Below are 240,000 nucleotides of genomic sequence, written 5' to 3' on the forward strand. Positions count from 1 at the left end.
GGGGGTGGGGTATACATGTCAAAAGACTCAAATCCACTGCAATTACCACTTGCACGCGATCTTTCCCGTTCGTAACGTTAGACCAATATCTAGTTCAGTTACTAAAGACAATTGGAGTCTGTCTTTCTGAAGTTTAATAAAATAAGCTGAGCATGATGCATAGCAACTACTCTAGAGGAAATATATAGCTTCTCTCTGGAAGATCAACAAGTATGCGACGTCCTCTGTGAAGGCTTTGACTTCACACAGAAACTGGAATAACTTAAAATCGTAGTACCCAACTACATCTTACTGTCATTTTTTAAAGTCGGCATATATATATATATATATATATATATATATATATATATATATATATATATATATATATATATATATTATATATCTATATACATACATACTAGGGATGGGTTAACACATGCATTATTGTATTAATCTGCACGTAAAACTTAAACAGCTATTAAGGAAATCGAACAGAATACTTTGAACTATAGCTGGTTCACTTAAGGTAGATTCTTGGATGAGCCTTATTCTTACGAGACGTTTGTCTGGTGGCCGCTGATTGGCTGGTACCGGGAGGTAGGCAGCTCCCAGCCAATCAGCGGCCGCCTAACTAACGTCTCGTAGGCATAGGGCTCACCCAAGAATCTACCTTAAGTGAACCAGTTATAGAAACTGAACACCTGGAATTACCTCTAGCTCGAGAAGGGAAAGAAGTTTGTAAGAAGAAAAACCGCCAATCTTCACATTCCAACGACTGTCACCACCGCTACAGAGACTTCCATATAACATCTTATTTGGAAAACAAAGCGATACACTAATTTATATCTTTGTGGAAACCACTATCTGATAATAAAGGAAAAAGAAAGTAAAAAAAATATCACCCGGTAACGAAAGTGCAAAGTAACAAGCACACCAAGCAAAGATCACAGTCGAAGCTTGAAACAAGATTTCAAACCAACGAATTCAGTGCAAATGCGAGTCAACTGAAGTCAATTGGGAAGATCCCATTTTATGCGTCTAACCCCATATGAAGGGAAAAGTAAAACGTTCATGACGATTACGATAACGATCATGAACTCAATGCAAATGCTTCTCCAATGCAATAAGTGCACAATACAAAGCGTTTCGCTCCAGCTGTCAGTACAAAAAAAAATAGTCGGCTATTGTCTCGAAATATTTCTCAGCTCCAAACCACTTGTCCGTCGTTAAGTGGAATGTTAGCCACTAAAAAATTCCACTTGGCAAGCGTCCTCCTAGACTGCTTCCTTCAACCGTAATAAATTATTCTCGATCTTTCATTTACAAGTTTCTTTCAAGTGAACGAGAACTAGTGTGTAGGGAGTTGACTGGCAACGTTGTAACCTTGATACGGGCCTAATCTTCTTCGCATCAGAGTGACCAATATACTCAGCCTCACAGCCCCTTTGTTGGGAAATGGAACTGGAGGAGGAATCCAATTTACGTGTAATTGGACCAATCAGCATTTCAAGAGATAGAGGTGTGTGACTCAGTCACGAAGGCAGTTGACTGCCATTTATGCCTCCCAACTCAGTTTTGTTAATAAGGAATCCATTATGTAAGAATACAGGTAAGGAAACGGTAAACATTAAGAAATATTTAAGGACTTTTAGCCATTTGCTAATGGGTGATTAAGAAGTTTTGTGTGTGCGTTTTTTTTTTCTTTTTTTACTAGCACACGTAATTTGGTTGCCTCTTAACTTCCGGTACAATTAGGTTTCAGTTTAAAAATCGATACAGAACGAGGGAAAACTGACATGAGGAAATAATTGAAGATAAATGTGCAAAGCACTCAAACAAAAGCAGCAAAACGGGTTAGGGCAAAAAAAACTATGACATGGCGCATATAAAAGTCGTGCTACAACTTTTGAACTGGAGCATCGCCATTCGATAATATTGTCGTAAGAGCATTCTACAGGATCTCAAAGGGAATGAGACCCTTCTGGACACTGGGTCTTGGACGTGTATCTTAAAAGTGTGTGGATGATTGTGCTCTGCAGCCTCTGCTGAGGTAAGAGAACACTCTTTATAGCCCCGTCCAGCGAGTTTGAAGTTATCATATTGCACTGTGAAGTGGCAACCTTCCTCGAGAAATTCGCTACACTTTTGACCGCTAGGTTGTCAGGGCACAGTAATGCGACATTCAGATTTGTTGGCCAAAGTTCTTGGGACACAGATACCATATATGCCGATGGGTTTCCTGCAGAAATAAAACTTATGGAAGAGCACCCTTAACTAATAGGTTACACCATAATGACCTCTTGCCAAAACAGAAACCACCACTGAGAGCAATCTTGTCAGAAAGGTCATACTGTCATGTACCCAGATCCAGACATAACAGCAATGTTCCAGTTATGAAAGCTTACAGAACGGAAAGGTGTGAAGCATGGGGAGTAAAAATAGAATTTTTTAGAAACCGGATAGTCTTACGAACAAAGTGTTTTCTTCCTTCACCTTGGATGATACATTTCTAGATGTTATGAAATTTAATCATGTATGTAGTCAACGGAAAAAAAAAAATATTTCCACATGTTCAGAAATTTCCCAAGTTGAGTTCGATCTGTTCATCACGATGAAGCAGTTTGCAGAATCAATAAACAGTGGCTCACTGTGGAACCCGATCTCAGTACTTTTCATCTGGAGAAGTGAGATTCCTTCACGGGAAGAAAGTTGTGACTAATTTATCTTTAATTATAGTTATTTATAGTTATGTGTTATGGGGCTACTTTCATCAACTGGATACAGAAGGTTGGTAGATGTTCGCTAATCTGTGTGCTTAGCAGTGAAGTCTCTAAAAGTGGCAAAAACAAAAGGGAGTGCTGTGTAGTCATGAAATCTGCCAACCACTTTACCTAAAAGCGGGCCCGTACCTAGAGTTTTTATTTTATGGGGGGGAGGGGGTCGTTTTTCCTAAAACTGTTTGTTTGTTTGTATGGTGATTTTACGTTGCATAGAACCAGTGGTTATTCAACAATGGGACCAACGGCTTTACGTGACTTCCGAACCACGTCGATAGTGAACTTCTATCACCAGAAATACACATCTCTCACTCCTCAATGGAATGGCCGAGAATCGAACCCGAGACCACCGAGGTGGGACGCTAATACCATGACAACCACGCCGCTGAGGCGCTTTTCCCAAAACTGGACCGTTTCTTCTATGAATGTTATTGCATATTTATGTATATACAAGATGAAATACTTGAAAACGTTATTTTAGTTACATTAAGAAGAAAAATTGTGTATGCGGTCTACGCCTTTCTACCCGATTAGATGTTATTCAAAGTACTGACTTTGGTTAACAGAATTTCACTTATAATGTTGAAAGTTTGCACTTAAATTAAGGAATATTTCTTAAGTTTTATTGATTGATTCATTTATTATGTTAACGATAACATGCATATTACTTTATTTGTTGTTATGTTATATACTTTGACTTAACAAAAAACAATAATTAATTATTACTTTGTAAGTACAGTTCAATGAAAAGGATAGTCAGAAAATATGGGCTTCCAGAAATTTGGGGGAGGGGTCGTTCGACGTCCCCACCTCCCTCTCGGTACAGGCCTGTAAAGGGGGCATATATATAAAGTAACCACTACTGGGGTTGTGCACATACCAGCACATACTAAATACGAATGCAATCCATTTCCTGAAACACTTAAATGTCATTCACATTTCCCTGGAGGATACAATGATGAAGTGTTAAAAACACCACCAGAAACACTGACTGGCTTCTGAAACAATCATGTACCATATACTAAGACACTGATGGCCGAGAATGTATGTCTTAAGATTTCCAACATTTGACGAGTTCCTTCCATTTCATTTCTTTCGAATTAAAGGAGATTTACAACGAAAAGAAATTAGAATTTATAAGTTCATCTGCCCAAGCCAGGTTTGGAATCCGGGTGTTTGATAAGTTTCGCACTGGTCACTCATATCAACAAGATCTTGGTAGTCGAGCTTTTCAGAGATCGTTGTATCTTAAAAAAGTCCCAGTTCCGAATCATGGCTAGGTCAGATGTATTAGTTCATTATGATTCCCCTGTAGCCTAGGTATAACGAATTCTATATTACGTGACATTTGTGGCTTAATATTACTTTTAAATTAAAGAGATAAAGCCATGAGCGTATAAAGGGAAATTTTTTACAAAAAGTTATGTATGTATATATATGTATACACACATAATGTGTATATATATAATTATACATATACAGTATAATATATATATATATATATATATATATATTATATATATATATATATATATATATATATGTGTGTGTGTGTGTATATATATATATACACAACATACAATATATATTATAAATGTAATCTATTCATATAATATAGTATTTTATATATCTATATTGTATATATTATATTATATTATTATTATATCTATATAATTAATTATAGAAAACGAACTAGTCAATTAGTATATTAATTATAAATTACCTGGACGTAAATTATTCCCAGGAAATGAAAATTCTCTATGAAACACTTTGATTTTATTAATATAAAAAGGTCACATGTATGATGTGTCAAAAATTAATTTCATATATGACATTCATATAAATATAATATATACACATGCATAATACATTTTAACCAAGGTAATAAAAGGTTTAATAAAAATTTAAAATCATCCTTCCCAACTCAGTTGCGATAGAATCTTGGAGGAATCCAAGGATAAAATTAATATATTTTGTATGCGAGATGCGGATATGCGGTACGTACTACTACTATCTCTTCCTTGGAAACTACAGCAATTCATCCCAGATATTGTAAGGCATAGACTGACTCTATTTGAAACTGAAGTGTTGTGTAATTTGAAGATTCGTGATTTGAGATGAACTCGAGGAACTAAGGTATAGTGATAACATCTAGATAAGTGTCCCATTCTTGAAGAATCAAGAGCCGACTATCAGTGACAGACAAGTACAGCAAGAATGGTACATATACTTAACGTCACGGGGTCATATAAGTAAAGGAAAAAAAAGAAAAAAAAAGAAAAAACAAGCAGATCATCATCATAAAATTCTGCTTCAGGAGACAATTTTGTAATTGTAAGATATGTTTGTTAGATCACAGCATAAGAACCTAATCACACGGTTTTCGCGATGATACCATGGTAACACTGTCTCTTCATATACCCACGGAACACGGATGAGCTTGTCAAGCTCTCAGTTTCATGCGAACGATTTTATCAGATCATTTTTTTTATGTTCAAGGCTGACGTATTTGATCTACCACACGGACCTCCTATTGCTTCTCGCTAACATTGCCCAGTGTGTGTATAATGAACTCGGCAACAAGTTTTCCAAAAAAAATTACTTTCGTCACACCGAATAAACCCAGTAGTACTTATACTGCATTGTTCGAACGACTTTTCAGAGTTCTGTCATTAACAAACCATGATCATTATAATTGAATAAAATAAAGCATTATATACAATATATATATATATATTATATATATATATATAATATATATATATATTATATATACATACTACATACATACAGTAATATATATATATATTATATATAGACTACATACATACATACATACATATATATCTATATATATAATATATATATATATATTTATATATATATATATTGCAAGTTCCTAAGAACTTGAAAAAGAATCTACAGCCTCCAACGACACAAATCTTATCTATCCAAAACTAGTAATGACAATGAAAGCTAACAATTTATGGAAGTAATAACAGTCTAACTAAAGGTGACCCAAGGAAAATCGAGCAAGTTCCCAATAATGTCAATTTGGGTGTAAACATTATGTTTTTAATTCTGAAACACACATCTTACCTGTTACAGTTCCATCGAGTGGAGTCGCATGCTCCTCCAAGCAATTTCGATCCCAGGTAGTAAAATCGTAAGGCATCTTGGAAGGCAAAACTTTGATTATGGAAGATGTTTCCTCTCTTGCTTCTCGACGGCTTAGTCGCACCAGCAGAAGATAGCCCTCAGATATCGGCGAGCTGAAATACTTTATTTTAGCAAATCGCTGACTGTATAACAGCAGATCAGCTACAGAAGGTCAGTCCTGTACTTTGAGCGGTACTAATCTTATCAGGCGACCAATCGGGACGGTCAGTATCTTAGTATTTCAGTCAGGGTGACAAGGACGATGTGCGACTTTTTCCACGACTGCCTGCTGATAGACGTCTTACCAACCGGGCTTCGGGAAAGGGAGTGAGAAGAGAAGTCGAGTCTTGAGAACCGGGAGCTTGCTCCGGACCGGAGAGGGCGGGTCAGTTAACAACAACCTTGGACTCTCTCAGACTCACTGTATGGATAGCGGAGGAATGTAGTACTACCCTTCAGGCCTCAGGCAGGCTGCCTTCATTCCCTCCTGCGCTCTTCGTTAAAGCAGACTGAGAAAGTTGTTAAGGAAGGCGAAGAAAAATCGACAGCAACTGCGTATGAATACAAAAGGTTTAATGGAAGAAAATGCAACATGTGACTACTTGGATCCTGGTAACAAGACTTGGAGTTGTTATCTACGGTAATTTAATTTTTGGGATAAAATGGGAAAAGGGCACAGAAAGCAGACAAATGTGCCGTGTGCAAATAATGCTTTGCGTAACGGCTAATTTTTTTTTTTTCAGCCAAGTCACTGAGTTTTTTTCGGGCATGTCACACAGGTTCATCGTCTAACTGCATGCAAAGAACGAACTTGATTATTTTTTGGCAATGTACTGATTGCCGATTATTTCAATGAACACTTAGATTTTTTTAAATCAATATTTATTAATGTCTATATTTCCATCGATGAGAATTCGAATAATGTTTTTAGAAAGTTAATATCCAGTAAAATTTCAATGGTATTAAACCAGTATGTACTATCATAAAATAGTTATTCTATGGTACTACCAATGAATGAATGACTATACTCTGTTTTTATTTTATTTGTCCATCCGTCTATGGTGTTTGCGTATGGCAACACTGCGTCCCGGGCTTTAAACAATATCCTATTTCGAATATTAACGGTGTAATTCGCATTCTGTAAATTATTAAAACACTTTTCAGTTGCAAATTTACATCCAGATATTCTTTTATTTACCTAAAACTTAGACATAGCGTAACTATTTAAAGCCCGGGACGCAGTGTTACCATGCGAAAACACCACAGGCCGATGGACAGATGGTAACGGCAACAATCTCGTCATGAAATATTTAAAACTATTTTCTGAAATCCTCATTACCCCTAGTAAAGTGTCATTCCTTTATAAAATTGAAATATTTTCGCAATGACCAGGTGAAAGCGTTTTAATGCTCTCTTCATTAGCTTATAATAGCAGGTTTTCCTATTGGCCCAATAATAATAATAATAATAATAATAATAATAATAATAATAATAATAATAATAATAATAATAATAATAATAATTTTGTCCTGGTAGACAAAATGGTAATGAAGAACAGTAGGAGTAGGAAAACCAACCTCTAAGCATGGCATGGATAGACTATAAGAAAGCCTTCGACATGATACCACACACATGGCTAATAAAATGCCTAAAAATATATGGGGCAGAGGAAAACACCATCATCTTCCTCAAAAATACAATGCGCAACTGGAATACAATACTTATAAGCTCTGGAATAAGACTAGCGAAGGTTTAATTCAAGGAGAGGGATCTTCCAGGGCGACTCACTGTCCCCACTACTCTTCGTAGTAGCCCTGATTCCCATGACAAAAGTTCTACAGAAGATGGATGCCGAGTACCAACTCAAGAAAAGAGGCAACAGAATCAACCATCTGATGTTCATGGACGACATCAAGCTGTATGGTAAGAGCATCAAGGAAATAGATACCCTAATCCAGACTGTAAGGATTGTATCTGGGGTCATCAGGATGGAGTTTGGAATAGAAAAATGCGCCTTAGTCAACATACAAAAAGGCAAAGTAACGAGAACTGAAGGGATAAAGCTACCAGATGGGAGCAACATCAAACACATAGATGAGACAGGATACAAATACCTGGGAATAATGGAAGGAAGGGATAAAAAACACCAAGAGATGAAGGACACGATCAGGAAAGAATATATGCAGAGACTCAAGGCGATACTCAAGTCAAAACTCAACGCCGGAAAATATGATAAAAGCCATAAAACACATGGGCAGTGCCAGTAATCAGATACAGCGCAGGAATAGTAGAATGGACGAAGGCAGAACTCCGCAGCATAGATAAGAAAACCAGGAAACATATGACAATACACAAAGCACTACACCCAATTACGGACAGACTAACATAACACGAAAGGAAGGAGGGAGAGGACTACTAAGTATAGAGGACTGCGTCAACATCGAAAACAGAGCACTGGTGCAATATCTGAAAACCAGTGAAGACGAGTGGCTAAAGAGTGCATGGGAAGGACTAATAAAAGTGGACGAAGACCAGAAATATACAGAGACAGGAGAATGACAGACAGAACAGAGGGACTGGCACAATGCACGGACAATACATGAGACAGATTAAAGAACTAGCCAGCGATGACACATGGCAATGGCTACAGAGGGGAGAGCTAAAGAAGGAAACTGAAGGAATGATAACAGCGGCACAAGATCAGGCCCTAAGAACCAGATATATTCAAAGAACGATAAACGGAAATAACATCTCTCCCATATGTAGGAAGTGCAATACGAAAAATGAAACCATAAACCACATAGCAAGCGAATGCCTGGCACTTGCACAGAACCAGTACAAAAAGAGGCATGATTCAGTGGCAAAAGTCCTCCACTGGAGCCTGTGCAAGAAACATCAGCTACCTTGCAGTAATAAGTGTACGAGCACCAACCAGAGGGAGTGATAGAAAACGATCAGGCAAAGATCCTCTGGGACTATGGTATCAGAACGGATAGGGTGATACGTGCAAATAGACCCTACGTGACGTTGATTGACAAAGTCAAGAAGAAAGTATCACTCATTGATGTCGCAATACCATGGGACACCAGAGTTTGAGAGAGAGAGGAAAAAATGGATAAGTATCAAGATCTGAAATAGAAATAAGAAGAATATGGGTATGCCAGTGGAAATCGTACCCATAATCATAGGAGCACAAGGCACGATCCCAAGATCCATGAAAAGGAATCTAGAAAAACTAGAGGAGGCGTAAGTAGCTCCAGGACTCATGCAGAAGAGTGTGATCCTAGAAACGGCGCACATAGTAAGAAAAGTGATGGACTCCTAAGGAGGCAGGATGCAACCCGGAACCCCACACTATAAATACCACCCAGTCGAATTGGAGGACTGTGATAGAGCACAAAAAAAAATATATATATAAATAAAAAATAATAATAATAATAATGAGCCTTTTCACGACAAACAAAATCATCTTTCTTAAAATCTTTAAAACGGTTCTGAGACGAAGTGCCGGTAACTGCCTGGTGTGGTTATATAGCCTTTAAATGTGGTCAGGTAGAAAATTGAAGTCACGAACGTGCGATTTCCTTAAGCCTACACTCACACACAGTAGTCAGGTAAAACGAGAAACCTTTCTCTCCTCGCATTTCCCTTCATCACTTGCGGCATATGAAGAGAAAATGATTTTGTATGGTCCACGCATGTAACTATATAAAAACGCGTGACCCATCTACATTGGAACCACTATCATGAACGTCGTAGCAATTTACAGTCTATGTAGAATTTCGATTCTTTCGATTGCAGGAGGGTGTGGACACATCCACGTTCAAATTCCAATCCAGTTCAATACGATAAGGCCAAGTTCCGTCAACCCACCTACTCTTGAACTAACAAAGGAATTAGGTATTACCATCATAATCGTATATTTGCATCCATTCTATATAAAAAAAAATAGGTACACGTATCTCATTTGCGAAAAAGGAAACCAAACATTGTTAAATAAAGCCATGATTTAAGTCATTTTAAATCCTTGAATATATTGGAATTATGAAATTTAGGCCAAAAGCCAAGCTTTTAGATTCAGCGTGAGAAGGGAAATTGAGATAAAGGTCTTAAAGGTGTAACAGGAGGAAGACCTCAAAGTGGCGCCGTGAAACAACTGTTAGGAGAAGGTGGAAAGTAAGATGGAAGAAAGATTATATGAACGGAGGTACAGTAAAAAGAATGGAAGGGGTTGCAGCTATGGGCCAAAGGACGCTGCGAAGAAACTGAAGTAATGTTTATAGTGCAAATCTTTGAATAAATACTAATAAATCTTTGAGAAGTTATTTTAACTTCATGCCTGTGGCTTTATTGATCCGTTTATTTTTGTTTTAAATAAGATCTCGGTGTTTTTTTTTTTTTTATCTTACCTGTTGTTTATCAGTGTTCCTTGGCTCACATCATCTTCTTGACGTACTGTGGTTAAAGAACTTCCCTCTTTCTTTGCCTCTCAACCTTCCTCTGTTGTTCATTCAGGTTTGAATTAACTCTGCGTTTGTCTAGGAACCTATATCATCGAAGTATAAATTTTGAGAACAAAGTCAGTTTCCGTCCACTCTCTTAGTTGACTTCCCCTTCCCCTTTTAAATATTCCTTTCGTCACTATTTTAGGACGTACCGTGCTCACATGTCAATTGCCACTAAAACTTATCATAAAATTTGCGAGGGCAAATGCAGACAGAAAGAGAGAGAGAGAGAGAGAGAGAGAGAGAGAGATTGCAATGCCTAACGGTGGTTTTGGACGACTTGGCTGTCTGTTGAAATATTTCGCTTCCGTTGTCAACCATAGATCCAACTGTAACTTGCATTGACAAGAAAATTGACTTTTCCGCCCGTGCGTAACGTCATAAGCAAATGACTGGTTTTGGAGGACAGCACTACGCTATGGTGAATCTTTATGCCGTGACCGGAGATAATGAGTTAAAAGCCACAATAATGTACATGATACTGTATTTTTCCAAAATATTAAATGGTTAAAAACAGGTAGCAGGACCGATTGCACAACGGTCTTCTTCAGCCAACCACGTTATCATCTCTTTTAAGCTTAATATGATGACAAAAATATTCACATTCACTCTTCCTAGACCATTTCCATAAAGTTTTCTCCAAGTAATTGATGACTGATTCTAAATGAAGAAAAAAACTTATGTCTTTCTTCAAAGAAAAGATTATGAACTGATAAGCAAGAATGATAAAGACCATGGAATGATAAAAAAGGAAAAAAAAAGTATTTCACGACTTTCGGTTACAGCGCACGATTAAAGGGATTCGGAAGGTGCAGCGCTCATCACGTGTTCGCTAAGTACTTCAAGCAATTTCACTCAAGGCTAACTTCCTGTCAGTCCCCCAAGCTATGAGTAGTGCCGGTGTTTCCTGGTTGGGTCAAAAGAAAAGGCGTCGGGGTAATAGCATCACCCCTAAAGGACTGTTCATACTGAAAGCTGTAGTACCCCTCTGACACCACCCCTCATGAAGAAGAAAACGGCCCAACATAAAGTATCAAAGCATGCAGTAATGAAATTAGTCTTGTACGATAGGTATTATTAACAGCCTACAAACAAGGCTCTCATATAAATGCCAAAGGCATAAAGATAATGACAAAATATAATTTACAAATATGAAATATATCAATATAAAGTGTAATTGTACTCTAGTACAAGGCAGTTACTAAAATACAATATAGGTACAGATATAAAGAAGTGCACATTTGTCTTTTTCTTGTCATGTGACTGTATAGTCTCCTTGCCTTCCCCCTTCAGAATTTTATCTATGGCAGAGTTCTACGCGGCGTTTTTCAATAAACCTCTTCATAGTGTCATCATAAAACGTGTTTTATTCTCAAATGCTCAAACGGAGTCTTTTTCAATTGACAAAGGGGATAGGTTGACAATTTTTCTGACACGTGTGCTTCTGCATAAGTTTTGATTCTTTTCTGTAGTTCATTTTTTCTTGTAGCAGTAGAGTGATAATTAACTTTGCAATGTTCATAAAACTTCATCCAGTCCCAGAATGAATTAGTTTTATCCAAGATTTTCATCACACATAAATAGGGTTGCCTTTGAGCTCTGAGGAACATTTATATTTGCAAGCTTAAGCACTACAATAGTCCTACAGACCCAAAACACCCAATTAAGGCACCTACATACCGAAGCAGAGGAATGAAAATACTAACTACTTTTCCCAATACAGTTCGAGTGAAAAATACTGTATATAAAAAATTATAAAAGAAAATGCACAGGAAAAGAGAAAAGATGACACACCGACTTATGACCATTTAATTCAGTTGCTCAAAAAACCTTTACGTGTACTGATTTGAACGTGATTTTTTTAAATGACATACCTCTTGAGCTTGATAATGATAGATAAGGTTGTCTTGCAATCATTTTAATATACGATAGACTGATGAGGAGTCACACCGTCCTCTGTTGACTCAGTCACCAATAAGGCAGCATTGTCTTCGTTGCATTGTTAGCAGTTTTGTACAAGAGGACGTTCATATTAATGTCTCAAGTAAACCTTTTATACCTACAGCGAACACAGGTGCTTTGAAAACGTTTATTTTCCAACGGCTAAGCATGGCATTTCTCTGTTTTTTCTTTAAAGGGTTGGCTGTAATCAAGTTCTCTCCTCTAATCTGTCGTCTTGAGCGCCTTCTGAATTCCTATCTGACCTCCGTCGTCGTCTGTATCTTCTCTTCTCTCGACAACCTTCTGAGCTCTGTCTACTACTTTTCTTATTAAACACTCACCAGTACAAACTATCTAAATCTTAAGATATATGCTAATTTTCTAGCTTCTAGACACTCCATCTACTATCGGCAGCTTCCTTACTTGTAACATGATCACCCCAATACACTAAAACCTCCTCTACAGATTTATGTTAAATGGAGAAATTTAAGTTTGTACAAAAGAAAAATTTGTCATAGAAATTCGTTTATCATTTATAGCCTTCCTTTACATTCCAGATATCACAAGATGCATGCATCCTGATGCAAAACAGCTAAGTGCCACGGTTCAAGCTTGAAACATCCATGATTGAGGATTTTGTAAAAAAATATTTTTAAATCACAAAAGCTTCATTTATTAACACTAAAATCATCAATCATGTACAACCTGAACCAATTTAAGTGAGGGGTGAAGCAGAAAAGACTCGCAACCTTTGCAGAGGTTCAGTGGATCCAGCAGAACAGTAATTTTCATGGGGTACTATGAGTAATCATGACACCAAGAGAGAAAAGTACATGTAGTTTTTACTGATTCACATAATAAAACAGAAGGGATCATTTAATCACTCAAGTGAAATGTAGGTGTTTGTAACTCCAAAGACTAACTCTCATCAGAATGAGAGATGAATGGACAAAGAAAGAGGTCAGGAGGAAGTGGAAGAGAAGTGAATTACACCCTCCAGCAGTGGTAAAGACCTAGCAAGCGTTGACTAACAATCCCAAATGCAGTAAAATTCCTCCCTTGTCCACAATATAAAAAAAATGTAAAATGTGGCAAAGGTTGAATGACACCTCTACTTGGATTCATATTGGCCAATATCTCAGTATTATTGCATATTGAAATTTATGGAAGTTGGGAGGATCCTAGTGTTATGTACAATGATTCCTGCTTGGCTAGCCTTTCTTATGGGACCTCAAGGTGTGCAATGAATATGACACCTCACCCAGCAGGAAACAATATTTTTGGAGAAATGTTCTTAAACTGATGTGTAGACAAGAACCACCTGGATTCCTTTGGATTCCTTCTTATAAATGCCTTGTCCTCCTCAGGATAGTGCTGTTAGCTTTCACATGACTGAGGTCATTGCAACTGGTACAGTGCAGTGATTCCAAGGGTTAGCTGTCAGGGTCTTAGTGATGAAAATCAAAAGCAAATGACAAGCCAAGCTTTGCCAGGCAGTACATGCAAGCGACTGTCTTGAGGTGTCAATCTACATTTAAGATGCAGCATCATGCAACTTGTGGTTTGTATGGGCCCTTGTAAAGCTGGAGAGTACAACAGAGAAGTCCCATTTCAGTGGTTGGATTATGCTATGAAGGAGCCTTGTCTCAGGTTGTGCTATGAGGGAGGCTTTTCTCAAAACGATTGTAGAACCTCGTGAGCTCCCTAGAAGTCAGAACCCTTTGACCGTAGACACTTACAACTCCTGAGGGTGTAGATTAATAAAGAATTCTTGAAAGAATCTGCCCAACTCTGCCTGGTAGAGGTTGATGATCATGGATTATTAGGAGCAAGCAATGGCTAAAGCAGTGACTTTCAAAAAGACAGGGCCTTCAAGGCCTCAAATGATAAACCTCCAGGCATAAGGGTGGTTGGTGCATGGGTCTGGGTGGAACTTATGCAGGTGGTTTCTTCCAAGTTGGCAAGGACATGGGGTGATCCACTAGCAACTGAAGAAGGTCCAGGCTACAATACTGCTTTGACCATAGAAGGGCAAACATCATCCTGAAGTGGTTGTAGGTTCTAAACTTTTCTAGGTGCTACCTAACCAGGCCAATAGGAAGTAAATTGTAAGTGTCTTGTCCATACTGCTATGTTTGGTTGATTCAAACAATACACCAGGAGCTTGTGGTTCAAGATCATTGACAAGGGGGTCACTATGGCCATGTCTCATCTTCCAAAGAACCTTGCAGACTTCTTGGAAGGAAGTCATTCAGCGCTGAAAGTGACATTAAGAGTAAAAGGGGTCTAAAGGTGAAACAGGAGGAAAACATTGCAGTTGCACTATGAAACACTTGTTAGGAGAGGGTAGAAAGTAAGATGGAGGAAAGCAAATTTGAATGACAGTAGGTACAGCTAAGGGCCAAAGGGCAACTGCAAAGAACCTCAAGTAATGCCTACAGTGCACATGTGAGGTCCACTGATGCCACTACCCCACTACAGGGCTTACAAACTTCTGGATCCAGCAACCATTCCAAAGGCAAAATCTGCTCCCCTGTTGAGGCTGTCTGTGCCAATGTTAAGCAGTCCTGGCACAATTCTCTTGACAATCTACGTAGACCTTGTTGGTCTTTGCTTACATGACCACCACCACCCTGGTTCCTGAAATGGGCCACTTGGTGTAACCATTCATAATCTCACCACCCTTAACCTCTACTAACTTGGAAAACTGAAGGATCATGAACAATACTTTTAGTTCCAGGAAGTTGAAGTGCTACTTCCATTCTTCCTCCAACAGGACATTGCTAGAGGACTAGCACTCCTTACCCTTTGATGAAACAGGCCAAAGTCTAGATGCTGACCAGGAAACTGAAAGGTCTGGAGATTATGACGTTTTGGTATCAGAGCACTTGTCCTTCAATGCTTAATACATCCAAATGTCATCATAATGAGTAGATTGGCTAACAGACTAGCCTTCAGCAAGCGTGAAAGTTTATATGTAATAGCAGACCGTATATGGTAAACCGTGACAAATCCACTTAGCCAAACTTACGATCAGTGAAAACATATAAATATTCCTCATCTGCATGCTAGAATGGATCTTTGAAATTTGGTAACAAGAAAGTAACCAGGTGATATTTGGGCGAGGTGGAGGTAAAACCCCACTCACCTACCAGCATCAAGCACTTTTTCCTTTGGCATTAGGGACCTAATGGGGTGGTTGACCATGGTTTGTATACATAATTAGAAAAAATAAAAATTACCTGGTACTTCAAAAATTTATGATTTCTTCCTGCAGGAATATAAACAATCACCTTTTTTTTTGAAGAGGCTCGCTCCTAAGGCAAGAGGCAGTCTCACAGTAGACTGGGACACTGAATCTAAACCCAGATATGTCAAGCTCCTAGTCAGTACATATAGTAAGAAGAGGAGCAATGACTCCTTTAACCTCCTACAAGATCTAGCATATGATGTTTGATTGTGTAGCTTACCTGCACTAGTGCCCAGTCCAGCATGTACTCTGACAGTCACTCAACCATTTAACCCGTATGACCTCCTAGTACCTTAAGAGATGCTCTTCTGCCCTCACTGCCTGTACTACTACCTGAAAGTTACTCCAAAATACAGTGCCAGGGAAAGTCCCATGATTGAATTGAATATGGAATTTAGGCCAAAGGCCAAGCACTGGGACTTAAGAGGACATTCAGCGCTGAAACGAAAACTGACAGTAAAAGGGTTGATAGGTGTAACAGGAGGAAAACCTTGTAGTTGCACTATAAAGCAATTGTTAGTAGAGGATGGAAAGTAAGATGGAACTAAGTGAGTATGAAAGGAGGTACAGTAAAAGGAACGAAAAGGGTTGCAGCTGGGGGCCGAAGGCACACTGCAAAGAACCTTAAGTAATGCCTACAGTGCACCGCATGAGGTGCACTGATGGCAATACCCCCATACGGGGGTAAAGTCCCATGCATATGACTTTGTGAGCTCTTGCCTGAACTGTATTGGTTGTCCAGTGCTGGAGAAGGCATAAGCCCATTTGAATGCAGTATGAAGCCAGAAAGGATGTTCCTGGACACCAATTTTTTTGCCTGTTGGTATTAACAAGAAAGTGTTGATAGTCAGGTCTATGCCTCCCAATCTGAAAACCTGCTCATAGTGGAGTGATACCCTTTTATTATGTAGAATGTGAGGAATTTGTCTTGACAAACATAGATGAGGGAGTACATGATCTCCTGAACAGAAGTTCTGACACCAATTACAGAAGATGGCCCACCCTCCCTGGTACATACACATTTGAAAATTATCCTAAGAGGTGCATGAATACCTGTGCAGTCCAGAGAGAAGAGAAGCTGTACTCCAATTATTGCCTCTATGGTTGTGTTGTTGCTCATCAAACTACGGAGTGACCTAGTACTTTATTTCAGAATGTCTGCAGGACTAAAAGTTCTGCTCACATGTCCAACATGTTTATGTGCACCCCACCACTCTGATAAGTCTGAGAACATGAGCATCTTCAGAAGCAGGGAGTTCAAGGAAACTCTTACAAGGATTTTCCTGTTGAAGGAGACTGCACAATGTATCAAACCTTACCCTTCCCAGAAATAGATTGTCCCACAACAAAAAGCTTATTCTCAGGCAAAACCTGCATACAAAAGAGAAAAGACACCATGTCTTACCTTCTAGACAGTTTGCCAAAAAGTAGGTGTCTTAATGTGAGAGGAAAGTCATCACCTTTCCTCAACAATCTCTGGAACTTAATCATCTTTCCTTTGGCAAGTGTCTTCCACCATAGGATGAGATATGATGCTGCCTGAAAGGTCATGACAACTGACTCTACAGACAAGCCTACTTGAAGAAGTTTCCACGGGTAGGTCGTCAGTCAGCAAACTGATAAATCCATTATTTTTGTATGAGGTCCTACTTTTACAGGGTTGGACATGAGGTGAATTCTTTCCATCTTTCCTATCTTGTCCTCTAAACCTCAATTCCAACAAAAACAAATCCTCATCTATATCTATTCCCATAATCTTCTGAGCCTTACCAAACACGTATCTCTAACAGACTGCTTTACTCTGCACTCATCAAGTGCTCAAAGAATCTCAATCTATTTTCCCACCTCTAGAAACCACCGCCGTCATACTTTTTCATGTGGCATCAATCTCAACATTGCGCAGTCACCTGCCTTCAAGTATACAAGTCTGGTGCATAGAGAATTATACATGTAATTCATGCTACATCAAAAGTTTAAATCTAATTAAAGTATCATTTGTATTTTTCCTAGGTGTACTACCCAAACCTTTCTATGCAGGAATATTCCTCAACTGTTAGCTAGAATCAGTTATTGAAAATTGATGAGTGGGGGAATTCTGCAATAACATACCATGATCAAGCCCTTTTTTCTTCAGCTTCAGGGACTAAGCAGGGTAGTTGAGTCGCTATTATGATACATGGCTCTGGCTTATATTACCTAACAAAAACTCAAATTACTTTAAAAATTTGTGATTAGTTCCTTTGGGAATACAAGCAATCTCCTTTTAAGTTCAAGACTTGCCCCTTTTATGGGAGAATAGTCTCGCAACTGATGACAAGTTGAATCTCCAGCCATATGAACTATTCTCCTGGTCAAATCATGAGCAAATGAGCACTGACTCCTGTGACCTCTTAAAAAATCTGACATAGGAATGGAAGATTGATAGGGTCCTGAGCCAGAGTGACATGTATCTGAATTTCCACTCTAGGAAAATTTTAAAAGAACAAGTGCTGCCCTAAACACAGGGTAGCATAGATTGGAGGGCAACTAGTATCTGGGTCAATCATACTGATATGTTCACATAACAGATTTAACACTTGTCCACTCCCCTTCATTTAACGGTAAAGAAAAGGCAGTCATCTTTTGATTTGAGTCTCTAAGACAGGATGTCCCAATTGTGAAGTCTACTTGGTGGCACATCCAGCAAATACTCAGCCTGACTGCTGGCTTGCAGAGGAAGAAATTAAATAAGAAGGGAAAAAAGTCAAGTCACTCAGCAATTCAATATCCAGCTTTGTGTATTTTGTCATTTGTTGAATACATGGAGTGACCCATAATACAATCTTGGAATGCTTGCAGTGCTAGAAGTGCTGCTCATATTTTCAAGATGTTAATGTGTAGATAAGATTTATCATTTATCCACACACCTGAGGCAAAAAGACAACAAGATGTATACTACACCTCTCCAATGATGCATCTGAGAACAGAAGCACCTCAGGCAGTAGGGGAGTCCCTGTCATCCAGCCACTAAGCAGCGTTCCCTCTTACTTCCCTGCTCCTCAGGACCCAAGTTGAGAGGGAGGGTCACTTGAGGCTGACCAATGCTGCTTCATTTACAAACAAACTTCTCCAGAGATGACAGGTGACCAATGACTACCTACTAAAGCCCAGCCAGTTGTTTCTATCCTGGGAACTATGCTGATACCTTTCTGAGTCAGGTCACACAAGAATCTAAAAGAAAACTATCATTGCTGCCATATCTATAAGCATGCCCAGGTACTTTACCCACTACTTGGGCATGAGCTCCAACTTTTCCTAGTTTGTAATAATCACAAGGTCATGAAAAATGCAAGGAGATGGCTGCTGTTCCAGAGCAAATGTGCCTCTGATGATGCCAGAACTAGCCAGTCATCCAGGTAATGCTGCAAGCATGTACTTGAGAATGAGCTCAATCCTGAAAGACTGATGGATGGGCACCTGCAAGTACACAACCCTCAGATCCACCAAAAGCATAAAGTCAAACTCTGGCATATCCAACATGGACAGCATTGTTTCTATCTTGAACAAAATTTGTGGGGCAAATTCATTCAAAGGAAAGAGATCAACGACTAGTCTTCAGCTGCCAGTCTCCTTCTCCACCATGAAAATACAACTATGACAGCCCAAACAGTGGTCTTCTACAACCACCTGCATTCCTCTCCCATACCCCCTTCATCTGCCAAAAGAACCAGAGCTTTTAGAGATCCTGAAAGGCACGTTGGGAACATCACCAGGAAACAAGATAGGGTAAGATACTGATCCTAGGAAGGTAGTTTGTAACCATCCCCAAGGACAGAGACTACCCAGGGCTCTGCCACTTTGCCCTATGGCATGACAGGCATACACCTTTCTTCTTCCCCTGATCTTCCTTCCTAGCAGGAATTGAATGGAGAGGCTGAAAGGGCAGGTAAACTCCCAGTCCTTCCTAGAGAAAGATGTCTGGGTTCCTTGTTTCAGTTTGGTGGTAGTATGGAGAATCCTCCCAACACTGGACACAGGCATGGCTACCCTAAATGGTTTAGTTACAGTTCCTTTCATTGGTTGGGACAATTTCAAGGAGGCCGCACAGTGGATGAAGGTGTCTGGCCATCAGATCTATTCTCAATCGCTGCCTTAAGGGGGCTGGCCGGCTAATGCCATTTTCTATGGACAGAGACTTTTGACATTCATACCACTTAATAAGGTGACTCAGGATGTCTCCAAACCACATATGATTTTTGCCTTTGACCTTCAGTTTTGTGACACCAGTGCTATTTATCTCCTCCCTTAATACTTAATCTTAAGACCTGGGATTACTACCATATATAAGTTCCTCGTTGGATGAGTGGTTTTTGCGCTCTGCTGCCAATTCGGTGGTCCGAAGTTTGAATCCCGGCTCGGCCAACGCAGAATCAGAGGAATTTATTTCTGGTGATAGAAATTCATTTCTCATGTAGTGTGGTTCGGATCCCACAATAAACTGTAGGTCCCGTTGCTAGGTGACCAATTGGTTCCTAGCCATGTAAAAATATCTAATCCTTCGGGCCAGCCCTAGGAGAGCTGTTAATCAGCTCAGTGGTCTGGTAAAACTAAGATATAGTTAACTTAACTACCATATATAGACCTGATGTAGACCTCCAATCAAATGAGTTTTTTTTTCTAAAAGTCATTTTTATGCTGATATGAATGTTTTCATTATGATAAAAAAATAAACCTTATAAATCAAGAAAAAATGTAAGAAAAAAAAAAAAAATGGAAAAAAAGGGCTCCATTTGATTGTCCTATATTGTCTTTGTAAGTTATATACCAGATTTTAATGCCATAGCTTTAAAACTAAAGAAGATAGAATTTGAAGGTCAATAAGTATAGTTTTGAGATCGTTCAAAGCTTTTCTTTGTATTCTTACAAAGACAATGTAAATAAATCCTTATTATTATGAATTTTAAATTCCTTTTTGGGTATTAATAAACCAAAACTACGTTATTTATCATCATTTAATCATACATGAAGATCCCTTTGCTCAAAGATCGTAGCCTGGGGCACTGCATCAAGCGAGACAGGGCGCTCCTTCTTACGCAACTCTCTCTCTCCTTCACTAACTACGCTAATATTGCTGATATTATGATCTTCTGAACTCTTATTAGAGTGAATTTTCTTCTTCTGTATGTTAGCAAGATGTTTTGCCTGTCTTTTCCTCTTTGGCATGATGAAAACCTTGTCTTATGACTCATGGAATCTCTACAGATGACATTGCTCACAATTTGTTTGATAATAATTATACAAATATTATAACAGAAGATATACTGCATTTTCTTGTACAGATCAATGTTTTTGGCTTATAGAGTTACTTTTACTAATTACCCTGTAACTACAAAAGTAAGAGGAATTTTAATGAAATATTTCTTATACACATTCTCCATTGCCATACGAAGCTCCATGAATTTTTTCATGATTTTGCGTTTTTTGCCCTATACTGGCCGGCTGGCCCCCTTAACTTTACTACTTGGAAAGTGTGACAATAACTACCATCAGTCAAAATTTGTTGAGAGAAAAGCAGACATGTAATCTATGCATTTCAGGCATGCAGGACTTCCTCTGGTATACTAACAGCAGAAAAGCAGCTTGCCTAATCTGCTAGACAGCAGGGAACCTTCTGATTTACACACTCAACTGTTAACTTAATTCAAGACACCTTTACCAAACAGTGACCACAGCACTTGGAATGACTGTCTTGCGTCCTGAGTACACCCTAGAGTATGCTCTATCAATAAGATAGGATAGGCTTAACAAAGATCATTAAGCTCACAATGAGTCAAACCATCTTTCTATTCCAACAATGTTTGAGGGGTTTTTGGAGATCCCTCAGGTTCCAGTTCCTCAAAGCAAGAGTTGCATCTTTCCTTGAAAGAGGCTGACATACCAGGTTGTCCTAGTGAGTACTTTCAGACCATGGACACAATCAATCAGACCTAGTAGTAACAATTATGCACTTTGGGAGTCTTGGAGTATGGGAACGGTTTTGGATCCCGTGCTATTTAGACAATCTTTAACTCTCAAGAGAGCAAAGCCAGAATCAAGATACCTCACGTGTCTTTACCAAGATAGGTACACAGCTTGCCACAATACTCAGAAGCATGGTAACCAAGCATGACGCTCTGTTGCACACAAAATCCAAGTACCATGGAAGACTACATCAAGAGTTCTGGAAGTAGTAGGCACCATCCAAGGGTTAACATGATCATGCACATTCTGTACAACAACACAATAGCCAGAGGTATCGTGTAGTAGTGACCTGCTGCGTATGAACCTTCTGGTTAAACGCGCACAATCCAGGATTCGTAGACGCGCTGATATAGAAGGTAGCAATGGCTGCATCAGAATACCTTGGAGAAATGAGAGCAGAGTAAGAGTCAGGGAGTCCTTGTATTATGGAAGTACATGGCACAACACTGATTCACAACACACTCAGAGAACTTGATATCAACTTGTGAACCCTACTTCAGCAGATGGCCCAACCACAGGTGAGCAAACATAATCACAAATGACTTCTGAGACTTCTTCAGAAGAACAGACAGACATGTTGAGGCAGGAAGCATCATCATCAGAATACAGCCTGTACTTGATAACATAATGGTATTCCCAGAAATAAAACAACTGTCACAGAAGGCTCACCACCATTGATTCTTTACATGGAAATGGCAGCAGGAGCAGCAGCAGAAGATGGGTTGCTAAGTACTCCAGCAAGCCATAAATGAAGAATTGTTTGGTGGTGAACCATAAATACACACCACTATTTCATCTGCGAAGAGCTCAGCATTGTCACAGAGTACTGGCTGGTTGCCTACCCTCTCAATCATAACCCCCTCAAAAGACAAAGGAGAACTCCCAGAAGCTAAGGAGAGAGGGCAGTCCAGGGGAAAAAAGGGCAGTGGTACTGAAGGTGCAGTAATACCTTTCAAAGAAACCAGCGAATATTTCTTGCCTTCCTCCACTGTTGCCAAACCTCTTCACTGTGAAGGGGACCAGCAAGCACACTCCCAGCACAAATGCAGGGTAACAAAACTGGTTACACTAACACCAAGGACATAAAGCAGACAAACATCCACTTACATCCTTTACACTTTTGTTCATGAACACTATACACAATGAAAAATCTGAAAAACTTTTACTTGACAACCAGTAAGAGCATGACAAGATGTCTTAACATGCCTGCAGTCAGAGAAAAAGTGCTTGATGACTTCAAGTGAGATTAAGGTTCCTTCTGTTACCAATTGAATATTCTGATTTACTAATTACCAAGTAAACCTTGTTCCACAATTTAAACTTCCCTCTCTTTTTCTTACTGGCCCTCACAATCCAGTAATTCCATCATTTAACCCTTAAACGCCGAATGGACGTATTAAACGTCGAGTCAAAATGTCCCCCATATGCTGAATGGACGTACCATACGTCGACTCAAAAAAGTTTTTTTTAAAATTCGCGGAAAAATACTTATAGGCCTACCAGCCGAAAACTTCAGAATCACGCGCCTTGGGGGATGCTGGGAGTTCACGGATCAAGGAGTTGTTTTGTTTACAATCGTTACGCAGGCGCGCAAGCGCGAATTTCTTTCTTACCGCACTAAAAAGTATCAGTGACACATCTCAAAAATTATTTCGTCACTTCGACATAATTTTTGCACCGTTTTAAATTATTCGTTACATGAAGTATTATATATGGAAATGTGTGCAATTTCATTTAGAATACAACAAAAAAATACTCATGATTGTAGCTCTTTATCAATTTTAAAATATTTCCATATAAATAACGATAAGTGCCAAAATTTCAACCTTCGGTCAATTTTGACTCTACCGAAATGGTCGAAAAACGCAATTGTAAGCTACAACGCTTATATTTTAGTAATATTCAACTATTTACCTTAATTTTGCAACAAATTGGAAGTCTCTAGCACAATATTTCGATTTATGGTGAATTTATGAAAAAACTTTTTCCTTATGTCCGCGCGGTAACTCTTCCGAAAAAAATCATACATGCGATTGTGGTAATGTTTGCACCATTTTAAAATTAGCCGTTACATAAAGTTTTATAAATGGAAATGTGCGCAATTTCATGCACACAACTAAAAACAACCCATGGTTGTAGCTTTTATCAGTTTTGAAATATTTTCTTATAAAAAATGATAAGTGACAAATTTTCAACCCTCAGTCAATTTTGACTCTACCGAAATGGTCGAAAAAACGCAATTGTAAGCTAAAAAAAACTCTTATATTTTTAGTAAATATTTCATTCCTTTACCTCATTTTGTAACTTTAATTGGAAGTCTCTAGCACAATATTTCGATTTATGGTGAATTTATGAAAAAAATAACATTTTCCTTACGTCCGCACGGTAACTCTTCCGAAAAAATCATACGTGCGATTGTGGTAATGTTTGCACCATTTTGAATTAGCCGTTACATAAAGTTTTATATATGAAAATGTGCGCAATTTCATGTAAATACAACAAAAAATAATTGAAGGTTGTAGCTTTTCTCATTTTTGAAATATTTGCATATAAATCATGATAAATAGAAAAAAAACCACATTCGGTCAACTTTAACTCTACCGAAATGGTCAAAAAATGCAATTGTAAGCTAAAACTCTTATATTTTAGTTATATTCAATCATTTACCTTTATTTTGCAACAAATTGGAAGTCTCTAGCACAATATTTCGATTTATGGTGAATTTATGAAAAAACTTTCCTTCCCTCCGCACGCGGATTCTCCGCCATAAATCTCCGAAATGCGTACTTTGCATTCTCGGAAAATTTGCTCAGTTTCATATTAGGCATTTCATAGAGTTTTATATATGAAAATGTGCACAATTTCATGTAAAATAAAAGGAAAAATATTTGAAGGTTGTAGCTTTTCTAATTTCCGAAATAATTGCATATAAAAAAAAATTATAAAAAAATTTCGACATTTGGTCAACTTTAACTCGTCCGAAATGGTCAAAAACTACAATTTTAAGCTAAAACTCTTACAGTATCGTAATATTCCATCATTTATCTTCATCTTGAAACAAATTTGAAGTCTCTATAACAATATTTAGATTTATGGTGAATTTAAAAAAAAAATATTCTTTTACGTCCGCACGTTACGAATTCATGCATCATTTTGTGATAATATTTTCTCTGTGTTGCTTTTATCGTTTTACAATGAGTTATATACCAAAATGATCACAATTAACTGTACATTACAACGAAAAAAAAAGTAACTTGTTACCTTTAACCGTTTTGCGCACGGCGCGATCTGAATACAATTATATATGAAATTTCGTTTTTGCGCTATCATATATCACATTATTTATATATGATAATGATAATTTTTTTCATTTCTGATGGTTGTATACTAAACTTCAGGCAATGACAAAAAAAGGAGCCAAAAATGAACTCTTAATCTTCAAAACTAAGCACGCTGTGATTTTTTGAAAAAATTATTTTTTCCGCTTCCGCGCTCACTCCAAACCGGCTCCGGCATTCGGGAGAGGTTTTGATTTTTACCACTTCGGCGTTTAAGGGTTAACAAAGTCCCAAGTCTTCTCCTCCAAAAATACAGTCCTCTTCATAATTATGTCTACAATTTTTATAAACAGAAGCATTCATTATATAGTGTGAATCTACCTTGTATCTCATCTGCAACATGCTCAGAATTTTTTTTATTTCCAAAGCATGCTCAAACACCATAGCATTATCCTCATCTTCCAACTCTTCACCATTCTTCTTATACAGTGTACCTGATATCTTTACAGTATTCTTTCTTCTTATACAGTGTACCTGATATCTTCAGAGTATTCTTTCTTCTAATACAGTGTACCTGATATCTTCACAGTAGTATTAACAGGTAAATGGCATCTTTCTGGACTGTACCTCCTCAATACTTCTTTTTAGGAAGCACTTCCCAAATATGATACTTTTATAATAAAATAAGGTTTTGTATATACTTACCCAAAAATTGTATAGCTATTAGTTTCCATGTGCAGCAGCCTAATTCAAATTTCACAGGTAGCGCTTCAATTGCTCAGTGTGTAAGTACTAGGTACAGGTGGCCCTCGGTTAGCGGCAGGGGTTCCATTCCTGGCCGCCGACGCCAAGTGATTTTCGACGCTAAGCGATTTTAAAGCCTACGGCCGCCGCACACCTTTCGAAATTCTAGCCCAGTCAAACGGCGCTGTAATCCCGCAATGATGCAATAAGTAAAATTATATTTATGCAGTATAGTACTATAGAATTTACTGTACAGTAGTATTGTACAGTACATTATAGTATTATAAATACTGTAAGGTGAAAAAAGCCTAGCTTTCATCTTTTGGTGTCTAGAGTCTGTAAAGATATAATAAGGTTTTATACAGTGTACAGGTAGCTGTAGTGTTCAGGTTACAATAATTTGTCTTATGATAATCTGATTTTGGGAGAGACCAAATTACAATAGCCTAATTTTATCCCATCTTCTATTTACATAAGTTCAAAAACAGCAAAAGAGAATGATGAAAGTATGGTTTTAATGCTATACTTATTGCGTAAACGTGTACAGCCATGAACAACCGAATGAGAAACAACTTTTTTTTCTGTTTCTAAGTACAACCGAATTGGATAACATCCGTTTGGATTGTATTTCAATCATCGTACTATAGTACACTATTACCGTAGTTGTTATAAATGACATTACGTAGAATAGAACTGAGATAACTAAATGTAATAACTTTATTCGCTATAGATCAAAGATCAATCGGGAAATATACTGTTAAATTTAAACCTAGTTATAACTGAAGCTGAGAAAACTGTTCAAACTGCTAATGACTATTATTGTGCATCGGCAACAAGGATAAAACTCCAGTAAACGTATGCCATCAAACAGAACTGAAGATAAAATTGAGATAAAATCCTTTTAATCAGAACTACTGTGCTTGAAAGAACACATTTTACTGTTGGTTTCATGCCGATATAAGATAAATAACGTAAAGTTCGTATTACAATGATATAAAGGAAAATTGCGAACGGAATCGCGTAAATTGAATCACAACGAGACATATTCAATTCTTATTTACACCTAAAAACATTTCGTATAAAGAAAAATAACCCTGTCTCATAAGTCAAGTATCTAGATATTCGTTTATGCTAACTAGAAGCAAGAAAATTCACTCAGAATTGCGTTAAATATGGCAAAACAAAATCGCATTCGCCATCAGCTGATTTCAAACCAAAACATTGGCTGCTCCGCGAAATACTGGCTTAGATTTGTTGTAATATTTTATAATACAATAATATGAGAATACATACAATATTATTGGATACAGTAATGTATAACTTTTTAAAGGATTTATGAAAAAGATGCATATTTACTTTTTCTTCTGTGCTTATCTTAATTTTCATCACTATGCCATCTACGTAGCAGCATCATCTCGAGCTCGACTGCGTTGCACAGTTATATTTTGCAAAATCTAATGTCTACGCAAGTTTTGTCTTTTAAAATAAATTTAAGCAACAATTGTAAATATAATTTGATAAAAAAACGTGATTCAATTATATAAATTAAAATTTTATTATTCGGGCGCGACTGAACAACCTATTGTCTTCATCATGTGAAGGGCTGTTACAAAGACTTCAAATGGACATGCTTACTGCCACTGTATCACATTTATGTACAAAAATAAAATAAATACCATGTAATACATTTTTCATACACATTTTAAACATAAATGCATGAAAACTGATAACAAAATGCTGAAGTTTCATTAACAAAATGAGTTATAATTAGCTCCCAAATTAAAATATCACATCATGCATTTTTCGGAACTGTGGCAGACAAGAACGAACATGAAAAACATCCTCCGACAACGTGGAGGGTAGTTACAAAAGCTGCCTTAATTTGTATCATATTTATGTACAAAAATAAAAATACCCTATATGTAATATATTTCCATACACATTTTAAACATAAAAGCATGAACATTTATCAAATCGAAACATCGATCGCTAAATTTGCACTCTTTTTAATTCAATATTTTCTGAAGAGCGGCAGGCGGCGGCTCACAAGAAAGAACATGAAAAAACATCCTCTTTGATAACGTGAAGGGCAGATTCAAAAGCTGCCTTTGTATCATGTTTCTGTGCAGAAATAAAAATACCCTATGCATAATACATTTTCATACACATTTTAAACATAAAAGCATGATCATTTATAAATCGACACATCCATAGCTAAATTTGCACTTGTGTAACTTGATATTTTCGGCATAGAACAGCGTCAGAGGCATATATTTTACCCTAATACCTATGAAATAACTCTCCATAAAATTTGTTAACCCTTAAACGCCGAAGCGGTAAAAAAAAAAATGTCTCCCGTGTGCCGGAGACGTTTCAGAGTGAGCGCGGAAGCGGAAAAAATATTTTTTTCAAAAAATCACAGCGCGCTTAGTTTTCAAGATTAAGAGTTCATTTTTGGCTCCTTTTTTTGTCATTGCCTGAAGTTTAGTATGCAACCATCAGAAATGAAAAAAATTATCATTATCATATATAAATAATGCGATATATGATAGCGCAAAAACAAAATTTCATATATAATTGTATTTAAATCGCGCTGTGCGCAAAACAGTTAAAGGTAACAAGTTACTTTTTTTTTCGTTGTAATGTACACTAAATTGCGATCATTTTAGTATATAACACATTGTAAAACGATAAAAGCAACACAGAGAAAATATTATCACAAAATAAAGCATGAATTCGTAACGCGCGTACGTAAACAAATATTTTTTTTCAAAAATTCACCATAAATCTAAATATTGTCCTAGAGACTTCCAATTTCTTTCAAAATGAAGACAAATGATTGAATATTACTATACTGTAAGAATATTAGCTTACAAATGCAGTTTTCGACCATATCTGACGAGTTAAAGTTGACCGGATGTCAAATGTTTTTTATATATATTTTTTTATATGCAATTATTTCAAAAATAAGAAAAGCTACAACTTTTAAATATTTTTTGCTTTATTCTACATGAAATTGCGCACATTTTCATATATAAAACTCTATGAAATGCCTAATATGAAACGGAGCAAATATTCCGAGAATGGGACTCACGCATTTCGGAGATTTGTGGCCGAGAATCCGCGCGCGGAGGGAAGGAAAGTTTTTTTTTAAAATTCACCATAAATTTAAATATTGTGCTAGAGACTTCCAATTTGTTTCACGATGAAGATAAATGACTGAATATTACTAGACTGTAAGAGTTTTATCTTACAATTGCGTTTTTCAACCATTTCGGTAGAGTCAAATTTGACCGAACGTGGTTTTTTTTCTATTTATCATGATTTATATGCAAATATTTCAAAAATGGGAAAGCTACAACCTTCACCTATTTTTAGTTGTATTATACATGAAATTGCACACATTTTCATATATAAAACATTATGTAACGGCTAATTTAAAATGGTGCAAACATTACCACAATCGCACGTATGATTTTTTCGGAAGAGTTACCGCGCGGACGTAAAGAAAATGTTATTTTTTTCATAAATTCACCATAAATCGAAATATTGTGCTAGAGACTTCCAATTTGTTGCAAAATGAAGGTAAATGCTTGAATATTGCTAGAATATAAGCGTTTTAGCTTACAATTGCGTTTTTGACCATTTCGGTAGAGTCAAAGTTGACCGAAGGTTGAAAATTTGTCACTTAACATTTTTTATATGAAAATTTTTCAAATTGATAAAAGCTACAACCATGGCTTGTTTTTAGTTGTATTGTGCATGAAATTGCGCACATTTTCATATATAAAACTTTATGTAACAGCTAATTTAAAATGGTGCAAACATTACCACAATCGCATGTATGATTTTTTTCGGAAGACGTTATCGCACGGACGTAAGGAAAAAGTTTTTTTCATAAATTCACCATAAATCGAAATATTGTGCTAGAGACTTCCAATTAGTTGCAAAATTAAGGTAAATGATTGAATATTACTAAAATATAAGAGTTTTAGCTTATAATTGCGTTTTTCGACCATTTCGGTAGAGTCAAAGTTGACCGAAGGTTTAAATTTTTGCACATCGTTATTTATATGAGAATATCTCATAACTGATAAAAGCTACAATCATGAGTATTTTATTGTTGTATTCTACATAAAAATGCGCACATTTTCATATATAATACTCTATGTAACGGCTAATTTAAAATGGTAAAAAAATTATGTCAAAGTGACGAAATAATTTCCGAGATGTGTCACAGATACTTTTTTTAAGTAGCGGCAAGAAAGAAATTCGCGCTTGCGCGCCTGCGTAACGATTGTAAACAAACCAACACCTTGATCCGTGAACTCCCAGCATCCCCAAGGCAACCGCTGATTCAAGAGTTTTTGGCTGGTAGGCCTAAAAATATTTTTTCCGCGCAATTTTTAAAAAAAAAAACTTTTTGTATGTCCAAGTAAAATACGTCCAGTCGGCAAAAGAGACAAAAATGTCGACGTAAAATACGTCCAGTCGGCGTTTTAAGGTTAATATCATTTGCATAACCTTTATGGTCTGAACGGCATTTCTACATATGTATGAACTTCTTAGACATAACGGCTCTAGCGGCGCTGTTAACCGAAAATTGTGCCGTAAAAATACCTTAAAATGCCTTTTTTTTTGTGAATAATATTTTAAATGACAGCCGTAAAACCGATTCGCCGCTGAGCAATTGCGCCGTTAACCGCGGGCTGCCTGTATAGTGCCGTTCCCCAACGGCAACACTAGGAACAACTTAGCAAAGCACTTCATTCTATTTTATGCATAATGTCCATCAAAGGGAAGGCAGGTGAGCTCTGATCATATAGTTACTGGGTAAGTATATACAAAACCTTATTTTATTATAAAAATATAACTTTTGTACATGAGACTTACCAAATAACTATATAGCTGATTCCACATTGAAAGGAGGTGGGATCACGGACATATTCTACTTCAAAGCATAACGTTATGTAATGAATTTGAAAAAGAAAAGTTGCTAGCATTGAAAAAACAATGCTTGTCGTTCCTATCAGTTAACCTTTAAACGCTGAGCCTCTATTTACAAAAGTGTCTGTCGTATGCCGGCGGCGTTCGGGAGTTAGCGCTGAAGCGGAAAAGTTTTTTTTTTTAAATCACAGCACGCTTAGTTTTTAAGATTAACAGTTCATTTTTGGCTCTTTTTTTTCATTGCCTGAAGTTTAGTATGCAACCATCAGAAATGAAAAAAAATATTATCACATATAAATATTGGAATATATGACAGCGCAAAAAAAAATTTCTTATATAATTGTATACAAATTGCTTTATGAGCAAAACAGTTAAAGCTAATGAGTTATTTTTTTATTGTATTGTACACTAAATTGCAATGATTTTGGTATATAACAAATTATAAAAAGATCAAAGCAACACAGAGAAAATATTATCACAAAATGATGCATGAATTCGTAACGAGTGGACGTAAAAAAAAGTTTTTTCTAAAATTCACCATAAATCGAAATATTGTGCTAGAGACTTCCCGTTTGTTGCTAAATGAAGGTAATTGATTGAATATTACTAGACTGTAAGTGTTTTAGCTTACAATTGCAGTTTTCGACCATTTTGGTAGAGTTAAAGTTGATCGAAGGTCGAATTTTTTCTATTTATCTTGATTTATATGAAAATATTTCAAAACTGATAAAAGCTACAACCATGAGTTATTTTTTTTGTATTCTACATGATATTGAGCACATTTTCATACATAGCACTTTATGTAAGGCCTAATATAAAATGATGTGAAAATTACGACAAGGTGACTAAAGAAATTATGAATTTTCAGGAGAGTTACTGCGCGCGGAGGGAAGGAAAAAGTTTTTTTTCAAAAATTACCATAAATTGAAATATTGTGCTAGATTTCCCATTTGTTGCAAAATGAAGGTGAATGAGTGAATATTACTAGAATGTAAGAGTTTTAGCTCACAATTGCATTTTTTGACCATTTCAGTAAAGTCAGTTGACCGCAGGTTTAAATTTTGGCACTTGTTGTGATTTATATGAAAATACTTCAAAACTGATAAAAGCTACAACCATGAGTTATTTTTGTTGTATTCTACATGAAATTGTGCACATTTTCCTGTATAACACTTTATGTAAGGCCTAATAAAAAACGGTGTGAAAATTATGACAAGGTGACTAAAGAAATTCTGAGATTTTCAGTAGAGTTACTGCGTGCAGAGGGAAGGAAAAAGTTTTTTTTTCAAAAATTCACCATAAATCAAAATACTGTGCTAGAGACTTCCCCGTTTGTTGCAAAATGAAGGTAAATGATTGAATGTTACTAGAATGAAAGGGTTTCAGCAGTCACTCGCAAAAGTTCTGCAAAACACGAATGCGTCAAGAAATCACTCTCCGACGATACGTCGCTGATGCTTTGTAGTGCGAGAAGAAAGAAATTTGCACATGCGCGGCTGGGTAACGCTTGTACACAAAACAACAGCGTGATCCGTGAACTCCCAGCATCCCTCAAGGTGCGTGATTTAAATCTTTCGCAAACTAGGCCTATAACTATTTTTCCGCGAAAATTTTAAAAAACTTTTTGTAGTCAATGTACCATATGTCCACTTGGCACCCAACAGACAATTTTAGTCGACGTACAATACGTCCAGTCGGCGTTTAAGGGTTAAGAGAGATATGCAGATGAATAGCTACTGCCTCTGCTTGGTGCTCGTCTTAACTTGTAGTGGCGTGGCAGTAGAGTCAAGGGTCACCTCCTACTTAGGGGAAACTGCAGCGAGGAGAATGCTACTATGGGTAGCAAAGTATGATAGGTGCCCACCCTTGCCCTGGGCGCAGCACCAAAAAAAACAACCAGAAAACATTGACACCTACACTGAAATAAAGTCAAGACCCATCCACTGAGAGTGGTGGATGCTCCAGGTACACTGTACCCCCTGGCTTTCAAACTCAGCACCTTGCTGAAAAGGTGAAGAGATAATAATACGAGAACATCCTATGCTTCCTTCCGCGATGCTATGCCAGTCACTAAAATGGTCACTAGGTACCGAAAAAATTTGACACTTTTTAATCCTACATAAAACATATGATAAGTGAAGATCGCTCATGCCTCTGGTAGTTGATGGCAGAATGGGAGTAAAGAGCGAATTCTGCCTCAAAACTAAGGAAGTAGAGGTTGTTCTTACATCCTTAGTTTTGCTTCAAAGTAGGCCAAAAAACACTCCACACCAATGAGAGTGTTTTAAACATGAAGTCCAAATAAACTAGAAGACAACATGTTTAGACAGAGGAAGAGACAGGTTCTGGGAAGAACTCCTCCCTTTACACTGGAAGCAGAGCTATTAGGCAAAGTCATAATTAACAACACTCTATTCGGGGTGAAACAACTACTGATTGAACACTTTACGAATTAGAAAAAGAATATGAAAGACAAAAAAAACCACTGTGTTTGTCTGAGAAATCATTCTGAATCATCGCAATGGCCTATGGATCAATTGCGACGAAACACTTACAGACTTCTGCTGTACCGTGGGGTAAACAGAAAGATAATAATGAGTCTAAAGACACATATCTGTCTGATGATTCTTGCAATGGCAAATGTGGAGTACAAAATAGGAATGTTATTGTCATGATACAATAAAGTTTTATGCATACTTACCTGGCAGATATATACTTAGCTATAGACTCCGTCGTCCCCGATAGAAATTCGAATTTCGCGGCACACTCTACAGGTAGGTCAGGTGATCTACTGCCCCGCCGCTGGTGGCGGGAATAGGAATCATTCCCGTTTTCTAAGACAGATTTTCTCTTCCACCTGTCTCCTGAGGGGAGGTCGGGTGGGCCATACACCGTATATATCTGCCAGGTAAGTATGCATAAAACTTTATTGTATCATGACAATAACATTTTTATGCATTCAACTTACCTGTCAGATATATACTTAGCTGATTGGCACCTTTGGCGGAGGGTAAGAGACAGCTAATTTACTGAAATAGACAGTAAACAACATATGTTGTAGGTTATAAAATTAAAAACCTTGATTCCTACCTGTGTTAGCGAAAGACTTCATGGCTACTCCTGCCTAGGAGCCCGTATCGCTTCAAGAGCCTCAGCGAGGTAGTGACCTCATGCTAAGAGTTTCTTGATGGTCTGTTACAGGGGTCCTTAACCCACTTACTCTTCAGAACCTTAGGATCTTTGTCATGGGGTCCTATCCACTTACATGACAAACACCTTGCCTATTGGCATGATCATAGAGCACGACACTAATCCCGATCACCTGATCCTAATTGGGGTTGGGTTAGTACTAAGATTGAAAGGAGTCACCCCGAACATCCTTTCAAGCAACCCACCAACAAATCAACAACAATATTAAAAGTAATTATTAAAAATATAAAAACAAAATTAAGGATCAGCGTCTGCTCCATTTCCCACCATAGTATCCGCTGATACATAAGGTCCCAAGAGAATAACATTTATCGTATGTTACTCCAACATCCTTTAAATAGTGGGATGCAAATACTGAATTGCACCTCCAATAAGTTGCTGCTAAAATGTTTCTCATGGACATATTCTTCGTAAAAGAAAGGGAAGTTGCTACAGCCCGGACTTCGTGATCTTTTACTCTCAGCAGCTTTAAAGAGTTTTCTTGGCAATTCCTGTGAGCTTCGGTAATTACATTTCTGACAAAGAACGCCAGTGCGTTCTTTGACATAGGTCTTTTGGGGTTTCTTACCGAACACCAAAGACTTTGTCGACATCCCTGAAGCTGTGTTTTCTTTTTAAAATAGAATTTTAAGGTCCTGACTGGGCAAAGGGACCGATCCAACTCTCTACCTACCAGAGAAGAGAGTCCCTTGACTTCGAAACTTCTAGGCCAAGGTTTAGAAGGGTTTTCATTCTTTGCTAAAAAGGAAAAGATCCTGGAAAGAAATAACAGCCGAGTCTTTTTTAAAAACCCACCCGAGAGTCCAAAGCATGCAATTCACTGATCCTCTTAGCAGTTGCGAGAGCCAACAGGAATATGCATTTGCTAGTAAGATCTCTGAATGAGATTTTATCTAGAGGTTCGAACCTGTCCGAAATCAAGAATTTAGGACTACGTCCAGGTTCCAACTCGGGGAATAGACGATCGTCAATTTCGTAGTCTCGAAAGACCTGATGAGATCATGAAGATCCTTATTATTCTCGAGATTCAGCCTCCTCTGTTTCTAAAAACAGCTGAGAGCATGCTCCTATTCCCTTGATAGTGGATACGGCCAATTTGGATTCTTCTCTTAAGAAGAGGAGAAAATCCACGATTTCAGTTACAGAGGTATTGGAAGAGGACAGCTACTTCGACCTACACCATCTACGGAATACTTCCCACTTCGATTGGTAGACCCGCAAGGTAGAGGCTCTGCGGGCTCTAGCAATTGCAGTTGCCACTTTCTTTGAAAAGCCTCTCGCTCTGACCAGTCTTTCGATAGTCGAAAGGCAGTCAGGGAGAGACTTTGGATGTTTTTGTGGAACCTCTCGAAGTGGGGTTGTCTGAGCAGATCTGTCCTGTTTGGTAGAGCATCTGGGGAAGTCACCGTCCATTCCAGTACCTCTGTGAAACCAGATTCGGGAAGGCCAAAATAAGGGAGCAATCAGAGTTAGTTTCGTTCCCTCTGATGCCACAAATTTCTTAGTACTTCCCCCAGCAATTTGAATGGGGGAAAGGCGTAGGCGTCTATGCCTGACCAATCCATGAGAAAGCATCGATCGCCGTGGCTCTGGGATCTTCTTCTAGCGAGCAGAAGTTGTCTATCTTTCTGGAGAGGAACGTGGCAAACAGGTCGATCTGGGGTCTTCCCCAGAGGGACCATATTGTCTGCAGACTTCTGAGTGGAGCATCCACTCTGTCGGGAGTACCTGGTTCTCTCTGCTCAACCTGTCTGCCCTTAGGTTTTTTACTCCTTGAACAAACCTTGTCCGCAGAATAATGCCCCGTTCCTCTGTCCAAGTTAATAGATCTCTCGCTATTTCGTTCAGTGAGAAAGAGTGAGTGCCCCCTTGATTCCGGATGTAAGCCAGAGCTGTGGTATTGTCGGAATTGACTTGAACTACCACTCCTCTGACTTCCGCTTCGAAGTATTCCAGGGCTAGATGAATAGCCAGGAGTTCCTTCGCATTGATGTGCAGAGTAGTCTGTTGTTTGGTCCAGGTACCTGACACTTCCTTTGGACCCAGTGTTGCTCCCCAACCTGTTTCCGAGGCATCGGAAAACAACACTTGGTGAAAGTTCCGAATCAAGAGGGACACCCCTTCGTTCTTTGCACTTCAGGTCGGATTTTATCCCCTGTTGAATGGGAAAAACGTCTGACAAGTCTCCTGTCTTTTAACTCCACATTTGTTTGAGATAAAATTGCAGAGGTCTGAGATTTAATCTCCCTAGGGAAATGAACTGCTCTAACGAGGAAAGGGTGCCCAGCAGACTGAGCCATTCCCTCGCCGAGGTCCGTTCTTTCCCTAAGAAGTTCGAGATCTTTTCTAAGCCTCGAGCAATTCTCTCTTGAGATGGAAACGCCCGAAAACCCCGAGAATCCATCTGTATCCCCAGATAGACTATGTTCTGTCTGGGGATCAATTGTGATTTCTCGAGGTTCACGAGTAGTCCCAGAGATTTTGTCAAATTCAAAGTCTTCTCCAAGTCCTTCAAGCACTGACGTTCCGATTTTGCTCTTATTAGCCAATCGTCCAGATAAAGGGATATATTTATTCCTTCTAGATGTAGCCATCTCGCAAACGTTTCCATCATTAGCTTCGTGAACACTTGAGGGGCCGTAGACAGGCCGAAGCATAGGGCTCTGAATTGGAATACTTTTCCCTGCATCATGAACCGGAGATATTTCTTCGATGATGGATGCAGGGGGACATGAAAGTAAGCATTTTGTAGATCTAAGGAGACCATCCAATCTCCTGGACGAAGAGCCGCAAGAACCGATTTTGATGTTTCCATAGAGAACTTTGTGTTCTCTACAAATCGGTTCAATGCGCTCACATCGAGGACCGGTCTCCACCCTCCCGAGGATTTTGGAACGAACCAGAAAAAGACGGTTGTAGAATCCTCGGGAATGCGGATCCTGAACCACTTCGATGGCCTCCTTTTGCAACATCTGTTCTACCAGTTGCAATAATGCTTCTTTCTTGGCAGGGTCCCTGTATTGGGCTGACAGTTCCCTCGGGTTCGTTGTCAAGGGAGGCCTGTCTCGAAAGGGGATCATATATCCCTTTATTACCACTGAAAGGGACCATCTTTCTGCCTGTCTCCGAGTCCATTCTTCGGAAAATTTCCGAAGTCTGGCTCCTACCGTACTTGAAGGACTGGTGTCTCATTTTGCTTTCTTGATAGGTCTGAATGAAGACCTACCTCTCTTTTGTACTCCTCTCTTCTTAAAGGAGGTCTGGTCGAGGAGCTCCCTCGAAAGGGCTGTTGAGGAGTACGATTCTCTCTCTTATCAGGCACCGAAGTTCTTGATTTCTTTGCAGATTGGGCCAAGAGATCTTGTGTGGCCTTTTCTGTCAAAGAATGAGAAATGTTCCTTACTAGTTGTTCAGGAAACAATTGGTCGGACAGAGGAGCATAAAGAAGAGATGACCTCTGAATGGGAGTAACTGCTTTCGTCAGAAAGGAGCTAAATAAGACTCTCTTCTTCAGAATTCCAGTTCCAACAGCGAGGCCACCTCTCCTGATCCATCTTGAACCGCTTTGTCCATGCAGGACAGTACACTATAGAGGACCTCTGGACTAAGAGATTCATTCTCTTGAGTCTTTTTGGCCAACACCCCAAGGGACCAGTCTAAGAAGTTAAAAACTTCTAAGACATGAAAGTAAGGGGGACATGAAAGTAAGCATTTTGTAGATCTAAGGAGACCATCCAATCTCCTGGGACGAAGAGCCGCAAGAACCGATTTTGATGTTTCCATAGAGAACTTTGTGTTCTCTACAAATCGGTTCAATGCGCTCACATCGAGGACCGGTCTCCACCCTCCCGAGGATTTTGGAACCAGAAAAAGACGGTTGTAGAATCCTCGGGAATGCGGATCCTGAACCACTTCGATGGCCTCCTTTTGCAACATCTGTTCTACCAGTTGCAATAATGCTTCTTTCTTGGCAGGTCCCTGTATTGGGCTGACAGTTCCCTCGGGTTCGTTGTCAAGGGAGGCCTGTCTCGAAAGGGGATCATATATCCCTTTATTACCACTGAAAGGGACCATCTTTCTGCCTGTCTCCGAGTCCATTCTTCGGAAAATTTCCGAAGTCTGGCTCCTACCGGTACTTGAAGGACTGGTGTCTCATTTTGCTTTCTTGATAGGTCTGAATGAAGACCTACCTCTCTTTTGTACTCCTCTCTTCTTAAAGGAGGGTCTGGTCGAGGAGCTCCCTCGAAAGGGCTGTTGAGGAGTACGATTCTCTCTCTTATCAGGCACCGAAGTTCTTGATTTCTTTGCAGATTGGGCCAAGAGATCTTGTGTGGCCTTTTCTGTCAAAGAATGAGAAATGTTCCTTACTAGTTGTTCAGGAAACAATTGGTCGGACAGAGGAGCATAAAGAAGAGATGACCTCTGAATGGGAGTAACTGCTTTCGTCAGAAAGGAGCTAAATAAGACTCTCTTCTTCAGAATTCCAGTTCCAAACAGCGAGGCCACCTCTCCTGATCCATCTTGAACCGCTTTGTCCATGCAGGACAGTACACTATAGAGGACCTCTGGACTAAGAGATTCATTCTCTTGAGTCTTTTTGGCCAACACCCCAAGGGACCAGTCTAAGAAGTTAAAAACTTCTAAGACCTTAAACAATCCCTTGAGGAGATGGTCCGAACTCAGAAGTCCCCCATGTGATCTTTGCTGATGACAAGGCTTGTCTCCTTGACGAATCCACCAGGTTCGAAAAACTCCTAGCTTCGGCAGTGGTAGGGAGAGCTAGACCCAGTGATTCGCCCGTCTCGTACCAAATTCCCTTCTTTCCTGATAGTCTGGAAGGAGGGCAGGCAAAGACTGTCTTCCCCGCCTTCTCCTTGGATTTAAACCAATTTCCTACGAATCGGAGAGCCTTATTCATGGAAATGGTTGGCTTCATTTTAATGAAAGATGATTGCTTCGGGACCTTAGTACTTGTAAATAAGGACTTTGGAGAAGGAGGAGCAGTCGGGCTTAAAGAGTCCCCAAACTCTTGAAGTAAGAGGGCTGCCAGTGTCTTGTAATCTGACAAGCCTGGAGCCGAGTGGTCTTCAGAGTTCGAAACTTCTTCCAAATCCAACTCCATTTCCGAAGAGGATTTCTTATTTTCCATAGGAGACGGGTCTCTTGCCGTATCTGCCCCACTCTCGCAAGAACGACGACCGCCTGTGCGATAACTTGCGTCCCTACGGAGATAGGTGATCCTGCAAGACGACCTTTTTCCTTCTCCTGGCAAGGTGACGGCCGCCTGTGCGACACCTTTCTCTCCTGTCAGAGGAAGGATGTCCTCTCCTATCGCTTTCGCCGGAACCACCTATATCCTGACAAGGGCTATGGCCGCCCATGTGACACCTAGTTTCCCTGTCAGGTAAAGGTTTATCCTTCCGAAAGCTAGACAAATCGTCCTGGCTTAATTGTCTTTTGGAAGAAGTCCGTCTCTTAGATGTCACTTGTGGCTCATTTCGCCAGGTTGGCGCTTGTGGCTTCCTTGCGCCAGGCTGGCGCTTCTGGCGCATTGCGCCGGGATGGCGCTTCTAGCGCATTGCGCCAGGCTGGCGCTTCTGGCGCATCTGGCGATTCTGGCTCTTCTGAATCGTAAAGAGCATCTAGCGCATTCTTCGTTCTCATCCTAGTAGATTCCGAAACTTTCGTTATTTCTTTCCTTCCCTTCGTTTTCTTTATCGGAAGGAAAGAGTCCTTTTTTCTGGGAGTCTCCTTTGTAAAAACTCCTACTAAAGCGGAAAGCTGCTCCTGTACATTTAGGAGAATCTTCGCCGCAGCATTCTCTTTCTCCTTTCCTGATTCAGGTGAGGGAGGTCTAGAAGAGGAAGGAGACTCCGATTTACGTTTCGGAACTAATTTTCTTTTTTTCCTTTCACATGGAGATCCATCGGAGAAAAGCTTAGGGCTTGAATTCAAAGTTGGAGCCTTCCAACTCCTCTTTAAGGGGCATGACAGTTCATCAGAGCTCCAGCCCCTTACATTAGGTGAAGAATCTGACGAAGAAAAACACTTTTTTTTTTCAGGATGCTTTTTCGATAGCGATCCTTGGCAGTTCGGGTCGTCACAGAATCTGCCGAGGGGACGCCTGATCGGTGGGGATTCCCTCCATAACCTCCGTAAGGCTTTTGACATTCCTTCTCCTCTGGGCCTGTGAGCTTGGAAGAGGTCTAGGCCTGGGAGCGAGATGAAGCCGATCAGACGCACCCTCCACTGCACTAGGGACACTTAAATCACTATCACTGTGCTTACCTTGTAACGTCAGCATTTTACGTTCCATCCTTTGTAGTGCAGCTTTAAGATCTGCAATTTCCGTTGCTGGATTTGCAGTCTTAGTACTAGAGGAAGAAGATACAGGTTTAGGGTTAGGTGTTAATTTAATAGGCTCGTTAGAGCGAGACCTACTTACGCTTCTAGAGGAAGCCTTCCTAGCCCTATCCATCTCCAATTTCCTTAAATAGGAATTTAAATTCTTCCATTCTTCCTCATTCAAACCAACACATTCATCACAGGTGTTAGATATGAGCATTCATTCATTCTACACTTACAAACTGTGTGAGGATCTACCGAAGCTTTCGGTAGCCTCACCATGCATCCCTCATTTACACACTGTCTTCTAACCGTAAAGCTAGAATCCGACATTGTGAGAAAAATCCAAAAAACCAAGTCCAAATAACGTTCCACGAAAGAGTATGCCAAACCAAAGATCCAATACGTCATCAAAATAACCAGCTTAGAAGATCAATAGCGATGAAAAAACACGAAAATCAAATCAGGAGTAACAACAACAATGTTGCTGTCACGGCTGATAGAGAAAATCTGTCTTAGAAAACGGGAATGATTCCTATTCCCGCCACCAGCGGCGGGGCGGTAGATCACCTGACCTACCTGTAGAGTGTGCCGCGAAATTCGAATTTCTATCGGGGACGAAGGAGTCTATAGCTAAGTATATATCTGACAGGTAAGTTGAATGCATAAAAACCATAAGCAAGAATCCAAAGCCAACCAGAGACTTAAGTCTGTGATGGCCGGATAGAGATCCGAATTAGCAGTTAAACCATGACAGCGGAGAAACGATACTAATTCAAAGAAACCCTCAATGAGAAGGCAGTCACTGCTCCTCACATGACTCCTTAGGCTGAGTTGCCTGGTAGCAATTCCACTTTGAAATGCATTCGTCTTGTAGAACTATCGAGTGCACAACAGATACCCTTGAGCACCTACATGTTAACTGCAACAAGAGGAAAAGAGACTCCCTTGTTCGGTGATAATTCCAGTTCTGTGGTGCTGTTGCCAAAACAACACCAAAATCAAAATCGGCAATTCTTGGAAGGCCCAGAAGGCTGTCCTGAGTTTCAGGAAATTAAGAGCACATACTATTCGTCTCGGTCACACACCAAAAGAATTAACTTCCAGGCATGCACCTATTACTCGAACGGTACAACTGATAACAGATGCATGTCGCATGTCGCGAGAATATACAAGTATGTATATTCGTAGGCTCCTGTTGATTGATCGTCAGCCTAATTCTTCTTCACTTCGAAGAGAAAAAGAATAAGGACCGGAAGCAGACCTTCATTCTCTTATGAAGCGAGCAAAGTTAAAGTATCCTGAAGGAAAGCTTCTATGGCGATAACAGGACACCAAAGACAACCAGTTCATACCGAACTGGTTGTCCCCAAAAGGGGAACACTGACTGGAAAGATCCTAAGATTGAACCAAGAACATAGGCTCTTGTACCTACACACTAAACAATTAAAGCGCTACCTGTGAAATTTGAATTATGCTGCCGTCCATGGAAACTAACAGTTAGATAATTACTGGGTAAGTCTCATATACAAAAATATGCAAATACTAAATGTACACACTTTACTTCTCTGAAATAATTAACAAAGAGTTTAACCAGATCACAAATTAACATTCATTACTCTTGCAACTAAATTTAGTGATCAGAGTAAAAAAATGTACACAAACAATGCACATGAAAACAAATGACACAAAATGATGATAAACTATTAAAATGCTGTGAAGGGCAATACAAAACAATAAATGCATTCTGGCAAATATTTCTGTAATAGTTTAAGTACATTACTCCATACTCGTATTCAGAAATACAATAAAAAACTTTATTGGTAAACAACAATGTCCTAAAGAAATAATTTGTTCTTCTTTACAACAACTCTTTAGAATCTGTTTGAGTGATAATATGCGTAAGTTTGTGCAAAAACTCTACCAATATCAGGAAATAGGAGACTATATAGTACTGAACTCCTAAACTTTAATCCTATAAGCTATTTTTGATGAATCACTTCATCACATAATTTCATTTTAAGTACAAATGTGCTCATCCAAATAAAAACAATAACCATTACCACTGTCACTGATCAGAAACCATATTCATTATGAAATAACAGCAAGCCTGTTAAATCAAGTACAGAAAGAATATAATTCACATAAAGCCTAAATTGACAGTAATTTAGTAACTCATTTCTTAAAGTTCAAAAAGCAAACCTGATTTGCAAAATAAAGCCACCAATAATTTGTTTCAATTCTTTAAGCAATGGACGCAATATAGTACATCAGTTGCAACATATTTCATACTATTAGTAAAAAGGGATGCTTATCTCATAGAAAAATACTATACAAAGATCACACACACACATACAAAATAACTTTTTACTCCAATCCTTTAATGATACCTTATGCTGGATTTATTAACAATCAGTGTCCTAAACTCATTGCGCCAAAAGGTAAAAACAATTTTCTTAGCAGAACAAATTGACTTTTAAGGATCCTTCACATAAATTTTTGAAAATGAAAATTCCAAAACTTTAACAATGCTGATTTTTCATTTCAATAAGTGCTGTTTTACATAAGCCATAAACTGATAGTCCTATTGGCAGTCAGTCCTGTCAAGATCTTGCCTCGGATAAATGTAGCAGAGCTTAATATAGGAAAGCAGCAACTTATCTGAAACTAAATATTCAAAATTCTTTCGTATTTGTGTTTTTGCGTAGTACTTTAACCAGTCTAACAAAGTAAAACCTAATTCTCTGAGATGGCCAACTGAATGAATTTTTAAGAGGATTCCATTTTAATATTTTATTAATACTATTACACTTTGTATGAAGTGTAACAATTAGATACTTTCAAAATGCTGACACTAATATTTCATTACTTATACTTATCTTAAGCTAACCATTAGATATACAGCAGTAAACAATTACGTTAAATTTAAACAATTAAGTTAAATTCTGTAAAGTAAGTCATACCCCATTCACCTCTACATGCAGTATCAAGAATGAACACTGAATCAGAAAACATCCACAACATTGTGTGTTCCTAGTACCCACACAGAAGGATCAACAGCCACAATAAGACCATCCCTACATACATACATACATTCACAGCACAACTCATCTTCATTTTTACCCCTCAAGAAGTACAAGGCCACTATGTTTCAACACCTCTTCCACACCAACTAACCAGCACTTTTCATTGGTCTCCCTATCCTCAATCCTCCCTCATGCAAAGAATTATGCAAATTTTCCGTTAACTTACTATCCTTCATTCTCTTCATACAAGACCATCTACAATCACACAGGTCTATCTTTTCACTTATGCTAACCTTTCAACCTCACATTTGTCAATGTGAAATCATCTTACTCAATATATATACTATACAAATTATCTCTCTTATCTTCCACATTTTCTTCCATTTTCATTCAACATTCACACTAAAGACTAGACTAAATAATCCCTCATGCATTCTAGTTTTTGCTTTCCAATTTTTCCCTAACATATCCCTTAGCCTGGTAAGTCGCGGCGATTCAAATGGGTCTTACCTATCAACTTTTCAGCAAGTATTTTGAGATGAGGTAGCTAGCCCCATCATAACATTGAATCCCCAAGATCAACTAATTATCAGGTACTTTAATCATTTTTACACCACCAGATAGATACCAAATGGGATTGAATGGAATGGGCCTGAAGAAGCACACTGCATAACTGGAGAATCAAACTATGCTGCCCCTGCTGGTGTGTATCATGATCACATAACCACAGTGGTTGCACTTAGTCACCATAACCTTAATTCATCCTTCAATGATTCTCCCTTCCTAATAGTAGGGGACATACTACCATCATTATCCAGGATCAAAGCAACTACAATGAGGGTAAATTTCTTCCTAATACCATCCAAAATCTAAAGCAAATAAGGAGCTGAGAGATAGAGAGAGAGAGAGAGACTTGGACATGTAAACTATGATGTCTAAAAGGAGAGAACTTTAGTGTTTTACTTTTTTGTTTGCTTTACCTAGTGCTTTGCCATCCCCTCCTGCTTCAAACTGTACTAGGCATTAAAAGTGACATTTAAGCTGAAAATCCCTTTTCCACACCAAGAACAAATGCATTCATGTCAACTTCTATGTAATATGTGACATGGAACTATTGCATTTTCTATTTTGTACCACCCTATATATTTTGTACTTTGAACGAAATAGAAAAATACAAAACTTATTGTTTGCTGATCAGCAGAATTCACAGAAAAAACTAACATACATACACAAAGACAAACAAATACTATGTAATGAACAAATGACTTATTGCTTAAAAGCAAGCCTTGCATATAAAACTTAAAAAATAAGCAGGACAAAATTAATGCTACCAATATAAAAAATCTTCAATTTCTATATTCATAGAAGGGTAGGTCCTCTCACTTATAATACAGTAATGCATTAAAGGCAAAATTAATAACTACCTCTGGCTAGGACAACTACCACAACCACCAGTTTATGGCTCATGAGAAGAGTGTTTGCATTTGAATGGGAACACACGGTTTTGATGATCATCATCATCGCATAAAAAGTAAATTGGTAAAATTATATTCTAGGATTCATACAAAAAAACATTCTTTGGCAATTATTGAACTTACAAGACAACTACAACTATGGGGATCCATAAATTCATAGTGGCATCAGCAGGCTGCTGTTAAGCACCTAGTAAAAACCTTTGGCATATATTAAAAAAAGAAAAGGAGATACCTGAATGATAGAGAGAGAAAGAGAGAGATAGAGGACTAGTATATCAATTACATGACAAAACTTACCAACTGCACTTCTTAATAATAACTGAATAATCATGATGGTGTCTAAAGTGATCTTATTCTGCCTTATACTGGAACCATATCTTTCTTATCTACCTTCATTATAAGCCTCAGCACCAAATAATACCTTGACTACAGGGTTAAAATTGTGCTTTGAAGAATCTTTTCTATAATACTGTTGAAGAATCTCATATTGGCATTTACAAGTAATACAGACTTAGGGTAGAAATTAAATAAAGGGTTCATATTTGTAACAATGATAAAAAATTTACAGGCTATCAATAAATTAAACAAAATAAAAAGAAGACTATCACATAAGGTATCCAAATCTTTAAAAAAGCATAACAAGAATTTCAACATCACAGTTTACATAAACAAAACAAAAGTGGAATGGCAGCTCCTATGGCAACAAAAATGGGAAGCATGGAACTTGTGTCATCAGAAGCGTATGGGTTAGGTGTCCTTGGGCCACTTGGGCGCCGCTTAGCAGTGGACTGTTGTTGTTTGTTGTTGTTATTATTGTTGTTGTTGTTGTTGTTGATTTGGTTTCCAGATGGTAATCTTGAATCTTCTAAGTCATTATCTAAATCTTCCTCTCTTGGTAAAGGTGGTAGCTTTGGAACATCTAAGGGGGAAAAGATTTACATTGTGTTTTGTAAAGCACACACCACTGGATTTGAACAACAATGGTTACTTACACTATGTAATAATTTTAGTCAATAATAAACTACTTATTCAAGTACAGCCATACATACTCAGTACATGTATAAAAGCTACTAAATCATAACAATTAAAACTTCTCTCTCCATTATATAGCTTTTACTTCCTCGCCAGCAGTAGTTTGAAAGATTGAAAAAAAAAAGTACACTTGGTTTTCTATGAATATCAGTCTTCTATCCATCTACTTCTCCCAACCCCAATCAGGGGACCGATAGGGACAAACACTTATAGGTGATCAGTCTACTTCTTTCTACTCTGAAGTGAGAAGGTAGGGAGGGCAATCTATATTAACCCTTAAACGCCGAAGTGGTAAAAAAAAAAATTGTCTCCCGTGTGCCGGAGGCATTTCAGAGTGAGCGCGGAAGCGGAAAAATTATTTTTTTTCAAAAAATCACAGCGCGCTTAGTTTTCAAGATTAAGATTTCATTTTTGGCTCCTTTTTTTGTCATTGGCTGAAGTTTAGTATGCAACCATCAGAAATGAAAAAAATTATCATTATCATATATAAATAATGCGATATATGATAGCGCAAAAACGAAATTTCATATATAATTGTATTCAAATCGCTCTGTGCGCAAAACGGTTAAAGGTAACAAGTTACTTTTTTTTCGTTGTAATGTACACTAAATTGCAATTATTTTGGTATATAACACATTGTAAAACGATAAAAGCAACACAGAGAAAATATTATCACAAAATAATGCATGAATTCGTAACGAGCGGATGTAAACAAATATTTTTTTCAAAAATTCACCATAAATCTAAATATTGTCCTAGAGACTTCCAATTTCTTTCAAAATGAAGACAAATGATTGAATATTACTATACTGTAAGAGTATTAGCTTACAATTGCAGTTTTCGACCATATCTGATGAGTTAAAGTTGACCAAATGTCGAATTTTTTTATATATATATTATTTATATGCAATTATTTCGAAAATAAGAAAAGCTACAACCTTCAAATATTTTTCGTTTTATTCTACAGGAAATTGCGCACATTTTCATATATAAAACTCTATGAAATGCCTAATATGAAACGGAGCAAATATTCCGAGAATGGGACTCACGCATTTCGGAGATTTGTGGCCGAGAATCCGCGCGCGGAGGGAAGGAAAGATTTTTTTTTAAATTCACCATAAATCTAAATATTTTGCTAGAGACTTTGAATTTGTTTCAAGATGAAGATAAATGACTGAATATTACTAGACTGTAAGAGTTTTAGCTTACAATTGCGTTTTTCGACCATTTCGGTAGAGTCAAAGTTGACTTAACATGGTTTTTTTTCTATTTATCGTGATTTATATGCAAATATTTCAAAAATGAGAAAAGCTACAACCTTCAATTATTTTTTGTTGTATTCTACATGAAATTGCGCACATTTTCATATATAAAACTTTATGTAACGGCTAATTTAAAATGGTGCAAACATTACCACAATCGCATGTATGATTTTTTTGGAAGAGTTACCACGCGGACATAAAGAAAATGTTATTTTTTTCATAAATTCACCATAAATCGAAATATTGTGCTAGAGACTTCCAATTTGTTGCAAAATGAAGGTAAATGCTTGAATATTACTAGAATATAAGCGTTTTAGCTTACAATTGCGTTTTTCGACCATTTCGGTAGAGTCAAAGTTGACCGAAGGTTGAAATTTTGGCAATTATCGTTATTTATATGAAAATATCTCAAAACTAATAAAAGCAACAACCATGGGTTGTTTTTAGGTGTATTGTGCATGAAATTGCGCACATTTCCATATATAAAACTTTATATAACGGCTAATTTTAAATGGTGCAAACATTACCACAATCGCATGTATGATTTTTTTCGGAAGAGTTACCGCGTGGACGTCAAGAAAAAGTTTTTTCATAAATTCACCATAAATCGAAATATTGTGCTAGAGACTTCCAATTAGTTGCAAAATTAAGGTAAATGATTGAATATTACTAAAATATAAGAGTTTTAGCTTACAATTGCGTTTTTCGACCATTTCGGTAGAGTCAAAGTTGACCGAAGGTTGAAATTTTGGCAATTATCGTTATTTATATGAAAATATCTCAAAACTGATAAAAGCTACAATCATGAGTATTTTATTGTTGTATTCTACATAAAAATGCGCACATTTTCATATATAATACTTCATGTAACGGCTAATTTACAATGGTACAAAAATTATGTCAAAGTGACGAAATAATTTCCGAGATGTGTCACAGATACTTTTTAGTGCAGCAAGAAAGAAATTCGTGCTTGCGCGCCTGCGTAACGATTGTAAACAAAACAACACCTTGATCCGTGAACTCCCAGCATCCCCCAAGGCACGTGATTAAAAAGTTTTAGGCTGGTAGGCCTATAAGTATTTTTCCGCAAATTTTAAAAAAAACTTTTGTAAGTCGACGTAAAATACGTCCAGTCGGCACACGGGAGACAAAAAATGTCGACGTAAAATACGTCCAGTTGGCATAAGAGGGTTAACAAACGAAATCTATGTGAATGAATGAATTCCACGTGCATACGATAATGCTGATGCGACGAAATGGTCGAAGGACGCCTTTATGTAGAGGGATGATGGGACAGATGCTAACCAATAGGAAAGCAGGATCTTACGGCGGTGACTAGCATCAGGAACCAATGGGAGAGCAGGAGGATGGTGGCAAGTCTACTCAGTTGGCGGTGCACGAGTTTTAAAATTGTTCTTGGCGGCCTGGGCGAATCTTGGACTTTACCCTTTCACAACCTGAATTATTTTTGTACACAGAAGCAAAAAAAATATTCGTCTTTGCTTTCGTAACCTGGATTTTTCGTAAGTAGGGACTTTCGTATGTAGAGGTTCCACTGTACAAGATTAACATGACACTGAATGACTTCAATATCTTATTCTATCCAAGGACAAGCTCTTTCTAAATTTAAAAGTTGTAGCCAATGCTCGCATGTCTTGTGGTTAACCTTCCATTAACCCGAGAAATGCGTCAATATCATTTTACAACAGTCCGGTGTTGCGGCTATCTTGACAAAAATGCTACTCTTCAGAATCTAACACAATTCAACCAACGACTTTGTAGTTAGTAGTAATCCATGCATGTGTCAACAAAATATTTTTTCCCTCTTTCTCTATGTTATTTGTTATAAAACATCAAAGTTACTTTTATTGCGTGACATGGCATTTTGACCAATGAATAATAAGTGGTGCAGTACTTCCACGGGTAATGGGTCTGTCAGTTGTCCTTCATGGGTGGGGAGGGAGCTGGGCATCACGAACTTTGTTAGACCCAGCAGAGGGAAGCGTATTTTTACGTAATATACTCCTTGTTACGTTATGATATTTTATCCTATTTTTGACAAGTAACCATTGCAACCTATTGTAAGGACAAGCTCTTTCTAAATTTAAAAGTTGTAGCCAATGCTTGCATGTCATGTGGCTTACCTTCCATTAACCTGAGAAATGCGTCAATATCATTTTACAACAGTCCGGTGTTGCGGCTATCTTGACAAAAATGCTACTCTCAAGAATCTAACACATAATTCTACCAACGACCTTTGTAATTAGTATTTCGTGCATGTGTCAACAAAGGGATTTTGACAAAGGAAAAATCTATTTCTGGGCAAGGGCCCGTGTCACCCAGTGCAATGTCCCTTTAGCACACATTTCTAAGGTAAATTAATGCTAACATACCAGAGAAAAAGCTAAAATGGAAATGCCAGAATATTCTGGCTCGCTCACCTTATATATAAAGGTGTCGGCATGGTTTCTGGGGCAAGTGAAACCACTACCACGGGTCTCTTGCCATTTAGATTCATCCTTCTTCGAAATTCCCCTACCAGAGAGGAGCCGATCCAAGGCCCACTCCCAGCTATAACTACTACTAGCGCCTCTGACGGTACCACTAGCGCCTCTAACGGCATCCTTGGAGTTAGCCCCCAAGCTTGGGCCCAAGGGTGGGGTTGTAATAGAAGGGTGGGATTTCACTGGGCGACACGGGCCCTTGCCCAGAAATAGATTTTTCCTTCGTCAAAATCCCTTTTCTGGGCTCAGCCCGTGTCGCTACGTGAAATAGTACCAGAGAATTGGCCACAAGCTTGGAATAAAGGAGTACAATGACATATTGTAAGGAAAAATGAAAAACAATTAAGGTTAATAGTATAACCTAAATCAACTTATGAACTAGAAATAATTATACTGAAGGCTTAAGAGTAAACATAGTAACTTAACATTAACCTTAAAATTGAATACAATATAACAGACTGTGTGAGTAATCCTAAAATAAAAACAAGGAAACATAACAACTATGTACATGTGGAATCCAAGGCATGACAAAGGCTACATGGTGGCAGAGCCATGGGAAGAATGTCAGTGAGGCAGGTAGAAAGGAGATCTAGATACAAGCTACTTATTACTACTTAAGCAGTGTCAGGAGAAACTGTGTTTCCCGCTGCCACTGCTGGAAATTTAAGTGCTTCTAAGGACTTGAGGTAGTGACGTTTGAACACTGTCGGAGATTTCCAGCCTGTATACTTTTTCAGATCATCAAAATTCATATGCTGAAAGTAATTAAGTGAGGTAGCTACTGCCTTAATGTCATGTACCCGGGGAAAAGATTCTGGGTTGGCTTGTTTAATGAAATATATTTGTTGTCTAATTCCTTTTAAGGAAATAGTGCCACCTTTTTCCCTCATAAATAAAGGACCTGAAGATCTTAAGGCCGTTCTAGCAAGGTATGCTCTTAGGGCAGTAACTGGACATAAGGATGGGTCCTGAGGAAGTGGGAGAATTTTCCACGGGGCCCACCTAACCAGTGGGTCCTCATTTTTAGCTAAAAATTGACGATCTGGAGAAAGTAAGACTTCTCCTAAAGGGAGAAACTCTATATGACCTGAGTCTCTAGATAGAGCCGACAGTTCAGATACCCTGGCTCCTGAAGCTAGACTTAAAAGGAACAATGTTTTCCTCAGGAGGGGTAAAAAGTCACATGAATCATTATCAGTATCTGAGGCCAGTTTGAGAACATCATTTAAGAACCATGACACAGACTTAGGCCTCTCTGACGGCCTGAGTCTAGCACAGGCTCTAGGGATAGATGAAAAATAAGAGTCTGTTAGATCTATTTTGAAACCAAACTGGAAGATTTTCTTTAGTGCCGATTTAGTAGTAGTGATAGTACTAGCTGCTAAACCTTTTTCAAATAGTGATCTAAAAAAGGAGATGGCCAGATTGGTTGTCATGGTTTGAGATTCAGACTTCCTCAGAAAAATAGCTAGTTTTTTAACTGCTGAGTCATACTGACGAAGGGTTGACTCTCGTTTATCCGATTCTAAGAATAGGATGTTTTGAGGATCAATGATGGCATCCCTTTTTGTCGCAAACTTCATGAAGTCCATAAAGTTAGGGTTTTCTGAATTCCTGAGGAAGCGTACACAGTCTTCGTTTGTACTAGTTGGGATAATCTGGGATTGGGAATCCGTTGAGGTCGGAGTCCCAACTCCAATAGTAGTGGGAACCAATTGCTCTTGGGTCAATTGGTGCTATTAGAGCAATGCAGCCCTTGAACGTTCTGAGTTTGTTCAGAACCTTCAAAAGAAGATTCACTGGAGGAAAGATGTAAATCTTCTTCCATTGATTCCAGTCTACAGCCATGGCGTCCGTGGCACAAGCCAGAGGGCCCAGGTTGGGAGCCACGTAGCAAGGGAGTTTGTGATTTGACTGCGTGGCGAAGAGATCCACCTGAAGCCCCGGGACTTGCTGACAGATCCAATTGAATGACTGCTTGTCCAGGGACCACTTTGATTCTAGTGGGACTGAGCGAGATAGCGCATCCACTATCACGTTCCTTACTCCCGCTAGGTGTGTGGCGGACAGGTGCCATTTGTTCTTGGGCCAGTGAAAATATGGCTATCATGACATGGTTCACATGGCTTGACTTGGATCCTCCCCTGTTGATGCAGTGTACTACTATTGCACTGTCTAACACCAGCTTGATGTGAGATTTCTTGGCTGGGTGAAGTTTTTTCAGGGTGAGGAACACTGCCACAGCTTCCAATACGTTGATATGGAGCTGGCGGAATGGAAGGGACCAGGTTCCTTGTACCTTCTTGTACTGAGAGTACCCTCCCCAGCCTCTTAGTGATGCATGTGTGTGGATAACTAATGCCGGCGGAGGGAACTGAAGAGGAATTGACTTTGACAAATTCGGTGTTTGCGTAAGATCGCCAGAATGGTGGATAGTTTGTCCCAGGATCTGTTATTTGCTCTTGAGCGCCAGATGCGGTTTATGTCTTTGAGCTTTGCTTTTAGCAGAACGTCCGTTACCGAAGCAAATTGTAGGGAGCCCAGGATCCTTTCCTGGCTCCTTCGAGACGTTTGCTTGCACTTGAGAAATTGTCTGGTTGCTTTGGCTATTTCTCTCCTCTTCAACGACGGAATTGATAGAGTGTGTGAGTTCAAGTCCCACTGAATGCCCAACCACTGAAAGCGAGACTCCGGTGTCAACTGGGACTTAGTCTTGTTTATCTGGAATCCTAAGTGTTCCAGAAACTGGATTACTTTGACCGTTGCTTTGTGGCATTCCTTGATGCTTGTGGCCCAAACGAGCCAATTGTCCAGATACGCAACTAGCATTATTCCCCGAGACCTGAGTTCTTGAACCACTGTCTCCGCCAATTTTGTGAAAATTCTGGGGGCCACATTGAGCCCGAAAGGCATTACCTTGAAGGAGAATGCCTGGTTCCCTAGCCTGAAACCTAGGAACGGGCGGAAGTGTCTTGCTACTGGAACATGAGAGTATGCGTCTGTAAGATCGACAGAGGTGGTGACGGCCCCACGGGGTAGTAAGGTCTGCACCTGCGAGATAGTCAGCATTCTGAACTTGTCGCAAAGAATGAATAAGTTTAAACGGGACAAGTCTAGAGTTATTCTTCTTTTGTTTGAGCCTTTCTTTGGCACGCTGAACAAGCGACCTTGAAACTTTAAGTGCTTGACTCTTGACACTACTCCTTTCTGAAGGAGTTCTTGGGCATACTCTATCAATTCCGCTGTTGGTTGTTGATGGAAGGTTTTGGATGGAGGGGGACCTTTGATCCAGCTCCATCCTAGTCCTTTGGACACAATGCTCTGTGCCCAGTTGCTGAACCTCCATCTGTGTCGAAATAGGAACAGTCTCCCTCCTACCTCAGGGTTCTCACTGGTTCGGGGAAGGGCGTGTAGCGCGCCCTCCTCGTAAGTGTTTACCTCGGTTGGATGCTCTTCCGCCGCCTCTCTGACAAAAGGCACCTCTAGCTCTGCTACCCCTGCCGAACCTGTTGAAAGGTTGAAAGGACTGACCTTCAAATACTGGGTTGAAGGCCGGGGAGACAGCGTAGGAGGTGGAAGCTTGGTTTTGAGGCTGCGCCACCAGCAGGAACTGTTGTTGAGGCTGTGACTTTGACGTAGATGGTTGCGGTACCTGAGATACCGGAACCACCTGCATCACTGTCTGTTGCTGGGGAGCCTGGAAAGGCTGGAATTTCCTAGGCTTCTTTGATTTCTTGGTTGAGGAGGCCGACTCAGATTTCCTATTACTGGATAATCCCCAGCGAACTTTCAGACTCTGGTTGAGTCTGGTAGCCTCACAGTGAACAGAGTTCACCACCCACTCTGGGAACAGATCAGCACCCCAGATCGGAGCAGCCAATAACTTATTGGGCTCATGCCGGATGGTGGCCTCCTGCGGGACATGCTTCCGACAATTATGCCTTGCTACAATAAAATCATATAAATCACATTGCATTGAATGCAATTGTGATTTGGCTATGATTTTAAACAGAGGTTCATCTCCGTACATCAGAGATGATACCTCTGTCATGACAAGTGTATTGAGGGACCTGGACAGCCTCATTCGTGCGTCGAATTCAGCCTGGATGAGGCTGTCCGGAAGTCTGGGTAGCCTCTTACTAAATTGCGTGATGGCGCAGTCTGGTTTTAGTTTCCCGACCGAAAAGGTGGCCAGGAGATCCAACCATAGGTCTTCCATTCCGGGGAGAAGGAGCGATGTAGGCTCCGTTTTCCGGAGCTGCGGCATTGGCTCGTCTCTCATCGCGACCTTCATCGTCAGCTCCGTTACCTTCGTAGTGAACGGGATGGGTGTTTCTCCGTCCACTACGAACATTGTGAAAGCGCTTTTAAACGCTTGGACCCTGGTGTTTATGCAGTCCCAATCTTCCAGACTCCTAAGCCAATCACGTTGGGCTTGATCCCAGGAGAGGATAACTGTCTCCTTTGGGATCTTGTCCTCTCTCCTCATGGCCGCCTCCGTAAGGCGAGCATAACCGATGAAGGGGGGGTTGCAAATCTGCAGGATGAAACTCGAAGTCCACAAGCCTTCCAGCTCCACAGTCCCACAACGTCAGCATCCCGTCCTTGAAGGGAGCGTAAGACGAAATCCTCCAGGGATTACTCACCGTGTAAGGAGGGAGAGTATTATAGTCCGGCATGGTTTGGGCTGCCATGCCGGGCTGTGCAAGACCTGTCGCTGGGTTCTCACGGAGACCTGCGATAAGGTTCTCCTGAGTGACCAGTCTCTCCGAAATAGCTCGGATTGACTGGCCTGACTCCTCCAAAGAAGATGAGATCTGTGTAAACATCTCCTGGAACTTGTTCTGAACCAAGTTCCTGACCAGACTACCCATTTGCTGCATAATATTTGCAGTAAATGAGTCTGTGTCGAACGGAGTGGGTTCCAGCTTCTCCTTGGGGGTCCTAGGATGGGCTCCTGTCGAGGTCGAAGGCTCAGGGTCGGGTAGGAGCTGAGCCTTGTCCTTAGAAGACTTGCTTCTGGAGCCCTTGGAATGAGAAGAAGTTCTAGGCTTCTCTCCTCCGGGATGGTGAGCCAGAGTCTTCTGAGAGCCACTCGAACTAGACTTCTTTGACAGAGTCTTGTGAAGCGTCTTGATTTCGCACTTCCCTTTAACCTTAGGGATCACTTGGGTGGACTTCGGTCTGACCGACTGCCCATCCCCGGTGAATCCCTGGAAAGAAGAAGCAGCAGCAGTGGGAGAAGAAGATCTAGATTGACTCAGGGAAGACCTTGAGCCCCTACCAAACCTGCCTCACTTACACTCCTATTGTTTCCAGGTTCCTCTGCAGCTAAGGCCACCTGCTCTTGAATGGTGGCGATGTAAGGGGCCGCCGCCTCCGGGTCGACGTAGGAGGTTGTTTTGCTGCCGGGGAAGATGAGAGCAGCCATCTTCTTGTCTAAGATGTAAGGCTGCCCCTTTGTCACGTTCCGACCAAACCCGCCGACCCAGGCCTTCAGAGTGGTTTGGGCGGCATCCCTGACCGCTTGAGCACCCTGAAAGAGAGGGTCAGAATTAATACTTAAGAGTACTTAAGATTAACTTAAATTACGTACAGTAAATGATATATCACCAAAAAAATAATATAGGCCAACAAATTATATGTGACAAGGTTTAGTATCCGGAGATGTACCTACTCTGGAGGAGACCTGATCCACCAGCTCATAGCAGATGGTGCAGCTCTCGTGGTGCCAGACTGCCAGATCACCAAAGCAGATGGCACAGGTAGCGTGGGTCCGGCAGACCTCGTGCCCACAGGGGTCCTGGAGAACGGCGTTGCAGCCCGACTCCTGGCAGTGGGTAGCCTGTAAGTGAAATGATACAAGAGTATCAACACTGACTTGCTGGACTAAGTCCATGAAGTGATATATCATAACACCGGAGTGCACCGGAGTTAATAGACAATTTTAAGGCTTGGTCTCTACCTGCTCTTCTGCCGTGTAACATGGTGAGTGTCCGATAGAGTTGGTAAAACTAGAATCAGTGTGTCCTCGGCGTTGCCGGAGGACGAAAATACCACCGAGACATATGTACCTAATCTATACGCCGAAGCGAGGAGTACTAGGACGGCAGGTGAGGAGCAGGAGGGGACCAGCAATTAGTGGCGGGGAGGATGACTCCGCCGTAAAACTTAACATTAGAATAAGTAGGTGGTGAACCCGGGTGGTGAGCGGGGTCTCCGCCGACTTAGGCTAACATAAAGGATGTAAATAATAAACGTGAACATGCAAAAGGTAAAAACAGATGGCGGAGCTTCTCTACAGTCACTAACCTTGGGGCCTGGCGGTGCCGGAGCCCCTATCTGCCGGAGCAGGAAGGGTGGTGACTCGAGGTGAGAGAGAGCTCGGCTCGAGAACCAAGGAGATCCAAGCGCAGCCGAGCCTGGTAGCCAACCAAGGCTCGATCAAGCAGGGAACCCCCCCAGTACTGTATGATGAAAGCGGTGCGAGCCGAGCCAGCGTCGCGTGTCTCCCTACTAACTCCCGTATCCCCCGCGTGGAGGGGGGGAAGAAGGGAGGGAGCTCGGATCGGTTGCCAGGGACAACGTGAACGAGCGTATCTCCCCCCTAGAGGGGGGAGGAAGCGTGAGGGACTGACGCTGGGTGGCTCATGGTGATCGCCTGGCCTCGTCACGATCGTGGAGTGATCCACCCGGTGAGACAGACCAAGCGATCTGAGGTGGCCTAGGCCATCTCAAACCGTCTCGAAAGGCATGAATACAAAAACATCCCAGCAAAAACACGGGGAAAGGAAGAAAATCGATGAAAGGAGAAAGAATAGTCCTGGAGAAGCTGGGTCGGGCCAACCAAGAAGGGAGGGCGACTAGCAACTCAAAGCAGCTGGCCTATGCCGATACGTAGGAACGTAGGGCGGTGGCCAGGGTGGCTCAGGACCAAAAGAAAGGATGTAAGTCCTAAGGGAGCCTATCATAGACCTAAATACAAAGGAACATGCATGCATGAACTCTGAGCTAATAGGAGCGATGTAGGCTATGAGTTCATGAGAACTCAAGGAAACCCCTGTGTAAGATAAATGCATAAATAATCGTAATGACATGTCAATAATGCAAAACCATAGTAATGAACATGTACTGCTAAAACATTCGAGCACAATCGGTACAGGAGACCGAAAGTAGCACGAAACAATGAAACACGTGGGAGCGAGCCGCGCAGGGTGGCTCGGTAACAAAGCCGTCCGGGACGCCGTCTTTCATAACCGAAATAAAAAGGTTAAACGGGCCCTTGCCCGCCTAAAATGACATGAAACACTTCTAGCAGTACTTAACTTGGATGCAGCAATAGCTTGACGTTCCATGATGCAAGATAATCCAAAAACGAGCACAAAACACAGAGCAAGAAAAAACATGTGTGGTTTGAGAGGTGCTAACGAAAAGGATGACGTTAGAGGCGCTAGTGGTACCGTCAGAGGCGCTAGTAGTAGTTGTAGCTGGGAGTGGGCCTTGGATCGACCCCTCTCTGGTAGAGGGATTTCGAAGAAGGATGAATCTAAATGGCAAGAGACCCGTGGTAGTGGTTTCACTCGGCCCAGAAACCATACCAACACCTTTATATATAAGGTGAGCGAGCCAGAATATTCTGGCATTTCCATTTTAGCTTTTTCTCTAATATGTTAGCATTAATTTACCTTAGAAATGTGTGCTAAAGGGACATTTCACGTAGCAACACGGGCTGAGCCCAGAAAAATATTTTTTCCCTCTTTCTCTTTGTTATTTTATTATAAACCATCAAAGTTACTTTTATTGCGTGACATGGCATTTTGACCAATGAATAAGAAGTGGTGCAGTAGTACCACGGGTAATTGGTCTGTCAGTTGTCCTTCATGAGTGGGGAGGGAGCTGGGTATCAAGAGCTTTGTTAGGCCCAGTAGAGGGTAGCGTATATTGTTACGTTATGATGTTTTATCCTATTTTTGACAAGTAACCATTACAACTTATTGGTCTGTATATCTGAGAGTGTAATGATAATGAAAATTACTTTATATTTTCAAATCCTAGAGTATAAAATTTTTTTCTGTACTCAAAAAATGAATGCTCTTTCTAGTTGCTATAGCAGCATCTACTGTTTACAAATAGTTTATTTGCTTCGTAAGTATTTTTTTATTAATCTATTCATATGGTAACTATTATTACTGTTGCTATTATTGCAAAGTATGTTAAAATATATATGATATTTAGAAAGAATATTCTATCTTTATTACAAGTTCAATATTCTATCTTTATTACTTACAAGTTCAATAATAAAAATTACCTATCATATTTGAAGGAACAAAGTGAGTAAAAATGATGCAATCTCCTAGTCTTTTGCAAATATATCATATAATAGTTGTAACAAATAAAATACTTTGATATTTAAATTATTTAAGTTGTAACAAATAAAATACTTTGATATTTAAATCTGTGTGTGTGTACATATGCTATCATATATGTTTTTTTTTTTTTGCATGTTTTTAATATATTATTATAAAACAAGTTTTGGCTGGAAAGAACTACATTTAACTATTTTCCTTTGCGTAAAAGTTAAATTTGATCTATGGGGAACTTTTTTATTATATAAAAATATAATATGAGTAAAATAAAGTTCAAAACATTAAAACTTTTACCAGACAAATAGTTTTATTATGAAAAAATTATGCAAGTTAAGTAATGTTATGAGGCAATTTGTGAGAAAACAGAAAATGGCACTATGAAGAGGCTTATAGCAGTTCCCCACACAGCCGCTCAAGAGGCTTGTAGCAGTTCTCGGGTTAAAGATAGAAATTAGCATCAAAGTCCCTAACCAAAGACATAATGAAAAGGACACTACATGCCTACTCTTCAGAAGCACTGACTTCTGAATCACTCGAAGCAGAACCTTTACATCAGGTTTAATCTTTTTAGTACAATTCCAACAATTTTTAAAGTCAGTACGTACTGAACCCCAAAGGGTCAACTTCCTCAAGCCCTAGTGACTCTAGGCTGGGTGAAGATAATGTTGTAAGTAAGGGCCTAGCCCAAAACTGTACTTAGCCCAAAATAAGGCAAAAATAACTGCCTCGTCTTTAGCAAAGCCTATCTAATCTGACTAAGATTGGGGCTTTCATACTCTTTAACTCTGTCTAAGGCTACTGTTTAAGTTTCCATAGAAACTTCTTTACAGGAGCAAGTTCTAAACAGCTAAAAGGGCAACAAAGTAATGAACTAAGAACCACATACAGATTCCATGGTAAAGTACATAGCAGAGGCTTGGGAAACTCCACCTTAACACCTTGAAAAACACATAAATGTCTTTGTCCTCAGACAAGCCTATAGCCAAAGGCTGCTACAAGAAATTTCCTCATGCCTAAGAAATAATGAAAAACTAACCATGCTGTTTATCGAGGTACTGGTATTGGAAAAAACCCTTAATGTGGGACCATGACTTACACTCTGACCACTGGTGTTGGCGGAATCGATTAGTAAGTTCTTTCCCATCACTGATTATGGCATTACTGCAAGATCCTGCTTGAGGTCAACAGAACCACGGACTATACCATGCAGTCATCTGTAGCTTGTGGGATTGCAATGAAACCTTTCATCTCTCGGTTGGTTGCGTCCATCACTGAAAGAAACTGGAAACCCAGCCTTACAAAGTTGCCCTAATATGTATACTATACTGATAGCTTCCTGGAACCTAGCAAGAATAGGAAAGGCATTACAGTCTGGACCTACCCAGGAAACACCTTGGTGTCCCTGCCCAAGCTAGAAAACCTTGAACTGATGAACAAATAAATGCCAAAAAGATGACTCCACCTTAGTTTCAAAACAGGTCCATAACATGGGATGCCCACAGCCCACTGTCAATAGTCAACCTCTGGATGTTTGAGTCCCGTTCTCTTTGTTATCTTTCAATAGATAGTTAATATAGGGCTTCACTGAAACACTTGCGTAAATCCTTAAGCCATATAATACGTGAAAATGATAATTATAAAAGTTTATACACTGGAGGAGCTTTGAACAGTGGCGGGCTATGGCGTAGACTAATTGCATGATACCAGATACAGACAAATGGAATAGCGCACCACAAAATGATATAAATGCTACATAATATTTTTTTTCCCTATGCCCTCCGATAAACATGAATAATTGCATTTACGTATTCCTAACACAACATGTATGCTAAATTGTGCATAGAAATACAGGTACATATTAATAATAATAATAATCATACATATAAGTAAATAACTGTGATAATCCATCACCTCCCCCTCCCCTTTGCGTTCAAAGAGCTTTATGAACTGGTATGGAGTCTAGGTGAACGTCGATACTCTAGGTGAGTGTCACTTTGCGGTTGTTGACTTTGTAAGCAGGGGCTACATCCTTCTTCTTTGGAGACTGTTGCATCTCATCCCGCAATTGTGAATTAGGGAGATGTACAGGGCGTAAGAAACGGCGGTTACGCCATAATATTCTTCCTGAGGGTAACTTCACATAGTAGTCTCGCGACTTGCCGATGCCCATTATAACGCCTGTCTTATCCCATCGCTTAGAGATAGGGTCTTGAATCCGGACATTATCATCAAGCTTAAGTGGTGCCAAAGGGTGTGCATGGCTGTCATACCGTATTTTAGCTGCTTGAGAACATGATGCTACACGACGGTCGTATTCTTCTGCTTTCGCTTGCCATTCCTGCTTGAATGATGATGCATGGGCTGGGACACATGATCGGGAGGGCTTGGCCATATAATATCTGTGCTGGAGAACGGCCAGCATAGTTAGGAGTATTCCGTATCTCCAACAATCCTCTGTCAAAGTCTTCGGTGTCGATATTCCCAGAAGGTGCTACCTTTAGGATAAAATATTTGACCTTCTTTACAGCTGCTTCAGCATGGCCATTGCTTTGGGGATAGTGGGGTGTGGACATCACATGTTGAAAACACCCCATCTGCCCAGAAAATTTTTGAATTCAGAGCTGGTGAACTGAGGTCCACCATCTGTCATCAGCCTTACAGGAACACCTAAGTCTCGGAAGATGTGGCTGAAGTGTCGTGTCGTTGCTTCTGCTGTAGTATTAGTCCCAAATTTTACCACTACTGGCCATCCAGATAGCCCTGTCTACATACACGAGGAAAGATTTCCCAGCAACACTGAAGAAATCAGCCGATACAGATTCGAAAGGACGAGAGGGGTTCCTCGTTGCATAACACGGCTCCTGCTGTTGACTTGGCTGCATTATCTGACATGGCTCACGGCGTGGACCGTATTTGCTATATCTGAATTAATACCTGGCCAATATACAGTCTGTTTAGCCCGACGCTTAGTTGCCTCCACACCACGATGGCTGTCATGAAGGCGTGTTAAAATATTGCGTCGCATAGCTGAGGGAAACCACTATTCGGGCTCCGTACAATACAAGGTCATCATCGGTGTATAATTCCCCTCCCTTATTTTCCAATAGGGTAGTATGTCATTGTGGAGGTCGTAGCGATGACTGGGGAATCCATTGGCACGTTCTGGAGGAGTCTTGTGTATGAGGGGTCCTCACGTGCTGCGGTGCGAATTTCTTCCAAGGTAACGCTCTTGTGTTTTAGGTGATGTCCTTCACCTCTGAAATTGCGTTGACGGTCTTGGCTATTACACTCCTTAGGGAAAGATGGGTTTCACTATTTAGCATATCATCCTCAGACGTTGGGAGGCTCACAGGGGACGTGAGAGGGCATCAGGGATGCAATGTTCCTTGCCCTTACGCCACACTGCATGAAGATATATGGTGAAACTTTCTCTTTTAGACGTTGTAGACGTGTGTTTTCCACTGCATCCAAAGTATATGTATTCAAGATGGGTACCAGGGGTCTATGGTCAGTCACCAATGTGAAAATGGGGTAATCCAAGTAAGAAATGACGACATTTAGTCATAGCCCAAACTGAAGCTAAAACATTCCAACTCAATGGTGGCCCATCTAGTTTCTGCATCAGCCAAAATCGTGAACCACACTGGACCAAAGCGGAAAATGGCTTTCCCCGTGGTCTTGCAGAAGGGCATATCCTAAACCATATAAACGAGAAGCATCCGTTTGCAGTATAGTGGGGCACGTCGGGGGTCAAAATGAGCTAGCACAGGTGGCTGAGAGAGCCTTTTAACACTGGCAAAGGCGTCATCGTGATCTGCCGTCCACGTAAAGGATCTCTTGGGGTGCTCATTAGTGGTCGAAGTGGATCTGCTGCAGCTGCGAAGATTGGGTGAAAAATCTGTCACCTGGTTAGTAAGGCCAATGAATGACCTTAAATCTGTCAGATTTGCTGGCTTCGGGAACTCTGATATAGCTCGAACCTTCTCCTTATCAGCTGCAATTCCATCTTCAGATAATGTGTATCCACAAAATGATACAGCAGGGCTAGCAATGATAAACTTTTTCTGCATTTAAGTAATACCATGAGTCCTACAACGTGACAAAACTTTGTTAACTCTGCATAAGTGAGAATAATAATCCCTATCATATACAAGAATGTCATCCACCACCTTAACACAATTTTGGATGCCTTGAAGGGCAACATCACCTCTCCTGCCAGTAGGCATCTCCTGAGGCACTGAATCCCATAGGAGAACGACGATAGCGATACCGACCATTAGGGCGTGATGAATGTTGTAAGGGCTTGGTCTTCCTCTGCTAGTGGGATCTGCCAGTACCCACACAATGCATCCATAGTGGAGAAATACCTGGAAGTAGGATTGAGGCTCCTAATTGCACTAAACGGTGATGGAGAAGGATGGGCTGGCCTTTGCACCTGTGAAGTTTGAATAACATTGCTTAAATCTGTGGTGACCAACAGAACCCACCACCTGTAGGTTTGGGCACCAACCGCACTAAGGGGCGACACCATGGGGACGGCTGATCCCAACAGGTTCAATGATACCTTGTGCTACCATTGCCTCTAACTCAGTCTTGACGTCCTCTTGAAAGGCTAGTGGTATTTGTCCGTGGAGTGTAGATTGCAAAGGGCTTGGCATCCTCTTTAAGGTGAATACGCATGGGCGGCCCAGTCATTGGCTTAAGTTGTGCTCCTTGATGAAACTGCTCCTTTGTCATTAGCACATCGCTATATTCCTTAAGAAAGTATTGCCTGGCTTCTTCCGGTGACATTGTAGCAGGGGGTGGAGAAACGATGTAGTTTCAGATGCTATAACTTGGCTGGCTGGCACCTGACTGGTTCCTACTGAAGTCCTGCTCAGTTTCCTCTCTTGCATTGACGCGGGAAGTCCCAGGGAATGATCCTTAGGTGTCGGAGGGCATCATAACACAGTAGGGGTGTTGGGAGAAAACTAAGGACGTCAATATACCCCTTGTATGATATATTACCATATGTCATCATGGCCTCCATTGATCCCAATACTTTACCTTCATGGGTGATCCATCAGCGTTGGAGAACTGCAATTCAGGGGGAGGGGCCGCAATTCCTCGATACCGATGCCCAGTGCTTGTAGATGCTGCACTCCAAACACAGTGGTATCTGCACCGGTATCAGGGATAACGTTGATCTTCCCTGATTTACCGCCATATGCAACATGTAAATTGATTGGCGGTGGAGGGGCAACCTTGAGGGCGTAAAGCGACTGAACGTATAGCTGGAGAAGATGTCTTGACCGTGTTCAATTTATTTTCCTTTAAATCCTTCGACTCCCTAGTTCCCTTTGACTTTTTCTGTGCACAGCAAACTCATAGTGGCCAAATTTATAGCAAACTCGGCACTCCTTAGCCAATGCGGGACATGCAGCAGTGTATGGGAAATGGCCAGTTTTTAGCACAGTTCCTGCATTTGTGAGATGCTGCCTTACATGTGTCGCTATGATGCTGTTGACCACAATTCTTGCATCTGCTACTGAAAGAAGGGTTTTTCTCCTGCGAGTACTTTTCTTAGGTTGCGGCTGCTTAGCGGCAACCTTCTTTTGCTTCTTGTAGTTTGACACGCACGTACTGAAGTCTGTGGAGCCTTTAGCTCAGTCGTTGTCTTCTTTGCAGCTTCAAAAGCCCTGCAAGTTAGCTTTACTTCCTCAAGTGTTGCTGTAGTTGGCATGCTGATGAGCTTCTTGGTGAGTTCTTCATTCCTTATGCCAACCAAAATGGCGTGTTTCATTTGCGACTCCACGCAGTTAACGCCTTTACACAAATCAACCTCCTCTGAGAGCTGTTTGTAAACGAACGAAAAAATCCGTTAATGACTCGCCTTCTGCTTGCACTTACATTGCGTAAAAGCTAAACGGCGAAGTGCCTCATTCTGCTGACCCTTTATATAAGTTTCAATTTGGAGTTAAAACACATCTAAAAGCATAGGTGAGTCTGGCAGAATACCCAAATTGTGTTCTAACAAGCGTCTCATCTCAACACTTAGGCATGCCCTTAGCTGTATTAATTGCTTAGGTTGTGGTAAATTATCCAAATCTACCATAACAGCATAATCATTCCATCTCTGCTTCCATTCTGTGTATTGTCTATAGGTGACATCGTGAGTTAATGGTGGAGGCAAATTTACTGTAACCTTAGGTGCTTGCACAGCTAAATTAGGCCCTTGGAGAACGCTTGCAGATGTAGGTACTGGGGTAGGGGGCCCTATGCCATCAGTTGCTTGAGGTACGGGGTGCCTGGGGCCAGTCATAGCTTCAATTAATGCTTTAAATTCTTCCTGATGCCTGACATTGTCTTCTTTTCTTCTTTCTTCATCTTGTTTTCTTCTCTCTTCATCTTTTCTATCCATGTATTCAAACATCTTGCTGATAAAATCCATGGCCGAAGGGGTTGATGAGGGAGACGTAGATCTTGAATGTGTTGGAGATGACGTCATGTCGGCGGTGGTTGAGGAAGATGGGGAAGAAACCTCCAAAGTCTTCGGTCTCTTCCCTTTATCGTGTTTTGGCGGCATAAATAGACAATTCAAACGAAATAAGAGAAAATATCGCTCAGCGCCTTCAGTGTATTGGCGGCATAAATAGAAAATTCAATCGAAAAAAGATAGAATATCGCTTAGCGCCTTCAGTAGTAACGTCACAATGACGTCACAAACGATAGCCAATCACCGACTACAATAGCTCTAGGTAACGGAGCAAGATCGGAGCTGGCAACACTGTAACTGCTGTGGTCTCTTGCGCCGTTGCACACACGGTGAACGCAAGTAGTCGCCCCTCAAACGCTGGCGAGTAGGGGTGTGACGCTCTGTTCCGGCCTCTGCAGACGGCCAACGCACACTAGTCCTAATTTAGGTAGCCATTCACGATATATGAGTCACTGTAATAAAGCCCCAGCAATATATTGATTCCTGTTTAAAAAGCCCCAACATATTTGAGTCACTATAAACCACACAAGCTCACTGCCAATATGTACGTACAGTAACGTAACAATCCAAACGAAGCTCAAGTTCCACTGCTGCTTGGTAACTTGGTTACGATGAACACGAACACTTGGTTCTTGCTTGCTTTGACCAAGTTGGTTGGAGAAGTTAATAACTGATCGAAATTCACTTATGGCAAGTCACTCACTGCGCCATCTTTGTTATCTTTCAATAGATAGTTAAATATAGGGCTTCACTGAAACACTTGCGTAAATCCTTAAGCCATATAATACGTGAAAATGATAATTATAAAAGTTATACACTGGAGGAGCTTTGAACAGTGGCGGGCTATGGCGTAGACTAATTGCAGTGATACCAGATACAGACAAATGAATAGCGCACCACAAAATGATATAAATGCTACATAATATTCCCTATGCTCCGATAAACATGAATAATTGCATTTACGTATTCCTAACACAACATGTATGCTAAATGTGCATTAGAAATACAGGTACATATTAATAATAATAATAATCATACATATAAGTAAATAATTGTGATAATCCATCACCTTCCATTGCTATTATGTACTTATCTCACCAGCTGAGTACATCCACTAAAATTTTCATTGAATAATTACCTCCAGTAAGGTAATAACTCAAGATGAGGTTACATTTGTTAATTTGACCAAATAATGAAAAAAACCAAAAAAGGGCAGAGCATTTAGACAGAGTAGTGTTCATTCCTCCTTAAACATAAAATTATTAACCCTTAAACGCCAAAGCGGTATTTCAAAAATCATCTCTCGTATGCCGGCGGCGTTCGCGAGTGAGCGCCAAAGCGGAAAAAATGTTTTTTTTTTTTTTTAAATCATAGCACACTTAGTTTTCAAGATTAAGAGTTCATTTTTGGCTCCTTTATTTGTCAATGCCTTTAGTTTAGTATGCAACCATCAGAAATGAAAAAAAATATCATTATCATATATAAATATTGGGATATATGACAGCGCAAAAAAATTTCAAATCTAATTGTATACAAATCGCACTGTGAGCAAAACAGTTAAAGCTACCGAGTTAATTTTTGTTGTTGTATTGTACACTAAATTGTGATTATTTTGGTATATAACACATTGTAAAACAATCAAGGCAACACAGAGAAAATATTATCACAAAATGATGCATGAATTCGTAACGCGCGGACGTAAAAAAAACCGGTTTTCAAAAATTCACCATAAATCAAAATATTGTGCTAGAGACTTCCCGTTTGTTGCAAAATGAAGCTAATTGATTGAATATTACTAGAATCTAAGTGTTGTAGCTTACAATTGCAGTTTTTGACCATTTTGGCAGAGTTAAAGTTGACCAAAGGACGAATTTTTTCTATTTATCGTTATTTATATGAAAATATTTCAAAACTGATAAAAGCTACAACCATGGGTTGTATTTTGTTGTATTCTCCATGAAATTACACACATTTCCATATATAAAACTTTATGTAACGGCTAATTTAAAATGGTGCAAACATTACGACAATCGGACGAAAAAATTTATGATTTTTTCGGAAGAGTTACCGCGCGGACGTAAGGAAAAATTTTATTTCATAAATTTGCCATAAATCGAAATATTGTGCTAAAGACTTCCAATTTGTTGCAAAATAAAGGTAAATGATTGAATATTACTAGAATGTAATAGTTTTAGCTTACAATTGCGTTTTTTGACCATTTCGGTAGAGTCAAATTTGACCGAAAGTTGAAATTTTGGCACATCGTTATTTATATGAAAATATTTCAAAACTGATAAAAGCTAAAACCATGGGTTGTTTTATATTGTATTCTACATAAAATTGCACACATTTTCATATATAAAACTTTATGTAACAGCTAATTTAAAATGGTGCAAGCATTACGACGATCGGACGAAAAAAATTTTGATTTTTTTCAGAAGTTACCACGCGGACGTAAGGAAAATGTTTTTTTTCATAAATTCACCATAAATAGAAATATTGTGCTAGAGACTTCCAATTTGTTGCAAAATAAAGGTAAATGATTGAATATTACTAGAATGTAAAAGTTTTAGCTTACAATTACGTTTTTTGACCATTTCAGTCAAGTTAAAGTTGACCGAAGGTTGATATTTTGGCACTTATCATTTTTTATATGAAAATATTTCAAAACTAATAAAAGCTATAACAATGGGTTGTTTTTAGTTGTATTCTACATGAAATTGTGCACTTTTCCATATAGAAAACTTTATGTAACGGCTTATTTAAAATGGTGCAAACATTACGACAATCGGACAAAAAAATATATGAATTTTTTGGAAGAGTTACCGCGCGGACATAAGAAAATTTTTTTTCATAAAATCACCATAAATTTAAACATTGTGCTAGAGACTTCCAATTTGCTGCAAAATAAAGGTAAATGATTGAATATTACTAGAATATAAGAGTTTTAGCTTACAAATGTGTTTTTCGACCATTTCGGTAGAGTCAAAGTTGACTGGAGGTTGAAATTTTGGCACATCGTTATTTATAAGAAAATATTTCAAAACTGATAAAAGCTACAACCATGAGTTGTTTTTGTTGCATTCTACATGAAATTGCGCACATTTTCATATATAATACTCCATGTAACGGCTAATATAAAATGGTGCAAAAATTATGTCAAAGTTATGAAATAATTTCTGAGATGTGTCGCTGATGGTTTTTAGTGTAATAAGAAAGAAATTAGCGCTTGCGCGCCTGGGTAACGATTGTAAACAAAACAACGCCTTGATCAGTGAGCTCCCAGCATCCCCCAAGGCGTGTGATTCAAAAGTTTTTGCCTAGTAGGCCTATACTATTTTTCCGCACATTTTTAAAAAAACTTTTTTATATCGACGTACCATACGTCCGATCGGCACCCGACAGACCATTTTTATCGACGTTTAATATGTCCAATCGGCGTTAGAGTGTTAATAGCATCTGCTTGAGTACACTCTAATTGCCCTCAAAAGTGTCACACTCATTACCATCAAGTAATGTCCAGTCTATATTTACCAACCATGAGACAGGGGGAAATGCCTCAAAATGGATATTTTTGCTCTCAACCTAGGTCCGAAACAGGAGATTAGTATCTTTAATGCAAATAAGGCATTCTACAACACTTGGAAATTTCTTACTGTTCCACACGTCATAGGGGTGCCAAGGGCAGATTTAATTGTTTCAAAAGCTTCTACTGAAGACTCGAACACCTCTGGAGGCAAAAACTAAACCATTCAAGATTCCATAACCTGTCATGGTGTGCCAGGCATCTTAATTACACCCAACCTAAAGACTTCTTTGGATCCATGTTGTCAGCACTGCCTAGAAGAGCATCACCTAAATCATAAAAAGACAAAGATAAAAAAAATAATAGCTGGAACTGACAGCATTTAGAGTAACTAGGAAACTAAGAACTTAAAAGTAGTTGCATATAGAAGTGCATGCTCAGGAAATAACTCAGGCCCAACTCCAGAAGGGAGAAACTAACCCTTGCTCTGAAAACTTTAGTAGTTGAACTTTTTGCAAACTTGAGGATAGACCCTGAGTCCACATCAAAAAAATCTTAGCAGAGGCTCCCTTTCCAAGAACTGCATGAAAGCCTTGAACATACACAAGCCAAACCTAATGAAATACAGCTAAAATGAAGGCTCTATTTCAAATCATAAGTTAACCTCCCCTTGTAGTAAGCAAGGATAATAAAAAAGAAACGGTAACAACTTATACATTGGTTCTATACCACACCTGCTTCATCAATCAAGAGAAGAACAAGCAATTGCCCTCCTGCCAAAGGAAAGGCAGGATAATAAGTCTTAGGTACTAAGAATACGCCAGACAGACCAGGGCAAAGATTGCAATGCTTGATGGTGGAGAACAACAGTTGACTACACTGAACTAACTTCTGATAATCCCAGCCAACAAAACCACTTGCCCGGCTCAAAAGGAAAACTGATTTGGTTGGAAACCTGAGGGCTAAACCATTGTTCTAAATTCTGATCAGGAAAATCTTGCAACCAACTGTTTACCAATAGCAACTCCCACAACTGGAAAAGAAGTCGAAATCCCTGAAACAACATGTTGAGACTGATAAAGGCAACTAGCTGCCTATTGAAATGGAAGCCAAAATGCTAGCAAACTGCCAGGACTCTTTATAGGCATGTAATAGTCTAGCAGGAGGCAGGTGCGAAGGCTATAGGCGCACAGACGTATGAGCGCAAACGATAAGTGCACAAATGAAAGGTGCTTAGGCAAGACAAGTGCAAGCCATAGGCATACAAGGTAAATGCTCAAAAGCGATATGCAACCATGCAATAGGTGCACAAGCCACAGGTGCACATGTGATAGACAGACAGGCCATGGGCACATTAAGCCATAGGCGCTTATTCAATAGATGTGCACGAGGAAAGGCAGACAATCCATAGATGACCACATGATAGGCGCACATATGATAGGCACAATGTAATAGGCGCATAAACTATAGGCGTACAAGCTAGGGGCACAAAAGCCGTAGGTGAGCAGGCAAAAGGCACATAGAAACACGGCACTGAGGCAAAATGCTCAAATTCATGCTAGATGCAAGCTACTGGTGCATCAAAACTGTGAGGAGCACCATTGCCTTGGCTGAAAAAAAATCACACTAGTACACAGGAAAGCCAAAGACAGTCCAGGCTTCTTACTAAAACCTAACTGATACTTATAAGAGCCTTAAACCACAAAAGATCCTTAGCTACGGGGGATTGAAGTGAAACTGATCAAAACAAAGGGTAACTTTCCTTGACAAACCTAAACTGGCTTAAATACTTCCCAAAAGAGTCTACTATTGGAGAACGAATTCTGATATTATTGGTGCTACTAAAATCAGAACTAGAGTGGAAGATGCCACACCTAAGAGAGGAAGGAGACAACAGGCACATATCCGCACCACTTTCTGATAAGTCCTAGTTCTCTTCACCCCAAGCCACGAGGGAGTAAGACTGGATGTGCCAAGGACAAGGCAAGGGAAACAACCTGAACTTACCAAGACTCTTGGGAGGACAAAACTTATGCCAAGTGAAGAAAAAAAAATCACTCCAGCCTACTAATCTAATGCCCTGAACTGATGGGAAGCTCATTCAGAGTAATAGCTCAAAGAGAAGGCAACTCTAGAGGACCTAACCAGTTACTACATGGGGAAACAAACTCAAGTCTTACAAGTATTATCCTCTACAGCTGTTTCTGCAACCTAACAAGCTCTCTCCATTCCCGATGAATTACTGCATTTCATTCAGCTATGATTCATGTAGTTATCAAATTATATAACCTTTCCCTCAGCGACAACATAGCATGAGGGTCAATAAAACTGGAACAATGTCTATTACGGAAGCTCTTACCTTACTGGTTCTTACCAAACGTATATTCTAAAATCAAAAGAACCAAGAACAAACAAACCAAAAACTGAGTAGTACGTACATGTATATAAATAATCTGTTAACCTCCTACCAAAACTAGCAACAAAGTAGAATGGCCGGCTACGAGTGTTTGTCACACCTATCGGTCCCCTGTTGGGGGTTGGGAGAAGTAGATGGATAGAAGACGGATATTCTTAGAAAACCAAGTGTTTTCATTTTTTCTTCTGGTGTAGAAGTAAAAACTATATAATGGAGAATTAAGGTTTATTTAAAAAATAAATTTCTATTAAGAAAAATTTTTTTTTTTTTTTTCATAAAAACGTATATCATGTAGAGGGGTCCACACTCATGTTTTGAATGTCCAAAGGCTTATCCATTATGAAGAATCCTTTTTGGTGACTTTCAACTTGTAACTTTAATTTCAACTTTATGGTTTTGCTTTTTATAAACATACCACAGTACAGTGAACCCCCATATTTGCACACTCCGCATTCCTTGGCTAAAATATTCGCGGATTTCCCTCTGGAACATATATACCCATTATTCCCAGAAAATTAGCCTATTCGTGGTATTTTTCTATGATAAATATCCACAAATTCCTGGGTTATTTTTTATAAATTTCAGTATAAAATGCACTTTTTGTGATAAAACTATAAAAAAACCAAGTATAAACTTTTAGTTGGGTTTTCTTGAGTTTTAACTAACGAAATAGGCAGTTTTAAGCCTTTTTTATGAGGATTTCCTTTACGTATTTGTGGATTCTAGCTATCTGGTGGGAGGGGTGGGGGGGGGTCTGGTAAGCATCCCCTGCGAATACGTGGGGAACACTGTAAGGTATTTGGCTTAAAATGGTACCACCAACAGGGAGCAGCCAATCTGCTTTTTTGGCTACTAGGATTGGAGCACCTGGGAACTCTGTGAGGATGCACCAGTGACTAAGCAAGCAGTAACAGGTTTGTACAGAACTAATTAGTTTTGTTTTATTAAAAAACTGTCTAGTAGTTACTTTGGTAAACTGGAGAATATCTATTACTGTATGGCACATTTCTCAAAAGCACACAATTCTAAAGAGACTTCAATCTTACTTACCATCCAATCTTCCCTTGATAACAAACACAGCATTAACTTTAGGGTTGTCCTTATATCCCTGAAATAAAAGACAGAACCATAAGTAATAATCTGTCATTCATGGTAGATATATCCAACTGTACAAATGAAGGACCAATACATATTTTAAGAACAAATTATTTTTACAAAAAAGTATTTTAATACAACCACTGAGTAGGATGTCTTAACTCATAGGTTTCCTGTAAAGAATCTATATTTACAAAAAAATGGAAATCACAGCATGAAGCTAAAGAGGTTGGACAACCAGGTGGGAAAAATCAAAATGAACAGATTAAAAGTAAGGGGAAGAGAGCAATGCAGCTGGCCCTGAAGGCACTCTGCAAAGAACCTTCAGTTGTTTCAACAGTAGAATATGTAAGGCAAACACAGGTGTTATCACCTGCAAGGTGTGTTCATCAAGTCTTCTGGACAAGCCTTGGCCTAGATTGCATCTACAAGTCTACCGGGTGAGAATCTTGGTGAAGACCTGAGGGGCATTACTCAGACCACAGCAAAGGGCTGGAATTAGAACACATGGCCCCATCTGATGAAGCAAAAGTACTCCTTCAAAAGTAGGCAAACAAAAGAGAGGATGTACTCTCTATAAAAGAAAATAACTAACCTCCACATAGACTCCATGGTCTCATTGCAGAAGGGGACAAGCGAAGAAATTTGTTGAAGAGCAAACTGAAGAACCACCGTCAGTCTATGAAATCTCTTTGATGGTGTTCTTCTGCAGCATGGGTGTCACTCCCTATCAAGAAATTGTCTGTGTATAATAGAAAGGGTAGGAATCAAAAGCAATCAGCCATGAGAGCATTTGAGAACCCACATAAAAAAATGGCAGCAGTAGTGGAGAACCTCTATGAGCCCCTGACCTGGGCAGGGGATGATTAACTTCATCTGCAGCCACCATTGGCAAGAAGCTGGAAAAGAGACTTCCCTCAATTTTTTAAGTGAGAAGGTGATCAAGAACTATGAGGCCATGAAGCAGAGCTATATTAATGTGAAAAAAAGTCACTACTGATAAACCAAAGGGATATGAAGGTCAGCATGAGGAGGATTGGGCTGATGAAGTCAAAGGAAAGAAAGAAAGAAGTTAAGTATATCTTAGTTTTACCAGACCACTGAGCTGATTAACAGCTCTCCTAGGGCTGGCCCGAAGGATTAGATATTTCTACATGGCTAGGAACCAATTGGTCACCTAGCAACGGGACCTACAGCTTATTGTGGGATCCGAACCACACTATATCAAGAAATGATATTGTTATGATACAATAAAGTTTTGTACATACTTACCCGCCAGATATATACTTAGCTATAGTCTCCGACGTCCCCAACAGAATTTCAAATTTCGCGGCACACGCTACAGGTAGGTCAGGTGATCTACCCTCCTGCCGCTGGGTGGCGGGACTAGGAACCATTCCCGTTTCCTAATCAGATTTTCTCTTCCACCTGTCTCCTGAGGGGAGGCTGGGCGGGCCATTAATCGTATATATCTGCCGGGTAAGTATGTACAAAACTTTATTGTATCATAACAATATCATTTTTGTACATGCAACTTCCCCAGCAGATATATACTCAGCTGATTGGCACCCTTGGTGGAGGGTAAGAGACAGCTAAATAATAAAAATAGAAACAGGAAACAACACATGTTGTAGGTCAAAGACCTTGGTTCCTACCTGATTGGGCAGAAGACTTCATGGATACTGTCTATGAGTCTGCTTTGCCTCAAGAGCTTCAGCGAGGTAGTGACCTATGACTGAGAGCTCTTCTGGATCTTGTCAATGGGGGCTTACCCACTTACATGACAGAACCTTGTTAGGATCTTTGTCCATGGGGGCTAACCCACTTACATGACAAAACTTTTGCCTCTGGCAATATCAAGGAGCACAAAACCAATCCCGACCACCTGACCAACTCTAACCCGTGTTAGAGCTAACAATTGAAAGGAGTTACCACTTAACCCTCTTTCAAACAAATATAAAAACACAACACCATATTAAAAATAAAATTAAACTAAACTAACAAGGATTAGTCTCAGCTCCCTGTCCCAGCACTGAAACTGCAGATACGTAGGGCCCCAACGAGAAGGACTTATCGTAAGTCACTCTCACATCTCTCAAGTTGAGAGAAGCAAACACTGAGTTGCATCTCCAGTATGTAGAGGCTACAATATTGTTCAGCGACATATTCTTCTGAAACGCCAGAGATGTCGCAATGGCCCTTACTTCATGTGCTTTAACTCTAAGGAGTTTAAACTGTTCATCATCGCACGTCGCATGCGCCTCTGTTATGACGCTCCTCATAAAGAACACCAGAGCGTTCTTAGAAATGGGTCTTCTGGGATCTCTGACCGAACACCAGAGACTCCTTAGGTTGCCCTTGATCTTCTTTTTCCTTCTTTCCAGGTAGAATTTAAGGGTCCTGACAGGGCACAAGGATCTCTCTATCTCTCTTCCCACTAAGGGTGAGAGCCCTTTGACCTCAAAACTTCAAGGCCAGGGTTAGGAGGGATTCTCGTTCTTCGCTAAGAACCACAGTTTAAAAGAGCAGATTGCCGACTCTCCTTTAAACCCTACTCTAGCATCCAGAGCCTGAAGCTCGCTAACTCTTCTAGCAGTAGCCAGCGCTAAAAGAAACAGAGACTTTCTAGTCAGGTCCCTGAAGGACGCCTGTTGAGGGGGTTCGAACTTGAGAACCCCATCTAAGTTCCAACTAGGCGGTCTAGAGTACTAATTCTTAGTCGTCTCAAAAGATCTGATAAGATCAAGCAGATCTTATCCTCTGCGATATTCAGGTCCCTGTTCCTGAACACCGCGGATAGCATGCTACAATAAGCTTTAATCATAGAGACAGCTAAGCTGCATTCTTCTCTTAAAAAGAGAAGGAAGTCAGCAATTATGGTCATGGGTATTGGATGAGGATAATTTCTTCGTCCTGCACCATCTCCGAAACACTTCCCACTTCGACTGGTAGACTCGCAAGGTTGATGACCAGCGGGCTCTGGCGATCGAGCTAGCAACCTTGCGCGAAAAGCCTCTCGCTCTGACAAATCTCTCGATAGTCTGAAGGTAGTCAGGCAGAGAGCGGGGAGGTTTTAGTGAAACCTGTCGAAGTGGGGTTGTCTGAGCAGATCTCTCCTGAGTGGATGAGATCTGGGGAAGTCCACCGTCCATTCCAGTAACTCTGTGAACCATTCCTGAGCGGGCCAAAAGGGAGCGACCAGAGTTAGTTTCGTTCCTGTTGAGGGGACGAACTTTCACAATACTTCCCCCAAAATCTTGAATAGGGGAAACTCGTAGCCGTCTATCCCTGTCCAGTCTAGAAGGAGTGCGTCTACCGTTACTGCTCTTGGATCCGAAATGGAGGAGCAAAAGTTGTCCAGTCTCTTGTTCTAATTCGTTGCAAAAAAGGTCTATGTGTGGTCTGCCCCCAAAGGCTCCACAAAATCTGGCAAACGTCTTGATGGAGAGTCCATTCTGTGAGGAGGACTTGATCTCTCCTGCTCAGCAGGTCCGCCCTTACGTTCTTCTCTCCCTGAACAAATCTGGTGAGAAGTGTAATTTCTCTCTCCTCTGCCCACAGCAACCGGTCTCTTGCTGTTTCATACAGGGAGACGTAATGAGTCCCTCCCTGTTTCCTTATATATGCCACAGCCGTGGTGTTGTCCGAGTTGACCTGGACCACCGAGCCTCTGACTTCTGGTTCGAAACTCCTCAGGGCCAGGAAGACTGTATTCAACTCCTTGTTGATGTGCCAGTTCACCTGGTCCCCCTTCCAGGTGCCCGAAACTTCTTTCGCCCCTAGTGTTGCTCCCCATCCCGACTCTGAGGTTTCTGAGAACGACACTAAGTGCGGTTCCGGCTTTAGAAGAGAAAGCCCTTGTTCATTCTGAGTGGGGAAAACCACCAACTCAGCTCCTTTTTACCCCTTCCAGGCTCGGGAAGGTGTCTGCAGCGAAGTTCTTGGTACACTTGAACTAAGTCTACACGGTAGTTTGTAACTGACCCGGGCGCTCTGACAGCTGCTGACTGACTGCGTTCGGTATCGAGGTAAGTTGTCCAAGAATCCGAGCAAGTCACGTGATCTTCGCCTTTGAAGGGTTATGCCGAGAGACCATAAAAAACGTATATTTATTTGTCACCGATGCCGGACGGCGAGGTGATGATTCTGTTAAGGCATGTGCCCAACAGATGAAAGTCAATTGCCTTCTAGAGACCGAGGTTCCTGATGGCAAGACATTCTCATAGTAGTTGAATCTCAGCTAAGGAGAAACAACACTATGTGCCGTAGAAGACGAAGGAGGACAGAGAATGCAACGTACTTCTTCACAGCCAAATCGAAAGAAAGATTCTAAAGATTCTGAACCCGTGCTTACCGATGACTGAAAACGCTAACCTCTATTTCATTGCTGTCCGGTGAGAAGTCGTAATTGCTATGAAAGCGGGGCGTTTATCAGTAATGAAAAACCTCGGGAAGTACTGCCTGCAGAACTGCTTCTCATGGGTTGAACATTTGGAAGCAGAGCTGTCAGGCCTGGGAATAGGCGATGTCTTCCAATACATCGTTAATTCGGGGTGAACAATGAACAATTGCACACCTATGAATGCAAGATATTTTTGAAGACAAACTCCGATGTCTGAAGGAAAAACATTCCGCATTATCGCAGTGCGATCCAGCGGTAGACTAGTACAGACTTCTGCTACATAGCGGTAAACAGAAAAATGAAAAAGTCCAAGAGATATCTCTGTTGAAAATTTCTCGCAATGTCGAAGGCGATGAAACCGAGCATCACTGCAGTATATGGTCATTCATGTATGCGAGAATCCCCGTTAATCAGAGACCTAAGTCCGTGATTGTAGGGCAGAGATACGGTTCGGCAGCCAATCACTGCAGGGGAGAGAGAAGCAACCGACCGTGCATCTCGGAGAGCCAGCTGGTACTGAGCTGTTATCGCAGTGACAGCAGACTCATACACCGTTAGATCTCGCCGACTCGTCATCCTGAGTTGCCATGTAATCCATTCCATGAAGGAATGTGTTCGGCTAGAACCTTCGAGCATAAAAATACGCTCGAGCAATTATATTTAAGCGAAACGGATTTCGGTAAATACAAAAGCTGAGTTGGTGTTGTCGTGACAATATCATAAGTATCTAAAATCGAAACTGGTAACTCGTGGGAGGTTGCAGGGAGCCCCGATTAGCAGTTCAATTAGGATACTAGTTGTCTCGGTCGCCATCCGTAGAGCTAACTACGGTATGCGCCTACACCCCGGATAGTTCAACTGCTTAACAAAATCATGTCGTGAAGGTAAAATACGTAGTATTTTTCTAGGTTTCTGTACAATTACCTCCATCCTTCATTCTTTTCCCTACGAGGAATGAGAGTAAGGATTGGAGATCAACCGCCTTCATTCTCTAGTCAAGAGAATGAAGGAGAAGTCTTTCACGAAGGAAAGCTTCAATTGTGAACAGAGTACCGAAGACGACAGTTCAAGCTTCTTATCTTATTGGGCAGAAGACTTCATGGACACTGTCTATGAGTCTGCTTTGCCTCAAGAGCCTCAGCGAGGTAGCAACCTATGACTGAGAGCTCTTCTGGATCTTGTCAATGGGGGCTTACCCGCTTACGCGACAGAACCTTATTAGGATCTTTGTCAATGGGGACTAGCCCACTTACATGACAAAGCCTTTTTGGATCTTGTCAATGGGGGCTTACCCACTTACATGAAAGAACCTTTTTAGGTCTTGTCAATGGGGGCTTACCCACTTACATGACAGAACCTTTTGGATCTTGTCAATGGGGGCCAACCCACTTACATGACAGAACCTATTCCAAGAATTCGAGCATTTGGCGAGGTTCCCGAATATTGTAATAATTATCAGGGATTCTCGTCTAGCTCACTTTGGACCATGGTTTCGCTTAAGTGTTAAGAAATGTAAAAAAACTCGAACACTGCGAGTGCTAGAAATTCCGAAGAATCTAAAGCACTCGGCGAAACTCCCACCGAATTCGTCCGACGATCATCGGTTGGTGGTTCTCTCGATTCCCGAAGAAATCGAGGATGGGGCAGGATCCCTCCTCAATGACTGGGCTTACGCCAGGTAGGACCCGAAGTTCCCCACCCGGCCGCGCAGTCCTCCACATAGTAGATGCTTTTCTGTCCGAAGAAGGGCGCCTGCCGGGGAAGTTGCATGTACAAAAATGAATTTCTATCACCAAATATAAATTCCTCTGATTCCACATTGGCTGAGCCGGGATTCGAACTTTGGACCACTGGATTGGCAGCCGAGCGCAAAAACCATTCGTCCAGCGAGGAACTAGGAACAGCAGACAAGAGAACTGGACTTGGGAGGCCCTCAAGTAAGGGAGATACCAAAAGACAAGAACTCATCTAAAGAGTAGACAGTCAAGTATAAACCAATGATGGTCTACTACGAGAGTGAAAATATCTAGTTACAGCAGGAGGTGGCATGAAAAGTCCTGCAACTTGACCTCTGTGGATATTAAGTAACAACTCACCAGTCAATCCTTGGAAACTGCACATATGAGGACAGAAAAGTATACTCAACCCCTAAAAAAAGGGCACTGCAAATGGGGATTCTTCTTCAAGGATGATATAGAAGAGCTGCATTAACCATTACTATGTAAGACACTAAAAAAATATGATCAGCAAAACCTCAATATTGAAATACAAGAATATTAAAAGTAAATAAACTGAAAAACATAGAAAACTATTTTGAGTCATAGTGACAATGGGAATGAAATGTTAAAAATAAAAAGAATATAAAATGCTATAAAAAAAACATAATAGGCTGAGGAAAAAACAGACCAAAGGTAACTGTTACTGTGATGGAAGCAAATGGGAAGGGAATGGCCTAAGTAAACATTACTATGCAAACAATGATTCTCAACAAGGACCAGGCAAGGGCAAAATGTGAGGTTGACAGCCTAAAAAATACTATAAAGTAAAAATGATATTGTTATGATACAATAAAGTTTCATACATACTTACCTGGCAGATATATACATAGCTAAGACTCCGTCGTCCCCGACAGAAATTCAAATTTCGCGCCACTCGCTACAGGTAGGTCAGGTGATCTACCGGCCTGCCCTGGGTGGCAGGACTAGGAACCATTCCCGTTTTCTATCATATTTTTTCTCTTCCACCTGTCTCCTTGCGGGGAGGCTGGGTAGGCCCTAATCGTATATATCTGCCAGGTAAGTATGTATGAAACTTTATTGTATCATAACAATATCATTTTCATACAATCAACTTACCGTCAGATATATACATAGCTGATTGGCACCCTTCGGTGGAGGGTAAGAGACAGCTACTTCTGGAATAGACAGGTAAACAACATATGTTGTAGGTATAAATAAAACCTTGGTTCCTACCTGATAGGTGGTAGACTTTGTGGCTGTAGCCCAGGAGTCTGCATCCACCTCAAGAAACTTTAAGCGAGATATGTGATCTATGGCCAAGAGTTCTTGTGGGTCTGCCGAAGGGGTCTTATCCACTTACTCGGCAGAGCCTGAAAGGACTTTGTCAATGGGTGCTGATCCACTTATATGACAACACGCCTTATGAAGGAGCACACAACCAATCCTGACCACCTGATCCTAACCACCATGTTAGTATTAAAAATTGCTACCGAGTTATCCCCAAACTCTTCACAACAACCATAACTCTAAACCAAATTGCACATGCACACATTAATTTTCCAAAAAAAAAATTTATGATACTCATCTAATAAAAGATATCACAAGAGTTCCTTACTGAACGAAAGTGACTGGCCGCCTGTGCGGCACCTGCACCTGCTCAGCAGAAAGTCTAGAACATATCTATTAGACTTATGTATTTTCTGGGCTCAGCTCGTGTCGGCCTATGAAAGGATCCTTAATATCATTCTTTCTAGGTAAAATTAATCTAAAATTACCAGAGAAAAACAAAATTAAGAAAATGTCAGTAAAACTGACTCGCTCACTCTTAAAAAGAAAGTGTCGGTATGATAATAGGGGCGAGTGTGGAACACTACCACGAGACAATCACCAATTAGAACTTCCAATCAGAATCCCCCCAAGAGAGAGCTGATACCAACGGGCGATGCAGCCGCTACTACTACTACTAGAGGACGCCACGGACAGCAGCGCCCCTAGCGGACATCCTTAATTTTTAGCGCTAGCGTCAAGGACGCAAATTTTCCTTGTGCTGTGCTATTTCAGGATTTATCTCTATAATCTACCATGGAACGCTCTGCTATTGCCACGGCTAAGTTAAGTAACTCATAAGTAATATTTTACCACATTTTTATCTTCCGGGTACCAGTATTTTCCTCTTCAATAGGTCATATACGGTTCCCCGGTTGTCTCGTGGCGGCGCCATGCTGCCTCGTAAGAATTCCCGGTCCTCCATACTGGACTTCTTATACTTATGGGCTTACTATATTAGTTTCATTGTTTTTACATCGAGTTTTAGTTAGTTTAGCCCTCCCTACCATATCTCTTAGTTTGGTATTTAGGGCTATTATTTTTATTCCGCCCAGCATCCCGGCTCTTGCTCTTCATCGGCTATCGCTGGCTCCGAGTAGGCTTCTGTTTCTTGGAACAGTCTGCCTCCTCCTGGGCTTCTTTCTCTTTTACTAAAAGTGTCTTTTCCATCTTTTCGATGTATATATTATTATATTTTTAGGGTGTTAGGCTAGCCTAGGTGCTTGTTCCTTGTATTGGTACAGCTTGGTTCACGTGGCCCTCTCACGGTTGTGTTCGTCGCGGCCTAGGCCATTGCGATCACGTGTTCCATCGCACCTTACCCTGCCCCTGCCCTCCCTTTCTGGTATAGGGAGGAGCTGGGGGACCCCTTGGTTGTCATGACAACCTCAGTCGCCTTCTCTCACTCCTACTCGGAGGTGGCCAGGGGTTCCTCCCAGCGGGGGGTATAGGGCGACCACTCATGAGGTACCGGGTCTCCATGCGGGTAGCCGGTGAGGCGGGGAGGAGTAGGCCATCCCTCCCCCCTCTCTCGCTCCCGCCGTGTTACGCCGAGACCTTCCTCCCCCCCTCCCCAGTTGCTCAGCCACCTCCCTTGCTATACGAAAGGAGCCTTCCGTCGCAGCCGGGGCACCTTTGGTTAAGGGTTATGGCTCCGCTAGCGGGCGGGGGTTGTGGGCACTACTAGTGGTCGGTTGCTTGCCTACTATATCCTTATATCTCTCCCCCGCTACCGGGAGGGAGGCTTGCTTCTTACCCGCGCACTCTATTATAGTAGACGGGCGGAGAGAGGTTTGTATTATTATTATTTATTTAAGGATATACCCTAATTTTACAATAATTTTACAATGAATTGTGTAATATTATTATTATTATCTACCATCCCCGCCATTTTCCGTCGTGGTTTCCAATTACCACCACTCCTGGTTGGTTTCCTTTTGTGTCCCCGCCATCAGCGGAGCCATAGCCTAGGGCACACAACCAACCTGGTTACCACACGTATTTTGGCGGGGCTCTGGTTTAATCTAACTTTATCGCTCCGGCACCAGCGGAGCATCTGTTAGACTGTAAGTGTTTACCTGGTACTCATGTATCTTTCCACTTACAGGCTACCAACTGTCAGGTCCCAGCGTGCAACGCGACGTTGTACGACCCCTGCGGCCACGATGAGTGCAGGTCTCACGCCCCTTGTGCCACGTCATACAATGAGATGATCGTCTGGCACCCAGAAGCCTGCGCCATCTGCTACGACCTGGTCGGTCAGCTGGGAGATGGGGTAAGTCCGTTATAGGCTTCCTTATCATTTTACTAACAACTCTTAGTCATAAGTTTGTTAACCCCGTTCCGCCACTAGAAGCTAATCTCGCCTTTCTTTCAGGCTACTGGTGTGAGGGAAGTCGCCCTGGCCACCCTGAAAGCGTGGGTGGGCGGCTTCGGGAAGAACGCCGCGAAAGGCCGCCTTACATTCTTGATAAGAAGCTGGCCGTCCAGATCTTCCCTGCGGGCAAGTCGACTGGTTACGTTGATCCCTTGTCCGCGGCCCCCCTCTGATAGCCTCCATCCAGCAAGACCTCCAGCAAGCCTTTTCCTTTGGGGTCGTAGCCTCCCAGGAGTCGGTCCCAGACGTCGCTGCCCTGGACCTTAACATCGAAACCCATGGCGGTAGGGGTGGAGGATTTGTTGGTTGAGGTAGGTGTGTCGGGCGCCCAAGGTCTTTCCTTGGGTGCTCCTGGATCTTCTCCTGACCCTTCCCTCGAGTGCTTCTTTCCAAGGCTTTGTGGGATCTGAGATCCCTACCCGCTCTCCCGCTCTCTCTGTACCCCCAAAGGTGAAGGGACAGAGAGAACCGAAGACTCTGGCCAAGACAACTTCTAGGAAGTCGTCTTCGTCTTCTTCGGCTAGGAAGTCTTCGACTTCCTACGCCGATGCGGTGAAAGCGAAGCCGAGCTCTTCTCACTCAAAGAGCTCTAGAAGCAAGGCTTCTAAGGAGAAGGCTCGCGCTCCCGCCGAGCCAGTGCCTTCTCCCGCCTCCACCGCTTCCACTCCGGCTACGCCGGTAGGAGGAGCGGGGCCTAGCACCTTTGATCCCTCTGCTTTCTCAGCAGTGGTGATGCAAACAGGTGGGCGAGCTGGTTGGCTCGCAAGTCTCCGCCCGCCCTGGGGACACGATTCGAGCAGATGTTCGCACAGTTGTCGAGCACTCTGTCTCAATCAGGCCAGTCGATTCAAGACCTCTCTAACAGGGTTAGAGAGAATGAGGACCGGGTAGCTGGGCTATCTCAGGTTCCTCTTCCAGTCTCTCCAGCGCCAAGCACTGGCATTCTACAACTCCCGCCATACGACTCTCTGCCAGCTTTCTCCATGGAGAACCCATGGAGAGTAGCTGCCTACGCTCCTTTCAAGGATGGGATGATCTCTATCCCGGAGTGTGGAACTCGAAGGATTGAGGACTTCGAGTTTTACCCTCCGGGTCTTACGCAGCCTTTCATCGGTTACGCTAGGCTGACGGTAACGGCTCTAACTAGGGAAGACAAGATCTCTAGGAGTCGTCCTATATAGTAGAGATCATGCTCAGCGGGAATGGGTTCACTGCCTTGGGAGGGGACTGGGAGTGTACGAACAACTAAACTCCAGGCCTACAAGAGCCCCTTTACTATTTTCGCGACGGAAGAGGAGGTTTCTCTTCCAGTCGCCACGAAAATTAGTGGAGAAGTCCCTGCAGGCAGTCCTCAAGGATGAGCCCATCCCACAGTTGAGGGAGGCGGAGTCTACTTCTCCGCTCTTCCCGGCTTTCGGAGAATTGTGGGAGAACTTGCCAGCTACGTTCACGCTTGGTAAGCTCAAACCGGACTGCGCCATGGACCAGTTCGGCGAGAAGCTACCAAGGCTGCCGGATTCCCTAATCCAGACAGAGTTTGATGCGCGAAACCAGGTTTGGCAGGTCCCCTCAACAATTCCCTTATAATTACGGAAATGGCTGCCCTCTCTTACGCTACGGAACCGCTGTTCAAGATTTTGGCAAAATCTCAGTTCCAGACGGTACTAACAGACGCTTTCGACTTCTTCCAGGCTAGGAGGAATTGTCGAAAGCATGTTCTACAGGAGTGTACTATTAGGCACGAGCCGAATAGACTCTTGAACTCTAGCATGTGGGGAGCGGATCTCTTCCCAGAGTCCGCTGTCAACGAAGTACACCACGAAGCTGCTAGGCTCAACCAGAGCCTTAGAGCTAGGTGGGGTATTTCCTCCCCCCCCCCCCCCGAAGAGGAAACAAGACCCCGTTCCCCACTGCTTGGTAAGAAACCAAAGAAGGCTGGTAAGAGGTTCCAGCCGTATCAGAAAACACCAGCAACAGCAGCAATTTGTGCAGGCGGTCCCGGTTACCCAACAAGGACAACCTGCTAGTCGAAACAGAACAGCCCATCCTCCTGTTGTCCCCTCAATCACAGCCATCCACCTCCTACGCAATCTCGCCGGCCTTCAAACCCTACATATGAGGCTCAAGGCTACAAAACAGCCGAGAGGTAGGGCGAGAGGTTACGGGCGAGAGGACTTTCGTCAGCGTGGCGCAGGAAGGGCAACAAGGAGCAGGCAGTTCAGAGGAGGGCGTGGTGGTCAAACCCGCCCATCAACAATGAGGCTCCCCAGGTAGAGGGGGGGAGGGCTGTTCCTCTTCCGCCACAGGTGGGGGTTCAGCAATTGGGCACAGAGCAGAGTGTCCAAAGGATTGGGTTGGAGCTGGATCAAAGATCCCCCTCCAATCAAATCATTCCATCAGATACCATCAGAGGAATTGACAGATTACGCGGAAGAATTCCTTCAGAAAGGAGCTATTGCGAGAGTCAAGCATCTAAAATTTCAAGGTCGCTTATTCAGCGTGCCAAAGAAAGGCTCAACAAAAAGAAGGGTAATCTTAGACTTGTCAAAGCTAAACTCTTTCATTCGTTGCGACAAGTTCAAGATGCTTACCCTCCTCGCAAGTAAGGACCTTACTTCCGCGTGGAGCCGTCACATGCTCCATCGATCTTACAGACGCATACTATCATATCCCTATAGCCAGGCACTTCCGCCCATTCCTAGGATTCAGGCTAGGAAATCAAACATTCTCATTCAAAGTGATGCCCTTCGGTCTGAATGTAGCCCCCAGGTATTCACAAAAATAGCAGAAGTGGTTGTACAACAATTGAGAGCTCAGGGAATCATGGTAGCAGCATACCTCGACGATTGGTTGATCTGGGCACCAAACAGTCGAGGAATGTCTCAAAGCCACCAAAAAGGTAGTTCACTTTCTGGAACATCTGGGGTTCCAGATAAACAAAACGAAATCCAGACTTACTCCGGAATCTCGTTTTCAGTGGCTAGGAATCCAATGGGATTTGTCTTCCCACAATCTGTCAATTCCAGTGGCCAAACGGAAGGAAATAGCAAAATCTGTCAGGCAATTTCTCAAATGCAAACAAACGTCAAGGAGAAAACCAGGAGAGAATCCTAGGGTCCCTTCAGTTTGCTTCGGTAACAGATATCCTCCTGAAGGCAAGGCTGAAAGAGATATAAATCGAATTTGGCGATCAAGGGCAAACTCCAAATATCGAGACAAAGTTGTCAGTAATCCCACAGATCCTCCGCAATCAACTACGGCCTTGGTCAAAAGTAAAGAACTTAGCCAAGAAAAGTACCCCCTTGCTATATCCCCTTCCAGTGTTAACCATTCACAACCGACGCATCCCTGTCCGGGTGGGGGGATACTCTCAGTTCAAACAAGTCAGGGGACTTGGTCAGTTCAATTTCGCCAGCTCCACATAAACGTGTTGGAAGCAATGGCAGTATTTCTTACTCTGAAGAGACTGCTTCCCCCGAAGAAGTCTCATCTAAGGCTAGTTTTGGACAGTGCAGTGGTAGTTCATTGCATCAACAGAGGAGGGTCCAAATCCAAGCATGTGAATCATGTCATGATAGCCATCTTTGCATTAGCAAACAAACACAAATGGCATCTGTCTGCCACTCACCTGGCAGGAGTAAGAAATGTGATAGCAGACGCCCTGTCCCGGTCAGTTTCCTCTGGAATCAGAATGGTCTCTAGACGACGGGTCATTCCAGTGGGTAAGCCTGAGAGTACCAGGTCTCCAAGTGGATCTCTTCGCCTCACAAGCGAACCAGCTAACCCTTGCTATGTGGCCCCCAACCTGGATCCTCTGGCTTATGCCACGGACGCCCTGTCGTTGGATTGGAATCAGTGGAGGAGAATTTATGTTTTTCCTCCAGTGAATCTTCTCTTGAAAGTCCTAAGCAAACTAAGGTTCTTTGCAAAGGGATAGTAGCTCTGATTGCACCGGACTGGCCCAAGAGCAACTGGTATCCTCTTCTTCTGGAATTGGGTCTCCGACCTCAACGGATCCCCAATCCCAAGCTATCACAATCAGTACACAAATGAGGACTGTGTTCGCTTCCTCAGGAATCTCAGACCCTAACTTTATGGACTTCATGAAGTTTGCGGCTAATAAAGATGCTGATATTGATCCACAGAATATTCTCTTCTTAGAATCAGATAAGAGAGAGTCAACCATTAGACATATGACTCAGCTGTTAAAAAATTAGCATCTTTCTTGAGAGAATCGAACACTACAACCATGACAGTTAATCTAGCTATATCCTTTTCAGATCCTTGTTTGAAAAAGGTTTAGCAGCTAGCACTATTACCACTCATAAATCGGCTTTGAAGAAAATCTTTCAAGTAGGTTTTCAGATAGATCTGACTGATTCTTAGACCTTCTCAAAGGGAGTCCTTACTACAGTTCTCCATGGTTCTTAAATGATGTCCTCAAACTAGCTTCAGATACTGACAACTCATCTTGTACATTCATAATGCTCCTGAGGAAGACATTATTCTTATTAAGCTTAGCCTCAGGAGCTAGAATTTCAGAACTGTTGGCTCTATCCAGGGATGCGGGTCATGTTTTTTTTTTAATTCCTGGCCCATCAGGAGAAGTTCTACTTGCTCCGGATCGTAGCTTTTTAGCCAAAAATGAGGATCCTCTTGCAAGGTGGGCTCCTTGGAAGGTTATCCCACTTCCACAGGATCCTTCTCTCTGCCCAGTATCAACTCTTAGAGCCTTTCTATCTCGTACTTCTTCAAGATCCTCAGGTGCTCTCTTCATGAGAGAAAAGGTGGTACTTTGTCAGTAAAAAGGTATTAGACAACCAAATCCTTTACTTCATAAAACAAGCCAACCTGAGTCATTCCCAAAAAAGCACATGATATCAGGGGAGTAGCCACCTCAATTAATTATTTTCAAAACATATGAACTTTGAGGATCTTAGAAAGTATACTGGATGGAAATCCCCGACAGTCTTTAAACGGCATTATCTAAAGTCCTGGAATCTTTAAGTTTTCAGCAGTAGCAGCGGGAAACATTGTTTTTCCCCTGATACTGTATAGTAGTTGTAGTATAGATCCAGGTCTCCTTTCTACCTACATCATCCAACATGCCTCACCCTATCGCCAGGCTACTCGAATATCATAGCCTTAGCCGCTGAATCATATAGTGGATTGTCCCATTTTTTTTGCTAGGGACATCCACACTTGCACTTGTACTGATAATGTACTTCAGTGTACTACCCTTATTTTTATGCTAGGGTAGGACACAATGTGTTGATATATTTGCCATACTTGTATTAATGATGGACTTCAGTGTACCTACCCTTATTTTTATGCTAGGGTAGGACACAATGAGTTTGTATATTTTGTAAATATGTTAAGTAAATCCCTTTTTTGTTTATTTTACATGCATCACTGTAATTTACTTTAATTACCATTTAAGTACTTTAAGATTACTAACGTTCTATTGTTTTACTGTTTAGTATAAGTTAGTTTAAGTGGTTAGTTTGTATGCTGTAATTGATTTACTTATATTATATCCATCATTTTACACTGCTTTTCATAGTTCCTTTTTTCCTCCCATCTTGTCTGTTTCTCTGGTACTCTTTCATAGGCCGACACGAGCTGAGCCCAGAAAAGGGATTTTGACGAAGGAAAAAAATCTATTTCTGGGTGATTGGCTCGTGTCGCCCTATGAAACCCCCCCTTTTTGGTTTGTTCCCCCCCTTGCAGGACAAGATGTTTTTAAGATTAAGTATGTCCGCTAGGGTGCGCTGCTGTCCGTGGCGTCCTCTAGTAGTTAGTAGTAGCGGTTTTTCCTTGCATCGCCCGTTGGTTATCAGGCTCTCTCTTGGGGGGATTCTGATTGGAAGTTCTAATTGGTGATTGTCTCGTTGGTAGTGTTTCCACACTCGCCCCTATTTCTATACCGAACAACTTATAATTCTTTTTAAGAGTGAGCGAGTCAGTTTTACTGACATTTTCTTAATTTTGTTTTTCTCTGGTAATTTTAGATTAATTTTAACCTAGAAAGAATGATATTAAGGATCCTTTCATAGGGCGACACGAGCCAATCACCCAGAAATAGATTTTTCCTTCGTCAAAACTCCCTTATTTAAGGATTGGTGTTAGCTTCTGTACCCAGGATTGTGCCCGCAGACACGAAAGGACCTAAAGAAAAACATTTTTCGTAGGTCACGAACGTCCTTTAAATAGTGAGAAGCAAACACTGAATTACACCTCCAATATGTCGCTTCTAAGATATTCTTTAGTGACATATTTCTCTGAAAAGAGAGAGACGTAGCTACTGCTCTCACTTCATGAGCTCTTACTCTCAGGAGTTTGAAAGAGTTTCTTTTCCGTTGGCAAAGCCTTATGAGCTCAGTAATGACGTTCCTGACAAAAAAGGCTAAAGCATTCTTGGACATAGGTCTTGATGGATCCTTCACCGAGCACCAGAGACCTTGTCTAGAACCTCCCAACTGTTTCTTTCTCTGCATGTAAAACTTTTAAAGCCCTTACTGGGCAAAGAGACCTCTCCGTTTCCCTGCCGACGAGACCCGATAAGCCTTTAACTTCGAAAGTTTCTCGGCCAGGGATTCGAAGGATTTTCATTCTTCGCCAAAAATAAATCTTTGAATGAACAGATGGCTGAATCTAGATTGAAACCCACTTTATCACTAAGGGCGTGCAGCTCACTTACTCTTTTAACCGTCGCAGTGACAAAAGAAACAAACATTTTGTTCTCGTTCTAGGTCGCGAAACGAGGCCAAAATGCAGAGGTTCCAAATCTCGCTGCTGAGTACAAGAACTTCAGTACCCCCACGTCGAGATTCCAGTTAGGGGGAGAAGTAATCTTAGACTTCATGGTCTCAAAAGATCTAATCAGATCATGTAGATCTCTATCATTTCCCAGATCTAGGCCTCTATTCTAAAGACGGCCGAAAGCATACTCCTATAGCCCTTTATCGTGGCTACGGAGAGACGAGATTCCTCTCTCAAAAATAACAGAAAATCAGACGATTTCTGTTACAGAGGTACTGGAGGAGGACAACTTCTTCGACTTGCACCACCTTCTAAAAACTTCCCACTTCGATTGGTAAACTCGGATAGTGGAAGTTCTCCGGGCTCTAGCGATCGAGCTTGTGCTTTGCGAGAAAAGCCTCTCGCTCTGACAAGTCTTTCGATAGTCGAAAGGCAGTCAGAGCTGAGAGCGGGGAGGTTTTGATGAAACCTCTCGAAGTGTGGTTGTCTGAGAAGATCCTTCCTTTGTGGGAGGGATCTGGGGAAGTCTACCATCCACTCCAGACTCCGTGAACACTCTTGAGCGGCCAAAAGGGGGCTATCAGGGTCATTTCGTCCCTTTGATGTCACAAACTTCCTGAGCACTTGCCCCAGAATCTTGAATGGGGGAAATGCGTAAACGTCTACATGAGACCAATCTAGAAGGAAGGCGTCTACTGTTAGAGCTCTGGGGTCTTCTACTACTGAGCAAAAGACTTCCAGTCTTTTTGAGAGGAACGTGGCAAAGAGGTCGACATGAGGGTGAATCCCCCCAAAGAGACCAGAGATTCCGACAAAACTTCTGAGTGGAGGGTCCATTCGGTATGAAGGACCTGGTTCCTCCTGCTCAGCCTGCTGCTCTCACGTTCCTTACTCCTTGAACAAACCTCGTCAAAAGAGAGATGTTCCTTTGAGATGTCCACAACAGAAGGTCTGCGAGCTCGTATAGGGCATACGAGTGTGTACCTCCTTGCTTTCGAATGTATGCAAGGGCGGTTGTGTTGTCCGCATTCACTTGGACTATCTTGTTCCTCACTAAAGGTTCGAAGCTCTTTAGGGCCAGGTGTACGGCAAACAGCTCTTTGCAGTTTATGTGCCAGGACACTTGAAGAGCATTCCAGGTGCCTGACACCTCTCTCTTTCCCAAGGTTGCTCCCCAACCTTTTTCCGACGCGTCGGAAAACAATACAAGGTTTGGGTTCTGAGTTTCTAGGGAAGTACCCTTGTTTTCCTTCAGTGGGAGTAACCACCATTCTAAGTGGCGCTTCATCCAAACTGGAATGGGAAAACTGTCCAAAAGAAGTCCTGTCTTCATGTTCCACGATCTTCTGAGGAAGAACTGAAGCGGACGGAGATGAAGTCTTCCTAGAGGAAAAGAAACTGTTCGAGCGAGGAAAGTGTCCCTAATAGGCTCAACCATTCCCTCGCCGAAGTACGTTCTTTCCCTAAGAAGAGAGAGACTTTCTCTAAGCCTCTCATTAGTCTCTCTTGAGAAGGAAATACTTGAAAACCCCGAGAATCCATCCGAATCCCCAGATAGACCAAGTTCTGGCTGGGGATCAGTTGGGACTTCTCGAGGTTCACGAGCAATCCTAAGGTCTTTATCAGGTTTAGTGTCAAAGCAAGGTCCTCCAAACACTGTTTCTCTGACTTTGCTCTGATGAGCCAGTCGTCTAGGTACAGAGAGATACTGATAACCTTTCAGGTGAAGCCATCTCGCCACATTTTTCATAAGGCTCGTGAAGGACCTGAGGAGCCGTAGAAAGGCCGAAACACAAGGCTCTGAATTGGAAGATCCTTCCCCCGTCATGAAACTAGGTACTTCTTCGACGAAGGATGAATCGGGACGTGAAAATAGGCATCCTGGAGATCCAGAGACACCATCCAATCCCCTTGGCGAAGAGCCGCAAGGGACTGATGCAGAAGTCTCCATGGAGAACTTTCTGTTTCTGAACAAACTTGTTCAGAGCGCTGACATCTAGAACTGGTCTCCAGCCCCCCGAGGCTTTCGCAACCAAGAAAAGACGATTGTAAAACCCTGGGGAGCTTTGATCCAGCACTAGCTCTATTGCTCTCTTGTCCCACATTTGATCCACCATTTGTTGAAGAGTATCTTTCAACACAGGGTCCTTGTAATTGGCGGACAATTCCCGAGGAGTTGATGTCAGGGGAGGATTGTCCAGGAAAGGAATGAGGTATCCTTTCTGTAGAACAGACATTGACCAAGCGTCTGTATCTATGAGAGTCCAGGCTTCCGCAAATCCCGGAGCCTGGCACCTACTGGTGTTTGGAGGAGCGTCACTTCACTTTCCCCTTTTAAAGGGACGGAAAGAAGCTCTACCTCTCTTCTCCAGTCGCTTCCTTTTAGAGGGAGCTCTAGAGGGAGGACCTCCTCGAAAGGGCTGAAGAGGCGTAGAAACACCTTTCTTGTCTCCACCATCACTGGTCTCTTTTTGCCTGAACGATTGAAGGAGAAGATCCTGTGTCGCTTTCTCCGTCAGCAAACGGGAAATGTCCCTCACCAACTGCGAAGGGAACAGAAAGTCAGACCTGGGAGCGAATAACAAAGCTGCCCTTTGCGAATGCGAAACTGCTTTCGTCAAAAAAGCGCTAAAAACAGATCTCTTCTTCAAGAGACTTGCTCCAAATAAAGAAGAGACTTCAATGCACGACAATATCGCAAGGTGTACGTCAGGATCGAGTCCTTCCGAGGCATGGGCCTTCTTGGCCATCACCCCAAGGGACCAATCTAGGAAGTTGAAGACTTCCAAAATATGAAAAAGTCCCTTGAGGAGATGATCCAACTCCGAAAGACCCCAAGTTATTTTAGCCGTATGAAGGCTATGTCTCCTGGATGCGTCTACCAGACTGGAAAAGTCAGCTTCAGCCGAAGCTGGGAGAGTGAGCCCCATATATTCTCCCCAGTCTGGTACCAAATACCTCTCTTGCCCGTAAGTCTAGCGGGAGGCATGCAGAACACCGTTCTAACTAGCTCCTTTTTGGTTAGCATCCAGCTATCCAGAGACTGAAGAGCTCTCTTCATAGAAATCGTCGGCCTCATCTTCAGAAAAGCCGACGACTTCGGCATCTTGGAGCATGAAAAAAGTGAGCGAGGAGAAGGAGGAGCGGCAGGGGTCAAGGCATCTCCGTATTCCTGAAGAAGGAGAGCTGTCAAAACTTTATAGTTAGACAGCCCTTCTCTGCCGTGAGTCTCGTCTTCTGAGTCCTCTTCCAAGATAGGATCAGAAGGAGAATTCAATTCTCGTTCTGGGTCTTCCTGCCCAATTACTCTCTCTGCGGGAGACAAACTCCTAATTGGAGAGGGGCTAAGAGCATGTACAGAGCCCTATGAAACAAATCAGACGTCTCGCGCCTGGTTAGCTCCTCGCCGCTTGGCGTGGGTGGCCCTGGCCGGCCTCGGTGCTCACCGGGCGGGGCCCGCCTCGCGCCTGGCTGACGCCTCGCGCCTGGCTGGCGCCTCGCGCCTGACTGGTGCCTCGCGCCTCTCTGAAACCTCGCGCCTGGCTGGCGCCTCGCGCCTTTCTGGCGCTATATCCTTGTATGGATGACGCTTGTCTGGCGCCTCGCGCCTGGCTGAATCCTCGCGCCTGGCTGCATCCTCGCGCTCGGCTGACGCTGCTGGCTTGGCAGACGTATCACGTCTGGCTACATCCTCGCGCCTGTAAAGTTTGCTCGCGCTTATCTGGCGCTTGAATCCTATAAGACGCTTCTCGTCTTGAAGAAACCTCGCGCTTGTCTGGCGCCTCGCGCTTGTCTGGCGCTTCATAATCGTCGTATGAGTCTCTATCGGAAGAGATCTCAAACGCCTCACGTCCCACAGGAGCCTCACTCCTGGCGGGAGAAGGAAGAAGAGACTTCTTGACAGGAAGCCTCACGTCTTTTCTACGAGGAGGATCCTTCGAAAGGACTCCTACCAAGGCGGATAACTGTTCTTGTACAGCTAAAATAATCCTCTTGGAAGCTTCTCCGGCGTCTTCTTGAACGGGAGAGGGAGACCTCGAAGGAGTTTTGTCCAAGCCAGGGGACGTCAAAACCCTCTTAGCTTTCTTGATCGAGGGAGGCGCTTCTTCCGAAAAGCGTTCGGGGCTTGAATCCAACATAGGTTCTTTCCAGTGCCTTTTCAGGGGCCTGGAAAGGTCTGAATCCTTCCACCCTCGTTTAGGAGAGGGAGAGGCGGACGAAGAGAAGCACTCTCTGAGGACGCTTTTCCTATAGCGGTCCTGAGCAGTCTGTCTAACTACAGAGCCTGCTGAAGGGACGCCTGACCGGGGGAATTCTCCACAACCTCCGTACGGCTTTCGACTTTTCTTCTCCTCTGGGCTTGGGAGGATTGAAAAGAGGTCTAGGCCTGGGAGCGTCGCAGAGACGGTCAGACGCCCCCTCCACAACACTGGGGGCACTCACTTCGCTAAAATAATCACTTTCACAATCCTTACCTTTCATGGCAGCCATTTTGGATTTCATCCTATGAAGTGTAGCTTTCAGATCAGCAATTTCCGAGGCCGAATCTGAATGTAAAGCCAGTGAGGGCCCTGATACAGAATTAGAATCAAATGCATAGTTTAAAGAAGAGTTAGAATCATTAAAAGGCTCAATAGGCCTTGTACTACCCGCACCCTTAGATGCAGCCCTTCTGACTCTATCCCTCTCTAACTTCTTCAAGTAAGAAGTTAGAGTCTTCCATTCCTCAACATTCAACCTCTCACATTCATGACAGGTGTTAGAAATAGAACAGTCAAAACCTCTACATTTGCGGCATACAGTGTGAGGATCAACCGAAGCCTTCGGTATCCTCACCTTGCAGCCTACATTCACACACACTCTCACACAACCACTTGAATCAGACATTCTTGAAGAAAAATCAAAAGCAAGTCCAAATCCAGTCCACAGTAGCGAATGCCAAAACAACGATCCAGGTACGTCACCAAAAGTCCAACAAAAAGATGATCAATTGTCTAGAAAAGCGAATTCCAGTCAGGAGGTAGCAGCAACGATGTTGATACCACCGGCGACAGAAAAAATATGATAGAAAACGGGAATGGTTCCTAGTCCTGCCACCCAGGGCAGACCGGTAGATCACCTGACCTACCTGTAGCGAGTGGCGCGAAATTTGAATTTCTGTCGGGGACGATGGAGTCTTAGCTATGTATATATCTGACAGGTAAGTTGATTGTATGAAACCACAATTTTCAAATACAGTACTTGAACAATAAAAATGAAGCAATGAAAAAAACACTGAAAACTACCAAGAAATAAGAACATTTTTTATGCAAAATTGTACAATGTTAAGACCTCATGTTTGTAGCTATGAAAAATACAAATTGTCTTAGAAAATTTGTCATTTGTTCATACGCGAACAAACCTTCGGTCTTAACAATAGGATAGACTCATACTTGGAGGGAGGTACAAGACATCCTAAACTGGCTGGGGGCCTACCCACCAGTCCAAATCCAGAAGAAATAACTTCAGGAGAGGGACTGAAGCCCGTAAGAAGCTAGATAAATTGATATCTAACCACTCAGACACTGAGCGACATACCTGTCCAATAACAAATCAACACACCAGGGTTTGTTACCACTCCCAACTCCCCCTCGCCAAGGAGCAGAGCACATGCTACCGAATAGAGGGTTGGATATTTGTATACCAAATGACCACACTATCAGTATGACTACCTTACTCACCTGTATCAGACCAGTCCAGCAAATGACGTGTCTATTTGTTAACCCGTCCAAAGGAAGAATGAAAGGTACAAGAGAAAGAAAGAGACCAGCCAACTCACTCATTCCTTCATCCACACAATCATCTTGGGTAAGATACAAAAGTGCCCTGTTAAGGGCAACTATGAGTTACACAACCTGTTGGGCAGCCACCACAGGACCCAGGGAAAACGTGTCTATAGATCTGTGGGCAACATCCTTAAGACAGAAAGAGGTGAATGTGGACTAGCGTAACCAAGTACCAGCGCTCAGCACTCTATGTACAGCCAAGTTCTTTTTGAAAGCCAGAGAGGGACCAATACCCCTATACGCCTAACATCATGCGCTCTAGCCTGCATAGACGTAGTGGCGGAATCATCAAGAGTCAAGTATGCCTATCTGATGGCTTCCCGTATCCAAAAACAGATAGTATTCTTCGACACCTCTTTCTTTGTATGTCCTGTACTAACAAAAAGTCTGCGGCAGCCTGGGCTAAGGTGCCGTATCCTTTTAAGATAGCAACGCAGGGCCTGGACAGGACACAACAAAAGTTCTTGAGCATCACCACCCACAAAGTCATTTAGTGATGGAATGGAAAAGGAAGTGATCCTATCATCGTGCACAGAGGGATTTTGGGTCTTGGCCATGAATTCCAAGACAAGTTCAAAGGACACTGACCCCCAACCCCTGGTGTGCTTCACATCATAGTTCAGACCGTGGAGCTCTCCTACCCTCTTCGAAGATGCCAATGCCAGGAGGAAAACCGTCTTGGTCATCAAGTTCCTGTCAGATGAGTGACATAAAGGCTTATATGGACCCTTAGTGAAGTTTTTGAGAACCGAGGAAACATCCCACGTCGGAGGCTTGAGCTCCCTAGAACTCAATTGCTCAAACCCCTTAACTAGCAAGGACAAGGAAAGTTCCCAGGACGAGATGTCGATACCTCTAAGGCGTAACACTAAACTCAGGGCCACCCTGTAGCTTCTAATGGCAGAAATGGACAAACATTTTTCATCTCTGAGGAAGGTTTAAAAACTCTGCCATTCGCTGAATGGAGGTTATGAGTGGAGAAAAACCCCATTTGCGACACCAATCACAGTAGATTGCCCATTTGCCTTGGCAAACCGCAGAGGTCGACCTTCTGAGATTGCTGGACATATGCCCTGCTGTTCTCTGAGAAAAGCCTCTCACTCGGCGGAGATACCTGATAGCCTCCAACCGTGAAGAGACAGGGATTTTACTGACTGGTGAAACCTTTCTGTATGCGGCTGACACAAGAGATGCCACTAAGGGGGAATTTCCCTCGGAACCTCCGACAACAACAGCAGCAGATCTGGAAACCATTCCGCCTGAGGCCACAGAGGGGCTACCAAAGTCATCCAGAGACCCTGCGAACTCATCAGCCTGTTCAGAACTTGACAGATCAAACAAAACAGAGGGAAGGTATACACCTCTAGGTTGTCCCAGGGATGTTGGAACGCATCCTCCGCTAACGCTAATGGATCTGGAACCACTGAACAGAATATCTCCAATTTCCTGTTGAACCGGGTTGCAAAAAGGTTCAGCATGGGTCTCCCCCAAACCTGGAAGAGTTTGTCTGCTACCATTTGATGAAGGGACCACTTTGTGCCTAGGATCTGATCCCGACAACTGAGTATGTCTGCGACCACATTCCGTTTGCCTGGGATATACCTGGCTGAGAGCTCTAAAGAATTACTGACCACCCACTGGTGAACCTCGATGGTCAAGGTGTGAAGTTGATGTGAAACCAGGCCTCCCTGCTTGTTCACATAGGCGACCACCGTGGTCTTGTGTGACATGAGAACAACAGAATGACCCTCTATCTTTCGAAACTCCTCCAGACCCAGGAAGGCTGCCTGTTTGTTCTCCAAACTCCAAATGCTTGAGGCAATGAGGCTGCCTAAATGAGCCCCCCAACCTGCGAGGGAGGCGTCTAAAAACAGAAGGAAGTCCAGTGGGAGAGAACGCAGAGGGACACATTTCAAAAGATTTCAGTCATCCAACCACCAATGAAGGTCTTCTCTCACTTCCAGAGACAGAGGAACCTTTAACAGGGGTGAATCCCCTGCCGGAGATCAGAATTCCCCCAGTCTCCATTGTAGAGACCGAAGATGAAGATGCCCATGAGGGACCAGCTTCTCCAGGGAAGACAAAACTCCCAGTAGAACCTGCCACTGATGAGCTGACTGATGTGGCTCCGACAGGAAGTAGCACGCCACCACTCACAACTTCTCCAATCTCTGATCCGAAGGGAAAACTCTTGCAACCGCCGTATCGATGACCATGCCCAGGTAGAGAATCCTTTGACTGGGTACGGGGCTTGACTTTTCCTGGTTGACTAATATGCCCAGTTCCAGACAGAACCGAGGCAGACAATCTCTGTCCTGCAGCAGCTTTTCCCTGGAACCTGCCAAAACCAACCAATCATCGAGGTAACTCAGCAAACAGATCCCCTGAGCATGGGCCCAACTTGACACAAGAGAGAAGACCCTTGTGAACACTTGAGGGGCTGTGGTCTGCTTGAAGCACAGGTCTTTGAACTCAAAGACCTTGTCCCCAAGAGAGAAGGAAAAGAACTTCCTGGATATCGGATGAATAGGGATCTGGAAGTATGCGTCCCTCAAGTCTATCGACAGCATGAAGTCACCTTCCCTCATAGCTTCCAACACTGAACGCGGGATCTCCATCTTGAACTGTGTCTTGCTGATGAAGTGATTCAAGGTGGATAAGTCGATCACAGGTCTCCAACCTCCCAACGCCTTGGGCACCAAGAAGATGTGACTGTAAAACCCCAAAGATGGACGCACCACTTCCTCTATCGCATCCTTGTCCAGCATCTTCTGCACTTCCTCCCGAAGAGCCAAGAACTTCAGAGAATCTGGAGAATACGACCTCCTGAGCTGCGGCTTGACCAAGAGAGGAGGAGAGAAGTCAAATTAGCAGTAGGTACCCAACCCAAAGGACATCTACCACCCACTTCTCCGCCCCATAACTCTGCCACTTGGCCTAATGGCCTGCCAGGCAACCCGTGATACAGGAGAGGGAAAAGTGCCTAACCTACTGACGGCCCCCTTTACCTCTGCCCCTGGGGTCCCTTTCGGCTTAAAGGAATGGGAGTGAAAGGGACGTTGGTCACCTGATTTATGCTGGGACGAACGGGGTGGCCCTGCTGAAACTGAGCTTATCGACAGCCTACCAGGCGACGATCTCCGTGACTGCTGCTGGGCAGGGGGAGGAGGAGGAGCCAGACGTCTCAGAGGATGAGACTCGACTTAGACAGCCTAGTGCACTAATCTGTGCTTGGTGTCAGCCCAGCGCCAGTCTATTGCATCCTCCAGCTCGGTCCAAGGAAACAGAAACTGAGACTTCAACAGATCTCCATTCCTTAAGGCCAGCAAGGACTCAGGGTCAACTGATCTTTCCATTCTGGATAAAGACGCGTCTCTTCTAATCAGGAGAAGGTTAGCCCATAAATTAACACTAAGGTGAGCCATATAAGAAAACGCCTTGCCTCCAGACTGCAACAAACTGGCAAGAGAGGATGCACTCACTAACCCTTCTGAGGACCTGTCAGAAGCTATCTTGGCAATGACCATAAACCAAATGTCCAGCCAAGAAACTGTCTGCAATATGGAGGCTGCCGCAGATTCCAACGCTGAGGCATCCTGTGAAGACAAGGATGGAGCCACCGACCTCACCTGCTCCAAAGTCAATCCCGGCTTCAGACGAATGACGTCCGGGTTAAGATGACGCGACATCAAAAAGGCAGAGTTTGTAGCATAGTACTTCCTATGCTTCATGAGAGGTGGGGGTAGCAGCTTGGCAGAGCCCCTAGAGCGAAGTGAACCATCTCAATCTGAAAAAAGAGGCGTTAACCTTATGCAAGACCGACTGGACGTGCCCCAACAAGGGAAGTTGAAACGATGACTTGGGATCCTGCGTAGCTACCAGCAAGGCTTCCAAGCGGGAAGAAGCGTAAGACGACCAAGCCTGAGTCCTACTCTCCAAATTGTTGAATCCACGAATGAGATCTACAACTTCTAAAAAGGAAGACAAAAACTCTTGCATGTCTCCCTCCTACTGCTCCAGCAATGGAGACCGACGATGAGAAGTGTGTGCAGGCTCATCTAAAGCGCCTTCCTCATTTAAATTAATGAAAGAACCAGCACCCAAACAGCCTGAAACACCAACTAACCTGCCTGGGCTGGATCCAAGTGCCGACTCCCACAACCAACCAACCACAACACCAGGGACATCACTATGCACTCTCCCAACAGATGACTCTTTAACATGGCCACGAATGGGCAAGAGCATGGCAGACGTACGAACGTGAGTCGGTGAGGAATCCCGAACACTCGAGATCGAATGAGAATCCCTTGGAGTCGAACCCCTAGAAGTACCAGGGAGATGGGCAGGCAAACACTTCTGCTGCACCAACTCCGCACTCACAACCTTCTACCTCTTTACAGGCGCCTTGAGAACCCTACAGCGATGAATAGGCCTAGAGAAGAAGTGGGAGTGCCTGCAACATGTGCATGAATGGGGGAGGTTGCAACATGCTTGTAACTCGATGAAAAGGACAAAGCAGCCACTGCAGATCGCACAGGGGAAGATACACTAACACTCTCCGAAACACCAACACTCAGGAACACGGGCGTGTTGCTCCTCACTCGCAGGTGAAGAAAGGGCAAAGTCCTTAGCCTTCCAACGCTTGATAAGCCGACACGGCGGAGATGGGGGAGAAGGAGAGGAAGACAGCACTGGGTCTTTACACAATCTCTACCTAGGAGGCGGGGCGATGCAACACACTTGCTTCCAGTCCTCCCAGCCGACATGGCAGCCAACTTATCCTCTGAAACAGAGTCCAATCTCTTAAGAATCGCCTGGCATAAAGCCTCAGACAGATCAGCAAGAGAAGGCTCCAATGACATGGTTCTCTCCGATGACATGGAAGGGAGATGCAGCGAACTGGATGGCAGAGATGACCTCACAGCAGCAAACAACTGCCGTGAACGATGCCAACACAGACGAGCGAGGTGGTGAAGTGGAGATGACTGGGAGTGAGGTCATCAATGGAAATAACGTCATAAGCAGCGATTACATCATGGCTTCCCTTCGATCCAAACGGGAAGCAGACACCACTGGCGAAAGGATACAAAATGACCGACCCCATGACGTCACTAGCGGGGCTGACGCCATGGCTTCCCTCTGACTCGAAGAAGCAGCAACTGTCACTGGCAGAGCAATACAAAATGGCTGAGCTCGGCTACCCACGAAGACAAGGCCAGGAGGAGTGGGGAGGGCCTGGACAGCATGAGGAGGGGGGTAGCGAGCATCCATGAAGTGCGTCAGCAAACCCTCCAAGGACGGAGAACCCCGTAGCCCAAGTGTCCCCAAAAGCGCCGCCATCTTGGACACTTCCGACTCTGCAATAAAAGTCAATGATGAAAAAGCCTCCTCCCTCTTGGGAATCAAATTAACTCCTGAAGAAGAAGGGGCGACATTACATAAATGAGCCTGAGGACCTCCCAATACTTCCAACGACGAATCAATGGAAGGAGAGGAAGGGGACAAAGGCACAACACTGCTATGGGGTGCGAACACAGCAGGAGACAAAGCATCAGGAAGAGGAGAAGAAAAACCCTCCCACAAAGGAAGGAAGAGTAGAAACTCTACGATGCTCCCTCTTGCTATAAAATAACTTCCACTGCTCTTTAGGCCACGCACGGCATTCCATGCAAGGATTCGTTATTGTACAAACATTGGAGTGACACCTACTACAAGTGATGCGGGGGTCGGTCGCAGCCGAAGCCAAAAAAACGAGAATACAGACAACCTGGAGTTCCGGGTCACAGTTGAAGGGGCCAAGGAGTAGAAGAAGCCATAATAAGAGCACACACATACACACAACTTTACACAATCAAAACGGGCAATGAACCAGGGAAAGGCTGAGAGAGATGAACCACAACTCTCGCCCAGGAGGTTAAGAAAAGACTAATGCGGTGGCATAGATGCGTGGTCCTTGACCACTCTTCACCCAATATATGCACGTGTTGCCAGATCTCACAAGAATCCTTGCTTTCATCAGCGATTTAACAGGATCCAGCTAGGTGCTAGAAATTATCCTGTTGTTAAGACTGAAGGTTTATTCGCGTATGAACAATTGAAATGAAGAAAACTTATGAGCAGTAGACTAGTACTCCCAGTAACACCAGAGTGATGCCTCAGTTACTGGTCAAAAGGTAACGTACTGAAATACTATAAGCATATTACAAAAACAAGAATATTAACCCTCTTACGCCGGAGCGGTAAATAAAAAATTGTCTCCCGTGTGCCGGAGGGGTTTCAGAGTGAGCGCGGAAGCGGAAAAAATATTTTTTTCAAAAAATTACAGCGCGCTTAATTTTCAAGATTAAGAGTTCATTTTTGGCTCCTTTTTTTGTCATTGGCTGAAGTTTAGTATGCAACCATCAGAAATGAAAAAAATTATCATTATCATATATAAATAATTCGATATATGATAGCGCAAAAACGAAATTTCATATATAATTGTATTCAAATCGCGCTGTGCGCAAAACAGTTAAAGGTAACAAGTTATTTTTTTTTCGTTGTAATGTACACTAAATTGCGATCATTTTGGTATATAACACATTGTAAAACGATAAAAGCAACACAGAGAAAATATTATCACAAAATAATGCATGAATTCGTAACGCGTGGACGTAAACAAATATTTTTTTCAAAAATTCACCATAAATCTAAATATTGTCCTAGAGACTTCCAATTTCTTTCAAAATGAAGACAAATGATTGAATATTACTATAATGTAAGAGTATTAGCTTACAATTGCAGTTTTCGACCATATCTGACGAGTTAAAGTTGACCGAATGTCGAATTTTTTATATATTTTTTTATATGCAATTATTTCAGAAATTAGAAAAGCTACAACCTTCAAATATTTTTCGTTTTATTCTACATAAAATTGCGCACATTTTCATATATAAAACTCTATGAAATGCCTAATATGAAATGGAGCAAATATTCCGAGAATGGGACGTATGCATTTCGGAGATTTGTGGCAGAGAATCCGCGCGCGGAGGGAAGGAAAGTTTATTTTTAAATTCACCATAAATCTAAATATTGTGCTAGAGACTTCGAATTTGTTTCAAGATGAATATAAATGACTGAATATTACTAGACTGTAAGAGTTTTAGCTTACAATTGCGTTTTTTTACCATTTCGGTAGAGTCAAAGTTGACCGAACGTGGTTTTTTTTTATTTATCGTGATTTATATGCAAATATTTCAAAAATGAGAAAAGCTACATCCTTCAATTATGTTTTGTTGTATTCTACATGAAATTGCGCACATTTCCATATATAAAACTTTATGTAACAGCTAATTTAAAATTGTGCAAACATTACCACAATCGCACGTAAGATTTTTTCGGAAGAGTTACCTAGCGGACGTAAAGAAAATGTTATTTTTTTCATAAATTCACCATAAATCGAAATATTGTGCTAGAGACTTCCAATTTGTTGCAAAATGAAGGTAAATGATTGAATATTACTAAAATATAAGCGTTTTAGCTTACAATTGCGATTTCGACCATTTCGGTAGAGTCAAAGTTGACCGAAGGTTGAAAATTTGTCACTTATTTTTTATATGAAAATATTTCAAAATTGACAAAAGCTACAACCATGGTTTGTTTTTAGTTGTATTGTGCATGAAATTGCGCACATTTCCATATATAAAACTTTATGTAACGGCTAATTTTAAAATGGTGCAAACATTACCACAATCGCATGTATGATTTTTTTCGGAAGAGTTACTGCGCGGACGTAAGGAAAAAGTTTTTTCATAAATTCACCATAAATCGAAATATTGTGCTAGAGACTTCCAATTAGTTGCAAAATTAAGGTAAATGATTGAATATTACTATAATATAAGAGTTTTAGCTTACAATTGCGTCTTTCGACCATTTCGGTAGAGTCAAATTTGACCGAAGGTTGAAATTTTGGCACTTATCGTTATTTATATGAAAATATCTTAAAACTGATAAAAGCTACAATCATGAGTATTTTTTTGTTGTATTCTAAATAAAAATACACACATTTTCATATATAATACTCCACATAACGGCTAATTTAAAATGGTACAAAAATTATGTCAAAGTGACGAAATAATTTCCGAGATGTGTCACAGATACTTTTTAGTGCGGCAAGAAAGATATTCGCGCTTGCGCGCCTGCGTAACGATTGTAAACAAAACAACACCTTGATCCGTGAACTCCCAGCATCCCCCAAGGCGCGTGATTCAAGAGTTTTTGGCTGGTAGGCCTAAAAGTATTTTTCCGCGAATTTTTAAAAAAACTTTTGTAAGTCGACGTAAAATACGTCCAGTCGGCACCCGAGAGAAAAAATGTCGACGTAAAATACGTCCAGTCGGCGTTTAAGGGTTAAAGGCCATGATTCTAGTGTTTGCGTAGTTCCACTCCTCCAAACTGCAGACCCATGACTGTTGGGCCTGGTCCCTGGAAAGGATGACTGTTTCCTTCGGAACTTTATCCTCCCTAACAAGAGCAGCCTCTGTAAGCCGAACATAGCCAATGAAAGGGGGCTGCAAGCCTGCGGGGAAGAACTCGAAGTCCTCGAGTCTCCGGGTACCGCAGCCTTCTATCGTTAACATCCCATTGATGTACGGAGCGAAGTTCGCTACCCTCCAAGGGTTACTTGGATGAAAGGGAGGGAGAGTGGAACCGTCCGGCATACTCTGGCCTTGCACTAGGTTACTAGGATGGGCCGAACCTGCTGCACCCTGCTGAAGACCTGCAATTAGAGACTCCTGAGTGCCCAATCTCTTAATCACCTCCTCAAACCTTGCCGTAACCGTATTGACTAAAGTTCCTAGGTTATTGACCTGTTTTAAAATATTCGTATTGAACAGATCCTGCCCAGCGGGAGAGGAATCCCCCTTCTCCTTTGGTACCTTATGAGGTATCAGGCCCTTAGAAGTTGATGGTAAAGGGCTCGAAGGGGAATGGTAAGATTTCTCCTCCTTAGACCTTGGTTTAGAGGGCTTTGACAGGGACGCCTGTCTGGGTTTAGTACCTCCGGTATGGGATGCCGGAACACTTTTAGGGGGGTTGTCATATGATGCTTTTGGTACTGAAGCTCTTTTTTTTGCAGTGTTTTTGCCTGAAGTTTCTTCACTTTAGGTATCACCGAGGAGGGTTGCGACCTAGAAGGAGGCAATCCCCCGGTGAAACCTTGGAATGATTTAGAAGAAGAAGGAGTGGAAGAGTTAGAAGTACTCAAGGAATGACCCTGAGGACTTAGAAGGCTAGCCTCATCAACGCTCTTACCAATACCCATATTCGGTGAAATGGGCACATCTTCGGTAACCGGAAGTGGCACTCCTCCCAACACAAGCTCCAGTAACTCCTCGTCTTGTTGTTGAGATACCAGTTCTTGAAGTATCAATTATGGGAGCTGCTACTTCTGGGTCCACGTAGGCGGTTTGTTTTCCTGCCGGGAAGATTAAAGCCGCCATGTCCTGGGAAAGGATGTAGCTTCGCCTTCCCAACATTCCGTCCAAAGTCTCCTACCCAAACCTTGAGGGTGGAGAGAGCAGCATCCCTTGCAGACTGATCCGCCTGTAAGAAACGAAACATGTTAACCTTGAACTTGACTTACTATGCTATCGGAGACGATAGGGCTAAAAGTTCAGTAAGAAATCATACTATCACAAAGACCACATTAAAGGTAGAAGCGCAGGGAATGGGTAACTTACCGAAGAAGTAACCCGAGCGCCATCTCATAGCAAGCGAAACAGTTTTCGTGATGCCACACTACGGAGTTCTCTATCAGCACAGCGCAGGGGGCATGGCCCCGGCAAACATCGTGCCCGCAAGGATCCTGGAGGACGGCATTACAGCCGGCAACCAGACATTGGGTGGCCTGTAAATGTAATGATGCATGAGTATCGCCATGTAATAAGATATGAGACTCTCAAGGAAACATGATATTGTGCCGGAGTGACCCGGACTAAAGAAACATATGCATCCCGGGAACTTGTGCTAAGCGCATATAAATCAACCCGGAACCGTAGTAGCCCGGAGGACGATACATTCTGGGTAGCCCGGAACCTCCTATTGAAGCTACCCGATCAGGGAGAATGAAATACAAAGGCACTAGCAACGGGCTATCCCGGGCGGCAATGAACCAGGAGGTTCAATGTACTAATTAAACAAAACAATAAATTAAAAAATTAATACTATTATCTCCGCCTAGGGAGGTACAACCTCCCGAAAACAAAACCCTCGACGATGCCGGAGAGGCCGGAATGCAAACCCGCCATAGGCGGGGAGGGAATGTCTAAGGCGGGAGGGTGAATACACTCAGAGAGGCGGGAGGAGCCGAGCACGCCCAGACTACCGCCAACTCCGAAGAAAGGTCGGCTGAGAAGCGACACCCACCGACTTAAGGCCTGAGAGGCCCCGCTCCACACCCCCCCGCAGAGACTCGGGTTGGTCGTCAGTGACAACCTGAGCGAGAGAAGCACCCACCTAGTGGGGGCCCCGAGCGGAGGGGGGAAAGGCAGGTCGGGAGGGGTGACGATCACGTGACCCAGTGGCTCCCCGCGGTTACTGGACCGCGAGGAAGGCGCAGGGGAAACCTACGTGGTAGGCTAGCCGACACGATCACCCAAAGAAAAACATACACAAATAAAAAATAAATACTTAAAACTAATGTAAAATCATGCCCTAACACGGGGGAGGGGAAAAGGGAAGATGGGAGGGGAAAAGGGAAGATGGGAAGAGAAATGAACATTAAAACAACTAACAACCAGGCAGGACCACCCGATAAGGATGGCCCTAACCAGGACAAAACCAGAACTGGCCTAATGCCGTAACGTTATAACAAAACCGACGGCCAGGGTAGGCATGATAACGAAAACAAACAAAATAAAATCATAATGAAAATCAGTAAAACTATAACGGTGGGTACCCGATGAGGCATGAAACAAAGACACGTGCTCGAAAGGAAACCCCCATGCTAAAACATGAAAATAATAAACATAAACATACTAAACTGCCATCCAAGAAAAGGCAAATAAAGGGTACTGATATACTACTCGGTTCACGAAGTATGGAAGACCACGCGAAACCGAAACGACACAAAAGGGGAACGCGTAATGGCGGCGCGCAGCCGCTTCAGCGAATGCGATGCCAGACAAAACCCTAAATAAGAGGACCACAAAGGTCAAAATCACTCCTCTAAATAGTGTTGAACAAAAACCCAGTACTTAACTTGGATGTAGAAGCAGATTGATGATCCATAACTAAAAAACACAAGCCAAAAAGGCAGAGAAAAATAGAGCACAAAAATTACGTGCGGCTCTCGAAATGGTTATCAAAGGAATGTCGTCCCTGACGCTACCTTCGCGGTAGCAGGGAGTGAGCCGTAGCACGGGTCCCCTTTTCTAAAGGGTTTTGATGTGGAAAAGGCTAATTGGAGAGGCTGCTGGTAGTGTTTTTCACTCGCCCCAGATTCATACCGACACCTTTTTAAAAAGGGTGAGCGAGTCAGAATATTCTGGCATGTCCAATTTAGCAGTTCTCTGGTATTTTAGCAATATTTTACCTTAGAAATAGCGCTAAAGGAACATATTTCACGGAGCGACACGGCTGAGCCCAGAAATGATGTTTTTATAATAAAACAAAGATTTAATTATACTTACTCGGTAATTACATAGCTATAGTTTCTGTTTATTCGCAGCAGTATAGATTCGAATTTCCCAATAACAACACCGAAATTGTGTTCCCAATAGCGACACCGAAATTGTGTAAGTGACACCAGTCTCGTCCCCTAGCTAGAAGGTTAGGAATGACACATTCATGCTTATGTCCATCGGCGGGTGAGGAGAGAGGGCTCTGATCATGTAATTACTGGGTAAGTATAACTAAAACTTTGCTTTATTATAAAAACCTAATTTTTAATTATGCAACTTACCCAGTAATTACACAGCTGAGTCCCACATTGACAGGAGGGGGATATACGGACATACAGTCAGTCCCTGGTTATCAGCTATCAGGTTTAAAGGTGCTCATCCAGCGCCATAAAACCACCAATTTATGGCGCCATAACGGGCCGAGTTCTGGTTATCAGCGCCATAAGGTGCCAATAATGAGTTATTATGGTGCTTATGGCACCGATAACCGGTTATCAGCGCCATATATCACTGAGTTTCGGGTAACAGCGGTTTTCGCTTATCAGCACTCCTCAGAGAACGGAAACCCCGCCGATAACCGGAGACTGCCTGTAGTACTCTATTCTAAAACATTACGTCATGTAATGAATTAGAAATAGAAAAGCTGCTACCATTGAAACAATGCTTGTTGTTCCCTGTTAGTTAAGAGAGCTTGCAGTAGAGACTGCCTCTGGTTGGAACTCAACTTCACCTGTAATGGCGCGGCAGTAGAGCCGAGGGTCGCCACTACTTAAGGGGAGCTTTGTAGTAAGGATGATTCCAATTGTTCACAAGGAGGACAATTTGCCCTTACCCTGGGCACAGTACCATAACAAAAACATCCAGAGTATTATGTCACCTACAGTGAAGTAAAAACCAAAACCCATCCACTAAAAGTGTCAGGTGTTCTGGGTACATTCTACCCTCTTGGCTCCTAAACTTCGACCCTTCACTACTAAGTGAAAGTTTTGACAATTGGAGGGAATACTGTGCTTCTTCACTCAATACCATGCCAGTAATTAAAATTTTCAAGGTACTGCGTAAATTTTAACACTTTTCAGAAAACGCTCGAAATCATAAACATAAGAGCGATCATACTACTAGTAGGTCGAATGTTAAATGGATGAATTAGATATATATCTCTTAAAAGTTAATGAGGTAGAGGTTGTACTAACATCATTAGCTTTACTATAAGGAGACAAATGATTCTCTTAAATCTGAGAGACCCAGAAGCTAAAGTCCATTAGTGTAAATGGAAGGATGTTCTAATCTGAAGGCGAGACGCATATCTGCCATCACATCTTGGGCTAAATCTGGTCTGGAATTCTGGTTCTAGGTAATACCAGACTATTTAACCAGGCAGAGAGCTCTATTCTTCCTCCTGCCATAAAGCGCTTCAGGCTCTCATAGAATGAGCTTGCACTACTTTAGTTGTTGTCCCGAGTTCCTATCAGAAGGAACTACTTGCTAAAAACAAGTTTCTGGATGGTCTTCCAGACTGAACATTTGAGTGGAACGGAAAAACTACAGTGGTACCTCGACATACGAAAGGCTCAACTTACGAAAAACTCGAGATACAAAAGCAAATACGAAAAATTTTACAGCTCTACATACGAAAATTGCTCAAGTTACGAAAGGTTGTTGTAAAGTCCCAAGATTCGCCCGGACCACCGAGAACAATTTTAAAACTCACGCGCCGCCAACTGAGTAAACTCGCCACCATCCTCCCGCTCTCCCATTGGTTCCTGATGCTAATCACCCCATAAGATCCTGCTCTCCTATTGGTCAGCATCTACCCCTTGTGCTTTAAGTATTCTATTGGTAAAAGGATGCTGTAAATTGAAAAACTTATTCATGCAATACATTTAATATTAAGTAAAGATAGAATAAAGAATAGAAATGAATAGTTATTATACTGTTTGGTAGTTTCAGTAGTTGAAGAGAGATAATGAAAATTTATGGCTTACTGTGTACTAGGAAAAGTGATTGCTTGGCGATCGTTCAATACTCGTAAGTGCTATTTAATCAAAAAAATTGTGAATTAGATATCATAAAATATAAAATAAATCAGACTGCTATCATCGAAGCCAACAAATACGTATTTTTTAGAATTCTTCTTCTGTTTTAATACGTATTACGTTACGTATATGTTTCATTATAGCTGTCAGTAACTCGGTATCTCCATTAGGTAAAGATAGAATAAATAGAAATGAATGGTTATTATACTGTTTGATAGTTTCATTAGTTGAAGAGAGATACTAATGAAAATTTATGGCCTACTGTGTCCTAGGAAAAGTGATTGCTTGGCGTTTGTTCGGTACTCGTAAGAGCTGAATGTAAACAATCGATTGGAAGGGTTTTTTTTGTTTGTTTGTTTGTGTATTATAGTTAATGATTAATTAATAATTATTTGAAATGAGTACATACTGATTATTTATACATTTTATTGGCATATTCTAAGCTTTTAGCTTCTTAGTTTTAGATGTCAGAATCATAGACTAGGCTACAGTAGCAACCGCTAACATAGGCTAGGCTTATTGCTAAGGGACATATGCTAAAGTCCTAATATATGCAGTAAAAATGGGGTTGAACATTACATGCAGTTGAATATTACTCAAGTATGTACAGTATTTTGCCTTTTTGGAGTCATATTTCTTCCGTCGGATCGGCGTCGTAACCCTAGAACATGTGTTGTAGGCCTGGAAATGATATTGTCATGATACAATAAAGTTTTATACATACTTACCTGGCAGATATATACTTAGCTATAGACTCCGTCGTCCCCGACAGAAATTCGAATTTCGCAGCACACGCTACAGGTAGGTCAGGTGATCTACCGCCACTGCCGCTGGGTGGCAGAACTAGGAACCATCCCATTTTCTAAGACAGATTTGCTCTTCCACCTGTCTCCTGAGGGGAGGTTGGGTGGGCCATTTAATAGTATATATCTGCCAGGTAAGTATGTATAAAACTTTATTGTATCATGACAATATCATTTTTATACATTCAACTTCCCTGGCAGATATATACTTAGCTGATTGGCACCTTTGGCGGAGGGTAAGAGACAGCTAATTACTGAATAGACAGGGAACAACATACGTTGTAGGTAATAAATAAATAAAACCTTGGTTCCTATGTGTTTAGACGAAGGGTTGACCTCCTAGCTATTGCTAGGAGTCTGCTTCGTCTCAAGAGCCTCAGCGAGGATGTGACCTATGGCTAAGAGTTCTTGTAGATCTGTCAATGGGGTCTTATCCACTTACTTGACAGAATCTAATGGTTATTTGTCAAAGGGGTCCTATCCACTTACATGACAAAACACCTATGCCTACTGGCATAATTAAGGAGCACAACACCGATCCCGATCACCTAATCCTAACACGAGGGTTTGTGCTTAATTTGAAAAGAGCTATCCCCAAACTCATTTCAAATAACCCAAAGAAAATAGTATACTTATGTTAAAATAAAATTTTTTAACTCACTAGTTAAGGATCAGTGTCGGCTCACTATCACAGCAACGTATCCGTAGACACGTAACCAAGAGAGAAGGATCTCTCATAGGTCAACTTGACCTCCTTCGTGCAAAGAGAAGACAACACAGAGTTGCATCTCCCGTAAATTACAGCTAATATGTCCCTCACGACATATTGTTATGGAAAGAACAAGAATTGTTAAAAGCTCGCACTTCAAGCGCTTTTAATTCTCAGCTGTTTGAAGGAATCATCAAGTTACTTAAGAAGTGCTTTAGAGATCACACTGTTCCAAAGAAGACCAGGGCTTTCTTTGAAATTGATCTCTTCTGGATGAAGCCTAGAGCCTGGCTTGTGCCTGGCTGGCGCCTCGCGCCTCGCGCCTGGCTAGCGCCTTGCGCCTGCCTGGAGCCTCGCGCCTGGCGCCTGGCTGACTTCTCCCCACTTGCTGGAGCTTCGAGCTTGTTAAGTCCTCTCGGAAAGGAAACTGGCGATGCCCACATCGGACACTTTTTTCCGATTTATTTGCCTCTAGCGCATCTGCGCCAGGCTGGAGGCACGCTCCTTCTCCTCATCAGACAATGACAGTGTTTATTTGGACTGTCTCCTCTGGCGTCTTTACGCCCGTTCTGGTATTTTGGCGCCTGATTGGCGCTACATTGTCCGAAAGTCCTGAACATCCACAATCGTTTATCAGGAGACTGGAAAAGGGTGGAAGAAATTCTTTCACTTTGAGCTTTTGGTCTCTCAGGTAAGGGGAGGTGATTGTAATCAGCTACATCCAGTAGACGATAGGATATCTAACCGTACGAGAGATAAGAGTCTTCCTCCGAGGAGGGTCCTTCTTGAATACTTCCGTGCTCACGAGATCTCTTCTTACATGTTGAAGGAGTGTCTCGTTGCAGAATCTTCCCTATCCTTGCCCGAAGGAAGGGAAGAAGCCTGGAAGAAAGTTCCGAAGGAGACTCCGAGCTGAAATTGGGAGTACTCCTGATTTTCACTAGCTCTTATTGTATCCCTCTGAACACCTTCTGGGAAGCATTTCGAGCCGTTATCGCATACCAAAGACTCTGTAGGCAAACGTTTGAACCATTCTACTGTAGATGAAAACATAATTACTCTGCCTGGACAACGAAACCTCTATCTAAAACATTGAATCAGGAATAGGGGGTTTCAGTTCTTTTGCCAGACATACTATGCTGGCAATAGAAACCCATTGTCTAGTTTCTCCATAGAATCTGATGCGAGATTCCAATGCTCAAAAAATTCACTTGTCTTCTTGGTCGTTTAGGACCCAGAGAAACAAGAATTCCCTCATAAAAATTTCTCAAAGAAGTTTGATGAGGAGCAGTTCCATCTTGTCGGAACATGGAATCTGTGGCCACAAAAAAAGATCCCATTAGAAGTACATGATATCCTACTCTTGTCATATTGAGGTATATATCGTATAAGATCCCGAAGATCTTAATCCTCTGCTATCTCCAATTCACTTTGTAGAGACAGAGTATAGCCTTTTACTGCGTTCTTTGATAGCAGATATATACAAAGGTGATTCTTCCCTCTGAAAGGGAAGAAAAAACCGCTATGTGGTTCACAGAGGTATCGTAAGAGGACAGTTTCCTCATTCCCTCTAGCACGATCTGCAGCAATTCTATGTCTAGGCCATGACTATTGTCATCTACCTTGAAAAATCCTCTCATTTATGTCCACTTCTGGTCAGTCTGCATGCAGACAGACTCAGAGTGGAGAGGTTGTTAAGGTCCATTTAATAATAGATGCTGAAGAAATCTCGACTCTCTTGGAAAAGACTTCCAAAAAACATGCTGTGAGAAGAACGTGACCTCTGTGAATCCAACCTCTCTGAGGCCAAAATGAGGCATAAAGTATTTATCCTCTCTTTCTTTGACGCTCTTTATCCTAAATTCTGTAAAGAATTTATAATTATATTTAGGAAAAAAAAAAAGACTAAAGTATATTCCCCTTTCTATAAAATAAAGATGGCGTATATGCTACCTCTCTTGGTTCGAGGAAAAGGAAGCATTCTATAAGAAGCCTGTTCGTCTTCTACCTTGCTAAGAGGTCTATGAAGAAGACTTTCCGCAGGTTCTCACAACTCTTTCCAATAAATGTTAGACATACGTTAACAGTTATTATCGTCGATCGAGAAGGTTCTCACGGACATGCAAAATCTTGCATCGAACCTCGTAAGGATCGTACGTTCCCTATCTGTTTTCCAAATAGGTTCTCTTTTATACACGCGAACAGGAGCGAAAAAAGAGATTCTCGATGCTCTTTGCGATATGAGAGAGTCGTGGAATTGGTCTAAGTGATAAAAAAGGGATTTTGACGTAAGGAAAAATCTATTTCTGGGCGATTGGCTCGTGTCGCCAGCGAAATATCCTTTAATCTATTATTTCTAGGGTAAATGTACTAACACATACCAGAGAATAAATAAATAAAGAAAAAGGTCAGTATAACTGACTCGCTCACCCTCCCAGAGAGTGTCGGTATGAACACTATGGCGAGTGAGACCACTACCACGAGCCAAATGCCAATAGAATTCTCCCACTACAAAATCCCCCAAGAGGGGAGCCGACCCACAGAGTGGGCAGCACCTACTACTACTACTCCATCCCCATGCTGCCGACTGCTGCGCCTCTGGTGGCCATCCTGAAGTTAGCAGACAATCTTGGCGATGGGATGGGTAGGGCGGGATTTCGCTGGCGACACGAGCCAATCGCCCAGAAATAGATTTTTCCTTACGTCAAAATCCCTTTTCTGGGCTCAGCTCGTGTCGCTGCGCGAAATCGTACCAGAGAAATAGACAAGATTGTAAAGAAATTCAACAAAATATAAAGGGTCTCAAATAAAAGATAAAATAAAAATAAATCAATATAATTGCTAATAAAGATACATATACACAGTGATACAAATAGAAATATTACTTAATTATACTTAATGCTAATAATATTTCTTAACTTAAGGTAATATACATATATACAGGAGAAATATCATATATGTACAATAATGGTATCTGTGTAAAGCTTATGTATCAAAACAATCTAAAGCAATTAATATACAAGTTGAATAAAACAAACTCAACAATAATAAAATATAAAAGAATGTATATGACTTAATATACAAAACCCGTAACCATTATAATAAGATGTATCTCCTAGCATAAAAATAAGGAGATGACATCCACGAGATCAGTAATCATCACAAATGTGAGTGTCCCTAGCAAAAAAAAATAAGGGACACCCACTATATCATCATCAAAGCAGCTAAGACACAAGGTGATCGTAAATGAACAAGGCAGGAATAGACGAACTGTTGGGTGAGGCAGGTAGAAAGGAGGACTGAATCTTCTACTAAGGATTAGTCAGAGTCAGGGGAAACTATGTTACCCGCTGCCACTGCTGAAAATTTCAGGGCTTCCAAAGACTTTAAGTAATGACGTTTGAACACTGTCGGTGATTTCCATCCAGTATACTTTTTCAACTCATCGAAGTCATATGTTGGAAATAGTTAATTGAGGTGGCTACTGCCCTGACATCATGTGCTTTTGGGAAAGAGTCAGGATTGGCTTGTTTAATGAAGTACAGGATTTGTTGCCTGATGCCTTTATAGATAAGAGTACCACCTTTTTCTCTCCTAAAGAGAGGACCCGATGAGGATGAGGAGGTCCTAGATAGAAAGGCTCGTAAAGTTGAAACTGGGCAAAGAGATATATCTTGTGGAAGGGGTAGTACCTTCCATGGTTCCTCCCCTCATCAAAGGATCTTCATTCTAGCTAAAGCTACGTTCCGGTGAAAGTAGCACTTCCCCTGTGGGAAGGAAACTGAATATGATCCTGATCTCTGGATAAAGCCGACAGTTCTGAAATTCTAGCTCTGAGGCAAGCTAATAAAAATAGGGTTTTCTTAAAGCATTATAAATGAGCATGTGTCATTATTGGTTTCTGAAGCCAGTTTAGAACATCGTTTAAGAACCATGATACTGACGTAGGCCTTACAGAAGGTCTAAGTCTAGCACAGGCCTTGGGAATAGACGAGAAGTAGGAATCTGTCAAGTCTATGTTGAACCCAAATTGAAAAATCTTTTTCAAGGCTGACTTGTTTGTCGTAATTGTGCTAGCTGCTAAGCCTTTTTTCAATAAGGATCTGAAAAAGGATATAGCTGAATTGATTGTCATGATCTTAATATCTGATTCTATCAGGAAGGTTGCTTTTTGACAGCAGCATCATACTGTCTCAAAGTTGAATCTCTCTTATCTGATTCCAAGAAGAGAATATTCTGAGGGTCAATATTCGCATCCCTTTTCGCTGCAAACTTCATGAAATCCATAAAGTTAGGGTTTTGAGAATCCCTGAGGAAGCGAACACAGTCTTCGTTTGTACTGACTGGGAGAGCTTGGGATTGGGGATCCGAAGAGGGCGGAGACCCAGTTCCAGGATGAGAGGGTACCAATTGCTCTTCGGCCAGTCTGGGGCTACTAGAGCCACTTGACCCTTGAATGTCCTGAGTTTGTTTAACACTTTCATGAGAAGTATTCACCGGAGGAAAGACATAAATCTTCTCCCAGTTGTTACCAATTCTAGAGCCAGGGCGGTCCGTGGCATAGGCCAGAGGGTCCAGGTTGGGGGCCACATAACACGGGAGTTTGTGGTTCGCTTGGGATGCGAAGAGATCTACCTGTAGACCTGGAACTCTCTGAAGAATCCATTGGAACGAACTGTTGTCCAGTGACCATTCCGACTCTAGAGTGCTGATCGGGATAGAGCATCTGCTATGACGTTTCTCACTCCAGCTATATGGTGGAGGAGAGATGCCAACTGAACTTGTCCGCCAGGGAGAATATGGCTACCATGACATGGTTTAGATGACGTGACTTGGAGCCTCCTCTGTTTATACAATGTACTACCACTGCGCTGTCCAGGACTAGCTTTATGTGGAGTACTTTGGCGGACGTAACCTTTTAGAGTCAAGAACAGTGCCATTGCCTCCAGTACGTTTATATGGAACTGACGGAACTGAGGTGACCACGTTCCCTGAACCTTTTTGAACTGGGAATATCCTCCCCAACCGCTTAATGAAGCGTCTGTGTGGATAGTGATCCCTGGAGGAGGAAACTGAAGGGGCACTGACACCGATAGGTTCTTGACTTTCGCCCACGGCCGAAGTCGATTCTTTAGAATCAGAGGGACTGAGGACAATTTGTCCCTGGACCTGATATTTGCTCGTGAGCGCCAGATTCTGGTTAGGTCTTTCAGTTTGGCTTTCATTAGGATGTTCGTCACTGATGCAAACTGGAGAGAACCCAGGATCCTTTCCTGAGACCTTCTTGAAGCCAGTTTGTGACTCAGAAATTGCTTGACTGACTTCGCTATTTCTTCCTCTTGGACGATGGAATCGACAGAGTATGGGAGGATAGATTCCATTGAATGTCTAGCCACTGAAAGTTTGACTCTGGAGTGAGTCTTGACTTGGTCCTGTTTATCTTGAAGCCTAGATATTCAGGAACTGAATCACTTTCAGTGTTGCTTTGTTGCATTCCTCGACTGTTGAAGCCCAGATCAACCAATCGTCGAGATACGCTACTACCATAACCCCTTGCGATCTGAGTTGTTGAACAACTACTTCCGCCAGCTTCGTAACACTCTGGTGCTACGTTGAGCCCGAAAGGAACTACCTTGAAGGAGAATGTCTGGTCTCCTATCTTGAAGCCTAGATAAGGACGGAAGTGTCTTGCAATAGGGATATGATAGTAAGCGTCTGTAAGATCGATAGAGGTGGTGACGGCCCCACGGGGAAGTAAGGTCCGCACCTGCGAGATCGTGAGCATCTTGAACTTGTCGCAGCGAATGGCTAAGTTTAAGCGGGACAAGTCTAAGATTACTCTTCTTTTTTGTGAGCCTTTCTTTGGCACGCTGAAACAAGCGACCTTGAAATTTTAATCTTTTGACTCTCGCTATAGCTCCTTTCTGAAGGAGATCCTCCGCATACTCCGTCAGTTCTTTGGAAGGAAGTTGACGGAAAGGCCTGGATGGGGGTGGGTTCGTTAACCAGCTCCAACCCAGGCCTTTTGACACAATGCTCTGAGCCCACTTGCTGAAGTTCCACCGGTGGCGAAAGTGAAACACCTCCCCCTCTACCTGAAGTTCTTCATTGGTTCTGGTAACCTCCTCGGCCTCCTCTGAAGTGCTTTCCCCTATTAAAGGGACCTCCCGATCCTCTCCCACGAAAGGAACGCTTACCTCTGCCTCCTTACCCGAGCGGTCATACTTCTGTGAAGATTGACTCTCGAAGGCTTGATTGTAAGCTGGAGAGATGGCGTAAGAGTGGAGGGCTGAGGCTGAGGGGAGATTACGTAAATTGGCTGTGATTGAGCCTTTGAAGTGGAAGGCTGGGCTGTTTGCACTAAGGGAACCGCCGGAACTTGCTGAGAAAAGCGCTGGCTTTTTGCTGGTAGGGCTGGAAACGTCTGGTTTCCTTTGCCCTTTACCTCTAGCTGCTAGATCTTGCCTCCTCTTAGCCGTAAGGCCCCAACGGTCCTTAAGGCTCTTGTTCAACCTCGTAGCCTCTGACTGGCTTCCCTTCACCATTGCTTCTGGGAAGAGATCTGCTCCCCAGATGCTCGACGAGAGTAACTATTCGGCTCGTGCCGAATGGTTGCTTCTTGTAGGACATGCTTCCTACAATTCGTCCTAGCAGTGGCAAACTCAAACATACTGACTGTACCGTTTGAGTCAGGGATTTGGTCATAAGTTTGAAAAGCGGCTCTGAACCATAGGCTATGGTGGCCACTTCGGTCATAGCCATAGAATTAATTGATCTGGCTAATCGCGATTTAGCGTCAAATTCAGCCTGAATAAGGCTATCTGGAAGCCTGGGTAGCTTTTCACCAAACTGCTCCATAGCACAGTCCGGTTGAGTTTGCCGCTGAGAAGGTGTTCGGTAAGTCTTCCCATAATTCTCCGGCTGAAGGAAGTAACGGAGATGTAGGATCTGCTTCCTTCAGTTGAGGCATGGGTCCCCTTCTGGGCCGCTGGAATGGTAGACGTCGCGATCTTTGTCAGGAAAGGGAGCGGGGTACTCTCATCCATCGTGAAGATCGTAAAGGGACTCTTGAAAGGTTGGATTTTCGTATTAGAACAATCCATGTCCTCTAAACACCTGAGCCATTCTCTCTGAGCCTGGTCACGTGAATAGAGGACTGTCTCCTTTGGTACCCTATCATCTCGAATCATGGCTGAGGCGGTGAGCCTTGCGTAGCCGATGAACGGAGGCTGAAGGTCTTCCGGGTAGAACTCGAAGTCCTCTATCCTTCGAGTTCCAAATTCCGGTATAGAAATGAGTCCGTCTTGGAAGGGGGCGTATGACGCTACTCTCCACGGGTTGTTCATCGAGAACGGAGGTAGAGAGTCATACGGGGGAAGCTGGGCTCCACCTGCATTGAAAGGTGGAGGAGAGGCTAGAGAGCTTGGCTCAGTCCGGCTATAATGGAGTCTTGAGAAGTAATCCTATCCGCCGACAACCGAGAGATCATTTGTTCCATGCTACTCTTTAGAGACCCAACCAGGTCGCCCACCATGTTGTAACAGGCCAGCATTGGAGTCCAAAGCCGGAGCTGCTGCGGAGGTGGAGGGGTGGCTCTGAATTGGAACCAAGGGTAGCGGAACTGACGACTCTGCCGGAGTGTGAGATCTCTCTCTGGAGGATTTACTCCTCGAGGACTTAGAGCCGGACCCAGAGCTTTAGATCTGTCTGCTCCGGGATTCCTAGCCGGAGACTTACGAGAGGAGGAAGACGCCGAAGCCGTCTTCTTAGACGACGACGACGTCTTTGTCAAGGATTTCACTGCTTGACCCTTGACCTTGGGTCTAACCGAAGCGTCAGGAGGAGTATACAATTCATCACCCGTAAAGCCTTGGAAGGATGGAGAGGTTGCAGGAGTAGAAGAAAACAGTTACGCCCAAGGGTATCCCTTGGGTGTCCACCTTACCTACCTCGACCAACAGGTCGTCTACACCTACCATAGGTTCTACATTAATATCCAACGTCGCGACTTCGAGGGAGATGTCCTGGCCTTGGTCAGTCAATGAGGCAGCCAGCTGTTGCTGGATGAAGGCGATAGTCGGGGCCGCCTCCTTACTGGGTCGACGTATCCTGTCGCCTTGCCTCCGGGGAAGATTAGTACCGCCAACCTTTTCTCCAGGATGTAGGGCATACCCTTGGCGGCGTTCTTCCCGAAACCGCCGACCCAGGCCCGCAGGGTTGCCAGTGCGGTTATCCCTCACTGCCGGCGCCTGGAAGAGAGGGTATCGATTAGATTTAAGAATAACTTAAAACTAAATATAACTTAAAGTATAACTTAAACTTATAGGGGCTATAAGGCCCTTGAATTTTCCTTAAGTTAGAGTGATTGATGCAAACTTAAGCACTAAAACAGATGCGGACCAGCTACCGGAGATGGAATACTTACCCCGTCTAAAAGCTGGCTCACCAGATCGTAACATATGGTACACGTCTCATGGTACCAGACCTGGATGTCCCCGTGCGGAGTCGCGCATGGAGCATGGGACCGGCAAACTTCGTGTCCACACGGGTCCTGAAGTGTGGCGGCGCATCCCGGATGCTCACGAGTTGGTGGTCTGTAAGTGGAAAGACACATGAGTATCTTAAAGAATATCACTTACAGGCTAAAGGACAGAAGAACTCCGTTGCATGCCGGAGCTCGGAAAAAATTCGGGCATAGCCCCTTCCCCCTTTTACTAGCCTGAATAGGCGTATAAAAAATTCCGCCCGGAGGTATCCGGTGAAAAAGAAGGGAGGGGGAATGGTTTAAGGTACTTAAAATAAACTTAACATCTTAAACCTAAAAGCTCGAACGTACCGGACTAAGTCCAGTGCGTGGCGGAGTGATAACTCAGTGAAACGGAGAGGTTAGAAGGGACCGACTGTATGTTCCGGTCCACCCCGTGGGGTAGACTTAGCACCTTTCCGCTAGATGCCAGGTCTCCGGTGGTAAAGGAGCCCTAGTAAGGTGGGAAAGAGCGGGGGCATACAGACTCGGGCTAGTAACGGAGCGACGAAGTAGTAATGGAGAGGGGGAAAGGCCAGTCCCCCCCACCTTACCATCCGACCGGACCGAGAGCCGGAGAGGTCGAGTCCAGTCTGGGTCTGTCCCGTCCCTCTACCCCCTCCGCCTGGGGGGAGAGAGGGAGGCAGGCTCGGGTATGCGGAGCGAGCATGGGCAGGCCTAGCCACCCCCCCGACTCTATGGAAGAGCGGAGGGGGGAAAGGTGACTGGACAGGCGTCTGGCTGCCTCGTGATCACATAGTGACCACGGGGCGATAAGAAACAACAACTAAGCCTAAAACATAACCAACTGATCAGCGAGATGCTATCGGGAAGCAACCGAGCTGACCAGCGGTAACATAAAGGCCCAATAGGCCGTGACCTAGGCTAAGCGAGCCAGACGCCTAACTAACCTAACAATATCACATAGATAATAAAATGAATAATAAAATGAAAGAAAGAAAACAAAATAGTAGGAGAAAAAATCCAGGAGTGTACGACTAACCCGAAGCAAGTCTACCAATCCAATGCTAGCCGAGGCCGATACTAAGAGCCGTGGCTAGGGTCTGGATGGAAGAGCCTACATAAGGTAAAAGCATGCATGCATGACAAAACCGTGTAGACCTTACCCTAAACAAAGCGGATAATAAAATAGAGCGTACAAAGACAGGGATGCTCTGGGTATGGGCGACCCAGAACGGACCCATCACGAGGCAGAACCATGCTGCCCATGCTTTCCGACCTAGAGATCGTATTTATACCTAAAAAACGGCAAATACGCGCTCAGACCGGAAAAAACCGGAAAAACCAAATAGCAATAAACACTGAGTACTTAACTTAGCTGCTGCGATGGCTGCACGCTCCATTGTAATAAAATCCAAAAGAAAGGGCACAAAAACACAGAGAAGAAAATGGCACGTGTGTATCGTGTGCGCTAACTGAAAAGGATGGCCACCAGAGGCGCAGCAGTCGGCAGCATGGGATGGGAGTAGTATAGTGTAGTAGGTGCTGCCCACTCCTGTGGGTCGGCTAACCCCTCTTGGGGTGGGGGATTTTGTAGTGGGAGAATTCTATTGGCATTTGGCTCGTGGTAGTGGTCTCACTCGCCATAGTGTTCATACCGACACTCTCTGGGAGGGTGAGCGAGTCAGTTATACTGACCTTTTTCTTTATTTATTTATTCTCTGGTATGTGTTAGTACATTTACCCTAGAAATAATAGATTAAAGGATTATTTCGCGCAGCGACACGAGCTGAGCCCAGAAAGGGTAACGAAATCAGGAGCAATTCTTGCCGTTACCGAGCCTGCTGTCCGAGAGGCTACTGGATTCTTAGGTTAATAACTCGCTAAAACGAGAAAATATCTTGGATGGTGCTCTTGGCCCATTGCGCCAGGCTGGCGCTTCTGGCGCATTGCGCCAGGTTGGCGCTTCTAGCGCTTTGCGCCAGGCTGGCGCTTTCTTCTAATTCTCTTTATGTTATGTGTCAGAACATCTGTGCCTTTATGGTACCCGACCTCCTTTCACATGTTAATTCCGTCTTAGTAGGAAAAAACTCTTATATACAAAGTATAGTACATTCAGGGAAACCATTTCTGCCACAAAGAGAATGTTTCCCATCCCACTCATCCATCTTCTCTTGCGCAATATCCGATTCTAAAAAGGTTGTGTGCGTTTCTCGAAAGACTTGACCATACCGTAGTCTTAAAGTGAATTCTCTACTACATCCATCTTCTCACTAAGCATATATTCTAATAAGCCATGCTTTCGTAAGCATGAGAGCATTATATAATATAATGTTCTACTGCGTTAGAATCCTTTAGTAATGTTACCTACGGTAAACAGCATTGAAAGGTTATAATATCTTTCTTATTGAAAGCTTCTTAGCAAAAGGCAGACAATATTTTATTTGTGTTAGTTTAACTATCTCCTCCATTCGAGACTAAGCCCATGATTGTAGGTGGGATATACGGTTAACCATTCGATCCCGTTGGAGAGAGAGATGTGACCTACTACTCATGACCGAGAACCGGATGGTACTGTATCAGCCTTAGAATGACAGCCCGGCAGTCTCGCTCGCTGCCTGACTGCATTCATCATGAGTTGCCAATTACTTCATTAAATGAGGGAATATAATAAAATTATTCTCGAGCCTAAGGAAGCTCTTAATAATGCAAATTTAAGCCAAACAACCTTTGTTAAATACCGAAGCTGAGTAGGTATTGTCGTAACAAACCTTTAAGCGAAGTCCTTACCAGGAAAAAACCTGCAAGGATATAGATAATTCCGTAGCGAACCACAAAGGCAACTCTGGTATGGGTATATGACTTGTCATTCAGTAGTCATATACAGCAAGTCTTGCTACTATATTCTTTCCTCTCCGATTCAGAGAGAGAAAGGAAATCTTGCCCTCTTCGTTCTTTACGTCAATAAACACAAATTAGTATTAGTCGAAAGAGATCGCAATGAAAACTCTAGGATCGAAGAGAATCCCTCAAATTTTTATTCTCTTGGATATAAGGCCGTATTCTATGCCTCTATTATTTGGAAGAGCCTCTAATCAATGAATGAGAGCTCGTACGAATCTTGTTTAATTTGCAAACAATCCTGAGAAAAAACTCCATCATCATCTAAGTCCTCCTGACAAGAATGACGGCCGCCTGTGCGACATATTGCATTCTTCTCAGGAGACAGCTGTGCTTGCGGCAGATTTCCACCAGAAACGGACATATCGTGAACAGGACGATGGCCACCTGCGCGGCACCTTTCGTCTCTGTCCAGAGAAATCCGCTCCTGGTCCAAATCATAAAGAGACGCTTCCTGGTTGATTTCTCCGTATGATTCTTTTGAGGAAGATCTTGGCGCTTGGTGCTTAACCGTTGCCGAAAGTCTGGTTTGTTCAATGCGCTTGGACGTTAAATCTGTCCGTCTCGGACTGTGTCGTCTGTCCGAGCTGTCCACCTATGAACTTGGCGCTTGGCTGGTGTCATTCCAGTACGACACTTCTGCCTGTCCGTCTTGTCCGCTTCTGGCGCCTGTCGCCCGGACAGAGTTGCCTGCGCACGACGTTTTGTCCAATCCAGGCTGTCCGCCTTGTCAAGGTTGTCCGCAATCGGCACGAGTCCCTTGGACATAGTTGTCCGCATCACTTGGTCCGCATAGGACATATCCGCCTGTCCGGGCTGTCCGCGTCTGGCGAATGGCGCTTAGAACACTTTTTTTCTGTCCGAGTTAGACACTCTTCGTCATTGTCCGTATGTTGCGTCTCAATCCTGTGAGTTTTCGTCCTTTTTTCTTTATTCCTCTCTGTACTCGTACGAGGAGTAGAGGAGACAAGTCTGGAGTCCGAAAACGCCCGTAGGACGAGAATCTCTTAACAGGAAGAAAAACTCGTCCTTTCTCCTCGGAAGGTCTTTTCTCAATACTCCTACTAAAGAGGAAATTTGTTCCTGCATTTTAAGTAGGAAGTCCGTCGCGGTTTCTTCCTTTTCTTTGCCATGAATAGGAGAATGCGCTCTGGAAAGCGTTGGAGATCGAGATATTGTCCTCTTGGTCTCTTTTCCTCTCGTAGGGAGAATCGTCCGGGAAACGTTCCGGGCTCGAGTCCAACGTCGGAGCTTTCCAACTCCTCTTGATCAGACGTGACAGTTCGTCGGAATTCCATCCACTTCTTCGAGGAGACGAATCGGAAGACGAAAAGCACTCTTTTAGGATGCCCTTCCAATGGCGATCCTTGGCAGTCTGGGACGCTACAGATTCTGCCGAGGGGACGCCTGACCGGTGGGGATTCTCCGTAACTTCCGTACGACTGTCGACATTCCTTCTCCTCTGGGCCTGGGAGCTTGGAAGAGGTTTAGGTCTGGGAGCGAGACAGAGCCGATCGAACGCACCCTCCACTATTTTAGGACGCCTTTCCAATGGCGAACTTGGCAGTCTGGGACTTTCTACAGTGTCTGCCGAGGGGACGCCTGATCGGTGGGGATTCTCCGTAACCTCCGTACGACTGTCGACATTCCTTCTCCTCTGGGCCTGGGAGCTTGGAAGAGGTCTAGGTCTGGGAGCGAGACAGAGCCGATCAGACGCACCCTCCACTTCAATGGGGAACACTATTTTCACTTCTTACCTTTTTAGAGCTCGCTTTTGAGCTACATCCATTATCTTCAAATTTGCATATATAAATTTGTAGTTTCTGTGGAGTAAGAAGGTGATGAGGATGCAACCACTACTAGTACTGCTAATACTCTAACTGCTCGTTAGCACAAACGCTATTAAAGATGTTATTGTTATAATACAATTAAGTTTGTTCATACTTACCTGGCAGATATATATATAGCTGTATTTTCTGAAGTCCGACAGAATTTAAAAATTCGCGGCACACGCAGTGGGCGGCCAGGTGGTAGTACCCATTCCCGCCGTGGGAGGCGGATATCAGGAACTTCCCATTTTCTATTCATATTTTATCAGTGCCACTGTCTCCTGAGGGGAGGTGGGTGGGCACTTTAATTATATATATCTGCCAGGTAAGTATGAACAAACTTAATTGTATTATAACAATAACATTTTGTTCATGAAACTTACCTGACAGATATATATATAGCTGAATCCCACCTTCGCTCGGTGGGAAAGAGACAGAATAGGATTTTTTGGGAAACTTAAATTAAGTAGATGATATACATCTTAGTTCCTCACCTGTTAGCATAGCCGACTTCGTGATTACTGTCACCAAAGTCTGCTTCTGCGTTTACTAGAGTTCCCATCCAGCTAGGTTAGATACCTGTAATGCTGGTGCGCTCTAAATGATCTGTCAACAGGGGCGTGACCACAATGTGACTAGACCATATGACCATACTTCTGAGGGCAACGAAGCTAAAACCACCACCTGACCTAACCTATCAAAGTTAGTTCCATAACTTCTAGGCTAAAGAAAAGGAACGCGCCTCAAGCGACCAACCCTTCAAAGTTAAAAGCACACCTATCCCTTTTCTATAGGATAGGATTCGTGTTGCTTCCTGCCCCCAATAATATATCTACGGATATGTATGGTCCTAGCGACTTACGGATCTTGGGGAATGTCGTTCTTCAACATTCCCGTCGGGAGTGTGAAGCGAACACAGAGTTGCTTCGCTAAAGCGTGGCACTCAGGATGTTACTGAGTGTCACGCTCTGTTGAAATGCTTCCGAGGCCGCACCCTCACCTCTTGAGCATTCAAATTAAGAAAAATTCTCAAATCTTTATGCAAACATAATGAATGAGACCTCTTAAAAGAACTCCTTGGCTATAATGCCAGGGTGTTCTTGGACATGAACCAGTCTGGTCTTTTTACGGAACACCGCAGATTGTCGGGAGTGTGAAGCAACACAGAGTTGCTTCGCTAAAGCGTGGCACTCAGGATGTTACTGAGTGTCATGCTCTGTTGAAATGCTTCCGAGGCCGCGCCCTCACCTCTTGAGCATTCATATTAAGAAAAAATCTCAAATCTTTATGCAAACACAATGAATGAGACCTCTTAAAAGAACTCCTTGGCTATAATGCCAGGGTGTTTTTGGACATGAACCAGTCTGGTCTTTTTACGGAACACCGCAGATTGTCCGTTGACCTTGACTTTCTATAGTTTTATCAAGATAAAACTTGAGAGACCCTACAGGCACAGGACTCTCTAATGCCCTTGCCCAATACTTTGTGCCATACCCATTGGTCTCCAAGCCTTCGGGTCAAGGGTTAGACAGGTTTTCGTTCTTATCAAGAACGGAATGCTTAGAGGACAAACCGCATTATGTCCTTTAAAGCCAAAACCTCTGATGATGGCTAAAACCTCACTAACCCTCTTTGCCGTGGATAGAGCGGTTAGAATATTAGCCTTTCTGGTCACGTGTATTAAGTTCGCAGAAAGGATAGGTTCGAATTGCTTTTGGCATCAGAAAGTCAGACTACGTCTAAGTTCCATGCCGGAACCTTTGATCCAGAGAATTTTAAGATCTCCACAGACCTCAAAGATCGTGAAGCTTTGTTGTTTGACAGAACCGAATCTCTGAGCCTAGAGGCCGTCAACAACATATTTGCATATTCTACAATAGTTAGGACTTCTAGCTTATCTCATACTTCAGACGGAAAGATAGAACCATAAGGCTCTAGAAACGGCCTCCTCCGATTGAACACTGAAAATAGGCAGCACTGCTTTGCCTTGGCCAAGAGGCTGCCATTACTCTTGAAGTTCTTATCGCTCTGTACCGTTGAAGACGAAGGTAGATATTGAATGCAACCTACGTCTTCACAGACAAATCGAGAGAAGGATTCTCAAGATTCTGAACCTGTGCCTACAAATGACTGAAAACGCTAACCGCTATTTCATTGCTGTCCGGTGAGAAGTCGTAGTTGCAATGAAAGCGGGGCGTTCTTCAGTAATGAAAACACAGGGGAAAGCTGCCTGAAGAACTGCTTCTCATGGGCTGAACATTTGGAGAGTAGGCGATGTCTTTTGACATATCTGTTAATTCGGGTTGAACAATGAACAATTGTACACCTACGAATATGAGATATTTTAAAGACAAACCCAGATGTCTGCAAAATCATTCGCATTATTGCAGTGCGATGCAGCGGGAGACTTGTACAGACTTCTGTTACCGTGCGTTAAACAGAAAGATGAAAGAGTCTAAGAGATATCTCTGTTGAAAATTCTCGCAATATCGAAGGCGATGGAATCTATCGTCACAGCAGTAGATGGTCCTTCATAATTGCGAGAAACCCCGTTAATCAGAGACCTAAGTCCATGATTGTTGGGCAGAGATACGGTTCGGTAGTCAATCAAAGCAGGAGAGAGAGAGAGACATAACCAACCGTGCATCTCGGAGGCCCAGCTGATACTGAGCTGCTATCAGGCAGTTCAATACGCAGTAGCTGAGCTTGAGCTCCCGCTGACTCGTCATCCTGAGTTTTGCCAGGTAAATCCATATTCCACAAAGGAATGCGTTCGGCTAGAACCACCGAGCATAAAAGATATGCTCGAGCAATTATATTTAGGCGAAACGAATTTCGGTAAATATAAAAGTTGAAATGGTGTTGTCGTGACAAAACCATAAGTATATAAAATTGAAACAAATTCCTGGGAGGTTGCAGGCAACCCAGAGTTGCAGTTCAATTAGAATACTTCTCGTCTAAGTCGCAATCTGTAGAATAACTAGGAAATGCGCCTACCCCTCGGACAATTCAACTGCTTAGTAGAATCATGTCGCGAGGTTAATATACGTAGTATATTTATAGGATTCTGAACAACGATCTCCTATCCTAAATTCTTTCCTTCAAGAAAACAAAATAAGGATTGGAGATCGACCACCTTCGATCTCTATCAAAGAGAGTGAAGGAGAAGTCTTCCTCGAAGGAAAGCTTCAATGGTGAACAGAATACTAACTGCCTGAGTTGCCAGCTACTCCCTTTACGAAGGAATAGGTATGATATTATCGAGCAAAAGGAAACTCTCAAGCAGGCCTATTTAAACGAAACAGAATTCGCTAAAAACAGAAGCTGAGTCGGTGTTGTCGTAACAATACCTGAAGAGTTGTTCTTACTCCGAAAACTCTTGGAAGGTTGAAGGGAGTGTCAAATAAATACATTAGAACAACAGTTCTTTCGGCTTCTATGCGCAGAGGTAAATACGATATGCATATATGACTTGACCCATGCGTTAGCAAAATGACGCAAAGATAAACTACGTAAGTATTGTAGTAACTTGAACATCGAATTCTCTACTACATCTTTCCTCGATGAGGAAGAGAGAAAGAAAGGAAAAAGACTGTCCACGCTCTAATGAATGAGACTTTTTAAAAGAACTCCTTGACTCTTTGCCAAGACTCTTTGCCAAGAGAAGGGAGTAATATTCGAATAGAGATCATCAAGAGAGAACCGAGGATCGAAAAGGACCGTTCAATGTTCTTATGATATTGGACATAAGACTTCCTGGATCTAGTCTACAAGTCTTTTTCTTACTCCCCGGATGAGCCTCTGAAAATGAATGAGAGCTCTTCCGAAATTTGTTAACGAGTTTATCCGCTTAAACGATAAAAACGTTAAAATCTATGTCAATGAGAACTACCCCATTTATGAGGGGTCCCCCACTTAAATGACAAAACGTTTAATATCTTGACAATGGGGAAAACGCCCTTACTTGACAAAACTATTAGCACTTTGCTAATAGGGGAAAACCCTTTAACATGATCGAAAGTCACTCAGGAATCCGAGTATATAATCTTCCCGATTCCTCAGAGAATCGATGAAGAGGAAATGGAAGGGGATCGAAGAAAAAATTCGGGTATGTCTCTCCGCTAACTCCGAATCCTTTTTTCTGTAAAGGAATGTCCTGTGGAGAGTCCTGAAAAAACCTCGTCTTGACGAGCGTTTATAAAGCGTCAAGCGTCCTAAGAAACGTCGTGAACAGCAAATAAGACGCCTTTACTCTCGCAAAGCGTAAGACCTGGCCGAGCTTCCACCGAAGCGTCCTGGCGAATGTCCACAAAAGCGTCCTGCTGAGCGTCCTCAAAAGCGTCCTGCTGAGCGTCCTCAAAAGCGTCCTGCGAGCGTGTCTCAAAAGCGTCCTGCTGAGCGTCCTCAATAAAACGTCCTGCTTAGCTACGAGCGTGTCTGAGCAGAAAACACCAAGTCTTCTGAACGACGTTTCAGAGAGGAACTCGTTGAGCGCCCTGATGCATGCAAGGCCCGCCAAGAGGCGTCCTGGCGAGCGACCTTTCCAACATCTCAATGTTACGACGAACCGCGTTTTGCATATGACGTTGAATATTTTCAAGGGACGTCCTCATGCGAGTCTCCATGGAGAGCCGCACGCTGCTCCTGAAGTGTGTGAACACTAAAGGAAGACGTATGGCTTTCGTCTTCAAGACGGGTTCCTTAAAGACCTTCCATACCATTCTTACAAAGACAGTGGCCGCCTGTGCGACAACTTGCGTCTTAGTAATGCAAAAGACCATCTCCAGAAACGCACTCGGCAAAGGAACGCCGAGCGTCCGAAAGACACCCTCGCAAGGTGCTTGCCGAGCGTCCTAGAGAATGTCTCCACTATAGGACGTCGAGCACCTCCAAAAACTTCTTCACGTCTAAATTGCCCTTCTTATGCCGAACCAGAGACATAAGTTGTTTGACTGTGCAAAGCAGCTTGCCGGACGTCAAATTTATCAGCTTGCTTTTTCGAAGTAAAGCGAACGTTACATAACGTATACGGAGCGCCATTAGGAGAGGAGACGAATATTTAGGATATTTAAGCGGCTAATGAAGTTTTCAAAATCCTAGGCGGAGGTCTGTAAACAGTTGTTTACCGACCGGCGACAGAAAAAATATGAATAGAAAATGGGAATAGTTCCTGATATCCGCCTCCCACGGCGGGAATGGGTACTACCACCTGGCCGCCCACTGCGTGTGCCGCGAATTTTTAAATTCTGTCGGACTTCAGAAAATACAGCTATATATATATCTGTCAGGTAAGTTTCATGAACAAACTTATAAAGTAAGCGTATCTAGTTATATGCTTTTCTGACTTCCTAAAGTAAGAAATTAGTTTTCCTCAATAAAGTTGTAACCTTTATTACATGTAATAATGAATAAATATTAATAATTCCCTTTATTGCAAACTATGTGAGTGTCTACCGATAATTTCGGTAGTTTCAATTAGTATTTTCTTCGAAATTTCGAAGCGAAATTCATTAAAAAGTTAATAAAAGCGTATGCCGAACCAAAGACCCAGTACTTCCCTGCAAAAGACAGCCCAGAAGATCAACGGCGATGAAAAACAAAATCCAAGTCAGGAGGTAACAACAAAGATGTTATGGCTACCCGCGACAGAGCAAATCTGTCTTAGAAAATGGGATGGTTCCTAGTTCTGCCACCCAGCGGCAGTGGCGGTAGATTACCTGACCTACCTGTAGCGTGTGCCGCGAAATTCGAATTTCTGTCGGGGACGACGGAGTCTATAGCTAAGTATATATCTGCCAGGGAAGTTGAATGTATAAAAATATAATTTACTGGGGTGTTTTTGGAGGGCTTGGAACGGATTAGCCATTTTACATGTAAAATGTGGTCCAAGATACTAAAACCTCATGATACGAAGGGCGCCTTGGAACGGATTAATTTCGTATCTTGAGGTACTACTGTATTCTCCTCAGCAACTGAGAGCTGTAGGGTGCTCAGAGCAATCGCTAATGTAAGGCTGTTGTTGGTGTCAGGAAAGCAGGGTGCAAGACTGGCTATGACCTCAGGTGAAGTCCAGCGCTCCTGAAAGACACAGATCAAGGGCTTGGACCAGTCCCTGTTCTTGATTAAAATCCCTGGGAAGGTGAGGAAATATGTTCATTTTCCTTGCTTGGGCATGTTGCAAAAAGGACACAGATGTCTCGCATAGGAGACATAGCACCCAAGAAACTTGTTTCGGACAGCTGACTGCCTGTCTGGAAGATGGCATGAGAAGATTCACTTAACAGACTTGTAAAGGTCTCCACAATATGTAAGGAAAGACCTCTTGATTAATAATTCTACATACAGGCTGGAGTGAGGCTGGTGAAAATCAGACTACCTCAGAAGACCTTGAAGTGAGGTTGTCTGAGAAGACAGTGTGGGAGAGGATCCACACACACCCGAACATGCTCATGATCCATGATGCAGTCGAACCTAATTAATACCTACTGTGCACTGCATGAGGATTAAAAACTGGAGTAGAACATACATACTAGTTAACCCTTAAACGCCGACTGGACGTATTTTACGTCGACATTTTTTGTCTCTCGGGTGCCGACTGGACGTATTTTACGTCAACATACAAAAGTTTTTTTAAAAATTCGCGGAAAAATACTTTTAGGCCTACCAGCCGAAAACTCTTGAATCACGCGCCTTGGGGGATGCTGGGAGTTCACGGATCAAGGTGTTGTTTTGTTTACAATCGATACACAGGCGCGCAAGCGCGAATTTCTTTCTTGCCGCACTAAAAAGTATCTGTGACACATCTCGGAAATTATTTCGTCACTTTGACATAATTTTTGTACCATTGTAAATTAGCCGTTACATGAAGTATTATATATGAAAATGTGCGCATTTTTATGTAGAATACAACAATAAAATACTCATGATTGTAGCTTTTATCAGTTTTGAGATATTTTCATATAAATAACGATAATTGCCAAAATTTCAACCTTCGGTCAACTTTGACTCTACCGAAATGGTCGAAAAACGCAATTGTAAGCTAAAACGCTTATATTCTAGTAATATTCAATCATTTACCTTAATTTTGCAACTAATTGGAAGTCTCTAGCACAATATTTCGATTTATGGTGAATTTTTGAAAAAACTTTTTCCTTACGTCCGCGCGGTAACTCTTCCGAAAAAAATCATACATGCGATTGTGGTAATGTTTGCACCATTTTAAAATTAGCCGTTATATAAAGTTTTATATATGGAAATGTGCGCAATTTCATGCACAATACAACTAAAAACAACCCATGGTTGTAGCTTTTATCAGTTTTAAGATATTTTCATATAAATAACAATAATTGCCAAAATTTCAACCTTCGGTCAACTTTGACTACCGAAATGGTCGAAAAACGCAATTGTAAGCTAAAACGCTTATATTCTAGTAATATTCAAGCATTTACCTTAATTTTTTAACAAATCGGAAGTCTCTAGCACAATATTTCGATTTATGGTGAATTTATGAAAAAAATAACATTTTCTTTACGTCCGCGCGGTAACTCTTCCGAAAAAATCATACGTTCGATTGTGGTAATGTTTGCACCCTTTTAAATTAGCCGTTACATAAAGTTTTATATATGAAAATGTGCGCAATTCCATGTAGAATACAACAAAAAATAATTGAAGGTTGTAGCTTTTCTCATTTTTGAAATATTTGCATATAAATCACGATAAATAGAAAAAAAAACCACGTTCGGTCAACTTTGACTCAACCGAAATGGTCGAAAAACGCAATTGTAAGCTAAAACTCTTACAGTCTAGTAATATTCAGTCATTTATCTTCATCTTGAAACAAATTCGAAGTCTCTAGCAAAATATTTAGATTTATGGTGAATTTAAAAAAAAATCTTTCCTTCCCTCCGCGCACGGATTCTCCGCCACAAATCTCTGAAATATGTACGTACCATTCTCGGAATATTTGCTCCGTTTCATATTAGGCATTTCATAGAGTTTTATATATGAAAATGTGCGCAATTTCATGTAGAATAAAACGAAAAATATTTGAAGGTTGTAGCTTTTCTTATTTCCGAAATAATTGCATATAAAAATATATATATATAAAAAATTCGACATTCGGTCAACTTTACCTCGTCAGATCTAGTCGAAAACTGCAATTGTAAGCTAATACTCTTACAGTATAGTAATATTCAATCATTTGTCTTCATTTTGAAAGTAATTGGAAGTCTCTAGGACAATATTTAGAATTATGGTGAATTTTTGAAAAAAATATTTGTTTACGTCCGCGCGTTACGAATTCATGCATTATTTTGTGATAATATTTTCTCTGTGTTGCTTTGATCGTTTTACAATGTGTTATATACCAAAATGATCGCCATTTAGTGTACATTACAACGAAAAAAAAATAACTTGTCACCTTTAACCGTTTTGCGCACAGCGCAATTTGAATACAATTATATATGAAATTTCGTTTTTGCGCTATCATATATCGCATTATTTATATATGATAGTGATAATTTTTTTCATTTCTGATGGTTGCATACTAAACTTCAGGCAATGACAAAAAAAGGAGCCAAAAATGAACTCTTAATCTTGAAAACTAAGCGCGCTGTGATTTTTTGAAAAAAATATTTTTTCCGCTTCCGCGCTCACTCTGAAACACCTCCGGCACACGGGAGACATTTTTTTTTTTACCGCTTCGGCGTTTAAGGGTTAATATGTACAGTATATATAATATATCTTTTCAGATGCCTGTGCTGTCAAGAGCATCTGGGCAATACATGAAGACACAATGAAGGGACAGAAATTTCATGTACCCTTTTGCCAATCTTGTATCCATCACTGTCCCTGTTTACTTATTTTCTAGTTTTCATATTCTATTTATCTAAAGGATGACATCAGTATTGTGAGCCTACGGATTGGTGAAGATGAGCTTAGTGAATATTTTGAACTAATACCAGGTGCTAAGTAATGGTTCTTATATCTTCTTTACATTTATGCCAACTTGGTTCCTTTCTCGTCTTTGTGCTGTTCTCACATAAAATTCTATGCACTATATATTATGTATATTACTCTATCCTTCTACTTATCATGTTTTCTCCTTTTCTTACTAGCTTGTATTGCTTTGCTTTCTCAACAGCATCTTTTAAAGTCTAAATATCATCTGCTATAAAATACACATAAAAGGTGACCTACCTTCACAAATTCCACTTTTACTTTTGAACCCTTGACAATGCTTTCTTGTCCAGCCGCCTGTAGTGTGTTGCCTACAATGGTGAAAGGGATATATTCATCATAAGCTACACCTCGCCCTACTCGACCAAATATATCAAGGGCTGGAATCACTGTATGTTCTCCATTCAAGACGACATCAAAAACCTAAAAAAGTAATAAATCCCACATACAATTTTTGTAAAACAAGTGAAAAAAGGATAGTTAAAACATACCATTTTTGTAAAATAAGTTGAAAAAAGGATATTTAACATACCATTATAAGTCAAAAAGGATAGTTAAAATACAGAAACTATATCTCAAGCAGTATCAAACCTTTCTCATGGATTCGGCAAATTCCACTAGTATAAAAAAAAGGAGTGAATCTATTTATTTCAATACAGTATGTATCAGTAACTTTACTGACCCTAAGAAATATGAATACTGAAGTAATGAAGCACAGAATGAGATATTCATAGAAAAACTCGAATCCACAAAATTCAGAATGAAAATTCTGGAATTCTAAATACAAAAGGGAACAAACAAGTAAGAAGTAAGAACATTTGACAACACATACTTTATACATACCTTTTGATCAGGAGCATTAAAGTAAACTTCAGAGAATTTCAAAACTAGTACATAATCTCCATCACCTTTCAAAGGTATATCGTAGCCAAAGGTCGAGTGATGGTAGCGCTCTGTTTGATACAAAACCTGAAATACAAACAAATTCTATAATTTCTTACTGGTGCTTTTTTAAAAAAAATAAGATGTACTACTCAACACTGGCAGCAAACATTATTGCATAATACAGCATTTCTACCATTAGTGTGTGGTAGCTGACAGATTAAAAAAGTTCATAAAATTACAAATTTCCTTAATAAATGCTATCACAGTATTATAAGCAACATAGTGTCTGCATACAACATATACTACAGTAAACAAGTATCTTTATACAACTACGTGCTAGCTGACCAACCAGGCGTTGCCCAGGGAAAACTGAATGACAACTGATAAACTCACTCTCTCTCTCTCTCTCTCTCTCTCTCTCTCTCTCTCTCTCTCTCTCTCTCTCTCTCTCTCTCTGTTTCCTGTAAGATTGTTGCTTCAATTACATTGCCCATCATTTTTGTAATTTTACATTTCACCCCTTCTCACACCCTATTTCTTTCAAGGCTGAACTTGGACTTGAAGGGCATCAGGAGTGTCCCTATTCATCACAACAATATTAAAAACTATGGATTAGATACTAATATCTATAATTTTTTTAAATTTTATTTTCTACCCTTTCTCACCACCCTTCCAATCGGGATTGAACTTGGACTTATAGGAAGGGCATTGGGAGTGTCATTATCAATCTCAGCGGCCTCAAAAACTATGGTTTAGACATTAACATCTGTTGGTTTTGGTTATTTTTACATGTTGCCCCCTTCTCACCCCACCCCCTTTGGTGCTAGGGGTTTATTATTCCTGCAGTATTCATTTCTAGATAGTAAGTCATGTGTTTATTGAAATGAGATATGATAAATCTGTAGCTTATTTAGTTACTAAGTCTATGGGCAGAACCCTGTTTCAGGGAAGCCCTTCCCACCCCCACCCACTTTGGTGCCCTTTGGTACTAGTGACGTCTTAACCCCATGGTAGTCTTTTCTAAATAGTAAGTCATGTATATATATATATATATATATATATATATAATATATATATATATATATATATATATATGTATATATATATATCGTTATATATATAGTATAGTATAATATATATATATATATATATATATATATCTATATATATATATATTATTTATATAGATATATATAATATATATAATTATTATATATATATATTATATTTATACAACATACATGGATTAAATCAATAATGAACAGGACAGCAAGCAGACTGAAAATAATTTCTTTTTATTTACACCAACATTTCTCTCTCTCTCTCTCTCTCTCTCTCTCTCTCTCTCTCTCTCTCTCTCTCTCTCTCTCATTATTTATCCCTCTAACATTGCATTTGACTATTCTGTTCTCCAGTAAGTCCAGCAAAATGCTCTCCTGTTTATTTTTTTAATACAGTAATACCTCGAGATACGAAATTAATCCGTTCCGAGGCGCCCTTCGTATCATGAGGTTTTCGTATCTTGGACCACATTTTACATGTAAAATGGCTAATCCGTTCCAAGCCCTCCAAAAACACCCCAGTAAATTATATTTCCAGGCCTACAACACATGTTCTAGGGTTATGACGCCGATCCGACGGAAGAAATATGACTCCAAAAAGGCAAAATACTGTACATACTTGAGTAATATTCAACTGCATGTAATGTTCAACCCCATTTTTACTGCATATATTAGGACTTTAGCATATGTCCCTTAGCAATAAGCCTAGCCTATGTTAGCGGTTGCTACTGTAGCCTAGTCTATGATTCTGACATCTAAACCTAAGAAGCTAAAAGCTTAGAATATGCCAATAAAATGTATAAATAATCAGTATGTACTCATTTCAAATAATTATTAATTAATCATTAACTATAATACACAAACAAAACAAAAAAAACCTTCCAATCGATTGTTTACATTCAGCTCTTACGAGTACTGAACGAACGCCAAGCAATCACTTTTCCTAGGACACAGTAAGCCATAAGTTTTCATTAGTATCTCTCTTCAACTAATGAAACTACCAAACAGTATAATAACCATTCATTTCTATTTATTCTATCTTTACCTAATGGAGATAAAGAGTTACTGACAGCTATAATGAAACATATACGTAACGTAATATTAAAACAGAAGAAGTCTAAAAAATACTTATTTGTTGGCTTCGATGATAGCAGTCTGATTTATTTTATATTTTATGATATCTAATTCACAATTTTTTAATTAAATGTATTGCATGTACTCATTTCAAATAATTATTAAGTAACCATTAACTATAATACACAAACAAAAAAAAAGCTTCCAAACTTCTGTTTACATCCAGCACTTACGAGTATTGAACGATCGCCAAGCAATCACTTTTTACACAGTAAGCCATGAATTTTCATTATCTCTCTTCAACTACTGAAACTACCAAACAGTATAATAACCATTCATTTCTATTTTTTATTCTATCTTTACCTTATGTTTTTTTTTTATTAAATGTATTGCATGAATAAGTTTTTCAATTTACAGCATCCTTTTACCAATAGAATACTTAAAGCACAAGGGGTAGATGCTGACCAATAGGAGAGCAGGATCTTATGGGGTGACTAGCATCAAGAACCAATGGGAGAGCGGGAGGATGGTGGCGAGTTTACTCAGTTGGCGGCGCGGGAGTTTTAAAATTGTTCTCGGTGGTCCGGGCGAATCTCGGGACTTTACAGCAACAACCTTTCGTAACTTGAGCAATTTTTGTTTTAATATCTCGAGTTTTTCGTAAGTTGAGCCTTTCGTATGTCGAGGTACCACTGTATCACAATTTTTTAAAATAAATTGTATTTTTCCTAGCTATACAAACCTGAGGTCCTTTACATAAGGAATACTTTCAGCGTAGGCCTGAAATTGGTTGTAAAAGAATAACAACAAGGTAGTTAGGTAGTTAGGCAGTAACTGCTTGTCTGATAGTCGGGAGTCCTGCCCAACTGGACGTAAACATTCAACTTTGCTTTAGGCCCAAGAAGAGATTGAGGGGTGGCATGAGGTGGGCATATATGTAAAAGACCTCAGGTTTGTATAGTTGGGAAAAATACAATTTACATTAAAAGCCTGTGATTTGTTCCTACACGTAATGCAAACCCTCAGTCCTTGACATAAAGAAGACTCACTGATTGGTGGGAGGAATCTGAGTGTCATGGAACTGATTGGTGTTCGCCCAACCAAGGTTCCAATCCTGGTCTTAAGAGCAAGGGGGGAACCTAGCCTCTGTCCAATTGATCGGAGTATGAAAACTGAAAGACCAATGGCCAGACCTCTGGACCAATTCATAAGAGGGAGGCAAGCATAGCCTCTTATGAAAGGCAAACAAAAACTTTTAGTCAGAAGCAAGATGACAAATACACAAGCATTGAGTTTTTCTCACGGAAGGGATGGATATACAGTGTCCCCACCCCTCCCACACCCCCGTATTCGCAGGGATGTGTACCAGACACCCCCGCAAATAGAACCACAACATAAAGCGCTTATAACTGCCTATCTTGAAAGTTCAGATACCTAATGCATACCTTAAATAACATCCTACTTCAAATATACCTTAAATTACTAACCTATTACTGTATTAATCTTTGAGGTTATATTATTAATATAATTTCAAAGTCATCTTAAACATTTTACCATTAAAAATATATACCTACAGCCAATAACACAGAGAGAGAGAGAGAGAGAGAGAGAGAGAGAGAGAAATAACTCCTAAACTTGGACTCCTTCCCCTTCGCCATATGTATATCAAAACTGTCATTTACTCCCCCAGCCTCCTTCCTCGAAGTGGATAAAAAGACTGGGAATCACTGTTTTTTACTATTTTAAATTGAGTAATAAGGTAAATCCTTTATTTTTACTACAAAACAAATAAACATATGTAAGTGTGAGAGAAGAGAGAGAGAGAGAGAGAGAAGAGAGAGAGGAGAGAAACGACGAGAGAGAGAGAGAGAGAGAGAGAGAATGTTATTGTTACTGTCTAATCTCATTTCACTTAATATTATTTGAAAACTAATACTGTATATTATTATTTTACCATAAAATATAGTAATGCCCCTAAAGATATACTGTATACATACACTTCCAGCCCAAGCAGAGGGCAACAGTTACCCCGACATATGTATCTCTTGTGGCAAGAGAGAGAGTCCTTATTTAAAAGGAGTGAAAAGGATAGATTATTGTATTTCTTTAAAATACTATCACATATGAATTTTGAAATTAGTTATATCATTATTATTATGCAAACATATTAAACATATACACATGTACCATAGAAATTCTCTCATCTCAGTAAGAGAGAGAGAGAGAGAGAAGAGACAGAGAGAAAGAGAGAGAGAGAGAAATTACATCATCTTGAGTTGGCAACACTCTCCCTCCTGTCACATTACTGAAAATTAGTAAATCTTTTATTTATCATACAAAAGACACATCTCTATAAGGAGAGAGAGAGAGAGAGAGAGAGAGAGAGAGAGAGAGAGAGAGAAATGTTAAGATTATCATAGTATTTCTGTAAAATACTTTCACATATGATTTTTGTAATTAGTTATTATTATTACCATTATTATTACTATTATCATTTGAAAATATTAATAAACATATACATACGGGAACCATAAAAATCTCTCATCTCAGTAGAGAGAGAGAGAGAAGAGAGAGAGAGAGAGAGAGGAGAGAGAGAGAGTCCCTCCCCTCCTGTTACACTACTTGATATATTTGACAGCTGTTGGACCTCAGCTTGGTACCTGGAGTTCGAAAGAAAGATACATGAACACAGGGATTTCCTTCATTCTTACATAATCTTTTAATTTATAAACTAAAATGTTACTACCGTATATTTCCACGTATAAGACGACCGTTAAATCCTAAAATTCCCCCCTCAAAATTGGGGGTCGCCTTATAATGCAATACTAAAGATCAAACCTTGAATTCTAAGATGCGATTTTGGGAAACAAATGCATGCAGATGATTTACATCTTGGTTCCACCTGTTAGCATAGCTGACTTCGTGATTACTGTCACCCAAGTCTGCTTCTGCTTTACTAGAGTTGCCAGCGAGGTAGAGACCTATAAAGCTGGTGCACTCCAGATGATCTGTCAACGGGGGCGTGACCACAATGTGACTAGACCATATTGACCATACCATGAGGGCTAAGAGTAAAATAAATATATATATATATATATCACCACCTGACCACCTAGCCAAAGTTAAGGTGTGTTAACTAAGGCTTAAGAGTTAAGAAGTCGCCGTTGTCGGCGACTCAACAACTAAATTAAGAGCTCTTCCTAACCATTTTCTACAGGATAGGATGAGTGGTACTTCTTGCCCCCAAGATTGTGTCTGCAGACACGTATGGCCCTAGCGAGCAGCAGATCTCATATGCCATCTTCACATCTCGCAGGGAGTGTGAAGTGAACACAGAGTTGCTTCGCTAAAACATGGTACTCAGGATGTTGCTGAGTTGCCATGCTCTGTTGAAATGCTTCCGAGGAGGCGCCCGTCACCTCGTGAGCATTCAGATAAAAAGATTTCAAATCTTTGTGCAAACACAATGAAGGAGCATTTTTGAAAGAACTCCTTACCACTAAAGCCAGGAGGTTCTTCGATATGGGCAAGTCTGGTCTTTTTCGGAACACTGCAGATTGCCCAAATGACTTCGACTTTCTTGAGTTTTATGTAGATAAAACTTGAGAGACCCGACAGGGCACAGGACTCTCTCTGGCTCCTGCCCACTAACTTGTGCCATCTTTGCTTCCAAGCTCCTGGCCCAAGGACAAAACGGGTTTCCATTCTTAGGCCACAACGGAAGGCTTAGAGAGCACACCACCTTGTGTTCTCTAAAGCCAAAACTTGTGACGATGGCTTAAAATCTCACTAACCCTCTTTGTCGTATCTAGGGTGGTTAGAAGAAGGCCTTCCTGATCACATGCAGAAGTTAACAGGTAGGAGAGGTTCGAATGCTTTGACATCAAGAACTTCAGACTACGTCTAAAGTTCCATATTGAAAGCTTCGATCTGGACATGCACAGTCAGTCCGTCTGTACTAAAGTCAGGTGACCGACCAGTTGACCAGTCAGACGAATCAAGGACAGCAAGGCTGTACCCTTAAGACCAAAAGGCACTATTCTTCGCTGAAGGATGAGTGTCTGGACTGCCTGGGCGATTCAATCTAAGCAAACCTTGGGGGGTGTATCAACGCAACCCAACGTCGTCAGCGAATCAACTCCTGAGCAACTCCTGACTTGAGCTTCTGGTGCCAGGAGAAAGGAGCGAGGAGCAAAAAGGCGATTCAGTCCCGAAGGAAGAATGCCTGACAGTCCAACCTGGTCTCATGTTACACGATCATCGGGGGTGTATAAACGCAACCGACTTCCTCAACAAGAAACTCAGGGCTACTATATGTCGCCTGATCTCGCATGAGTGTCTGATTCCGAGAAAAACAGGTGAGACAAAAAGTAGATGGTGAGCGAGTTTCAAGATTCCACAGAACTCAAAGATCGTGAAGGGCTTTGTTGTTTGACAGAAGCAAATCTCTGAGCCCAAAGGCCGTAACAACAATATTTGCGTATTCTTTAATAGTTGTGACTGCCAGCTTATCCCATTCTTCAGACGGAAATGGAAGACGGTAATCTTATTCCTGTCAACATCTCGATAGTCTGAACGTAGTCAGACTCAGAGCGGAGAAGTTATAGGTACCTTTCGAGTTAGAGTAGACCGACTCTCTCAGAAAAGGTCCTTGGAAAGTGAACTAGGAAGGACGTGACCTCTGTGAATCCAGGATCCTGAAGGCCAACATGGGGTGATCAGCGTCATTGTCACTCCCTGTGACGTCATAAATCCTCTTATTACATTTCCTAAAGCGATTGAAAAAGGGGAAAAAGAGACTAAACATCCATCCCCGTTCAATATCATAGGATGGCGTTTAATGGTACCGATCCGGATCGAGAATAAGGGAGCAGAGAAGAAGAAGCCTCTTCGTCCTCAACATATCGAAGAGAAGAATGAAAGGGCGTCCACAACTCTCAACTTACTTCTAAAGAAAGATTCCACTCGGAAGTCAATAGTTGCTGCCGTCGATCGAGACGATTCGTACGGACTTTTGCAATCCTGTAACGAACCTCTAGAGGATCGTTACATTCTACGCCTGTTGTTATAATAGGCTCATTCTCGTAAACAATCGAACAGGACCGAGAGAAGATACTTCTTAAGATATGAGAGAGCTGTGGAATATCACAGTTGATCTGGACCATGGTTCCAAAAAACTCGTTTCGAGGACTGGAGGGACGACTCGAATTGCTTTTTACTTCTTTCAGATTAAGATCCAGGACATCTGAAACCCTATCCAGATGTCCGGCACCTTTTTTCTATCACCTCAGGTGATAGACGCACTGAGAGATGTTCAGAATCATTCCTCCTAGATCTTGAAAAATATTTCAGTTTCCCGTAGAAAAAACTGTGGAGGTCTGAATTGCAATCTATTCGGGGAAACAATTCTTCAGGAAGGAAATGGTCCCAGCAAGCTCATCCATTCCTCCCCGAGTATGCTTACTTCCCTAATAAGGCTGCGCTTTGCCTAAGCAGGAGAGCATATAAAATAAAAGTGCAATGTTGCGGTAGACTCGTAGTTCTATACGTGCGGTAACGAGCACCGAAAGGATTAAGAGATAACTCCCCGGTTGAATTCCATAGTAAGGCAAAACGAATGCAAACGTTTATTCATTTCACGTAAGAAATCCCCTCAATCTTAGGCTAAAGTCCGTGATTGTAGGACAGAGATACAGTTAGTCAGTCAATCCCGCAGGAGAGACGTAACCGCCAGCACAGAGATACGGTTAGTCAGTCAATCCCGCAGGAGAGAGAGACGTAACCTACTGCGCATGACAGCGCATGATCTGTTACTGGCTCGGTTGGAACAGACACAGCAGCAGCCAGCAGCTTACAAAGGGTCGTCGTCTTAACTTTATGTCTGGGTTGCCAGCTACCCTATTCTACGAAGAAATAGGTCCGTTATTTTTTAGCAGAAAAGAGACCTCTCAAGCTGGTATATTTAAGCGAAACAGAAAACGCTAAATATATAGATGCGTTTGTGTCATCAGAACACTACCATACAACGGTAAAAGATAAATCGGAAACTCCTGGAAGGCTGCAGGGAGTAACGATTAAATGTCCTTAAAATAGTAGACAATAGACCTCTCGGTTGCCATCCGAAGAGGTAACTACAGCAAGCGTATATGACTTGAACCAACCAGTAGTAAAATAACGCAAGGCAAAATATGATATTATATCACAATAAAGTTTGTTCATACCTACCTGGCAGACATATATATAGCTGAATTCGGAAATACAGCTACATACATATCTGACAGGCAAGTTTCATGAAAAAAAACTTATAGAATCGAAGCAGACAGCTCAAGCTTCTTATGTTATTGGACATAAGCGTTCATTGACATAGTCTACAAGTCTGTTTCTTGTACGAGTCTGCGAATGACGAATGAGAGCTCTTCCGAATCTTGTCAATAAGAGCTTATTCGCTTACACAATATCAAGTTAATGAGATGTTTGTCAATGAGAACTAACCCATTTTACGGGACAAAGAGATATTTTGTCAATGAGGGGATACCCACTTACTTGACAAAATGATAGTATATTGTCAATGGGGGAAAGTCACTGAATTGACAAAACGTAATCCAGGAAGTCGAGCATTTTATTTTTCCGATTCCCGCCTCAAACGAGGAAGGGGCAAGAATCCTGTTAAGAGACTGGGCTTACGGCAGGTAGAACGATGTTCAATTCGGCCGCGTAGTCCCGACTAGAAACTAACAAAATCTATCATCTGAAAAACCCTTTCAGATGGGCTAAAAAGCTTGCAAAATTATCCTGGGAAGAGGAAGAAACTCTCCAACCAGCTTCCTCTCCCGTATCACAACTAATGCCTACTAAAGCTTAAAATTTATTGGCAGTATGGCAAAGGAAGTCCTGTCTTGCGCTTTCCTGAAGAGCGTCCTTTTGATGAGTGCCTTTGCAGGAATCCTACTAAACGTTGCCGAGAGTCCTGACGTGCAGGACGTCGAGCCTTTACATAACCCGTAACTGCCTTATCGCAAAGTCTTGACTGCGGTAGAGAAAACGAGATCTTCCCTTGAGCTTTCCTTAACTCCATCCACCTTTGCGAAAAGCAATATAAAATATTGACAGAGAACCTCTTGAATTCACGAAACCCGAGGTCTTGCTGGGTTTCGAAAGGACGAAGTTGTCTGTTCACTTTAAGCTTCCTCGAAGCACTGCTTAACTTCACATTCTTGAGGCTCAAATCTTAAACAAGAGCTTGAAGAGTTCAACAGAAACGTTCAGCCAGGAGACAAACCTGGCGTGTGCTGGCGCGCGCTCGGCGTCCACTGGCGAGGACGCTCGGCGTCCTGGCGCGCTTGGCATCCACTGGCGCGCACTTGGCATGCACCCGCGCGTGCCTGGCATAAATCCGAGCGTCCCGTTCAAGCCGAGCGTCAAAAGAAGCGTGCAGAAAAGCGTCAAAACAAGCGAGAGAAACTGCCTTCTTTTTCATATTTCTCGGTGGAAAGACGTACACGTCATCAGGCGACGTTCGCCTTCTTACTTCTCACTGAAACGCATAACGAGAGAGAGGGGACGTGAAGCGTCCTCTTCTATAAAGCTTCTATTTAGAGGGCGCGAGTCCTTCCGAGAGCTCCAACCCCTGCGCGGGGAGGACGCCTCGGAGGACGAGAAGCAATCCTTCGAGATTCGTGCATGTGCACGATCTTCCGCAGCCTGGGAAGCGTCAACAGGTCCTACCGAAGGGACGCCAGATCGATGTGGGTTCCCCGTAACCCTCCTTCGGCTTTCGACATGCCCTCTCCCTGGTCCTGGGAGTCCGACAGAGGCCAGGCCTAGAGGCGTTATGGGGTGGGGCCGATCTGACGTTCCCTCTGACGAGAGAGAGGACGTGAAGCGTCCTCTTCTCTAAAGCTTCTTAGAGGGCGCGAGTCCTTCCGACAGCTCCAACCCTTGCGCGAGGAGGACGCCTCGGAGGACGAGAAGCAATCCTTCAGGATTCGTGCACGTGCACGCACTTTGGCATTCTGGGGATTTTCATCAGAAACTGCCGAAGGCACGCCAGATCGGTGGAGGTTCCTCGTAACCCTCCTTCGGCTTTCGACATGCTCTCTCCCCGGGTCCTGGGAGTCAAGCAGAGGTCCCGGCCTAGAGGCGAAATAAGGCCGATCTGACGCACCCTCCACTACACAAGGGGCACTGTCACTGCACTTAGCCACTTCACTATTGCTCTCTAAAGCAAGCACTTTCGATTCTAATTTACGAATCGAAAGAGTATAAGAGAAAGGGCAATAAACCTCTACAGACACTGTTTTAGGGCCCGACCGGCAACATTACAGGGTTAGGAGTAGTAACAAAATAACAGAAGTAGCACTCTTTCACAAACGATGAAGGAGAGCGATCACCTCTCGCAGACATATTCATAACCCGTAGGCCATACTATAGGGTTAGGCAAAATAAAGTCTACAGGAAGGTTAGCAGGTTCACTACACTGACTTTTGTTTACTGATTAATTGCGTACATACGAATCATACTTTTTCCTTACGGAATTAGACATGTTTACTGATTAATTGCGTACATACGAATCATACGTCTTCCTTACGGAATTAGACAAGTCTCACACTCCTTACATGACAAATCTCAAGAAAGAAGCAAGACCCATACCCCTCGTGCATACCAAGTGCGGATCTACCGAAGCTTTCGGTAGCCACACCCTATCTTTGCAGACAACACCCTCTGAAACTAGCCTAACTAGATTCAGATATCTTATGCAAAAATGAATCAAATTCAAATCAATTTAAGATAGCGTATGCCTAGCCACAAATCCAAGAAAATAAATTAAAAGACAATTAGGATACTTAGCGGCAATGAAGTTTCCAAAATCCTAAGCCGGAGGTACTGAAAACAGGTGTTTTCAGCACCGGCGACAGAAAAATTATGAATAGAAAAATGGGAATGGTTCCTGATACCCGCCTCCCAGCGGCGGGAATGGGTACTAACCACCTGGCCGACCACTGCGTGTGTCGGAAGTTTTTTAAATTCTGTCGGACTTCAGAAAATACAGCTATATATATATCTGACAGGTAAGTTTCATGAACAAAATTATTTTATGACACTATATTTTCATGTTCCCTCCGCGCTTTTATGATAAACGCAGCGAACATCAAATGAGGCAGCACTCAAAGCTGTTTGTAACTGTTTCGAACAATTCAGGCACATGAATGATGGTTGTGTACAATTATTATAATTCATTAATGTAGTATCATTAGCGGCTATTTGAGAATGACGACAAAACGTAAACAAAACTTTGATCATTTACGAAAGGAATGTATGTATCTCTGAATCAAGTTCCATTCAGCAACTAAAGACAGTGATGATATCGGTAAAATGCGATCAGCTGAGATTGTAAACAAACCTAGAATGCAAATGGCACATCATCGTTTTGTTCTTATAATGTAATATGAATTACAGTAAAACATGTTTTATTTAGATTATCATTATTCTCAATACAACTATTATTTGACTTTTGCAAGTGGATATCTATCAATGTAACAACCTGACCGAGGCAATTCTCTCTCTCTCTCTTCTCTCCTCTCCTCCTTCTCTCTCTCTCTCTCCTCCTCTCTCTCTCTCTCTCTCTCTCTCTCGCCTCTCTCTCTCTCTCTCTCTCTCTCTCTCTCTCTCTCTCTCTCTCTCTCTCTCTCTCTCTCTCTCATCAATTGTAATACTAATGATACTCTTAAATCCTCCACTACAAAATTTTGTTCATTTCTCATGCAGTGGAGATCTCAAAAAAGAATACTAGTAAATAAAAGCTGCAGGTTATAACCGAGGAGAAATAAAACGAATAACGGCCAGGTGGCAGTGATGTTTGGGACTGGAGAAATCACACCTACTCAATGCTCATACAATGAAGTAATATGTGCATGTTTTCAACCAAACAATGACAATGAAGATATTGATAATACTCAAATCAGCCGAGATTTTGAGAATGTAAACAATATCAAATGGAAATTATGTACATGATGATGTTTATATTCTGTAATACAGTAATGATGTGATAATAGTAATACTGTAATTGGATACAACACGCAAGACAACCTTTATTTAAGTAATCATTATTATTAATATAGTTGTACAGTTTAATTTTTGCAAATAATTACTTTTCTCCAAAAAACATTTTGATTTGTAATTTAGAAGTCGTCCCATACTACAGATATGAGATAAATTCATGAAAATTTGCCATGATTTTTGGCCTCGTCTTATCTTATAAGCTGAAATATACAGTAATTCACTATACAGGCAGTCCCCGGGTTACGACGGAGGTTCCGTTCTTGAGACACGCCGTAAGCCAAAAATTGTCGTAAGCCGGAACATCGTAAAAAATCCTAAGAAAACATGATATTGTTAAGATACAATAAAGTTTGTTCATACTTACCTGGCAGATATATATATAGCTGTATTTCTCCGAAGTCCGACAGAATTTCAAAACTCCCGGCTCACGCAGTGGTCGGCCAGGTGGTTTAGTACCCATTCCCGCCGCTGGGAGGCGGGTGTCAGGAACCATTCCCATTTTCTATTCAGATTTTTCTATTCCCACTGTCTCCTGCGGGGAGGTGGGTGGGTACTTTGATTATATATATCTGCCAGGTAAGTATGAACAAACTTTATTGTATCTTAACAATATCATTTTGTTCATGAAACTTACCCAGCAGATATATATATATAGCTGAATCCCACGTTGGAGTAGGGAGAGACAGAAAAGGATTTTGGAAACATATTACATGCAGATGAATAACATCTTGGTTCCTTACCTGTTAGCATAGCTGACTTCGTGAATACTGTCACCCAAGTCTGCTACTGCTTACTAGAGTCTCCAGCAAGGTAGTGACCTATATAGCTGGTGAGTTCTAGATGATCTGTCAACGGGAGCGTGACCACAATGTGACTAGACCATTTTGACCATACTATGAGGGCAACGAAGTAAAAATTCACCACCTGACCAGCCTAACAATTTTCATTCCCACATCACTTAGGCTAAAGGAAAGGAAGTCCGGCTCAGGCGGACGACCTTACAACCATTAAAACAATCCATAAAAACTCACCTACCCATTTCTGCAGGGTAGGATGAGTGCTATTCGCCAGCCCCCCAACAAAGTGTCTGCTGCGACGTATGGTCCAAGCGCATAGCAGTTCGTATGTCGTCTTCACATCCCGCAGTAGTGTGAAGCGAACACCGAGTTGCTGCGCCAAAAGGTGGCACTCAGAATGTCATTGAGTGCCATGTTCTTTTGGAAAGCTACCGAGGTAGATTATAGCTCTCACTTCATGGGCATTCACTTTCACAGCTTAACATCACTGTCTTCGCAAGATGAATGCGCCTGTCTAATGGTGTCTATCAAGAAGAATGCCAGAGCATTCTTCGACATCGGCAAATCTGGTCTTCTGACCGAACACCATAAGTTGCTAGAAGGACCTCGACTTCCTTCGTTCTTTGTAAATAAATCTTGAGAGCCCTGACAGGGCACAGGACTCTCTCTGGTTCGTGTCCAATGATTTCCGCCATACCCTTAATCTCAAAAACTTTTGGGCCAAGGGTTAGACGGATTTTCATTTTTCGCTAGAAACGTAGGACTAATGAGCAAACAGCATATGTCCCCTAAAACCAATATGCTTGCTTAAGGCTTTGAATTTCACTAACTCTCTTCGCCTCGCCAGAGTCGTTAGGAAAATAGTTTTCTTAGTAAGATCCCTTAAAGAGGCGTTCTGAGGGGTTCAAACCGATTTGACATTAGGAATTTAAGTACTACATCCAAATTCCATGATGGTAACTTAGGTTGAGGAATCTTTATAGTCTCGAAAGACTTAAAAGATCGTGGATATCCTTATTATTTGCCAAATCAATTCCTCTATGTCTAAAGACTACAGATAACATACTTCTGTAGCCTTTGATTGTTGAGACTGCAAGCTTTAGGTCGTTTCTCAAGTAGAGCAAAAAGTCCGCTATTTGGCTCACAGAGGTCGTGGTAGAGGAAATGCGTGTTCTTCTGCACCAGCTCCTAAACGAAGCCCACTTCGATTGATAGACTCCAAGCGTGGAAGCTCTTCTCGCATTGGCGATTGCTTTTGCAACCGGTCTAGAAAAACCCCTCGCTCTGACCAAACTTTTTGATAGTCTGAATGCAGTCAGGACTCAGAGCGGGGAGGTTTCCGTGGTATCTCTCGAAGTGGGGCTGTTTGAGTAGATCTGTCCTCATGGGCAATGTCCTCGGGAAGTCCACTACATAGGTCATGACCTCTGTGAACCACTCCTTTGCTGGCCAGTAGGAGCGATTAACGTCAATCTCGTCCCTTCTGACATTGCAAAACTTTTTCATCACTTCTCCCAGAATCTTGAACGGGGGAAATGAAATGCGTAAGATCCATCCCTGTCCAGTCCCAAAGAAGTGCATCTATTGCTACTGCTCCGGGTCGAGCACGGGGGAGCAATACAACGGAAGCCTCTTTGTTCGTTGCTGTCGCAAAGACGTCCACTAGAGGACGTCCCCATAACTTCCACAGCTCTCGACACACATCCTGATGCAGAGTCCACTCGGTCGGCAGCCAGTTGACCCTGCCGACTGAGAAGATCTGCCCGGACGTTCTCCACGCCTGCAACGAACCTCGTTAGAATCGTTACTTTCTGAGTTCTCGCCCATAACAAGATCTCTCTTGCTAGGTTGAACAATGATCGCGAGTGTAGTCCTCCTTGCTTTTTATGTATGACAGAGCTGTGGTATTGCCTGAATTTATCTGCACTATCTTGTTTGAGACTTTTTCTTTGAAAAACTGAAGTGCCAAGTATATGGCCAGCCAGTTCTTTGAGATTTATGTGCCAGAACACCTGTTCCCCTCTCCAGGTGCTGACACTTCCTCCCTCCCTAGTGTAGCTCCCCACCGTGGTGGACGCGTCGGAGAACAACACTAGGTCGGGGCTCTGAAGTTTGAGGGAAGTTCCTTCCGAAAGCTTCACTGGATCGAGCCACCACTTTAGGTGATCCTTTACCGCCTTTGGGATCCTCAAAATTGTCTCCAAATTTTCTTTGTCCTCCCAGTTCTCCTTCAGGAAAAAACTGGAGAGGTCTGAGATGTAGTCTCCCCAAGGAAACAAACTTCTCCAGCGAGGAAATGGTGCCCAGCAGACTCATCCATTCCCTCACCGAGCATGATTCTTTCCTTAAGAAGACTGATATTTTTTTTCTAATCCTTGCTGTTTGCCGTCCCTGGGACGGAAAAGCTCGAAAAGCCACTGAATCCATCTGAATCCCCAGATACACGATGGACTGTGTGGGGATCCTTCAGACACCTTTCTTTCGACGACGCTCGAATGAGCCAGTCGTCTAGATATAGAGAGATCCTTATGTTTGCAAGATGAAGCCACCTCGCCACATTCTTCATTAGAATTGTGAAAATCGTTGGTGCCGTACTCAGACCGAAGCAAAGAGCTCTGAATTGGAAAACTCTTCCCTTCATGACAAAACGCAGATATTTCTTCGATCGGGGAGGGTGTATCGGGACGTGGAAATATGTGTCTTGCAGGTCCAGTGATACCATCCAGTCGTTTTGTCTTAAGGCCGCAAGCACTGACCGAGGTGTCTCCATCTTGAACGTCTGTCTCTCTATAAAAAGGTTTAGACTGCTCACATCTAAAACTGGCCGCCAGCCTCCCGACTGTTTCGGCACCAGGAATAACCTGTTGTAGAAACCCGGGGACTGAATGTCCTCGACTTGTTCTATTGCTTTCTTCTCGAGCATTTGTTCTATCAGATCGTACAAGATCTGTTGTTTTTCTCCATGGTACGAGGGTGATAGATCTATAGGTGTTGTGCACAATGGAGGAGGCTTCAGGAAAAGGTATTTTGTATCCTCGCTCGATGACGTTGAGCGACCAGCTGTCTGCCTCTATCTTCTTCCAAGCTTCTGCAAATAATGAAGCCTGGCACCTACTGGCGACTGAAGGACTTCCTCCTCATTTTTACCTCTGGACTTAGACTGAGCTCTGCCTCTAGAGAGTCCTCTTCCTCTAGGAGAAGGTCTAGAGGATGCTCCACCTCGAAAGGGCTTTATTTTCTTAGAAAACTGGGTTCGTGTTGAAGTCGAAGGAACCGCAGGACGTCTAGAAGATTGTGCTAATAGATCCTGAGTAGCTTTTCCTGTAGACTTCCAGCTACATCTTTAATCATAGCCTGGGGGAAGAGATGGTCAGAAAGAGGGGCGAAAAGCAATTCTGCCTTCTGTGTTGGAGACACTGCTTTGGTAGTAAATTACAGTAGATAGCTCTCTTTTTCAGGAGCCCTGACACAAAAATGTGAAGCCAATTCCTCTGAACCATCTCTGACGGCCTTATCCATACAAGCGAGACACTGGATAGCTCCCCCAGCTAATTGAGTCTTGACTACGAGACTTATGTCAAGCAGCCCCAAACACCAGTTCTAAGAAATTAAATACTTCAATTGTCCGAAAAGACCTTTCAGATGGTGGTCTATCTCCGCCGTGTCCATGTTATTTTAGCTGACGAAAGAAGAGACCTTCTTGGTGCGTCAACCAGACTGGAAAAGTCACCTTGAGCCGATGCGGGAGCTCTTAACCCGACATCCTCACCTGTATCATACCAGATCCCAGCCTTGCCGCAAAGTCTTGAAGGAGGCTGGGCAAAGGAAAACTTTCCTTGAGCTTTTCTAGACTCCATCCAATCTTGCACCTTCTTAAAAAGCTCTCTTAGTTGAAAGAGACTTTGTCATTTTAACAAATCCAGGAGTCTTATTTGTTTTTGACAACGAAAACTGAGAAGGAGGCGACCGAGGTGCTGCGGGGTTGAAACTCTTCTCCAAATGAATCCCGAAGCAATCGAACCAAAACTTGATAATCGGATGAAATCTGACACAGCAGGTTGATCCTCTTCCGTTTTCCTCTGAAATATTACTTAATCCTTCCTCATCTATAGGAGTGACCAAGGGGGACTCCCGAAGCTGGTGGTACAAGTCTTTCACTCCGAGCTTTAATGAAGATGCGTTGTTTAGACGTGCATGGAGCATTCTGAATATTAATATCTAAAGATTCAGATAAAGCGTACCAATTTCTTGCTCATTCTCTCGATGGGAGTCCCTTCGAAAAGCCGATTGCAGTTGAGGTTCCATACTAATACCTTGCTGATACCTGATGGATATGAAACAAAGCGTCTGTTTTTGAAACGTCTCGCTTGGCATCCGTCCGAGCGTCAAGCTTGGCATCCAGCCGAGCGTCACGCTTGGCGTCCAGCCGAGCGCCACGTTTGGCGTCCAGGTGAGCGTCACGCTCGACGCTCAGCCGAGCGTCCCGCTTGGCGTCCAGGTGAGCGTCACGCTCGGCGTCCCTCCGAGCGCACGCCTGCGTCCAGGTGAGCGTCACGCTCGACGTCTGTCCGAGCGTACCGCTTGTCTAAACAGGCGTCCCTGTGAAACACTCCGCTCCTTCCAAGCCGAACTAGGAGCGTCGAGTTTCTCAGACTGTATACGGCCTCGTTTCGTAATCATAGGATCGTCCGTTCTTGTATAAAGCGAGCCTCGAGAGTCTGGGCGAATCCTCGTAGGAAGTTTTTCATGCCCTTTCTCCAACTGCAGGTGAGACGTACGAAATCTAGAATGAGTACTCACAGGCGAAAGAGACGATCGGTCCACCCGTGCGGGAGACCTCTTAGATCTTTTAATCGGTAATCTATCACTTTTTCTTCTCGGACAAATTCTGATTCTCTCTCAGCCAGCAACGAAGCAAGTTGTTGTTGCATCGACCTGATAACACTCTTTGTAGTAGAAGATTCTTTTTCAGGAGAAAAACTGATCCTATGAGAAGGCGAGGGGCGAGGGGAAGCCCTATCCCTTCTCACAGGACCCGTTCTTCTATTCTTAGAACGACTAGGCCGCTCCAAGGCGTCCTCGTCAGATGACATCATAATTCTCCTTTGAGGAGTCCATGCAGCAAAACTCTCCGGTGAAGACCGCAAACCAACAGGCGAAAAAGGACGTGAAGCGTCTTCTTCACTGCGATCGAAGACTCTGGCCGCTTGTGCGACACCTTGAGTTTTTCGATCTTTTTTGCGGTGGAGAGTAATCCAAGTCTCGAGGCGAAGCCCGTAACGAAGAAGCAGCAGCGCAAAGAGACTCTGCGCCCTCCTCTGAGAGACTACTGACGATAGCCGCCTGTGCGACATTTAACGTCATAGCTCTTTTCAGAGGACGTGAGCGTCTTCTCATGCTCCAACTTCTGTTAGGGGAGGACGCCTCCGAGGACGAAAAGCACTCGGCGGAGGTACGCGCACTCGCACACTCTTTGGCATCCTGGGGATCGTCTACAGGTTCTGCCGAAGGGACGCCAGATCGGTGGGGGTTCCCCGTAAACCCTCCTGCGGCTTTCGACATGTCCGTCTTTCCTGGCTTGGAAGTTCGACAGAGGTTCCAGGCCTAGAGGCATTATAGGGCCGATCTGACGCCCCCTCCGCATCACAACACTGGGGGCACTTTCACTGCACTTTTGTTCACTAATAATGCTTTTACCCTCCAAAGCGAGCACTTTAGATTCTAGGTTTCGTATTGATTCCAGAATCGTAGAAAGGAAAAGGGCATTGTCTTCCACTGATTTTTCAGGGCCCGAAGGCACAACATTTTCCAGGGCCGAAGGCACAAGAATTTAGGAGTACCAACTACTGAATGTATTTAGTAGGAGAAACCTTACTACCCTTACTTCTACTGACTGATACACTCCTGGAGGAAGATCTCCGTATCCTATCACGCTCCAATTTCCGCACATAGGATTCATAAGCCTTCCAACCCGAATCAGACAGACATTCACACTCCTTACAACGGTCATTTATAAACACACGTATGTTCTCTACAATTATTACATATTGTGTGTGGGTCTACCGAACCTTTCGGTAGCCTCACCTTACAACCTTCCCATACAACACACTCTGGTGCTAGATAAACTAGTCCCAGACATCTTAGTTAAAGGAAAAAAAAAACCAAAACCAAATTCAAATCCAATCCACTATCAGGCGTAAGCCTAGTCACAATCCACGTTCGATAACCAAAAAACAAACAGGATACTCAAAGTAACAGAAAGAAGTTTCGAAAAATCCTAGACGGAGGTGTTGAAAACAGTTTGTTATCAACACCGGCGCAGAAAAAAATCTGAATAGAAATGGGAAATGGTTCCTGACACCCTCCTCCCCAGCGGCGGGAATGGGTACTAACCACTGGCCAGACCACTGCGTGAGCAAGGTAGTTTTGAAATTCTGTCGGACTTCGGAGAAATACAGCTATATATATATCTGCTGGGTAAGTTTCATGAACAAACTTACTTTTAACGCTTTGGGTACATTGAAAAAACTAAGTAAACTGCATTCTTATTGCATTTTTCATAAAAAAAAAACTTCCAATATTGATTGTTTTGCATTTTTGGTGTCATATTTTTTTGTGCCAGATGAGCGTTGTAGGTGCCGGAACCCTAGAAATAATTTCTGAGGAGTATAATTGAAAAGCGCCTTAACCTCGCAACGTCGTAAGCAGAATCTTTCCTAACCCAGGGACTGCCTGTAGTATTTTCTTTTGATGAACTGATTGCTCTTTACATTAATATTAATATTTGAAAAATTAGAAATATTTTATTTATCATACAAAAAGGGATTTTGACGGAGGAAAAATCTATTTCTGGGTGATTGCTCGTGTCGCCCTATGAAAAGGATCCTTAATATCATTCTTTCTAGGTAAAATAATCTAAAATTACCAGAGAAAAACAAAATTAAGAAAATGTCAGTAAAACTGACTCGCTCACTCTTAAAAAGAAGTGTCGGTATGGTAATAGGGGCGAGTGGGAACACTACCACGAGACATTCACCAATTAGAACTTCCAATCAGAATCCCACAAGAGAGAGCTGATACCAACGGGCGATGCAGCCCGCTACTACTACTACTAGAGGACGCCACGGACAGCAGCGCCCCTAGCGGACATCCTTAATCTAAAAACATCTTGTCCTGCATGGGGGGGGAAAACAATACAGGGTGGGTTTCATAGGGCGACACGAAGCCAATCACCCAGAAAAATAGATTTTTCCTCCGCAAAAACTCCCTTTTTTCTGGGGCTCAGCTCGTGTCGGCTATGAAAGAGCACCAGAGAAAACAGACAAGATGGGGAAAAAAGGACAAATGAAAAGCAGTTGCAAAAACGATGGATATAATATAAGTAAAATCAAATTACAGCATCACAAACTAAGTACTTAAACTAACTTATTCTAAACAGTAACATAAAAGAAACGTTTTAGTAATGTAAAGTACTTAAAAAATACAGTAAACAGTAAAATATAATGATGCAGTGTAATATAAACAAAAAAGATTTACTTAGAAAATTTATTACAAAAATATACAAAAACACATTGTGTCCTACCCTAGCATAAAAATAAAGGGTAGGTACACTGAAGTACACCATCAGTACAAGTGTGGATGTCCCTAGCAAAAAAAAATAAGGGGAGGGCAATCCCACTTTTTTTTTTTTTTTTTTTTTTTACTGATTCAGCGGCTAAGGCTAGGATATCCGAGTAGCATGGCGATAGGGTGAGGCATGTTGGATGAGGTAGGTAGAAAAAGAGAACCTGGATCGTACTACGACTACTATACCAATATCAGGAGAAACAATGTTTCCCGCTGCTACTGCTGAAAATTTTTAAAGGATTCCAAGGACTTTAGATAATGACGTTTAAAAGACTGTCGGGATTTCCATCCAGTATACTTTTTAAGATCCTCAAAGGTTCATATGTTGAAAGTAATTAATTGATGGGTGGCTACTCCCCTGATATCATGTGCTTTTGGGAATGAATCAGGATTGGCTTGTTTAATGAGTAAAGGATTTGTTGTCTCAATACCTTTTACTGACAAAGTACCACCTTTTCTCTCATGAAGAGAGAACCTGAGGATCTTGAGGATGTACGAGATAGAAAGGCTCTTAAAGTTGATACTGGGCAGAGAGAAGGATCTTGGGGGAAGTGGGATGACTTTTCCAAGGGGCCCACCTTGCAAGAGGATCCTCATTTTTTAGGCTAAAAAAAGCTACGATCCGGAGCCAAAGTAGAACTTTCTCCTGAGGGGAGGGAATTCCACATGACCCGCATCCCTCGGATAGAGCGACAGTTCTGAAATTCTAGCTCCTGAAGCTTAGGCTTAATAAGAATAATGTCTTTCTAAAGAAGCATTATGAATGTACAAGACGAGTTGTCAGTATCTGAATGCTTAGTTGGAGGACATCATTTAAGAACCATGAAACTGCAGTAGGCCTTTGAGAAGGTCTAAGTCCTAGCACAGGTTCTTTAGGGATAGACGTGAAATAAGATTCAGTCAGATCTATCTGAAAACCTAACTGAAAGATCTTCTTCAAAGCCGATTTATGAGTGGTAATAGTTGCTAGCTGCTAAACCTTTTCAAACAAGGATCTGAAAAAGGATATAGCTAGATTAACTGTCATGGTGGTAGTGTTTAGATTCTTTCAGGAAAAGATGCCTAATTTTTTAAACAGCTGAGTCATATTGTCTAAATTGGTTGGACTCTCTCTTATCTGATTCTAGGAAGAGAATATTCTGTGGATCAATATTAGCATCTTTATTAGCCGCAAACTTCATGAAGTCCATAAAGTTAGGGTCTGAAGAATTCCTGAGGAAGCGAAACACAGTCCTCATTTGTACTGATTGTGACAGCTTGGGATTGGGAATCCGTTAGGTCGGAGACCCAATTCCAAGAAGAAGAGGATACCAGTTGCTCTTGGGCCAGTCCGGTGCAATCAGAGCTACTATTCCTTTGAAAGTCCTCAGCTTGCTTAAGACTTTCAAGAGAGATTCACTGGAGGAAAAACATAAATTTTTCTCCACTGATCCCAATCATAACGACAGGGCGTCCGTGGCATAAGCCAGAGGGTCCAGGTTGGGGGCCACATAGCAAGGGAGCTTGTTGGTTCGCTTGTGAGGCTGAACGAATGAGATCCACTTGGAGACCTGGGACTCTCCGGCATATCCACTGGAATGACCCGTCGTCTAGGGACCATTCTGATTCCAGAGGAACTGACCGGGACAGAGCGTCTGCTATCAAAATTTCTTACCCCTGCCAGGTGAGTGCAAACAGATGCCATTTGTGTTTGCTTTGCAGGGCAAAGATGGCTATCATGACATGGTTTCACATGCTTGGATTTGGACCCTCCTCTGTTGATGCAATGAACTACCACTGCACTGTCCAAAACTAGCCTTAGATGAGACTTTTTCGGGGGAAGCAGTCCTCTTCAAGGTAAGAAATACTGCCATTGCTTCCAGAACGTTTATGTGGAGCTGGCGAAATTGAACTGACCAAGTCCCCTGAACCTGTTTGAACTGAGAGTATCCCCCCCACCCGGACAGGGAGGCATCCGTGTGAATGGTTAACACTGGAAGGGGATATTGAAGGGTACCTGCTTGCTAAGTTCTTTTACTTTTGACCATGGACGGAGTTGATTGCGAAGGATCTGTGAATTACTGACAACTTGTCGAGATTTGGTGTTTGCTCTCGATCGCCAAACTCGATTTTATATCTTTTAGCCTTGCTTTCAAGAGGATATCTGTTACCGAAGCAAAACTGAAGGGACCCTAGGATTCTCTCCTGGTTTCTCCTTGATGTTTGTTGCATTTGAGAAATTGCCTGACAGATTTTGCTATTTCCTTCCGTTTGGGCCACTGGAATTGACAGATTGTGGGAAGACAAATCCCATTGGATTCCCAGCCACTGAAAACGAGACTCCGGGGTAAGTCTGATTTCGTTTTGTTTATCTGGAACCCCAGATGTTCCAGAAAGTGAACTACCTTTTGGTGGCTTTGAGACTTCCTCGACGGTTGGTGCCCAGATCAACCAATCGTCGAGGTATGCTGCCACCATGATTCCCTGAGTTCTCAATTGCTGTACAACCACTTCTGCTATTTTCGTGAATACCCTGGGGGCTACATTCAGACCGAAGGGCATCACTTTGAATGAGAATGGTCTGATTTCCTAGCCTGAATCCTAGGAATGGGCGGAAGTGTCTGGCTATAGGGATATGATAGTATGCGTCTGTAAGATCGATGAGCATGTGACGGCTCCACGCGGAAGTAAGGTCCTTACTTGTGAGAGGGTAAGCATCTTGAACTTGTCGCAACGAATGAAAGAGTTTAGCTTTGACAAGTCTAAGCATTACCCTTCTTTTTGTTGAGCCTTTCTTTGGCACGCTGAATAAGCGACCTTGAAATTTTAGATGCTTGACTCTCGCAATAGCTCCTTTCTGAAGGAGTTCCTCCGCGTAATCTGTCAATTCCTCTGATGGTGGGGTTTGGAATGGATTTGATTGGAGGCGGATCTTTGATCCAACTCCAACCCAACCCAATTTGGACACTATGCTCTGTGCCCAATTGCTGAACCCCCACCTGTGGCGGAAGAGGAACAGCCTCCCTCCTACCTGGGAGCTCATTGTTGATGGGCGGGTTGACCACCACGCCCTCCTCTGAACTGCCTGCTCCTTGTCGCCCTTCCTGCGCCACGCTGGCGAAAGTAACCTCTCGCCCTACCTCTCGGTTGTTTGTTCAAGGAAGTGTAGCCCTGACCTTCATACGTAGGGTTGAAGGCGGCGAGAGAGTGCGTAGGAGGTCGACGGTTGTGATTGAGGATACAGCAGGAGGATGGGCTGGTTCTGTTTTCGAACTAGCAGGTTGTCCCTGTTGGGTAACCGGGACGGCCTGAACAAATTGCTGCTGTTGCTGGTGTTTCTGGTACGGCTGGAACCTTTTACCAGACTTCTTCGGTTTTCTTACCAGCAGTGGGGACGGATTCTTGCTTCCTCTTGGATGAAATACCCCACCTAGCTCTAAGGCTCTGGTTGAGCCTAGCAGCCTCGTGGTGCACTTCATTTACAGCGGACTCTGGGAAGAGATCCGCTCCCCACATGCTAGAAGCCAGGAGTCTATTAGGCTCGTGCCTAATAGTGCACTCCTGCAGAACGTGCTTTCGGCAATTCCTCCTAGCTTGGAAGAAGTCGAAAGCATCTGTCTGAAACCGTCTGAAACTGGGATTTGGCCAAGATCTTAAACAGCGGTTCCGTAGCATATGAGAGAGCAGCCATTTCCGTTATTATCAGAGAATTGAGGGACCTGCCAAACCTAGTTCGCGCGTCGAACTCTGCCTGAATCAAGGAATCAGGCAGCCTTGGAAGCTTCTCGCCGAACTGGTCCATGGCGCAGTCCGGTTTGAGCTTGCCAAGCGTGAACGGTGGCTGGCAAGTTCTCCCACAATTCTCCAAAAGCTGGGAAGAGCGAGAAGTAGACTCCGCCTCCTTAGCTGTGGCATGGGCTCATCCTTGAGGACTGCCTGAAGAGTCTTCTCTACTATTTTCGTGGCGAACGGAAGAGAAGCCTCCTCTTCCGTCGCAAAAATAGTGAAAGGACTCTTATAGGCCTGGAGCTTAGTGTTTGTGCACTCCCAGTCCTCAAGGCAGTGAACCCATTCCCGTTGGGCATGATCCCTACTGTAGAGAACAGACTCCCTAGAGATCTTGTCTTCCCTAGTAAGAGCCGCTACAGTCAGCCTAGCATAGCCGATGAAAGGCTGCGTCAGACCCGGAGGATAAAACTCGAAGTCCTCAATCCATTCGAGTTCCACACTCCGGGATAGAGATCATCCCATCCTTAAATGGAGCGTAGGCGGCTACTCTCCATGGATTCTCCATAGAGAAAGCTGGCAGAGTCTCGTATGGCGGGAGCTGGAGAATACCAGCACTTGGCACTGGGGAGACTGGAAGAGGGACCTGAGAGAGCCCAGCTACTCGGTCCTCATTCTCTCTAACCCTTTGTTAGAGAGATCCTGGATGGACTGGCCTGATTGAGACAGAGTGCTCGACAGTTGTGCGAACATCTGCTCAAATCTCGTCCCCAGGGCGGAGACTTGCGAGCCAACCAACTCGCCCACCTGTTGCATCACCACTGCTGAGAAAGCAGTGGGATCAAAGGTGCTGGGTCCCGCTCCTCCCACCGGCGTTGCCGGAGTGGATGGGGTGGAGGCAGGAGAACGGCATTGGCTCGGCGGGAGCGCGAGCCTTCTCCTTAGAAGCCTTGCTTCTAGAGCTCTTCGAGTAAGAAGCGCTCGGCTTGGCCTTCACCGCGTCAGCGTAAGAAGTCGAAGACTTCCTAGCCGAAGAAGACGAAGACGACTTCCTAGAAGTCGTCTTAGATAGAGTCTTCGGTTCTCTCTGTCCCTTCACCTTTGGGGGTACAGAGAGAGCGGGTGAGCGGGTAGGGATCTCAGATCCCACAAAGCCTTGGAAAGAAGTGCTCGAAGAAGGGACAGGAGAAGATCCAGGAGCACCCAAGGAAAGACCTTGGGCGCCCGACACACCTACCTCAACCAACAAATCCTCTGCCCCTACCGCCATAGGCTCGATGTTTAGGTCCAGGGCAGCGACGTCCTGACCGACTCCTGTGAAGCTACGACCCCGAAAGATTGCTGAAGATCTTGCTGGATGGAGGCTATGAGAGGGGCTGCGGACAAGGGGTCAACATACCCTGTTGACTTGCCCGCAGGGAAGATCTGGACGGCCAGCTTCTTGTCCAGGATGTACGGCTGGCCTTTGGCGGCGTTCTTCCCGAAGCCGCCCACCCACGCTTTCAGGGTAGCAAGGGCGACCTCCCTCACACCAGTAGCCTGAAAGAAAGGGCGAGATGAGCTTCTAATGGCGGAACGGGGTTAACCACCATTTATGTCTAAGAGTTGTTAGTAAATTGATAAAGAAAGCCTATAATCGACTTACCCCCTCACCAGCTGGACTGACTAGGTCGTAGCAGATGGCGCAGGCTTCCGGGTGCCAGACGATCATATCGTTGAATGAGTGGGCACATGGGGCGTGAGACCTGCACTCATCGTGGCCGCAGGGTCGTACAACGTCGCGTTGCACGCCGGGACCTGACAGTTGGTAGCCTGTAAGTGGAAAGATACATGAGTATCAGGAGAACACTTACAGCCTAACAGTTGCTCCGCTGGTGCCGGAGCGAGAAAGTTAGATTAAACCAGAGCCCCGCCATAATACGTGTGTAACAAGGTTGGTTGGATGTCCTAGGCTATTGCTCCGCTGATGGCGGGGACAAGAGATAGAAACCAACCAGGAGTGGTGGTAAAAGGAAACCACGACGGAAAATGGCGGGGATGGTAAACATATGAATAATAAAATTAAACAAATCATCGTAAAATTAGGGTATATCCTTAAAATAACAATAATATCAAACCTTTCTCCACCCGTCTACTAGAAGAGTGCCCGGGTAAGAAGCAAGCTCCCTTCCGGTAGCGGGGAGAGATGTAAGGATATAGTAGGCAAGCAACCGACCACTAGTAGTGCCCACCCCGCCCGCTGGCGGAGCCAGTAATCTATAACCAAAGGTGCCCCACCCGGCTGCGACGGAAGGCTCCGTTCGTTATAGAAAGGGAAGGTGGCTGAGCAACTGGGGAGGGGGGGAAGGTCTCGGCGTAACACGGCGGGAGAGAGAGAGGGGGGGGTTGGGGGGGGCCTACTCCTCCCCGTCTCAACAACTACCCGCTCGGTAGACCCCTGGTACCTTATGAGTGGTCGCCCTATACCCCCCGCTGGGAGGAACCCCTGGCCACCTCAGAGAGGGAGGGAGGAAGGCAACTGAGGTTGTCATGACAACCAAGGGGTCCCCCAGCGCCTCCCTATACCTGGTAGGGAGGGAAGGGGTGGGGCAGGGTAAGGTGCGATGGAACACGTGACCGCAAGTGGCCTAAGCCGCGAGCAACACAACCGTGGGAGGGCCACGTGAACCAGGCTGTACCAAACCATGGGACATGCACCTAGGCTAGCCTAACACCCAAATAAATATAATAAAATTTACATCGAAAAGATGGAAAAGACACTTTTAGTAGAAGAAAAAGAAGCCAGGAGGAGGCAAACTGTTCCGAGGAACAGAAGCCTACTCGGAGCCAGCGATAGCCGATGAAGAGCAAGAGCCGGGATGCTGGGCAGGAACAATAATAATAGCCCTAAATACCAAACTAAGAGAAATGGTAAGGGGGCTAAACTAGCTAAAACTCGATGTAAAAAACGATGAACGTTAATATAGTACGCCCTTAAGTATAAGAAGTCCCAGTATGGAGGACCGGGAATTCTTAACGAGGCAGCATGGCGCCGCCACGAGACAAACCGGGAAACCGTTATGTGACCTATTAGGAGGAAAATACTGGTTCCCGGAAGACAAAAATATAGTAAAACATTACTTATGAGGCACTTAACTTAGCCGTTGCGATGGCAGAACGTTCCATAACGATGAAGATAATAAATCCCGTAAAAGGCACAGCACAGAAAAAATGCGTCTGGACGCTAGCGCTAATGATTAAGGATGACCGCTAGGGGCGCTGCTGTCCGTGGCGTCCTCTAGTAGTAGTAGTAGCGGCTGCATCGCCCGTTGGTATCAGCTCTCTCTTGTGGGGATTCTGATTGGAAGTTCTAATTGGTGAATGTCTCGTGGTAGTGTTCCCACTCGCCCCTATTACCATACCGACACTTCTTTTTAAGAGTGAGCGAGTCAGTTTTACTGACATTTTTTTTTCTTAATTTTGTTTTTCTCTGGTAATTTTAGATTAATTTTACCTAGAAAGAATGATATTAAGGATCCTTTCATAGGCCGACACGAGCTGAGCCCAGAAAAACATACATCTCTGTAAGAGAGAGAATTATTATTGTTATTATGTAATATCATTTAATCTTATTAAAATTACTAATACAGTATTGATGAATATTAATATTTTAAAATTGGTAAATCATTTTTAATCATAAACATGTATTTAGTCATGAAAATAACATCAAAATACACATCCGCGAATAGGTGAATTTCCTGCAAATAATGGGTGGATATGGTCCAGAGAGAAATCTGCGAATCTGGAGAACGTGAATACGGGGGGCCCACTGCATGTTTCTATACCCTAATGAAAGGGAATAGAATGGAGCTCAGTAATATAGCTTACCTGCATCAACTGCTCTTTCCAGCATGTGATGACTGCAGTCCACAAGAAGAGAGAAGAATGGAGAAAGAGAAGCCAGACACACTCATTCACACCCATTCATATGGTGACAAGGCAAGATGCAACCTTGTCCAGTTAGAGGAGCTGGGTAAGCTACACAACTTGTTGAGAAGCCACCATGGGTCCCAAGGAAAAGATATCCAAGGACCTATGAGCTATATCCGGAAGGTAGAGGGAGGTAAGGGTGCCTTCAATACCTGTGAAACCGACAGGTTCTTGCGGAATGCAAGGATAGGACCAATACTTCAGACTTCGTGGGCTCTCGGACGAAAGGAAACAGCGTTGGACCTCCCTTCGGAGGTCATTACCACCAAAGTCCTCTAGGGAGGTGATTGTAAAGGACTCAAATCTATTGTTAGGAACCGAGCATATGAGATCCCCCATTCCCTCGAATGTTTGACATTATAAGGGAGACCATGAAGCTCACCTACTCTCTTCGCCGATGACAGGGCCAACAAAAAGAATGTCTTGAGGGTCAGATTCCTGTCTGACGACTCGGAGAGGCTTGTAAGGTTCACGAGTCAAGCTCCTTAAGACGAGAGTCACATCCCACCCAGGAGGCCTGAGTTCCCTTGGTGGGCAAGACCTCTCAAAGCTCGTCATAAGGAGAGAGTTTTCCATAGAAGAGGAAATATTCACTCCTCTCAGTTTCAGGACCAGGCCCAAGGTGGACCTATGGCCCTTAACTGCAGAGACAGAGAGGAGTTTCTCTCAGCAAAGAAAGACTTGGAAATCTGCGATCTGTTGAAGAGTGGCTCTGAGTAGACACCAACCACAGAAGACGGACCACTTTCCCTGATACAGTCTGCTGCAGAGGACTGTCTGAGGTATCCTGCCATCTTTGTTGCTGCTCGGTGAGAAAATCCTCTTGCTCGCAAGAGATAGTGCATAACCGCCAGCCGTGAAGACACAGGGACTGTACTGCCGAGTGGTACCACTCTACATGCGGCTGACACAGAAGGTTGTGCCACAGGGAATCTCTCATGGTGCCTCCAAGAGAGAGGAAGGGCGTAAACTTTGAGGTTGTCCCACGGATGTTGGAACACATCCTCTGCAGCTGCCCATGGGTCTGGCACCACGGAGAAGATAACTGGGAGTTTTCTGTTGTGCCAGGTAGCGAACAGGTCTACCACTGGACCCCCCATAGGTCGAACAGCCTTTCCGCCACGTCTGGGTGTAGAGACCATTCAGTCCCACTCACCTGATTATGGCGGCTAAGCTTGTCTGCCACTATAGTGGACCCCCTGTACTATTCACAGTCTCCCAATTCACGAACTTACGGATTTGCGGATTTCTCTCTGGACCATATCTACCCATTATTTGTGGAAAATTTGCCTATTTGCAGTATTTTTCTATGAGAAATATCCAGAAATTCCTGGTTTCTTAATCAGTTTCATCATAAAATGCACTCTTTGTGATAAAAGTATTAAAAAAACCAATTGTAAAATATTTTAGTGGGTTTTCTTGAGTTTTACCTACCTCAATAAGCCATTTTCAGCGTTTTTATAGGAGCTCCAACTATTCGCGGGTTTTAAACATTTGCAGGGGGGTCTGGTACACTTCCCCCACAAATATGGGGGACCACTGTACATTCCTCTTGCCTGGAATGTATCTGGCCGACAGCTCTACCTAGTGAGCTGCAGCCCACTCATGCACCTGCACTGTCAACTGATGCAACAGGAGACACACTAGGCCCCCGTTTGTTGACATATGCCACTACCGTGGTGCTGTTGCTCATCAACACCACAGTGTCCCATCACTTGATCTTGGAACTCTTGAAGTGTTAAGAAAGCCCCCTTGTGTTCCAGAATGTTGATGTGAAGGCACTTGTAATATGGATTCCACACTCCTGCAGTCAGCAACTCCTCCTGGTGTGCGCCCCAACCCTCGTTCAATGCGTCCGAGAACAGAATCATGTCCAGAGGGGGAGTGTGAAACTCCACTCGTATTAAGAGGTTCCTGTCATCTAGCCACCAGGCTAAATCCTTCCTCATTTCCTCCGTTAGAGGGATGGGGAAGGACTGAGGATTCCAAGCCTGTAACCAGCACTCCTTTATTCTCCATTGAAGAGACCACAGGAATGAGATCTGACTTCTCGAAATTCATCACGATCCAGAGATCGCAACAAAAATTGAGAAGTCGATCCCTGTCCTGTAGCAACTGTGAGAGTGAGCTCGCCAGGACTAGCCAGTCGTCGATGTATCCTGACCGAGTGTGAGCTAGAAATGTGATCCTCCTCACTTACCTATGGGACATAGTGAGCAGGAAAAGAGGCAAAGGCATCCAGAATGCATGTGGTGGTGCAGGTGGCATCCTCCATAACTCTCCAGTGATCTTACAATGGAGAACTGAAGAATGGGAGCTTCCTGTTTGGTTGCACGGTGAGCAGGTTAATCACTAGTGATTCTGAAGGCTTAAAGTGGAGGGAAACTGGTCCTCCAACCCCAACAGTTTATTGACACTACAGTCGTGTTACCACTCATCAGTACCACGTGGTGATTTATCAAACATTTCTGGAGTACTTGCAGCGCTAGAAGTACTGCTTGCCTTCCAAAATGTTCATGTGCAAATGAGGTTCATCCACTGCCCACACAGCTGAGATGAACAACCCATTCAGTTCAGGTGTGCTAGACCATTATCCTCCGATGTGTCTGCATGCAGACATTTTGGGAGGTGGAGAGTTCAGGGGAACTCACACGAGGTTTTTGTCGTCTGGCAATCATGCATGACCTTCTCTAATCTCCCACTTAATGTGTGAGCTGAGAAGGAGGATTGCTTAGAGATGATCACTCTCACTTGCAAGGAAATATGCCTATGAAGAATGAGCTTCTCAAATGATGACAAACGGTTAGGTAGACCTGCCAAAATTGAGCAGGTTGACATAAAGTCCATCCAGGTACTTTCTGCTGTTTGAGGATGAGATTCAACACCTCAAAGTTTATCATGATCCCCAAGGCATGAAAAAACTAAGAAGACAGTCTCTATTCCACAGCAACTGTACCTCTGGGTAAAACAAAATTAAGCAGTCATCTAACACAGAAAGTGTAAACCCTGCAAATAGGTAAAGGCTGAAACTAAGGTGGACACTTCTGTGAACACCTACGGGGCCAAAGAAGCCAATGGCACTGCTTGGGTCTTTCCTCAAGAGGGGAAGGTGCACCAGTCAGCTCTATTGCCTGCTCATGGAACAGTAGTACGTATTATAAATACATATGCTACTAGATGATGTGCTCTGGACTGAAGATAACCAGGCATGGAACTGGTTCCCAGCTGTGGCCATCCAACTTATGACAATGGAGAAAGTACCTGCTCCAACATGATCCCAGGACAGAGGTAAGCCATGGGCCCGCCAGGAGCAGCATGATTTTGGGTAGGTAGATTGTCCCTATACCTCTTAGATATCTGTTGCTTTTGAATTAACAAAAGTCCCATTCAGGTGTGTTTCTGGTGAAATACAGGTGGAAAAGTTACAAGTAGTGCTTTTGTCCTAGAGGTACTGTGCTTATTCTGTAAGATCCATGTCAGCCCTGCATATGGTGGATGGAACGCCTGGAGATATCTGAAGACCATCAACTCCTCAAGCCTGGGAAGGGCAATCACTCAAAAACTTATGGGGCTTCTTACAAGACATCTCTTTGGGCTGATTCTTCCAACAGGATGAAGATGGAGAGGAGTTTGACAACACAAGAGGAAGCAGAGGCAAGGAACGCATCTGCAAATTCCTCCCTAGTTTTGGCTAGTCTAGCTTTCCCCCAAGAGCAAGTTAAACTGGTCTAGGATAGGTGTGCTGATGCTTCTTATCAAAGGCACCATGAGTTTATGATGCTATGGCATCTCCCATGGTAAAAGGGAAAGTAGCTTGCTTCACACTTGGATAACAGAGTACCCTATGATTCACAGAGCAGACTGTTAATCTGATCCAAAGCACCGCAAGCAAAAAAAACTGCTTCACCACAGTGAATCCTAGAAACACTCTCCACTAACAAAAAGATTCAACAAATGAGCAGTGGTTACTTCTCAAAGATCATGAAGCTCACAAAATGCCAGATTTCTGCTCCAGCTCCACTAAAAGGACTCTGGAAGGAGAAAAACCCCCATGTTTAAATAATTACCTAAATCAAGATACAGGCAGTCCCCGGGTTACGACGGTGTTGGCTTACAACGTTCCGAGGTTACGACGGTTGTCAATAGACGTTATTTCCAGGGTTACGACGCATGTTCCAGGGTTACGACGCCTACAACGCTCATCTGGGAGATGAAATATGACACCAAAAATGCAAAATAATCAATATTTGAAGTTTTTTTTTAATGAAAAATGCCATAAAAATGCAGTTTACATAGTTTTCAATACACCCAAAGCATTAAAAGTAAGGTTTTCTTAGGATTTTTGACGATGTTCCGGCTTACGACGATTTTCAGCTTACGACGCGTCTCAAGAACGGAACCCCCGTCGTAACCCGGGGACCGCCTGTACTTCCCCTAAAGAAAAGCTGACACATCAATTGCCCTGATGAGCCCTCTTGTTAACAAGTTGAAATGATTGATTCCAACTCGTGCTAAGGAACATTAATGCATAAAAAGTGATGGTTTGTAATTCCACAGGAACAATTAAGGATCTTTTACAGTCCAGAACTGCTGTTTTCATCATTCAAATTATTGAAGTAACAACTACATAGATCTTCTCTTAAAACCTTGGCCAAAACAAAACATCCTTTTGTATTTCAACTGCCAAAGAGAAAATGACTTCTCAGCTCCTGGAGACTTAAGTATTCAATCAACAAAGGCCTTACACAAAGGGTGGGTCATTTTCACCAATCATGTGATAACCATAGACAATAGTGTGAGTCAGCCGAAGAGCACTTGGTTGTCACTTGCAAGGCATTGAGTTAGTTCAATTATACCTCCTACCACTCACTAAGCTGACGCAGCTGTAAATAGATATCAGCACATAGCTGGGAATCCATGGGGAAGGAGGAAATAACTGCCTTTCTTCACAAGCTCACACTTTCATATCAGTTTCTCCACTACTGGCATAATAGGCAGAAACATTTTGGGAGCATATTTTAAGTCTACTACTTGAAAGTTTGAAAGGAATCTATATCCTATTGCCTGTCTGCTCCTAATCAGTGTCAGCCAAGACTTTCAATACACTTGTCATAGAATTGTTGGTGTTAGAAGTTATAAAAAGAAAAAATTATTCAATAGTATTCATGATATTTGGAGCATTGGACCTCTGAAACAATACGTTTTGTATTATTTCTAGCTTTGACTGTAATGAATAATTTATATATTTTCATACTATCTAAGGTGCTGCCTACTTTCTTATTACTGCTGTTAACTGCTTTATGTTACCTCCTAAGTATCTCCTTATAAGAAGTAACATATTATGGAGGAGTTATGGAGTTCCATTTAACAACGTCTGTGAGAGAGAGAGAGAGAGAGAGAGAGAGAGAGAGAGAGAGAGAGAGAGAGAGAGAGAGAGAGAGAGAGAGAGGGTAGTTGGTGGTTGGGTGGTTAACGACTGAATTGGATGTTGTGAGTACTGCGTTGTCTGCTGGTGCTGTTAGCTGTTTGAGTTATGTGTTTTGAGTAGTCTTTTTAGCCAGTCTTTGGTCAGAATCGGTGACGATAAGTAGTGTCGGCAGCAGTCTGTTAAGTCTTGAAGGAATTGAAAGTCAGTTGAGTTGTTATTGATTTGTAGTTTGTTTTGTTAAGTTTGATGTTGGTTGCTTTTGCTTAGGGTTGTTGTGCCTGTGCTATTGGATTTGTTGTGCTTTTGAGTTCCTGAGGGTTGTATGTGAGTTGTTGTGCTTGAGGGTTGTTGTTGTTGGGGGGCTGTTGTGGTTCCTTGGAGTTGTTAGAGGGTGTGTGTGTTGCTTGTTGTGTTGTTGGTTTTTTGTGTTGTTAGTGATATTTTGTGAAGTGGTCTTGGGTTGTGGTTGTGTTTCTTTTTTGTTGTTGTGTTGTTGAGTTGTGGGGTTGTGGTCCTTGGGTGTTGTGTTATTGTAGTGTTGTGGGTTGTGGTTCTTGGTTGTGATCTTTATTGTTGTTGGTATCTCTGTGACCTCGACCAGCGGACAGCACAGCATAGCCCTGGAGTATCTGGAGTTGGGCGAGTACATGTGTTTGTGCTTTTTTGTGTGTGTGTAGGTATAGGTCAATTGTCCTGAGTGTATTCTGTAGTGTAAAGAGGAAAGTGTGACTGAGGGTGAGTTTGGCAGCTGGATTGATTAAGTTTATGTGGGGGGGGATTTGCCACTTATTTTTTTTAGCTTGTGATCCCGCCACATTATTTTTTGGCGCCCAAACAGGGACTGTTGGTGCGGCAGCTGCAGGACAATTGGGGTATTGAGTTGTGTGATTGGTAGAGAAAGTGAGGATGGAAGGGTTGAAGGAGATAGAGAGGATGAAGGAGGAGATACAGTTGGCGAGGGAAGCTAAGGAAAGATTGGAAGTGGAGAATGAGAGGTTGAGGGTAGAGTGTGAGGAGCTGAAGAGCAAGTTAGAGGAAATGAGAGGAATGCTAAGGAGTGCAAAAGTGGAAATGAAAGAAGAGGTGAAAGGAGCGGAAGAGAGAATGGTTGAGAAAATGGATGAAAAATTTGGGGTAATGATGAATGCAGTGCAAGAGATGATGCAGGAAATAATGAAGGGATTCCTGGGAGAGGGAGCAGTTGGAGGTAGGACTACTGGGTCTTGTGATGGGTCAAGAGTGGTAAAGAAAGTGAAAGAGCAAGTACGAGTGATGAAGGTGATTTGGTTGTGATAGGTAAGGGGAAGACACAGGATAAGGATAAAACTGACAACAAGAATAAGAGGGGGGGCTGAGGAAAAGAAGACTAAGGGAAAGAAGGTTAGTAAGGGTGACGGACAGGATGAGACTAGGACTAAATACACTGGGGAAAGGGCTAAGAGTGATTTAGATAGCGGTGAGTGGAAACATGTGAGTAGAAAGAAGGGTAAGAAAAACATAGTTGAGAGTATGGATGTGAGTATGGAAGTGGATTCTCTATATTCAGAAGAGGGAAAGAAGGGTCAGAATGGAAGTAGTGAAAGTGAGAGTGAGCAAGAAGTACGAAAGGCTGTGTATATGAGAGAGGTACTTCGATGTGCACAATACGGGGAATATGGTAGTAGGGACATAGGGGACTTTTTTTTAAGGAATATGAGAGGTATTGTGAGGCAAAGTATGGGGATAACAAGGGAGTCTGGGCAAGAGAGTTAAGTAGTTTTTTGATGGGATTTTTGTTGAGTATGTATGGGGTAGTGATGAGTGTAGGGAATGTGCTGTATAAGAGTGTGAAAGCCAGGATTGCAGAACAAGCAAAGAGGATAAAGAGTAGTGTTAGATATAGGAGAAAGCATGATTTTGAAGAGGCAAGAATGAATGTTGGTGAGTCATTGTCAATGTATGTCTGTAGGTTAGAAACATTAGCCAGGAAAAAGTTTGGGGACAAAGGGATAAATGAGTGTAAGGAGTTAGTGCAGAAGTTGTTGGCAACTGTACCAGAGAGTGAATATGAGTTTATAAATCTGAAACGTAAGGAGAAAATGCGATGGACAAATGAAAGGTTGATGTGGAACGACATTTTAGAAATAATAGAAGATTACGAGTTAGACAGGAGTATCAAAGAGAGTAGGAGTGTTAGGACTGAAGTAACTGAGGTTGTACCAGAGTTAAAAGCTATAGGGAGGCAGTTTTGGAAGGGCCGAGGCGAATGGCAGAGTGAGTGGTAGATAGGAGTGTTAGGGCAAGTAACATGAGTGTAGTTAGCCCTAAAAGAGATAGGAGTGGGAGTGTTGGAAGAGTAGGGTCAGTTAGTTGTGAGCGAGAGCAGCAATGTTATAGATGTGGTAAGCCAGGACACAGGAAGAATGAATGTCGGTGGGCGTTAGGAGCGTGCTTCGGGTGTGGGCAAACGGGGCATTTGGTGAGCGAGTGTAAGAAAGATAGGGATATTAGGTGTTATAGGTGTGGACAGGCAGGGCATATAGCTAGTGAATGTCGGGGTACCCGTACGAACGTAGTTTGTGGCAACTGCGGGAAGAACAGGCATTGTGCTAGAATGTGTAAAGAACAGCATGCGAAATGTGTTGAATGTGGAAAGGAAGGTCACGTGGTGAGTGTGTAGGCGAAAAAGGATGAGTCAGGCTGGGAATTCGGGAAACTAAGTAAAAAGGGGATTCAGTTGGGTGGGTCCTCTAGAAAGCAATGAGTGAGTGGTTGAGGGTGAATAAATGTGAGCTGAGTGTCAGTGAGCAAATGGGTCTGGAAGATCGGCAGTTGGTGTTGGTCGAGTATGGAAGAAAGTGGAAGAAGGTAAGGAAAGGGAATGAAAGGGAGAAACGTAAGCTGCATGATAGAGGGGCTAGTGTTAGGGTAAAAATGGTGGATAAGGCATGTAATACGGATGACTTTGATGGGAGGAATGATACATTTAGTGTATGTGGGTTTGAATTGTCAGGGTTTAGTGAAGTTTCACCAGGAAGGGAATCAGGTGGTAAGGATGTAGTTGGCAGTATGAATGAGTCTCTTCGGGAGTTTGGCAGGAGTGTAAATGAGGTAAGTGATTTGGTGGCAGAGTTACAAGAGTTGGAAGGGGTAGATGAGATAGTGAATGGGATTTGGGAGGATGGTAGTGAGGGAGATGGTAATGGTAGTCTGACTGGAAGTGGTCTTGGAGAAGTTGATGGCGGTGTAACTGAGATTGTGTATGAGGGCCCTCAAACAAGATCCAGGGGGCCTGCATTAGAGCATCCGTGGTGTTGCAGAAGGCTATTTAGTGTGGGTGTTGAGAGTGAAAGGAGACATCAAATGTAACGGGGGAGGAAATATGGAGGAGTTAAGGAGTTCCATTTGACAATGTCTGTGAGAGAGAGAGAGAGAGAGAGAGAGAGGGTAGGGGTAGTTGGTGGTTGGGTGGTTAACAACTGAATTGGATGTTGGTGAGTACTGTGTTGTCTGCTGGTGCTGTTAGCTGTTTGAGTTATGTGTTTTGAGTAGTCTTTTTAGCCAGTCTTTGGTCAGAATCGGTCTGTTAAGTCTTGAAGGAATTGAAAGTCAGTTGAGTTGTTATTGATTTGTAGTTTGTTTTGTTAAGTTTGATGTTGGTTGCTTAGAGTTGTTGTGCCTGTGCTATTGGATTTGTTGTGCTTTTGAGTTCCTGAGGGTTGTATGTGAGTTGTTGTGCTTGAGGGTTGTTGTTGTTGTTGGGGGGCTGTTGTGGTTCCTTGGTGTTGTTAGTGGGTGTGTGTGTTGGCTTGTTGTGTTGTTGGTTTTTTTGTGTTGTTAGTGATTATTTGTGAAGTGGTCTTGGGTTGTGGTTGTGTTTCTTTTTTTGTTCTATTTTTGTTGTTGTGTTGTTGAGTTGTGGGGTTGTGGTCCTTGGGTGTTGTGTTGTTGTAATGTTGTGGGTTGTGGTTCTTGGTTGTGATCTTTAAGCAGACAGCAAAGCATAGCCCTCGAGTAGCTGGAATTGGGTGAGTACATGTGTTTGTGCTTTTTTTTGTGTGTGTAGGTATAGGTCACTTGTCCTGCGTGTATTCTGTAGTGTAAAGAGGAAAGTGTGACTGAGGGTGAGTTTGGCAGCTGGATTGATTAAGTTTATGTGGGGGGGGATTTGCCACTTGTTTTTTCAGCTTGTGATCCCGCCACAATATCAATTATGAATGGGATGCTTTCTTGGTTTTTCCAACTTACGTACTGAATTTTCTTGCTTTGAAACTCCTGCACAATCAGTTACATGACACATACTGACTTCTAAAAATTAGTCTTCACTGCTGAAAATACATTTCTGAATTTATGTTGTATGAAATGGAAAAAAACTTAAATTAAAAATTGCTGTAACAATTTTTCAAAAACCATTTACTCCAAATCATATCCATATACTTTACAAAAACTAACTTCTTAAGTTCACAAGATGATATTAAAAATGGATAAAAGCTTGAAATCCATATTTTGAAAAAAGAACAGGTTCTGCCTTACACCTAAAAATATAAATTGATTTATATACAATATACTCTCTGATAACTATCAGTAGCTACACTATTTGTACTCAATCCTCTTCATGGATAGACACACAATTCTTAAAAATTAATTACAGTAATTGTGGGCAACATATCACTGGACACAATCCATTTACAAAGAGCATTGTGGCCTGCCACAATGCTCTACTGGAAATAAAACAGTAACACAAAGTTGATCCCTCCCTCCATTACAAGATTTTATAACTATCACTGATGACTATAAAATATGGATAGTTATCACTGATGATCTGTGAGCTAAAAACTATACTGAACACTATTTTAGAATTTATGTAAGCCATCTACATACTGATATACGTAATCAGTTTTACAAAAGAGCAACACAGAGTATTCATAACAGAAGTAAATAGTTCTTGTACACATTCTACTACATAGAGAAAACATACCTGATCGCCCGGAGGGACTCTACCAATAACTAGCTGCTTGCCAAAATCTGATGCAGTGCCAATTTTACCAGTAAGTGGATCTTTTTCATATCTTACTCCATAAACATCAATATGTGCATCTCCACCTAGAAAAAAAAAGTCAATTCTTACAAATAAAATCAACTAATTATTACACACTAGCTTCTTGCTGACCTTAAGTCTCAAAAATTTTAATATTACAATCATGCAATTTGGTATTTTCCCAAGTATTGTTTACAAGCTAATTTCTACCCTTCCAGCTCACTAAGGTAAAAAAAAAGTTGCTGTGCTTTCATACAAGTACACTGAACACAGAAAATTGCTTCCTGACAGCCAAAACACTAAGCAAAAATAACTGGGTACTTGAAATACCCTTCTAGATCTAATGACCTAAATAGATCAAGTCAGCTTTGACAATGTGATTATGGATGAATAAAAATTCATTTTAATGATATTTTTGACTTAACCATGTGGCTCAGCTAAATAAAGTGCGTAACTCAGTGTTGGAAGCTTAAGTGCATAGTAGTTAACCTCATTCAGCTTTCAAGTAATAAACAGCAGAGTGATGATGATGATGGTGCTCTTAACAAGTCCATAAGGGTGTGATCAAAGTCCTCTGTTGCTTTTGTTTTATGAGCAACATGATTCTTGCCAATGTAAAAAAAAAATAACAAGGAAATAGGGAAGTTTTGCTACTTATTTAATCCAGCAGACTTAAAAAATATTATTTACTTCCAGCAAAACCAAGACTTAGCAAATTCAATGATCATAATAAAATGGCAAGTGATGATACGAACGTAAGTATATTTTATTCTTACCTATACCAAAAGGTAATTACTGAATCCTGATTTGCTTAATCATAACCTTTTTGAATATAGAATACCAACAGGTATATAAAAATGGAATTTTTATTCTAAAATTAATATTAATACGTAATACTTACCTGTATAATTTATCTAGCCCTAAATCCCCAAAAACCGCACCAAAATAGCAACATTGGCAACCCTGTTACCTCCTATTCTGTCCGCTAGTTGGCAACGCTGCCGTTGACAGTTATAAAACCTTCCCTGAAAATCAGTTGTGATAGGCAGATCGTGGGGTAGGATGGGTGGGACTAGATAAATTATACGGGTAAGTATTATTAATATTAATTTTAGAATAAAAATTCCATATTAATAACATTACCTTAATATAATTTATCTAGCTCGATTAACCACATTGAGAAGGAGGAGGGAATCTGAGTATAATTTCCCCTTTGGACAGAATAGGACATAAAACAATCAAAGAAATATATATCATAGGCAGTTAAAAATTCAACCCGAGGTCTAAGATACTAAGAACTCCGAGTCTCCTACCATAATGTCGCAGAACTGCGGTAGTAAAGGACAAGGAGTAACGAAGTGTATAGTCAGTCAGTCTCTACTAAAGTCAGGTGACCGACCAGGTGACCGACCAGGTGACCAGTCAGACAAAATGAGGACAGCAAGGCTGCACCCCGATGACTTTATCAAGCACTACAACGACACCTGCTCTCTCATGAATGTCTAGCGCCAAGAGAGAGGATCGGGTATTGACAACTCTTTCTCTGAAGGATGAGTGTCTGGACTGCCTGGGCGATTCAAAGCTAAGCAAACATTGGGGGTGTATCAACGCAACCCAACGTCGCCAGCAGCGATATCGGCTCATGAGCAACTCCTGACTCGAGCTTTCTGGTGCCAAGAGAAAGGAGCGCGGAGCAAAAAGGCGACTCAGTCCCGAAGGACGAGTGCCAGCAGTCCAACCTAGTCTCATGTTAAACGATCATCGGAGGGTGTATCAACGCAACCGACGTCGTCAACAAGAAACTCAGGGCTACTAAATGTCGCCTGATCTCGCACGAGTGTCTGACTCCGAGAAAACAGGTGAGACAAAAAGTAGATGGTGAACGAGTCACCAGATGACAGCAGGCGATCCATCGACTAAATCCCTATCCAGAAGGACAATGGAAGAAGCGTGAGTTGTCAGGACAAGCGAACCAGTGGCTAGTCCTAGGTCGGCATCGACTTTGGGAGAAGCATAGTCGCCAGTGCTGACAACCCAGTGGCTGGTCCCATGTCACACTGACAATGGAAGCAGCATGAGTTGTCAAGCAGCTAGTCCTTGTCACCAACAACACCTAAACACCAAACTGCCTAATTCCCATTATAACTAAACCAAAAACTGCCATAAGTTATAATGTAAAAACAAAAAAATATATACAACAAAAATGAAAAAAAAAATAATATACAGGTAGCAACCAATGTAAATCAGGAAGACTACCTAATTCTCCTGTCTGACGACCTGTCCTGCCATCACCAACGGCCCCAAGGAACGAAGGTCACCTAGAACTAGAGAAATATCCCTCAAGTAAAAGGAGGCAAAAAACAGAATTAGAACGCTAAGTCGCTGCCTCAAGCACCTTGGCAACCGAGACGTTCTTCATAAAAGCTACTGATGTAGCAATTGCTCTAATACTGTGTGCTCTCGGCGTCTGGCCCTCACAGGCCGCCGAACCACCAGTTTTAATAACAAGATCTCTGAGAAAAAAAGGATACTCCATTCTTTGATATAGGTCTCTTGACATTTCGGGGTGAAACAAACAAATAACGGGGACGACCCTGAATGTCCTTCGTCCAGCGTAAAAAGCATGAGAGCGCCCTAACAGGGCAAAGAAATAATTCCTCATTTAAATTACCGACAAAGTCGACCAGCGACTTCAGCACGAAAGACCTGGGAATGGGATTATCAGATGATTCAGTCTTTACGACAAATTCGGGAAGGTATGACAAAATCATGTCTTGTCCAGATCTAGCAACCAGAAAAGAGAGTGCTTGCAGTTCACCCACCCTCTTGACTGTAGCCAGCGAGACAAGGAAGAGTGTCTTAGAAGAGAGGTCCCTAAAATCGGTCGTATTCAGAGGCTCAAACAGAGGGAACCCAAAGACTTTGAGGACTTTATTAATGTCCCATGTCGAGGAGAATACTGCAGACTGGGTCGGCCAACTGTTGTGCCACTCTGGAGGAGAACCCTTCATGCTTGGAGAATCTCTTGACAGTCTCCAGGCATGAAGATGAGCATGTGGAGCCTCTGATGGAACCGATGAAAATGGGGTTGTTTGAGAAGATCTGGTCTCTCTGTCAGAAGAATGGGGGGCTCCACCAGAGCTTCCAGTAGGTCGGGAAACCACTCCTTTTGTGGCCAGAAGGGGGCAATCAAGGCGAGATCCAGACACTTGGTTGCTCTCACTTTGTTGAGGACTGACCTCACCAGAGCGAACGGAGGAAATGCATAGGCTAGAAGGCCCTCCCAGTCCTGCAAAAGAGCGTCTGTCCCGGCACTCTGAGGAGTCTGGTAAGAGGCAAAGAAGATCTGGCACCTAAAATTCAGTGGGGTGGCAAACAGATCGACTGTGACCGGCCACTTCTTCCTGAGGCTGTCGAAGACTTCCTGGCAAGTGTCCATTCCGACCCTTGAACTTCATTCGGTCTCGACAAGGCGTCTGCTAAGACATTGTGATGGCCCAGGAAAAACTGAGGGACAAACGTAATCCCCGTCTTCTGCCCAACACAGGATTGATCGCGCTTCTTGAGTGAGAAGGTCCAACTGTGTGCCATCTTGGTTTCTCAAGTACGAGACTGCTGTGGTGTTGTCGACGAAGATCGCAAAAACTGACTCCCACAGTTGATCCTGAAATGAAAGAAGGCCTAGGTACACTGCCCTTAGTTCCTTCCAATTTATGACATGATCCTCTCTTCCTCTGACCAAAGGCCCGAAGCGGCCTCGGAGCCCAGGTGCGCGCCCCAACCTTGATCCGAGGCGTCTGACCAAAACATAGGTCCGGCGGAACTAAAAGAAGAGATGTCCCTGACGTGAGGCGGTGAACTTGCATCCACCAACGGAGATCCTTCCGACATTGCGGAGAGGAGGCAACTATCACGAAATCCCACAACTGGCGAAGTGTCGACTGAAGGGACCTCATTCTGAGACGACCTCCGGGAACCAGTTGGATGAGGGATGACAAATGGCCCAGGAGAGTCCTCAAAGAGAAACTGGCTGCATTATGGAGGACAAAAATTCTTCGACCATACTTAGAAGCTTGTCTATCCATTACGGAGCGGGAGAAGCCCTCAAAATCTAAAGAGTGTTAGACATTCTAGTAAAAGCTTCTTCAAAATTCTCTGACAGCTTGTTAAAACTTAGCTGAAATGTGTCTATCTAGCTAAACTAAGCTGTAATTTTTCAAACTTTTGTTTCCAACTAGTTTCCATTGCCAAAACCTTTGAATCAACATCAGAAATGACTTCGCTATTTACCAGTTGTACAGGTGGCAAAGCATCGATTAATTCGGAATCGGAATCACACGATAACGAAACCGAAGAGCCAGAACCATGGACGCACAAATCAAGGAAATCATTAGATACAGGTCTAGCTACCAATTTCTCTTTCTCCTTAATAAATCTGTTACGCTGCAAGATTCTTTAATGTTTCATATAGGCTAAGTCATCAATTCTTCGTCAGACCAAGGCATACATAAGTCATAATGATAAGTCAAGTCACAAACCTGTCCACGACAAAGCTACAAATGTCATGGGGTTAATACTCCCTGCTACTCATCCTTGTCCCCCAAGCCGGGCAATTCCTGATGTTGCTGGCAGAAAGAAGCATCGAATTATCTTGACAATCCACTGGACTGTTGGACAGGTCACGTAATTCCGGGTCGCGCAAAAATTCCTAATACAATATCAATACCACAATAGAAATAAAAGTTAATTCACTATTTCGTGGATGTAATATGTGAGTGGTAATAAACATAAAGTCGCATTAACAATTAATGAGAGCTTTAAAGGCACAAAAAGGTTTAGGAAATTTATAAAGAGCGGCCGTGATGTAAACAACACGGGCGCTCGTTAACAACTGATTTTCAGGGAAGGTTTTATAACTGGCAACGGCAGCGTTGCAAACTAGCGGACAGAATAGGAGGTAACAGGGTTGCCAATGTGGTAAATTTTGGTGCGGTTTTTGGGGATTTAGGGCTAGATAAATTATATTAAGGTAATGTTTATTAATATTTAAAAGTACAGTGGTACCTCGACATACAAAAGTCCCAGCTTATGAAAAATGATATTGTTATGATACAATAAAGTTTCATACATACTTACCTGGCAGATATATACAATTAAAGACCCACCCAGCCTCCCCGCAGGAGACAGGTGGAAGAGAGAATCTGATTAGAAAACGGGGATAGTTCCTAGTCCTGCCACCCAGCGGCAGGCAGGTAGATCACCTGACCTACCTGTAGCGTGTGCCGCGAAATTCGAATTTCTGTCGGGGACGACGGAGTCGATAGCTATGTATATATCTGACAGGTAAGTTGAATGTATGAAAATTCAAGTTACTAAAGCAAATACATACAAAGATTTTTTGGCTCTACATACGATAAATAATTCAGGTTACGAAAGGTTGTTGCTGTAAAGCCCGGAGATTCGCCCGGACCACCAATAACAATTTTAAAACACGCACGCCACCAACTGAGTAGACTCGCCACCATCCTCCCGCTCTCCCATTGGCTCCTGTTGCTAGTCACCGCCAAAAGATCCTGCTCTTCTATTGGTCAGCTTCTCTCCCATCGTGCTCTATGTAAAGGCGTCCTTCGCCCACTGCTTCGCACCAGCATTTGTGTACACGCGGAATTCGTTCGTTCACATATACAATTTCGTTTGTTAACGTAAATTTGTGTCAGTGATTTCATTGTACTAGTACATTATCGTGTTGTGTGAGAACTTTAGTATATACTACATAGCTTAATTACGTACAGTATGCGTAGTCATGGGTCCCAAGAAAGTTGCTGAAGTTCATGGAAGGAAGAGGATGCTTTCTATGGAGACAAAGATGAAGATCATTAAAAAGTATGAAGCTGGCATGCGGTTGAGTGTGATCGCTAAGGAATACAGCCGAAATCCGTCGATGATAGGCACCATTCTTAAGCAGAAGGAAGCCATCAAAGCAGCTACACCTTCCAAGGGCATGACTATTTTGTCCAACAAGAGGAGCCACGTGCACGACGAGATGGAGAGGCTGCCTCTTGTCTGGATAAAAGACAAAGAAATCGCTGGCGATACGATAACCAAGAAAGCAATCTCCCACAAGGCCAGCGCTATTTTCAGCGATTTGACTGCCCAGGCCGAAGACAACGGAGGAGAAGGAACATCGATGCCAACCCCAGACTTCAAGGCTTCTCAGGGGTGGTTTGAAAAATTCTGTAAACAGACGGACATCCATTCAGTGGTGCGGCATGGGGAGGCGGCCAGCTCAGACACGAAAGTGGCAGAAGCCTTTATTAAGACGTTCGACGAGATGGCGATCAACAAGGCTACAGTTCTCAGCAAGTCTTCAACTGTGATGAGACTGGCCTTTTTTTAAAAAAAAATGCCTCGTCGGACGTACATCACGCAGGAAGAGAAGAAGCTACCCTGGCATAAGCCTGTGAAAGACAGGCTTACGCTCGCACTTTGTTCGAATGCCAGTGGGGATTGCAAGGTGAAGCCCCTACTTGTCTATCATTTGGAGACACCTCAAGCCTTTAAGGCCCACAAAGTGCTTGTATAGGAGAAGCTTCCAGTGATGTGGAGGGCTAATGCGAAAGCCTGGGTAACGAGACTTTTGTTCACCGAGTGGGTAAATCTGTGTTTCGGCCCGACAGTGAAGAAATTCTTGGAAGAGAAGCGCCTCCCTCTGAAATGTATGCTGTTGTTGGACAAAGCCCCTGCTCACCCTCCTGGCCTCAAAGAAGATATCCTAGCGGAGTATTCTTTCATCAAGGTTCTTTATCTTCCACCTAACACCACCCCTCTCCTCCAGCCCATGGTGCAGCAAGCGATATCGAACTTCAAGAAGCTGTATACGAAACATCTTTTCAAGAGATGTTTCGACATCACCGATACCACAAACCTCACCTTGGGTGAATTTTGGAGGGAGCATTTCGATATCGTGATATGCATCTGACTCATCGATCAAGTTTGGCAGGAGGTTTTGAGGCGAACCTTGAATTCTTCACGAAGGAAACTCTGGCCTGATGCTGTATCCGCCCGAGACTTCGAGGGGTTCGACGTGGGCAAAGCTGGTGCAGATTCAGAAACAGTTGACGATCCTGAAACTGTTTCGCAACCAAATCTTAACGAGAGCGTTGCACTCGGCAAGTCCATGGGGCTGGTCGTCGACGAGGACGACATCAATGACCATCTTGAGGAGCACCAACAGGAGCTTATGACGAATGACCTAAAGGAGTTGGAAGCCATGCAACATAACGTTGTTCAAGAAGAGTTCTCTAGCACCGGCGAGGAGGAGAAGGACGACCCTATGACAAAGGCAGAAATTAAGAATGCTCTAGCTGCTTTTCTTAAGGTGCAATCATTTGTAGAAAAGAGACACCCCGAAAAGGCTTACACAGGTCGTATGCTTGTGCAGTTCGATGACGTTTGCCTGAGTCGTTTCAGGAACATTTTGAAAAGCAGGCAGAAGCAATCTTCCTTGGATAGTTATTTTCTAAAGAGGCCTTTAGTAGGAGTAAGCAAACAGGAAGATCCAAGTGATACTACAAAAATACAGAGAGTGAAAGTAGTGAAGAAATTGAAATTTTGAAAAAAAAAGTATAAAAAGTAAACAAATGTAAAAATACAAAAAAAAGAGAGAAAAAAAATTTAATTTTAAGTTTTTTGTAAGGTTAAGTGTTAAGGTTTTGTGCCATTTGTTAATGTGTTTCGTAAAGTTTAGTCTTAATGTTTCCTGACATTTTTTAATGTGTTTCGTAAAGTTAAGTGCACGTACAAGTTTTCTGCCATTTGTCCTCCTCCACTTTCGGAGATAGCCTCACTCGAAAGGTAAGGTTCCACATTTTACTACATATGTACATACAGTATTTCTTGTATACAATGTATACACTAATTCACTTTATTTACAGGTACTATGTAGTCTAATATGTACTACATAGTACCTGTAAATAAGTTAGGTATTGAATGGTCCAAATTGTTGAATTTCATTGTTTATTGGTCAATTTAGCTTTATTATAAAATTTCCTGGGGTGTTTTTGTAGGGCTTGGAACGAATTAGGCAATTTACATGTAAAATGCGGTTCAAGATACGAAAAACTCAGGTTACGAAGGCCGCCTCGGAACGGATTAATTTTGTATCCTGAGGTACCACTGTACAGTGTACTGTAATTTGTAAACTTTCAAAACCAAGCTTCAAGAACCATTTCCAGCTCACACTAGGTATCCAGACCAGCATGGGCTGGAAATGGTCACCAAAAATTGTTTATGAATCATAATCCTGTTTGATCACTACACAAAGCCAGAACTATAGAGCCACAGACAGTTTGGCCTTAGAGGTCAGGTATTCCTCAGATGGTGCCACAAGGCTTGCACTGGTTACAAAAGTATCTCCTTCAATTTCCCCCAAAACAAACAAAAGTCCTGGAAGGAAGGACCAAAAATGTCTCAAATCTTTCAACAGAGGCCTTGCAACTCGCCAACATACTTTGATGAAGCTAACCTAATAGTCATGAGAATGAGATCTAAATTTACAGCCTACCCATGGGCTCTATAATTCCCAAGTTTTAATGTAGAAGATAAAAATGATATTGTTATGATACAATAAAGTTCGTTCATACTTACCTGGCAGATATATATATACTAGCTGCATTCTCCAAAGTCCGACAGAATTTCAAAACTCCCGGCACACGCAGTGGTCGGGCAGGTGGTTAGTACCCATTCCCGCCGCTGGGAGGCGGGTATCAGGAACCATTCCCATTTTCTATTCAGATTTTCTAATGCCACTGTCCCCTGAGGGGAGGTGGGTGGGTACTTGATTATATATATCTGCCAGGTAATTATAAACAAACTTTATTGTATCATAACAATATCATTTTGTTCATGAAACTTACCTGTCAGATATATATATAGCTGAATCCCACCATTGGAGGTGGGAAGGGACAGAATAGAATGATTTTAGGAAACAAATTGCCTGCAGATGATTGACATCTTGGTTCCACCTGTTAGCATAGCTGACTTCGTGATTACTGTCACCCAAGTCGGCTTTTGCTTTACTAGAGTCTCCAGCAAGGTAGTGACCTGTATAGCTGGTGAGTTCTGGATGATCTGTCAACGGGAGCGTGACCACAAAGTGACTAGACCATATTGACCATACAATGAGGGCTAAGAAGTAATATATATCACCACCTGACCAACCTAGCCAAAGTTAAAGATGTTTAACTAAAGCTTAAGAATTGAGAAGTCCGCCACTGGCGGCGACCCAACAACTATAATTAACAACTCTTCCTAACCATTTTCTACAGGATAGGATGAGTGGTACTTCTTGCCCCCAAGATTGTGTCAGCGGACACGTATGGCCCTAGAGAGCAGCAGATCTCATATGTCGTTTTCACATCCCACAGGTATTGTGAAGCGAACACAGAGTTGCTTCACTAAAACATGGCACTCAGGATATTACTGAGTGCCATGCTCTTTTGAAATGCCTCCAAGGCCGCGCCCTCACCTCGTGAGCATTCACTTTAAAAGGTTTTAAAAACCTTGTCCAAACATGACGAATGAGCCTCTTTGAAAGAGCTCCTTAAAAGGACGCCAGGGCGTTCTTTGACATGGGCAAGTCTGGTCTTTTTACAGAACACCGCAGATTGTCCGAAGGATCTCGACTTTTCTTTTTAGATAAAACTTGAGAGCCCTGACAGGGCACAGGACTCTCTCTGGCTCTTTCCCAATAAATTTTGACATCCCCTTGGTCTCCAAGCTCCTGGGCCAAGGGTTAGACGGGTTTTCATTCTTAGCCAAGAACGAAGGGCTTAGAGAACACACCGCATTATGTCCTCTAAAGCCAATATGTCCTCTAAAGCCAATATGTCCGCTGATGGCTTAAACCCCACTAACCCTCTTTGTCGTAGCTAGAGTGGTTAGAAAAATTAGCCTTTCTGGTCACGTGCTTTAAGTTTGCAGAAAGGAGAGGTTCGAAAAGCTTCGACATCAGGAACTTCCAGACTATGTCTAAGTTCCATGCCGGAAGCTTCGATTTAGACAGTTTCGAGATTTCAACAGACCTCAAAGATCGTGAAGGGCTTTGTTGTTCGACAGATCCAAATCTTCGAGTCTAAAGGCCGTCGACAACATACTTCTGTATTCTTTAATAGTCGGGACTCCCAGCTTATCCACATTCCTCAGACGGAAAGGGAAGACGGCAATCTAATTCACAGAGGTCGAGGTGGAGGAAAAGCCATTCTTCCTGCACCATCTTCAGAAAATGGCCCACTCCGATTGGTGCACTGCAAGATGGGAAGCTTTTCTTTGCCTTGGCAATCCCACTTGCCACTAGTCTTGAAAAGCCTCTCACTCTGGTCAACTTCTCGATAGTCTGAACACGGTCAGACTCAGAGCGGAGAGGTTTTGTGGTACCTCTCGAAGTGAGGCTGTTAGAGTAGACATACTCTCTCAGGAAGGGTCCTTGGAAGTGCGCTAGGAAGGACACGACCTCTGTGAACCAGTCGCTCGAAGGCCAACATGGGGCGATCAGCGTCATCCTCGCTCCCTCTGACGCCGCAAATTATCTTATTACTTCTCCTAAGAGTTTGAATAGGGGAAAAGAGATTAAACATCCATCCCCTTTCAATTCCATAGGATGGCGTCTATTGCTACCGCTCCCGGATCGAGAACAAGGGAGCAGTCTAGAGGAAGCCTCTTCGTCTTCAACATTGTGAAGAGATCTATCAAAGGATGCCCCTAAAGTCTCCACAACTCTCGACATACTTCTAAGTGAAGAGTCCACTCGGATGTCAGTAGTTGCTGCCGTCGGTCGAGAAGATCCGCACGGACGTTCTGCAATCCTGCAACGAACCTCTTGAGGATCGTTACGTTCCATGCCTGTGCTCATAACAGGTTCTCTCTCGTTAACTCGAACAGGGACCGAGAGAGTGTTTCTCGATACTTCTTGGGATATGCGAGAGCTGTGGAATTATCCGAGTTGATCTGGACCACTCAGCCAAAACTCGTTCTTCGAAGAACTGGAGAGCCAACCGAATTGCTTCCAATTCTTTTAGATTATGTGCCAGGACATCTGTTCCCCTCTCCAGATGCCTGGCATTTACTCTCTATCACCTTAGGTGATCGTTGACCTACTGAGAGATGTTCAGAATCACTTCCAGATCTTCGATGATATGCCGGAAAACTGGAGAGGTCTGAATTGCAGTCTCTTCAGGGAAACAAACTTCTCCAGTGAGGAAATGGTCCCCAGCAGAATCATCCCTTCCCTCACCGAGCATGTTTCCTTCCCCAATAAGGCTGCGCTTTGCCTAACCAGGTGTGCATTATTCTAGTGCTATGCCGTGGTAGACTCGTACAGAATTCTGTTACAGTGCGGTAAACAGAACCGAAAAGGTCTTAGAGATATCTCTGTTGAAAAAATTCTCGCAAAGCGAAGGCGATGTTCATTCATGCATGCGAGAATTCCCCTCAACCCGAGGCTAAAGTCCGTGATTGTAGGGCAGAGATATGGTTAGTCAGTCAATCCCGCAGGAGAGAGAGACGTAACCGACCGCGCATGGCAGAGAACCAGCTGGTACTGAGCTGCTCTACAGTGACAGCAGCCTACGTTCGCTGTCTCGCACTATTCCGCCTGAGTTGCCAGCTATTCCATTCTATGAAGGAATAGGTTTGTTATCATCATCGAGCAGAAAGAAACTCTCAAGCAGGTATATATTTAAGCAAAACAGATTTCGCTAAATACAGAAGCTGAGTTGGTGTTGTCGTAACAATACCTTAAATATCTAAAATGGTTGCAGGGATTACCGATTAAATGCAATTAGAATAATAGTCCTCTCGGTTGCCATCCGTAGGGATAACCACGGTATGCGTATATAACTTGAACCATACAATCGCTTAATAGTAATAAGACGTGAAGGTAAAATACGTAGGGTATTGTAGTCACTTGAACAGCTACCTCCCTACTACATTCTTTCCTCGACGAGGAAGAGAGGGAATGGAGATCGACTATCTTCGTTCTCTTAGCCAAGAGAACGAATTAGCATTAGCCGAAGGAGAGCCTCAAGTTAGAACCGAGAACCGAAGAGGACAGCTCAGCTTCTTATGTTATCGGACAGAAGACTTCATGGACGTAGTCTACAAGTCTGTTTCCCCTAAGAGCCTCAGCGAGGTAGTGACCTATGAATGAGGGTTCTTCTGAATCTTGTCAATGAGAGCTTACCTGCTTACGCGATATGTTATTAGGATCTTTGTCAATGTGAACTAACCTATTTACGTGACAAAGATTTTATATTTCGTCAATGGGGGCTTAGCCACTTACCTGACAAAACATTCAGTATCTTGTCAATGGGGGGAACCCACTCATATGACAGAAAGTAATCGAGTAATTCGAGCATATATACTTCCCGATTCCCGTAGAAATCGAGGAAGGAGCCTTATTCCTGCTTGAAGACTGGGCTTACGGCAGGTAGGACCTGAAGGTTCCCCTTCAGCAGCGCAGTCCTGAATGCAGAAGAGGCGTTTTATGACCCCGAAAACTGCTTTAAGTTTACTAGAGTCTCCTTCTAGAAAAGCGTCACGCTGAGCGTCCTGACGAGTGTCCAGAAAAGCATCACGCTGGGCGTCCTGACGAGCGTCCAGGAAAGCGTCACGCTGGGTGTCCTAACGAGCGTCCAGAAAAGCGTCACGCTGGGCGTCCTGACGAGCAGCTCGTGACGAAGCCGAATGCAAAGCGTCCAGCTTAGCAGCTTGAGAAGCGTCCAGCTTAGCTGCCGAACTAGCGTCATGCTTGGCAGCAGATGGAGCGTCCCTCAGGGACGAGCGAGGGGTGTCTTGGCAAACTGCTTGACTAAGCGAAGCAGCTTGCCCGGTGTCAAGCTTAACAGCTTGAACAACATTCTGCTTAGCAGCAGAGCGAACGTCACATTCCGCATACGGAGCGTCACGAAGAGAGAAGAGGGGAGCATCTTGGGGAGCAAAAAAACAATCTTTGCTACGAGAGTAACGACGTTCCTTCCTCTCGACAGAAGAACGTTTGGGGAGACGTTCCTCGCGCCCTCTAGACAACCGCTGGGGAGCCGCACGAAATCCAGAGGGCGACGAAACAGGAGAAAGAGACGAGCGAAGAGAAGGCGAGGGGGACTGTCTGTACCTCTTGATAGGCAGTCTATCATCCTTCCTCCAACGACGCGGCTCTGCCTCTCTCTCGGCAAGCAACGAAGCAAGTTATTGCTGCATGAAAGGATGATCTTTGTCGAAGAAGACTCCTTCTCAGAGGATCCTGGTCTTCTTTTGCAGAGGAAAGGCAGCAAAACTCTCCGGAGACGACCGCAAAGCAGCAGAAGAGAAAGGACGTGAAGCGTCCTCCTCTCTGAGACCAAAGACGACGGCCGCCTGTGCGACATCTTGCGTCTTTGTTCTCTTCTGTGGTGGAAAGTCGTCAAAATGTTCAGGCGACGATTGCAACGCACGACGAGAGAGGACGTGAAGCGTCCTCTTCTATAAGCTTCTGTTTAGAGGGCGCGAGTCCTTCCAAAGCTCCAACCCCTGCACGGGGAGGACCCCTCGGAGGACGAGAAGCAATCCTATATGGTTTGTGCACATGCACGATCTTTGGCAACCTGGGAAAAGTCTTCAGGTCCTGCCGAAGGGACGTCAGATTGGTGGGGAGTCCCCGTAACCCTCCTTCAGCTTTCGACTTGCCCATTCCCTGATTCCTGAGTGTACAGCAGAGGTCCAGGCTAGAGGCATTATAGAGGCCTAGAGGTATTATAGGGCCGATCTGACGCCCCCTCCACAACACTAGGGGCACTAACAACCTCACTACACTCACAACACTGATTGGAGAGAGAGCATTTTAGATTCCAAGATACGGATGGAATCCACAATAACAGAAAGGGTATTACCTCTCGCAGACACGACCTCAAGGCCCGTAGGCCATACCACAGAGTTAAGCAAAATAAAGTCTACTTAAGGTTAGTAGGTTCATTACCCTGACTTCTGTTTACTGATGCAGTCTTGGAGGAAGACCTCCTGATTCTATCACGCTCTAATTTGCGTACATACGAATCATACATGTTATTGTTATGATACAATAAAGTTTGTTCATACTTACCTGGCAGATATATATATAGCTGTATTCTCCGACGTCCGACAGAATTTCAAAACTCCCGGCACACGCAGTGCGCGGCCAGGTGGTTAGTACCCATTCCCGCCTCTGGGAGGCGGATATCAGGAATCATTCCCATTTTCTATTCAGATTTTTCATACCACTGTCCCCTGAGGGGAGGTGGGTGGGTACTTTAATTATATATGATCTTCTGCCAAGGTTAAGTATGAATCAAACTTTATTTGGTATCATAACCAATAACCATTTTGTTCCAAATGAAACTTACCTGTCAGATATATATATAGCTGAATCCCACCATTGGAGGTGGGAAGGGACAGAATAGAAGGATTAGGAAACACCTCAAGTGCAGATGATTGACATCTTGATTCCTTACCTGTTAGCATAGCTGACTTCTTGATTACTGTCACCTAAGTCTGCTTTTGCTTTACTAGAGTTGCCAACAAGGTAGTGACCTGTGTAGTTGGTGCGCTCTAGATGATCTGTCAACGGGGGCGTGACCACAATGTGACTAGACCATATTGACCATACTGTGAGGGCAACGAAGCTAAAAACCACCACCTGACCTAACCTATCGAAGTTAGTCCCATAACTTCTAGGCTAAAGAAAGGGAAAGCGCCTCAAGCTACTAACCCTTCAACCATAAACCAACACCAAAATTAAAAAGCACACCTACCCCTTTTCTATAGGATAGTATTTGTGCTGCTCCCTGCCCCCAACACCATTTCTGCGGATATGTATGGTCCAAAGCGACTCGCAGTTCTCATATGCCGTCTTCACATCCCGCAGGTAATGTGAAGCAAACACAGAGTTGCTTCGCCAAAAAGTAGCGCTAATGATATCATTAAGTGCCATATTCTTTCGAAATGCCATTGAAGTTGCAACAGCTCTCACTTCATGGGCTTTTATTTTCAAAAGCTTCATATCACCATCCGAGCAGGACGCATGGGCCTCCCTGATGGTGCTTCGTAAGAAGAATGCCAGTGCATTCTTCGACATAGGAAAGTCGGGTCTCTTAACAGAACACCATAAGTTCTCAGAAGGACCCCGACAATCTTTGGTCTTTTGCATGTAAAATTTGAGAGCCCTGACAGGGCACAGGACTCTCTCTGGCTCTTGTCCGATGAACTCTGCCAACCCCTTGATTTCAAAGGTTTTTGGCCAGGGGTTAGATGGGTTCTCATTCTTCGCTAAGAAATTAGGATCCAAGGAGCACACTGCACTGTGTCCTCTGAAACCCACATCTTTACTAATTGCCTGAATTTCACTAACCCTCTTTGCCGTGGCAAGAGCAGTTAGGAAAATCGCCTTTCTAGTAGTGTCTCTCAATGAGGCAGCATGCAGAGGTTCAAAGGGAGCCGACATCAAGAAACCTTAGGAACTACATCAAGGTTCCATGATGGAACCTTCGGTTGTAGTACTTTGGTTGTCTCAAACGATCTCAAAAGATCGTGAAGATCTTTATCATTTGTCAGGTCTAATCCTCTGTGATGGAAGACAGCTGACAGCATACTCTTGTATCCTTTTATTGTGGGCACTGCTAGTTGTCCACATTTCTCAAATGCAGGAGAAACTCAGCGATTTGGTTCACAGAGGTCGTGGAGGATAAATACCTTTCTTCCTACACCATCTCCTGAAGACAGCCCACTTCGACTGATAAACTGCTCGAGAGGAAGCTCTTCTCGCATTGGCAATAGCCTCTGCCACTGATCTTGAAAAACCTCTCGCTCTGGCCAACTTCTTGATAGTCTGAACGCAGTCAGACTCAGAGCGGAGAGGTTTCCGTGGTACCTCTCGAAGTGGGGCTGTTTGAGAAGATCGACTCTCTCTGGCAGGGTTCTCGGGAAGTCTACCAGAAGAGACATGACCTCCGTGAACCAATCGCTTGAGGGCCAAAAGGGGGCGATCAGAGTCATTCTCGCTCCTGGGGACGCCACAAACTTCCTTGTTACCTCTCCTAAGAGTTTGAACGGGGGAAAGGCGTACACATCCATCCCCGTCCAGTCCCATAGGATGGCATCTACCGCTATTGCTTCTGGATCGAGAACTGGAGAGCAATAAATCGGAAGCCTCTTCGTTTTCGAGATTGCGAAGAGGTCGACTAGCGGCCGTCCCCACAACTTCCATAGCTCTTGACAAACTTCTAGATGTAGGGTCCATTCTGTGGGAAGCATCTGATGTTGACGGCTTAAAAGATCCGCTCGAACATTTTGAATTCCTGAAATGAACCTTGTCAGGATCACTATGTTTCGAGCTTTCGCCCATAGAAGGATGTCTTCTCGCTATCATGAACAGTGATCGAGAGTGTGTCCCCCCCTGCTTTTGATGTAAGCGAGAGCCGTAGTGTTGTCCGAGTTGATCTGGACAACTCGGCCCACCAATCGTTCTTTGAAGAACTGAAGAGCCAACCGAATAGCCTCCAATTCTTTTAAGTTTATGTGCCAGGACCTCTGTTCCCCTCTCCAGAGGCCTGACACTTCCTCCTTTCCTAGTGTTGCTCCCCAGCCCACCATGGAGGCGTCTGAGAACAACACTAGGTCGGGCTCAAAAAGCTTGAGGGACATTCCTTCCGAGAGTTTGGGTCGGATCTTGCCACCACTTCAGTTGATCCTTGACCACTTTTGAGATAATCAAAGTCGAGTCTAGATTCTTTTTGTGGGGGTCTTTCCAGTTTTCTGCCATAAAAAACTGGAGTGGCCTGAGGTGCAACCTCCCCAGGGAAACAAACTTCTCCAGCGAAGAAAGAAATGGTTCCCAGCAGACTCATCCATTCCTTCGCCGAGCATGTTTTCTTTCCCTAAGAAGGCTGACACTTTCTCTAAGCATCTCTGCTGACGTTCCTTTGATGGAAAAGCTTGAAAAGCCGCTGAATCCATCTGAATCCCCAGATACACGATGGACTGCGTGGGGATCAGATGGGACTTCTCGTAATTTACTATAAGGCCCAGGGCCTTCGTCAGCTGTAATGTCAATTCTGAAGGTCCTCCAGGCACCTTGACTTTTTGAAGACGACTTGATTAGCCAGTCGTCCAGGTAGAGCGAGACTCTATCTTCGATAGGTGAAAGCCAGCCATTTCGCACATTCCGCATGAGGAAAGTAAAAAACCATCGGCGCCGTACTCAGACCGAAGCACAGAGCCCTGAAACTGGAAGAACCTGCCCTTTTAAGACGAACCTCAGGAACTTCTTGATTGGGGATGGATCGGGACGTGGAAATAAGCGTCTTGAAGGTCCAATGACACCATCCAATCCCCTGGTCTCAAGGCCCCTAGCACAGACTGAGAAGTTTCCATCCTGAATTTTTCTTTCTTTACAAAAATGTTCAGTCTGCTGACGTCTAGGACAGGTCTCCATCCCCAAGACTGCTTCGGAACCAGGAATAACCTGTTGTAGAAGCCTGGGGAAATCCAGCATCAGGACTTCCTCTACGGCCTTCTTTTCCAACATTTGATCTAGAAGGTCGAGTAAGATCTGTTGCTTCTCTGACTGGTATGCGGGCGACAGGTCTATTGGCTTCGTGCTCAAAGGAGGCGCAGAGAGGAAAGGGATCTTGTATCCTCTCTCGATCACATGTGTCCGCCCCTATCGTCCTCCATGCCTGAGCAAATAAGGTGAGTCTCGCACCTACAGGTGCCTGAAGGGCAGAAACGTCAATTTTTTCCCTTCTTGATAGAAGAGACCTTACCTCTGAAGGACCCCCTTCCTCTAGAAGAACCTCTAGAGGAAGGTGCTCCACGAAAGGGCTTAAATTTCTTCTTGGGTGCTGGAGCTGTTGAAGTAGAAGCCTGAGGAGTAGGTCGTCTGGAAGATTGAGTCAAGAGGTCCCTTGTTGCTTTTTCTTGCAAGTTTACCGACAGATCCTTAATCATGGACTGCGGAAATAGGTGCGTAGAGAAGGGGGCAAATAATAACTCCGCTTTCTGAGCGGGAGAAACTGCTTTCGCCGCAAAGCTACAATAGAGAGCTCTCTTCTTTAGCAGACCTGTAGCAAAATGAGATGCTAACTCATCAGAGGCATCCCTTACTGCTCTATCCATACAAGCTAATACACTCGAAAGCTCTTCTAGCGAAATCGAGTCTTGACTCCTCGATTGTACATCCAAAGCCCCGAGGCACCAATCTAAAAAGTTAAACACTTCTAGCGTCTTAAATAACCCCTTGAGGTGATGATCTGTCTCCGTCATTGTCCAGGAAACCTTAGCCGATGACAAATAAGACCTCCTTGGAGCATCCACCAAATTGGCGAAATCTCCTTGAGAAGAAGACGGTGCTTTCAATCCTGCTTCTCTCCGTTTCGTACCAGATCCCAGCTCTCCCTTTCAGTCTAGATGGAGGAAGTGCAAACGAAGTCTTCCCTTTAACCTTCCTTGAATCCATCCAATCCTGGACTCTCTTAAACGCTCTCTTCGCAGAGAGCGAAGTGGCCATCTTAACGAAGCCAGGAGCCTTCCTGGCCTTCGATGAGGCAAATTGTGAAGGTGGAGAGCAAGGAACGGGCGCTTGAAAATTATCTGGGAACAATTTCTTAAGTAAATCCGTCAACGTCTTATAGTCTGACGACGCTGACGTATTTGGTTCGTCGTCATCCGTAGGGCAGCGATCACTAGACAAATCCTTCTCTCGGTCATCAGCGCCCTTCAAAGATCGCGATGACTTCGACACTTTAACATGAGAAACATCCTGACGCTTCGGACTCAACTGTTGATCGTCCTGGAAAGCGTCCCGATATGCAAGGTGCCGCGCGTTCTGAGAAGCGTCCTGATGTGTAGGACGCCGTGCGTCCTGAACAGCGTCAGCTCGAGCGTCTTGCTGAGCGTCATGATGTGTAGGACGCCGTGCGTCCTGAAAACGCGTCAGCTGAAGCGTCTTGGCGAGCGTGTCCGCGCGGTCTTGAAAAGCGTCTTCTCGAGCGTCCTGGTAAGCGCTTCGCTGCTTAAGACGCCGAGCTTGATCATCAACCTGCAAAGCTTGAACTTCCGATATGGATCCTTGAGCGTTCTCAGCCTTTTGACAAAGGCGCCGGCCGCCTGTGCGACAACTCATGTCTCTGTCAAATTCATCTCTCCTAGACGCCCTTTCATGAGGAACGTAATCACGTTCTCTAATGCGTCGGCTACTAGGAGGAGACTCAAAGGCTGAAAAACGCGGAGGAGGAGCCGGGGACTGCCTGTCCTCTTAACAGGCAGCCACCTATCCTTCCTTCGATGACTAGTTTTCTGCCTCCTTTCTCTCAAATGACAATTTTTGTCGAAAATTGCATTTTTTCCTAACTATACAAACCTGAGGTCCTTTAACAATAGGAAGTAGCTAAGCGGCAGCTGGAACGGTCGTAAGCTTCGAACAAGGGGAGAACGGTAGTTAACTGCTTGTCCGATCGTCTGGGAGGTAAACAAATCACTTTTGCTTTTGGCCCATGCAAAATACGCAGAGTGAGGGGTGGCATGAGGAGGGACTTTATGTTAAAGGACCTCAGGTTTGTATAGTTAGGAAAATGCAATTTTCGACAAATTGTCATTTGTTCCGATACGTAATACAAACGGTCTTTAACAATAGGAAGACTGATTCTTGGTGGGAGGAATCTGAGTCTTTTGATGAACAGACTGGTGTTCGTCCATCCCTGGAATTGGCCATCCCTGGTCGTAAGAGCGAGGGAGGGATCCAAGCCTCTGTCCGATTGATCGGGGTGTGCACCGCAGGATCAATGGTCAGACCTCTGGGCCGAGTACTAAGAGAGAGGCAAGCGTATCTCTTCGTACCAGCAAGCAAGAACTTGTTCCTGTTTGCAAGAGGCAACATAAAGTATGGGTTGTCTCAAGCTGGCATCCACTTCCTCCCCCTTGTTGGAGGAAGGGTGGAATACACGCTCCTATCCCTAGTGAAAGGGATAGGGATGGGGCTCTGTTGAGTAGCTACCTGCATCTTGTCCTTATCCAGCAGGGTGACGACCGTGTCCCTCTAACCACAGGTAGAGGGGAATAAAAAGATGGGAAGAGGAGCCAGTCACACTCTCATTCACCATCCATTCTTACGGTCACACCAGGACTCGATGCTGTTCAGCCTGCGAGGGTCTGGGTTCGCTACACAACGTGTTGAGCAGCCACCACGGGTCCCAAGGAAAAAGATCCAAGGACCTGTGGGCAATATCCGAAGGTGAAGGGAAGGTGGGGCATGTGGTCTGGTTGGACCAGACCCCTGCCTTCAGTACCTGCGCCAAGGAGAAGTTCTTGTGGACAAGGCAGCATCTCCTTCGCATCGAAGGCGGTGAAGTCCATTAGGGAGGGATTGTGAACGACTCGAACCAATCGTCAGGGACCGAATTGGGTTCTGAGTCTTCGCTACGAAGTTCGGTACGAAATCGAGCGTCACGGATCCCCATCCCCTGGGTGCCTGACTTCGCAGGAGAAGTCATGCAGTCCTCAAGCGGAAAAGAAGGAAATAGTCGCATGACCTATCCCTCTTCTCTACTTCGGTGATGTCCAGTACCCATACTGGTCTGTCCGTAGCAACGAAGTCTCTCGCATCCTCCTATCCCCATGCAGCGAAGTTCTCGTAGTGGTAGGACACCGACACTCCATGGTGGGTGTCAATGGTATGGGTACTGTGACAAGCTATTAAAACGAAGTAATGGTTGCTGTGTAACACACCGAACTAAGTCAACAGCGTAATTCGTAACTGACTCGTCGGGCGCTCTGACAGCTGCCGACTGATTGCGTTCGGTAGGAGGCAAGTTGTCAAGCATCCGAGTAAGTCACGTGACCTTCGCCTTTAAAGGGTTATGCCGAGAGACCAAACAAATGATGTATTTGTTTGTCACCAATGCCGGACAGCGAGGTGATGATTCTCTTAAGGCATGTACCCAACAGGCGAAAGTCAATTGCCTTCTAGAGACCGAGATCCCTGAAGGTAAAACATCTCATGTTTGTTGAATCTCAGCTAAGGAGAAACAACACTATGTACCGTTGAAGACGAAGGTAGATATTGAATGCAACCTACGTCTTCACATATGATCGAGAGAAGGATCTCAAGATTCATAACCTGTGCTTACAAATGACTGAAAACGCTACCAGCTATTTCATTGCTGTCCGGTGAGAAGTCGTAGTTGCAATGAAAGCGGCGGTTCTTCGGTAATGAAAACACAGGTGAAAGCCGCCTGAAGAACTGCTTCTCATGGGCTGAACATTTGGAGGTAGAGCTGTCAGGTCGGAGAGTAGGCGATGTCTTCTGACACATCTTTGTAATTCGGGTTGAACAATGAACAATTGTACACCTACGAATACGAGATATTTTGAAGACAAACTCAGATGTCTGCAAAATCATTCGCATTATCGCAGTGCGATGCAGCGGGAGACTTGTACAGACTTCTGTTACCGTGCGGTAACAGAAAGATGAAAGAGTCCAAAGAGATATCTCTGTTGAAAATTCTCGCAATGTCGAAGGCGATGGAATCTAGCGTCAGCGCAGTAGATGGTCCTTCATTATTGCGAGAATCCCCGTTAATCAGAGACCTAAGTCCATGATTGTTAGGCAGAGATACGGTTCGGTAGTCAATCAAGCAGGGGAGAGAGAGACATACATGACCGTGAATCTCGGAGCCCAGCTGATACTGAGCGCTATGAGGCAGCTCAATACGCAGTGGTTGAGCCTGCTGACTCGTCATCCTGAGTTGCCAGGTAATCCATTATTCCACGAAGGAATGCGTTCGGCTAGAACTACCGAGCATAAAAGATATGCTCGGGCAATTATATTTAGGCGAAACGAATTTCGGTAAACTATATAAAAGTTGAAATGGTGTTGTCGTGACAAAACCATAAGTATATAAAATTGAAACTGAAAACTCCTGGGAGGTTGCAGGCAACCCCGAGTTGCAGTTCAATTAGAATACTTCTCGTCTAAGTCGCAATCCGTAGAATAACTAGGATATGCGCCTACCCCTCGGACAATTCAACTGCTTAGCAGAATCATGTCGCGAGGTAATATACGTAGTATATTTGTAGGATTCTGAAACAACGATCTCCATCCTAAATTCTTTCCTTCAAGAAAACAAAATAAGGATTGGAGATCGACCACCTTTGTTCTCTCAAATCAAAGAGAGTGAAGGAGAAGTCTTCCTCGAAGGAAAGCTTCAATGGTGAACAGAATACTAAGACGATAGTTCAAGCCAAACTGGATATTCCCGTCCGATCTCCTCTATTCCAGGTTGGTCGCCTACTGTGAGATAGTTTCTTTCAGCAGCAGTCTTCTTCACAATGCTAGAAATTCCAGGAATTCGAGCATAGGCGAGGTTCCCGATTATCGTGTAACATATCGGGGATTCTCGTCTCGCTCACTTTGGACCGTGGTCTCGCGTGAAGTGTTTTGAAGATCGTAAAAAACTCGAACACTCTGAATGCGCTAGAAATTCCGTAGAATTCTAAGCAGTCTGCGAAACCCCACCGAATCGTCAAACGATATCGGCTGGTGGTCCTCTCGATTCCCGTAGAAATCGAGAATGGAGCAGGATTCCTCCTCAACGACCGGGGCTTACGTCAGGTAGGACCCGAACGGTCCCCCCGGTCCCCCCGGTAGCGCAGTCCCGACGTGGGGATCCTACAAAGAAGTCTTTGTAGGATCCTTCCCCTTTCCCTCGTAGCCGTAAGGAGAGAGGGGGAATGGGGAAGGAATTGGGATACTCGCTCGCCTTCCCAGTGGAACTAGCAGTTGGAGAAGAGTAGGAGCAGCCATCGCCTTGCGGCGATGGCCTCTCAGAGTCTGGGAAAACGTATCGTCAGGAGAAAACGTTTTCCCACGGAGGGTTACGAACTCTCACTGTAGGTAAGGGTCTGCCGCCACTGTGAACGTCGTCTGGGTGGGGCTGATCGACACCTGACAGGAGAGGGCCGATACCGTCCTCCGACTCATTCCAGTCCTCGTCGAGGTCGAAACCTCTCAGGAGGACCGAAGGAGTATTTAAATACGGTGTCCGAAGACACGTAGAAAACGCCGCTGTCGCAGTAGAGGAGGTGGAAGTAGCTTGATCGACGGCCCAGAAACTGAGAGAGCCTTCTTGTCCGGAGACGAGAGACACTGGTTCGAGACAGAATAAGAACGGCAAGCTCCGATCGCGGCAGACCCACCGTCGGTTTTGGGTTCCCTCTCGGCCCCAATACGACTCGAGCAGAGACGTGGGCTCTGCTGGTGGGAGCGGCAATCCTTCAGCAGGGTCATTATGCTGACGAATCAGCTTAATGACTTCTGCAAATTCCTCTGTATCTCGGGAGTAACCGCGTCTTGCGGAGTAGGACCGTCCAGTCCCTCCAACAAGAACAGATCCCTAGATACTCCTCCTTCAGAAGGAGGAACAGCGGCAGACCCCTGACGGTCGCCTCCAGCTAATGCGCGGTATGTCCTGGTCGGGTACCTAGAACCGTGCCTGGTCCATACCGGCGTCATAGCGGGGTCGCGAGCGGCGCACCTCTCGCGATCACTCATAGGTACCTCGCTGCTCCCGGCGTAGCCCGAGGAGGTTGAAGGTCAAGGAGAGGCAGACCTGACGCTCCCCCCTAGCTCGCTGGCAGGACCAGCGTGCTTGGAGGGCTGCTGCTGATCGTCAACCCGCGGTGGCGATCGAGCAGCATGCCTAGCCTTGCCGCTCGCCTGCGCGCGAGAGGCTTGGCTGAGAACGTCGACGCTGATCTCTAGCGTCAGGCGAGCTGTTGCTGGTTACCGTCTCCGCCCGGTCCCGATGGGAGCGGCGTCAGGTGACCTGCTAGGCTCGCTGTCAACGGTGAGACCGGCGGAGCGTCCTCTCTGGCGCGTCGAGCCGCTGGTACCAAGGCCGTGGCTGGTACCGACGGCCGCGGGGACCCCTTCCTCGCCTCAACCCGTTATGGGAGAGGCAGACCTGACGCTCCCCCCTCGCTCGCTGGCAGGACCAGCGTGGCGTGGAGGGCTGCTGCTGATCGTCAACCCGCGGCTGACGTCGAGCAGCAGGCCCTAGCCTTACCGCTCGCCTGGGGCGATTGGCTCGGCTGAGAACGTCGAGACCGATCTCTAGCGTCAGGCGAGCTGCCGCTGGTCACCGTCTCCGCCCGGTCCCATCGGGAGCGGCGGACGGGTCGACCTGCTAGCTCTGTGTCGCGTCGAGACCGGCCAGCGTCCTCTCGGCGCGTCGAGTCGCTGGTACCAGCCGTGGCTGGTACCGGCGGCCGCGGGGACTCCTTCCTCGCCTCAACCCGTGGCTGATCAGCGACCGTCACGTTAGCCCGAGCAGCCAGTTGATCGCTGCGAGAGCGTCCACTGGCCTGGACGGACGGTCTTCTTGGAAGAGCGTCCCTCGGGTCGGTCTTCTCGCGAACGAGAAGCGGGCCGAGACGGAACCTGGTTTAGCGGCAGACCCGCTAGCACCAGGTGAGGACGCACCAGCCGAGGCTGGTGCCCTCTGGTCCCCGTCGACTTCTTCTTTGCAGAAGAAGCGACGGGCCCCCGTTCCCGAAGGAAACAGGAGGACCAGCATAAGAGCTCCCCAGCTCGCCTGAGCGAGCCGGGCCCTTAGAAGCTCCGAAGGAGTCTTCTTAGGGGAAAGGACGGCAACCTTCTTCTTCTTCGGCTGTTTGGCCTTAGAAGTCGAAGGGGAAGGAGAGGCAGCGGACGACGACACCTCTTCTTCGCCAGGCTCCGCAGGACAGACGTCAGGTCTTCCATCCAGGAGGGAGCCGGGGCAGTTGCCGAAGCAACAGGGCCCGACTGCACCTGTCCGGAAAGACCTGAGACTGTGACAGCATCACCAACAGCAGGAACAACAGGAACAGGTCCAGGAACAGCAGGAACATCTGAAAGTGAATGAGCAGCAGGCACCTGATCTGAAAGGGAATGAGCGGCTGGGACAGCAACAGGCACGGCAGGTACCACAGGAGAGACAGGCATCCTGTCGGCAGCTACCGTCATCCTCGGCACTGGCGGCAGGTCAGGGGCGGTTACTCTTTGGGCAGCGGCAGTCCGGGGTCGGCAATACAAAGAACCCAGGTGGCGGTGGCACCGTCCTGATTGGCACGGCAGGAATTGGTTCTGGATTGCAGCCGTGGGTGTTACCGACATGACATGTGGTGTGTACACCAGGTGCGGTGACATCTCATATGCTGGTGTCGAGATTGTGGTTGTTGTAGTGGTTACCGTATCATGAGTGACCACTGCCGACCCCACGCCAACCGCTGAATCAACCCCTGCAGTCCCAGCGACTCCTACACCTGTCCCAGGTCGTCCTCGCTGATGGCAAACCTGCGGAAGCAACAGTCGGGTTAATTAGAGGGGCTTCCTCGCGCCTGGGGGGAGAGAAGAACCCCAACCCAGAGCGGACGGAAGACCCCCCGAGTACAACTGGACGTCCGTTACCAAAGGAGTCACTGACTTTCCGATGACTTCTTGTGTCCTCGTACAGCACCCACTGCGCCTCTGACGAATGCATACACGTTACACAGGGCTCGTTGCGGGAGCACTCTCGCCCCCGACAACGAGTACAAACCTCGTGAGGATCTACATCTACATCCAAGGTCGTCTCCAACGGATGTAGCACCTGCGGTAACATAGATAGATTAGTAAGAGGGGTTCCCTCACGCACGGGGGAAGACATGCCCCACGAACGCAAGGAACGACCCCAATACAAAATACAATGAAGAAGCTGAGCGGGGGGCAGGAAGGAAGACGAAGAATCGGCTACCAACTTCCTGGCAGACCTTCGCTTCCCCCACCCCCGCACAGCAGTGAAAAGTAATATGAAAATGAAACAGAATACTGCCCTTGCGATTCACTTCATAGAACTTAAAGGAGAAAAGATCAATTCCCGGGTAAGAACGGAAACTTGATCCAATAATATGATGCTATCATAAAATATATATGAAAATGAAACAGAATACTGCACTTGCGATTTCATTTCACATAAAAAAAAAACGTAAGGATCAATTCCCGGGTAAGAACGAAAATTGATCCAGATTAAATTCATGCAATCAATAAATGAAAATGAAAAGAATATTGCAATTGCGAATCCACTTTCATTGCATTCTATTATACAAAGTTAAAAGTTCGTGCCGAGCGCAATCACACTCTCGGTAACGAACGCACAGGGCAAAAATATAATGAAAAAAGTACTTACATTTTTCAATTACACCCTTTCGCCCAAATACATGACTCGGCGCGAGCGCGCCCGCCCTCGGCACCGAGACATAATTCAAGGGTTCATAATTAAGTAATGAAATGAAAACAGTGTACTTACAGTTTCATTTTCAAGTCAAACAAACTATTAGTAGAAAACACAATATAAACAAAGCATACGACGATGAAGCGGGCAGAGAGCGATGACGAACACGTCCTTCACACCCGCGGCCGAAAGCAAAAGTGATTTGTTTACCTCCCAGTCGCGCGGCGCGCGACGATCGGACAAGCAGTTAACTACCGTTTCTCCCTCTTGTTCGAAGCTTACGACCGCTTCCAGCTGCCGCTTAGCTACTTCCTATTGTTAAAGGACCGATGGTTTGTATTACGTATCGGAACAAATAGGAGGCTAACTGTCTCTGCATTTCCCAAAGCATTTTCCTTGATGGGGAAAGTTCTCGATCAGGAGAAGGACTCATCCTGTGCGAGGAAGATGGGCGAGGGGATGCCCTTTCCTTCAACTCAGGAACATGCTTCGAGCGACTTGGACGCTCGAAAGAGTCCTCCCCTGATGAAGTCTTGTTCCTTTTCTGTGGCGGAAAAGCTTCAAAATCTTCTGGTGAAGAATCTACGTAATGATCAGGACGTGAAGCGTCCTCTTCTCTGAAACCTCTCTTAAGAGGGCGACAAGGGCGACGGCCGCCTGTGCGACACCTCGCGCCCCTGCCGCTCTCCCCCTGAGAGGTCTTCCCGAGCATCCCAACCTCGGCGAGGAGAGGAAGTCTCGGAAGAAGAGAAGCACTCTTTAAGTATTCGCGCCCGTGCACGAACACCGGCAGCCTGAGATTCGTCCTCAGTTTCTGCCGAAGGGACGTCAGACCGGTCATTAGATCCCGTAACCCTCCTTCGGCTTTCGGCTTGCCCTCTCCCTAAGGCCTGGGAGTCCGGCAGGGGCCTAGGCCTAGAGGCATTATGGGACCGATCTGACCCCCCTTCCACAACACTAGATGCACTAACACTTTTATCACAATTCACATTTGACTGTAGAGCAATCACTTTAGATTCCAAGGCGCGAATCGACTCCATGATCGTAAATAATACGCTTCCTTCTGCAGACACTTCCTGATTGTTCGGAGGCAAAACAACAGGATTAGGCTGAATTACATCTACAGGAGGATTTAATGGAGATACAATTCTACCTTGACTTCTATTCACAGAAGCACTCCTAGAGGAAGACCTCCTGATTCTATCACGCTCAAGCTTTCTCACGTAAGAATCATATGCCTTCCATTCAATTTCAGTCAATTGCTCACACTCGATGCATCTATCATTCAACATACATACATGACTACGACATTTCGAGCACACTGAATTGAGGGTCTACCGAAGCTTTCGGCAACCTCACCTTACATTCATGCACCTTACACACCCTGAAGCTAGCAGAGCTAGATCCAGACATCGTAATCAAAGAAAAGTCAAAGCCAAATCCAAATCAAATCCACTATCACGTATGCCAAGCCAACAAGCCAAATCAAAACCAAAAGTCAATCAGAATACTCAAGTTAGCACAAGAAGTTTCAAAATCCTAGGCGGAGGTCTGTAAACAGTTGTTTACCGACCGGCGACAGAGAAAAATCTGAATAGAAAATGGGAATGATTCCTGATATCCGCCTCCCAGAGGCGGGAATGGGTACTAACCACCTGGCCGCCCACTGCGTGTGCCGGGAGTTTTGAAATTCTGTCGGACGTCGGAGAATACAGCTATATATATATCTGACAGGTAAGTTTCATGAACAAAATCACTCTTACATTGATCTTTCAATAAAGAAACATAAAAGTATATTAATACTCATTTCTATATATATACTTAATATAAATTTAATATATTAATAAATTAAGAAAAAAATGGAACACTTCACGTTAATCTTCCCATTTTAGTATATGTACTGCCGAAGCAAGTACTACATCTCATGCATACAGTGAAGATCTACCGAAGGTTTCGGTAGCCTCACCTTACCCCTTGCAGACAACAAACTCTGAAACTAGCCGAACTAGATTCAGACATCTTATGCAAAGAACAATCAAATTCAAATCAATTTATGATAGCGTATGCCTAGCCACAATCCAAGTCAATAAACCAAAAGACAATAAGGATACTTAAGCGGCAATGAAGTTTCAAAATCCTAAGACGGAGGTACTGAAAACAGGTGTTGACAGTACTGGCGACAGAGAAAATCTGAATAGAAAATGGGAATGGTTCCTGATACCCGCCTCCCAGCGGCGGGAATGGGTACTAACTACCTGGTTTGAACTCAAATTCATTTTTACCTTGTAATGGGTGGTTTTATCCTTACTGCCATCACAAATGAAACTCAGTGCTTATTTGATTGAAATGATACACATTTGGTTCTTAATTCACTCCAAATTGCACTTGAAATATATTGAGTGTGTGTTGACAGCGAAGCCATGGCGGAAACAATATTTGTCTTAATGTACAGGGTGTCCAAAAAGGCTCAGTATACCATTACAAGTATTTATTACTCAAGAAACCATGTAACAGAGTAATGCAGTTTTTTGTAGAATGAAGTGCTCTGAATGTAAACTTGAATGTAGAACATTCTACAAAAAAAACTGCATTACTCTGTTGTATGGTTTCTGAGCAATAAATGCTTTTGATGGTAATGGGACTTTATGGACACCCTGTACGTACATATGTAATAAATTGGCTGCCAAAAGCATCGGCAAGCAGACGACAGATTACGGAATTGTTTATGACAAAATTTTTTTATTTTTTTATTGCATTTTTTATTGATTTAAGTCTACATTACTATTCTGACTTTATTTATATTTAGTAATTGTACTTATGCCTGGAATAAATGTAACCTTTAATGCTAGCATGCTAGGAATGGCAAAAGTTCATCATTGACAATTTAGTGGAGCTTCACACATACACCGATTCATTTACAAACTGTTTCCATGAATTCTAGTTGTCATAGTAATAAAATAATGATAAAATTGCTCTAATATGTATATATACTACAAATAGATACGCTAATTTCACTTATTTCCACGGTTTTGTGTAAATCTTATTCCCAGTTAGGAGGGTAAACATACCAATTGGTAACACTGAAAAATAGGAAAGTGCAAAGAACACCATAGCTACTGTTCACAGCAAAACCGTTGATATTTGAGTCAGGAATCTAGGGGGAACAACCAACTGGACTAGTGGATCCAGTTTCCACAGCGTGTGGAGCCACCCTCCGAAAAAGTACTTTAACATGTCCTGACACTGGAGATGGGCATCAGTCACAAGGAGTTGGTGGTGAGAGAAAGAGCTCGAGACCTCTACTATCCTTTCGAAGTAAGTATTTTCTCCAAAGTTAGAAATTAAAGTCATATTTTAAAATTAAACAGAGGTTAATGAAAGTCTGGCTCTTCGCAGTGCACACATACTTCCATGACGCTTTCGAAATTTTTTACTTACAACTAGTACGAATATTTAGAAGATTGACACCATCTCGATGTTTGCGGAGTCGCTTGTGTCAATAAACTTCCCATTCCATGTGTTAAATCTGCACACCACTTGTACCCATAAATGCTGGGGCACTTTCTTCACAAAAATCATAAACAATACCAACAACCACAACTTACCAGGGAAACTACAATTTTTTGGTAGAAGTCGAAGAAGAAGCGTGCACTAAATAAGTATTTAAATAAATAGTTAAATGGCAGTATAAGGTCATGAATTGCATAAATTTTTTACATATTCATGATTATAAATTTGAAAATATTTATTGTTGAAAAAGTAAATAGATTCCTGACTCAAATATCAACAGTTTTGCTGTGAACAGTACCTATGGCGTTGTTCACGCTTTTCTATTGTTTATCAGGGTTTCCAATTGGTATGTGTTTACACTCCATTCTGGGTACAAGTCTAACTCTAAACCGGGGAAATAAGTGAAAATAGCGTATCTATTTGTAGCATATATACATATTAGAGCAATTCTCTCATTATTGCATTACCATGACAACTAGAATTCATGGAAACAGTTTGTAAATGCATCGGCGTATGTGTGAAGCTCCACTACTTTAGGAATATCTATAATTTTGGGGGGTTAATTTGGTTGCAAAAAAGGGATAATAGACATGAATTAAATAAACATTTTGAAGTAAAAAAGTAAACTTAAACTAAATAATGAGTAAAGTAAACAATTAAGGGAATAAAGCTTTGCACCTCATAAACCGTGTAGTCGTGTGCTGCCTGCAACTGTTTGTGGAATGAGCACTTGGGAATCAGGAACCACAACGTAGTTCAAGTGCAATTTGGATTGAATTAAGACCAAAACATGTATAATTACAATCAAATAAGCACTGTGGAGTTTCAGTTGTGATGGCAGTAAGGATAAAACCACCCATTACATGGTAAAAATGAATTTCAGTTCAAACCATGACCCGGGAATAAGAAGTTTCATACTTTTACTAATATTGGCAACAAAATGTTGTTTTATTGTGCTGATTACAACTGCAATCTTGAGTAAGATCAATAAACATTACATATATAAGCTAACATTGTTCAAATGAGTGCTGAGAAGGCTGGGAAAGATGTTGGATCATTTGCGGTTACGAACGGCACCTCAGTCAGTGGACACCATATTGGATTTAAAAACTGCCTTGAAAACATATTATACGAAAACCTCACATGCCTATTTTAGTTCGTATGGCGCTTTGACAAATCACATTATGTTTACAAAACTTCAATCTTTTGAATGGAATGCTTAAAGATGTAATTATATCCTTGTTTCACCAATTAAATATCGAGTGAATAAGGCTGATGCATGCGATGATGATGGATCCACTGCAGTGTTTCCCCCTAGTTACTTTTTCAACAACGAATATTTTCAAATTAATTATTATGAATATGTAATAAACTTAGGTAATTCATAGCCTTACACTGATGTTTAACTATTTATTTCAAAATTATCCAGTGCACTCTTCTTCTTTCCTCCCGAAAAATCGCACGTTTCCTTGGACTCGAGGGCGACTGTCGTCATCATTCAAGATTGTTGTGAGGAAAGTGTCCCGGCATCTATGGCTACGAGTTGTGTGCGGACTTAAAACATGAAATGGAAGTTTATTGACACAGGTGACTCCACAAACATCGAGATGGCATCAACCTTCTATACGTAAGGTGTTTTAAGTAAAAATTTCGAAAGTGTCATGGAGGTAAGTTTGCAACCAAGTTTACCCCGAAAAATTACAGATATTTCTAAAGTCGATACAAGCAGATGGCAAAATGACTCATCGTTGCCAATGTAGTGGAGCTTCACATATACGCCGATGCATTTACAAACTGTTTCCGTGAATTCTAGTTGTTGTAGTAATGCAATACGTAATGATAAAATTGCTCTAATATGTATATTATACTACAAATAGATACGCTAATTTCACTTATTTCCCTGGTTTTGTGTAAGTCTTATATCCAGTTTGGAGGGTAAACACTACCAATTGGCAACACTGATAAACAATAGAAGAGCGCGAACGACGCCATAAGTGCCGTTTACAGCAAAACTGTTGATATTTGAGTCAGGAATCTACTAGTTACTTTTTCAACAACGAATATTTTCAAATTAATAATCATGAATATGTAAAAAATTTATGCAATTCATGACCTTATACTGCCATTTAACTATTATTTAAATAATTATCTATTGCATGCTTCTTCTTCTACCAAAAATCGTAGTTCCCTTTGATAAGTCTTGGGTGGAAGTCATTGTTTACGATTTTTGTGAAGAAAGTGCCCCAGCGTCTATGGGAAGTTTATTGGCACAAGCGACTCCGCAAACATCGAGATGGAGTCAAATGTTCTAAATATTCGTAGTTGTAAGTAAAAATTTCGAAAGCATCATCGAGGTAGTGTGCAATGCGTAGAGCCAGACTTTTCATATACCTCTGTTTAATCTTAAAATATGACCTTAATTTCTAACTTTGGAGAAAATACTTACTTCAAAAGGAGAGTAGAGGTCTCGAGCTCCTGCTCTCACCAACAACAACTCGTGACTGATACCCATCACCGGTGTCAGGACATGTTAAAGTACTTTTTTGGAGGGTGGCTTTACACTTGGTGGAAACTGGATCCACTAGTCCAGTTGGTTGTTTCCCCTAGGTATTTCGTACTTTGGGAGAAACTCTTATTTCGAGAAGGAAGTCGAGGTCTCGAGGTACTGTTTCCACGACCGTGATTGGTGTCCATCTCCGGTGTCAGGACGTGTTAAATAACTTTTTCTGGAAGGTGGGTCAACGAGCGGACAAGACTGGCCCAGGTAGACCACTCGGTTGTTTCCCCTAGTGCCCACCTCAATGAATTTGGCTTTTCGGCTTGCTTCCTTTCTTACTTCTCAATTTTCCAGAAACTGTAATCGGTACTACAAGTCTAACATCTCGCATTCCTACGCTACCTAAATCCCATTAGACCGGCATTTCGCTATCGGATTCGCCTTTGCTTGAAAGGAAATCCACGAAGACAGCCTACTGTAACATACCGGTACAGCCTTTACTTACCAGCATTAATAGCGTAGATCACTTCGCCAAGACCCGCTACTCTTGAAAAGAAAATAAGAAACAAGAGTAGCAACAACATTATATCGACACTGAACAAAGCCATAGAATACGAATGTTTTATCTTATCTTCTGGCATACGTAAAACGACTCTACAGGTTTGTTGTGCTGTCAACAAAATCTACATTGTAACGCTATCGGTGGAATTCATCATACACATAGTTCTTAAGTTCGTTAATTTTACTATTTTAGATATCAAAGATTTAAACATAAATTTACTAGAATACAATTACTGAACACCATATATCACACCGATTCACTTTTTTATAGAGAATACTGAAAAATTCACACAGATTAAGTAAAAATACGTTTCGATTATCAAAATATACACAAGCTCGTTCGCTAACTTTCTTTGCTAGATTTACTTGTGTCAATTTTGTTGGTGTATGTCGTCTGCTGGGAAAGATATCTTCTTAGATATGATTTTGTGTAAATATAAGACAAAATATTTTTCATAAACCTATCTATGCTTAAATATTACAGTAAAAATGTTTCAAAATATGAGATTTATATAATACTTAGCAAGCTAACCAGTCAGTCGGCATATGATAAGAAACATTATATCCTAAAAGAATGACTCGCGAAACACGATGGTCCAGCTGATTGGTTATAACAATAACATTAACAGAATAATTCGAACCGATGAGATTTTCCATCTGGCTGTAAAAATACATTACTAGAAAAAATGAAAAATATTAATAAAGTTTTTGCTTCTATTTTACAAATAAAAACTTGTTTGTTAATGTGTAATAGTTATGGACGTAAATCGCCTACTAGCAAACAAGAGACTGGTTGTCCCGAACAACAAATTTGACTTCAATTGTATACCAGTCAATAATATTGACCCAGCGCTAAGAAAACACAGAACAAGACAGTGTCTACGGGAAAAAGTATGAAGACAGCCGAGCTTAAGATTGCCTTTCATGATAAAAAGGTAAAACACGTGTTCAGTAAAGAAAAGCATTTAAAGAAATTAGAGCGCCTCAGCGGCGTGGTTGGTATGGTATTAGCGTCCCACCTAGGCGGTCGCGGGTTCGATTGTCGGCCATTCCATTGAGGAGTGAGAGATGTGTATTTCTGGTGATAGAAATTCAATCTCGACGTGGTTTGGAAGTCACGTAAAGCCGTTGGTCCCGTTGCTGAATAACCACTGGTTCCAAGCAACGTAAAAGCACCATACAAACAAACAAATTGTATTAAATCAATTATAAATAGGACATTGTGGGTCATCAAATAAGGGTTAAAGATTATAGAGAACAGACATGCTGAAAGACTAATTGTATGTGGGCAATGCAAGTTGTGGTGTCTGTATCATAGATATAAAAGCCTAGATGCCGCATCGGCCGGCCGGACATACGTCATCAGGTCCGCCATCTTGGCGCGGTAATTCAAACAATGCAGCAGTCTGCAGTATATGACGTTTTTTCCGCCACTATTCGCTTAATATTGCACGGATTTTCTTGTCTGATGGCTCGTTACAAAGCTTACATAATTCCCTACAAGGATCTAATAAAATAAAGTTGTTCCTTACTGCTTGAAAGTTAACTTGCAATGACTTTATTTTAGCAGGTAGGGGGAAGAGGGGCTAGTTGTACACAAATGTTAATATTTACCCATAACTATTGCTGTAAACAATAATTTGAAATGCTGTGATAAGACAGATTACTAAAGTAGGCCTACAGCTATGGATCTGTGCAACTTAAGTAAAATCTTTGTCTCTCGAAGTGCTCTGTTAAAAAATCCCCCAATATAATTTTTGGCACAGGCCTACAAGTTTAAGTCATAAAACTGTAGGGTTGAGCATAAAATAAACTACAGTAGGCCCTAGAATAACTAGGATTTCTGTGTTATCTAGCCTGCTCCTTTGAGCCTTGGGGGGTGGGGGTTCTTCCAATTTTTTGGAACGGGATGCTCCTCAGTGAATTCTGACCTCTAGACCTGGCTTTGGAAAATTTAGGGGGGATTAAGAGACCTCGTCTAGTGGCAAAAGTGACCTATCTCTATACCTAATTTTATATGGTGAAATAATTATATAGAACTTAAATTTTTCACAAAACTACCTTTAATTTGCTCAGACTAGGATATATCATTATGGCAAGCATTAACAGTTCAATATAGCTCATCTCTAGACCTGTGTTGTCAAGGTCCCAAATTATTATACCTTATTTGGGATAAGGCCCTGGGCCATCTCTATACTTCTACCCTTCCAGAAGGGGACCCATCTCTAGACCAAGATTGCCAAAATGAGCCAATCCTGACGAGCAACCCTGTATACCCGGTCATAGTACACCCCCCACCCACCGAGCCTTTCAGCCTAGGCCACAATCATAAGGCCAGTCTAATTTTTTTTCAGCTAACTGTTCATTGGTTTGGTCACGCATGTAAATTTAAAGCTATGGGTGGCCTTATGGGTCATTAAGCCTAAACTTTGAAGTAACAACTCTCAAAATGTATTGCACAATGATTTATTTTCATGATATTTGTTCTTACATTGTATGTATATATAACATTTATTGTACATCTGTGCATTTATTTATAAATATTCCCAGCAGTTTAAACAAGTTTTTTTTTTCATTGCTTTTTCCAACAGTTTAATGATACTACATTGTAATGATAATTTATATACATTGATATGAAATTAGCAGGCCCAGGCTATATCAAAACATCAACAAAAACTCATTATGTGCCTTGCTTGGCCATTTAGTACTTATTACAAGGACCAGATTAACACTTTAATATTACATAGCTATAATGCAGTGAAAGAAATCTAGAAACATCAAATTAGTGTCCAACATACACGATTTACCCTATTGACCTAATGGCCCTTAAACAATATTGTTTTAGCCATTTTTTTGTAGGCTGTCTTATCACAGCATTTCAAATTATTGTTTACAGCAATAGTTATGGGTAAATATTAACATTTGTGTACAACTAGCCCCCTTCCTCCTACCTGCTAAAACAAAGTCATTGCAAGTTAACTTTCAAACAATAAGGAACAACTTTATTTTATTAGATCCTTGTAGGGAATTATGTAAGCTTTGTAACGAGCCATCAGACAAGAAAATCCGTGCAATATTAAGCGAATAGTGGCGAAAAAACGTCATATACTTCAGACTGCTGCATTGTTTGAATTACCGCGCCAAGATGGCGGACCTGATGACGTGCGCCAGCCTATTCAGCTAGCGGCCGATGCGGCATCTAGGCTTTTATATCTGTGGTCTGTATTAGGTACCGTGTGATCATGGCGGATATATAACATAACTCTCTCTTCGATAGCCACGACTGGGTTGGCCCTTTGAAATATCGTTACATACGCATTGTGGTCAAATATAAGAATTGCTTTACGGGAAAAACTATACTACTTTATTTACAGATTTAAAAATTTATAGCAGCTATCTATGAAATTTATGGAGATGACGAACGATTCGAATAACTGAGGACATGAACAGTCCGTTGCAACATGACTCTTGTTTTATTGGTTTTATGCATTAACAATTTAATCATATAGCCAAGAACAAATTTCACTCTTCGACTAATTGATTTGATATATATAATAAGAAACCGAGCCTCAAATCACATATTAATGCCCATTATCTATTTATAATTTCTAACATCCTGTTTTTCCGCACATTTTGTTGTTTCATGTCATGACTGTAAGAATGGTGTTTGAGTGTATCAGAAGTTCAGAACTACGGTCTGTCGGAACTTCCGTAGCACTCGCCTGAAGACCTCTCTCAAAGCGGCTAGGCTGAACCTCTAGCAGTTAGTTCGTATTTTTTAACACACCATATCAGTACATGTGTAATCAGACGCTGCCATGCTATTGTTTTAGATAGAAACTGGGCATTGTGACATCCTTACTTAATTTTGTATTATCTTTTATCCTATAATATATGACTGTAATTTCGTTGTGTCACTCTTTGTCAGTTACAGTAATTATAATTTGGCTGTATAAAACTATTCGGAGAGAGAACATTAATAATACGGTTTGCTGTAGGAGCAAGGTTCGTGCTAAAATATAGCCAGCTTAATCTAGAAATTTTTTTTTTTTTTTTTTTTTTTTTTTTTTTACCACAGAGTTTACTCTTTTGTTGTGGTCATGTGCATGATGGTGGGTGGCTATACCGACTCATTTTGCTTTTATTAGTACTGATCGACATTTTGAGTAGATATGAAACCAAGAGATAATGATTGAAAACCTTCCCATTTAGCATCTAGATATTTTAGTTGTAGTTAATATAGGTGTTTATATTCTTTTAGATACTAAATTCTAATGACAAACTTTGATAACCACAAACACGTGATACACTCTCACATACACTCTCAAGTACACGCATTATGTATGTATGTATGTATGTATGTATGTATGTATGTATGTATGATATATATATATATATATATATATATATATATATATATATATATATATATATATATATGAGCGGAAAAGTCTGTTAATACAATTCATTTAGTATTTAGAAGGACAATATAATCCAAACGGTTTGATAAAGGTCAACTCATAGTACGTGGTTCCTCAGAAATTGGTCGCACTATGTTGCCACCCTTCTTGTCATAATGAATATAAACATCTAGTATTAAGCTAGATATCTATAGCAAACAAAAACCTGGTTAAGCAATTATACAAATGTCCAAAGTAGTGAATGGCCTAGGTCATGAAATGTGTGAAACCTAACCATGTAATAGACTTGAGCAATGCACTTATTAACAGAGTACCTACATTGCCAATAACCCATGATAATAACGTGGATTAGTATACAAAGACGTTGGAAGAATCATTTTGGTTAAGCAGGATTCAGGAGGTTTAATAACTCGTTACATCCATCAAAAAATGCTTAACTTTGTTGTTACTCAAGTAAAAAATGAATATACTAGTATTCGAAAACATGAATAGGCTCTGGAAACAAAAGTAATTAAAAACTATGTCATGTAAATGATAAGCAAAAAGGAACTTCAAAAGTAAACTCAGAACCTACTGTTATTGGTCCTAATTTTTATCAAGATTTTAAAGATCTACTTGTAAAAGACTACCATGGAATTGTATTCATTTTCTGTATCACCAGTTTGTAACGTTTTCTGTATATTTAATTTCGCGCGAGGATATTAATATTAAAAACAATATTAGTACAAAATATGGGTGTAATTCTCAAGAAAACAGATATGAGGAAATGCAAGGAATTTTTTTTTTTTTTACATGAGATAGGGAAAAGCTGAAAACAAACTTACTGAATGTTCGTAGTGCATAAAAGTCTGTACAATTGAAAAGAAGAGTTGACTGGTATTTTGCCCAACTACCATTAACAACACCCAGGAAAACTGTTACGCCAGAAAATTATATGCCACTGTTAAAGATCTCACACCAGTAGCATTAAAGATATGTACCTTATAGAATATTTGTGGTTTTAAAGGCAAACAAGAGATATTAAAAATACATGAATTACTGTTAAGTTTTACAAGACACACATAATTTGCTTAGATTAGAAAACTATGTTATATAAACTGATTTTCATAAAGCAAATAACCTAGTGGACAGACAAATACTAACAGAAGTCATGATAATATACAGATTACCTGTCTGAGTAATAAATAAGCTAAGATAAATGGTAGTGATATACCTACAGTGTGTAAACAAAACAAACAAAGCATGAGAAAAAAAATGTAACAAGCTGTATAAGACAAGGATGCCATAGTTCAGTTGCCCTCTCCTTAGTTTTAGTCCCTTTCATGATCAAGCAAAAGCTGAAAGAAACAAAACTTAGATTTAAAGATGATTCCTAAAGTACTATGACCTTATTCTAACCAGACGATGGGTTGATTCGAACCCAGTCTTTAAAAAACAATAGGATATATATATATATATATATATATATATATATATATATATATATATATATATATACATATATATATATATATATATATATATATATATATATATATATATATATATATATACTAGCTATTCCAGTTGCTGATCTTATATGGTGGCTCCTGTTGTTTTTTAAAGACTGCGTTCGAATCAATCCATCATCTGGTTAGAATAAGGCCATAGTATTTAAGGATTCATCTTTATATCTAAGTTTTGTTTCTTTCACCTTTTTCTTGATCAGGAAAGGAACTAAAACTAATGAGAATGTAACTTTTATCCTTGTTTATTATATACAGATTAAATAATATATATATATTTATATATATAGGTTATATTAGATAGATAGATAGATAAGATAGATAGATTAGATGTATATATATATATAGATAGATAATAGATAGATAGATAGATAGATAGATAGATAGATAGATAGATAGATAGATAAAGGGGATATGTTCATTGTTAATGACTAATGCAGTGTTGTAGTATAGAAGATGAGGGCGATATTCATTACAGTGAGTGCATAGAAATAGTGAAAAACTTAAATATCGACTGTCCACTATTAACAAGGTGAAAGGCTGTTGTAAGGAACATTCGAAGAGCCTACATCAAGGCAAAAATGGAGACAGGCATAGCAAGTTCCGTCATAACTATAATTTAGGTATATAGCTGGGCAATGACTTTAGTTAAACTAGAAAAGAGTAACATAAGCAAATATGTAGGACAATACTGAAAACGTGAAGGCAAACTCCATGCTACGCCCTGTAATTTCAGGTGCATACACCATTCGGTATTTAGAGACTGGAAATAAACTAGTTTAGCAAAAGCATCCTCTCAGAAGTGACAGGAATAGCTTCCTCTAAAGAGATTACCACAGACCAGCATGAGAACAAAGAACGCTTTGGACCTTGCATATTTAAAAATGCAGGAAAGAGTTAGACATTACTTTAATTTAGAATTAAAAAAAAGACATTTAAAACGAGAAACGTGAGAAAGTAAATGAAATGTCATTCTTGAATATGTGCAAGAAATTAAAGAACAGAATTACTGAAAATTAGCATAAAAACGCAAAAGATAGCGTTATAAGAGCCAGGTTAAAATTTAATATATTATGCTCTATGAAAAGAAACTGAAATAAAATACTTAGTTACATGTAGCAAAACCATGTCATTGTTGCTAATACAACAACTATTATGTTAGAGTCAGTTAGACACCAATCATACAATTTCTATACAAAATCCAGTTAGAACCATTCCTTCATGCACTCAAGGGGATTTCTTCTTTTGCTTTACGAATCAAAATTTAGGGCGAAAGGAAAGTTGAGCTTGTCATTCCTAATCATTAGAGATAATAACGCCAGGAAGAGACATTACCTGTCTTAAATGAATGAGAATTAAAAAAAAAAAACTTTATTCTGGGATAATGGAGCAAAATTTCTAATCAGTAGGTTTCAGCATTATCATCAGTTTGTAATTTATTTTCCAAATGGAAAATTGTAAGAATAATGTTGTACATAACGGAGCACAAATGAATGCATGGCGAATCGTGCAAGCAACGGTGATAATCAAAATTAGATTCGACAATCGACATACAACTCTTAAATCGGAGTGAATTTTGAGAAAAGTGTAGTCTATGTGCCACTCAAGGGAGGCTGTGAAAGATAATGAATTGCCGCGTCGGCGGATTATTGCCATGGATTCAGATCTCTCATTTTCAGAGTAGGTAAGTTAGATCCATTTTGAAGAAAAAAAGAATACAGTATGCCTGGCATGATAATACTATGTATAATGTTTATACATTTTATACGGCTCTCTTCATGAGTTTCATTCGAAAATTTCCCTCACGAGTTCTTTAATTAGATGAAGAATGCGATTAACTGAAATTATGTGCGGAACAATATAAAATCACGCCACATGGTATGAAGACTATTTGGTATGATAAAGAATATGAAAGAGTGGTTCCTTATTTTTAGGTGACTTCTGCAGGGGAGCCAACAGTTCTTTTCTCATTTAATTCATATGTCGACAACTTTCAGTTTTTTTAATATATAATTTTCATATTTAATGAATTGTATAACTTTGGAAATCAAATCTGTCATGAAAAAGAAATTATTGATGTTTAGTTTCTAAATGAAAAGAAGCTCACGCTACTTCAATGGCTATCGTCTGTTCTTTCGTAATTGCATCATAAGACACACCACGTTGGTTACTTCGTGCCCCTAAATAATATAGTTCTTACATACATATATGTATATATATATATATATATATATATATATATATATTATATATATAAAGATATATGCCACGAAGGAAAATAAACGACGGAGTATCCACGAGACCTTTCGACGTTTACCCGTCCTTTACTAAGCAGATGAACTGACATACATGAGGAAAAAGACAATACAAGAAGATTCGCATAACTGACAGATAGGGATTATAAAGAGATTAGTACCTAGAATCCGACACACCTGGAAGATGAGTAACCTTCCCAAACAAACATAAACAATGGGTGCAATTAAAAGTTTAAGACAATCATCTCAGATACAAGGACAAGACAATTAAAGAATTATAGGTGACAGCTATTCAGAACTTTGGTAAACAAAACCATATTCACAATACATATTCACAATACATGTTAGACATACATTACAACGAAGATAACTCTAAGGCAACTCATTTTTATTTAAGTCTGTAATTATATCTATGAGGTCATTCTTAAACATGTTACAAATACAAGGGTCTAAATGAAAAAGGCCACGACTAACATTGAAATTACAATGAAAAGTAAGTTGTATTAAAGCAGATTCTAAAAGATTTCGTGATAAGACATCTCTTGACCTTGCAATTACTGAACTACCAACCCAATTTATTTGGTGGTTGTTTTCACTTAAATGAATGAATATTGTTTGTCCAGTTTTTACAGAATATTTATGCTGGCTTAGCCTTACTTCTAGGCCCTTGCTAGACTGTCCGAGATAAAATGAGGGACAATCCATACATGGAGTTATATATATTATGTTGTTGCTTTCTCTGGGGCCATTTTTTACTAACCTTCCTTTTAGTGTGTTATTATAAGAAAAAACAAGGTTGATATTAAAAGCTTTTAACAATGATTTAATGGTTTCAAATCCGTTAAAATAAGGCAAACTGAGAATGTTCTTAGAATTTTCTTTCTGCGTGTTACTTACACTATAAAACTTTTTGTGGGCTTTATTATAACAAATATCTAATATATGTGAAGGATAGCATAAATCTTTCCCTATTTTTCTTATGTATTGAATTTCTTGATCCAAATATTGTGGACTGACAATGCGCAATGCTCGTAAAAACATAGAAAAAAAATTGATATTTTTATATTAAGATGGTGGCCTGAGAAGAAATGAACATAAGTTAAGTTGTTGTTCGGTTTCCTATAAATACTGAATTTACATTGAAATGGTTCTCTATGTATCAAAACATCTAAGAAAGGGAGGCAATTGTCTTTTTCTAATTCTAGAGTAAACTTAATCGATGGTACCTGGTTATTTAATTTAGAGAGTAAATCATTTACATCAATACCGACAGGCAGAACAGCTAAAATATCATCAACATAACGATACCACTTTACAGGAATATAAATGATATTAGGTAAGTAGCGTTTTTCAAAGAATTCCATGTACAAATTTGAGAGTAGTGGTGATAAAGGATTTCCCATTGCCATGCCAAATATTTGTTGATAAAATTCTTTGAAAAACGCTACTTACCTAATATCATTTATATTCCTGTAAAGTGGTATCGTTATGTTGATGATATTTTAGCTGTTCTGCCTGTCGGTATTGATGTAAATGATTTACTCTCTAAATTAAATAACCAGGTACCATCGATTAAGTTTACTCTAGAATTAGAAAAAGACAATTGCCTCCCTTTCTTAGATGTTTTGATACATAGAGAACCATTTCAATGTAAATTCAGTATTTATAGGAAACCGAACAACAACTTAACTTATGTTCATTTCTTCTCAGGCCACCATCTTAATATAAAAATATCAATTTTTTTTCTATGTTTTTACGAGCATTGCGCATTGTCAGTCCACAATATTTGGATCAAGAAATTCAATACATAAGAAAAATAGGGAAAGATTTATGCTATCCTTCACATATATTAGATATTTGTTATAATAAAGCCCACAAAAAGTTTTATAGTGTAACACGCAGAAAGAAATTCTGAGAACATTCTCAGTTTGCCTTATTTTAACGGATTTGAAACCATTAAATCATTGTTAAAAGCTTTTAATATCAACCTTGTTTTTTTCCTATAATAACACACTAAAAGGAAGGTTAATAAAAAAAAATGGCCTCAGAGAAAGCAACAACATAATATATAAAATTCATGTATGAATTGTCCCTCATTTTATCTTGGACAGTCTAGCAAGGGCCTAGAAGTAAGGCTAAACCAGCATAAATATTCTGTAAAAACTGGACAAACATCTAATGCAATATTCATTCATTTAAGTGAAAACAACCACCAAATAAATTGGGTTGGTAGTTCAGTAATTGCAAGGTCAAGAGATGTCTTATCACGAAATCTTTTAGAATCTGCTTTAATACAACTTACTTTTCATTGTAATTTCAATGTTAGTCGTGGCCTTTTTCATTTAGACCCTTGTATTTGTAACATGTTTAAGAATGACCTCAAAGATATAATTACAGACTTAAATAAAAATGAGTTGCCTTAGAGTTATCTTCGTTGTAATGTATGTCTAACTTGTATTGTGAATATGTATTGTGAATATGGTTTTATTTACCAAAGTTCTGAATAGCTGTCACCTATAATTCTTTAATTGTCTTGTCCTTGTATCTGAGAATTGTCTTAAACTTTTAATTGCACCCATTGTTTATGCTTGTTTGGGAAGGTTACTCATCTTCCAGGTGTGTCGGATTCTAGGTACTAATCTCTTTATAATCCCTATCTGTCAATAATACGACTCTTCTTGTATTGTCTTTTTCCTCATGTACGTCAGTTCATCTGCTTAGTAAAGGTCGTTTAAACGTCGAAAGGTCTCGCGGATACTCCGTCGTTTATTTTCCTTTGTGGCATATATCTTTATCACGTTCCTAACTTTCGTGATTCAGTTATATATATATATATATATATATATATATATTATATATATATATATATATATATATATATATATATATATGAGATAAAGTGAGACCAGGACCCTTTTCGTTCTCCTCCTGTCCTCTCAGCAGGGCCAAAACAAAAGGTAACTGAGGCGATGCCTTAAAGGAATTCACTGGCTCGCCTTGCCACCTAAAAATGTCTCGGCACATAAAATTAGTACTGCAGATTGTGCGGTACAAGAACTACTACTACTACTACTACTACGAGGACTCCCTCTCCCGCTGCTAAATCTTTGCGGTAACAAGACTTATCACATTTAGTTTCTTATCTTTGCTTAAACAGCCCACCTTTCTTGCTGATACCAGATACTGACGATTTATAAAGTGTTAACACACAGTTCGTATTTCTTATATCTGCCTAAGTAGCTAATTTTTCAAAACCGATACAAAACATTTACTGCGATTAATGAGGAGGCATTGCATACATTTCTCATATCTGCACAAAATCTTTCAATACTTGAATTCTCACGGTTTAAATGGCATTCCTTCTTAACATCTCCCTGGATTAAGTAAGATATAGATGATCTCACACACTTGAGTGCAAAATACACACTCGGAGAGAGAGAGAGAGACAGAGAGAGAGAGAGAAGAGAGAGAGAGAGAGAGAGAGAGAGAGGAGAAGGCGGTGTCTGGAGGTATTATGATTCATCCGTGAAATACCTTTATATGTATTCAGATCAAACTACTACTAATGACGAAAAAAATAGTGATTTCCTGATCATTCAAGATTAGTTATTTGAATCCCCAATTTCCACATGACAAGCAAGAATACGTGTGACCCAGTGAACTCCCTTCGACGCACCATATCTCGCAAGCTGACAGAAAGAACACACACAAAATAAATAAAATAGATAGATAAATAAAAAGGAAAAGGTGAAATTGCCATTTATATGGCTGATGGCATTTTATCTTCTGTAATTGAAACTGTACCAGGCAAAGAAATGGTTAACGCGAGAGGACTTAAAAGAGTGAGGAGATTAATAGAAAGAGATGTTCTGGTTTTCTTCTTCTTCAAAGAGTCGCTCTTGGCAGTAAAGCGGCGATGCCTCGCCGATTAGCGATTTTAATTACGCGACGGCTGACTGCAAGCGACGGAGGAGAAAGCGGCTGTAGAAAGCACGGCATTCACGAAATCACTTTGTGCGTCTCTCTCTCTCTCTCTCTCTCTCTCTCTCTCTCTCTCTCATACGCACACATGTTTACATCGTGTTTGATTTTTTATTTGCAAGCACATGGAAAGCAGATGAGCATGATTTACAAAATTATTAACGCACGTGACATACGCAAAAGATTCAGTATTTTCGTTCGTCTTAACATTCCGAAAACAAATGCACTTCATGAATATGCTAACAGTCATACATACACACACATACACATACACACACACACACACACATATATATATACATATACATATATATATATATATATATATATATATATATATATATATATATATATATATATATATATTGCCGATTTTAATGCACGAATTTCTTAACCATGCCTGTTATATTAGCTATCTTATCTGCCCTGTCAAAACTTTATTTATAAGCATGATATCATTCTGTTTCGGTTTCTTTGATAAGATAAGCTTTTCAAGGAACTACTATAAGACCTTAACAGTTTACTAACCTTCATAATTTACTAATAATACGGTATTTTAATGGCAATTGGGATAATGTTATGGTACCTGAAAATTCTTAACCGGTCATTATGACATGACAGCTCTGACTGCTGATCATTGGAAAAGACGTCTCGTTGATAGGTGTTTAAGTTGGTTTGTGGGCCTCTGCCCTCTCGCAAGACTATGTGAAAACCAATGAACAAGTGTTAATGAAACTTGGGGAGTTACTGACTGGATGCTTCCCCTACCTAGCCCCAAAAGGTAGGGCAGCTATTGGCTGGTCTCAGCAAAGGACTGACGATTTCTTTGGTCATATATGACACGCAAAATCTTCACCGATATTCACCAAAATCCTAACGATGTATTGTATCGTCGCACTATTATACTCATACAGGTGTATAACTTCGTTCACTTTGTTTGGTTTTATGTGCACCCACCACAGGGATGATTCACTCTCTGGCTGGCCCTTGTACGTTTGCAAAATAAGTTGCTTCTTATGTTTTACAATTATCTTTTACTTGTTTCCTATCTTTATTTACGTTTTATTTTCATTTTTCTCGGGACGTGGCAGGTAAACACCTGGGGACATCCTTAGCCACCTTGACACACTTATTTTATTTGCTCGTCTCTTGTCCACGCGTTTCGTGTCCCCCTCCCATTTTTTCATTTCTGTTAGGCCGCGAACGCGTATCTACCTGTGGATATCCTTAGCTATTTACAGCAAACAGCTGATGGCGAGTTGGTTGGTTGGTTGGTCGGTCGGTTTGTTGGAAGGTAGTCGAGGTTTTCGTTGTACCCAGGTGGAGTCCCCTCAGAGGAACAGTCTCTTAGTCGAACTCGTCCTGACACCACCACGAACTTGAAAAGCGAACCATACAGTCGCACCTGCTGGGAGATTATATATACATATATGGCTCTAGAGCGTGTGATGTCCTGTGACGGAAATGATGCCGTGTTTGCAATAAATGTTGACAGCGTTCCTTGAGAGGTGTGGCCGGGATCGGACATTTACTCATTAAAGTTAATCCGAGTGAATTATATTGCAGTTGGCACAAAAGGGTTGTGGATGGAAGTACACCAAAAATCGTTCTTTATTGAGTGGTTGTTTGTGCTATTACTGAATTATCTTGAAGGAAGTGGTAGGTGCTCTCAGATTTCCTTGTCAGGGCAGATCACCTTATCTCCTTCTGTCTCCTGGAACAGAAGGCCGTTTTTTTCGAGGGTAGACGTCAAAGGAATGCAGATCGCGAAAGGTTGAACTCCAAAGTTAGGAGGGAATGGCATATCTCTTCACTCAAGGACGACAAGGAGGAGGACCTAAGATCAATCTTTCGTAAGTACATAAACAATGGATTTGGAAGGGACACATTTTCATATTTGGAGAATATATACTATGAACATTGCAATAGCTAATACACTCTCTCTCCTATATATATATATATATATATATATATATATATATATATATATATATATATATATAATACATATACATACATACACATATCATACATACATAATACATACATAATATATATATAATATATATATTATTATATATATATTTGTATATATATATATAGGGTTTATATATATATATATATATTAGGGCTTGTTGCCTTGTATGATAAGGCGCCCTATGAGGTAATGTTAGACTTGCGATAATCTATACGCTAAGTCGGTTGGTATTGCACTTCCATCTTCAATGGAGTGTCTGGGGTTTTGTAGATCACTTACGAAGTCGGTATTATCTTTACGACGATGTGTTAAACTCATGGTTCGGAGGTTCTTGTAGAAAACACTAAGTATAAAAAATTATATATTCTTCTGAAGTTTTACATGGTGAAGATCAGATATGATTGTACAAGTCTTCTAATAACGATAGCTTGATCGCTTCTGCCAATGATGATGGCTAATCCTATTCCTCTACATGATAAAGCTTAGGTAAAGAGGTACAGGTCTTCTAATGACGATAGCTAACTCTGTTCTCTTGTCTACCATCTCTGTTACAAGTTATGAAGGAACAGACAGTAGTTCGAACATATGAACATACATACAAATGACATAGTTTCATACGAACACACAATCAAAATGAGACACGCTACAGATCACGTAGGCGGTAGTTGTCTCAAGCAGGGAGCTTGGACTGTTTCAAAACAAATGAATGACCACAGATGACGGCATGTCAACTTAGCCTACATACTTATTGTATACGTCATCTTTAGCGTCTCTAGTCTGATCACATTCCTGCAAGCAATCTGGTTGACCTCTTTAGTTGTAGACTTTTATATATATGGACTAACATTCCATATTTTTATTATGTAAACACTTACATCAGCTCGGTCAGCTACCAAAACCAACTACTGAATATTACTCAAACTTGACATGCACTTGACTTATAGGAGTGTGATACAGACACTATGTGAATATATATAGATAATATATAAAATACTTATAAGTAAAAAAATTAATGGTGTACACTAATACAGATTCAAGTAATAAAATATAAAACAATGATATTGGTAAATAATAGTGATCACGTGATATATAATGATACAGTTTTTTTTCACTTCATCTCATTAAGATACATATGCTACAGAAAATACTAATGTACTCTGACAATTGCATAGAATGAAGATGAACATGATAAAAATCATATTTTAACTGATAAAAAATTTCATATATGAATTGATAAAATTATTAATGTTTATGCTGATTGATTCGTTGATTTTTATGCTAAATGTTATATACCTGATTCATTAATTCATATACTAACTCATAAATAACTGCAGATATTGATTGGTAAGATAAAAGGTAACAGATTGATTATAGGCTACCTGATTTGTTTATACATATGTATATGAATTCATATAATTATGATTAATATATGTGCACTTCAAATAGATTCCTATTGCGTACACGCAAAGGTATATTTCGATTCTGTTATTTATGATCATTTATATATAGATTCCTAGTGCGTACACGCAAAAAAATATATTTCGATTCTGTTATTTATGATCATTTATATATATAGGATACATGACCGAGGTTATACTACTTCACATTTAACTAGCTTTCGAACAACTTTTCGTCCATTACACAGTTCCAGACAACCACCTATAGCCAATGAAACGGCCTTTTTCAATGGTTAAAACAAGGGGAAAATTTGCCTGGGCGGGTCCAACGTTCTATTTTGCGCTCATACTTATTCTCTGCATCCTAAGCTACACGATTACGTTCGCGATGAATAGATCATCCCAGCACGAGTCCTTCGCCAGCAAAGTAGAGTTGAATATCCTTCGGGTCGTAATTGTCGGAAGTATGTCCCTTTCGTAGTCGAATCCGACAGCCGCTGGAGCGTTCCGCATTAAAACGAGATTAACGACGAGATACGGTGTCGGTCGAAGAAGTCCATGATGGTGCTTATTCCTTTCACATTGTAGGCGGTTGTTACTCGACTGCCGTCGTCCGCAGCGACGAACGATTTTTTCGAAGTTGCGATGTGAAATTCTCGTACTGCAGGATACTGTAACAGGTTCCATTAATCAGCCTGCAAGTGAAATTATACTTGTCACAAGGGCAAAGTAAATTCAGACGACATCCAAATACGGGAGGGGAGAGAGCCATTTAGACCAGACTGAACCCACATGAATTCGCTGATATTTTGGAATTCAAAAGAGTCAGCTGTACAAACTTTTTTATCCATGGCATTAACAATGAGTGAACCTATCCAGGTCTATGATGACTTGTAAAAATATCCATAATTATAAAAAATAAATAGATATCATTACGAATCTCAAAGAAAATTCGATATTACTGGTAGTAAGTTACTAGACAAAGAAGTGGAAAACGGAGCTAATTGTAAGAATGCCAGGCAACATAAGAGTCAAAGAGAAGATTAATCATGATTCTGTATTTCTCTATGCTAACTGAAATTAAGTTGTGATAAAATCTGATCCTATGTGCCCCTAACAAAAGTTTCATATTCAATTTTCTCGCGCGCATCCTCTGAGGTTAAGTTTAAAAACTTTATTAATAGGTAGGAGATGCAACGAAAAAACCCACTATGTAACTAATTTCTATATAAACTTTGGGTTTTTCAAGAAAATGTGACATTTTCCCATGAATGTGATTTACCTGGATTGTAATAAGCTAATGTTGCAAGTAAATAATCCATATCCATATCGTGATACTTCTAAATGTCTATGAGGTTCAGAAAAAATTAATTCATTTTGATGTTATAGAAATTCTATTTCCTTATTTTGTTTATTAATTTTAAAATGATTGCAAGTTGCATTGCGCATACCGATAGACACTTGTACCTAACGTCTGCCTTGCCCATGAGAAGTTCGGGCTAAGCATTCCTTTCTCCAGTCAATCTGCTCTTGCAAGCAGAGACGACACACAGATGAAGCCTGTGTAAGCAGATTATTGAGGTTAAAAGGAACAAATGCTGATACGGCAATGATGACGTCGTCACTTGGCAGGAGATTGCTCTCAGCCAGCTAAGAGTTACGTTACTTGCTGTAATAAATACGACTTAGGATAAATTTTTTGTTTTTTAATACTCGACCCACATGAGAAGAATGTCTGAAAAAAAACAGTACCAAAATTGAACAATATATTAGTTTCATGTTGGAAAACTGCATGATTATGTTAAATTAAATATTCCTTATTCAAACTAATGGAAAAGGTTTCCATACAAATTCTATATATATTATTAGCCCTGTATAAGATTCATATAGGATTATTTCATAGATAACATTTTCACTTCTAGACTTCCTGACTTTAAAATCTCTTTTATTTTATTTATTTATTTATTTTATTTATTTATTATTAGTATTTTTTTTTTTTTTTGTGTTTTTTTTTTTTTTTTTTTTTTATTGACTACGAATATAAATCACCGGGACAGACAATATGTCAGTAGGTTTTTGATATGTGTTTGAACTTTTAGCTTATTTGTCCTTACTAAAGCGTTAAGTTAGAGTTCAAATCTTTACGCATATATATTTGGATATTTAATGGTTACGTTTTGCTTATTGATATTATCGTGATTCCTTTTTTATTATAATTTGTAACCCTTCCGACCAATTCTTACAGAGTGTATTATATTGACTCCACTTGTATCCATATTTGATTTTTATTTTTTTCTTTTATATTTATTTATTTATATATATATATTTTTTATATATATTTGATAAATTAATGGTTGGCTTGAATATGTGGAAAAGTGTTCTAGCGGCGTACCGTATAAGGCTACTTGCGGCATCAATTCTATAGATACAAGATATAATGATAAAGGTATTTAAAACCGCGAGAACCGCTATAATCCAGTTCGGATCCAATATCACGAGTTGTAACTCGTAAGACATTGACACTTTCTGATTTATCTCTTATTCTACCAAACCGATTGACTCTGGGCGATAAAATATATTACTGGTTTTCTTAATGGATAGGAATTCACACAACGTGTTAAGGAGATTATTATTGATTTACGCCACCCGAGTCAGATTATCATGTGTTGAATTCCATGTTTACTGATTTAGCACTCATAAATATTCGTAACGCACTCAATTGCGGTGTTTGTTTTTAGTGCTATTAATTCTATATAACGTGTCAAGGAACTATTAACACTAAGAAGTGTTTATTCCCTCTGTCAGACTCGTAATTCTGTTAATAATTCTACGTATATTCTTTCAAGGATTGATTTGGCACAGGATAGGCTCCTAAACTGACAGGTGTCTTAGTGTATCCCTTGTTTTCATGACACGTGTTACAATTAGTTATGTGCTTTTTATATCTCTAAGCATTGTAGGCCAGTAAAACAGTGATTTGGCTTTCTGTGACATAGGGAAACCTGGATGACGGAATGCAACCAGTTTATGACGATTGATATGAAAAAGATTATTACTACTCACCTGGTCGTTAGTCATCTGCTGTGTTCTTCGGGTTTCCTCGTCACAGACCTACATATAATATTACATTTGATTACATTATTCTGATACACATACTTTAAATGTACTTTTGCTTTAGGGTTTCTGCTCGAAGTGTTTATTGGTTTGCTTAGCCGCTGACCCTGTTTCCGTTCGAAGTGTTTATTGGTTTTGCTTAGCTGCTGACCTTGTTTCCGTTCGAAGTGTTTATTGTTTGGTGTTTATTGTTTTGCTTATCACTGTTGACACTTGCTTTGTTCAGTTTGTAACAGTTCTGCGCTCCAACCCAGATATTCAATGGTCGCGATCTCTTGGGTTAAGGAATTTTCTTGTTTAGATATGGTTTTAACAATAGGCACGGATGTTTCTATATCTTTTAGTCTAATTAATGGTTCTTTGCTGTATGGTGCGGGATTGCGGGATAATGCGTCAGCTATGATATTTGCTTTCCCAGGTAGATATCTTATCTTGGCTCCAAAGACCTGAATGATCATTTGTCACCGAGTTCCTTTTGGACTGTGATTAAAGCCTTTGAAAAACTCGGTAAAGGACTCATGTTCAGTAAGGACTTTATCAGGATAGCCATAGATTATGAACTTAAAATGTACTAGTGTTAAAGATACCTAGCCCTTCCTTGCCTATTACTGCATATTTACTTTCAGAGGGCTTTAGTTTACGTGAATAAAAAGCTATAGGGAAGAACTGTTTATCATATTACTGAAGTAGTATCCCTCTTACCCCTTGGTCTGAGGCGTCTGTTGCAATAAAAAAAAATTCCTTATTTAAATCAGGGATTTTTAAGTTAGGTAAGCTGCATTTTCCGCTTTAAGATATCGAACGCCTGTTGATGCTTTTCAGACCATAATAAATCTACGCTCTTCTTCGTAAGATCTGTTAAAGGAGCTGTCATCATTGAAGAGTTACATATTTACATACGATTGTAATACCCACTACAGCGCAAAAGTGCTGTATCCCCCTTTTACGTTAATAAGTACCGGAAAGTTATGAATAGCCGACACCTTACCATGGACTACTTTTAAGACCTTGACTAGACACATAAAACCTAGATAAACATGTTCGGTTTTTAAAAACTCACATTTAGATATTTTACTCTGAGATTATTTGTCTTTGTCTCTGTAGCACTAGCTCTAGTTTGTGTGAATGTACTTCTAAGGTATTAGAAAAGATTACAAGATCATCCATATAGGCATGTAGGGTATCCCCTAAAAGTCTCCAAACACTATATTGTAATTGGGGCGCAACGTAAGCCGGAGGCATACGTAAAAATTGATAATGTCCCCTGAGTGTGCTGAAAACGGTGTATGAGGTACAATCACTTAGGTAATGGTATCTGGTAAAAGCTTTTAAAGTAAGTCCAAGCTGGTGAAAAATTTATTCTAACCTAACAGAGATAAGATGTCGTCGGTACATGGCACTGGAAACTATCGGGAGTCGTTTCCTTGTTTAAGCGACAGAAATCTACGCAGATACGCCAAGTCCGATCTTTTATGACATGACGTTTGAGGGAAAAATTATATGGGCTATTTGATTTCCTAATGACTCCTATTACTAACATTTTTCAACTTCGTCAGTTATCTCTATTTTGAAATTTCATTGAGAATCTATACGAAGGTACGTAAATAGCTTTGTTTCCTTAGACCGTGTTTTGTGTTAAATTACATCCGTTTTTTTTTTTCAGAGATCACTCGCTAGTGGAGAAACTTCCTGGTATTCAGATAAAAGATAAAAAAAAATTTTCTGCTGAATCACCTCTGCTTGAATGACTTTACGGATATTACTTTAGATAGATTATCAGAGAGATTCATCTACGACTGGTTGGGCGGGATTAAAAATTAGCAACAATAAGAAAAAATGCGATATTTATATGTATAGGTTTTTGTGGATTACTATATTTAACTTGTTGCAGCTAGTCAACCGTGTCTAGAGCTTTGTTCGCGGAAATCGTTATATTTCAGAGTGTCGGGAAGGATTAAAATTTCAGATCCCAGCAAAGTCTTTTTACACGCACTAAGACATTCGAGGGTGCATGCTTCTCGAGATTTTGCGTGCAAAGTGCGACTGCGGTTGTGGGAGAATTCTGTTGGGTCATTTGAACAATGTTACGATTTATGAGACAAATGTATAGTTCCTTTATATAAGTTATTATTTGATTAACTGTCTCATTTTTGTTCAAACGGATTTTAATATGTTAGAAGGTTTATAGGATTTTCCTTTGATAAACACGCCTTATTTTGCAGGATGTAAGATAATATTTTGTGTATCCCTAGATGGATATCTTACAATTACACTAGATACAGATCAATGTTTTTTATAATTATAGAGGTATCTGTAAGCGCTCGCTTATCCGGACTTCTCATTAGGGAAGTTCGAACAACAGACGGTGAGTCCGTAAATACAGGATATTACGTGTACTAAAGGAATAAACAAGATATTCTAATTTTTACTGCGCGTACAGTTGGGCTTAATCCACCACTACTTATAATAACTTACGTATTAAAAAAAAAACGAAAACCTGCTCTGATTACTTTATACGGTCGTGTGTTTCATAGGAAAAATCCTTTTTAGTTCAAAAAGATATCGGTATGTATGAACCAACATCGCTTTTCCCCACTCTGCTAGAGTCGCTTATTGTGTGGAATTTGCTTTCCTTTGAAAACTTCGGCAGTTTTGACTAACCTTGACCGCTTGACTAGGTGACACAGTCACCGAGTTTGCTTGTTTGATTCTGAACGGGCTACTGTTTCTATTTCTTTTTGTAATAATTAGGATCCTTCTCTTTATTACCATCGGCAACGTATTGTGTGTTTTTAGCATTATGTTGCTGGTTACGTATAAAGCAATGAATGACGAACTATTAGGAACTGAGCGATTACTAATAAGACAAGTTATCACTACTGCATTCAATATTAACTGTTTGTACTTCATTCTTTGCTAAAATCTGAAATAGTGAGGGATCCTGGTCAGCGCATTTAGCCTGATGAAAGTTTTTTACAGACATGTTATTCCTTGCAATCCAGCCATATTTTTAAAGTTAAGTTGAGTCATTGAGGTTCGATATTTTATATAACTCAAAAACTCAGGGCTAAAACTGCGATCGGGACTTTGCAAAGGAGCATTTATTGTCATGACCCGAAATAGTGTTACCTCTAATTTATATAGATTTGTACGGGTGTTCCACTTGTTTTTTGTGTGTTTTCTAATCACTACGGTGCTTAACGACCCTATCCATGCATCTGTATAAATACAGACGTCCACTGCGTAAACGCATATTTACTGTTTAATATGATTTGTTACGTAAGGGATTAATAATCACCCAAAATGATAAAATTAACATAGTATATGATTATGATATTTCAGTAGAACTTCTGGAAACAGACACTCAAAGATAAAAACTCGCAGTAGCGAAATCTCAATGATGTAGATAATTTCTGTAAAAAAGTAAGATTAAGAATGTCTCGTAACTTCAGCCACAGGAATAACGAAATTCGACCTGCAAAGGAAACACTCAAAGTTACTCCAAATGAATAAAAAATTGTACTTAGCTTGCTTTTGTGGGAAGTCATGGTGTTACCGATAACGACCCCACACGGCCTTGGTCCTCCTTCTCTATTTAGCGGATGACCTGGTTTGGCTTGAGTTTCCTCCGTGCGCGTTGTTTCGATGATTCGAGCCCTTGAAAGATCCGATGCTGCAGACGCGTTCGGTTTGTTTCTTGAAGTTATTCACTAACGATGATACTAAGTTGCTTGAAGAATCTGTTGCTTTCGTCGTCGTTGAAAAGTTCTTATTGTTTTCTGAAGTCGCTCACTAACGATGATACTAGGTTGCTTGAAGAATCTGCTGCTTCCGTCGTCGTTGACTTCTTATGATACATGATTTATTATTCTGGTTTTTCTTCGTAGGACGTTGTAGAGTTCTTCTGGTACGCTGGCCACCAATATTAGGGCTTGTTGCCTTGTATGATAAGGCGCCCTATGAGGTAATGTTAGACTTGCGATAATCTATACGCTAAGTCGGTTGGTATTGCACTTCCATCTTCAATGGAGTGTCTGGGGTTTTGTAGATCACTTACGAAGTCGGTATTATCTTTACGACGATGTGTTAAATTCATGGTTCGGAGGTTCTTGTAGAAAACACTAAGTATAAAAAATTATATATTCTTCTGAAGTTTTACATGGTGAAGATCAGATATGATTGTACAAGTCTTCTAATAACGATAGCTTGATCGCTTCTGCCAATGATGATGGCTAATCCTATTCCTCTACATGATAAAGCTTAGGTAAAGAGGTACAGGTCTTCTAATGACGATAGCTAACTCTGTTCTCTTGTCTACCATCTCTGTTACAAGTTATGAAGGAACAGACAGTAGTTCGAACATATGAACATACATACAAATGACATAGTTTCATACGAACACACAATCAAAATGAGACACGCTACAGATCACGTAGGCGGTAGTTGTCTCAAGCAGGGAGCTTGGACTGTTTCAAAACAAATGAATGACCACAGATGACGGCATGTCAACTTAGCCTACATACTTATTGTATACGTCATCTTTAGCGTCTCTAGTCTGATCACATTCCTGCAAGCAATCTGGTTGACCTCTTTAGTTGTAGACTTTTATATATATGGACTAACATTCCATATTTTTATTATGTAAACACTTACATATATATATATATATATATATATATATATATATATATATATATATATATATATATATATATATATTATATATATATATATATAAATCATTTCACATTCATGTGATTCATATACATACATTAAGCTACAATGTCCTTTAATATCTAATTCGCTCTACCTCGGAATTAATATATTTTCATATATGATTAACTGAAGGGGAATTTTTTTTCAAGATTATAGATTTGCCTGGTCCCGGGCGCGAACTCAAGAAGACATTCAAATCCAGGAACGTCAGTGAAGCTTTTACCTACCCCACCACCGCGGGACTGACTGACGTTCCTGGATTTGAATGTCTTCTTGGGTTCGCGCCCGGGACTAGGCAAATCTATTATCGTGAAAAAAATTCCCCTTCGGTTAAGCATATATGAAAATACATTAATTCCGAGGTAGAGCGAATTAGATATTAAAGGACATTGTAGCTCGATGTACACACATATATATATATATATATATATATATATATATATATATATATATATATATATGTGTGTGTGTGTGTGTGTGTGTGTGTGTGTGTGTGTACATGCGTACCTATATATATTGTGTTTTTGTGTGACCAGTAGCATTGTTCGACCCCTAGGCGAGGACAGGCAGATTATCAAACTTTATTAAAAGCCGCTTTGTGTATATTGCTCTAAATAATGAATAATATACGTGGTACTTAGGCGACTGACATAATCGCAACAAGCATTAAATGAGAGGGAAACGGGTCTACAGCCTTATCCTCTAATCCTAAAAGACTTGCTAGGATTTGGCCGATTAAATATTTCGGGTGCCTCCCTCTCAAATGGAAAAGGTGTAAGGTTAATTTACACACACACACACACACACACACACACACACACACACACACACACACACATATATATATATATATATATATATATATATATATATAATGTATATATATACTATATATGTACGTACACATGCATACATATAATGTATACGCGCACACACATATGTACGAATTTATGTCTATTATTTTTCCTGTGGTATTCGCTTATATCATGAAGTCAGTGTGTATCTGCTGTGATCTTTTAAACACACACACACACACATATTTATATAATATATATATATATATGTGTGTGTGTGTGTGTGTGTATCTATATATATATATATATATATATATATATATATATATATATATATGTATCTATCTATATATATATATATATATATATATATATATATATATAGTATACATATATACCCCATATGTTTTTTTTCACAGGTGTTTGCGTGTATCTGTGTATGTGGGCGTATTTGTAGCTAGGAATGATTGGAAGGCAAAGTCAGGTTCTTCTTAAATGGAATATAGCTTTCTCGTAACATGTTTTGCAAACGCTGTTGTGTTGAGACTGAACGAGCCTGGCGTCATCACGGGCACTTGAATGAACGAGCTTCAAGAAATCGCTGTGTAATTGAGTCAATACCAAAAGACAGCAAAGTCTTCCCGAATGAATGAGAAAGAGAATGAGAATCGAAACGAAGTCCAGTCAACCTGAACCTTTATTTTTTTTTCACTCTCTCTCTCTTTCTTTACTGGTAGGTTTGTAGCAAAGGAATTTAGGAGTAGTGGCCTATATCCGGGAACTCGGTCAGATTCTTCCAATTCTAAAGCGATTTTGGAGCTTTTCAAACTCTCGTGCCACGGGCGTATTTTGGCAGTCCTTGATAACTGGGTCCGATGGAGAGGGTGCTTTATCGTCACAATATTTAGGTTCAAGGTTAATGACCCACTATACTCTGTTTTTTTCCATCTGTCCACCTGCCTGTGGTGTTTGCGTATGGTAACACTGCGTCCCGGGCTTTAGAGTTACATTCAGCTTACTCTCAACAATAATAATAATATCCTATTTCAAATATTAACGGTGTAATTCGCATACAGTAAATTATTAAAACACTTTTCAGTTGCAAATGTACACCCAGATATCTTTTTATTTACATAAAACTTAGACATAGCGTACCTATTTAAAGCCCGGGACGCAGTGTTACCATGCGCGACCACCACTGGCGGATGGACAGATGGAAAAAAACGGAGTATAGTGACCCGACCCAGTTATCAAGAGGTTTAGTCGCAGTCTTTTATATCCTGTTGGCTATTCACTGAGACATTAACAAGCTTTTTTTTAAGTAATTCATTTTTACTCATGATTATTAGGAAAACACTGCTATAATTAGCAACAATAAAAGGGTGCCAGAGGAACCTAAGACAATGAACTGAAAAGGTCAATAGTGGTAAACTTAATTTTCATAGAATTATCGGTATAATTTAACAGGAAATGGATGCCAGCTATGAGCCATTCAAGTCACAGAAAATTGTAAACTTACTTTAAAGTGAGTTTTAGTACATGTTAAATCTGAAAAAGCTAAATGTTTATGAATTATGATAAATCTATTGAGATCTGCATTATTATATGGACATGAATCAAGGTATGACATTCAGACTATTTGACTGAAAAATCTTGTCTATTCTAGAATATAACTCATAAAGAGTCAGATGGCATGATAGAGTGAGAAATCATACCACGAGGGAAATTTCGGAGGGTCGATATATTTAGATTAAATAATAAAAGGGAGATGAGAGAATAGTACGCGACGGTGTCAGATGGGTTTCTCTGGCCACCAGAAGAGTTGAAGGGCCCAGATCGACCTACATGAGATCTATGGGAAGGAAGGCTGCGTTTGAGGCGACAATGATGCTGATAGTTTAGTTATTACACTTACATTTTATCAGTATATGCAAAAAGGTGTTATACATATGTAACCATCTATGAATCCTTCAGAGTTCCAAAGGAACAGTGACCATGATATTTGCAACTGAATCAATTTCTACCGAGTTAATCGTCTCGGTCACTTAATGGATGTTTCCACAAGTATTCATCAAAATTCCCTCTTCAATTTGCACGTGATCTCACAAACAGAAACAAACAGAGAGACAAATCGAGGTAATAGCTGCATTCATGGTGAAATATTTTTGTCTTTAAGATATGTCTCACCGAATTGAAGATATGCAAAAGCCTTTTGGAATTATCGTTCAGCTGCTGTTTTACGAACTGTAAAAGACAAGTCTGACTCAAAGTGTGTACGATTGTCCGTCCCTATGACTGGTGTGCTTTCAAAATAGCCAAGAATTAAAATGTTTTCCTTCGATATGTAAAATTCTAATATCCTTGTTGCTACAAAATGAAAAGTATTTATGGATGATTCACCTGTTTTGCCTCATTCGACAATGATCTCCGATAATGATTTATGTGAATATCTAAGACTGGTGCAAAGGAAAAGAATATAAACAAATAATATGTGTCAATTTGACATCCCATCGTTTGTTATTTTGGGGCTGACGGTAAATATCCAAAGCCATTGGATAATCTCTCGTTGCCCTTGGCTAAGCAGCAAAAGCATCCAAGTAGTTTCAGGTGAACAAAAATAAAGAATAAACAGAAAAAGAATGGAAAAAAGTAGCTCAGGCTAAGATTCATTGATGTCTGGATACCTTTACATTCACCAATCGTCAGTCTATATTTTTACTTTTTTTTGTTATTTACAATTAAATTTAAACCAACAACTTTGTTTGTGTATGGGCATGTAGATAGTAGAGCGACTAGTTCGTTACAGAAGTTGGTCTAAGACAAGTGTGTCATTTCTCCATTGCTTACTGCTGACTGCTTTAATGGATGATGGAGTGACGCAGGACGCCTGATGAAGGGCAGAAGCTACAGGTGGATAATTGCAGAATAGGTCAAGATGGAGTGAGGAGCAGCTGATGTTTTCATAGGACGCGTTCATGGCTGGTCATAACGCAATAATACTGCAAAGACTAGTGAAATAATCAGAATGTACTTGCGCGAGTAGCAAGCTTTGAGGAAATTCATCAAAAATATGCTTTAAGGGCAAATGGAAACCAGAAAGAGAAAGCAAAGAAGAGTAGGGATAAAGTTGAAAGACCTGAAGCAACTCATTTATAAATACTAGCTTATCAACAGAAACTGTAATGAAGGATAACAGGACGAATGGATAAAGCAAACAAAGTGGCAAGACATTTGCAAGAGATTTGGAACACAAGGGAAGTGTCTGCGGAAGTCGAAATGCGTTAAGGGGCTGTTTAACAAATTCCCAGTTATGGAATACATGCATATATACATATATATATATATATATATATATATATATATATATATATATACATACATACACACACACACACACACACACATATATATATATATATATATATATATATATGTATGTATGTAGTATTAGTATGTAAAATATATATATATATATATATAAATAAATATATATATATATATATAATATATATAGTATTATATATATATATATGTATTATTATATAATATATATGTATATATATATATCTATATATATGATTATATATTGTATATTATATATATATATATATATACTATATAGATATATATATATTATATAATAATAATATAAATAGTACCTATATATATATATATAATAATAATAATATCTATAGGCTGTATATATATTATATATATATATATGTATATATTATGTATATATATGTATATAGTTATATATATTATAATATATAATAGATATAGTAACAGACATACATATATATATGCATGTATATATATATATATATATATATATGTATGTATATATATGTATATATATGTATATGTATGTATGTATATATATATTAACTTCCTTGGCTGCCTTTCTGCTTGTGTCATGTGTGTGTCCCCATTCCTCCAAGTTCCTCTCACTTCCCTTTCCCCTCCCCACAAAACGAGTTTAAAAAGGGTGGTCCCTAACCAACACCCTTCCCCCCGGACCTCGCCTTCCACGTCAGTCTGTCTAACGTCGGTCGTTTGTAAGATTTTGAAGTCCATAATTGCAGATCAAATTGTGGATCACATTGATAGGAACAACTTATTAAGCAGCCAACACGGGTTCAGACAAAACAGATCCTGCCTATCAAACCTCTTGGAGTTTTATCATAACGTGCTTGGTATTTATGACAGTAGTAGAGCAATAGATATACTCTACTTAGATTTCCAAAAGGCCTTTGACAACGTTCCACACAAGAGACTAATGACAAAAATTAGAGCTTTAGGAATTGTAAGAGAAAAAGCAGACTGGATCGAAGACTAGCTAACTTATAGAAAACAGTCGTAATAAAGGGTGAAGTATCAGAATGGGCAGATGTGACAAGCGGAGTTCCTCAGGGTTCTGTCCTTGGCCCTCTCTTGTTTTTTATTTACATTAATGACATTGATGTCGGGATGTCGGCTTAACTAGCAGGATAGCCAAATTTGCAGTTAACACCAAACTAGGTGTAAATGCAGCAGACCCAGATTCAGTGGAAAGTTTAAGAAATTATTTTAATGATCAAAAAGCTTGGGAATGACATAAAAATTAGAGCCATTATTACCAAGGACTTAAAATACAAAAAACAGTAATAAAAGCTGAAAAGAAAACCAAGAAACTAGTGGGATACATACTGAGGCAGTTCAAATTCAGAAACATGGAAACGGTGCTGCAGCTCCACAGATCAATGGTTAGTCCTCATCTTGAATATGTAGTACAGTGTTAGTCACCAACACTAAGAAAGGACATAAATAGATTAGAAGGGGTACAAGCAAGAGCCGCAAAGGTAATTCCATCTATCAGGCAAATAGGTAGCCAAAGACGACTTGAGAGCCTGAACATGTATGACTCAGAAACACGACGATTGCGAGGATAATTAATAGAGACATTCAAAATACTGAAAGGCACAACAAAAGTAGACAGTAACCTCTTCATATTAAACGAAAACCAGACAAGAAATAGTGGATGGAAAATAGAAATGAAGAGATACAACACATTTCATTGTCGGAATTTCTTCACATATAAGATATGTGATACATGGAATAAACTGCCACCAGAACTTGTACAACAGCAACAGTGTGGAAGAGTTTAAAAGAAAGCTAGACAAAATCATTAGGACTGTGAATGAACAGTAAAACCTGTTCCTATAGATAAGTGAGCACACAATGTCTCCTCAGATGGACTAATAAGTCTTTGAGACATCCTAATCTTTGTAACTCCTTGTAACTCTTTTCTCCATCACCTCCCCCAAAAAACTGGTTTAAAAGCAGTGTGGTCCCTAAAAAACCAAACCCCTGCCCCCCCACCCCATCTCGCCAGGACCCCAACTCCCTCATGGAAAAAACGAGAATCACCCAACCCCTTCCTCCTCCCCTCCCCTCCCCTTTCCCCTTCCCTCTCCCCTCATCCCTTTTCCATGTTTTATGATGTTTGTACATGACCGGAAGACTATGGGAATGGCATGATATGGGTATGGATATGGATACGGAATGGATATGGGTATGGATATGGTAATGATATGGGTATGAGTACGAAATTGAAATGGGTATGGGTATATGTGTCGGTATCGGTACAGATATGGGTATAGGTATGATACAGATATGGGGATGGGTATGGGTATGGTTATAAGTATGGGTATGGGTATCAGTTTTATGATGAAATAAAATGTGTTGAGATTGAGTAACATTAACAAAATGTTTATAGATTTGTAAGGACATCATTTTTATTTTATAAAAGTAATTTACACGTTTTTCAAACCAAAATAAAACTTGCTTGACTTTTAGAATTGATGAAGCGTTTCATCAACCCCATGTGGTCACTATGAACCACCTGCATAATTCAAGGTTGCCGTTTTTGCTTCACAACAGTGGTTTTTAGCAGTGTCACCATACGCTGTTCTTCTTTTTTACGTTAGTTATGATTTCATGGTTAGAATGCGGAAAATTTAATGGTTAGACTGCGTATTTTCGAGGAAAAAAATTCTTAACTTTGCCTTTTTATGTTTTATTATGAAAATAAAGTTATACACTATCCTGCTTATTTCACGAAATGAATTTTATTGAAATTCTTTATTTTTCGTCGTCAAAAATACTTTATGTTAAGCTAGTGAATTGTAGTTTTTTTTACGACAGAAAAATATGATATGGATATGGTGGTACAGGTATGGGTATGGAACAGATATGGGTAGGGATATGGTTATGGGTGTGGTATAGGTATGGTTATGGGTATGGGATAGGTATGGGTATGGTATGGGTATAGGTATGATACAGATATGGGTATGGGTATGGTATAAATATGGGTATGGTACAGAGTATGAGCATGGTGGAGATATGGGTATGGTACAGATATGGGTGAGGGCAGAGACTATATACAGCTCTGGGTATGGGTATCGTACAGGTATGGGTATGGGTATAGTACAGACATGGGTATAGTTATGGGTATAGTACAGATATGGGAATTAGCAAATGCAAGTGACAGTGAGCATCTGCTAGCATACACACACACACACACACATATATGTATATATATATATGTGTGTGTATATATATATATATATATATATATATATATATATATATATGCTAGCTGATGCTCACTGTCACTTGCATTTGCTAATTACCATATCTGTACTATGCCCATAACTATACTCATGTCTGTATCATACCCATACCCATATCTGTAACATACAACGTATCCAATCAATACCATACCCTATCCATATCCCCATATCCATATATTCCAGAATATATATCCATATATATATATATATAAATATATATATATCAGATATATATATATATATATATATGTATGTATATAGTATGTATATATGTATTAGGGAGGTAAATGAAATGTTTGGAAACAAGGGTGAAAAAATAAAGTTTAAATTTAAGATATTTCAAGTTGCATTTCGCACTTATTCAGTGACAACTCTAACAGTGGCTCTTCGGAGTGCCAGTGTCACCTGGTAAACTCAAATTTATGCATCAAGTACTATAAACTCCCTTACCCAAGCCTCTTTCGTGATACCTCAGACGGATTACTGTGTTTTTGCCTAAATATCATGCTAAATGTTTGTGTCTATTGTTTAAAAGTGTTTGTTTTTTACTATAAAGTTTAGTCTAAAAACAAAGTTTGTTTTAATTTGCTCTCGGGACTTTCTGCACCTTCTGCCGCTCAGATGAGCTTTCGCATTGGGATGACAAGTGAATTTCTCGCCAAAAACGTGATTCATGTATTCTCCGGGCTGGTTTTATTGCCTTTGTGGTTTACTGTGTTTTTCGCATTGACTTCTGCAAATAACCTTTTATTTTTGTCCTACAAATATCTCTTTTAGAGTCAGTATAATGGAACACGGCGGGAAACCGGAATTCATCAGGAAAAGGTCATTGGCATCAACTCTTCCTTCTCCTCCTACTCGTTATTCTTCTTCTTAATTTAATCTCTAGTCGGTGTCGCTGTTTTTAATGAGGCTTCTCGAGCTGTTTCTCTCTGGAAATGGCTCATTTCATTATCGTTTTAGTAAATGTTGTGTGGAAGGAAATCGCTTTTGACTCCAACCTCCTTCTATTTATCTAGGATTGGGACCGCACTAAGTTGGGCTTCTTTGTGTCCCACTCGCCATCTTAACCTGCTGGGTTGGCATCAATATCGATCGTGAAATACGCTGAATGCATGAGAAAAACAGTGGGAAAAATATGTGCTGAATGGTCATCGCCATGAGCAAGAGAGCTAGAAGTTCGATGCTACCAAACCTAACCTAACCTAACTCAACTTATGCAGCCCTCTACGACTGCAGGTTTGACCGTGTCTCCTCGATTTCACCTGTAACCTTCCAAAATTAAAAGTCAAACGCCGCTTTCATGGAATTTATCATACCTATTCCTGCTTTGACCTAACCTTAACCACACACACACACATGTAATATATATATATATATATATATATATATATATATATATATATATATATATATATATATATATATATGCATATCCCATTACCGTGATTCATATACATATATCGAGCTACAAATGTCCTTTAATATCTAATTCGCTCTACCTCGTCCTGGAGTTTGAAGGTGTCGATGGTTCGTGCCCGTCAACTGGCAAATCTATTATCGCCTAAAAAAATTCTCCTTCGGTTAAAGATAAATATGGAAATATATTAATTCCGAGGTAGAGCGAATTAGATATTAAAGGATATTTGTAGCTCGATATATATGTATATATATATATATATATATATATATATATATATATATATATATATATATATATATATATATGTATATACACACTGTGTAAGAGCACTGAACTTGTAAGTGTCAGAGCCATGATCAAGTTCAGCCTGCCACCCACCATTTGGCCGAGCTGTAAATGAGTAGCAGGATTAATAGGAGCCAACAAAAAGGTCATGGGACTAGCAGCCTCATCCCGAAAGATCTACTGAGAACCAGAAGGCTAGAAGGGTTGACCTTTTTGGCGTTACCCGGCTGGAGGAAAAGGAGTGTGGGGAAAACAATATGTGTATACACGCGCGCGCACACACACACACACACGCACACACACACACACACACACATATATATATATATATATATATATATATATATATATATATGTATATATATATATATATATATATATATATATATCTATATATGTATATATATATATATATGTATATATATATATGTATATATATATTATATTTATATATATATATATATATATATATATATATATTATATATACATCTGCATACCGAACAGAAATGTACGGATTTGTATCAATCTTCATTTGTTACTTAATTTTACAATGCACGTCTAAGAAAAGAAAAGAAAAAAAATGTCAACACATCAGGGCGTTTTACATTTTAGATTTAGCTATCTCCAATTCTCTGCATCTCCCCTGGCTACATGGTAGTTCTTCACAGTCCGTCCCCGAGTCAAATTCTTGTAACTTTTCTTGAGTCTTCTGCTCAACAGGTGAAATGGCTTTTGCAAATTTAAGGGGAGCAAGTTTGCTGCTGGACCCTCCTTCCTAGAAACAAGATTCACCTTTCCCTGCCGATTCTATCATCTAACCACTAGGAAAATATATTGGCAAACTATGTCAATAAGCTTAATCCTATCTGCAATCCCACTTTACAAATTGTGCTGGATACAAGTTTGGTCCCAAATCCTGGTGAGATAACATCAGTCATAAACTGCGAGCAGAAGACAGAAATACAGAGGAAATAAATTCGGTAAAATTCAACAGTTTCAACTCATTTCTTTTCAACACCTCTTCATCTGTTACCAGTTAGACGCCTCGTTGCAAGTTCTTTATTCATTACCAAAAAGTGTCAGAAGGTTGCTTCAGCTGCACTGTTTATGACTATAATTTATGTCTTAGAGTTGTCTCCTTTCTGTATCAGCTGTGGCTATCTTTTCTTTCGTTCGCCGTTAGCGGCTTTTGATAGTTACATAAGCGGTTACTTACACTATGTTCGCCAAACAACGAAAAAGCACCAGGTGACAGGAAAATAATGTCAAATGCAAGACGTTTTGTCAATTCTCTACTAAGTAATCATTCAGAGCAGTAAGCAAGCTAACATACAATATCATCACAACAAATGACAGCCATATTCACTGAAATGAAAGTTCAACTAATGGATAAAGATATCAAGAAAGAGTCAAGCAGGCTGATGAAGATAAACCCAGAGAAAGAGAGTGTGGATGGCCAAGAACCCAAACTGAGCGCTGAAGAAAGCACTAGTACTACTGGCCAGAGGATGGTCGGTCTCAGGTAGCCAGCCTACACCTGCTGGGGATCACAGCCTATTTAGGTACGCGCTTGTCTCCTTGCCAACAACAAACAAAATGTACAATCCTGATCGATATCTGCTCGTAAGTTAGGCTTCGGATAACTGAAGTAGAGGATTCTTTTGACAGAGGTTTACAGAACAAAGACGAGCAATTTTAGATCAAACGGGCTTTATTTTGCCGTAAAGGTTGTCTGTGATGTTAACATAATTTTACTAGTGATCTTATTCATTCATTTTTTTTTCTATACCTTACAGTCTACGCGCACGTGTTTGTGTTCATGCTTGAAAACACCAGAGGGAGAAAGAGAACTGCGTCTTGCTTCTGTTTCAATTTGTCTTTTGAAGTGATTATCCCAAATGCTGATGTTACCTCAGAGACAAATGACAGCTGCACGTGTGTCTAGAACCAGCAAGAATTTTCCAAAGCAATCTTTAAAATCCTAAAACTCTTTTTATGCGATTTCAAAGTAGTCTTTCCAGATGTCACACGACTTTTTCCTCTTTTCACATTTTGTGTTTCTACATAATTCGTTGTAGTATATATATATATATATATTATAATATATATCATATATATATATATTATATATATATTATATATATATTATATATATGCATGTATGGATAGACATACTTTTTCATAGCAAAAATGGTCTTATAAAGTTTACTCTAGCTTTCCCTAATCGTGCCCAAGGAGATGTAATTGGAACCAGCCATGCTTTAATTCTTTGCACAAGAAAAGGAGGTTTTACCAAACCAGCTCTTGGTAATTATGCTCAACGAGTATTAAATGAAGCAAACAAAAATTCGTTTCATTTCTTTAAGCTTGGGACTTCCTCTAAGGAACTTGTGACAGCAGGATAATCGCGTAACGTTAATTGAAATATATTACTATTGGCTGGTCCTGACATGAAGAGAGTATTTTTTATTTTCTTTTTAATAAAGTATTAGACAAATACTAACGACAGCGTAGTTCACTTTTCAGAATCTCAAAAGCGGTACGACAACCATTCTAACGAGTTTATGGATTAGATGTGATCGGCTGGCTGTCATTGTACTCGTGTGTGCGTGTGTGTGTGAGTGTGTAATATTGATATATATATATATATATATATATATATATATATATATATATATATATATATATATATATATATATATATATATATATATATATATATATATATATATATATATATATATATATATATATATATATATATATAATATATATATATATATATATATATATGTATATTAAATATATATATATATATTATTAATATTGTATATATGATATATATATATGTATATATATATATATATATATATATATATATATATATATATACATCTAATAAAAGGAGCCCATTAAAACACCAAAATATAGAGAGAAAAGTAATATATTTCAGAGACTGGTGTCTCCCTGAAGAGGGAGACAGCTGTCTCTGAAATATAGTACTTTTCTCTCTATATTTTGGTGTTTTTATGGGCTCCTTTTATTAGATGAAATTCTGTTGTAAGACAGAACATTTTTAACCAGTCACACATATATATATATATATATATATATATATATATATATATCAATATTACACACACACGCACACACGAGTACAATGACAGCCAGCCGATCACATCTAACCCATAAACTCGTTAGAGAGAGAGAGAGAGAGAGAGAGAGAGAGAGAGAGAGAGAGAGAGAGAGAGAGAGAGATGATTTTAGATCTTGATCATAGGATTACTTTTAATAAGGACAAAATGAGTATATAACAAGGTTTACTAGGGAAGTTTTATGTGAGGTCGTTCACCTAATAAGTTGTTCTGGAAATATATCTTCTAATCGACAAAAGGCATGATTACTAGTAAGGAGCAACAAGACCTTTACGTCTGTTCTGAAAATCTATAAAGACCTGATTTCTGAAAATTTTGCTGCAAAGGCAAGTACTGGGGCAACTTCAACCATTCATCGTTGAAAGCAGTGAAAAGAGGGAGTTGAGTGGCTGGTCGATAAGATGGAAGAAAGGAGTGGAAATGGAGGTAAAGTAAAAGTTTAAACAATGGATGCAGCTATGGGCAGAAGGGACGCGGCAAACAACCTTAATTAATGCTTAGAGTTCACCAGGTAACGTGAACTGACTGACTGCACTAACACTACAGAATCTTCTATGGATCCCTTACCTTCTCATGCACAGACTAACACTCGGTAATGTTGCCAACAGACTTTAACTCTGTTCCACTGCCCAGGAGATCGGGCTCCTGGCTAAGACTTTGACGAAGAATTCGTTTTCGTAAACAAGTTACCTGGCGACTGGCGTTTTCATCTTTTGGACGCTTTTCGCA

General features: G+C 41.7%; 2 protein-coding genes across 2 annotated transcripts in view; both read right to left on the minus strand.

Annotated features, from left to right (window-relative positions):
* Window positions 1–6,314, minus strand: part of LOC135217174 (carotenoid isomerooxygenase-like) — a 47,411-nt gene extending 41,097 nt beyond the window's left edge. Inside the window, exon 1 of the mRNA XM_064252896.1 lies at window positions 5,859–6,314. Within this exon, the coding sequence (XP_064108966.1) occupies window positions 5,859–5,934 (76 nt within the window). The 5' untranslated portion in view covers window positions 5,935–6,314. The remainder of the gene's footprint in view (window positions 1–5,858) is intronic.
* Window positions 6,315–41,879: 35,565 nt separating this feature from the next.
* On the minus strand, window positions 41,880–203,765 carry LOC135217247 (malectin-A-like). Its single transcript, XM_064252976.1, has 6 exons — window positions 203,576–203,765; window positions 170,692–170,816; window positions 131,974–132,099; window positions 131,371–131,553; window positions 71,271–71,328; window positions 41,880–45,558 (listed from the first exon to the last, which is right to left on the minus strand). Exons 1-6 carry the CDS (start codon window positions 203,709–203,711, stop codon window positions 45,293–45,295), a joined length of 894 nt encoding a protein of 297 aa, XP_064109046.1. The 5' UTR covers window positions 203,712–203,765; the 3' UTR covers window positions 41,880–45,292.
* Window positions 203,766–240,000: the final 36,235 nt, after the last annotated feature.

Source organism: Macrobrachium nipponense, chromosome 7, assembly GCF_015104395.2.
Source record: "Macrobrachium nipponense isolate FS-2020 chromosome 7, ASM1510439v2, whole genome shotgun sequence".
In the NCBI taxonomy this organism is placed as follows: domain Eukaryota; kingdom Metazoa; phylum Arthropoda; class Malacostraca; order Decapoda; family Palaemonidae; genus Macrobrachium; species Macrobrachium nipponense.

What these genes read in the sequence shown, in the direction of transcription:
- LOC135217247 (XM_064252976.1), bottom strand. Translation starts at nt 203,711, where the DNA reads ATGCCAGAAGATAAGATAAAACATTCGTATTCTATGGCTTTGTTCAGT. An exon ending in TTAATGCTCCTGATCAAAAG is followed by an intron (nt 131,554 to 131,973) that starts GTATGTATAAAG and finishes TTACTTTTTTAG; the next exon opens with GTTTTTGATGTCGTCTTGAA. An exon ending in TATCAAGGGAAGATTGGATG is followed by an intron (nt 45,559 to 71,270) that starts GTAAGTAAGATT and finishes TTTCCCCCTTAG; the next exon opens with ATGTTCCAAAGCTACCACCT.